We start from the raw sequence: 229441 nt of genomic DNA, 5'->3' as shown, positions 1-229441 counted from the left end.
GAAACTGAAGAATTGTTCCTCGGAGTGTGCGATGTATTTTTGTATCAATAGTGACAGTGTAATGGCTCGGCCTATTGGTCCGCTGCCTTCCATTGATATTGGCAAGTCCATTATTGAATACAAGGCTACGGTCAGGTTTCTGCGTGTTACCTTGGATCAAAACCTGAGCTGGATACCTCATCTGAAAGAAGTCATTAAAAACTTTGCGAACAAATTGAGCCTCCTGAAGAAATCCAAGTTTCTACCCAGTCATGTGTGCGAGTCTTTTTACGTGAAGGTTATCCAGCCATCCATTACGTACGCGATGCCCGTCTGGGGCAGGGTTACTCAGGCAGAGATTTAAAACACTAGAAAGACAACATTGCCGTGCCGCAAGGATCATTTTTGGCTTTCCACCGGACATGCAAACAGTTGATGTTTTAGCTACCGTCAAGTGGAACACTTTAACATATATGTATAAAAGTTCTTTAATTAAACTTTTCTTCAAAGGTTATAATGGCATGCTCCCTAGCACTTTAGCTGAAGAGTTGATTGTCCACGGCGACAGACCTTCTTCGCGACTGAAGCATGGGCTGAAAGCACCGAGTTTTACCTCCAAATACGTTCAAAACTCCATTTCCTGTAGAGCCGTGGGCTGTCCCCTGGAACGCTATAGGGCGATCCAAGAGAGATTGTTTTCATCCTCTCTTGGGCGATCTGATAGATCGATACTTGAGTGCACAGACCTGAAATCCTTTTTGAAAAATGTTGTTAATTGTCACACTTTTAACGATTTTAATTTCAATATTTTAGCCCCACAAATAATCAACTTTGTTCGTTTTTATCAAAATTTTTTATTTTGTAAAAATTATTTTTAACTATTAACTGTAGTTTTGTTATGTATCTTAAAGCCTGGCTAAACTAGGAAACATTGTTGCGGAAACACTGTTGCGGAGGTAAATGTTTCCCAATTTAGCCGCGCGGGAAACATATGTTGCAGAAACAAACTTTGCTGCTCGGAAACAAGAAAATGTTTTTGCCTTAGGTCAAAAACATTTTTGCTACCGGGACACAAATTTTGCTTCCGAAACATATGTTTCCCAGTATAGCCACCATGAAAGCAATGTTGACTAGTTTCCAGTGCTGCTCATTAAAAATGTTTCCTAGCAACAAAGTCAGTTTATTATTATGGGCATGCGCGACAGCAAAACATTTTGTTTGCTTCCCGCTAATTTAGCCACCACGAAAACATAACAAGAAACAATGTTTCTGCAACAATGTTGCCTAGTTTAGCCAGGCCTTTACTAGTACACGACTCCACAAGCTTGTTAGCTTTGACATTTTTATCGCGTATAAATAAAGGTTGTATGTATGTATGTATGTATGTATGTATGTATGTATGTATGTATGTATGTATGTATGTATGTATGTAAGTAAGTATGTATGTATGTATGTATGTATGTATGTATGTATGTAACAGCATTTTTGCACAAAACAATCTCAGAAGATTTGGGGACTTCTAAAGCTGAAAATATTCCCCAAACGCACTTTTCGTGTAGTTTACTAAGATGAAATTTTGATGGAAATATATTAAAACGAAAGGATGAAGTTAAAGAAGTCGAATTGATATGTGCAGTTAACTGGAAATTAATGATCTCTTTCCCTCTTAGAGCAGACCCTGGAATCATGAACTTAGTTCGAACTCTTGAGTCTATGCAGTCTGTGAATGAAAACCAGGTGAAAACTACTGCTTATTATATCTGTCAGTCAGTACGCGTGGTGTGATTGGTCAATTTTGCGGGCCGTATTTCACTGTACGGCCCGCTACATTTGAAAGTTGTCCCTTTCCCGCGCGGCCGATCAACCTCAGAGATATAATAAATATCTTACTAACGGAGTGCTAGGTCCGTACTGTAAGTTACGGACCGAGTTTTATCAACGGGGAAAAACAAGGATCCGTAACTTCAGGACGGACCTCGAACTAGGTTAGTAAGAGAAATGTACTTTCAGGGTGTCAAGCGCTTTAGGGGGTCCAAAAATATAGGAATATAGGATTCAACGTCCTGGAAATATTGGACAAAACCCACCAAAACTGCAAAAATATAGGACTAATCCGGCAGTAACTTATGGGCCCAACGTAAGGTTCTTTATTTTATATAGACTCTCCAAATATACCGTTCATTTAATATGTTGCCAAAATTGAAAGCCAACAAAAGAAAGCCGCTTTTTCGGTTTTTTAAAAAATGTCTTTCAAACTTATCGTTAGTCCATCATTTACTTCAAAAAGTAAAAAATGGCAATCAATTTTTTCTGGGGTCATAACGTCATCTAACTGACAATAAGTTACTTGGCATGCAAGATTAATAACAAGGGCAATCTTACATTCCTTACAGTTGAACAATGGTTGACAATATCAACAGGTTCGAGTCCAAAACTCAGTATACCGACACTTCTGTGAATGCAGGTCAGTAGCAAGGAAACGGATTTGCTGACAATAACACTTTGAATTACAACGTTAGGCCAAATAAAAGCCACTTTGAACACAAGTCACTGTTCTGGATACACTCGTATGCTTTCAGGTCAGCTAAAGCATCCATAAATTCTTTTGTGGCATGAAAATCTCCTGAATTGTGGATTTTAAACGCCAATGTAATTTTTTAAATATTTCTTGAATATTTTTTGAAAGAAGGCTTAAAATATAGGAAAAATATAGGATTTTTCCTCAATTTATAGTACTTTATAGGACAAGTCTGAAAAAATAGGATTTTATAGGATTTTATAGGAATATAGGACTCGTTTGACACCCTGTACTTTTCTCCGACACTTTCTATCAGTTTTCCCGTGAAAAGTGTTTAGCTCTCGAGTATATTGTTGAAATTACTCTCTTTTCTGAGGTGCCGACATTGGGAGCCGTGAAATTAAGGTGGTTTTGATGTGGCGTGGCCATAAAACCTATCATGCAATCTTCAGTTATTAAGCCTCAATACCAAGATCTGATTCTCCGAACAATTTAATCAACTGGTGGTACAAATCATCGTTGCACTAGTGTCTGGAAACATTACCATATGTTACACTAAGCAAGCATTGAAAAGTGCGTTGCAGATTTGTCGTTCATCTGCGCAAGCGGCACTTTCTTGGCAAAAGAGAGAAATAACGAGACGCATGCGCACAGGTTACTTTGCCTCAATCGTTACGCTTGCCATTTTTGTACTGCCACCTATGTATTCAATGATCCATTATTTACACTATCTCTACTGTTTTTCAGGGCTAGGGGCGTTGTTCACCTTGCGATCGGGCTCCACTTTCGCTTCGTTTGTTTACACATTCCCGCGGGGAACGACCAATAGAGAGCCTGCTAACATTGGGTGTGACCGCAGGTTAGAAATTGCTACCACGACCTGTTACGTAATTTTAAGAGCCAATTGCGTGCTTCCTTCTGAGAGGTGGTGGATGACCCAAATTGTAAACAGAGAAAAAATTGCTAAATTTGGCTATAGTAGGCTTTTGGCAATTGTCATTGAAACACAGTTGCGACACTGAAGTTGCACAAAACGACGCCCAAGCCAAACGGAGTCGCAAGAGATAGCGAGTTTTGACATGCCAACTTACGTTGGATAGTCTACATTGGGTGACCTGTGTTAGAGGATGTGTTGGGAGAGGTGCGTTGCATGACCTGTGATAGATAACATGCGTTGAGAGAGGTGCGTTGCGTGACCTGCAAGGGGTGAAGCGTTGCATGACCTGCGCTGGGTTGCCAAACCTGCATGGCTTTTCAGTGACAACAAGAACAAGAATCTGGACTGTACACAAACATTAAACCACGTCGATTCTTTTATAAAGAAATTTTATTTGACAAAATATATCAGTTTCGTTACATAATCTATAGAGAACTTCAAAATGTGCAAAGGTTGATAAAACGTAAAATGATAATAACAATTACAAATTCCAATCATCACATTCAGTCTGCTAAATACCAGCTGAGCCTGTTCACACGAGAATGCCAATATCTTGTGGGAACAAGCCGATAGTCGCCGTTATATAATCACGTTAAATTATGCCATTTATCTCTTCTAGGGAAATGTTTTTACACAACAAAAGGACGATTTCTCAAATGAGGAAGGGAGAAAATTAACTCCAATCTCACTCATTCTTTCCCTCGGACTAACGAGAGAGGTGGAGTTGACTTTCTTCTCCAAAAAAAAAAAAAACTGACGAAAACTGTGTGAAGTGACGCACAAAGCAAGATTTCAATCACGTTGCCAATTCACCGTGTTTTCAACCTTTTATAGCCAATTGATTGTCTGGAAAACTGATTTACACACAATTTCCTTTAAAACTAAACACTACCGTTTTCTTTTATCAATACACTTTACAATTTCTAACAGTAATGCTCATTTAATTTACACTGCTGACAAAAAAAAAATGTTATCGTTGCTTTTCTGTTTCGAGCCTACGGATGATTTTGCCATCAGCTGATCTCCAGGGTAACCAGCCGCTGACCAACGAATCTGAAGACTATAGTTACAAGAAAAGAAGCATGAGCTACAACAACAGAAGATTAGCTTATTTACTTCCAAAGATCAAAGGCACAAAAAGAACACGGTAAATTCCTAAGGCGATTGTTTTCTCTTCAAGACATAGTACCAAATACAGGATTATGGCGACAAATGCTGGGGCCATGTTCATCATAGTCTGCTTTGGTGTGGCAAACTGTGTAGAATTCAGGCTGCAAGGAAATCAGCATCAATATTAGAACAATATCAAAATAATATAGGTTACATACTGGTTAGATGCTATAGCCTGGTTTTCAGTAGCGACGCAAGCACAGACGTAAGCCATAGTCCGTGCTGGTTTTTGGACATAAAATTCAAGGCGTATTCAAGCACTAAAAACTGAGTTTTCAAGGAGTGTTGAAAGCAAGTTCACTTTGTCTTGTCCTATGTTTCGAAATGGTTTTATTAATCAATAATCTGTCCCTGATTTTGAAATCTGCACTCAATCCCTGAATTACTTTGATACAATCCTACATTCTTTCCCATCCGAACAAAAATTCAAGTAGTTTTCATTGTTTTCGAGCACTTTCAGCAAAAAAATTCTTCCTTTCAAGGGTTTTTCAAGCGCCCTTGAAATCTAAAATTAAATTCCAGGGCTTTTCAAGGACTTCAAGGAGTAGCACGAACCCTGCAAGCATAGGAATGCTTATTTCACCGTGAAAACGGCCTCGACCCAAGCATAAGCACAAGGATCAAAATTTTTCCCTTTTCTTGTACTTGTGTCGCGTTCGTTTTCACTTGACATAAAGCTCTTATGCTTGTGCTTGCCTCGCTAGTGAAAACCAGGCTTAAAACCATCGAAGGGACAGTGACATCTATTTTTATTAACACTTCAAAAATCCAAAGCACACATAATAATCATCTGACGACGATAGTGCTTCTGTTGTCGTATATTGTGAAAATTTGGCCTATTTAACCCCTGTGGTGTGTACATCATTGGCAGTAAGAAAAAAAAAATAGTGGCCCAATTTTCTTTTAAGAAGACTATTCTAGTGTACGGATACCATTCACAATTTATTTGGTTCATGGATGGCCGTTTGTCCACTTATTCCAAATGTAAGATGTCACTGCAGGCATTTTGCCACAAGTTAGGACCATGATAATATGCATGACTACTTCGGTTTATCACATTTCACGATGATGATGATGATGATGACGATGACGATGACGTTGACGATGATGATGATGATGATGATGATGATGATGATGATGATGATGATGATGATGTGTTAATACTTTGTAGAATAAGATACGGCACATTTAAATAGCGGCTATAGTTATCTGGCGAGGTACAAATAACCTTCCCTCTGTTCTTAAATTAAGCCAACCAGCTACCTAAGAACAAACTTGAAGACATACCGTAGAAGCCAACATGCTTCCTCCAAACCATACAGCATACCGCTGCATGTGATGTGTGATGACATTGGTGTCAATTGGTTTAGGCTGAAACAAAGACGTGAAACACTGATGATCATGGTCTCCGATCACAACTAAACAGAATTGAAAAGTTTGGTTTGGAGTTTCAAAGAGTAGAACTTGACATGAGATAAACATTAAACATATTGTATTTCGTTGTAATAAGTGTAAATAAAATTGAATTGAATTGAAAGTAAGATCCTAAAATTACATTTCTGAACAAGAGGGCACATTTTCAAGGACACAACGTTCGCAACTTCAAGGACTGTTTATTGTAAATGAAAAAATCTGCTCATTACCTTGATGCGTCCTGCACTAAGCTGTTCACTGAGTTTTAAGCGAGCATCCACAGCACGCTTGATGTCACGCTGCAGACGGCGACCAAAGTCACGGAACATAGTTGAACCACCAGACAGGACAATGTTCTGACAAAGAAACAGAATTCTCAAACTCATTAATAATTCATCAAGCCAAAACAAAGCAAATCACGACCGTGAAGGAGGTTTAGAAATGTGATCTTAATTACCATAAAATTTTGTGAGCTTTTGCTTGGAATTTCTCCAAGAATTATCAATAGTTTGAGAAGCTATATCAAACACTCGAAAGAGTGTTTTCTCCTTTTTCCAAACACCCCGAAGTTGGTTAAAAAAAACTCGGCTGCGCCTCGTTTTTCCAACCTACTTCTCGGTGTTTGGAAATCGGAGGAAACACTCTTCCTCGTGTTTCATATATTACTTCAAAATCAATAACCCTCACACCATAAGACAAAAATCTTGTTAATTTTTTAATTATTTTTATTTTTATTTTTATTATCTTGCCACACAGAATAAATTACCAATAGCATAGAAAAGATGTAATTAATTAATTACTTAATCACGTATAAAGCTCTACATAACCAGGTACCCGACTACATCAAAGAACATCAAGTCGACTACAAACCTGACATACAAACAAACAACTCAAAACCTGCTCGTTATCCACCAACAAAGACAGAACTAGAGATAGATATAGCCTTCCGAGTAGCTGCACTGAAGCTAGAGAACCGGATGCCCAGCAAAAATCGTTTGGCTAGCTCTTTGACAAGTTTTAAAAGCTTAGTTTAAACGTTTCTTTTAATAATTGCTTTTCGTAATTTATTGAACTTTGAATTTTCTTATTACATATTTTTAATTTTTTATTTTTTATTTTTATCTTTTATCATTTCTTTATAGATGTAAGAGCAAAGAGATTCTTGTGTTATGCTCTGAATACTTAATGACCAAATTCAAGGTTTTGTGGAGAACGCGAACACACGACGGTGAAAATTTCTTTTCTTTCTTGACTTGAACGCCACTCCTGCCAATTTGGTTCCTGGATAGTTCGCCATTTCTGTAGAAGTTGAGCGAGTTGAAATAATCGCGAAGTAAAACAAATGAAATAAAGTTATGTTTCCAGGTAATGCTTTCGTTGCCGTTGCTGTCGTCGCTGCTTAAGCTCCCTAATGATGTAATAACGAAAATAACAACATTGATCACCCACCTTGTAAAGAGGTCTACGAACATCAATAGGGCAGTTTTGGATGACATTGTCTACAACCTCAGACAGAGGGGTGGTGAAATCTGGATTAGAGAACTAAACAGAAAAGAATATTCAGTTATGAAAAAGGAGTCACCTCCAGCCCTTAATTGAACCAGCATCAACAACTGTGCATAGTCAGGGCTCGATACTAACGGTCTAGCCAACAAGTCACAGACTGGTAAAAATCCTGTTTTGGCTAGCAGGTTTTGCACTTTCACAAGCCATTTTGGCTAGTAAAAATCATTAAGCACTGAAGTGTTGGACAGAAAAAAAAGATGAGATGCTTTTTGTCCTGCATACCTAGAGTTACACCTTTTTCTATTAAGTTCAGCTTGAAATTTCAATCACAAATAATGCAATTTGTAAACAGTGAAAAAACCTTTATAGATGTGGGAAATTTTTTCCTTAATTATTTAGCCAATGATACATGGTTCGACATTTGTTGAGCAACAAATGTTGAACGGTGTATCGTGATGTTGAACGTTGAAATATGCCGTACAACATGTTGAAAGTTGTTGAACGAAAATAGAGCTTGGCTCTATTCCATTCAACAAGTTGCCACAACAAGTCAACAAGTCGCAACAATGTTCAACATTTGTTGATCAACAAAAGTTGAACGATGTTGAACCATGCATCATTCGCTTTAAACAACTAAAAAAAAAAAAATGTCTGATCTCCCTCTCTCTTCTTTTCACAAAACAAATAAGATTAGTGATACTGTGGCTAGTACAAGTTGATTAATTGGGCTTGTGAAATCAGATCTGTTTCTAGCCAATGGGCTAGAGAGCTAAAACGTTAGTCTCGAGCCCTGCATAGGTCTGATATTATCCTTACCTCTGGGTGGAAGAAAATTTCTGGGCCCAAAAACCGCTCATAACCAACATCAATTGAAAAAGGCTGCAGAGAGAAATTTATAAACGCATGACTATCTGCGACCACAATAATGAACAACACAAAACTGCTGTGAAAAAAAAATTAGGTAGAATTGTCAGTGTGCTGTGTATGTATGAAAGAATAAAACATCACAGATTTCTTGTAAGCAGGGATGTCAGGGGCAGCTGGCTTCCAGTGAAAAATCATCATCTGCTATGTTATCACTTGCAGGCAGCTACTCTGTTTAGCTTTTCCTTGTATAGTTCACCAGTTACTTTCAAAGGACAGGGCGAAGGTCACTTTTTAAGATAGTTAAAGGGAACCTCCACTCTGACAACAAATTGATGGTTAAGTGTTGGAAATAGTGTCTTAATTCTAAATTTAAGTCTAAACCAGAAGTCTTGAATTTGGCGCCTTAAAGTGTCTTCATCTTGCGTGCAGCCAAAACAATAGTATTACAAAGCTGTGACATAGGAAATACTTCAGAAGTGAGAAGTAAACAACTCTTCGAGGTATTTGCTATGTCATCAGCATTGTCCTGAGCAAAGACCCCTTCCCAGTCCACGGGACAAGATTTAGTGAATTTTGAGGTTCTTTGGAGGGCAAAAAATGTCATTTTGTAATCAGAAGACAACAAGCTTCAAAAGCAGGAAAAAAGTTTTAGTTCATCTAGGCAGTTTAACAAGTAAACTGATTACCTAGGGTTAGTGTTCAGTACCTTTTTGGTAATGGCATTTACACTTTTATACTCCTTTATCCACTTCTCCGGTTGACTGTCATACTTGGCAAACTCTTTAGCAATGTCTGGACAGATGTAACCCCAGCGTTCCTTTAGCACAGTTTGGAATACAACTCAATGTCAGTGCATATTTTGAGCACAACATATTACTGAGGCACTATTTGTTAACACTTATATGGTTGAAGCTCTTGTAAGCGACCACCTTGGGAACTGGAAAAAGTGGTCGTAACAAGAGCAGGTAGCTTATGACAGCTTTTAGCATAAAGCTTTCTACCTTGGTGTCAGGGTAGCACTCTTGATCCAGCCGTAAACAATCTTGAATTTTACATAAGAGATGCTTACTCTTGCTAGCTGAATTGTTTCCGTGACAACTCAAATTTTAAAGCCAATAAAATTTTGTTGGTAATGTTCATGGGATTGGTGGTGTCTTCAATACTCCCCCTACCCAATACAAGGTTGGTCCTCTTCAAACAAACTTGTTATGACCAGTTCCCTAATCTCTCTAATATCTTACCTTGATTGTCTTTGCAGTTTCCATGGACTGTTCAGGTGGGATTCCAGTCTCGCGTTCACGAAGCAGCTGTTGCACAAAGAAGGTGATGTCACGACCAGCAATTGGGATGTGCTTTATACAACTACCAATGACATAACCTTCAGCCTGAAAAAATAAATATGCAGGAAATACAATTAGTATGTGGCAAATCAATTTTAACTCAATCTACAGGCTGTAGATCAATATTATTATTTCAGAAAATAAGCCAGCAAAATAAAAATATTCTGCAAGAGATATACTATTCAGGAAAAATTGACAACTTTTTTGAGTTTGCAAGACATGTTTCGGTCAAACATTGAAATGTTTCGATCAACCACCTGAGCGTGCGCATGCTTACCTAGTATTTGAACTGTAACAATCAAATTTACTCTGACAACATTGTAGCATTTACGTATTTCTAAAAATTAACGAATGCTTATTTAAAAGGTCTTTCAAATATCTGGCATACATTACTGGTGCCAAGTTTGAGCAGCATCACTCCAATATTTCTTGATTTTGTGATTTATCTTTGTACTGAAATGATTTGTGATGTCATCAATATTTAAACAAAACCTTTAATATCTCTGGAACGAGAGAAAATAATTATTCAAATTTTTCTATTTTCTAACAAATTATTCATAATTGTTCTCTTTGAAATTCCTTTCAAAGAAGCATACGTTTTTTTTTTACTTCATAGGCAATTTAAGATTCTTATGATCATAAGAAGATGAAGAGAAATCAAATAAAGGGCAAAAGGAATATTATTGAACACTTACTACTGGAATGACATGAGTTACACCATCCCCTGAATCAATAACTGTCCCAGTGAGTGTCCTCTCTCCAACTTGACGAGATGTCCAAGATGCTGCCAGGGCAAGGACAGCCTGGAAACAAAGTTAACACAGATTTAATTACACTTAAATTACGACAAGGATCCAAGGTGTTCAGTCGACACTTTCCCACCGAAGACCTAGAACTAATCACCACATGAGGCAGTGCTTGCCACCTTGGCATCTATTTTTAAATGTGTGGTTCCAGAAAATATCCATACCCCCCCCACGGAAGACCATTGGAAATTCCGAGGGGGAGGGGGGGTTAAAGGGCAGTAATTTCTGAGAGGTAGGGGGGTTTCGTGGGGAACTAGTTTTCCAAAGGGTCACGAACCATGTACAAAACACACGATCGATCTGAAGCACAAAAACAAATTTACGTACGTTGTTTTGAAACAAAAGCAGTGAAAACGATGAATCATTCTGGCAAAAGTCATTTTGGTAGAAGTGTTGTCTGGTTAATCCTTCTGATAAGCGAAAGTAACGGCGGCGTGACAGGTTTTTTTTCTTTGAAGTTCGACTTCGCGGCGCGATCAATCAGCCTCATATCATGCCGAGCTTCACAATCGTTTGAAAATTGAGGTTTGAAATAAATAAAAGCCCTCTTTACTTGTATTGTAGCATCAAATGAGTGAGATTAAAAGGTTTCTGTACAAAGCGACTTTTTGAGGAGCATGGCCTTTCGCATTTCCACAGGTTAGATCTATTTCTGACACGGCGAAATGTACAACGGGCCTGCAGGCGCGCTTATTTATTTATTTCCCACGGAAAATTATTTTTCTGCGGCCACAAAACGTGTAATTTCTTCAATGCAATCTTTCACAAAAAAGATATCTGGAAGAAAGAGAAAAGATTCTGCAGAGATCTTTCCATCCAGTGAATATTGATGTACATTGCAGTCACTGAATCAAATGCACAACTTTTTCGATGTATGCAAATTTTGTTCAAGATTGAATCCCATGGGACGTGAAACAGCGACGTTTATTTGATAAAAACGTGACACAAAACGTCAAAAACACAAACTTTTTTCTTTCTCGAATTCATTTCATTCACGAACTCGGTGCAGAGAGAACTATTTGTATTAAGTGCCGAGACGCAATTGCCACGGCCGGACTAATTAATTTTGAAGTTTTGAAGGGAGAACCTTTAGAAACTGTTCTCAAAGGCGGCTTATAATATTAATTCTTGTGCATGCAGCCAGTTTTCGACTGGGTTTTCAAAGTTCTTCAAATTCTACTTGATAAATAAAAAACCCAGCATCGTATATTCCTTGTGCAACTTATATTCATAGCGGTTTCTTCGCGGTATTTAATAAGCAAACGTTTTTCTGCAGAGGTCATTACGAAAATGGAATTTGCAAGGCCGTTGTAATTTTAGGTGAAAAAGAAAAGTTGTAACGTGATAGAGATAATTTCTTAAGCGTTCGAGAAAGTTATAGACGTAAACTACGCAACAACAAAGAATACGACCGTGTTTTTTGACGAAAAAAAAACTGACCATTTTAGAGTTCTATCCAATTTTTTCCGGATATAGTTTAAACAAAAGGATAAACAAGTAAAATAGCGCAGTGTTGTAAATAGCTGAACTAGAGTTGTCGACGTTGCTTCAATAATAAAAAAATTGATCGTAATAGTGTGAGTAGTCAATTTTCTTAGTCTAAATGGATTTTGAGCTTCCGAGGGTTTCATGGAAGTGGGTTCTAAAAACCGGGAAATTCCGGAGGGGTGGGGGGGTCATCATAAACCCTCTGGAACGGAAATTCCGAGGGGGTGGGGGGGTTAAAATAAAAATGTCTTCCGTGGGAGGGGTATGGATATTTTCTGGAACCACACAATCTGCTATTCCAGCTCATTTTCAGTGCCTGCAATGATTATTTTGACCCATTTTAGTATTTATATGTTGGTTTGTTTAGGGATTATTTGATTACTGTATCTCTTGTTCTGTAAAAATTACTTGTAACCACTGCTCGCCTCGACTAGCTCTTGCTAACTGCAGGCAGGGCACATTTCTAGTAAGATTAATGTCAAGAATCAATAAACTATTACTGAAGTAATTGTTTTTAAGGTTCTGGTTTTAGCAAACGAAAGCTATTCAGGAGTGTAATAAACTAAGAACTAAGATAAAATACTGTAAAGATTATATGGCACTATGATAATTCATGAGGATCACTGAAATTTATGTGTGATACAACTTTATTTCATGCAACCTGCTAATGGTGTAGTTTAAATTTCCATCTGGTTTAAAATTTTTTTAGGTTCCTTACATCAGGGCTCGAATGTAACTTTTTTGTCTACTAGCAAAGTTTTGCTAGTAAGATTATTTTTTACTAGCAAAAGAAGGAACCTAACAAGCAACTTTTCAATGCAGCCATTTTCCCTTTGAGGGCTAAATCAGTGTAAAGATTTTAGCTACCTGAGAAGTAAAAATAAATTGAAAAAAGTGTATCAAAGTGTCAATTTTATGGTCTCCTTTGCCGCTGTCCTGACATCCACCACCTATTTACTGCAGCCCTTGGGCGATAATCAGCTTGTTTCGACACGTTTCACACCATATTTATACTCTGCCCTTCTAGTTCAGATAACTTGTACCCAAGATCAATAGTTAAGTCTTTTTTCCAATGAAGAACTGTTTTCAAATAGGCAGTGTTCTCTCTCGATCCCGACTTCGAAGCTTTCTTGATTGGTGGCTCGGCATTTTCGGGTGAGATGTTGTCATTGTCGGTCGCGTGTGTCAACGAGGTCAAAGGCCTCTTAAAAAATGCAGTTATTTTAGACATTTCTTCAAACAAAAGCTGAAAACCTTACAAATATCAATCTCTGTGCTCACCCATGTAGAACGCCCATAGAACACACACGTGCAGGGCCACACGCAGCTAAATTGAGCATAGGTTCTACATAAAACCGCTGACCAGTGACTGACCTGAAACCTGCATTCTTTCGCGTAATTCTGAATGTTTTCGTAGTTTTTTGCCACAAAATTCTCCAACAGCGTTAATTTTTTAATCGACATTCTACTGGAAAAATACCGGTACTCGCAAATGTTTGCTAGAGGATATTTTTTAGACTCGCAACTTCGAAAAACCACTCGCATTTCGCGAGTTTACAAGTGCTAATTTCGAGCCCTGCTTACATATTCTAGATAATAACTTGTAATTAATCTCAGACTGAGGAAAATGAAAATTACATTGGTTCGATTTTGTTACTTACAAAATGCCTCCATCCAGGATACCTACTTGAAAATGGTTCCCAAGTTAGGCTATGAGTGTATGAAATCATGTTGTAATAAAGTGGAGTTATCTACAGCCAACTCCCTTTATTGCGGACACCCTTGGCGCTGCGAGTTAGTGTCCTTAACGGCGAGAGTCAGTAATAGCAGGAATTTATTTCAGTCAAACACCTGTATTATAGTTTTGCGGGGATTGAGCTGCTGTCCTTATTATCAGGGTATCAGCGAGGTGTCAGCAAGGTGAGAGTTGACTGTAGTGGAAATTAATTTCAGTCAAACATCTGTAATTTATTTTTGCTGGGGATTTAGGTGCTGTCCATATTATCGGGGTGTCCATTATAGCGAGGTGCCCCCAAGGTGAAAGTTGACTGTACATACCAAAACTAACAAACTATAACCAGCTCTCACCTGCACAGCAATATATAAGCCTGGGATATTGAACGACTCAAACATAATTTCTAAAATAAAAATTAAAAGCAAAAACATGGCAGGGTTAGTAATTTATCACTGAGTAATTTGTACAACACAACCATAATAGATTTCCAGAAATACTTCTGTCGGTATCTGGGCTGTGAGAATTTCAATTCCTTGAGAAAACCACTCCTGCACATAATGGTCAGCTTACCTGCCGTGTATTCTCTGTTTTCAGGTGTGTTTAGAGGTGGTTCAGTCTAAAAATAAAATCAATTCAACAGTTACTATTATTCAAATGCAATATTTAAGTAACAAACTTCACGGTTCGTACTCTTTTCAGCTTTTGAAATTCCATGACTTTCCATGACCGTTTCCTTGACTTCTCCAAGTTTTCCATGACCTAAATTTGACCATTTTCTTGGAAATCATCTTTCATTTTGGGTACATTTTTTTTAGATGAACTATTTTCTTCGCTTGAACCAACCCCATTTATCTTGCACTTTTCTATAAACATCATTTTCCATGACCCACACCTAAATTTCATGACTTTCCAGGCCTGGAAAATGAAATTCTAAAATTCCATGACTTTCCAGGTTTTCCATGACCCGTACAAACCCTGAACTTACATAAATGACCTTCTTCTCTCTAATTTTTGTTGGTCAATTCAAATTTTGCAAGAATAATTTTGAGGCTTTCGTATATTTTGTCACTTCAGACACATTAAGAGATTTGAAAAAAGCTTTAAATTCCCCAACAAGGCCTTCATTTTTAGATATTTTTTCCATATTTTTTACCTATGTCGATGACAATATCATTCTCACCACATCACCTTGTCATAAACTGCGCAGTTGTATGCCATTCCCCTAACAAGGCATCTATCATTTTATAACAATTCTAGTTTGAAAACCACTGTACTCTAACCAGTGTCGGGAGCAAGGTAAACAGATGACAGGAGACATAGGCCCGTAGACCTCATCTCATGCACTTTCACTGATCACTCTTGTGGGACATAAGAGAAACACTAGGGATGTAACAAATCTCTGGAAGTGACCACCCCTGGGCCGAGTTATTCGAAGCCCAATTAAGCTAATCCTGGATTAATGTGAACTGTGATTTGAGTTTAATTACTAATCAATAAAGATTCTTCCAAACCATTTTTGTCCTTCAGTATTGACTTAGACTTTTCTTTACCTTTAGCTTAATAAGGGTGATGAAAACCTCGATTAACTTTTAATCGTGGATTAGCGTTAATCAGCTTTCGAACAACCGGGCCCTGGTGTCTATCTCAAGTTCTTTCATTCACTTATGGACTGATAGCAGCAGTCGTCAGCTCCTTCATAAGCTGAAGTCTGGTCCTACATGTATTTCCCAGCAAAAATAATGTAAAATGGACATGTCTGTTGCCCGTTCATTCCAGATCATCATCATCATAGATCTGTACTTATCTGAAGAAAGTTCGGAGCACAACTAACAATGGATTGTTCCAGAAAAAATCTTCACACCTCCCCGACGGATGGGATTCTGGAAATTCTCGCGGGAGGGTCAAAGACTCTGGAAATCCAGGCGGGAGTGGGGATTGAACTTAAAAATGTCTTCTGCAGGGGTCATTTCGGCCGATAGTTCACGCGATTTGATCGTTTAGTTTGGTGACACTTCAGCGCTCTCAGACCCTGAAAATAGTAGAAATATTTTGTTCACATATTTCTCACCTAAAATAAATGATAATCTAAGTTCGTTCGCAGGTCCTTTTATAGCAGAAAACGCGAACAACAAGATGCTAAAGAACGAGCCGTCTCAACATTGTTGCAACGAAGAGTTTGCAACAGCTGACACATTTCTATTAGTACCAGGCCCAGCGCGCCACCGTTGTGTAATTGTTTGGTCCACCATTGCATTCTTAGCATGGATTCCACCACGTCAGGCAGAAGAATTTTTTATTGGTGCAAGCAAGGATGCAGAGTTATTAGCTGAAGAAGATAATTCCAAAAAATTTTGGTCCAAACATTCCCTCTTCGTCGAAAATATTCAAGAGGAACTTGTAGCCATCTGTACCTCGAAAAAACTTTTGGAAATGTAAGTTATTGCGAAAGCAAGAGAAGGAGGAAGTTCTTGGACGGGTTCCTGCAACATATACAGTGGTAACCTCTCTGTAGTCCCATCGTCTGTAACACAGTTGAACAAGCAGCCAGTGCGTTTTCCGAGTGCAAGTTTAAGATTCCATGGGTATTGTCCATTGGGCACAAAGGATGAACTCGTTCGCTTTTTCACATTGTTGCTCTTTTTTTTTTTAGTTCCACACGATAGAGTTTTTAATATTAGCCGAAGCTTTAGAAATTATAAAAGAACATCTTCTAGACGTGATTGTGCGTATTTTCTATTAGAAATAAATTAAATTTAAGCCTAATATTTTTTTTCCGGAAATCCAGGCGGGAAGGGGGTCTTTTGTTTTGGAAATCCAGAGAGGAGGGGGGGTCTTGTGCTTCAGGAAATCCAGGTGAGAGCGGGGGTTAAAAAACTACCTCATCCGTTGGGGGTGTGTGGATTTTTTCTGGAAAAACCCAATGCAATAAAATTAATGAACTTGACAGTCGGTAACAAGAGAATGAAAAATGTACACAAGGCCTTTTAACACTCAGCCCTTTTACTTCATCCTAATTTACTTACAAGAAGAAAGTAGTGGTCTTCTGGTTCTGCACGCAGGTATTTAAATATACACTGTTCCCAAAAGCGCTCCTGTGGAAGAGACAAAATCAACGATAAAACTGTTAAGTTACAGAATCACAGAAAACCAGTGCTATTTTGCAATAAAGAAGGTGGCAAAATATCAAGTTTATTGAGTACTAGAAATTGTATGTAACATACTAAATGTAGATGAATCCCTTTGAGTTGTTCAAGTACTCAGGGTTCTCGTTAGGAACCGGTAACCAGGTATTTTTACTGTCTATTCCCCTAACCGGCTATTGTGAAAAAATGTTTCCAAAATTTTGGGGATTTCCGTTCCATAGATAAATGTAAAAAACATCCAGCAGATAATATCCAAGGTCCGAAATTGCGCTTTTCTGGTCGCCAATGCGACTAAAAATTTTGCACTGGCGACCACAATTTCACAACTGTTTAACTATTTCATGCGACGATCATCATTATACAAACAATAACTTTTATTTTCGGTGAAATTGATTAAAATAAAATTCAAAGCCGCCCGCCAATTGGTCAGTTACTTTTTACCTTTCCGCTGATTTAGAAGTATAAACCGATTTTCCTGTTATTATAAATCTACCGCAACGTTGCACAGCTACGACCAGTGCGAAGCTTTGCCGCCATGTTTTTACAACGAGAAATGCTGCAAGGTTGTGGCCTGGTGCGAGAAACATGGCGATCCGTCGATCGTCTTGACAGAACGCGAAAGGAAAGATCGTTTTAAACATAGAGCAAAGAAGCAAACGGCAGTTTTTCAGTCGGGTACATTTCTTCTCCAAAAGTTAGAGACAAGAGAAGGTATAAAGTTGACATGAAACATCAGTCGCACGAAACTGCGTATACAGCTGGCATTCGAATCGTTTGCGTAGCGTTCGTCGTGGTTTTTCAGTGGTAGGTGTATAAATAATCAGCGTGTTTGTATTTTTAAAATCTTATCCATTAGCGGAAATATGGCATTGCGATCCCAAACGCGTTCTCTTCCTTCTGATTCTTAAAAGAAAAATTGGCGACCAGAATTTTCCATCTGGCGACCAAAAGTTTTGGTTTGTGTTTCACTGCGAAGGAAAATTTTTATTGACACTTTTTGGGGACCACATTTTTCCATATGGCGACTGAAAAAAACATTTCAGTCGCCAGTTGGCGCCTGCCTTAAAAAGTTAATTTCGGACCCTGATATCACATTGAAATCCATTGCCTGAAAAGAAATTGCTGTTGGTTTGAGCATTTTCTGACTTCAAGTTGTACCATGTTTGGTTAATTTCCATTCTTCCTGTAGCCATCTTGTTCCCATATTTCCTTAGGAGACATTAACAAGATGGCATCCACCTGCTAGTGCAAATTTATTACCTCCTTTTACAAATCCTAACAAGAACCCTGAGTACCATATCTGCCTAAAAATTTTAGCGCTTTGGTTTTGTCACAGTTTGGTCAAGTTTGCAGTTTCAACACTATGATATGACTTTTTTGGTTCTGTGATATTTTGATCAAGTCTGCCATACATGTAATTAGTGTATAAACAAATAACTAAAAAGAGACAAACAAGAAATACAGTAGTACAAACATACCATTAGATCCCAGTCTTCCACAATAGCATGCCTTATTGGCCACTGGAAAAAAAAAAAAGACAATGTAGAGATCGTCTTGAACAGCAAAGCTATGCCAAGTACTTTCTTTGGGGAGTAGGGATAGCACAGTGGTGAGAGCACTTGCCTCCCACCAATGTGGCTTGGGTTCAGTTCCCGGGCCTGGCGTCACATGTCGATTAATATGGAGGGGAATATTGGACAAAAATGTGATTGGATCGTACCGTATTGCTTTGTATTTGGTGATGCCATGAATCTACCAGTACGGTACTATGTCGTACCCGGTAGGATGTTATATCGAAACAGCGATGGTATTATATCGTACCTAGTAACACAATTAATCCTTCGACATGCTATTATATCGTACCCGATGATGATATGTCGTACCCAGTGATGCTATATCGTACCCTTATGTCGTACCTGGTGATGCAATGTCGTACCCGGTGATTCAATGTCGTACCCGGTGATGCCATATCGTAAAACGTCTGGATGCGGGCGAACAGCATTGTCAGCGGGTTTTTTTTGTTTACGAGAAAAGGCGGGAAGTTGACGTCACGTGATATGACTAGCTCTTCGCGTCGTCTGCTCCTCCATAGTTTTGTCAGAGCTTTTGAAAAATGTCGGAGCAAACTTCCGAGAAAAATGTTCTCTCCAGAACGACGGAAATTTTGCGAAATGCCAGGAATGCATTACAAGAACTAGAAAACTTGGTGACTGGATCCACCAGCGGCGAACATGAACAATATTTTATAAATAGTGACAGGCCTGCGCTACTCTCACGTGCGTGTTTTAACCGTTTTTAGAGTTTTGCTCTCACGAGTGTATCCTTGAGAGACCTACCTCTTTTGTATGAAATTAGAGGAGGTTCCTTGTAAATTTCTCTGAGCAATGGTTATCGTTCTATTAAATGCCAGTTTGCCATTAGTATTTGTTTCAACTTAGTAACTGATGGGTGGTATTGCGTGACAAACTGGGCAAGATTCTCTTGGTTTTTGTTGAAGGGCCTGTTTTCTATTCTCAACTGAAAATCACTTCTGAGAGAGTTCTCTGCACTAGATTTTTTGGATAGCCCCTCTCGATAACTCGTGATTCGAAATGTTTGATTTTTTTCTTCAAATGTTGCTTTCGTTGGGTTTGTCCGGAGAAGTCTGAGGGCCTCTCCTTCGATGAAACCTCTTTTTACTCCTGGTGGGTGACACGAGGAGAAATGTGTGTACTGGAATGTCTCAGTAGCTTTGTAGTGAGTGCGTACATCGAGCACTGATTCGGTAATGAATCTGTTGCCTTTATAAACCACAGTGCCCAGGAATGTAATTTCAGAAATTTCAGCCGTGAATTTGATGGTAGGGTGGTGACCTGGGGGGGGGGGGGGGGTACTCCTCGGAATTCTTGGTGGGGGTGTGCCGCCCGGGTCTTCAAATCCCGACCTTATTTCAGACCTAAATATGCCATTTTCCACACCCGTTTTCAGACCTGACCTCTAAAATTCATACCCGTTTTCAGACATGGCTTTACGGTGATTAAGCAATAATTATGCATCAGTGTTGACGCAAGGAGTATAAGTAAGCTGGAATGACACAGTTTATGTATTTCTTTTTCTCGCTATCAGTTAGTCGTTCCAGTTACGTACTGAGAAGAAAAATATGTTTGTAAGCTTTCGTAAATGTTCCCGGCCCCAAAAACCCGACCCGATTTCAGACCGTAATTGTCAAAATCTATACCCGTTTTCAGACCAAAACGGCTCAAAAACCATACCCTTTGGGGCGGCACATACCTATATACCTTATATAGGGGAGTACCCCCCCGGGGGTGGTGATTGTTGGCTTGTTCAATGAACTGATATAACTCCTCTCTGCTGATATCCCAGAGGGAGAACATATCGCCAATATATCGTTTCCAAACGACCGGTTTGAATGCGCTTCGGTTAAGGAGTTCTGTTTCGACTTTGCCCATAAAAATATTGGCGAAAGCGACTGCTTTCGCTAGTTGAAATGTAACCCTTTCAAGATAACTCTCCAAAGCAACCGATGGTTGTACTGGTGGTTCCCAGTTAGACTTAACGTGGAAAGGATGAGGTTCTTCGTTTTTCCCGTGGAATACGTATTGGAGGCGCATTCTTCTTGCAAAGTCATTTAAGTCTTGCAAGAGTTGGCGTCTAATTAGATTATCATTTGTCACGGATGTTGGAATGAATTTAAGTCGTTTCGCCACGAGGTTTACTTGGTCGCTTGTGAGTTCTATATTGGAGAGCTTTTTACTGTTTTTTGTTGGCCTCAAAAGTCTCGTGTTTTTGTGCTTTGCGTTTGAACTTTTTACGTTCTTTGCGTTTTTTGTTTGCTACACTTGGATTGTTTGTGACCCTTTTTCCCTCGTTAGTATTAGGGGATTCAGATAACAGACAGGTATACTGTTTCCTGTCTTTATTAAAAAACTCCTGAAATTTTGACAGCTGATTGTTGAATTCTTTGAACTTATTCTGGATGTTCTCGGCTATCTTAGTTACATTGTTTGTTGTTACATTGGTGTCACTGTTCGCCGACTGGCTATTTCTGATCTGTTCTTATTTCCATCAGTATTACGGTGGACCGGTCAGTATAAAATGCAGACTGCAGACTGGGTATAAAATGCAGACTGCAGACTATAGACTGGGTATAAAATGCAGACTGAGACCAAAACCGCCTCTTCGTCAAATACAGGATACATTTTGAATTTTTTCAACTTAACCTAGTGTCACGCAATCACATTTCCGAGATCATCTCCCACAAAAATGACCTAATATTTTTGACCCATTTCTCAACAGTTTGTTTTCTTTATCTCAATTTGGTAGCTTTCATTTCCTGAGGCCATTTCTTCACAAAGAAGAATCGAGCTTTTAAAATCGCTTTGCATTAGTTCGTAAACAATTACGCCCATGACGGTTTTCATAATTATTATAATGAGGGAAACAGACTTGATTTCCGAGGGGGCAAGCAATTTGACATCGACAGATTTTAACTAGTTTGTTTAAATATTAACGAAGTTTGTCAAAGACAAATTGTATTCTAGCAATACATGAACACATATTTTATTCAAAAAACGTTATTTTACTGCCACCCTGACTGCCACTTACCGATGTCGCCAATGTCATGTTGACGCAAAGCGGTGAAAAGGTCAACCACGTGCGAAGTAAAGGTCATGTGTCCGCGTTATTGATTACGTCATTCTTTGGGGTTGTTTATTTCAAGGTTGACGCTTTTCGAAAAGAATATCATAACGTCAATTTCATGGGAAATGATCTCGAAAGACGATTGTATGACACTAGCGTAAGTTAAGTTGAAAAAATTCAAAATGTATCCTGTATTTGACGAAGAGGTGGTTTTGGTCTCAGTCTGCATTTTATACCCAGTCTGTAGTCTGCAGTCTGCATTTTATACCTAGTCTGCATTTTATACCCAGTCTGCAATCTGCAGTCTGCATTTTATACTGACCGTACGGTGGACCACTTTCGTGTCTCTTAGAGCTATGGGCCGTTTCTGACGCTTTACAGTCAACCCAGGTCACGCGTGAACGATATTTTCGAAATTTGAACGGAGTTTTGAAATTTACATGTCAGTTTTGAAAATCGCCAACGAGATTTCAGAGTCGTATAAATTTCCCTAGCTTATTGACGGTATAAAGCTAAGAATTTTTCTTTACATTGCAAAATTGAACATTTCAAGAATAACAATTGTTTCCCAAGTATTTTGAATCTTTTTTTCAGTTAATGCGTCTTTTTCGGAACGATTTCCAGAGAAATGTCCAACATTCCATTCAAACGCGGACATTACAAAGAGAAATTCGAATGTTCATTTCATTCTTAGAAATACTGTTCACGCGTGGCCTGGGTTGACTGTAAAGCGATTCTATGCTTAAGGCCCCAGTTGTCCAAATGCCGGATAACTTTATCCAGCGGATAAGTCACAATCCGACAGTTTCAATCTGTGCAAAGATTTCAGTATTTCCTCGTGCAAAAGCGAATATGAACACTCTGACCTCAGCTTAATTGGGGAGAGTACGAAAACCTTGGACAACATTTAACGTGAAGTATATTTTTGACGCTGAAGAGTGCCTTATCCAGCGGATAAAGTTATCCAGCCTTTGAACAACTCGGGCCAGTTGAATTTGACGTTCGAGAAAGCTAGTCAGAGCTCTTATGATGCCTTGTTCTGCTTGGTTGCGAATACGTTTAATATCCGACTTAAAAAGATTGACCTCGCATGCTTTTGTAGCCAGAATTAGGAAAATCATGCAAGACACTTTTGATAATATCATCCAACTCTTCATCTGTAATACTAGCATATGTATTACGAACAGACATCCCATTTTCTTCAAGCCTTCTATAAACTGTTTTCACACTTACACAGAGCATTTCAGCTATATCAGTTACCTTGAACCCATTCTGAAGTAAATACTCCAGCCATTCACTGGGAATATCGAATCTTGGTCTTCCCTTGCAACCTGTTTTTACCGCTGGAGGTGAGTCTGTTAAACCATCGTTGCTACCTTTGTCAATTGTCGATAGCATTCGTGCTGCTTCAAGCAAACTCCTAAGAAGTGAGTCTTCTAAAGCTCCCCCTACCCTCAACAGCAGAGCGCAAACCCAGTCAATCTTGTTTCTTGCAAAGTCGATGTTGTTGCTATACTCTGCACTTTCTAACTTATTTATAACATCACTCAACACTGCTCTGATGTTTACGCTAACCAGCTGAAAGGGTGACTGATGTTGACCTTCCATATTTTGGTGATAAATCAAAATTTGCTTGTTCTACCGACTTCTCGCCAAAATTAGAAAAAAATATGGCCGCCTACGAAAATATCACGTGATCTTTCTAAGCAAAATAAACCCGCTGACCATAATGTTTGCCGGTATCTACGATGGTGCATCACAACTGGATACGACATTGAATCACCGGGTACGACATTGAATCACCGGGTACGACATTGCATCACCGGGTACGACATAAGGGTACGATATAGCATCACTGGGTACGACATATCATCATCGGGTACGATAAAATAGCATGTCGAAGGATTAATTGTGTTACTGGGTACGATATAATACCATCGCTGTTTCGATATAACATCCTACCGGGTACGACATAGTACCGTACTGGTAGATTCATAGCATCACCGAATACAAAGCAATACGGTACGATCCAATCACATTTTTGTCCAATATTCCCCTCCATAGATTAAGTTTGTCTTGGATCTCGTCCTTGCTCTGAGCGGTTTTTCTCCGTATTCTAGTTTTTCCCTTTCCTCAAAAACCAACATTTCCAAATTCCAATTTGATATGGAGAGTGTCCCAATTAGTGCTCTGCTCTAAATACAGTGACACTTTTAATTAATAAAGTGACTTATTCCTAAATACTAATTTTCTAATTAACTGTAGTCTTCACATCAGTCAATGCATGCATGGAAGAAACAAACCTAAAGTGGGATTTTTAGGACAACCAAAAAATGGCACATCAAAAAACATCTCATCTTCACATTACCTTTGTTGCATAGCCAGCTCTGTCGATTGCCTCATCACCAATGAAAAAATCTATCATTAACAACAGAAATAAAGTTTTCATTGATTAAGAATCTAGTACAGTCTACCTGAACATTCATTTTAACACAACAAAATTATTTTCAGCAATTATCTTTTAATTTAAAAGTATCACCTACTTCAAATTGAAATTTATTTGCCACACACAAAAGAAAGAAACTATACATTAACAAAAGAGAAATTAAAAGATACAGAAAGCGGCAAGAGCCCTAAGAAGAAACCACAAGGCTTATAATATTTGCCCCCTCCCCCCATTACATTACTAACAGTAATTAAAACAAGTTATAAACATGCAACATTACATTAACTATCGAATTGATAAAAGACGTTACACCAGGTTCCACAGTTTTTAAAGATGCGATTTTTAAGGTTTGATTAAAAAAAAAAAGATAGAGAACTATACATTAACAAAAGAGAAATTAAAAGATACAGAAAGCGGCAAGAGCCCTAAGAAGAAACCACAACGCTTATAATATTAGCCCCCTCCCCCAATTACATTACTACCAGTAATTAAAACAAGTTATAAACATGCAACATTACATTAACTATCACATTGATAAAAGACGTTACACCAGGTTCAACAGTTTTTAAAGATGCATTTTTTAAGTTTTGATTTAATAAAAAGATAGAGAGGTTGAGACGCCGCAAAAACAAACTGATCAAAAACCTTTAAAGCCTCAACAGTGTCCTTGTTATTCTCTCTAATTGCTGCTGGTTAGTTATGTACACACATTTACCTAAGTCATCAATGCCTTTAGCAGATCTCCTTTGTGCTTGATCGCCAACCTTTGCTGATTCCTTTATTCCAATAGCTGTGAAGATTAAAACAAAAAATTAATGTACCTGGCATATAAAATCATTAATTTATTAATACCCAGCTATCACCACCTTTTCCGACACCAAGATCTGGGCCGACTTTTAGATTTTATCTGTTTATCTCCCACTTGCCCCCTCTCCCCCTAATCCCAACTGCTGAATTTTCAGTTGAAAAACTGGGGATAGCTAATAATAAAGGTCTTGAAGTTTGGGCACTTACCTTATTTTTTAAGACAATATTATTATTATATTATTATATTATACATTAAATATGTGTTAACATTTTTGTCTTACCTGTAGGTAAGATATATTGAGGTTCAGTGTTTCCTGCGAAACCCATTTTTGTATACCTAGAGGAACAAAAAGACATTGTAAGAATCTGTATAATTATTACGCAGCTCTATTGACATAATGAAACAAATTTCCAGCTCTTAGCAAGAAGCAGCCACAAGAAGATTATGAAGCCTGAACATTTAACTTCTGGTTTCCATCTGTGACTCTCAAATGTCTGTCTTTGTTCTATAATGAATCCTTTAAGCTTGGTTTTCACTAGCGACGCAAGCACAAAAAAAGACATTGTAATGGTCTGCATATTACGCATTTCTATTGATTCATGGCTAAGGTCCATTGTTTCTGTATAGAATGAGATATCAACCCCCTCTAAAGCAATTTAAAAGAGTCATACGTAATCAGGACCTTACTGCCCTAGCTGCAAATGTCAGTAACTGTCGAGGCTGCAACCTATGCCAAGAATGACTGTCATTTACATGAGTTTTTACAATTGATGTATGAAATTTTTAATATTTTAATATGGTTTACGATGTAAATTTCAATATATTATAGTCCTTTCTTTTTTAGCTAGAGTTAAAATAGGCTATTTAGATAGGTGTCCACTATTAGTAGAGGGGACTTCTCCCCTCAGCTACATTCCTTTTGTGACACAATAATAAAGTTGTTATTATTATTATTATTATTATTATTATTATTATTATTATTATTATTATTTTTATTTCTGTTGTTTGTTCACTGCTCTGCTATTGATTTTTCAGCCAATCCTGTGAGCCCCAAAGAATTAAGATCAACTACAGCAGTACAGAATACAAACATTTGATATAACATTTTGGCCAGGCAATAGAGTGGGTTCAGTAGTAATTTATGTTGGCCCAAATGTCCAAATAGCAACATTCCTAAAGCACAAACACAGGGATGTCGCTAAGAACCAGCTACCCGTGAATTTCACTATCTGAAAGAGATCTTATCACTGGCTGAAATTTCAACAGAATTCAAATACTTGAGGCTAATTTTAAAGGTTCACACTGCAAAAGAGCTGGCTAGGTTTATTAATGAGCCTACTGAGGTTTTTCTGAGCTACATCCCTGCATAGACATGGTCTTATGCATAAACAGCAACTTCTGCATAAATAGCAAGTGATGAAAAAGCACTTAAAGGGGTGTTGATGTTACAAGTTGAGCATTCTGATTTTTTTCACAAAGCCATTCCAGAGTGTCCATTCCTTTTGCAAGGCAAACAACATCCAGACTTGCAGAAAAGAATGCTGATCTTGTAGTCTCACAAAGCCTCAATAGGCCTTATCACGGTTTTCGACGCCATTTTGACGGGTAGGCAAGCACATCTGAAATAACAGTGTTTGTATGGGAATCTGATGTCAAATAATTTTCACAAAACAGCGCTTCTGAAAAATTCATGAATTGGAAACTTTTGGAACTAGGGAAAGGATTTTATGAAAAAAATTGGAGGGATCTAGCTGTGCCAGAAAGCGTCCAGTCGTGTTTTGAACTTTCCATACATTTCCCTGTATTTTTTCCCGCAAACTATTTTTAGTAGCAGTTCACGGCTGGTTCGCTATACAGACAAATGTATGGAAATTTCAAAACATGACTGGACGCTTTCTGTCACAGCTACATCCCTCCAATTTTGTTCTTAAAATCCTTTTCCTAGTACCAAAAGTTTCCAATTCATGAATTTTTCAGAAGCGGTGTTTTATGAAAATTATTTGACATTGGATTTCCATACAAACACTGTTATTTCAAGCCTGTTTGCCTACCCGTCAAAATGGCGTCGAAAACCGTGATAAGGCCTATTTGTCGCCCCGGCTTGAGACACAGCTTTTACAGTTCCACCACACATGTTACAAAAAATTAATTAAAACAAGAGTACAAATAATATATATTACAGAGAAAGTGGTGAGGAAGCCTTACGAAAAACCATAGGGCTTATAGAATAAGGCTTCCTCATTACAGAGTTGTTACATATAAACACTGATCAGTGACACTCTTGGCAAGTATAACACATAAATTCAACTGAGAAGACTATATATGAGTGTCATTTATGTTTGATAAGCTAGGCTTGTGTCATGTTTTATGAAACCCAATTGAAGAATAAGACTCAAATATTGTAATTCTATCATTAGTATGTACTGATTATCAGCTTAAACTGTTGGCCAGCTGCTGTTTGTTGGCTGTTTATCAGCCGTCTATTGGCTGACTGTCGGCCACTTGTCGCCTGACTGTTTACTGGCAGTTGGCCAACAGGTTTATGGGCAAGCTTTTCTTCAATTTTTTGAGTAAATTACATACTTGTAGGAAACACTGTTTTCACCATTTTCCATCTGATTTTCACACAATTACACTGTCGTGAAAAACTGCCATTATGCAACACTTAACTGAAGTCAAACTAAATTTCATGTAGTTGAAACAGGCCAAGGTTTTATACCTTAATCTTTTTCTAGTAAACAGGAACAAAACGTATCACAGAATCATGAGATATCGAATGCATACTCAGACAAGTACTACCATTAAACGTTTGAAAATGGTGCCTTATTTTGTAAAACCTTTTTGCCGAAGACAGAAATCGATGTACTTTAAAAAATTAACTCTTGCATTAAGCTTGTGGCATTTTGCAAAGCTTTATGCTTGTCTAAATAATATTTAAGGATGAATCAAGCTTCTAAAATGCCACAATTTGCACCTGGTAGGAATAAAGAGGGTTAATTTTAACATATATAACGTCCGACTCTGCGACTTTCGAATAATAATACGAGAATTAGAAGACAAAGCCAAGATAAGCAAAGGACAAGAACTATCGAAAATAGACGTTTCAGTTTAGCTTGAGCAGTTTACATTTGCATGCTACAAGATCCCTCGATCCCTTTGAACTCGTCTTGCTTTCATTTCACTTACCCCGTTCCATTGTCAATGACACACGCAGGCTGCCGTCCGGTCATATTCTAGCTATTTTTCCCTTGTAGGCTACAACGTTGTTTTCTAAAAAAGTTAGATAGTTTTACGAAAATAGACAAATTGTAAGAAAAATTTCGGGCGGAAGCCTTGCACTCCAACCAAGATGGCGACCTGCCCACTGAACGTCCAATTGCATCATGGGAGAATTCGGAGGTGTGGTGCGGAAATAAACTTCAGTAGGGGTAGGCACGGGAATTCACGTTCTCAAGGATGTATCATACATTCTGGTACATCAAGAAAGAGCCTGACTTTCCCCATACTCATTGTTGTATGCAAAACATTCAAGACTTTGTGCTGACCGTTTAATATTTATTTTTCCGGAAAGGTTATGATTCAAAGCACGCAAAAGATAATAATGTCAGGGGGGTATACAGAGTTCCTGTTTCTATGATTGAACATTTTGGCTAAAATGAAATTTAAAAGAAATCCCACTCGCTGACAAAGATTCAGTTAGAAATTTAATACATGTAAGCACTTGTTTCAATGGAAAAACTCCAGACTTTTTTCCATATTTGTTTTCCAGACATCGTTCTCTCCATATGTTTATTCATGATTTCCAGGCCTAGAAAAATAGCTAGCAGACTTCCATACTTTTTCAAAAATTTGAGACTGTGTGAACCCTGTGACAGATATTTTTTTCAGTTGTGACAAGAGTTACTAATCACTTTCATTTTGGGGGGAGTAGCTAATAATATTGTCATGGGCCGCGGGTAAATATTTGTCACTAACCCTAACACGCGACAATTTACCCATGACCTGTAACAATAATTAGATTCTCCCCATTTTTGGTATATGGTGGATTGAAACTTGAAGCCTCTGCGAGGATAGGAAGATTACATCATAACACAAAAAGTCGATTATAAACCAGGGTATGAAATTAAATGAGCTGATTTTGTTTTACATGATTGTTTTATTTTCATACTTTTTTTTAAAAGATGCATTTCCTTATGATACTACTATTTACAATATTTATTATTTGCAAAATAAATTTCTAGCTGAAATAACTTCACACAAACTGTCACATATAAATAACAATATATACCAGTCTGTAAACAAAATGTTCTGACTCTATGCAGGATGGTAGGACTGATGCTGGTTATATGAAAATATGACTATAAAGGCATACACTCACATAGTCAAAATTGAAATCTTTTAGTTCCATTTGTTTTGGTTAAAAGTTCTTTTTAAACTCACACTATTTAGAACCCATCAAACAACAGTTACTTTACTTTAAAATTCTACCATCAACCCTGGGGGAGGGGAGGTACTGCTTGGATCCTTTGGTACGGGTATGTCCCATTTTCTAAACCCTTACGCTCTATTCAAATTGTGTCATTTTCCATACCCATTTTTAGACCTGGCACAGTACTGGTACATCAAGCGCTATCAACATGAAATGGACCTTTTGGTTTGCCTTTGTTCTTTTCCTCTCTATTTTGTCAGAAGACAAAAAGATACAAATATTTGAGCTTATATGTCAACATTCCCAATTTTTGAGCAAAAGAATGACAATCTATACCAGTTTTCTGACCAAAATTAATCATACCTGTTTTGGTCGCACATACCTACAAAGCTTACTCATAAAATAAGTTATCTTTTTTGTATAACTTCCAACAACAAAAAAAGACAATTAGACAAATTTTACCAAAGAGGCTCAATCTGATCTAGTACTGCTATATATCAAAGCTTGATTGTTGAATTAAATATATGGCTATACACCGAGATTTTCTACACTGCTGTTGTAGGTTGAATACTTAATTTTTCTCCTCTTGACTTGTTGCTTGTTTATTTGTAATGGTCACAGTTGGTTGAACATTTTCAATTGCTTCTTGATTGTCACTGTAATTCCCAGGACCACCTTCTGTAACAATTATAACTTTAGGTGGGGCCAAACTTGACAGATCGTTATCGTCATCAACCTCTTCTCCATCTGGGTTAATATCCATTTTATCATCTTCTGTTCTTGAATCAGACATCTTATCCTTCACTGGTGCAACGACATCATCGTCTTCTTCTGTTTCCGTTTTTGTGTTGTTGGATTCTTTATTTACATCTTCAGATTCCTTCAAAGTTTCTGGCTCTACCATAACATTACTGGATTTTGATTTTGCAGAGCCTGGTCTTGAGTTAGGGGGTGGTAAGGGTGTCATTTCATAATGTTCTTCTTCCTTTTTATCATCCACACAGTGCGAAAATAAGCTTGGATCATTTGGATCAACATCAAAAGTCAAAACATTACTTCCATTTTTTTTGCTCAGACTTTCCTTGGAAACATTATTATCTAATCGCGAGGTAGATTTGGGAGTCCTCTTCCTTCGCTGGGACTTCCCAGTATGCAAATGTTTCCGTGTTCCACTAACACTCCCCTCCTCTGGATCACAAAACTCTGACTGCTCTGCAAGAGTCAGAAGCTTTAACCTGTTATCCACCATAAAATTCGTCTTCCTTCCCACATTTGGAATGGACGGCAAATGTGGTTGAAGAAGGTAAGTAGATGGCTCCGACGGCAAAGTTGCATTTGCGTGGTGTACAATCTTTGCAATGTCTTTGTCACTCAATAAAGGCGGCATCACAAAGAAGTGATGATAATTATTATGTTCCTGTTTCTTGGTCCCTGGTTTGCTCATCAAAGGCTTCCCTGATACAGGACTAAGTTCGGGTTTTTCCTTCGCACGTAAGGCCTTGTGTTTCGCCTCTTTCCTCAAGTTTATATTTCTCGCTGGAAAGTTTTGAGCTTGGGAAGGATCTGAGGTTTCAAAGTTTCGAATCATTGGTCGTTTTCGCGGGTACGTGATCTGTTTGAGTCGTTCCATCGCGTTGATAAGATTGTGTTGTTCACGGTGGATCAATTCGTCTTGAAGTTTGCGAATCTGTACAAAATAGTGCGCTTGCTTTTCGCAGCCAGTTTTTGTGTCTTGGAACCACGGCTTTTCCAATAAAGGACTGTTACTATAAGAAGACGTCCTCGACGACATGATGATTTGAAAAACGTGAAAATCCCTCCGATCCACTTGAAAGCTCTAGAATTAGAAGACAGTTCGATTACCAATCATTGTACCATAGAAGCTTCGTAACTGTTACTGTGGAATAGACTTTGTTAAACAGTTTCTGAGCTTGGGTATTGATTATGAATCGTTCTGAAGCATAAACTTTTACAATTTTGACAAAAAGTCAATTATGGTTCATGTGATCTGTTGCTATAGAAACGAAGCATAATTTTTTTGGTAACCGCTGAAAAGTACTCTGGGATAGCTTGTAAAATGGCGGCTAAAAGGGCAAACAATTTCAGTCGACAAACTTTTCGCTAACTCTCTTCAGAGAGCCACAGATCTTCGTTTTAGATTTAACAGATAATTCTGCGGAGAATTAGTCTTTCGAGCTACCGAGAAAACATTAAGAAAAGGTCAAAGATTTTGTTAGTAATTCTCGTCAAGTCACTGGCAGAAAATTTCCAAGATGACGGCTGGAATGATCAAAGTACCAAGTATTATGCCTTTGCGAGTTCCTCTGGGAGGAGCTGGAAGGAAAAATATGATAGACACTCACACTCCAATAGAGCTTCGTTCAGAAACGCCAGGCACATTGATTTATTACACGATAAACGGAATGAAGCCCGAACCTTTCAAGCAAATTGGAATCAAGTGCACGTACAAATACAACAAACCGTTTGTTTTGGGGCCTGGAAAACGCACGGTTAAAGCAATGGCTACGTCGGGCGATGGCACGAGAGAGAGCTCCATCGTCACTAAGACATTCCTGGTTGAAGAGCCAGAAGGCAGAGACGAGTTAAGGGATGATGTTTCTGAGCTTCAACAAAGCATGTCTTCGTCCACTGGGAACTTAAGAGAATCATCTGGCACTCTGTTTGGTCAGATTCTTGAGAGCTCCAAAGGGACAAAGCTGAAGACTTCAGAGGCTTGGGGTGCGGAGGGTAGTTCTAAGCGATTCCTTACTTCAACACCTGATAACTGGGAAGATGTGAAAGGCTCAGATTACAGAAAACCCAGGAGTGAGCCAAGGTTTACGACATCAAGGTTTGGCTCAAATCAAGCGACTGTGGGTACCCTTGATCAGTCAGTCTCTCAGGTTGATGGTGAGCTGAGAGACAGGCGCGGCCCAGAGAACAGAGTTCAAGCAAGTAAGATTCAGCAACAGACAGATTTTTTGAAGTGTATCTACTGCATGGCACCAAGGCCTTCTGATCCTTATGCAAGGTTTTGCTCTGAATGTGGATCTCCAATTCCTCCTTTACCGTCATCAAGACTACCTCCTCCAGAAGGCGGACAGCTTGGTATGTGTGTTTCCTGCCACTCATTGGTGCCGCTGAACACTCCTACTTGCATTATCTGTGAAGCACCAATTTCACCTCAACGTCAACCACAGGCAACCAAGAAACTGGCACATAAATTGATGTGCGCAGTATGTGGTACAGGTAACCCACCTGATTTAAAAGTTTGTGTTACCTGTGAAGCGAGACTTCCTTATAATGCAAAACAAATGTTTACTGGAACAAGTGCTCCTCCAATGCCAAAGGACTCTATAAGCAGCGTCATGACTTGTTCCAAATGTTCCCGTGTAAATAGCAGCGATGCTCGCTTTTGTGATTGGTGTGGATCTAAACCACAGCCTTACCAAAGCCCTTTGATCTGTTCTCAGTGTCAGGCTTCAAACAGTGCATTTGCCAGGTTCTGTAATACTTGTGGTTGTGGCATAGAACCTCCACCACGAATATCAAGGCAAAGTTCTGGAAGTGTTATTGGGACCATAGTCGAGAGAGGAAGCATTCATTCTATGGTGGGAAGATCAGACAACGCTACTTGGTTACCTGTTTCTATTCCTTCAACTCCGGCAGAAAGAGCAGATAAAGGTATTAAAATATTGTAGAGCTTCAGCTTTTTAGCGCCTTACAGCATCAGGAAGATAATATGATTGGAGTCGCTTCCAGTTAAATGGTTACATTTGCTTGTGATCTCATCCACAGACTCAAAAAATAGAACTACTTTTGACATCAAAATGAACAGCATTGCCATCCTCGAAAACCTAGTGGCATATATTTGGTGTGAGGGAAAATCAATCTGGGCAAGAAAAATTTCAGCGAAATATAAAAAATCAAACAGAGAAATATGTGCATTAGTTTTCCACTTTCTCTAACTTTTCTTTGTCAGTATTTTTCTTGCCTGTATTGACTCTCCCTCACCCCAATTATCTGTCCCCGGGTCTCCAAGAATGAACCATTTTAGGAAGGTACTACTGCTCAATAGCTTTTAATTAATCACCCATACCCTGTAAAGTTAAAACCACCACAAATTACCAAAGGAAGAATTTGAATAGTGTAGCAACTTGTTCCTTTTAGGTATGCCTCTTTTAGATGTCTCTCTCTTTGGAGCCTAGACAGCTGGCTTGGAAAAAGAGACAACTGTTCATAAACAATACCCCAAGACTGTTGCCTAAAAAAGATTTCAAGGAGCCCACAAGGCCAAAACCCAAGAAATTAGGAACCCAACATGTGAAAATATTAGGTGCTACTGCAAAACATTTAGTTGCCCAGAGCAATATCTTGGGCACCTGGGGGCTACTGGCCTCCTGTTAGACAACAGCCTTGTACCCAGTGGCAATCATATCTTAGAGCTTTTTGCTGACATTACAAACAGTTTTCAAAGATTTGTCAGTATTCGACACTAACTTTCCTGCTAAATTGCCCTTTGGGCAACCAGGTCTCTATTTTTTGTTGCCTAGCGTATTTTTTGGTTGCCCAAAAAATCGCCGGCTCGCGAATACAAAGCGTAAATTTGGCCGTTTGGAGCCTGGGTACGGTAAATTTACCAACATTCTTTGTGGGTTAAAAAAACATGGCGGCCATGATTTTGTGCACAGTGTTTCGTGCTCATTTCGTTGTATCTTGTTCAAACTAATATGTATCTTTTTTCGATCTACGGCTAACGGGTATGAAAATATCCCAAGGTAGGTACCCATATTAACACAATCAATAAATTGACGGCAAAGAGTTTTCAATTCGCTTTATTTCCTGCTGGACACACTGTGGACAGGAGCAAAACATCTGCTTGCCCGATCAGGCAACTTTTACCGTAGTTTTACTTGCCCATTGAATCATTTTACTTGCCTTGGGCAATCGGGCAAGCGTTAGTGTCGAACACTGTTTGTCTGTAGCAGCCGCGAACTGCTACTAAAAATAGTTTGCGGGAAATACCGGGAAATGGCTATGGAAAGTTCAAAACACGACTGGACGCTTTCTGGCACAGCTATGTCCCCCAATTTTTTTTCTTAAAATCCTTTTTTTAGTGCCAAAAGTTTCCAATTCATGAATCTTTTAGAAGCGATGTTTTATGAAAATTATTTGACATCAGGTTTCCATACAAACACTATTATTTCAAGACGTGTTTGCCTACTCATCAAAATGGCATTGAAAACCATGATATGGCCTATTTAAAATAAAAACAAGCGATGGTAATGTTGACTAATTTTTCGATGATTCCATGTCATCATTTTCAAATTCATCTAAGTCGGATTATGCGGGTTAGTTATACAGTGAAAAACGTGCAAAAGTTAGATAATGGTCCTTGTTGTTGTGGACTGTTTATTTTTGTGTTGGTTATCACCCAAACCTTTGCTTTCCGAATTTGCCTGTGCTAAACTTCACCTAAAACACTGGTTGGTAGAAGTGAGAGTTTTTTGCATCCATGGAGGAAAAGAAGATCTTAGCAAGAGCTATTGAAATCTCAAAGAAAATGAGGGTTAACCATGCATTTTTTAGAGATAATTTAAGCATAGTTAGTAAGCAACAATAATTCCAAAAAGCATTAAAATGCACAATGATATATAGCATTGTTTTCAAAATGGAAGCTTAATTATCTCTGAAAAATGCAAGGTAACCCCCATTTTCTTTTTTTGATTCTGATTGCATAAACTGCGCGAAAATACCTTTGTATTAGCAGGCACGATCCTTAAAGGCCAATTTAGATGGTACAACTTTTGCTCACGACATGTTGCATGCGATTTCTGGAACACGTGCTGCTCGCATCATGCAAAAAATCGCACACAACCCTCGTCACTCAACATTGCCTATACCTACGACTGTCGTAGGATTTTAAAACATGTTTAAAATCCTACAACTTTTTTTGTGACGTACACGACAGCCGTAAGCGAGTTGTAGGTTTGATTTACACGAAAAATTGGTGTCGTAGGCCTGTCATAAGCTTGTCGCATGTGACAAAGTCGTACCATGTAAATCGCCCTTAAGTAACCCGAGTTTCAAGCTTTACAAAACGTACATTAAACTAATTTAAATGCTGATGAATAAGTAATAGGTGTATTTTGTCACTTGAACCTAGTTTAATGACCCAGCTCCCACAAGTCTCCTGTAGCTCACTCAGTGGTAGAGTATCCGAACTAGTAATCAGAAGGTCTTAGTTTAGCTCCGGTTGTGAAACTCGGATTTTCTATTTCTGAGTATGCCTGTGTCATTGACTGAAAAAATACATGTCATCTGCTTTTATTTTCTCCAGCCACGTCTACAGTAGGATTGTTCTACCCGTCAGCAACCAGCATCCAATCCCAGGTTGAATATGAAGCCCAGGAACAAAGCCGCCTTGAGGCGTCAAGAGACAGAAGGCCAGCACTGGCTGCAGTGAGTCCAGGGAAAGGATTCTGGAGACAACAGATGGATCACGTCTGTTCACATATTCGTGTGCATGCTCAAAACAATCCAGACTTCAGATCAACCATTGGTGAACCTAGACTGGGAAAAATCATAACCGCGACAATTCACGAAGAACTCAACGGTGAAGAAGTCACGTTAACATTCACGTTTGCGAGGAGGGATGGCAAAGAGTTGTGGAAAGAGAAATCGAAGTCTTTGACCTCCAGTCTGAGGGCTTTAAATCTTTACAGTTCTGCATCGGGAAGCAAAGAGGATTTGAGAACCAACAGGAAACAGAGTGTGAATGGTTTGAGAACAACTGCAAAAGGAAAAAAACAAAAACGGAAAGGAAAAGATAATATTAATAAAGATAAACTTAGTGAAGAAGACAAGTCCTTACTGAAGGAGATCGGACCAAAAGGGGAAGGTAGAGAGGATGAAGTACAAAGACTGCTTGACGAAGGTGCTAATCCAGAATGCGTTTCAGCCGATGGCACACCAGCTATAATCCTTGCAACTGTGAACAAGCATGCAGATATACTCCCACTGCTAGTGAATGCGGGCGCTAAACTCAATGCCAAGAATATTACTAAGGGTAATACTGCTCTTCATGAAGCCGTGCTGCTGGGTGCGGATGGGCTCAAGTGCGTTGATGCTTTGCTTGGCTTGGGCGCTCGTACTAATGTTGCAAATGATGCTGGCCAGACAGCTTATGATCTGGCCATGTCCACGGGGCTAGACAGTGTAGCGCAGAGGTTCACGTCAAGTGTAGGGGATGAAATGCTGCAAAAACTCACCAAGCCCAAGTCAGTTCGATCGATAGATGAGGATTTCTAGGATAGTGTGGCATGGATGAGTCTTTTATTCGCACAAGTTATTTAAGACTCCCTATGTAACTGTAGGGACACTTATGTCTTAAACGTAAAACGTTTTCGCAACGGTATGAGTTTCAAACTTACAGACGCTAAAGGAAGACCTTACAGTGAGCAAAACAGATTTTTTCAGCATTTTGAAGAAGTTTGCCGTCTACGAATCCATTTTCACTTGATTTCGCTTTTCACAAGTAAACGAATAAAAAATAGCATATCATTCGTTTTCAATTGACTAAAAAGTCACTTGTTTTGAGGTTGTTACAACGTCGTTTTCGAAAAGCGTTCAATATTTAATACAGGGTTGCCACGGTCAGGTAAAGGTCAGGGAATTCTGTATCAAGTCAGGGAAATACTAAATTCTACCTCAAAGACCGTGAAAAGTCAGGGAATTGTATTTTTTGCAAGCAACTGGTCAGGTTTGGGAAAGGGTTTCCTCGTTAGCAAAGGTAATGTTGTTTCAAAAAACGTTTACAAAGGAATTGATTTTTGTGGCTTTATCGCTGGCTTTATTTGTAGAGAATTTGTCTTCTATGGACCTTGAAAAATGGTTAGTGGTCAGTGAAAAGTCTTTGAATTTTATTTTCGTGATAAGTGGCAACCCTGTAATAGTTGGAGGTGAGGACGCTGCTGTATTTCATGATCCCGCCCCACCCCACCCCACCCCACTCAACCAAACCAACAAGGATGCATTTTCACCGGAATCAGTCCTTCCTAAGGGGAGGGGCGAGGTAGCAGAAAGATGCCAACTAATTATTTTCTTTGAGGTTAATTCCGTCCACGTGATGGAGTGGTACAGGTTTTTGGAATGAATGCTTGTATGGCTGGCCTGATCGTTTTCGTATGCACGTCGTTTTCTGTGGAAAGGTAAAAAAAATATCTGAAGTGGTCACGTGGACGTAGAACGTTTTGTTTTGATAAAAATGCATCCGTGTACTCGTGGCCTAAGGATTGACCTGCCATTTCTTGATAATGTACGAGTTTCACACCATACGATATGCGTACGAGTCAGGAAAGTAAACTGGACCCTGATTATGCTCGACCAACTCCTCGTGGCTCTCATTTCGTGGGAATATGCAACTGCGATGTCTGCGCGAGTGCGAGCTTTGGTTCTCAACAACTGAACTTTAGCCTATACAGAACTGTGACATCACAAATAAGTTTTTTTTTTTATGTATTTTTACTTACATGTAACAGTACACTGTTTTTTAAGTTTACATATCACGAACGTCTGTATGGACTGAATGCTAACACACACTAGAACAGAACATCCATGAGCCCAGAGCCTTACACCCAAGATGTTAACAATACATCACTGTCAATATTACTATTAGCAGGGACCTCAACCAGGTCCAACCGACCACAGGACACCCTCCGTGTCTTCAGGTCTTCTTTGGTGATGGCCGATATTTTGCGTTTTACGCTATTAGCGACTCTAACTCTAACAAGCTCCAGCTCCGATAGATCCATGTACTCCGAGATTTTTCGACCTCCAGTGAATCCTAGGTTATCAAAGGCGGTTTGTGTGTTGCTATGGGCGAGCACCAGGCCTCGTGTTTTACGACTGCAAAGGAAACAGAATTAAGAATCGAGTTAACCCTTTAATCCCTAATATCAAAGAACAAATTCTCCTATCTTGACCCCATACTTCTCTTATAAAGGTACTGGCGAGAAGTTATTAAAATATCAAGAAAATCCACAATGGGTGATCATATCCTTAATTCTCATGACCTCAGTGGTTGAATAAGAAGTGATATTACAAGGAGAAATTTGATGCTGATCACTGTAAGGGCTTAAGGGTAAGGGAGCGTTACGGTTGAAATTTGGAATATAGTGTGGTTGAAGGAAGTTTAAAAAATTAAAATAAAAAAAATTGAACTCTTCCAGACAGTTTTACCAATACATTATAGAGCACCTTCGGTTGGTAGTGGACTGTCTGGTATTCGCCTGTCAATTATTGCCTTCAAATTTTAATTTTCCACCATCTTAAATTTTCACTTCAGTTCCCATAAATTCTTAACCTCCCTTTCTTTCTTCTTTCAAAACATTCTAAAAATCATTATAAAATATCTCCCGGTAGTGCTGTTCGTTTTACAAAAATTTTAAAGAGAAAAATGGACAATTTTAACCAGTTCCGAATTCGGGAGTAAACCCCTGCTTGTAACTGTGAGACGGCAGATAGCTCACAATGTTGATACCGTAATTGCAACGAATAATTAATTTTCAGTTCATGAAGCGGGTGTGAGAAGGAAACGCTTACCGTTTGTACACCGCTAAGAGGAGTAAACCAATCAGAATGAAAGCTGTCGATCCCCCGGCGATTCCTCCAGCCAACAGCTCATTTGACAAAACTGCAAGGAAGACAGGAATTAACTTTGATGAAAGACAACTCTCAAAACATCGTGGGTCTTAGTATACGTCCCCTCGGGGCACCCAATCGGTCGCCGGTGGAATATCTGATCGGAAAGATATTACCCGCGTTTAAGATTCGGATTACATTGAGAAGAAAAACTAAAGCTAAGCGTTTTCTTTTGCGATAGGTCACCTGCAACTTTCATAATGATGAAAAAAGTAACCCCTTCTATTTCCTAGAGGCTGTGCAAGGTGGTTGTAACTTCTGAGTCTGTGGATGAAATCATAATCCAGTGATCATTCAAATGAAGGTAATAAAGCAACTGAGCGGCACCGTACTGTGATACTAGTCGCTGATTATACTGCTGTATAAGCACGTTCTTTCTTAGCCTGCTTAGCAGGCGTAATCGAAAAGGGGGAGGGGGGAAATTAAAGGAAGAAACCGGGGACTCTCCCCATTATCCCCTTTTTTCTCTCACTTTTTCTCGCTCTTCCCCCCACCCTCCCCGATTACTCCTGCTACGCATAGTTCTCTCTTTCTTCGGTCTGCATAGAAAAGTTCTAACATGTGATCACCGCAATGAAATATAGTGCTGATTGATTTTCAGTATTGAAAAACAAATTTGAAAAATTTCCTCCATTGGGACTGAAAGAGTTGATATCACCATACCTTGATTACCAGGTGGAGTAGATAATCCTTGAGAAGTTGGTTGATGTGTTGTGGTAGAAGAACTTATCCCAGAAGCACTCGTTATAGCCTTTCTAGTGTTATAAAATGAAGACTCGCTGGTTTCCTTTGCAGTCAGCTTTTGTTCACTCTTCAATTCACTGGTAACTTGGTGCGCGGTAGCTGTCGACTCCGGGGTTGGTTGTTCTGTAACAGATAACCCACTTGTCGCTGTAGGCCTTGTTTCGCCTTGCGTGGTGGTCGTTTGACGTTGGGGGCCGTGCTTCTCTCGTTCTTGTTCCGTCATGATCAAAACATCAGGCGATAACAACAATTTTTCGTAATTGAGCTGTCTAGCGTGGGTGTTTCTAAAACGAAGACCGTCTAGCGTCTTTGTTCTCTAACCTTGCACAGCGCCCGTACGGTCACAGGAGCTCTCTGCTTCGCTAACTCGATTAAAACAGCGAGTCTTAACTTCTTGTTGTTCTGCAGCTGAGAAGTCCAGACAAAACGGACCTTGTTTTCTCTCTTGTTCAGCAATATTATTCCAACTTATGGAAAAACCATTATAATCCCCAGTAGGTTTCAAATAGTTCTGTTGTATAGTGGAGGAGCCGCCGTGCACCGCCGGTTCTTTGGATCTTCGCCGGTTCTAAGACAAGAGAAGAAGATCTCAATGCTGGAGGCTCTGATATGTTGCCGGCAATCAATATGCTGTTGAAATTAGGGTATGATCTCAAAGGTATGCCCTTGTTTTCCAAAGCACTTAGATAGGAAATGTGTTTTGAAGTCTTCTAATCTCCAGCAATTGACGTTAGGGTTAATTAACTGTCCAGAAAGGTAAACAACAGCTTGGATATAACAATCGAAGTAAATTCGCCACGCACTTGATTATTAAAAGTATTGGCGAATGATTACTCAGTAAGGGCATTCTAATACTCTGAAGTGTGAAAAGGCTGCAAAAGAGGCTCTCATGAAGCAATTAGCCTGCGCTCTGAGCTACGTCGTCGGAGGCCGTTACAGTAATTGTTGTAATCTCACAAAGAGATTTATTGATTGACACATGACACATGATGGTGGTGGTGACTTCGACTGGGGTCGGGGTGTGTATCGGGTGTGGGAAGGGAAGGCTCTGGACCTTGGTAAATAGCCGACAGAATGTCCGCCCGAAGGGGCCCGGGGTGCCTTTTTCACCCTCTTACCGTGCCAAAGCGTAGTGAAATTTCAAATTTTGCTTTTTTAAGAAATTCTAATAACCAGTTTCTTTGAGAACATTTTGCAATAAAAATATAGCGAAAAATATATTTTCGATTCCCTGCGCGCGTCGAGTCTCCTCGCGAGAGGCAATTTTCGCGCGCGCGCGGTCGTTTCGCTCGCTTTATGATTTCTAAAGGCCGATTTAGACGGTAAAACTTTTGTTTACGACTGTCGCATGCGATTTCTGGAGCGCGCGCTGCTCGCGTCATGCAAAATATCGCACACAACTATCGTCACTCAACATTGCCTATACCTGCGATTATCGTAGGATTTTAAAACATTTTTTTTGTGACGTACACGACAGTCGTAAGCGAGTTGTAGTCGTAGGCATGTGGTAAGCTTGTCGCATGCGACAAAGTCGTACCGTGTAAATCGCCCTTAAGAAAAATAAGGCACTGCTCTTTGTCTATAAAAGAGAGGAACTTTTCGGGCTCTCTTCAAGAAAGCTTATCTACAAAAATTAGCACGTACATGTACAATTTTAAAAGATTGGAACGCTAAAAAAACAGGAGCCATAGTCAGGAATTATGGCTCCTGGCAAAAAAGTGATAACATTGTAAATGCTATAGAAAGTAACAAAGCTTTACAAAAAGTACAAATGACCTACTCACTGAGTCAGGGGCACCCAACGGATCGTTTCGGTAAATTATCTGTTCGGAAGGCCCTCAATCCTCTACAATTTTCTAAAGGGAATTATCACCCCGAACGTTCGTGATATGGGAAATTTAAGGCCTTGTGTTTTCGGATTGATAAAAATGTGGTTTCAGGTACCGTAGAAAGGTCAGCTAAGATTTTCGGAAAGGAAATAAGACCTAAGGTTTGATAAGATTTTCGGGAAATGGACAAAAATACCCTAGAAATTTCGAAGACTCAAGTTCCCCTAGAATGACCGAACAGATAAAAATATTATAGCGCGGCCTGAAATGAACCTACAGCGCTTTAAAAGCACTCCACATAGCCTAAAATTGTGTTCCAAAGGATTGGAGAGAAAACTGTCGTTGGGTGCCCCTGCTTAGTAACGTAGCAAAACGAATGTATGTATAAGAAAAAAAATATTAAAATTCTCTGCGCAATATACACGTACATAACTTTGCGCGGATCAAGTTTTTATGAAGAGCGCGTCATAAATTATCAGTCAAGTTAACTTCATAGCATTCACGTAAGATCTTGAAATCAGTTTGTTCATTGTCCTAACAGTGTTACGATTCAAGGATCAAATATCCGTAAATTCTGTGAGCAGACAATAGCCAAAATCGGTCGGAGAATATTAGCTAATGCGGTACAAGTTCTAACGTGCGATCACAAAGACGGCAAAGGATCTTAGGAGACAATATCCTGCGGTTTTCTACGGAAAGATCAATAAAATCAAACACGAGCAAGAGTGTTTCATCACATTATGTGAGTCAAAAAAACGAGGTGCAGCCGAGTTTCCAGGTGTTTCGTAATAGAATGAAACACTCTTTCGCCAGTGTTTGATATCTCCAACCATTAATAATTCGTGTGGAAACTGAAAGCAAAAGTTCACAAAAGTTTAATATAAATTAAGGACGGTGATTACTTTTGTTACTGCGCATACGTTCTGCGCATCTTGAGATACTCGGGTTTCCTATGGTTGGTGCCTACTTTTTGCGTGGTTTAAAACGATGCGGAGAAAGAAGAACTTAGCAAGTGCTCTTGGTATCCAAAAAGAAAATTGGGGTAACCATGCATTTTTCAGAGATAATAAAGCTTCAATATAGAATAAAACTCCATACACTGGTTTTTTGAATTAATGTTGCTTAATTATATCTACAAAATGCGTGGTTACCCCAAATTTTCTTTTTGGATTCCAATAGCCCTTGCTAAGATCTGCTTTTCTCGCATAGTCACAAACCGCGCAAAAATAGCTCTGTATTAGTAGACACTGTGACCACACTTCCAAACCTCCTTCATGGTAGTGCTTTCCTTTGTTTTTACTTCATGAATTATTATTTGTATCGAAAAGCTCATTTCAGAGTTTAATAAAAAAAAAGTGCTCACTGGTTTTCAGATTCACACAGTTAACGACAGCCATGAATTTAAAGCGTACTTCAAAGGATTTTTATTAATGTTTTATTCCGACCACCTTTGACTGGTACTTTGTGTCAAGATAAAATAGTTACCAAATTATTTTCTAAAAATTGCGATAAATCACAGGAAAAAATATCACATAAGTTAGAGTCAAGTTGAGTGACCAGAATGTCTCAATTCCTTCATTTGTTACAGTCTTCATACATACTACTAAAAATTCTACACCACTACAAACTACTAGCTTTTAAAATCTTGCAAGATTAATAACATCTTTTTTTTGTTGTTTTCGGAATTTAACCTTGACTATCGCTACGACGAACTAGCATATTACGGTATGGTAGAGTATGCCGGTTTTCTTGTATGCTTAGGTACTTACAATAGCAGTCCTTACCGCGGTAACGCGCGGAAAAAGATGTTGCCGGTGTCATGCAAGCGGGGAAAAATATCCTTCAGGTGTTAAGTGCGGGAAAACGTGCAATTGGTGACATAGGTGTACGTGATAAAACTTTACCGATGTCAATCGCGGGGCAAGCATTGAAAATCTCGCTCCATTCATTCATATACTTATTTGGAACTGTAAAATAAAAACTATTTCTTGAGAACAAGAGCTTACTTGCTTAAAGTCAGTTCGTCGGCGTATAATTCACTTTCGGCAGCAAGTGCATATGTAGCGACTGCCGACGAATCCCCCGAACTTTCCGATTCCTATTGACCAATCAGAAAATGACACGAGCACTCACGAAGACATGATCGGACGGTTACCATGTGAACTTGTCAGAATAATAAGCGCTGTCACATACGGTCTCAAGTTATAGAGTACGACCGTGAAAGAGAGTTGTGCCACAACAGAATATGTCCAGACATAATAATAAAAAAATGTTAAAAAGAGAAAATAATTATGCGTATTTTTCGATTTTAAATAATGACAGATTCAGAAATCTATGTGGCAAGAAATGGAGATGGGCTATAAGAGAAATAGCATCCAACTGATAAAAACAACGCAATAAATGGCTGTTTAAAGTGATTCTGTGATTCCGTTGCTGTAGGTATTAAGTAAAATTCGTTCAACTTACACTTTGGACAGTAAGTAACGTGATGCTTTCAAATAGACCGATGGGAAATATCTAACGTAGAAAAGTCTTTTAAGATTCAAAACTTGGACATGAAACCTCAATGAAAACTGACGAAGAAGCTGATCTGAAGCTGAACTCTCCTCCTGACATACCTGCTTTAGTTTTTCCCCAATATGAAAATTTAGTTAATGCATTCTCACGCACTCTAAGGATTTCGAAGAGAACGCAACAGAATCGCTCAGAACAGCAAAAACTAGCGGTTAAAAATATAAAGGCTTTTCAGTTTTCAATTTCTAGTACGAAATGGATAGGCATTATGGGTATTAGTAGACCCAGCTGACCGGTACCCATTGCGGCTCAGAGCTGAGCCCGTCAACGCGATGCTTGAGCTCTGCCAAGGCGTCCTCAGTGTTCTCGTTCTTTATGACACAATCGAAATACTGCGAGTAAGTGTTGTAAAGCTTCTCGGATTCCTCTACTGTCCTTTGTAGTTCTTCGTCCTGGAAAACAAAACATCAACTGTTGGTGGATTCTGTCAAAACCCTCACTTATAAATCACTACTGAGCAAACGGGCGACGTCGCGCGGTGCTTGAGACTCGAGTCCTGATAAAGGTCTCAGTGAATCCTCATCGTATTTCTACTGTAACATAACAGTTCCTGGTTCCTGCTCAGATTTTAATAGCCTGCAATGCACGCGTATTGTTTTGGTTGAGCGCTTTAGCCGCCATCGTGGACTGATGTTAAAAGCAGAGGAAGATTGGGGAGAGTAGAAAGTGCGACCAACGGGGTGGGCATTAGTAGCCGCCATGTTGAAAATCCAACTACTACCTAACGACTAACCGAGATTCTGACTCTCGCACGCGCGCCGCCCGAAACGTGTGCATTGCAGGCTAATACTTTGATACAGTACATCAGCCAAGACACCGAGATACGAGGCCCTCGCTACTCTTTTTCTGTCCGTGGCCATTTCACCTGCCAGTCCAGTAATCTTGTGTACTACATATCCTGTAACTGATGCCCTACCATTCTTTACATTGGTGAAACCGGGCGGACCCTTAGGAGCCGTTTTAGCGAGCACCTACGTAGCATCCGTAACAACACTCCTGGGTTTCCTGTGGCCCAACATTTCAACTCCACGGATCACAGTATTATAGATATCCGGGTGCGGGGTATGCAGTTATGCAATGGGACAAACCTCCAGCGAAAGCAGCGTGAAATGAGGTTGATTTTCCAACTTGGAACTGTTCAGCCGGATGGACTTAACATCAATTCTAACTATGTTTGAATTGTAACTTTCAATGCATGCGCACGCTACTATTCATATGCGCGCGTGTTTCCAGTAGCGTATTTCAACGGTTTTCTCCACACTGAAGAAGGGTTATATACCCGAAACGTCTGTGTTTCTTACAAACCATTTTTGACACTTTTTGATAATTATTTTTATATCAATCAAATCCGAAAACATTTTCAAGTGTCATGCATTTCCAAGGAACTTTCCTTTCTCTGTTCATTAATATTTTGATATATGTATTTTTTTTACTGTCAGTGATACAGGCACATTCGGAAAAGAAAACAACAAGAGTCGAGCCTGTAAGAATCGAACCTAAGACCTTCCGATTACTAGTTCGGATGTTCTACCACTGAACTACAGGAGACTCGAGGGAGCTAAGGCCATTAAATTAGGTTCACTGAGATTTTGTTCAATGAACCAGAAAAACAAACGCCTCCTTCAAGCTCAAAATAACACCAGTGTCCCCGACGGTAAATCAAATCTTTACCCCAGTAGGGCTTTACAATTACTACAGTTGAGTTGTCTACTTACCGTTTGTTTCTTGGTGAGGGTGCCGTCAGATGTGGCCTTTTTGTGGTTCTCTCTCAGAGTCTCTAATGGCGGTGCGGCGATAAATATAATGTACGGCATAAATTCTGGCGTCTTGAGGATCTTCAACGCCTGTAAACAAACCAAACAAACCAGGATTGAATACAAGTTAATTATTTCTCAAGCAAGAGGGAATCCAGACCGTCTATCTTCTTCCGACACTCACCTCGGTTTTCGATTTACTTCGCTCTGTGATTGGTTTACAAAACTCGCGCCATTTTCTCAACCAATGAGAAACAAAGTCTGTTGTGATTGGTTAGAATTATTACTTTGGGTTTCGTTTTACGACATAGAAAATTGAGAAGTAATGTATCAAACACGAGGAAGAGTGTTTCATTCGATTTCTCAATATGGGTTGAAAAAACAAGGCGCAGCTGATTATTATTTTTTTTTTTTTTTAACCAACTTCAAGGTATTTGGAAAACAGATTTCTCGATATAAGGTAGGTATCTACAGTTCAAACCGGACGCGCTACATCGTTTGGACGCGAGACACCTCTAAAGGTATACGGTAACCTTAACTTTTAATCGTAGATTAGCGTTAATCGGCTTTCGAAAAACCCGGTCCTGTTAATTTATTTAGCCCGCGCACTTGACAAACGTCAATTTCACGAGAATTTGCAATTCATTCCAATAACATGGAAAAGCACTTAGGTCCCGTCCCCTTTAATCTGAATAAATTTTGCAAACGCACATGTTTCCTTCGGTTTGGCCTTCAATCCACACTAATCCGGATTTATTTGAAAAAGCTAAGCCTATCCGGAGTGGATAAATTTGAAATCGCCCACTAACTGGATGAGTGCGCACGGCTAAAACGGGGCTTTTGGACAAACAGTCACATCGGTAAGGCGCGCATGCTCCAATGCGTTTTAGCGTTTCTGAGTGCGTCGTTCCCATATTTCTCCGGATTAGCGTAAAAGATAAAAGCGGTACGAAAGCAAAAGTATGGGTGGAAAACATTTGCTGCGAGATTACTGCGGATGGGACCTAAGATTTCAGCAGTGCTTTTAGAATGGGGATTTTCTGGTCACTTCAAAGAAGCTCGTTACAAGGGGAACACAAACTCACCGTTGGATTGACATCCAGAATGCACATCTTTCCTGATCGCATGATGTCGCGGATGCTATCCACTTTGGTTCCATATAGATTTCCCTCGAAGTCGCCATTTTCAAGGTACTTTCCTGCTCGGATGTCTTGATCCATTTCTTCTCGGCTTGTAAAGTGATAACCTTTGCCGTCCTCTTCTCCTTCACGCGGCTCTCGGCTTGTGTCTGCAAAAAAAAACGTTCTTATCAGTAACTATCTGTTTTCACACACACAACAGGGACAATGGACAGACAATTCAACTTTGTGGATGAACAAGTCATCGAAGATGGATATCTCGCTGAAAGCTGACTTATGACAGATCGCAACTGCGATTCAAAGATAAATGTAAACGCGACCTGAAATCCATGAACATGGATACAAACTCTTGGGAAAATCTTGCCAAAGACAGATCAGCTTGGAAGGGAGTGGTGATAGATGGCCTTGATACTTTTGAGGAAACACTCACATCCAACAACTATCCTAAGACTGTCTATTTTTTGGCGAGATTTTATGTTTCGACTTGAAGGAACTAACTTTAGCGATACACAGTATGTCGAGTATAAAATTTTGAAAACTATAACTATTATGAAAGGAAAGTTAGAAGCCATTAATGAGTTTATGCAACTGCACATCTAACTTGCGTAGATAGCGTTTCCGTGTGGTTTTGTGCGCTCTCCACTGTTTGACCGTGCGGATTGGGACGACGGCGAAAAAAAACGGAGAAGTGGGGGAGGGGAGAGGAGTGCGAGCAGACTCTCTCCTCTTTGGGGACCTACTCTGTTTTCGGCATGAAAAGAATAGTATTCAATAGCAGAATAAATTGACCCACAATAAGAGGAATTGCGTTCTTTTGGAAACGTTTTCAGTTTAATGGGAATAGGCGGAATTGGGTTCTTTTGGCAACTGGTATTCTGTGTACTTTGTTGTTCCAGAACCAGAATAGGAATAGTCAGAATTGTTCCAAAAGAAGACGCAAATAATGTTTTTGTGATTTGTGAAAACAAGCCCAGAAGAAACCTCGTTCTCAGGATTAAGCAACGACGACGGCAACGGCAACGAAAACGTGACCTGAAAATATATCTTTATTTCATTTGTGCTACTTCGCTATTATTTCAACTCGCTCAACTTTTACAAAAATGGCGAACTATCCAGGAACCAAATTGGTAGGAGTGGCATAAAAGTTAAGAAAGAAAATGAAAAATTTACCGTCGTGCGTTCGCGTTCTCCACAAAACCTTAAATGTGGTCATTTCACGTTGTTGTTTTAAAGAGGACGGCAAAGAAATGTACCAAAATGTAAAACGCATGTGCAGAGCGATTGTTTTTGCCCATTAAACCTATTGTTTTGCGGCGTTGTCGTTGCCGTCGCGTCGCCGTCGTTGTTGCTTAAGCTCCCTAATGTCGCAAAAAAAACGGGGCAAAGACAAGTGGAGTTCGATGGCGCCTTGGGTACTCACGCGGAATGGTGGTAGCAAATCTGGACCGGTCAGACAGGATCATCCTGTTCTTCAAGGTTCTTCTTCCCACACCCTGGGCACCTACAGAGTTCAAACGCAAATGTTAAATGCGTTAAATGTTAAATATTAAAACCTTGATACAAGCAGGATGTAAACCATGAAAATAATATAATTTGTCGCTTGATTCCAAGTTTAACCTGAGAATTTGGCGGAAAATCACGAAAATTATACTTTATGCATATCACCTACGGATGTACTACGTAACTACATCGTAGTTAAACCACCAAAATGTGTGTCGAATAATGATTTTATTTGTTTATTTGTATTTTTAATCATCTTACCATAGTTTGGATTTTTAACTGCGATGATCTCTCATTTCTTAATTCTTTCATCCGCAGTTTAAAAACTAATGTGAATTTCAGATATTGCACTTACATCTCCTTCACATATCTGGGTATAACAAAAATTCACAAAGTAACCAGCTCCCACTTGGCTTGATAGCTCAGTTGGTAGAGCATCGCAGAGGTCATGGGTTCGAATCCCTTTAAAGCCTCATTTTTTTCAGGTTTTCTTTTCGCCGCTGTTTAAGTGTGTTCATAACTGCATTGGTCTCTCAGAAGGCTGTGAGCAGTCCCTCTTTAGAATATATAAAACTGTTCTATTGAGGCCTTAAACTGCGGTTTAAAAGTAAAAACTAAAATCCAAGCTTTCGCGGATCAACGGCATCATCAGGGCCCTCTTTGTTCGAAAATCCGCGAAGAGAGCCCGATATTCGAGGTGCGAATATCGTGCTTTCGTTCTTTCCCGTGGATTTTCGAGCAAGAAAGAGACTGTTCGCAGTCTAGTCTCTCAGTATTATTAATTAAATTTAAGCAATATCTTACCAACAAGGACTAGAGTCTTGCGGCGAAAAGGTGGCATCTTCGCAACCTCTTCATAAACTGTCATTTCGTGTCTGTCAAAATCTTTTTGGATAAGAAAATGAAAGAATAAATGAAATTTCAGTAATCTTCTAAGAGGCTAGATAAAAATTTCAATCACAGGTTTATAGTGTTAAATAATAATTCACTCCTAACTTACCAGCATTTTTTGCTGACTTGTACATAACCTTTTGCTTCTTTTTTCCACCACAGACTGCAAAATTATAAATTATACAATTTCTCATTTCAACAACAAATATTACATTCTGTTCATTACACTGGAGTAGCGTCTCCAACAGAGCCAAGACTTGCTCTATGAAATCAAGTTTTGGTATACAGGCATAAAATAAGGGAAAGAATAGAACTTTATGTCCAAAAATAAAGACATCCCTATTAATGGTTTGCATGTGACGTTATGGCGGCCAAGTTGGTGGACAGGAACAATAAGATTTTTCTCCTCTGAGAGTTAACTGCCATTTTTATGCAAACAATGTGAGCAAATTTTCTTTTGTTTTGTCCACCAACATGGCAGCAATGCAAACCACCTATTCATTAGCTTAGCTACTTTCAGGAGCACCCAATGGTTCGTTTCGTTGGATATTATTTTGTTCAGAAGGTATTAATCGCCGCAGAAATTCGGATTTTGCTGTGAAGAAAAGTTTCCTTTGGCAACATGTCAGTTCAAACTTTCGCAACCACTGGAAAACTAATTCCTTTCATTTTTGACGGGAACAATATGACTTAAAACAGTCAGTTAGCATTTTCGTAAAGCCAACAACAGCTCGAAAACCCAGAGAATAAAATTTCGCTCCCTAAAACTTTCTGCAACTTAAAGTTTCAGCTAAAGCACTCGAACAGACGGAATTGTATTTTATAGCTTTCACAAATTTGCCTTTAAAAGGCCATAAAACTATCTGGAAACACAGTCCTGAGACAATATTTTAAGCGCAGTATTTTCCTTAAATGTTCTCGTTTGGCGCTCGTTTGGTTCACTTTTCCATACACTTAATAACAACTTACAAAGTCCACTCCTAGGTCGCTCTTTTTTGACAAATGATCTTCTCCTACAAAACAAAGCAAATATAATATATCAAGTCAATGTAGCGGTCCATTTGTTAGTTTCATAAACTGGCCAAAATTATTGCTTTACTGGCCATGAACAGCTCCAGGTCAAAATAAATAATTACTAATAGTTTACCCTTTAAGACTCAAGTGACTAGCATGTAAATTCTCCTTTCACTATAACTATTTATTCAATGACACAGGTCATGAGAATACAGGAATTGATCACCAAACTTCACACATTTCAATAATATCAGTTTTCACAGACACAACAGGGACAACAGGGGCAGACAACTTTTTGGATGAACAAGTCATCTAACTAAGATGGATATCTCTCTGAAAGCTGACTTGTGACAACTCGCAACTGCGATTCAAAGACATCTGGAAACGCAACCTGAAATCCACAAACATCGATACAAACTCTTGGTAAACTCTTGCCAAAGACAGATCAGCCTGGAGGGGAGCGGTGATAGATGGCCTTCACGGATACTTTTGAGGAAACACTCACATCCAACACACAGAACACAAAAGAGAAGAGAAGGAGAAGAAAGATGAAACAGCAAGAGGGGCATAAAGACTGTATTCATATATTAGCTTGTAGCTTCATTGGGCTTCGTTGTCACATTTACTGATATGTAATTAAAGGGGAAGTATCATGGGGTTTTTGATATCTTTTGTTAAAAATGATGAAATAAGACCTTCAATCACCTGCCAAATAATTCTAGAATGACGAGAGGAACGAAATCAACTGAATTCTTGAAAGAAACAACTCGTGATCTGTTCTAGCGCATTTTGGAAACAAAAATGCAAGAACTTGAAAAACATTAGCCTAATATTTTTCAAGTTTCAATCCAAACCGGCCTACCCTGTCTCTGGCCAGAGGCACTAATCGACAGTTTTATTGTACTGGGGTGATAATTTTTAACAAACTTGACAATAATTTCGTTGTTTCTGCTGACAGTCAAACATTTTTGGGTTTTGAAATGACAGCAAATTTTCGTGATACTTCCCCTTTAACAACAATTTTTGTTCAACCTGTTTTATATGCTCTGTTTGTGTGGGTGACTAAACAAAAACAAAATAAAAGACATCTAAGTGAAAATGAGAAGGAAATTATTTTGGTTGTGAAAATCGCCTGATTTCATGATAGACAATATGGACCAATCAATGAACAAAACCAGAATGATGTCTTTCACTAAGAGGACTTGTCTGTCTCAGATGGTAACATGGTTCAGCTTAAAGGTTTTCCATCCATTGTCTGAGTCGCAGTGTGAAAATGACCAACCATTTAAAGTTTAGAAAATTTACCTTTCTTCACAAATTTGACTTGGAATTATTCCAGCTTCATTTGAACCATCAGTCCTCTTGGCCTGAAATATACATGAATACAGTAAGTAAACAAGCAAATCAATCAATCGATAAAATTTGCAGATAACAGAATTTTTTTAGTTTGTCTGTGTCACTGACTTGGGAGCAGGGACGGTGCAGTGGTGAGAGCACTCGCCTCCCACCAATGTGGCCAGGGTTCAATTCCCAGTGCTGATGTCATATTTGGGTTGAGTTTGTTGTCGGTTCTCTTCCCTTGCTCCAAGGGTTTTTCCCGGGTTCTCTGGTTTTTCTCCCTCCACAAAACCCAACACTCACTCAACCTGGAAATATACACAGACTCCTTAGAATCAAGTCTGTCAGAAGAGAGCCATTTGGTACTCCATGGGAAGACAAATTACACTTATGTTTTTGAGAAAATACATCTTTCTCAGCATTGTAAATACAATACATCCTATGTAGTGACAGCAGTATGCAGCTGTAGCGAGTTGATTAATTCTCACAGTGTGTGTGGAAAGAAGTGCAACTAATTATTCTGCCTGGTGTTACAGGAGCCATAAAAAACTGACTGTCTACCTGCCACCAGTTAGGATCATCTTGTTCAACAATTTGCAGCACATCTCCGTTCTTGAAAGGGAGGCCAGCATCTTGACACGGTATCATGGTGTCTTTTGACGGGTCATAATCAAAGTGAGCACGCAAAAACACCTGAACAGAAAATAAATACATTGTGCTTGTTAACAAGTGTAAGATATAAAAGAAAAATAATTATACAAACCACAGAAGTTGTGCTGTCACGCAACAGTCAATGTAAAGTAGATGTATGTTTGCTGGGTACACTACAACAAAAAACACTTTTATTTATTTACCTGGCTCAGGGAAGGTGCTTCCAGATTACTAGGCACAACTTTCAGGAAGATTTTGCCGGTGGATTCACGCTGAAAAAAGGAGTGCAAAATGACTGTGTTGATCTCACTTCTTCCAAAAAAAAAAAGACTTGTGTTAGAAGTTACGAAGGCACATGTGAGTGGCTCCCCAATATGAACCCTGAAGCAATAAGTTGCTAACTAAAGACTACTGTTATTTTTGGTTAAAAAGCTGCTATAAAACAGCAGTGTATCTCGCCAATGAATATAACTCAAACTAGGGCTTGAAAAAGGGAGGTGAAATGACTGTTAAATGTGTTACCAATAAGTCTTGAAGTTCTTTAGGATTTCCACTCATATCTCTTCCATTTACTTCTTTTATTTTGTCTCCAACATGAAGAAGACCTAGTCAAAATCAACCAAACAAGAATTACTTTTGTCATGAGTTGTTTAAGTATAGCTACAAAAGTTAGGTGATTTTATGCAATAGCCATGGCAAAATTTATCACCAGCAGTCACGAGTGAGGTACACTAGGTCATTGCCTGCAATATTTGTGGGATGACTCGCAGCTTTTATTGTGGACAGTAGTGTACGTAGTCCAAAATTAATGACGATTGTCTGCTTATAGGTTAAAAGGCATAAGATAAGCTCTACTTTTATATCAATTAATAATGCGTAACAGCGCATGGAGACAAATTCACCTTTCATTGTAACTTGAATCCAGAGACAATGTATGAGATCAATAACACATTAAAAGAATGTCAAATTGGCTTTGTTTTCTTGAAGTGTGGCATTGGAATTTAGTTAAATAGTTTTGGACTTTGTCAGAAGACTTTGGACGATATAAGTTTTAACATGGGTCAGTGCTGACAAACCAGTTCCAAGATTGACCTTTGCCTGTAACTTTACACAGCATGCAAAGGTAACAAACGAATAAAAAAATGTAAATTTGGGGCTTTTACTTTTTAGCAATTCAAAATTTTTCTATTTTCCAAGATTGAAACAAATTCAACTTTTGCCAGTGAATAACATTTTTCTACGCCAGAAAGCTTCACAAATAACAGTTTTAGAATACATGTAATTGAGTCACTCAACACAATGTTTCAGACTACCCAGGAGACAATAAATTCATCTGTCAATAAAATTCATAGATTTCTTGTCTCAATTTGGACTACTTCACTAACAAAGGCTTTTCAGAGAAGAGTTTCTTTAAAAATAGTTGAAAAATGAACACAAAGTAATATCATCAAAAAAGATGTACAAAGTTGATAAGTTACATTTTTGAACAATTATGTCCGACTTGAATGCAAAGTTGACACTCTAGAAACTAATCTAACCATTCACCCCTCCTCCCCTCTGAAATTTCCTGGGCCATTGACCCCTCTCACCCCACCCCTCTGGAATTTCCAATTCCCTCCATGGTGGGGGTATGGATATTTTCTGAAACCATACAATACAGAAATGTGACAGCATACCTTGTCTGTCAATCATCCCCCCATGAATGATTCTGGCGACAACTAGCTCCCCATTTTCGACAGCCAAAGTCATCCCCTATTTGAACAAAAGGATTTATAGAATTAAACATCAAAAACAAATTACATAATTTTTCCATAACTTTTAGCACCAGTGGCTTTTTCATGGTGGGCAAATTTTCAGAGGGACTTAAATTTTATGTTAGATTAAATTTAAAGCTTTGGAACTTCTTTTTCCTCAGGTTTACAGGGAAAAAACTAAAAATGTTCACAAAATTAATGACCACTCTCAGAAAAGCCATTAAGACGTGAAACACCGCTGCAGTGGGGACGTAGGGTGCCTAGAGCTACAGTAACGCTCAGAGATAACCCTCCAGGCATGTTAACATGATGTCATTGTTTGTTCAGCCCTAACAGTGATCAGCATCAAAATTTCTCCTTATAATATCAATGCTTATTCAACCCCTTAGGATATAATCACCCAAGGTGAATTTTCTTGATATTTTAATAACTTCTCCTCTGTCAGCACTTTTATAAGAAAAGTATGGGAACAAGATTTTATTTTATTTTTATTTTATTTTACTAGCTTCGTCTACTACATGATACAGAAAAATAAAGGAATAAGTATAATAAATGATAATTAGACAGGGATACCACAACAGCGGTAAGCCAATTACAGTGGTCCAAGTAAACATTACTTATATGACTTAACATAGAGAATTTGTTCTTTGATCAGGGTTTTTGTTAGAGCAGGGGCACAAGGACCATTACAGCTGTACTTGCCTATTAAACACTTCATCCCGGCCATTTTTACACCGTATACAAAAGGGCAAGAGCAAATCTATCATGTGGTCTATGCTAAACTAAATTTGGTCCCTCCTAATAAAATACTAATAACAAAAACCCTTATTGATATTAGGTGTTAAAGGATTAATAAATTATTGTTGGCATGTGCACTGACCAGTGGTTTGTTGGGTTGTTTATGAAGACCAACCATCCTGATTGGTTGGCCACCAAATCCATTCAGTGTTCCAGGGTCGTCAGGAAGAAGGGGAGACGCAGGAGGTGAAGCATACGTCTTGAATGCAACGGCATCGTGAACCTCTAACAAAGACTAATGAATAAAAAAAAACAGGATACTTAACAAATATTCACTGAGCGCACATTGGATACGAGATGATAGATAGCCAGAAATATTGCTGGATCTTGTTGATTTCGCTTTGCAAGAACAACCAGAAGACAATTCATTGGTCTCTATTTCTCGGGCATGGTATAATTTACAAAAAGATTCTATGTTGCCGTGCGTCTGCTCAGTAATAGACCACAGTGGCACACGAGGCGCAGCCAAGTGTGTCACTGATGTTCTTACCACATTTTGATGATTTCTGTGATCTATTACTGAACAGACGCACGGCAACATGGAATCTATTTGTTTTATATAATAAAGAAGCAAATTAAAGTTATTAATGGTGACATCATCTATGCATCTGTCCTCCAATAGATTATAAGTAAGGACCAATCAAAATGCGTGTAGAATTCAGCTTATTATATAATAGCTCATATACTATGACCACTAAGCCAATCAGATACTTGGACCTGCATTATACAATGATCCAGTTTTCAATAATAAACTGAATGGAAGCACATATTTTTCTGCTCTAGTACCCTTCAACTGCCACTTACATGATTATGACACCAGAAAACTGGGTTTTTTTTATTATTATTATTATTAATTTATTTTAAGAATATTATTCAAGTCAGATATTCTCATACCACAAAATGCGGATCCTGCAGCAGGCCTGACAGCTCTGCGGCACTATCGTCGCTTGCAACTTGTGGTTCAAGTTCAGTGGTGACCTGAAAACATCCAACCAAAACATCATTACACAAATGTATTAGCTACATGCATATGTATCTTTAATTACCCTTAACTTGAGCAATTCAAATGAACAAGGAGTTGATGCTCAGCTTACGTGTATTTCCTTGTTTCATCAGCTTCGGTTTTTAGGAAAAAGTCTACAGAATATTGAAGTCTTCAGGGTAATTAAAAATCAATGGATATCCAGCCTGTATGACTGAACAAAGCTTATCTGGAGCAAGTTGGGTTTCAAGGACAAAAGCACACATACACTGTGGGGTGCGCGGAATAAGGCCCTAAGTAACTTTTGATATAAGGTCAAATTCTCCTTTCATTTCACAAGTGAAAACAAGAAAATTTGGAAGGAGATTCTAGCAGTTTATCAGAAGTCACTTAGGCATTTTTCCAGGCACCCTTCAATTATGCAGCGATTCATTAAGTCTGTTAATGAAATGTTTTAGCTAGGCTTTCATTTTTCTAAATCCCTTGACCTGATGCTCTAAGAAAAGGTTCTTTGTCCAATATTTGAGCAGTTTTCACCAAAATACCGCAAAATCTCTGCTACAGTGCTCCTTTAACGCAAAGTGAAATTTACGCCCTGCTTTTTTTTCAGCTTAACTAAATACAACCCCCATGGAGGTTTTACCTCTCTTGCTAGTTGAGCAGTGTCTGGAGTCTCAACTTGTTTGCGACCTTCTTCAAGTTTGTCATGGGCCTGGTGTGGAAACAATCATACAAATGTATCTAAATAACTATTTATTAAAAATATTAAGAACATCAACAAGAAAGAAAATTTAATTTTTTTGCAAATAATTTTTTTCAATGCCTTACCCTGACAAGTTTCAGAACTGAAGCATCCCCGAGAATACTTTTCAAGGCATTCGCTTGCTCTTCAAGAATCAGGCCAGCTGTGCGTGGATCGTCAAGTGACTTAAGCACAGTCTTAACTGCTACAAAAAACATCAAACAATAACAATGCTTACTAATAAGCTACAATACAATACCAAGAGAAGTCTTCTCAAAAATGTTTAGGCAGCCAAGCTATTTTGTTGCCTACTGACAATGGTTCAATGCCATGTATTAAATTCACGCTAGTTTTCCCCAAAACTCAATTGGACTTTAATCTTTCTGTCTTCTACTACTGTTATGCTATGTTGCTAATTACTACAAAACATTTTGAGAGGATTACAGCAGGGAGCGAGACTGCATGTAATGGCAGCCAACAAAAACAGAATTTCAGTCAAACCCTATTAACCCTTTAACCCCTAACATCACAGAACAAATTCTCCTATCTTGTCCCCATACTTTTCTTATAAAGTACTTAGTTATTAAAAAATCAAGACAATTCACCTTGGGTGATCATATCCTTAATTTTCATGACCGCAGGGGTTAAATAAGCATTGATATTACAAGGAAACAGTGATGACAATCACTGTTAGGGCTTAGGGTTAAAAGCCACTTATCAAAGGCTCAAAACTGTCGTCAGTATGATACTATTAAGGGGTCTCACTTTTAAAATCCACAGGCATGCGTCTCTCAAAGCTTCTGAACAACTTTCGGGTTCGAAAAGTAATTTTCTTGTCCATTTTCTGCAGATTGCCAATTGTTTTTCGTACAAAACTAACTCAGTGTGTGTTTCTTAAAAACTGTTTTTGCTTTTAAAATTATCAAAAACTGTATTTTTGGTAATAAAGTTTGTGCATGAAAAATGGTTCTTCAGATCCTAAATCGTTTTGGGAGTTTGAGAAATGCATGCCAGGTCACCTTTTGCCCATGACCCCTATGTGTTTTGCACTGTGTCCTTTCCTTAAAATTGGCAGTCTAATACAACTTTAGTTCAGTAACAGGTGGCTCAGACCACAAGTCAGAGGAATAAGACGAATACTTTTGGACAGAGATATAGAGTTTAGTTTGAAATTTTGTTGCTGTGGAGTGCAGCATTTTAAAACCTTCTTCGGAAGAAGAGTTCCAACACGGATCAGAATTCTGCAGACGTTTACACATGGGGAAGATTTATTAGAAATTGCAAATGTTTACAAACCGTCTTGAGATAGAATCTTTCATGCTCAACAGATTTCAAACCTTCCAAGGTTGTAGAAACTACAATGTCACAAAATGTTGATTCTACAATATTACTATAACTAAATCTTTGTTTTATATGCTATAAAACATAATTTTGATGGTCAAATTGAGCAGTGAACTGCCTTTGCTGACTCTGACATCACCTAACAGCTGTCATCTGAGTCAATCATTTTTCTGAATGTCATTTTAGCTGTTTACACAACATGTACTTTTTCTATTGCGACCCTAACTATTCCAGTTTGCACAATTTTTGAAAATATTTGGCAAAAACATCTAAGACTCTGTAGTGCTTGGGTGGGACAGGCAGATTTTCCAAAAATCGAGGTGAACAATAGAGATCACAGCGGTAACTGTTAACACTTGAAACACGAAACAGAACATTCGTGATAAAGTTGACAAAAGCACAGGATCTGCTTCAGTTTGCACTCTTTCTTTGTCGTGTCGTGGACAAAGAAAGACTGCTTTTTTCAGTGCCGAATTCTCGCTATTTTTATACCCTTGGGTGCTAAGTGGCAACCATATTTATAGTAATAGAGAGGCACCGAGTGAAGGCCAGGTGAGCAATTCGCAGAATTAATCTTCATCGCCCTCTCTTCAACTTGAGGAGCCAAAGCAGTCTTACGGATTCGTGACCCATCAAAAGAATATGTTGAGCAGCTTGTGGGCCAAGAATTTTGACAGTTACCTCCCAGAAGTGCGACCCCACTCAGTTTGACTAAAAAAAAATCTTTTCCGGTTGCAGTTTTCAATTTTTTTGGAGTTTTTTGTTGGCAAAGTTTAAAATGCAACCCATTGCTAAAGCACACTATTGATAACAGAACTGTGAAAGTTTAGCTAGCATTCAATTGCTTAAAAATTAATATTTTGTAGGATCTACAATTTTCCTGTAGAGATTTGTAATGAATTCCTCAATTAATTTAGCATGCCAAGGGTCAAATGTTGAAGTTATTGGCCTTCCATTACAAACCGGATGAAACCCCTCCGTTTTGAACTTTAGATTTATAAGGTGTAGTCAAAGCACTTGTATTCGGAAATACTGGAAGGAACCCAAAAGATACAAAAATGTAAACATGAAATTAAGTCGGTAGTTTCCTGTATAATTTACAAGTAAATTGAATTGACTGAGGTCAATTATACAATCTTATTAAATTGCCTTGCATATTTTAAAATCATACGCTGATCGCGTGGTCAATTCTACAGACAACGTCCATCGGTAACAAAAAATCAAAACAACATCTTCTGGATTTTATCAATAAAGGCCAGCCACACTGTTTGCCGATCAGAATCTACTAAACATAGACTCGGGCGCAATTTCCTGTCGACCTGTCCGGAACTCGACCGATCCCCGTTCGAAATGAACCTAACCACTACATGCATGTGATGAGAGCTAACATGACTGCACTATTTAGAGTTCTCCGTTGACACAATAATGGCTTCACCATGTTTTACGGGGTGAAAATTTCCTACGAAGAAAGCCTTCTCGCAGGTGTCCGCAGTTTGAGCTCGATCGCATGGAAATAGAAACCGCGGGAATCAAATGATTTCAATAACGATGAAATAAACAACTTTGCATTGTGAATTAAATTTAAAAAATTGCATGTCCGGAAACAAGATTTTCGCTGATCATTTGGTCTAAAACGAAAACTGCAAATTTTTGGAACGACAGCTAAATAAACTGGACTGAAAGAAGCTAAATCGGTGATAACAGAATCTGTTTTATGGAATAGCAAAAAAGTACAACAGACCTAATCGATCTAAGGACACTACCCATATTGAATCTTCCACTCAACTAAATAGCGATTAAAATATTTGAAAGGCTACAAGCTAAAACGATTCTTCATTACCCTCAGAGTTTTGCTCCTGCTCTGATTCAGAAAGCACCACCATTTTCCGCAGACTTCGCGCCGAACTTTTCGAAGAACTTTGGAAGAGGCGAACAAATGGACGCTTCCAGTTCGGTATGGAACAAGCACATGCCAATCAACCGAGCAGAAATTAATCACGTGCTCACAGAATAAACAAACCATGGCAAGGGGTCTAGAGAGAGTACTCCATTTTCAAGTTTCAGTGTTGTAATACTTGTTCAAGAATGTTGAATCAATTTGGATTTAATTACAGTTTTGAAATCTTTTTTCGAAAATATGTGTGTTTTTTTCAGTCCCAAAACAGTCATCCCCACATTGCATTTCTGATTTTATCACCGTGAGCAGATAAACAATTTCTCCCCACCCCCGTAAGGCAAAAGGATGACTGATATTCGTTCCAGTTTCTTCGAGGGACCATTTTGAAGTTTACGTCCAGCATGCGTGTCTCAGAAAACAGACACATCCTTATTGCTTGTTTACAGTAAGAGGTTTTGCCTCACATACCATCAACCAGGCCAGCAATATTCCTTTAATGATCAAATTGTTCCACGATGAGATTGTTGACTGTTGAAGTTGCCATGAATGCGAAGATTTGCTCGAGATCTGTCGAGGAATTCTAGAAATGGGTGGACTGCTGTAAGCTTTCAACTTACACCGCGGAGAAAGATCACATCTGCTTGAAGTGAGTACAGCAAAATATTGTCTAGACTTATTTCGTTTTCTTTACTAAAGATCTCGTTTTTCTTTGGTAATCCTCTTATAGCTGTAATATTATATACGAAAAAGCGTGCACAAAATTTCTGGGTGTATGTAGTCATCCCGTACGCCTATTACCAATAATCAAGCTTACTCCAGCGGGAAAGTATATTCTACGCTTTGGACATTTTACACGCCGTTGATTTTAATAATTGAAGTATCTGTATTATTCACTCGTGAAAGAATTCTGTTTTGGAAGTTATATTGTACTGAATTCTAAAGGAATTTCATGAACTGTCGAAACAGAAAAGGGCGAATTTTATGCACTTTTGGAACGAAGAAACACCAGCGTTTTTGTGATTGATCTTGTTGAGCCAAGGAAGTTGAACAGCTTTTTGTTCCATGCATGAGGTCGGTCAGATGGTTTTGTTAATCTTATTTGGAAGCTTTTTTAAGCTAACTAGATGGAACAGTGAGACAAAAGAATACCTAAATTGGGAAGAGTAATGTTCTGCATGCCTTTTAATTTCCATTTCATTTTGTGGTAATCCAGATCAATAGTCATCTCCCTTTATTATCTCATATATGCTAATATTTCAATCGTTGTGTTTTCAACACGGACAAATTAGTAAGGGTACATATAAATTATAAATAAATATCGTCTATAGCAAAAATGTCACAATGATGTTTAATTCAGAAAGGGAGAGGAAAATCTTCAGGAAAGAGGCATGACCTGCTGGGATCAAAAACTAGATTTTTATTAAAATGACCAGAAATGTAGGTTGTTTTACTATTGTACGTTTGAATTTACAATCAATTACAACCTGCCAACTCTCACACCTTAGGTGTGAGTCTCATGCCTGTGGGTTGAAAACTTTGATCTCACGCCAGCTCATGCGTACGGACCAATTTACCACGCCTGGTTGAAAAATGTAAGCCATTACAGCCTTGACTGACACACTTTCCAAAAATATGTAAACTCAAACCAATGCAAGAAATGAAAAGTCCGAAAACGAAAAGTAAATGACAGTACTTTCCCCAAATCTCTGATTTTTGAAGGTCCATATAGAGCATAATAATTTTGTTGAGAACTTCAGAATTATTCGGAACATCCTCGGAAATCTTCGGGGGTCTTTGGAAGTCTTTAAAAATCTTCGGATGTAGTCGTGTCGTTTTTTAAAATCCTGGCACTCGAAGGATAAAAATCTCATGCCATTGAGTGAGAAAAAGTTGGCTGGTATAAAATGCCTGAAATTGTCTGCATGGCACAGGCGTCCAAACTTGAAGAGCTTGCAAGCTCAAGGTGCAAGAATTAAATCTTTCGTTTGCAATATTCCCCTTTGAAATCAGTTCTTGTTCTTCTGCATCCTGACACACCCAACATAAAGCCACCCTGCTACGCGCAGTAGCTGCTAAGCTTCACATTCCATCCTATCGTGTCCTGTGCTATTCTCACGACAACAGCCAAGCTCATTAATAGCAGGATAACTCCTACGTTGGGGGTAAAGTGTTTGAGATCTCATTTTGTTATTTCTTATAATTTAAGCAGTCTTTCATTTCTCTTTTCAATGGTCTGGATCCAGTGTTTTCTAAGACTAGCAAATTTTTGTCATTTCAGTTTTCGTCTGGTTCTCACAAATATTTGAGATCCAGTGTTCCAGATAAGAGAGGGGTTGGGAAAGCTGGCTTCCTGCCCCAACAATAAGAAGATTTCGAGAGAACCACTCCTATTGACCTCTCAAAATTCTTTTTTGACTCCCAGCTTTGATTTCAAAATTATCTGGAACACTCAGATCACTGGCAGATCTGGGGTGTGTGTGGGGTGGGGTGGGGTCATGCCCCTGCCATTTTGCATTTTGTCAAAGAAAGCAACGGCTGAAAGGCTAAATTAAAAAAAAAAAAAAACTATTTGTAGTCTCCCACCTTTCACAATACTCTGGACCTGCCCTTACAGATTCTTGATACTATGGAATCAACTGGAATGATAAAAATGCCATCACAGGTTTAAGCTGGAGGTGACTTTGTCACATGACTGCCATTTTGTAGACCTCATGACGAGTAAACTTGAACTTGGAATGAATAATTTCAACTTGCCGTCATATCCATCCAAGTATAACTGATGTCTTCAGATGACATCTCTTCAAGAATATTTGTAACTAAATAGAGTACTATAGTTTATGCTTGACTGAAAACAGTGTTAAAAACAAAGTGTAAGTATTGCAAGTTCTACTTAGCCATCATTGTGATAGAAAACACGTTGTCTCCAGTTTAAAGCTCTAACATCATAAGTCAGAAGGGACCACTGAATTTGGCTTTTGCGGTTACATAGTGTTACTCCAGCTTTTTTTCACTTTCTATCTATGTTGAATTTTTTTTTCACATGACAAAGGGTAAATGAAAAATAAATGAATTAAAAAATCGAGTTAAAAAAAAAAAACAACGTGAGTTCTCCTCCATAGTAAGTGAAACAGACCAAAATCCAAATATCTATATAGCTTATATGGGGGAGAACCCCCCCAGGCTTTCAATCTCTTTAAAGCAGGTACACTCCTTTAAATACTTTCAATGTTTTTCAGGAAGAAGTGATCAAGAAAATGGCAGAATTAAACAACATTTCACCATCATCTGAGGATCACAGCCCAGAACCATCGCTTTTACCTGGGGAGATAGTTGTTGCCAAAGCCATAAATGTGTTGAGATTCCAGACAATGGCAAACCGAAAATCTGGGATATCTGGAGTGCTTTATGCAACCAACTTCCGCATGTCGTTCTTGACAAGGAACCCAAGCACTGAAACACAGCTCAATTCAGTATTCCAGTCCAATCCAGATCTTTCACAAGCCGGAGACATGTATACGGACATGCAGAGAGAGTTGCACATTCCACAGACATGTATAACTGACATTTTCTATTACTCCAGTTCCACCGCTGAGGGATCAAAGGTGAAGAAGGTGCGCCCAGGTTCTCGGATGTCATCCAAAGTGCACTCTTTGGAAATCCGCTGCAAGGACTTTAGAGTGGTTAGGTTTGGATTGAAATTTACGCCCAAGAAAGACCATGTTAAGATGGTGAATGCAATCGCACATTACAAGACACCAAGCTCTATTGTTCTGTTATTTGCATTCCCATATAGTATGGCCCAAACCTGCTCAGAGGACGGCAGTAAGGGAAGACTAAATACCATACCGACATTTAGAACTCTTCCTGACTGGCTCAACGAGTTGTCAAGACTCCAAGTTGATGACACATGGAGAGTCGCAACTGTCAACAGTAACTTCCAAACTTGCCCATCACTGTCGGAGATGTTTGTTGTCCTTGCTTCCCTGTCTGACTCGGATATCAACAGGATGTCGCTGCATTATGTAGATTCTCGTCTGCCCACGTGGTGCTGGAGTGATCCCAAGACAGGAATACCCATGCTGTGTAGTGGAGCAGGAAGGTTAGTATTGGCTAGTATTGTTGGAGCCACATGAAGCTTGTAGTATTTGAAGTCTGTCATCTCAGAGTTATTGGTACATAGCAAAGCTGGCTGTTACAAAAATGGAGTTTAAAGGGAAGGGCTAAGATCATAGCCATCTTATCTCAAATGTTATGCTGATTTTTCAGTTTGCTCAAAAGTACCTGAATTTTTGCATGTCGTCTTCAATTCAGACAGAGAGTGTTGCTCTGTGTTTTTTTCTTGTTTTTGTTTAGTTTTCAAGAAAGATTTATGAGGCCAAAATATCAAGGCGGCATCATTTTATGTCATCCAGCAAAAGAACAGAAAGCAAAGAAGCAGAACAACAGATGCTTTGGGTGAAAAGAAAAATACAGAGCAATGTTCTTTGATTAACTTGAATTCCACATGCAATGACATATAAGACAGTTATGTTCTCAGCCTGTCAATTAAGTACTCATAAAGAATGCCTCCTGTGGTGTTATGGTTTGATGTAACAGGGGGAGGACTGAGACCTAAGAGCTGCTTTGTGAGTGTTTTGTGTTGCTGGCAGCCCCCACCCCCAGTACTCCCCCTCTATTAGCTACAGTGTATGTGTAGCTGTAGGTATGTGCAGCCTCAAAGGGTATGGTTTTTTTACCATTTTGGTCTGAAATAGGGTATAGATATTAACCACTTTGATATGAAAGTCTGAAAACAGAACAGTGTGTACCTGAAAATTGGTACAAATTTTAGAGGCCTGGTCCGAAAAAGGATATCAGAAAATTACCTTGTTTTTGGCCTGAAAAAGGGTCAGGGTTTGCAAAACCAAGCCGCACACCCCCATCCAAATTCTGAGGGGTGCCCTTCCCAGGATTGAAGGTCAGTCTGACCAAAATAAAACAATCCACCCTTGAAACCATGTTATAATGTCAAAGAGCATAAACAACAGTGAAGAAATCTGTCAGATCAACCAAAACTAGTATGAAGTGACACCACTTTGTTACACAGCCTCATTTAAATCACTCAGTATGTAACCAAATCAAAACATTCCTAATATAAAGTCTTGCTTTTACAATGCCATTGTTGTCTTTTTAGACCAGAAAGCATATTTTTGGAGAAGGAAGAAACATCTTTCTTCCGAGCTTTGTCCTTAATACCCTGCAACACAGAGCACAAAGATGTCAAGGTCGTAGACTTAATGAAGACTTGTCCGACAGTACGAGAGCTGCAGCAGAGCTTTCTCAAGGTTGAGGAGCTGTGTGTGATAGAGACGAGTAAGGAGTTCTGGAGCATCGATCCCACCTGGCTGACAAGTTTGGAAGCATCAAAGTGAGTGCTGAAATAATTTGCCATGGATTTTTTGCAGTATTGATGAAGTCAGTAGAAAAGAAGTCTTGACAATGTTCAAGAGTGGTTTCAATTGAGTATCGCAAATACCTTTTTTTAATATTTGAACAAATGCCCTGAAGTTAGTGTTCGTTGACTTTGATGTTACCATAGCAACCAATTTTTGACAGGCAGTTTTTATGCACTTAGCAAAGGGTGACTTTGACCACTTAATAGAAGTGAGGAGGTCAAAACTACAGAATTAGCCCTTTCCTTACCAATTTTTTTGGCCCATTTTGCTGAAACGGTAAAGAAAAACCCAGGCTCCTGCTAATGCCGTTTAAAAGGTCTTGATGAGTGTAATTCATTTCTGAAATCAAGATAACTGACGGAAGTTAGGTCTTTGATAGAAATAGCTTTAAAACATGAAAAATAAAAAATAAAAAATTTCACTGATCGACTCATGTGATGGGTATACCTCAAAATTGTAGTTTATTTTGCAGCTTTTAATGCATAGAACACTCTGAGATATGTGAGAGTCTGTAAATGCATTAAATGAAAGTATTCCACAAATCATAGGGGTGGTAAACCACATCATAGATACCAGAGGGTACCATTTTTTCCTTTGAAACGCAAAGAACTTTCCAAGACCAATTTGCTGACAAAATTTCACTTTAATTGAGCAAATACTGACCAAGTTATGAGTTGAGGACCCACTATAGTGGGTCTCAGGCAGGAAAGGGTTAAGGGGATTAATTTTCAGGACGTTGACAACTTGATAAAGTGCCGCTTTGATACATTTGCCTTAGATCTGACTAACATTACAGGGTCCGAAATTGTGCTTTCCTGGTCGCCAATGCGACTAAAAATTTTGCACTGGCGACCAGAATTTCACAACTGGTCCCCAACGGGCGATTAATTATTTCATGCCACGATCATTATACAAACAATAACTTTGATTTTCAGCCAAATCGATTAAAATAAAATTCGAAGCCGCCCGCCAATTGGTCACTTACTTTTTGCCTTTCCGCTGATTTTGAAGTATAAAACCGATTTTCCTGTTGTTAATTAAATCTATCACAACGTTTCACAGCTACGATCAGCATGTTTGTATTTAATGTTATTCGTTAGCAGAAAAATCGCCATTGCGGCCCCAAATGTGTTCTCTTCCTTCTGATTCTAAAAAGAAAAATTGGCGACCAAAAAGTTTGTTTTGTGTTATACTGCGAAGGAAAAATGTTATTGACACTTTTTGGCGACCACATATTTCCATATGGCGACTGAAAAAAATATTCAGTCGGCAGTTGGCGCCTGCCTAAAAAAGTTAATTTTGGATCCTGCATTGTTTGATTTTTCAGGTGGTTGCACTACATAAGGCTGTCACTTGTTGCTGCTTTGGATGTAGCAGAATCCATTTCTCTTGACCATTCACCAGTTATTATCAAGGAAACTGGTGGCCGCGATTTTGTTCTGGTTGTAGGAAGCCTGGCGCAGTTGATACTGGACTCATATTACCGGACAATAAGAGGTTTCCAAACCCTTATTCAGAAAATGTGGGTTCTGGGAGGACATCAGTTTCTTCAACGCTGCAATCACATTAGTAAACCAGTGCTGGAAAGTGAAAAGGAGGATTCTGGTGAGTCGCCAGTTTTTCTTCACTTCATAGATTGTGTGTATCAGTTGACGCAGCAGTTTCCATCGGAGTTTGAATTCTCTGAGACTTATCTCCATGCCTTACTGGACACCTTGCACGCGTGTATGTTTGACACCTTTTTGTTTGACTGTGAGAAACAGAGGCATGAGCTGTGCAAGACAGAGCTTGGTGGCCAATCTTTGGCATCATTGTGGGAGTTTGTCGCAGAACAGCTTGCAGAAACGAGAAACTCTGAGCCATATCTCAACCCATTGTTTGAGTACCGAAAGTCGTTAAATGTCAGCGACATGGTAAATGGAACAAGTGCGGAGTCTTACCTCAGAGTAAACACCCTTGCTCCTGCTATTAAGTTCTGGTCTGGTCGTTATCTGCGATGGATTCCTGTTGTTCATGTTAGCGCTGGCATGGGTGAAAACTCATCCTCACACTTCCAGCAGATGATCCTGGTCAACGAGCTTAGGATTTTGCGACATCGTTTGGCCGTCAACAAGTATGAGCAAAGTCCACGAGAGAATCCCATCGACGGTGACAAAACGCTTGGTGTAGATGGAACTGATTTTGAGTTAAGCAGTGACTTCAGCTTGGATTTAGAAACGAGCAAGCTTCTCACCCCCAGTTTGCCATTTATTGGCGACCTCTCACTAAGCAAGTATTATTCTGGGGACCTGCCAGCAAACATCGATACAGACACTCCAGTAGATGTGGGAAAATTTTAATACCATAACAAGGTTCGCTTCCCACTCTGTGCATAACCAGGTCATCGTAATTACAGTGTGCATGATAGACATTCATTTTGCAATGTCATAAACTTGGTGCACCTGATGTTACCTCCACATTTGGTGTGAGAAATCAAACCCTTGAAATCGTTAGTGTTGTTGCTTTTTTCAGTTTTTTTGCTTGTTGTATTCAAGCAAGAGTGAATCTTGTCACAAGCAACATTTGCCATGAAAACAGGATTTTTCTCCTCAAACAATGCCATGATTTTCGTCTTAATTAATTTCTCGAAAACATTAATGATTCGTGAGGGAAAACAAAGGAAATTACTACCATGAAGGAGGTTTGAAAATGTGATTGTAATTGTTGTAAAAATTGGTGAACATTTGTTTTGAATTTCTACAAGAATTTATAGATGATTTGAGGTGCTGCATCAAACATTCAAAATCTTGAGTGTTTCATTTGTTTTCCAAACACCTCGAAGATGTTTTTCCTTTTTGTTTTTTTGTTTTTTTCAGCCAACTTCTTGGTCAATGGAAAGCAAATGATGCTCTTCCTTTTGTTTGATATATTACTGTTTTGTGAACATGACACCACAAAAATAATCATTTTACATGTATAGGAGTATTTTTATAAATGTGAAATCTTTCAATTTATTGAAAGAATTTTTAAATTTATTTACAGCTGTTAAAACCTATCTACAGCTGAATGATCTTGCAGCAGGATAAAAGCTATAATTTTTATCATTTTATGAACAATAATGTCACATATTATGAAAGGTGTTCATGTTTTGTAATTCAATGCAAACTATTGATTCTTTGTAGTAGCAATGTTACAGAAGTATTCTTGAGTTTTTGCAAACAAATCAAAATATATTTTTTGCAACTTGTTGCAGATAGCATTTTCTTGGTAGATACTATGTTATTAAAAGCTATCAGGTTCTATAGTTCTTTATTTACTATTTATGCAATACATCCATTTTGTATACTCTAAAACTTTATAAACAGCTCATATTTCCTAGCCTGCAGCGTAAGAGTATTTGGGGGGCAAGCGAATGAGTATTTTCTTTGTGGAATGCGTTGCCGTCATCATGGATTATGACAAGGAGACGACTGGGGAGAGTACGAAATCTGCCTGAGAGGGTGGGGTTGGGTGAGGTGGGCATCCCTTCCCCACCGTCTTTGACTAGTTCCAGCTCCTACATTTGGAAATCCAAGATGGCAGCCTAATGCACAAACAACCATAAATAAAAGGCTACAAATTTCCTGGATGCTCTATTGTTCTAACCTACGACTTCCCCAAAAGTCAGCTAAATAGACTGTGGTTTCCTCTAAAAAATACTTTCAGAGATTCAAGATTTGTTTGCCAAACATCAGCTGTTTAATTATAAAGCTCAAAATATAAAACAATAAACTACACATTAACACGGTGACATTTGTATTTTAATAATTTTGTTATTGACCATCAAGATCATCAATGCAATTACTCTATAACATTAAACACTAACTATTGGTCAGTCCGGGCCATAGCCATTTCTGGATACTTGATGACGTTACCAGTAATGTTGTCGGGGTGCGACATCGAGGAAACTCCTTCATTACTCTTATTTGAGCCCTAACGTTTTTGTTCCTTAACCATTTCCCATGAAATCTTGCGAAAGTGCAACAAAAGCAAATGTCAAAAAAAGTGAATATTCTACGCCTTGACAATATTCCTTTTTAAGTGAAAAGAGAAGTCGATTAGCATTCTAAACAAGCCATCCACTGGGAGCTTTGGGTAAAAAAAAGGTCCTACTCCCTTCTCGAGAAGTGAGCCTAAATGAAACGTGTGGAGTCTGGAACCGAGCCTGAGAGGTCTCACTCGGAATTGTTCCGATGAAAGGCGCCTTCCATTTGTCAGAATTGACCGATCTGTTTGTGAATGGAACACGCTATTTGAAGGTCTGCTCTACCTACTTCTTCAAAATGGCAACATTCTTAAAATTGTATGTGCCTGCATGTCGGGTATATAATTAGTCCAACGGTGCAGCGTTCTGTTTCTTAAGTGACGGTTTGCCGGTCAGTTCTGAGCAAATAAAACGCACCCGAATACGGACCTGCTCCTCTAGGATGCGGGTCGCGGGCGAAAAGCAATATTACTGTAACCAGAACAGCGAGATGAAGGCTGAAGTTCCTCTGGATGAGGGTTCCCAGAAGGTTTTTCGGGATCCGAGATTTGGCTTATTTGAAGGCAAGGATTCTGGATTTTTACGAAAAGGGAAGCGAGATTCGGGATTGTTGTTATGAACGGATTGCGGGATTTGGCGATTTTACTAAGCGGAATTGGAAAATGACTTTTTAAAGGACCGAGATCCGGGAAGTCCGGTGACGAAAATGTACAAAGAAAATCAAACCACCACCAGCTTCGTTTTGGTGGAAAGAGACACAAATGTACCGTTAATTGTCAGTGCTTGAGTTAGCTGTGCGAGAATCTGAACCCAATGAAATGATTTTACCAGTAACGAAACTATGACTGGAATAGCGAGATTGAAGAACCCTATTGGGGACCCTCCTGGATGACCGCATTGTCTTCACAGGTTGCCGCGACGAGTGAAAGCTCTGGTAATTGTGAAGAACAGCTCACGTCGGTCGACTGTCGGCCAACTGTCGCTCGATAGTCAACCGACAGTTGGCCAACAGTCGGTCAGCAGTTGGCCAACCGACAGTCGACCGACAAACAGCCGCCAGTTTTAGTTAAAATTGTTGGCCGACAGTCGGCCGTCTGTCTCACACAACCTTGCTGACCGCCCGAGTCGTTTCTCATAAAAATCGGCCAAAGCACAAGGCGAGGGGGTGAGGTGAAAAAGTGTATCGTCACTGTGTTCAAGTGTTTTGTACCCAGTCCCTTGGTACCCACTGTTCTTCGTGTTCAAGCCTCTCAACAGCTTCTAGGATGCTGTTATAAGCGTCTTCAATGTCCTTATTAACCACTGTCAAGTCAAAGAACTTCTCATAGTTGTCTTCTAATTCTCTTGCTGCGTTGATCATCTCTTGCAAATCCTCCTCCTACAAAATTGATAAAATCAGGAGCAATGACAACATTTATCAATTACTTAGCTTCTTTCTTACTCCAAACCAATTCCACAGTAAAGTCACACGTCATCTAGGCGCACAATGGAAATGGCAAGCATGCCGCCCCCCTCCCCGGCCATATACGAAGTCTCGTACCATTCACCAAAGTCAGAGTTACTTGAAGAGTGAGAACATTTGAGCGGTTTTTCTTCTAGAGATGGAGAACATGAATACAATTTTTGAAAGAGTTCAGATTTTTTTCATCTTTCACAAAGAAACAGAAGTCATCCCACGGATAATTAGGTTACCAGACGACAAGTTACCTTGAATGTTCTCATGTACGATTTCTGGGAAGCTGGTTTGGCTTTTCCGTGCACAGTCAGCCTGGAAGAACGAAGTTCCTTGAGTGGAGGAGGTTTAACGTAGATGCAGAAAGGTTTGAACTCAGCTGTTCTTAACAACAACATAACCTGCAGAAGAAAATAACCAAAATTGATTAAAAGACTGAATTACAATAATCCACCCATGCATATATTGTGACGACATTCAGGTTGCGAAAGGCCTGGTTTGATAGCATATTTTAAGCGCCACAGATTAAGACGAAAAAGTGTTGTCCACTTAGGAAAACAGCTAGCAGTTCTGGCGCTTCTTTCGTGCTGATTAATGTGGCATGGCTCGTCATCACAAGCGGACATTAACACTTCCTCAGAAGAGAAGAGCTAAGCACAAGATTTTATTTTATTTTGAGCAGCAAAAACAAGCAAATTAAAGCAAAACAAAAAAGTAACTCTTCTGGGATTCACCATTTCTGGGTCCGTAAGTGGCACCGATATCATGAAATAGAAATTAGAGTAATGGATATTAGAAATATCATGGTTGGTACAGAACATGAACTTTGATAAGTATGTCATTAGCAGCCAACGTGATAACTTTATGCACAAGTGGACAAGGCGCTATCCAGCAGATAGCTCGTATTGGTCGGAATACATTTTATCAGGTGGATGGCAATTAGTCCACAGGATAAAGAAATCCCCTCTTCAGTTGAATAACTTGGCCCTAGTTGTTATTGATTTAAGCTGACGGAAGCATTCGAAAGGGCGGCATTTTCAGTTTCTCGCAAACCTTGCGTTAGGAGTGGTGAGACTAGAATTCAACTTGCCTCGGGTAGAACCTTCAGGACACAGATTTTCCCAGTTTTCAAAGCTCTTTTTATAGAGTCTTTAGATGTGCCATACAAGCAGCCTTTGAATTCACCAAACTCAATGAATTTTCTCTTCTGAATGAAATTTTCCATGGTCTGTCGTGATACGAAGAAGTATTCCTTGCCGTCTGTTTCGTAACTTTTCATATGTCTCGAGGTATCTAAGATCAAAAATACAAAAATGACAGTGACTTATTTGATGGAAATTTTATCCAGGTTGATAGTTTGTGAACTAAATATTCCAACAGAGTTCGATTATTTGATGTAAGTGCTACTTACGTACCTTATTCCTTTTAATCCTCCTTAGTAATATAAATGTTTATTGTTTTTTTTATGTATTGTATTGAATCTCGTTGTACGTGTGAAAAATAAAAATTGAATTGAATTTAATTGGAACAAGAAGAAGGATAACATTGCACGGTTGTGTGTTGATTATAGCAAGTTGAATAACATTAACTTCCTAGACCTCCGTTTCCCATCAAATAAAGGAGTAAGCTTTGCTAAAACAGACATAACCGTGTAAGTTGGACATATGTGTGAAAACAGAATAGTGTAAGAAGCTAAAGAGAACGGAGAAAAGGGCGCTATTGGCTATCTTCCCAGTATTTCTCTGATAAAAGGGTTAATTTGATTCGACGTAGATGGCACCATGATGAATTGTAATTTATTTTCTCTTAGATAAAATAGGTTACAAGCTACAGCGCAAACAAGCAGGGTTTTTGACGATATTGTTTTCTATGTCTTAATCTATAATACACAGGCAAGTAAAAACTAACGACATAATGTTCCGACGTTTCGGCGACGTCATGACGCCATTCTCAAGTAATAAATATAAATACAAGCGAGTTCAACAGAGTAAGATTCTGTCGAACTCGCTTGTATTGTTCATTCCTTGAGAATGGTATCATGACGTCGCCGAAACGTCTGAACATTATTTCGTTAGTTTTTACTTGCCTGTGTATTTCTAAAGCATTATTAATTAATCTATAATAGCAAATTTTAAAATGTGTCTTACGAGGAACAGTTGTAACGAATTTATCTGGACTGTTTGAGAGCAGCATCTTCTTAAGCTCGTTTCTGCCTACACCAGGAACCCCTGAAACAAAAAAACACCAATTAAACACAAGTCAGTTAAGCTCCGGCTAGACAACACTTTTTTTAAAAAATTTGTGAGAAAGTACACAGAGAAACAGACCGGCACTGATTTTGTGGTTTAAATTTCTTTTTGGTTCAAACCTTTTTAAACGTGTATACTGAAAATCTTTTTAGTTTAGTTTCGCAGCTAAATTTACTTGTTACGAGTGGTTGATTTTGTAAATGTTATTTATTTACGTTTTAACATGTTATTTGTTAACGTAATTTATCACTGACTGCTGTACCCCTTATCTCCGATCGCCTCAACTAGCACCTGCTATTTGCGGGCGGAAATGGACCTTATGTAAATGACAGTAAATTAATTGTTGATAATAATAATATAGTGTAAACCTGTTTAATTTTTATTTTCTTTGGTCTCAGTGTGAATACCTTCTGGAACAAAGCAACTGAAACGAAAAATACGTTTCCACACTGTTCTACTAAATAATTCAGCACCTGACTAAATTACCTACCTATTAACAAGAGAAGTCTCTTTTTCTGTGACGTTTCCAGATATTTAGCGACAGGCTCATAGGCGGGCCATCCGTCCACTTTTACATCTGCACGCCGTGTTGATTAAAATTGAAAGTCAGTGAATAACAAAGACTTTATTAATCGAGAATGAAGATTAGAGCGGTTTTTAATTGAGTGTCGAAAGTAATTACGCGTTCGCGTTGGTTTTGTTTTACTGTGCTCTGTGATTGGTTGGCAAAACTCGCGCCACTTTGTCAACCAATGAGAAGCAAAACCAAAACCAATCCTGCCTCGCTCGCACGGTTTTCCCGCGCTTGGCGCCAGTTACAAGCATTCGCTTCGCGTTCTGATTGGTCCATTGCCTTGTTTATGTACGCTGTGATTGGCCAGAGTAATTCTTTGGTTTTGGATTTACAACACTCAATTGAAAACCGCTCTAAAAGTGGAAATACGTTCAGTAATATTGAGACAGTTCTTCAGATGAAGATGCGTTTTATCATTTTTATCATTTTTTTACTCAGCCTCATATACTACAAGTGGTCTCCTATCTTTCTCAGTGGTAGTAAGGCGAGTTAAACACTCGAATGTTTCCCCACGAGTCGCGTCTTCTCGCAGGAAGCTATTTTCGCGCGCACACTCACTTGTCCCGCGTGCATTACTAGTCTATCAACCTCACTGCCTCACCCCTAGTCGTCGTTGGCGCGCATTAAGCAACGACGACGGCAACGAAAACGAAAACGTCACCTGAAAATATTTCTTTATTTTATCGGTGCTACTTCGCGATTATTTCAACTTGCTCAACTTTTACAAAAATGGCGAACTATCCAGGAACCAAATTGGTAGGAGTGGCGTACAAGTTAAGAAAGGAAATGAAAAATTCACCTTCGTGCGTTCACGTTCTCCACAAAACCTAAATGTGGCCATTTCACCTTTTTTTTTTGCAGAGGACGGCAAAGAAATGTACCAAAATGTAAAACGCACGTGCAGAGCGATTGTTTTTGCTCATTAAACCTATTTTTTGCGGCATTGTCGTTGCCGTCGCCGTCGTCGTTGCTTAAGCTTCCTAATGAATCAGTGACGTTACCTGTCGAACAGTTCTTTCGTCGTTTAAGTATGTTTTAAAACATCTGTTAATTGCTGATGTCAAAAGGCCGTTTAGGGAAGCCCGATTTCAGTTATCTGTTGCTTTAGACTCCTGGATTTGATTGCATGAAGTATGAATGCGAGTTTTACGCAACGGTTCCTTGAGTATGGAAGGATTCACTCGCGCTCTCGTGGATAACTCAGACGATGGTTAACGAGTATACGAAACACGGAGAAAGCGCGAGAAATCTTTCGGAACACACGCTTCTCTTTGGTCTCTTTTTCCGATTTACAGAGTGTAAGTTAGGTTTGTCTCAAGTGGTGTGTCCTATTTTATACTAGAAATCGGAAATTAATCAAACGAACCTTGAAGGAAATTGCACAACACTTTGTTTGAATCATTCGTTCTTTTCTTCCAGAATGGTAACGCTCGCCTTCCTGAAAAAAAAAACAAACAAAATTAAACTGACATATTCAAAATGTTGATAGACAAGATTATCAAAGATAATAAGTAAGACCATTATCTTTTATTTAACATTTAACCGAAAACAAACAGAGAGAACATAAGCCATAAGCGACAAAAGGTGTTTAAGACCTGTTTAAGAATGGAAAATAAACAACAATGAGCTTGTTTCTTTCTGTTATCTTTCTATATCTCAGTAAAGAAAGATTTTTTGAAGACACATTGCAGAAGTCTGCTTAGCTTACCGTTTTTGTCCTTCTGTGGGCTAACATCGGTTGAAGTGGCAATCTTGTTGAGCTGCTGGCGTCTAAAGTGATAAAAGAAATCCATTATTATATCGCAAGCTAAGAACACTGAGATACGGTCAAATATAGGCATTTGCAACTATGAATAATCTAGATGAAAAGAATTTATTATAAGATCGACCGGGTAGTAAGCCATTTCCGAGTTGCTTTGAACCTCATTATCAAAATGATGCTTCGTGCATAGTTTCTACTATGAAATTAGTTTTCATTCATATTTTCGTATGAAGAGCTTTGCACGAAGCCTCGCTTTCATAATGAGGTTCAAGGCAACTCGGAAAGGGTCCATTCTTATCCTTTCAGCTTCATCCAAGGACAACCATCAAACACCACAAAACAAAAGAATCACTCAATCCTTACTTTTCCTGGAAATCTTTGCTTGGTATAAGACCCGCCTTATCATGACTAGAGCCATCCTTTCTGGCCTAAAATGCAGCATGTAGACAAAACGTTTTTTGTTTAGAGAGAGATGTATTGTTTTCAGTGAGTGACACAGGCATACTCGGAAAAAGGAAATCCGAGTGCTCCTATCAGGAGTCCAACTTAAGACCTTCCTAATAACCATACAGTCGAATCTCTTTATTACGGACACCAAGGGGACAGGAATAAGTGTCCGCATTACAGAGGTGTCCGTTTTAGAGAAGTAGGGTTTATATGGATTTCGGTCTCTAAGGGACCAAGTGAACTGTCCGTAATAGAGAGGTGTCCGTATTAACGGGGTGTCCGTAAGGAGAGGTTCCGCTGTATTCAGATGGAACTCTATTATATTTTTCTTCGGAAGAGAACTCAGTAACTCCTAGAATGTTTAATAGAAGGTGAAATCGGTTTACGTCACCTTTTGAAGCAGTTCAAAATCTTGTGGTACCCCGGCTTAGCTAGGCTTTTGTAATTTGATAGCATCGGAGTTCAAAATGCATCCGATAAGCAACGATTTAAGAAGTCGACGTCGTTACATCTTTATTGACTTTTTATCTACAGATAACATAGACTCCGAAAAGTCTCTTTCTTCCACTAATTTTGACGTTTGAAGCGCGTATTGGATTTACAAATATGCATAATTTTACAGTCTCTTTCGCACGAGTGATCTAAGGATGGAAAAAGCACGACAGCTTGCAGTCTACAGATAACGTGGACTCAGTAGTTTAAGATACTATCTCAGCGCTTAGTTCGAGAGCTGTTATTATTTTATCCCTTGCAATAACAAACTCACCTGCCACCATTTGGCGTCATCCATGTTGACCACGTGCAACACATCACTGGTGCAAAATGCCACACCCACCTCCTTACATGGTATCAGCGGGTCTTGCAGTGGATTGTAGTCAAAGAAGGCTCTTAAGCTAACCTTTAAATGAATAAAAATTGGTTTGAAAGTTCTTAGCTCTTAGCAATGTGGACTGTAGTCGAAGAAGGCTAGTAAGCTAACCTTTAAATGAATAAAAATTGGTTTAAAAGTTCTTAACTCTTAGCAATGTAGCCCTTGGCGAATCCAGATCAAATTGGAATCGTTCAAATTAATTTCAAGTGTTGATTTAGTTATTTTTTCAGTCCTGCTTTTGGGCCTTCACATGCTTGTATTGTGTCGGAGGTTTGAGGTCGAGCTCAAATGGGGATCATGACGTCAAACTTGACTCCGGCTGGACGACTGGGACGAGACAGCCTCGTTGCCAGGGTCCTCTCTTGAGCGAGGTTTGGAACGAGGCTGGTATTTACTGACGATAAATTTCATAGTTACGCTTTAGGTGACGCTAGCGCTTCTGATGATGGCATCAAGCAACAATTTTCAACTGAGTATCTTCTGAGCTGCACTAAAAACTGCATGAAAAACCATAGACAAGAAGGAACTTGTAAAACTGCATTAGAAGCAGCCCACGAAGGCTCCCACTGACCTTTGTCTCTCTGGTTAGTTTCCTGTCTTTCCTGAGTGGAATAATCTTGATGTCAACACTTCCTGTTATTCCATCCTAAGAAAGCAAGAATAATAATCGGGGATTCACAAGCTTTGCCTTTAAATTTGTCAAGAGAAATGAATATATGAGATGTACAAATGGTTGATAAATCTCTGTGATTCACATAGGCAGGTCTTCTTTTTTTGTCCATACTTGAAATGTTTTATTTTAATTTCATGCTTTCATTCATCCATCCGTCAATCCATCCATCCATTTGTTCAATTCGTTCGTTCGTTCATTGTTCTTTCGTTTCTTCTCTCATTCGTTCGTTCTTCGCGATCGTTTTTTCTTTCCCTTGACATAGTTGTTTATTCGTGCATTCGTTCGTTCCTTATTTCATTAATTCAGTCTGATTCAGTCATGGACTATGTAGCATAGAAGTTACAATGCTCTTCGTCAATTCACATTACAATGCCGTTCTTAAACGCACCGATGTTTCAATCGTTCAAGAAGTCAGAGACCAATTTACGTTACCTTTTAATTTTAATTAACCGAACAAACGTGCAGTATTTTATGTTATAAAACTTTTTTTACAATTTATTAGAAACCGAATCCTTGTATAAAGCAATCCCAAGGATTTGATTGGCTTAACGGCCACGGTATATGAGCCATTATACCATGCCCGAGAAATAGCGATCATTATATTGTCTTCTGGTTGTTCTTGCAAAGCGAAATCAGTAAGATCCAGCAATATTTCTAGGTTGTTTCTTAAACAAAAAACAAAACAATTAATACACTTGCGCTTGTTGGATATGCGATTATTATAGCCAACCTTGTTGGCCATCTATCATCTCATATCCAACACGCACTCGTGGAATAATTGTTAATTATTTACCATCGTTTCTGCAACCTCGTTAGCAGTCATTCCCTCAACTTGTCTGCCATTTATTTCTAAGATTTCATCATCAACATGGAGGGTGCCTTAAATTAGTAACAAAAAAGCCTAAGTTAGAAAACTTTAATCTCCAAACATTGTTTAGTTTTTTTGTGCATTGATAGATAGTTTTCTCACCAAAAGCATCCGCTAGACCGCCGCTTAGGATTCTTGCAACAACAATCCTCTCACTGTGTTCACCATTCTTCACCGTTTTTACTGTAATTCCCTGTATAAGGTGAGAGTAGGTATTAATACGTTCATTTTGTGCACAACTAGCTATAGCTGTCAGAGCAGTGACACAAACATACTCGGAAAATGAAAATCCAAGCTATACAATGTAAATTAATTCGATGGAGTGGCCTAAAATAGATGGCATAGTCCCTTTAAAGGGGAAGCATCATGGGAGATATCATGATTTTGGGCAAAAATTCACTAAATTTAAACTTTGAACACTGTGTTAATTAATTTCTAAATCGCTAATTTAAAGAAATATTAACAGTGATTCTACCGAGATGAAAGGTTAAACCAAAATATAGTACAACCGAGTTTTAGTGCGTTACGACAGCGAAAATTGAAAACGTCGGCCCGACGTTTTCAAATTTGAACCCATTTTTATTTTGGTCATCTGCCAGCGAAAATATCCATGGATAGTTTCTTTGCTTTTTCGTTCTGATAGTCTTTTAATGGCATTTTGATCATTATATCTTGGCTGCTATCAACCGAATAGCGTCTTTTCGATTTTTAATATGTTACTAAAAGTAGCGTGATATTGTCCCTTTAATCGAGTCATCAAAACATGGTTCATTTTTGAAGTTCAAGTACCATACAGGAATTTGTACTCACAAGTGTTTCTTTTGCATTCCTGAACAGTCTGACAGTCCTCGGAGAATTTTCAGCTACCACCACCACAGGGACACCAGCTTTTTGTCCATCCCCCTTGGACGCATCTTCCAATACTTTTTCCCTGAGTTCTTCTTCAATATCGGTTTCCTTGTGACCATTTTCCACACCATTTACCATGTGCCCATCTTGGTCATCAGTTGTAATTTCTTCTTTAACATCATTGCTTACATCAAATGCAAACTTAACTGCTTTTACTGCACCTTGTACTTCCCTGGCAGCGCGATGGTGATTGTCAGAAGATGCCTGTAAAGTTGTTTCCTTTTCATCAGTGGCGGAGGTATCCCACCATGGCGTCTCCTCATTGATATTTTCTTCATCCGTGTCAGTCACAACGACTTCCACGTTTGCTGCCATGATGTGTTTATTGCCTGGGAGGGAGGGGGAAGAGTGGGAGGAGCTGGGGAGGGGAGGGTCGCCTTCTGATGCACTCTCACACGAGGACTCTTTCAACTCCCCTTCACCATCTTTGTCTCTTACTTCTGCTTGATCACCTCCACTGCTACCATCATCATTGTCGTTATTGCCGTCCTCGCCACCATTGTCATTACCTCCGTCATCACTATGGCTGCCATTAGGGTTGTCAACCTCCTCCTTTTCAAATTTTTTCTCCGGAGTTATGCTTTCATTTTCGACTTTCTCTTGTGTTTCATTTACCTTGGTGAGTAACTTATCTGACCCTTCTTCTTCAGGCGTGCTTGACGTGAATTCACCCGCTGCTATCAAATCATGTGCCTGCAATAAGCCCTGCAAGTGTAACAGATGAACAAAGCATATTTCAGTTCCTAAAGAGCAGATAATATAAGATTCCCATGTTCAAAATCAACGTGAAAGAATTTTGTCTTGCCTTTAAGTGTGGCTTTTTTAGGATGTGCTGTAATTCTTGTGCGTCTGTGTTGACAAGAGAATTAGGAAGAAGGATTTCCACAACCTGGAATGAAACATAGCTAAAATTGGTAAACTGTCATGCAGTGGCGGTGCTAAGGGAGGGGCCAAAGGAACCCTTATATTTTAGACCAAACCGGAGGACCACATGGCCGAGATTTTTATTTTCAAGACGCCCGGAGAAGCAAGTTGAACGTTCGAGAGCGAATTCAATGTTTCCAGTTCATTGAAAGTCATTGCGCCTTCTAATACCCGACCACTGTTTAATTTCCCATGCATTTTGTAAATTCAGCTTACTGATCATAAATACCTCCTGTGCTAGTTCCATTGCTCGCCCGTCCGTCACAGCCCCTGGTGTCCCACAATCCTCCAGAGCCCCTGCTCTTCCATCATCTGACCTGGATGATGAGCTACGAACCTAAAACACGAAGCACATGTTTGCTTAATAAATAGAGCAGTTTTCAATTGAGTGTCGAAAGTAATTTCGCGTTTGCTTTGGTTTTGGACTACTACGCTCGGTGATTGGTTAACAAAACTTGCGCCACTTTCTCAATCAATGGCGCATGGCGCCGGTTATATGTATTTGCTTTGAATTCTGATTGGTTCACTTCGCTGTTTGCGTCTGCTGTGATTGGCCAGAGTAGTTACTCCGGTTTTGGTTTTACAACACTCGATTGCGAACAGCTCTATGTATATAACAATTACAACAGGCTGGAGTCCTTACCATGATAATATCAGTTTTTAAATGAACCATGAACCTAATTTAATGGCCTTAGCTCCCACGAGTCTCCTGTAGCTCAGTGGTAGAGCATCCGAACTAGTAATCGGAAGGTTTTAGGTTCGACTCCTGATAGGAGCACTCGGAATTTCATTTTCCGAGTTTGCCTGTGTCATTACTGAATAATACATCATTCTCAATATCAGTTTACCTTGAAAGTTTTCCAAAAGTCTTTACTTTGGAAGTAGTTGGACAAGAAGAGGAATTCATCTTCACGGCTGTCAAGCTTGTGTCGAATCTGCTCCAGGCAAGTTAAGAGTCTTTGAAAAGCTAAAAGAAACAGAAAATGTGTTTAAACTGAGGCAGACTGGTTCGAGCGATGAACATTATTCCGTAAATGGAGTTCAATTTTAACATAAATGGATCTCTTTCATAGAACCGAATACACGAGGCTAAATAAAAACATCTTTAAAGAAAAAAAGTCATCCGACGGTGAAGTTTTTCGGACATAAGGTCAGTTTGTGAGCAACGAGAACGCAACGAGTCGTAAAAGGATACTGATCTTTTTGCATGAGCAGCTAGTTGTCTAATTTCCTTAATGAAGCATTTTTGGCCATTTTGATTTCGTGCGCGAATACGTCATTACGTTTTCCCTGAAAGTTCTCTACATGCGTCAAAATCCTGGAACTCCACGGTTTTTGAAATGTGGACGCTTAACGTTAAGGGCACGAAGAGCCCGTGTTACCGTTATACAGCGAAGTTAACGGTGCAGGACTAGTTTTTTGGTCACTTGCATGCAACTGGGCTCCATTTACAGCTGTTTAGTTCGCCAGCGAGGCTCGTTCCCAATCTCGATTTTTAAGTAAGTATATTGGGCGTAATAGACCTTTCTCACTCGGCGGCCATGTTAAGTCTCAGAGAATAACAAGCTTTGTTTTTGCACGGCAAGCCTCGCCCACAAGCGAATTCAGTGCGAGGCTTACCGTGCATAAACAAAGCTTTTTATTCTCCTGTGCCTCAACATGGTCCCCGAGTGAGAAAGGTCTATTGGGGCAACTGGAAATTATTTCGCGCCTTTCTCACGCGCTTGGATTTCTAGGAACTGCGATTCTGCGGACTTCCCACAACACACTGCAACCTAAGTCAAACGTACTGAATTCCCATAACCCATCGTTCAAAAGCTAGAGCGACTCTCGAGTCTGGATTCAGTTAATCTACGCTATATTAAACTATTGTATCTTGGATTAGCAAAGATATTTGAATAATCCTCAACGAAGGTGAAATAAAAGAGCAAACATTGAAAACTAAACGATTGAGATACTAAATAAGCCAGCTGCTATCGTGTTCAAAGCCGGCGGTGTCAGAAGTTTTTACAGCCAAACATTATCATGAGTAAACAATCAGTTGCAAAAGGGAAGTTTCTACTAACTTACAAGATTCTTCAGCAACTGTGTTATGAACGTCTATTGGCTAAATTGACAACTCCATAGAAATGAAATTAGTAAATTAAATCATTGAAGCTATTCAAGCCATTTATAAGCTGACAGTTTCAATAACTGTTTTGCGAGTTAACCGAGAATATCTTGCTTGAAAAGCTTGCAGAAACAATTGGACATTCGTTCGAACTTGCAATCAAATTGCTCATTTATAAGTAACACCTTTGTAAACTCCCTAATGCGTCTAGGAAAACCAGAAAATTAAGCCCTACTATCGCGATTTCTCCATATTAATCTACTAAACAGTTCAGAAGAACGATATCAACTTACATGCTAATTTAGTTTGTCTAAATTCGGTAAAATTCTTTCTTTTTCGTAGCCGTCAGTTAAATTGAAGAAGAAAGCAAAATTTGCGTTATTACATTATCACCGGCCGTTGATTTCAGTTTTTTCACAGGTGGTAACTGGATCGCGTATCAGGGATCTGTTTGGAGGGAACTGAATTAACCGACGCAACTGGTTCCATTGTGCACAGTACATAAGCTTACTTACAGGGGTCGGCAAAACTGCCGCCATCTTTGTTGTGCGTTGAAGCCGACATTGGGGAGGATTCTTGTACTAAACCCTTAATCCTTTAAACGTCTCCAAGCATTACTTTTCTGAACGCAAAGAAGTTGATCATGAACTGAAGCAGAAGAACACTTCGGTTACGGACGTGTTCATCGCAGCAAAATAAACTAAAATCGTAATTTATTCTAATTCCTACCATAGTTAAGGCGCTTAAACAAACAGCGAAAGTCAATAACTGTCAGACTTTGTGTAATTAAGTTCCTGGGGGAAGATTGAATTTAAATGTTATTGATAACTAATGAATTAGTCAATTCCAGCAATGTCCATACCTCCGGTACGATCTCGGGTATTACCAATTTTGAAAACAAACCGGCACAAGCCCCACGGCGAAGACAAACGAGCCGTTCAAATGTCTGCCTGTGGTAGCTATCGAAAGCTAATTCACACCAAACCGCTAAGCGCCCGCCTACCCAACAACAACGGGACAACAACAACAAAATCGAGGATTTCAATTTTTTTTATTTCCTTAGTTTTAAAGCGGATATTTGTGAAACCTTCCCTTTCTTCTAAATTCGGTTTGGTGAATAGATAATTCAAAATGTACAGAAAAAAAATCTTTCACATTCCTTCGAAAAAGGGGCATTGGCGTTGTTCTCCGAATTTTGGAGTTACTAAAAATCAGTCAAAATTGACAGTTTGTTTGTCACATCAATCTGTTTCAATAAGGTGCCATCCGATTGTGCCAGACAGGGATTTACGATCAAATGTTCTCGTAACAACTTTAGAAAGGAGTAGCACGGGATGTTTCCATTCGTTGTCTGTTCATGAGCCCCTAGTTTCACAGCACACACTAGCCTGGCTAACAAGTGCTTCGGTTCATGGGTTGCGCTCGTTTTTCGCTTTTAGACCGCGCGGATATTGGGACGAGGGCGAAAAAAACGCACAGGTGGGAGGGAGGGGGAGAGGAGAGGAGAGAGAGGGTCATAGAGGGTTTCCCCTCTCCCCTCCCTTCGCTTTATCCGCGCGTTCAAACAGCAAACCACACAAACCCCACGGTAACGTTTGCTGTGAAGGCCGAGCGTACATCGGACGTTGAAAGACAGATCCTCCATTGCATTCTATTGAACCAATGTCACAGATAACAGTTCCTAAATCAAACTCATGTCTCATTTTCACGTTCTTTTTGTACAGCATTCTTAATGTGTTCAGAAATGGCTCCAAGAGGATTGGCTTTAAAAGCCGGGTGCTGTAGAACTTGTTGGAAATGGGCAATTTCACTGGCCCTGTAAAACAACAAAGTGACAATGTTTAGCTAGAACGTTTGGTTTATCAACAGAGTTGATAACTTAAGGTAAATTGGCCACCGCAAAGAGATTCGAGTGCTCCTCTGAAGAATGAAGAAGGCCTAACGCTCAAAACGTCGGTACTCGAATCTCTACGGTGGCCAACGCACACACAGTATTTCCTCAAACAAACGTCCTGAGATTTCATTTTAAATTTTGCACGTTCCCTTTCTAATGTCAATGAACTGTCTTGAATTGAGGACAATTGCATCTGCTGCGATGGTAACGAATTATAAGACAGTTAACGTGTTTATCTGTTGTCCGCACAGGGAAACGCAAGGAGAACATTTGAGCAAAATACTTAAAATGCTGTGTTCTGTGTTTTGCATCCTGTTAAAGGCATATTTGTATAAGGTAAAAAAAAAGGTTGGATCTATGCTTTAGCTGAATATTTCAATTGTAGAAAGTTTACGGGAACGAAATTTTATTCTCCAAATTTACAATCTGTTCTTCGCTTTACGAAAATGCTAGCTGACCTTTTTTCGCATTTTTAACGACACACTTACACTTTCTAAAACCAGTAATTTCGCCATCGTAAAGCCGAGATTCTAGAGCTGATATTTCAGACCACCTTCGACAGAGCGAATCTTCGAAGAAATACAATGAAGACTGGAGTGAGTGAGGCGATTAAAAATGATACCGAGGAGACATGCTGAAAAGTGTGGAGCTGTCCGTTAGACCAGCAGTTGACTGTAGGCGTCTTAATCATGTCTAGACGTAAAGAAGAAAGATACTTACTGCAGAGCTTGTCTGGCTTTTTTACCCATCTTATTCCTCTTTGTCAGTTTCTCTTTTTCACCACTGCAGAAAATGTGAAATATGCAATAATGAATTATCATTCCCAAACAAGATCAGGACCGTGTTGTTCAAAACCCGATTAAAGCTAATCCACGATTAAAAGATAACCGAGGTTTTCAGCGCGCTCGTTAAAGATATTTTAAAAGTCTAATTTTAAGGTAATGGTAAGGAGAGACAAAGCCAAAACTGAGGGACAAATTTGGGGTAACCATATATTTTTCAGAGATAATAAAGCTTCAATTTGATGAAAAATGCCATACATTGCTTTGTATTTTAGCACTTTTTTGAATTACTACTTCTTAATTATCTCTAAAAATTGCGTGGTTTCCCCCAATTTTCTTTTTGGATTCCAATAGCCCTTGCTAAGATCTGCTTTTCCTGCATGGTCATAAACCACACAAAAATACTTCTGTATTAGTAGGCACCGTCCTTAAGTGCCATGGCTAGCTAAAGAGACATATTTTATGTACGTTACTTACTTTTCAGAGCTTAACAGAATTCTTTGTATTGTTTCTTGAATTGGAAATTGCTGAGAGTTTTTAAGTCAGTAGGAATATCCTCCAAAATTTTGGCAATGGAAAACTTAAATGTATGTTTGCCATAATTTGTTCTCACAAAATCAAAATAATTGCAAATTTTCTGTAATAAGGTAAATTAATTAAATCAACCTCACCTGTTGTTTGTAGATTTTGCTCCTTTAATAAGGTCTGGTACATTTATGGTCGGCAAGGCAGACAACAGGGGCTCCATGTCACCCACCACTACCGTCTGAGCTCTTTTCTTTGCTTTCTTGCTATCTTCTTCAACGAGTCGGCCAGCATGCAGCTCTGTGGGTAACGAAAATAGACATATTAGCTCTGCTTAAAATATTGATTCTTGCAACTAACTGCCACACAGTTCCTTCAGCATTAGTTATGAGAATTTGGTAGTTTATAAAACACATCTTCAGCAGAGCCATCTTGCACCATTCCTGGTTTTGGGGACATTCACAAAAGCAGCAACTCTTAAAGTAATAAACCCAGATAGCTTAAGCTAATTCAGGTGTATACGCAGCAACAGGTCTTATAGTCTGCGTAGGTGGCCAGGAGCCTGCAAGGATGTAACTGCAGGAAGGGCGGTCGTATGAACTCAGACTCAAATGAACTGTCACAGCACACTAATCTTACTTTTATCCACCTTGCATCTACATTGCATCAGGCTACTACAATAAAATACAGTGGAGACTGTTAGCTGTCCTTTCTTGACAGTTGAGAGCTGGTTACTTCACCAGAGACCTGGCTGCTAAACAGGAGGTTGCAATTGGAGTTCTGGCCAAACCAACACAGAGGGTCTCAAATAAGTGAGGAAAGGTGCTGCCAGTTCGCATTGACATCTGCAAATGGTTAGACCTACACATGGCTCAGTTGACCTTTTTTTTTAATATGGGGACATAAAAGAATCGCCGAAGATGTAATAAATGCTGGCTGTAACAAACCTCAGTGCCAACATGTGGTCTGCTTGGCAATGATGACTTCTCTTAAGGATGGTGCCTACTCTGAAACATTCATGGTTACCCCCAACTTTCTTTTTGGATTCCAATGGCCCTGGCACTTGCTAAGTTCTTCTTTTTCCACATACTTTTAAACCGCGAAAAAACATCCCTGTATTAGTAGGCATCACCAATAGGAAACCCGAGTGTCTCGAGAAACGCAGCAACAGTAGGTACCGTCCTTAAAGGCTTCTGCATGAATGAGACCACAACCCTACATAACAGCCACAAGTCAACAGGGATTTGCTACGTGCTGGAAAACACTACGAGTATGAGTATTATAGGTGTTTGCTCCTTCTCTTCGTACCAATAGCTTAACCCTTTCACTCCCATGATCTGTATGTTAATTCTCCTGACTGACTGCCACACATTTCGTTTTAAAGTTAGTTCACAGAATTTGGTTATGTACATCATTGAACAACATCACCTAGTTGATGATTTTCTTTACTCTCATCACCTGTCTGGTTGACAATGTATTGATAATGTGAGGAGAAATTATATAATGATCACTCCTGGGAGTGAAAGGGTAAAGCTCCCAACTGTCAAGAAAAGGACTGCTATCAGTCTAGAGAAAACAAAAGCTCTCACTTTTCAGAAATTTATCATGCCGTTCCTTTCTCCTATCCTTTTTATTTTGCTGAGATTTCTGTGTGCCCTGGGCATCTGTTTCCATGGAGACATTCTCAGCCTCAAACAGTCCAACAGTGGGAAATATGGCAGGAAGACTGGACTGAAAATAAACATATTAACTCCTTTAACATAGCATAATAACATAACATAGCATAATATTTATTCAGGAAATCAACTAATCAATAAAACACTTCCTGAAGGTTAACCCTATATAAAACAATTTCCCCAAATAAACATTCTAAAATCTAAAACAATCACAAGCATTTAAAAATAAAACTATTTACAATCATTGACATCATCATCATCATTTATTTGCTTTAGTAAAAGAAGAAAACATTCAAATTTCAAGTCAAGGTAATGGCAGGGAGACCTCAAGAAACCACCAGGCTTATAAGAGAGGCCACCTTGGCTGTCATTAATAAAATTTTAAATAGAAAATATGGTGCTGTGTAAGTGCGGCTTCCTTAAAGGTAGTGTACATGTACATCTTAAGTCTGCTTGGGAATAAAGTTATTGAACCAGCGTGTACAACATCCTTAAGTAACTCGTTCCACTTATTAACAATGTGTACAAAGAAGGAGTACTTAGAACAGTTGCGAATGGCTGTCTTTACATCAAGTTTGTAGTTTGATTAGCTCTAGTTCAACTACACTTAGTGAGCTCGAAAAAGACTTGAAATAGAAGTCTATCTAATCCAAAGACTATCTTATAGCATTGAATTAAAGATAATTTCCTTGCCGCATTGTAACACAAGTTGCACGGATCATTACCTGGTGTAACACACCCTGAAATGAACATGCCTTGCAGTGTGTTTTGTTGCAGTCACTGTTGCACAAAGTAGAACCAACCTCTACTTCTCACAATGATCACAGCAACAAAACCTTGCAAGACATGTTCATTTTAGAGCACTAGGCAATGGTTTGTGCAACTTGTGCCGCAACAGAATTGTGAGACAAGTTACAAGGAAACTTGGCTAGGGTAACAGTGCCTTTAGGGTTCATCTGGCTTGTGCAGCATAATAAACAGTATCTCAGGAACGTACTGCTCAGTAGCTTGCATTTGAATGATCACACTTTAGGATTTCATCCACAGACTCAAAAACTTAGAACCACCTTGTACAACATAATAAACTGCACCACAGGAAAGTACTGCTCAGTAGCTTTAATTTGTCACACTTAAGGATTTCATTAACAGACTCAAAATTAAGAACCACCCTGTACAGCATAATAAACAGCACCACAGTAAAGTACTGTTCGTTTGGTATGGCAATGCATTGAAGTAGTAATACAAATGAGCCAAACAAGTGGGCCCTGTGTTCTTTAGCTGTAAACAGAACACCAGAAAATAAGCTGAAATCAATTTACAAGAAATGTGTGGAAATGGTAAAGGTCAAAATGTAAGTGACGTAACTTCCCCAGATCCATTCTTCCATTTTTCCAATCAACTTTGCCAAAAGATATTCAAGTTTTCCTTACCAGATACAGTCAACTGTCATATACTTGGCATCCTACTTTTGGCGTGTTAGCCTTAGGTATAATTATTAGCTTTGGAGAGGGATAAATGAAAGGCCGAAGCAACAATCGAATACCGGGCCACTTTTTGCCATGTGTCAAGCGAGCCGGCACTATTGGCTCGGCAGTGGAATAAAGAACGAGGAATAATGACATATACATCTTACTGAGTTCGAGGTCCATACTGTAAGTTACGGACCAAGCACAGTTTTTTCTGGTTGATTTATGGCCCAAGCGCGAAGCACGCAGGCCATGAATCAATGGGAAAAAATTAGTATCAGTACTGTAATGAGGTTAGTAAGATATTTATGACTCTCTGAGGTTAATTGAGGGCATGTGGGAAAGGAACAACTTTCAAATTAGCAGGCTGTGCAGACCCGTCAGTGAAATACGGCCTGCAAAATTGACCAATCACACCGCATGTACTGACTGAGAGATATAATAAGTGTTCGTTCTATGTTTTTCGCGGCTCGCTTGGCTCGGCAGTGGAAACGAGCCAGTCTCTCATGTAAACTAAAGAGCAAACGAGCCAAACAAGCCACCTCATTTGGTATACGGTAAAAAGTGGCCCTGTATTCTGTAGTTAGTTAGCTTAGCATTAGAGTTTCACACGACCCCACAGGCTGTTAAGCTTTAACATTTTATCGTGTACAAATGGAGGTCATCTATCTATCATTGACATTATCTATCTTTAGCCTAAAGGCCTGGCCCCAGTTGTTCAAAGAGCGGATAACTTTATCCAGTGGATAAGTTCCTATCCAGCAGATAAAATGTACTCCAACCAGAGCTTTTGGCAAGTTTTCCACACAATCCCATGCTTAGATTAGACAGACGCTTCTACTTTATACACAAATTATTGGGCTATAAGGAAATTCTTGTATAAATTTTATCTGCCGCATAGCGACCTATCCACTGGATAAAGTTATCCACTCTTTGAACAACTGGGGCCTGGTCACAGAGACGGTCACAGAACAACTTCACGTGTTCACAAGAACGAGGTAAAGACGCAGACTTCCGACGAATTACCCAAAGAATTGAACACCATTTAATGTACAAATGTTTACCAACCTCATTTGGCTTCAGGAAATCTTCTTTGTCCTTTTCATTATTAGGTTTTGCAGCCTGAAGATGCAATTTCTGCCGACTTCTACGTATCTTCCCCATGTTGTTTTTCTCACATGCGTGCTCAGTAACCACGCAATCAGCTGAAGAAAAGGAGCACTGAGAAGGCGCGTACATGACGAGTAGTCAAACACGTCTGAAATAACAGTGTTTGTATGGAAATCCGATGTCAAATAATTTTCAAAAAACATCGCTTCTGAAAAATTCATGAATTGGAAACTTTTGGTACTAGGAAAAGGATTTTAAGAAAAAAAATTGGAAGGAATGTAGCTGTACCAGAAAGCGTCCAGCCGTGTTTTGAAATTTCCATGCATTGAAATGGCGTCAAAAACTGTGATAAGGCCTATTCCGGAATATAAATACTCGGAATAGACGGTATTTGTGTTCTTTTCGGAGCTATTCCGTTTTTGGAATGAACGGAATATCTTTCTGTTCATTCTGCTCCCGATAGCCGCTCGAGCGCACAGACATATATAGTACAGTCGAACCTCCCTTTGCGACCACCTCTCGTAAGCGACCACCTCTCATTAGCGACCACTTTTCCAAAATACCAAAAGTTTTCAAGTCAAATCACTATAGATGGAACCTCTCGTAGGCGACCACCTCTCCTAAGTGACCACCTCTCGTAAGCGGCCACTTTTAGAGATGATTGTTTAAAAATTTCAATTGTTTTTAACCTCCCGTAGGCGACCACTAGACACACAATCTGCTATATCTCTCACAGGCGGAAAGTGAAAAATGTTTCACTGTAACATATTGGCCACATCATTACAGCGGACGCCGTAAATCTTACAGTCGGAGCAACTGGAAGTGTTTCCCGATATAGCTTAGCATTGAAACAATTGATAAAATACACATGCACTATACTTCACCCTGAAATAACCTTTTATTAGATTGAATCCCTTGTAGTAAAAACTCTCTTATCTTTTATCTGTCTTATCTCTTTGCTTTTGTTCCGTTCCTAAAAAATTTAGACAGCGCTACTTGGAGTAATAAAAGAATCAAGTTTCTTTCGCAATAATTGTCTCAGTCACTGTGAGATACAAACAATAATCACCTTAGACCCAAAGATTTTTTTTTTGCCTAGAATGATTTTGGACCAGTCTTAATGTACTTGTAGGTAAGAAAAGTTATTACTATGGGTTTCGTTAAACACTGGCAAAAGGGTTGGGTCTCCGTTAACAACCCGAAATTTAAGACCCTCTGTGGTCTGAGCTCTTGTAAGCGACCACCTCCCGTAAGCGACCACATATAATCCTTGACATTATGGGTGGTCGCTTACGGGAGGTTCGACTGTATTTCTCAGGTCGAAACAAATAATTTGGTGCGTTTGCATCGCATTTTTGGCTACATGTACACGAATAGACCGGCAGAGCAACAACCGTAATCTACTGAGAATTTTTTGTGACCGACACACAAAACAAGTTACACATACAACAACAAATACTAATACTAATACTAATACTAATACTAATACTAATACTAATACTAATACTTATTCTAATACTAATACTAATACTAATAACAAAATAAATAAATAAATAAACAAACAAACAAATAAACAAACAGATAAATAAATGAATAAATAAATAAATAAATAAAATTAAGGAGCTGTCATTTCAAGGTCAAGTATGTGCCACTGTGAAGGGTATGGTTTTCAAGCAGTTCAGTCTGGGAAAGGGTTTAGAAATCAGATTTTTTTTGTCTAGAATAGAGTATCATTTAAAATAGACCTAACATTTGTGCGCTCAGTGACCTGGTCTTGGATTGGAAGTGAGGCTGGGGGTGACCTTGTTTTGATACAAACCTCACTGCTTTTTATATGTAAATGCAGACTACTTAGCATAAGAAGAGCATGATCTACATATGAAAAGCAGTGAGGTTTGTATCAAAACAAGGTCACCCCCAGCCTCGCTTCCAATCCAAGGCTAGGTCACTAAGCACACAACAGTAAAATTTGCCCATTAAGTTAACACTTAAACAAGATGCCTATACTGGCATTTACGCGTGATCCTGTGGCTGATTCATTTATTTCAATTGTATGCTTCGCAGATTGACTATATCAAACTATCCCTGCTAATGGAATAGTTTGAGTCACAATCGCGTTATGTTGTTTCCCTTGTGTTACGCTACTTATGGTTGTACCGGAAACTTCGGAAATTCCATTACGATAACGTAAGCGTATCAATGACCTCTCCTCAGTCCCATCGTGGTTCTAGAACTGTCAAACAAAGAACGATTCCTTCGTCAGGAACTCTCCAATTTGCACCGTTTCAAATGTCGAGTGCTTCTTAGCATTTATTCTTTCGATTTACCCCTTCAAAATGGTTAATTTTCCGTTTGAAAACGGCACACTTGAGTCCACAACATGTTAACAATATGGGCCCAGTTGCTCGAAGCATGGTTAGCGCAAACCCGGGTTAAATACCATGACAACCTATACTGGTTTTAATACCTCTTAACTAATGGTTAGCGCTAACCATGCTTCGAGCAACTCAGCCATGGCCGCCACAAATTTAATCCGAGTTTAATGAATAAATCAAAGTATGCTTTGACGTCACGCAGGTAGGGGTGAGTGGGTCCCCTCCCTCGCGATATATGCGACAAGAATTGAGTTTGATTGGCCTGCTTTTGTTGAAGACAATCAGAACAATACATCCCTACTGGGAGAGGGCAGAGTTTAATGAATAAATTAATGTGCAGATTTGTGACTACGATGAAGAAAAAAAAATCTACCCGTTTTTAGACACGGTATGCCCCTCAGGGCATCCCACGTAAAAACAAGATGCCCCTAATGGCATTTCCATGAGATGCTTAGTGCGGCCTCATTTATTCCATTTTCTTCGCAGATGTTTTTAACTATACAATAAAACCGAACATTTTTAAAGCTATTCTCCCTTCGCAATTGAAATATTGCGTTACGGTGCTCAAGATCGCTCGGGAGATTTCTTTCTGAAAACGTCATGGCAGGGGCAGATACATATCTGACTCACCCGTTATCCCTTCTAGGAGGGGGCAGAGTTTAATGCATAAATTTATGTGCAGATTTGTGACTACGACGAAGAAGAAAAAAAAAGATACCCGACCCAAACCTAGACACGGCCTGCCCTGCAGGCATTCCGCGTAAAAAAAAACAAAACAAACAAAAAACCAGAAGCCCCTGATGGCATTTACATGGAATGCTTAATGTAGCCTCACTTGTTCCCCATTGTATGCTTCGCAGATTTTTAAAAACTATCCTCCCTCCGCAATTTAAATAATTGAATGGTTTTATTCAGAGAGACTGCGTGATATTTTATCGTTGTATTACTGGAAATCATACCGGAAATTACTCTGCGATAACGTCATGACCCCTCTGGAACTGGTGTGGCTCCCTTTGCGTTGAATTATTCGATCTGTTTGTGAAAGCGTAATTTCTTCGATGTGAACTCTCCCAATTTCCACCGTTTAAACTGTCGAGTACTACTTAGAAGTTATTATTTCGATTTACCGCTTGAAAAAGGTTTGTTTTCTTTCTGAAAACGGCAGATCAGTCTTAACTTCATACATGCGGCCGCCATTGAACGAAAACGACCTTCCGAAATGATTTGCTTTGACGTCACACAGGTAGAGATGAATGGGTCCCTTCCCTCGTGATATATGCGCCGATAATGGATTTTGATTGGGCCGTTTTTGTAGAAGACAATCAGAACAATAGATCCCTTCTGGGAGAGGAATTAAATGTAGGCTTAATGAATAAATCAAATGATAATTTGACGTCGTACAGGAAGGGATGAGTGGGTCCCCTCTCTCATGATATGTGCCTCAATAATAGATTTTGATTGGGCCGCTTCATTTGAAGACAATCAGAACAATACATCCCTGCTATACTAGGAGAGAACAGAGTTTAATGCATAAATTAATGTGCAGATTTAAAGCTACGAGGAAGAAAAAAAAAAACGACGAAGATCCCAATTTTAGACACGTTCTGCCCTGCGGGCACCCCGCGTAAAAAAAAAAGAAAGAAAAGATACCTAACCAAAACCTAGACACGGCCAGCCCTGCAGGCATCCCGTGTAAAAAAAAAATCTGTCCGGTTTTAGACACAGTATGTCCCTCGGGGCATCCCGCGTAAAAACTGTTTTAGTTGTTGTACACTTGGAAGATTTTGTTTTGGCTGGACTTTACAGTGACCGAGTTTCTGGGATAGGGTTGGAATTTTGGCCTTTAGTCTAGTAGGGTTGCAAAATGCAACTGAACCGGATCAGGTTTAGGGTAAGGGTTTCCGAGTCCCAGTTTCCCAGTTGCACACCCCCATGGCCCCAGCCAAAAATTTTTTAGAGTTCACTCCCCTCCCCCTGGGGGTCTCTTGATCTTGGTTTGGGCATCTGCCATGCATGTCGGTGCCCCTTTGCTGATGATTCACAAGCCTATTTACATATAGCCTGTGTAGCAAGCGTTTTTGTGTGTTTTCACTGGAAAAGCGAGGAAAAAAGATAGTGCAGGAGTTACTTGTAGCTAGCAAGCTAGAGACCTTCTTCGTCTCTTTTCCTCGCGCTCGACAGTTTATTGAATGCAACGGAAAAGGGGCCTCTGCTAGCAGGGAAAAGGAAGGGGGTATGATGATGATAATAATAATAATAATAATAATAATAATAATAATAATAATAACTGGTTGGGTGAAAGACTACTCAACTCTTAGAGAGAATGCAGAAGGCAGTTTCATCGGCGACGCTCAACATTGCAAGAACTTTCAAAGTAGTAACATGATAATGTTATAATTATTATACCAGGATTGATAGACCAGCCATGAATAGTTATTTGTATGAGTTTTAGACTTTCAGACATCTAGACTATGACTTTTATATATGTTTATATATTTTATTGATTTATTCAGGTTATGCTACGCACCCTGTGTTGCTTTCTGATACTGTGCATACAGATAGTTTTACTGCACATAACAATTGTTATTGCATGGGTTTCATATGGAAATGCTCACCAGCCCATAACAATGATACAAATTACAGAAATATAAAATAGAGCATAAAAATAATAGAGCCTAAAAACTAAAATAGATCCTGATCGCAGGTTCCCTCCAAGTTGACAGAGATGGTTAAGGTCATTAGAAGTGTAACCAAACTTTAGCTCGGCCTGAAAGAAAGATAACCCAAGTCCTGATTGTGATTGAACTCAATTTAATGGTAAGTTAAAAATATACGAGATTTGCACATATGGATACAACACACTTTACAGCTGTGGTTATCAATAACACGCGACCTACTGCCTTCAGAAGCTTCAGACAAAGTTCTGTTTTAGTGGACATCAATCAAAGAAAAGCTCTTTAAATTCTTTTGAATTCTGTCACCATTTCAAGGAAACAAAGCCAGAAAATTTATGATTTTACCTACTACGAGAGAGAGAAAGCTTTATTAAAATTGATTTCTGAGCGAGTTCAAGCTAAAAAAATGTATTTTTGAATTAAAAAATTTTAAATTTCACTACAGTGATAATTTGCTGACTGTATGCGTAAATGATTTTGAAAATTATCACATGTAGCAATTTAAATTTTTTAATTCAAAAATGTGATATCCTCTTAACAATACCCTTTCTTTTATTTAAACTGGCTCAGAAATTAACACTGATAAAGTGTTATTATCTATCAGTGGATAAGATTGTCAATGTCGACTCATGGTTTTCTTGCCTTGAAATCATGTCAGAATTGATTGACATCCACTGAAATCACCTGACGCTTTTCAAGGTGGTAGGTCACAAGTTATTGGTAGCTATTGTAAATGAAAGATGAATAACATAAACGTTATGAATAAGCTTTTATTTTACAACTAGCAACCGCTCTTGCTATGCACCATTTAAGTTATTTTTTTAAAATCAAGCTTATAAGATCCATTTATCTGTGCGTTGTTCCTCAGCAATAATAAACCAATTAGGAGATGGCTCATCAGTTTTTAACCAATTAAAATCGTTCACAAGTGACCAGTTGTTTTCAGAAGGATCAAGACCTGCCGATTTAAAATCACTTTCCAGGGCTTCGTACCCCCAGTTAAATGGAGCAAAACCCACATGAGAGCAGTCCTCCACAATAGCCCTGCTTGTGACATGCAAATAAAACTTGCTGTATGCGGTGCTATGAACACGTAACTGGTGACACGGAAAAACAAAATTACAGCCTGAACAGTCTTCAATGAACACAGCTCCAGATACTGGACCACATAGCACAGTGCAGTCTGTCAGCCTGTTCATAAGTAACGCAGACGGTGCTCCGTAGACTACAACATTGCAGTTATGTAGATCTCGCAGAGTGATGTCTTGACTTTTAACCTCGCCAGGAGACATGGTAAGAGTCTGCCCTGTGATTCCTTTGAATCCAAGACTTGTCTCTACATACTTTTTTTCAGTTTTTGGGAGCACATCTTCCTTAACAGCTTCCTTAATTTGTCCTTCCTACAAAGAAGAAAGAAATTCCAGTTAAAAATTATTCGTGGACTAGGACTTCATTAAATCATATGTTGTGATTCACATGCAAAGTTATTTTAGGTTTGACATTTTTGTCCCCCTGGTTTCAAAAATTTTAAACCAGTTAACAAAATTTGTTAATGTAAACTACAACATATAAATTCTTTTTCTTATTTTCAACAGCTTACGCAAGATTCACATTTTATACTATACATACTGGTATACCGGAGGTTCACCTTCGGAGAGGTTAACTCTAATATGCCCCATAAGGGAAACAGAATATATATCTGAAAAATTAAATGTCCCGAGCGCAAATCAAAACTACAACACTCCAGTCTCATAGTGGTTGCTATAACCACTGAACTACCAAGGCAACATTAGTCGAGTGAGTCAAATATTAGTTCAAGGGAACAAGAATTAATAGCCATTTGTTCACAGGGTTCTTGGACTGGGAGGTACTCCTGCTGGACGTTGAGACTACGCTCATTTGACAAACTGTTGGAAGCCATACAAATTACAGTGTGTGTGAGAATTGATGTTTGAGCTCATATTTGAATCACTCCCCTCTGGATGCCTTGGCAGGTCATTTGTTAATTAACCCTTTAATCATAACTATAACAAAATTCTCGAATCTGATTGGTTATCAGCAGGACCTATTTGAGCATCAACAAGATGCCCGCTATACTGGCATTACGCGTGATGCTGGGGCTGATTCATTTATTGTAACTGTATGCTTCGCCGATTGATAAGACTATCCTTGCTAATGGAATAGTTTGAGTCCCTTGTGTTACGCGACTCAGACTTTCACCGGAAATTTGTGAAATTCCATGACGATAACGTAAGCTTCTCAATGACCTCTTTTCAGTCTTGCGTCGTGGTCTAAGACTGTCAAACAAAGCATGATTCCTTCGCCATGAACTCACCAATTTCCAACGTTTTAAATGTCAAGTGCTTCTTAGAAGTTATTCTTTCGATTTGCCTCTTCAAAACGGTGAAATTTCCGTTTGAAAACGGCACACTTGAGTCCAGAACATGTTATAAACAATATGGCGCCACAATTTAATGCAGTTTTAATGAAGAAATCAAATGATGTGTTGACGTCACACAGGTAAGGGTGAGTGGGTCCCCTCCCTCGCGATATAAGCGACAAGAATGGATTTTGATTGGCCTGCTGTTGTTGAAGACAATCACAACAATACATCCCGAGTAGGAGAGAGGAGAGTTTAATGAATAAATTAATGTACCGATTTGTGGCTACGACGAAGAAAAAAAAAAAAAAAAAAGAAATCGACCTGTTTTTAGACACGGTATGCGCCCTCAGGGCATCCAGCGTAATTATGAACCATTCAGTAATCAACTGTTTGACTGTGTTTGACCGACAAGTTCTTCTGGTGAATTCAATTATGTTTGATTGCCAAACCCAATTAAACAATTATTGTTTGATTCAGATTGATCAACAAACGTTTGATTACACTGTAGACAACTTGGGAATTTTTGTACCCACTGAATATTTAAAATAAATATTGCCATTATTGTTGTAGAATTGAACTGGGTTTGGTGAGATATCCCACAGGTATTCAATTTATGTTTTTGTGGGTGGTATTTAAAGCTGGGGCGAGGGGGAGGGGGTGGGGTATATGATCTGGAATGTCCTTGTTGGTTATAAACGTTTTGAAATGCATGTATGTAAGCGTCAACTGTAGCTTTGACAAGCTTTAAGTCAAAAGTAAAGGTTTGTTAACATACTAGGCACATTTATATATACGCTTCACAACTCACTTGCTTTGCCGACGCCTCCTTTTTTCTCGCCTTGAAAGCAAACTTTTTCTTTGGTATGTACTCTTCTCGTTTCTCGTTGATGTCTTGTTGCAAAGCTTTCAGTGTGTTTTGTGAAACTTTAATTTCATGAGAGGGTAAGAACATTGCTGAATCTGTCAAGAATTTCTGAAGTTTCTGGCACTTGTCTGACAAGGTATCAAAAAACTCCATAGCTTGCATTTTGTTGCCAGCTTGTATCGACGTAGCACTTTTGCTCAGCATGTCCTCTATTTCTCCCTTTTCCTTAGCGAAAGTCGATGTGAAATAATCTTTAGTTTCTGTTGGTTGTTCGTTGCTCTCTTTATCAGCTTTCCTTTTCTCGATAGCGGCCAACCTTTCTTCATTACGGCGCTCAAGTCTCTCCCTTACACTGTCCGCCATTTTGTCTACTAGAGGGAAGGCCTGGATGCTAAAGTGAAGGCCAGGTGGCAAATTCATTAAAAATTTTGCCGCATGGTCGCCATCTTGATTTACGAAGTCATGATAAAATTTCTTTCTGATTTTTAGCGTTGAACGCCGCGGAAAATGAATCCGTATGCGTATCAACAAGCGCAATTGCAACCCCAACAGCAGCAGTATCAGTATCAAGCGCAATACGCTCAACCACAGCAGTATTATTACGTTCAACCACAAGCGTCAACTCAGCAATCTTATCAGGCCACGCAGCCATATGCTGCTGCACAATACGGAGCTGTTAGTTTTCAAACCCCTCAAGTAGTCGCCGCTGTTGGGCAATATCAAGTGCAAGGTTATGCTCAAGTCTCAGGGGCTCAACAGTATGGAATAGCAGGACAAAACTATTACGCTGCGGGCGCTCAAACGAACCAGGGTCTCGACCAAGTCGTTCAACCACAGCAGCCGCAAAGCGCCCCGGAAGAACAGCCGCCTCCACTGCCTCCAGAACAATCCGATTCCTCTTCAGCTCCTCCTCTTCCTCCTGAACCAGCACCCAGTTTAAGCGCATATGGCGTAACATCGACATCAGCGATTTCTGGCAGCACAGCACAACAAATCGTAGAAGCGCAGAAGCAATATCAGGAGAAGTATGCTCAGTGGCAGCAACAGTATGCACAGTGGCAGGCTCAGCATCAGAATCACCCTGATCAGAAACAGTATCAAGAGTGGCAGAAACAGATGGAACAATGGCAGCAACAGAATCAGACTTTAGTCGAGGCACAAGCTGGCGAGATTCAACAGCAGGTTGTGACGAGTGTCGCTCCTACTCAGGATCAAGGACAGGCTGCCTCACAGCAGCAGCAACAAGCTGTTCAACCTCATCAGCATCAACAACTGCTTTATCAGCATCAAGGTCAAGAACAACAACATCTCTCTCAACAACAGCAGCAGCACCAACAGCAAGCCTATCAGCAACATCTTTATCAACAGCAACAACTCCCAGAACAACATTTTCAGCAGCAACAACAACAACCCCAGAAACAACATTTTTATCAACAACAACAGCAACAACATCAACCCCCAAAACCTCATGAGCAACATCTTTATCAGCAACAACAACAACAACAACAACAACAACAGCAGCAACAACAACAACAACAACAACAACATCAACATCAACAATTGCAGCCACAGTGGCTTCAAAATAGTTCTTCACAAAATCAACAAGGGGGGCATTATCAGTTTAATAACCAGCAACAACAACAACAGCAACAACAGTGGCAATCACAGTATCAACAACAGCAAAAACCTAGCTTGGTGCAAAATCAGAATTCTCAAGAAGGATCTTATAATCGCAACCAAAGTCAACACAATCAAGGAACCACACCTCAGCCTGGTAATCAGATTCCAAAATGGATGCAGTCTGGCAATGCTACAACTTCTGCAAGTCAGCAAGAACCAAGGTGGGTCCAGTCTGCTAATTTAAAGATGACAGGAAGTCAACAAGGTAAACCTGCAGTGTCTGGGAATGATACTAAACAGCTTCCCAAGTGGTTAAAGCAGGGTTCGGCAACACAGCAACAGATCGCTGCAGAAAGTACACCAAGACAACAGCAAGATCAGAAGGACACTCCAAGATGGCTGCAGGAAAAGCTTGAAAAAACTGAGCAAGATATGAAACGAGCAGCTGCAGAGAAAGCTCGTCAAGAACAGGAGGCTCAAAAGAAACAAATGCCAAAATGGATGCAAGACGAACAGGAGAAAAGCAAGCAAGCAGAAGCTGCAGCTCAAGGAAGACCCGTGCAAAGTCAAACACAGCAAAAGTCAGTTCCCAATTGGGAAACAAAATGGATGCGAGACGAACAGGAAAAAAGAACCAATCAAGCAGAAGCTGCAACTCAAGGAAGAACAAAATGGATGCGAGACGAACAGGAAAAAAGAACCAATCAAGCAGAAGCTGCAACTCAAGGAAGACCCGTGCAAAGTCAAACATGGCAAAAGCCAGTTCCCAATTGGCTTCAGGATAAATCACCTACAGCTGCAAAGCAGTCTGAAGATCAGAAAAAGGTGGATCAAGGTCCAAGGTGGCTTCAATCCACAGCAATTAGCACTCCAGATAGTACAACACAAACACCTCCAACAGTCTCTGCACCAGCTTTGAAAAAGCCTTCCAAGTGGGACAAAGATGACAGGTTTATTTTATTTACTTGATTTATCAATTTTATCACTAAATCAGTCTCTTACAGTCAACCCAGGTCACGCGTGAACGGTATTTTCGAAATTTGAACGGAGTTTTGAAATTTACATGTCAGTTTTGAACATTGCCAACGAGATTTCAGAGTTCCCGCATAAATTTCCCTAGCTTGTTGACAGGATAAAGCTATGCATTTTTCTTTACATTACAAAATTGAATATTTCAAGAATAACAATTGTTTCTCAAGTATTTTGAATCTTTTTTTCAGTTAATGCGTCTTTTTCGGAACGATTTTTAGAGAAATGTCCAACATTCCATACACTCATCGGACATTACAAAGAGAAATTTGAATGTTCATTTCGTTCTTGGAAATTCTGTTCACGCGTGACCTGGGTTGACTGTAATCGTGTGTAAATTAATGATAGAGTACTAAAGTGATGACGTCACAAAAACTTAATTTCCGAAATAATGGGATTTGTTGAGATGATTTGAAAGAGTATGATGAAAAATACTTACCTGCCAAAAATCAGCATCTTATTGCAGTTTGGGGATGAGACATTAGTATTGTCACAGATATGTGACAGGACACATCCTAGTTACTACCTGGTGAAACCTAACCAAACTTGGTAAACGAACTAATTTTTATGTTTTCTGGCGATGGATGGAAAAGTGGCAATGCCTATAAGATAATGATGCTCATCAGGATCAGTTGTACTGCATATTCTTCTTGAAAACTTAAAGGTTTCCTTTTTTTAACAAATTGTTAAATATTACAGTTGTAAGTGACATGAGTTTCATGGCCACACCTATCTTACACATTTTCTTTCCAGCAAGGTCAATAGTGTAGAAATTTTTTTTTGCAGAAATTAGAAAGTAGCAGTTAATTCAAGAGTATTGTTGACTGATTTTCTTTCCAGAAGTGTACCATCCATGGCTTTGAACATCAGTCCAAAGAAACTTGACCCTCTCAGGGAAATCGAGTTGCTACGACAACAACAAGAACAGCTACAGCAGCTTGAGGAGCGCCTGAAACAGACATCTTCTGCTTCAAGTGCTGCCTCTACGGCATCAATGAGTTCCTCTACTAATACCAGCAAAGCTGAAACTACAACGTACAGTTCGTGGTCCCAGGATGGACACCGAAGCCAGGGCACACCAGTTCAACAGAGCAATAAAGTATACAGTGGATTTCAAAATCAAGGTAAATCCAGTTTATGCAGTTTGAGATGTTAAAAACAGTGCCTCCCTTTGTTGCTGTGTATATGTTCTGTGAATCTCGCAATGGTCCACGAAATTCAGGGCTTAGTAATGCAAAGGTTTTTTACACAGTTTCTGACTAAGTGGGAAAAGCAGATCTTAGCAAGGGATGTTGGAATCCCAAAAGAAATTGGCGGTTACCATGCAATAATTATTGTCAAAGACAATATTAAGCTTCAGATTGGGAAAGATACATTGTTATGTATTTAAAGAATTTTTAGAATAGTTATTGTGTTATTATCTCTGAAACATGTGTGGTTACTCCCAATTTACTCTTCAATCTGTTAGTTTTGTTTTGCCCTCCCCCCCTCACTACAGAGAGGGGAAATTGTTTTGCCCAGTTGCCCCTGATGACTTATTGCATAGCAATGGAAAAAGAGCCAATTTTTGTGGGTGACGTGCACCATTTGCAACATCTTACATGTTTGGTCAAGGAGAAAAAAAAAACAATCAACAGAATATTGCTCCCAACCCTAAAAAACAATGCAGCTGCCTGTTATCAGTGCCCAGTAAAAATACAGCTTTTTATCATGAAAGTTGCAAGTCCACTGAATTTTCCCACACACCTGAGCCCGGTTGTTTGAAAGCTGATTAACGTTAATCCATGATTAAAAGTTAACCCAGATTTTCCGCTCACTCGTTAAAATTGTTTCTAAACTCTAATTGTAAGCTAGTGGTAAAGAAAAGTCAGTGTCAAAACTGAGGGGCAGAAATCTTTCGAAAAATCTTCATTGTTGTGTAATTAAACTCGAACCAAAGTTGTTGTTGTTAATCCAGGATTAGATTAATCAGGCTTTGAACAACTAGTGAGTAAGTCCCTGTACTTGAAGTCTTTATTAAATCAGTCACAACATATGTGTGACTTTACAATCAATAACCAATCATATCCAGAGGGTGAGATCGGACGTCAGCATATACAAGGCGCCTCTGGGTGCCGCCCAGTCCATATGTGATCTCACCCCACCCTCCCAGACCAATACACACAAAGACCAGACCACAACACTGGGAACTGCGTCCCCTACTCTTTACAAACAGTGAGTGGGTTCTTTAACGTTCCACAGAGTTATTACGAACAAGGGTTGTGAGACTTGACCTACGGTTTTGCATATTAAATCCTCCAAAATATAATATGTAATATCCAATATATAATGACAGTGTAATAATCATACACATTGTCTACTACTTGCAGGTTCTACTGAACAGAAGAAAAGCACCAAGCCACCTTGCAAGTTCTTCCCCAACTGTCGTTTCGGGAAAACTTGTCATTTCAAACACCCGCCTTGCAAATTTGGTCCAAGGTACATGTATGTTGGTGCCCTGCTAAACTCAAAGGAAGGCCTGGTGTCTGTTTCTCTAAACTCGTAAAGAGATTTTGGCTCCAATAATAATTTTTCAAACCCATTTTTCTATCTCTTTGTGGTAGTACATGTACATGTAACATGTATACACTAGTCCTTGTGTTTCTTAATGTTAATGAAAAAGGTTAAAAATCAAAGGTGTGTGAGTAAACGATGTCTTTGTGAAGAAGTTGTCAGACCTGAAATGTAACTTTTGGGGGTTAGAGAAACAACACAATAACTTTTTGTTTTAGTGACTATATATTGAATTTAAACCTGTTTGAAATGCATTTGCCTTTGCCTCCCCTCACCATAGGCTCCTTTTGAAATATTAAAATTCAACTTGATATCGAGGTCCAGAGGACACAAACAACTGAAATGAATAAACACGGTTATCGAATTTCCTTGGTTTTTGTCTTCTTGCGCCTCATTGTCAAGCGGACTTTTAATATATCAAAAGGAGCTTATTGAGTACCGCCCTAGAACATATGCTTTAAGTAGGCTGAGACCTTGTACTTGTACATTGAATTGGGCACAGGCAAACGTTTTGTAGTTGCCCATTCAAGCACTTTTTTCACATACCCCCATGCTTACAATTTTGGACAAAACTAGTTGAGAAAATGTGAATTGTGTACTAGATTTCGAACTCTCTTAAAGAAAACACCATCTGGAGAATAGCAAACCTTCACTCCCTCCCCCCTACCCTCTCCTTCACTCAAAGTTGTGATTACTCAGCTATGGACCAACATTGATAAGGAGGAGTGGGGCTGATTTGTTGATGTGTCACCATAGTGGTGGAATTTGTTGGTTGACAAAAAGTGTTTCAACAGTTTTGTTCAAGATTGTACTTGTCCTTCAACCCAGAAGTTATAATGTCCTGACAAGGTTCTGTTCAAGGTTAGATCTTTATCTTTGTGGTTTGTTTTTTCAGGTGCAAAAAACATGATTGCATATTTGATCACAGCACAGACTCTGCTGTGGAAGAGTTTCCAGAGGAATCTGTTGACCAGTACCCAGGTATAGTGTATTTAACTTTCTTAGAGTTCTGTATTTTACATTGTTAGTCAGTAAGGACAGTTTTCCCTGTCTGCTTGAAGGTAACTTAAATTGCATCTTACATTAACAAAAGTGTGTGTCATTTAGGCAGATTGCACTGGGTTTTTTCCATGTTAAACAGTAAAAATAGTCTGCCGAACGAGCTACAAGGCCAGACGGGAGCAACTCATGGGTGATTGTGGTGGTAATTGCAGCAATGTGAATGTGAAGGATACAATGAATTGCTGTGCTGCTACCACTAACGACAGAATTGATGGATTTTTGGATTTGCCTGCTTTGTTTTTAGAGTTGGGTACATTTGCAGAGGAGCCTGAACCTTACAGTGAAAGTCTTTCACAGTTCTCATCAAGAGGTGGTCAGATTCCTGGCATAGATGATGGTGAAATGCCAGTGGTGCCTGCCAGATCAGAAGAGAGCACTGTCACAGGTCAGCACACTATGACTGGAATCCATCAGTCTTTTTAACTCGTGAATGCGCGCATGCGCAATGAACGAGTTATAGCGATAGCTGACTCTCGACTTGGTCGATCAGTCGATCAGTCGATCAGTCGATCAGTCGATCAGTCGATCAGTCGGTTTTGTCGTTAACTTTCGGGCGTGCGCAGTGAATGAGTTTTAAATTCAATTAGTGGAAAAAAACACGCGAACATTTGTTGTTCATGGCGCATCAGGAAATTCTTATTCAATATGTAGAGAATAATTTGACGATCATTTAGTGCAAGAATGGCGATTTTTCGTTCAATCTGAGCAAAGTTTCAAGTTTTTTCAGTTTTTCAGAAAGTCCGGGGTCGTAAACTCAATTAGTGAAAAAAAAAAAAACGTGAAAATTTGTTTCACGACGCGTCAGAATTCTCTCATTCATTCTGTAGAGAATAATTTGACAATCATTTTAGTGTAAGAATGGGGATTTTTCGTTGAATCTGAGCAAAGTTATAGGATTTTTTCGTTTTTTTCTACGAAGTGCGGTTTCTTTCAAGAATTAAAAATAATTTAATTTAAAAATAATTTAATTAAAAAATAATTTAATTTGTCAGTTTTCACGTGAAAGCGGAACGTGCCATGTCACGCATCATTGACGTCGTAAACAAAATTATGCAAATTTCTGGTGAAATGAACACTTTTAAGATCTTGTCAGCTTTCATAGGGGGACGGCTACTATTAGAGTTATCTTCATAGAGTTATAGCGTGGAGTTAGAGTTGCAAAATCCTGAATTCAAGATTTTGGACGTACAAAATCCTGAATTCACGATTTTGTACTGCCAAAATCCTGAATTCAAGATTTTGGACGTACAAAATCCTGAATTCAAGATTTTGCACTGCCAAAATCCTGAATTCAAGATTTTGGACGTACAAAATCCTGAATTCAAGATTTTGTACTGCCAAAATCCTGAATTCAATATTTTGGCCTTCCAAAATCTTGAATTCAGCATTTTGGCCTTCCAAAATCTCGAATTCAGGATTTTGGCCTCCCTTCCAAAATCTTGAATTCAGCATTTTGGCAGTCCAAAATCTTGAATTCAGCATTTTGGCAGTACAAAATCTTGAATTCAGGATTTTGGCCGTCCAAAATCTCGAATTCAGGATTTTGGCCGTCCAAAATCTTGAATTCAAGATTTTGGCCGTCCAAAATCTTGAATTCAGCATTTTGGCAGTCCAAAATCTTGAATTCAGGATTTTGGCGGTACAAAATCTTGAATTCAGGATTTTGGCAGTACAAAATCTTGAATTCAGGATTTTGGACGTCCAAAATCTCGAATTCAGGATTTTGGCAGTCGTTAACTCTAACTCTAAGTCATAACTCTACTGAAATAACTCTATTGCTAGTCGACCTCCTTTCATAGAGGTTTCAAAGGGAAAAAATGTTTCATTTTCGAAATTTACAACTGGTAATTTATGGGAAAGCAAAAGGACGCGGTCGATAAATAATTCTTATTTAGCAAGAGCTTGTCATAGTTCATTATTTTTACTTGAGGATTGCGTGGACTGAACTCCAAAGGAAAAATTTCACGCATTTATGTCGGGCATGAATCGTAATGCGATACTTTGTTGAACATATTTCCCTTTGTGAGATCGGCTTGCCCTACAGTAATTTTGTAATTTTAATTCCCAAAAAAACTTCACTTGCCCATCGGGCAAGTGATGGTTAGAATCCACTAGCCCGATCGCGAAATCCAGTAGCCGCGGACTATCACACGAATTTGCATGACGTAGCTGCACATGGCGTGCTCCTATAAACTTTGAATAAAAAAAACACGTGATATTTTTTAATCGGCGCATCAGAATAATCGGCTTATTCAATCTGTACAGAATAATTTGACAATCATTTTAATAGTACAAGAATGGTCATTTTTCGTTACATAATCGGGCAAAGATATAATTTCTTTTAGCTTTTGAGGAAGTTTCCGTAGCCGTCTAAATTGCAATTACTATGTGTCATCTGCATTCACGAGTTGGCTCACAGGAGCCTTTGATTTATTTTGTGATCCTAGTGCTAATACACCGCAGCCAACCTTACGTGTGGTAATACCCATTATTTTTTTTATCTGTTTCTGGTTTTGCTTTTTCAAAACATTCTAGACAACTTGCGATATGACATCAACTCATCAAGTAACGTAATGGATGGTCAGCAAAACAAATTCATGCCATCTTTTTGTGACTTGTCCCCTAAGCACGGAGTTGTTAGCATGACATATTTATTACACTTAGACAAGCTGATGCATCCATTGTTGTAGCCATTGGCGTCTTTGACATGCCACCCACATACAACTGAGTTAAGCAAATAATTCTGTTGAATACCAGGTAAAATAGCCCACATCGTGGAGTTTGCTAAATTTCAAATGTAAGCCCCTTCTGAAATTGGTGCATTCAATGCATACTCAACTGAGCAAAGCAAAGGAATTCTACTGAATGCCAGGTTAAAATAATAGCCCATGCAATGGAGTTCATATTCAACATACTGCCAAAGTTTAAATATAACCTCCCCCTCCCCCCCCAAAAAAAGTCTCCATCCCCCATACCCTACCAGTTAGCCAGGGGAGGGGTATGGTGGTGTATTTTGCTTTATAATTCAGTGAAACTTCATTTAGCAGAGTAATGAAGAAAATGTTGATCACCCTTGGAATTTTTTAAGTGTATGAGGAGTGTTTTGAATCTGGATTCCTGTTTTACTCTTGTTGATCACAAGAGAACTGAGATTGATGTCAAGTCATTCATCTCAAAGAAACTGTCAACTTTCTTTTGACTTTTACTATATCTGGAATAATTTCATTTCAAAATCGTGCACTTCATGTGAACAAGTTAAGATGAGATTGTCCTTGGAAATCATGCATTGCATACTAGATATTGCTTGTACATGTGGATGTAGATGTACATGTAGCCAGGTTCCAGGATTATGTTCAAAAAGGAAAAACTGGGAAGAAAGGTAGTGTAGTCTTATAACTAAACTGCATTTGAATTGCTTGTTTTAATAATAATGCTTTTGCAGGTGACACTGAATATCAGCCTGAGGATAGCAGTTACCAGGATAATAATTATGAGGTAAAGATAAGCAGCAGTTACTTTTTGGCAAGCTTGAATTGTGACCACCACGTTTTAAATAATCTTCTTGCTTTGTTTATTATACAAAAGTGGGTGAGAAGTTTGTCTTTTTATAAGTGAGCCAGCTCTTGCCGTGATAAATTATGAAACTGGAAAATGCCACTACAAAAAAAAAGTTGTTCTTAAAGAGAAGGGTAATTTTTGTCACTTATCAAGAATAAAGCTGATGAAAGAAATGTGATGTTATATTTTAAGCCTGGTGAATAATGATAGTGCTCCTGTCGCAAGAACTCTGATTTTCCTTTTCCGAGTATGCCTTTGTCACTGACTGAAACAAATACATCTATCAATGAAGCTAATGTTTGCAGCTGAAAAAGCGTCTTTCAACATCATCTTCAAAGTTCAAGTAATGATTGCGTTCGACAAAGAACGCTTTCCTAATCCAGGCGAAATCGAGATTTTTCGACTGCGTATTCATCGACACCAGTTTGGCCCCCCCGAAGAATATTATGCAGGGGCGAATGACGTCATTTCCATCAACCATGTGCTTTGTTTCTAGCGGGAGTCCTCGCGAGAGTCGAGTTTCACGTATTGCCTCGTGTGTTGGTGTGCTTCCTCCTTGAGTTCGATCTTCTGCTTGCTCTTCAAATTCTGGACTGTGCTTCCTTGCTGTGTGGACTGTTATCAGATAAGTTGTGTTGTTTACGTTTGAAGTTAGAGTTACTGGCATTTGGAATCTTGCGAAAGTATTGCGAAAGCTTATCGATGTTCAGTTCCTTCGTTTCAGTGGGAGTCGAATTTCACGTTCTTGCATCGCATTTGGTGTGCTTCCTTAGGATGGTTTTGCTGTTTAAGTTTGAAAGAAGGCTTGTGGATTAGATTTAGATTTATCAACGCCTTCACGAAATGTGTACGTCTGCGAAGACACAGGAATAAGTTCGGCATAGTGTTGTTTACCCGTTTCACTACAAGAAACCAACGCTGCCTTGCGCTGACTAAGTCAAGAGACAAGTTGCGTAGTTTCAGTTTCGGAGATGTGTAGCTTGGCAAATAATTTACCTACCGAGTTTTGTAAATCGGCAAATGGCCATAATTTGTGATCACCAAAGCAAAAAGTTGCCGAGTTGTGTAGCTCGGCAAATGGCCATGATTTATTTCGAGAAAAGCAACATTCCTAATGCGAGTGAAACGAACAGGTGCAGTTGCAATAGCAGACACTTTATCGAGTCATTTGATTATAAGGGATTGCAACCAGTCGGTGGTACCCAGTTTTGTCAGCGACACGGCCACAGTTTGGTTCCGTTTTACGGGGAACAACTCTACGAGACAGCCAACTTTGTTTTGCGTTTCTAATATTGTTGGAGCGATGTGCGAACGTGTACGCTCGAGCTGGAAAGTGTTCGCTCTTCAAGTGTTTTCTCGGTTCCTTGCCGATTACAACCGAAAATATTGTGCATTTTTAATCAAGGAAATGCTCTTTTCGAAGATTTGATTCAAAAGATTAAAGCATAATTATGTGGGGTGTACTGGTTTAGCGAGGTTAAATTCGATGGCGCGTGTTTCCATTCTCAGCTTGTGAAACAGCGGCCGAAAAGTCGCAATATTTTAGTCCACCTGAGTTATCCTGTCATCTGTCAGTAGAAGACACGGTTACAATCTGAATCAGTTGATAGAAAATGAAGAAAATGGGAAATTGCCTTTTGAGATGATCTCAATAATATTTATGCAAATTTGTAACGCTACGCCGAAGATGTATCGCGGAGGCTTTCAATGTCTCCTCAAAGGCAATGGCAATTTAACGGGCACGTTAATGTTTTCCCGGTTCCTTGCCGAATTCTACCGTAAATGTTGTACGTTTTTAAATAAGAAAATGCTTTTTTCGAAGCTTTCATTCCAAAGATTCAAGAACAATCAAATAATTATAATCTCGCGTAGCGTACTGCTTGCGTAGCAAATATATTTTTATATTTTAGTATATTTCGCTATTTATTTAGTGATTTATTTTTTATTTCTTATATAATTATCTATCTTTTGGCTCCTTTTCCTATATTAACGCAGATTAACGTGTAGCTCAACTCCCGCTAGAAACGAAGGAAATGAACATATCGATATGCTTTCGCAAGATTCCAAATGCCTGTAACTCTAACTTCAAACGTAAACAACGCACCTGATAACAGTCCACACAGCAAGGATGCACAGTCCAGAATTCGACAAGCAAGCACACCAAACGCGAAGAGAAGGTCAAACTCGACAAGCAAGCCACCAAATATATACTATATTATAAACACTGGGTTATAGATTGATACCATTTTTGGCGATTTTAATAAACATGTGAAAAATATCTAGCACTTAATGTAATTTTCTTTTCCCAAATGGTCGAACGCATCTCGCTAATCTCTGATTATTACTAGTTGTAATTATAGCTATAACTATAGCGGTCAATGGCGTCGATAGCTTCGGCAATTTCTCCTACTTGCTCCACTAGACTGTTTATCTTCTTAGTAAGACCTTGAAGTTGTTCTTTAGCTTCCTTTCGAAAAGCAGACAGAGAATCGTACTCTGCACTAAGAAACTCAAGACATTTAACTGTCTCGATGTTGATGTCGTTGTTGTCGTGCGAGCCGCCATTACTCTCAGATGCAGCTTGTACTTCTCTGCCGGTGAGGGAAGATTCCAAGTTCTTAAACTCATTCTGTAGCACCTCCAATTGCGCTTGTAATTTGTCGTTTTTTTTCCTGAGACTTGTAACTGTGTCTGTAGGCATCTCTGGCAAAGTAGTGTTAAGTTTTGTCAAAATACTTTGGAGCGGTTATTAGCAGGTCTGGAGCGGACCACGACTTCTGACTATCACGACATCTGTTATCACGACTTCACGTGAATGGAATGGAATAGCGTATACATCTTCCCCTAGTCTATCCACCTTCAAAAGAAAGCTTCTTTATTTCCTCAGTTAATTGTATGAAATGTCCGACTCTGTTATGTCTTTATAGTCTTACCACCGAATGTTAAAAAATCTAAATACAATGTCTTTACTAGTCTTACGGTCCTAACATATCTCCGAGGAGACCTCTCAGTAAAAGCCCGCGGGTTTCTTGAGGTCTCCTCGCCACTTCTTACTTCTTTTTTTTTTACTATTATTATTCACTCTAAACTTATGTAAGATCCTAGTCTATTTTTCACTGTAACTTTCTATGATTGTATGTCGTGGTGAATAAATAAATAAATAAAATAAATAAATAAATAAATAAAGTAATGTATACTGATCTAATTTATTATGGCAACAGTCCACAAACCATTAAAATGCGGAAACTAACAAAGAGTATAGAATAGAATTCCGCTCATCAAAGGAAAAGCATGTGACCTCTTGACCCAGGCTGTGGAGGGTTTTTTGTTTTCTGTGGTGGTCGCTCTGATAACTGATGGCAGTGAAAAATGCAGCTGTTGGTTAAGTGTTAGCATCAGAGTTCGCATGCTTTTGAAAAGTGCAGTGCAATAAGTGTTTGATAAAAATTGATTGTGAGAGAGGTCATTAACAAGTTTATTCTAATGATTTCTTTCAAGGCTTCTCAAGAGGAGTACATGGAGACTGAGGAAGAACAGTACACAGAAGGAGATGCAACAGAAGCAATTAAAGAGGCAGATTCTGTTGCCGAGGACACCACCCAGTTGGCAGAAGAACAAGACAACAAGCCTGGTGAGGAATGGCAACAAACATCTGAACATGACCATCAGTGGGGTCATGAAGGTGATTGGGGTGAGCCCCCTTACTACCAGAAGGATCATGGCGCTGATGCAGGTCATTGGGGAAGAGAGAAGCCTCCACAAGGATCAGACTGGCCACCTCCTGGAGAAACGTCTTCAAGATGGAAGGGTGGGGAGCGACCTGGTCTGCAGAGAGATGGGAGGCCAACGGTGCCAAGAGAAGGCAAGGATGAGGGACCATTGAACAGCAAAGATTGGAGGCCACCACAAGAGTGGGGTTCAAGACCACCTTTCCCAAGAGATGATAGGGATTTTGGTCCTGGAAGACATGAAAGAGACAGAAGACCACCTTTTCCTGATGAGCATGGTAGAAGACCACCATTCCCACCAGAAGAACGAGGCAGGAGACCTCCTTGGTGGGATGAACGTGATGGAAGACCTCCGTTCCCAAGGGATGAACAAGACAGACCTCCTTTCCCAAGGGATGAGCGAGAGAGACCTCCGTTCCCAAGGGATGAAAGGTTTAGAGATAGACCTCCATTTCCAAGAGATGGTTGGGATGGAAGGCCACCTCTGCCAAGGGACCATAGGCCTCCTTTCAGAGATGAGAGAGAAGGAGGGCCTCCTGGATCAAAGATTCAAGGTGATCACAAGCTGACTGAGTCAGGGACTAAAGATTCTCAATTGAAAGAAGAGAAAAAAGAACTTCCTGACAAACCACTAGAAAAAGACAGATCACCATTTCCAAAAGATGACAAAGACAGGCCACCATTTCCAAGAGATGAAAGGGATCATCCACCATTCCCAAGAGATGAGAGGGACAGGCCTCCATTTCCAAGAGATGGAAGGGATCGACCACCATTTCCTAGAGATGAAGGTGACCGACCACCATTCCCGAGAGATGAGAGGGAAAGGCCTCCATTTCGGAGAGATGGAAGGGATGGTCCACCATTTCCAAGAGATGGAGGGGATCGGCCACCATTTCCAAGAGATGATAGAGACAGGCCCCCATTTCCAAGAGATGATAGAGACAGACCGCCTTTTCCAAGAGATGAAAGAGACAGGCCCCCATTCCCCAGAGATGAATGGGATCGTCCACCATTTCCAAGGGATGAAAGGGACTGGCCACCATTCCCTAGAGATGATCACAGAGGTGGCAGAGATCGTTGGCCGCCACCTCCAAGGAGTGAAAGAGAAAGATGGCCGCCATTTCCACGAGATGAGATAGACATGCCAGAATGGGAGCGAGGACGTGGTCCCCCTGACAGACCTTTGTCACCTAGGGGAAGAGGTGGAAGAGGAAGACCTCCATTCCCTGAAGGTGAAAGGGGTAGACCCCTGTCTCCACCTCCCTGGCCCCCAGTTGATCATCCCCGTCAGCCAAGGTCTCCCCCTGGGCGGGACTTTAGAGGAAGGCCCCCACCTGAGGAATTTGATAGATATGGCCACCCACTTCCTCCACCTCCCCGTGATGCAGAGTTCTTTGATGATCGAGGAAGACCTCCACCTTGGGACCAGGATAGGGGAGACTGTGAGTATTCTGTCTTAAAGTTTATTAACTTGTTTCTGGTAGTTGTTATCATACATGTAAAGGCTAGTTAATGCGTACCGATTAATTGGGCCAATTTGCCGCAGTTGACAAAGACAATGAGTGGGGGGGGGGGGACGTTAAAATAGGTCTAGGGCCAGATTCACAAAACCCTTCTAAGTTAAGATGTATCCTAAGTATTATTTCTGAACAATTGTCATACATTTTAAGGACGGTGCCTACTATTGTTACTGCACATACATGTACGTTCTGCGCATCTCGGGATACTCGGGTTTCCTATTGGTCGTGCCTGCTAATACAGGGATATTTTTGCGCGGTTTAAAACTATACGGAGAAAAGAGAACTTAGCAAATGCTTTTGGTATCTTGAAAGAAAATTGGAGGTAGCCATGCATTTTCCAGAGATAATTAAGCTTCAATTTAGGAAAAAATCCCATACATTGCTTTATGTTTTACCACTTTTTAGAGATATTATTGTTTCATTATCTCTGAAAAATGCGTGGCTACCCCCAATTTTCGTTTTGGATTCCAAAGGCCTTAATAAGGTCTGCTTTTCCCACATACAGTACCGTGCAAATGTAAGTTGACAGTCCCTCGAAACTCGAAAGCTTCGAGTATCGAGGTTCGAGTCGAGTGCATCGAGTATCGAGTCGAGTGCATCGATTTTCGAGAAAGGGAAACAAAGAACTTATCGCGTGATTAGTTTTTCACACGCCTTATCCGAGGCCACAGTTCCAACTCTGCAGAGACAGTCAACTGTGTTTGCGTTTTTGTTGGAGCGATGTGCGCACGTGTATGCTCGAGCAAGAGAGAGTTCGCTCTTCAAGCGCTTTCTCGGTTCCTGGTCGATTACAACCGAAAGTATTGTGCGTTTTTAATCAAGGAAATGCTTTTTTCGAAGTTTTGATTCGAAAGTTTTAAGTACAATCAAGCATCATTATGTGCAGCGTACTGGTTTGACGATGTTAAAAGCGATCGCGCGTGTTTCCATTCTCAGCTTGTGAAACAGCGGCCGAAAAAAGTCGCAATCTTTTAGTTTCGCTTCCTTCACTGTTAAAACTGGCTCTAGTGAACAAGTAATCCAGTCATCTGTCAGAGGAAGAGACGGTTACAATCCGAAATCAGTGGTTAGAAAATGAAGAAAACGTGACATTGCCTTTTGAGATTATCTCGGGAATATTTATGCAAATTTGTAACGCTACGCCGAAGATGTAAACATTCGCGGCGGTTTTTAAAGTCTGCTCTAAGGCAAGCGAACGGCCACGTTGAAGTTTCCCTGGTTCCTTGCCGAATTCTACCGTAAATGTTGTGCGTTTTTAAATAAGGAAATGCTTTTTTCGAAGTTTTCATTCGAAAGATTCAAGTACAATCAAGTATAATCTTGCGGCGTGCTGCTTGCGCAGCGAACATGTTTCAGAAGCGATTGTGTTACATTCCGCGAAAAAGCCGCAATCTTGTAGTTTTATAGTTCGCTTCATTGAGGTGGAAGTTTGATTAAAAACAATTGGTGTAGCATATGAAAAATTTAAACATGTTTTAATTTCACAACAACGCGAACGGATGTCTTAAAAAATAATACGCGGAAGAAAGAAACGCGCCGCAACAGATTTATTGAACACTCGCACTGCCGCTGATTTGATTCACTTCAACTTTCGACCAAACTAAGAAAAGACTACATGCAAGTGCCATACGAAAATCGGTTTTGTTCTCTCTTATTGTTTGAGGTTCGAGAAATTAATCGTTTCCTCGAAATCTGCCATCGAGATCCTCGAAAAATTCTTCGAGCGTCTCGATACTCGATACTCGAAACTCGAGCCTCGAACCTTGATACTCGATTCTCGATAGCTTCGAGGATCGAGGATCGAGTTTCGAGTCGAGACTGTCAACTTACATTTGCACGGTACTGTAGTCATAAACCGCACAATAATACTTCGGTATTATTAGGCACCGTCCTTAACATAGAGAGGCTTTGTGAATCTGGCCCCCAATCTATAAAATCTATTGCAGTGCCACAGAATTTTTTAATTAGGCCGCTTTTCACCCCTCCCTGCACCAACAGAAAAAGAAATCAGATGTGTAAATTGGCCCATGAGATTGAATCTACTAATTACAGTAGGCTGATAAATTGGCACATGTAAATTACCGGTAGCCTTAAGTAATAATACACCCACTAAATGAATAGATGGATGGATGGATAAAGGCTGATGTTGCTGCGAAATTTTAAATTGTTGAATGCATTAAGTGACAGAATATTTGTCCAATGGGTTATTCCAGAAAAAATCCACACCCCTTCCCCCCCACGGATGGGGTCGTTTTTTAACCCCCCCCCCCCCTCTCACCTGGATTTCCTGAAGCACAAGACCCCCCCTCCTGTCTGGATTTCCAAAACAAAAGAGCCCCCCTCCCGCCTGGATTTCCGGAAAAAAAATATTACGCTTAAATTTAATTTATTTTTAATATAAAATACGCACAATCACGTCTAGAAGATGTTCTTTTTTAATTTCTAAAGCTTCTGCTAATATTAAAAACTCTATCGCGTGGAACTAAAAAAAGAAAGGAGCAACAATGCAAAAAAGCGAACGAGTTCATCCTTTGTGCCCAATGGACAACACCCATGGAATCTTAAAACGGCACGCATAAAACGCACTGGCTGCTTGTTCAGCTGTGCTACGGACGATGGGACTTCAGAGAGGTTACCACTGTATATGTTGCAGGAACCTGTCCAAGAACTTTCTCCTTCTGTTGCTTTCGCAATAACTTACGTTTCCGAGAGTTTTTTCGAGGTACAGATGGCTACAAGTTCCTCTCGAGTATTTTCGACGAAGAGGGAATGCTTGGACCAAAATTCTTTGGAATTATCTTCTTCAGCTAATAGCTCTGCATCCTTGCTTGCACAAGTAAAAAATTCTTCCACCTGACGCAGTGGAATCCACGCTAAGAATGCAATGGCGGACGTGAAATTACACAACGGTGGTGCGCTGGGTCTGGTACGAGTAGAAATGTGTCAGGCATTTCAAACTCTTCGTTGCAACAATGTTGCAATGGCTCGTTCTTTACTATCTTGTTGTTCGCGTTTTCTGCTATTAAAGGACCTGCGAAGGAACTTAGATTATCATTTATTAGGTGAGAAATATGTGAACAAAATATTTCTATTATTTTCAGGGTCTGAGAGCGCTGAAGTGTCATCGAACTAAACGTTTGAATCGCGTGAACTATCGGTCGAAATGACTCCTGCAGAAGACTTTCTTAAGTTCAACCCCCCCTCCCGCCTGGATTTCCAGAGTCTTTGACCCCCCCTCTGGTGAGAATTTCCAGAATCCCATTCGTCGGGGAGGTGTGGATTTTTTCTGGAATAACCCAATGTCCTTAATCAAAGTATCTGGATGAGATGATGATAGATAGGTTTATGAAACCAATTTACATTGGAGCTAAGTGGCTGAATTGCGTAAATTTACAATTGGCTGATATTATCACAAACTATGCTAAACCTCTATAGGAGGTTGGAAGTTTTCTCAAATCAAATACTGAAATTAATTTTGTTTTCTCTATTGTCATGCAGGGAGAAGACCTCCTCCTGATGATGAGCGATTAAGAGAACCTCGTGATCCGGATGATCGAAGACCAAGATCACCCCCACCCCACTGGGACCATCCTGATCGATTCCCCGCTGACCACCCTAGAGACTGGGAAAGGAGAGGCCCAGATGACAGGTCTTGGTTTGTTTTAAAGTCTGTGTGTTTCCCCAATGTAATAGGAATACTTACATGTACTAAGTTCTTGGGTATGATGGTGGTGAATTCCTTTTTACCTGCTCCTTGTGGTGACCAACATGGGAGCAGCTTGGACCACTGTATTCTCTTACTGACAGTAGTTATTTCAGGCTAAAGCAACTTGTTTAAGTTCTGGGCCCCGTTGTTCAAGGCCCGATTAAGCTTATCCTGGGTTAACATGAACTTTGATTCAAGATCAATGATTACTATTCAATAAAGATTTTTTACAAATATTTTTGTCCCTTAGTTTTGACTTAGACTTTTCTTTGCCATTAGCTTAAAATTGGCTAGATGAAAACCTCAATTAATTTTTAATCGGGGATTAGTGTTGATCAGCTGTCAAACAGCTGGGTTGTGGTAGTCATGGGCATCTATTTTTATGAATATCTAACCTCAGACACTGATGTGAAGAGGTGGTTTACTGAGAGAATTCAAGTAGAATGATTTCTTTCTTTGATCCAAACAGGTGGTATGATGAACGAGGTCCTCCAGACAGAAGGCCCTCTCATGATGATTTCTACCGCGACAGACCCCCTTATCCCGAGGACCCTCATATGCGTGATCCTGCTGGCTACCCACCCCACCCTGAAGACATTGGACTCCCAAGTGAACCACCAAGGATAGAGAAAAAGCCAGAGACTGTTCCTGTGGAGAGCATTGTGGACTCACCTGGACGTGAATCTAGGCCTGATCGGGTAAGTTTGGGAACAGATAAGAGGTGCAAGTGATCAACAGTGCTAAGAGGAGTGGGGAGGGTCACTTAAGGGAAGTTTGGGTGGGGTGTGCCCACCTCCCCCCTGCCGGGTCAACAGTGCTGTTGGTGTCAAGTTTTGTTAACCCTTTAATCCTAACAGTGATCAGCATCAAATTTCTCCTTGTAACATCTATTTATTCAACCCCTGAGGTCATGAGAATTAAGGATGTCATCACTGAAGATGAATTTTTTTTGTCAATAACTTCTCCCAAATACTTTTATAAGAGAAGTATGGGGACAAGATAGGAGAATTTGCTCGTTGATGTTAGGGGTTGAAGAGTTAGGAATCTCTTCAAATTAGGGTACTGGCTTACTTTCACATACCTTGCAATACTGTGTATTTCTTTGTTTGGCCAAAAGCTTTCTGATTTTCAATTAACAATTTGCTGATAGATACTGCCACTACTTCACCTGGTAACCATGGTTTGTATGGTCCTTATATTTTGTGTTTGAGTAAAAGGCTTCAACAAAAAAAAAAGTACAGTAGCCTGCTGCTTTTTGCTAAAATGTTCACTAACTCAAGCACAGCAATACTGTGTGATGTAAACAACAGTCATCAGTCAGGCAGAGAGATTTAGAATTGCGTTTACAGCAAATAGCAAATGTGGGATTTGTGTTATGTGCTCTTGAAAAATGGATATATAGATGAGACTAGTGCTAAATAATTCTGGCCTTTGATACTAACGCGAAACTACTGAATTTTACAGAGAATCTGAAGTCAGCGAGGGGCAAATGTAGGATGAACAAGGTCACATGGTCATTTCGGCCATTTGCCATAAACTTAATTCTAAATCTCTCTATTGGTTTCTGTTTTGTGCTGGTTGCTTGAAAAAATTATTCTTAAGTCTTCAATATTATTCAAACTCAACTCTTTTAGCAACCCCGACGTTAAACGTTTTCTTCATTCTTTATGATGATGTTTGATACATCGAAAAGTTGACATTATTTTTAATTTTTCTTCTTAAATACTTTGACAAGCAACTGACCATTAGATTGCTTGAGTTTTAATGAAACATAAGATGATGATTCCCTGTTCTTAAGCCTTTTTGCCCAAAAACTAAATACAGAATTGCAGTACGTAAGTTCCTCACATGATATCCAGCCCCTTTGCTAAAATGGAGCTTTTAGGGAGCAATTCAATTTCAAGGCAACATGGTCACAATAGTGTTGCTATAACCAAAATCTGGGAAGAGACTCCTATTAATACTTAACTACTTCCAGTTCAAAAAACAATATAAAACAATGTAAAAGAATTCTGCTTAACTCTCAAGGGTTTTATAACTATGTCTATTTTAATATAAAAATGACAGTTCCATATGATCATCCATAGTTCCCATGGCACCAAGCACACACTATTATTAGTATTTCCATTTATAATATAGCGATGGTTAGCTCGAAAGCTAAGCTCCTCTGACACTTCCACCAAAGCCGTTAACTTCTTTGTTTTCTCCTTTTATTTGTTATTTTATTCCTATGTTCTTATATATAATGTATCCAAGTGTAAATGAACTGAAACCCCTGTTGCACAAAACTCTTCAATCAATAATTTTGTTTTAGATTTAAGGCAAGAAGAAGTAATACTATGTACATGTAGATGTTGAACATGTTACATTTCATGTTGCAGATTGTGATCATTCTCAGAGGACCTCCTGGAAGTGGTAAAACGCATGTGGCCAGGCTGATTAAGGTGAGAAACATGTCTTGTTCGATGTCTTCTAGGTAAATGATTGTGAAATGTTCAAGCCATGACTTTTTTTCTTGTATTCTCAGGACAAGGAAGTGTCTCATGGAGCACATGCACCTCGCATCCTGGCACTGGATGATTACTTTTTAATGGAAGTGGAGAAAACAGAACAAGATCCAGACACTGGAAAGAAAATCAAAAAGAAGGTATGAACATTTAATGGTGTAGTGATAGAATATTGTACGTACAAAGTTTACGTAATGTTTAAAACATGAGCAGCAGTGTTTTATCGGTATTTAAAACCAAGGGGTGCAGCCGAGTGATTTTAGACCCGATAAAACACGTGCTGCGAGTTTTTTGAACGGCTTCAAAAACATTCCTGGAAAAACATGTGTCAAGAGAGTTCATAACAATGATGCTTTTGTGAGCGTTGAAAATTAGCAAACAAGAAAACATTAAACACCACATACTAATAAAGAGGTTTTATCGGGTTTTAAAACCACTGCACATAATGTTTTATCGACCATTTTGATAGGTCAATGGGCTTATGAATTATTAATGAGTTTTTAAAAGGCAGCTTAGTGAACAAGTGTCTATACAAACATTTGTTCATAGCAAACATACTATAGGTGAGGTGGCCCCATTAAAAACGTGAAGGTTTTAAAATCTTCAGGCTCCATTAATCCTGGGTTGTGAAATTCTGAGGGTTTTGCTTTAACAAGGGTTATTGGCATTCTTTTCTAGGTAACAGAGTATGTGTATGAAGAAGAAATGGAAGAGGCTTACAGAAGCAGCTTGTTTAAATCTTTCTCTAAAACACTCGAGGATGGCTTCTTTCCTGTTGTTATTGTGGATGCTATTCATGACAAGGTGAGAGAGGCTTGGTCACAAGATCATAATTTTCGGTTTTTCCGAGAATTTTAAAATTTTCGTTTTTTCCAAGAACTTTAGCAGACTGGAACTGCCTCCCTGAGGCCATTGTTTCATCAACTTCCTTAGAAATGTTTAAATATAGGTTATCAGCTTTTCTTAAATAAGAGATGTATATAACTTATGTAGTTTTCGCTGTTTAATTTTTGTATCATTATTTTGTTTTTTAATATATCTGTATTTTATTCATTTACTTATCTTATTTATTTATTTATTTATCTATTTATTTTTACTTTTACAGTTGGTGTGATATCTTAACGATTTTACCAACCTACTATATGTGAATGTGAATGTGAATGTGAATGTGAATGTGAATGTGAATGTGAATGTAAATGTAAATGTAAAATGATAAAGTGGTTAGCTTGTAAAAAGACTGTGGTGCTGCGTTGGTGAAGAGGGTAAACAAATGTTTGGTTTTGTCAGCAGGGTTTATAAGGTGATTTGCTCACAATATTTGAGAACAGACATGAAGAGCATTAGCTCCTCATCAGAGCAAATTGAATTCACTCTAACAGAAGGCTTACACTTGAAACAGCACCTTTTGATTCTCTTTGCGGTGATTAAGGGGTGAGATTTACATTAAGGGAATTCATAAGATGTGGGTCCTTTTCTTTTGGAATGGGGTGGAGGGGTGGGGGGGGGGTGGGGTTGGGACACTTGACAAAGTACTTGACTTTGTTAGCCGGGTACTAGCATCTCTTGGAGAGGGGATTACAGTATTTCAGGACACTAAACTTCTTTCTGACTTTTATTTCCAATTCTACAGGTTGAACATTTTGAGAAGTACTGGAGTCATGCCAAGCAGAAAGGTTTTGAGGTAAGCATCCTCGTCACATTTTAACATTTTTTTTACACCCACCATTGGTTAGATAAGAGGACTGCTGTGCAGGAGATTGTGGGATCGAACCCTATCCGGAGCTACTCTACACTCAGGGGGCGCTTTCCATCCAGCTAAAAGTTCCTGAAATTCCGGGTGAGGAGTCAAATGGAACTGAAATTTTCTGGAATCAAATTTAGGAATTTTGAGTATACCTCATGGGGTTGCCCTAACATTCCGGAAAATACCCGCAAATCCACTGCCAATAGAAAATGGGGCCACTGGTCGTCAATTAATTTTAGTTCAGAAATCTGGAACATAATTATTAGGTCCTGCAATAAGGGAGGCAGAATCACTGACTGCTTTTAAACGTGGACTGTCAAAAGCCATTTTATGATCCTTTTAGTTCCGCTTTTAACTTTTGTATATATATATTTTTTTCATTTCTTGTTTCTATGATTAGGATTTTATTTGTTCTTGGTAATTTCGTAGAGGACCCTTCTGTAAACCACTTTTGTGATGTTGGCATCCTCATTAAAGATTACCCTCATCATCTAAATCAGAACAACCGGTACTGAATAGACCCTTCTCCAAAATGGCGGCCGAAAATTCAAATAAGTTAAAAATGTATGTCAGCACTAGAAAGAGCACTTTTACTTAAGTAACCCTGCAAAGTTTCAGCATATCAGGTGTAATATCAGCTGAGAAAATGTAAGTTGAAAAATGAAGAATTTACAGACGTTTGTATGACTGGGGGTATGACGTATACCACCAGTCATACAAACGTCTGTAAATTTGTCAAATTTCATCTTACATTTCCCAAGCTGATATAACACCTAATATGCTGAAACTTTGCAAGCTTACTAAAGTAAAGGTGCTCTTTCAAGTGCTGGTATCAGTTTTTCATTCAGTTCAATTTTAACTCATTTAAATCTGTTGCTGCCATTTTGGAGAAGGGTCTATTTGGGGACATAAAATAACCATCGAGGACACAATGAACCTGGGCTGTAATCACCCTCAGTGTCAGGATGTGGTCCACTTGGCGTGATTCTCTGAAAGGCTTCTGAGTTAATGAGACCACAACTGTGTATAACAGACAAAAGTCAGTGATGTTTAGGAAGAACATCTGTAAGTAATGACACTGTGTTGTGTTGGACAGGTTTATGTTGCTGAGTTAATGGCTGACGCCCATGCTTGCGCCAAGCGGAACAGTCACAATCGCACTTTTGAAGAAATAAACAAGGTTAGCTACTGATGTGCAACTTTCTTGAAAGGTATAGGCCACCTTGAGAATTGTTTGAAGGTGAAACGTGAACCTGATGATTAAAAAATGAAAAATTCACGTTTAATTTAAAATAAGGAATGGCGTCCTCATGACAGCATTGCAAAATTTGTATTATGTAAATTAGATGGGACGAAAGCTCCACAGAGTTGCAGTTGCAAAAATAGTATGAATAAGCAAGGTGTGAAGAAGATGAAGAATAACACTATATTACCAAAAACAACATTGATAAAGTATTGTACTGTGTAAATAGTTTTTTAGGCATGGGAAGCAGCATGGCCGAGTGGTTAGGGCGCCGGACTTGTAATCCAGAGGTCCCAGGTTCAACTCCCGCTCTAGACACTAGCTGGAGTTGTTCTCCGTGGCCCTGAGTTCAACTCCTTAGCCGCGCTTGTAACTAGCCAGCTGGTCTGCCTCCAGCCAGTTGGGATTTTTAACCTGTTCTGTTGAATTTGGATCATTTGCTTCTCATCATTTGAGTGGAGTGCCTGAAAATTAGCTTGGTAAAGCTAAGTGCACCTCCACTATAAAACAAACCATTTTTATGCGCAGAGTCAGATTAAGTTTTTTTTTGTTTATTTATTTTGCCTTTTTGTTGATTATCAGATGGTCTCAGCCTGGGAAGAGACACCTGTCCATCATTTGAGGCTTGATGTGCGATCACTGCTGCAAGATGCTGTGATTACCGAGGTGTGTATACACTACGAAACGTGAGAATGATTTATTATTCAGTAAGTGACACAGGCATACTCGGAAAAAAATCGGAGAGCTCCTATCAGTCGTCAGGGCAAAAACAAAGAGTCAAATGTTATTGCAATTCAGTTCAATTTGGTTCATGCCGTTGAAAAATGCTAAGATATTTTAAAGTGTAAACCTTTGCTATCTTTTCTTGTTTTAAAACGTAACATTTTGGAACCATTAATATACTGTACCTGACTATTAGAGATGCACTTTCGTTTTGAAGGGGGTTTTTTAAAGCTGAAGGTTGCTGTTTAATCTGTATGTACACTGAATTTTCTAGTTTATTCTCGCGAGAGAACTTAAAACACTTCGCATCACTCTGTAAAGCGTTCAAAAAGAAGCCCTGATGTTTGGATGCGAGTGTCGAGCAAACGCAAATCACAAAATGGCTATATTTTCTGACCAGGAGAGAGAGAAACGCTATCAATTACCCTATGATAGCCACAAATTCAGGGCAACAGGCTTGCATTTCCTAAACTTCCGAAAGGATTTTCGGATCCGGAAAACTATTTTACAAGCACGATATTCATTACAAAAATTTCAATTCAATTTTGGAAAAGTTTGAAAACAAAAAACATTTTCAATTCTCTGAGATAAAAACACATCGAGTTAGTTTGTACGAAAAACAGCCAGTTATCTGTAGAAATGGGATATGAAAATTTACTCTTCAGGCCCGAAAGCTCTTCGGGAGCGTTGAGAAACGCACGCCAAAAGATAGAAACGCTTTCAATTACTCTGTGAAAGCCACAAATTAAGGGAATCAGCGAGAAAAGACTTCTCAAACGCGTTTTCGGAGAGTTTCCATCTGTGAAACTTTGGTGATAAAGTCGTTCTATGAACTCACACTTCAAACATCCATTGTTGATGTAGGTCGAGATGGAGGCAGCGGATGAAGGTGATGGAGCTGGTGTGGCTCAGATGGAAGGGCAGGAGCAGATAGAGGAAGAGGAAGAAGAGGTAGGAATAATAACTAAAAACTAATGCACAAAAATATTCCATTGCAGCGAAGGCAAAAAGTTGCAAAGACAAGTTGGGAGGGTAAGTAGACTGCTAGTAAATTCAGCTTCATAAAGAAAAAATTACTCAAAAAAGAAAATGGGAATAGAAAATTATAAGTTTGGTGGAAAATGTAAAATCGTGTTGGTGAGAGTGGTTTTAAAATGGAAGAAAAAAAAGCATCCAGAAATATACTGGATAAAAATTTGCAAAAGCAAGGTAGAATGATAAGTAGGTTGCATCTTAAATGCAGTAACAACAAAAGTTACTCTAAATTGAAAAAAAGTGAAATAGAAAATTGTATGTTTAGTTAGAAAGAATAAAACTGTGTCGGTGAAAAATGGTTTTAAAATGGAAGAAAAAGTTTCAAACACCGAATGAGACAAAATGGAAAATTCACTTGATAAGTGAATAATTATTTGAAAACTAAAATAACGACTTGGATTAAATGAAAGAAAAATAAAAAAATAAAAAAATCTGAGACCTTCCAACGGGAGTCGAAAAAACTTGTTGGCGCGAATAGTTTTAAAACGAAATAAAACTGAAAACAGTCTTGCTTGTACAAAGTACAGCTCCGCCGTGAAAAAGGAGTGAAAAGCAAAGCTGTTCATGATAAATAATTATTGAAAGTTCTTAGTATTGCAGTTGCTTGAGAGGTTTAAAATAATGGTTACGTATGTAATCACAAACGCTGCAGTCATGTGATATGAATTGAAAAAAAATCCGGTGCAAAATGTACGCACCAAAAGTAGAAAAGTTATTGAGAATTTTGGGACAATTTCTGGGGGTAAACTTGAGGGAAAATAGTTCCTCGTTGTGACCAAGAGGGTATTGTACAATTATTGAACATGGCACATTCTCTTATTTACTGACTGGTGAGTGTAAATACTACTGCGTATGGTCTATGTGGTAAGTGGGACTGTCATCTGTTTCGATTAACTTGGGGAAAACGGGAGGACACCAAGGTCACGATACTCATGATTTGAGTATTCTGCAATGAATTTAAGGAAAAAAGGTATTCATTGAAACTAAACCCGTTGTTTTCCTGTAAAGTTCTTTATTTTCAGACCCTATGAAATCCTAGTAAAGAGTGCCTTAACGCCTTAGTCGCAAATAGGGGTTGGGTGCCCAAGAGCCTGGGGGCTGAAACCGCTAACCCTAACCCCACCCTCCCAAAGATACAAAGGTAGCCACAGGGAAGGGGAGGGAGGGAAAAACCTCTAATCAACCTAGCACCGCCTAAGAAAACGCCAGCATAAACGCAGAGCAACTGAGAGCACATGTGATGACGCGCGCATACACTGCCACAGGCGACTGCTGACCATAACCCTGCCTGCGATACAAGCAGCCAGGATTGCGGCAAACGGACGCTGACACGCTAATTAAACGCCAATGCTGATTCAAGCCAACGCACTAAAGAACGCTAGTATGCCAAGAACACCAATCACCGAGAAAAACCACTATGCTAACGCTGGCACACGCTAGTAACGCCAATGACGCTGTCGTCCGCACAGACAACAAAAAATTAAGTTAAATTGCATTTAACTCCATTATACAAAAGGGAACTGTTGACCAATACTTTCCTACGGTCGCTGGTACTTTTAACACCCCCACCTTTAAAACGGAAAGAATGAAAGAACGCAGGTGTATGGGCACTCATCTTCGGACAGATCTTCTACATTTACAGAATTAAGGGTCTTGTTGTGCCTCTTGGTGAACTGGAAGAACGTAAGGAACTAAACAAAAAGAAAAAAAAGAAATGACAAAAAAGCCACTGTGTGTTGGCCTTGAAGGAAAAGGTGCTAGGAGGAGTGCTTCCTTTAACAGTTCAGTGCTCCTGTGTGTTCATCTATATGTACATAAGTTAGTTTTGTTTGCAGTATTATTTCAGTTCCTTTTCACAGGGCCTCTTAATTATTTCAGCCTAAGATACAGGTGCCTTCACGCAGCAAATGGGAAGACATGGGCCCAGCGGAAGACAAACTAAGTAAGTAGTTTCTTATGTAATACTACACGAACAATAACCTGTTATATTGTAGGTTGTACGAGCTCATCTCATGATGGAGGTAAGTCAATTGCTGTTCAGAATTTCGACAGGCGACACCAGTTCGATAAAAAGGTTTTCTGTTTGCGTGAGCCATTCTCACTTAATTTCTTTCGTCGTTTATTACGCAGATAAGCTGGACGGTATTCGGCCGATGAAGAGGAGACGAGCAGAGTCGCCCCCATTCCCCCTGAGCGACGATGATGACCCGTATGACGAACGCGAAGAGGACATGCGCATTGGAAAGAAGAGGGTGAGCGGTCTTGGGTGAAATAAAGTTTTTGTCCCTTGAACTTTCACCTTCTGCCAAAAAATACTGCCATTGTCTTAAGTTCTTTCATGAATTTTCTCAGAGAATTGATTACAACTCTTGAGAAGGCATTAAATGTCCTGCGAGAATTTTGCGGTTAAGGTTAAACGGCTGCAAAGTTGTATAAATAGCTTATTCAAATTCAAAGGGGTTTCTTTTTTTTTTTTTGGGGGGGGGGGGGGGGAGGAAAGTCATCCAAACCAGCCTAACTATGTTTCCGTGTTTTAGACAAGACTCAGTTAATGGCAGACATCTTTTTTGCATTTGGAGAATTGATAGTAGCATTTTTTGAGTGAAATTTAATTTAGCTATTCAAATGTCATGCTAAGGGGAACAGGGATGGCGCAATGGTAAGAGCACTCGCCTCCCACCAATGCAGCCCGGGTTCGATTCCCGGACTCGGCGTTATATTTGTTGGTTCTCGTCCTTGCTCCGAGACGTTTTTCTCCGGGTACCCCGGTTCCCCCCTCTCCTCAAAAACCAACCTTCTAAATTCCAGTTCGATCTGCAAAGTATCTTTAATTTGTTTTAAATGCGAATTGTGCTATTGAATAAACTTGTTGTTATCCAGGTTCGATGGGCGGATCTTGAGGAAAAGAAGCAACTCGAGCACAGAAGAAGAATCGGCTTTTGCATAGGTACCGACTGGAGCTTGCTCACGGACCCACATGCCGAAATCCCCCGTATGTAGAGCGATAAAGTATGGTGAGTTAAAACTGATTCCTGGCTTGCTTGCTGACCAGGAATCCTGGCAGGGCTGGTCTGTCTTCAACCAGATTTGTTAACATTCCTTGTATTCAGTGTCTTCTCATCGAGTGTAACATTTGTGGAACGAAGACGATATCTGTATCTCTGTTTTAAGAAGGCGATATTTCGTATCGTCACAAAAGGGCTTCTTCGAAGCCATTTTTTAGGTAAATCCAGACGTAACGTGACGTACGTGACCATGTCGTTCTGAAGCGACGTTGCGTGACGTGCAACGTTTAGAGGATCGTTGCATGGTCGTTGCGTTACGTTTCCTCTTGTAACGGAGCTTTGCGTGAACGCCTAAGGAGACTTGCACTTGTAAAAAGCACTTTACAAAACTTGCGAAAGACCTTTTGCATGTTACTGAAGATTTTCAGGTTTGATTTCAACTGCGTCCCAGTCAGCCAGAAAGTTCTAGTTTCATTTTTGTGATAGAGAATTCTGTTGATGTGACAACATAATTCCACTTGCCTGTCTTCAACATGCAGTGCGTTTGATGGTTTCCTTTCGCTTGCATCGTTGGGACAGGTGTGATATACAGATATTTTTTCTTTGAAAACGTTTCCTGATAAATTAAGGTTAGGGCAACATGTAAGCTCATGCACAAGTGTAAGTAGTTTTTCAAAGTACATATCTTGTTATTTCCTCTGAAACCTGACTGTAATTTTGTTTCTATCACGTGTAGGTTCCTCAGATGAACCCTCAAGGAGACAGCGTGCTTCTGAAGACCAGAGCCGCGGAAAGTCAGACAATGTTCGTTGGGACTTTTTTATTTAACCCTTTGGTTCCTGAGATTATAGCTTTGACTGTTTGAAATGTTTCCAAAACCAATGAATTGGAATATTGGAAGACTGTACACGACAGCTTTCAACTTAATACTGACACGTAGGTCGCGTTCGATTGAATACATTGCGGAGTGAGAATCAATGGAATAAAAATCGTCCTGATTTCTCGTTTTTTACGCAAATCCCGCGAACTTTTCTGGTACGCGATATTGAAGAGCCTTTCTGTATTCCAGTTCCTGTACAAAATCTCTTATGAGGAATTTTTATCAATTATTGTAAGTGTTCTTATTCCAGAATACGGCCAGTCAAACGCAGCCTTTGAATTTACGCCACCGACTCAAAAGTTGGAGCCACATTGTATCGCATAATAAATAGCTCCACAGGAAAGTACTGCTCAGTAGCTTTCATTTGAATGGTCACACTTCAGGATTTCATCCACAGACAAAAAAGTTAGAACCACTTTGTACAGAACAATAAACGACACCACAGGGAAGTACTGCTCAGTCATCCAGTAACTTTATTGGGTAACAGCTGGAAACATCTTATACCCACAGTATTACAAGAGCGTACTTCTCGAGAACTTTTACGTGAGTGAATGGTTAATATTGCATCTCTAACATTCGAAAGCCGAATCTCAGGGCTAAGAGGTTACAGTTGTTGCAAATTCAAATGAATAGTTCTGTTTTTGTTTTTTTGTACAAATTTTATTTTATAGTCTAGCGTGCAACACATTGCCGCGTGCAAATAAAAGAAAGCGTACTTTGTTCTGAACTGAACGCTTGTAAAATGATAGGAAATTGTTTGGTAGGTTTTTGAATAAATTTAGTGAATACTGTGTGCTTTTTATCTGGCGTTTTCACGTTAACCGGCGTAAATCCGTTGTTGTGTTGAGAAATTTCACGCGCAGTTCTCTATCTCTATCTATCTATTTATTCAATTTTTCTGCGATTAAAAAGGGTGATCATTAATATTAATGAAAAAGAAACAAAAATACCCTTTGCACCTGCTGCTCGTAATGTAGCAACGACATGAAAGGAATAAAAAAAAGTCGCGTGTTATGCCGGTCATAACATCCTTGAAAAGAAAGAATAAATAAAGCGAAACAATGTTCCTTGAACAGTCTTCAAACGAAAGTCAAGAGTTTTCCGCTCGGGAACTACATGATCCAATCCAAAAAGGAGTCCTTAGACATTTAAAATAAATTAACACCTCGTGTACTTCGCGGTTAATAATTTAAGCTATGAATACATTGAAGCAAAGTGGTTTGCGTTTTTCTTGAACGTTTCGTTTCCTCCTCAATCCAGCAAATTTATTTCCCCGGCGTCTTCGTGGTGTTCTGCAACACGATCAGTAAATAGTTGCGTTCGGGCGCGAGCATTATTTCGAACTTCTTTGTCCGGATCCGGAAGAACTGCAGATCATCGGTCGGGTCGGTCTCTCTTATGGTGCTGCGTGCGATGGCTGTGAGCGCGCTGCATTTCTTGATGTAATGAGTTGTCTCGATTGTGTCCAATGTACTGTGGATTGCTTGTCCATCTCTATCGACTATGATTACTCCAACCACATTAGGATGGTCTTCGATTCGCTTTAATACGTCCTTCACTTCGCTGGGACCGCGTTCAACCATTGTTCAGATAACCAGCCTATTTGGGTGCAAGCAAAATCAAATTATTATTATGCGATCTTTGTACACGAAAACAGGGCTTTCGTATTAAAAACGCACTCGCCTTTTGTTTCGATGTGTCCGTTGCTTTGTGAAGATATCGCGCGCTCCACTCGTTTCTTGTCGATGCTATCGTATGCTTAATATCATCCGATCTATACCGTTATCGCGAAGTCCGCGAAAGAAAGTAAGCGAATTAGTGCGCCCCTGCCTGTGAAGCGAACAGTTTTTCGATTATGTCGAGCAAGGTTTGCTTTTCAAACTGATCGAAGTCTCGATTGTATTGCTGTCAAGGCCTCTTATGTTGAACAGCTTTTGGTTGGCAATACGCGGAGTTATTATGCTCTAACTCAATTTGCATCGGGTGTGATGCTCTTTATCACGTAGATATGGTTTGAATATATTATGATTTGTTATGATCAAGGGTGTAAATTAGGTTTTCTGTCATCATTTTTTATCAGCGATGTCATCGAAGACGAAAAGAAAATTTTGGACGTGATATATTTTCCGACTTCGTTTAGAACCATGTAGTTTTCTCGTTGTAAAAAGCAAACGCTTGCTTTGTTTTCGACGATTTTTTTAAATAGCTCGCAAGAGAGTCGCTGGCTATTAAAAATGATAACAGTGCATATCTATTGGAAGATTTAAGCCTTTTAGCAAGTGGCAAAACGCCCGAGTATTTAACCGAAACCGAACTTTTCGTAGTCTTTTACTTTATCCCTTGAAGCAATTACGAAAAAGCGAAATATAAACAATCGTCTTTTTTTTTTGCACGTCCAGTTCGTTCGACATTTTTTCTTGGGTGAGAAAACTGTTCTTATGTGGCCCCAAAGAAGATCAATATTGCGTGGATTCGACAGGAATTCTCTTTCACTTTGTTAGTTTCGAAAGCACAGCTCTTGCAATGTTCGAAGACGTGTACAGGACATAATTGCGGCGAAAAAAGTCTTGTTGCTTCACTGAACAAGCTGAGTCAACAACGACACTTGCTATCCTTCGGCCTGTGGACGTTCATCTGTTCTGTTGCAATTTTCTATTACTGATGGTAGGATTGTGCTAAATATTTCTTTTCCTCGCTTTTGGAACGGTTTTGAATAGTTAAAAAGTACGGTATCCGAGGTTGTCTCAGAAAAAAGAAATGTGATGTTTATTCGACCAAAAATGAAAAAAAAAAAAAATAAATAAATAAATAAATAAATAAATAAAAAGGTAATAAATAAAGAAAAGTAAAAAAAAAGTATTATGAACTCTACATATACAAAGGAACAAGTTTGTGAACTTGCAAACGAGGTCGCAATTAGAGCCTCGTTTAGAAACGAGTTCGATCTTGTGATTTTATTTTCAAGCACGATTAAAAGAAAACGAAGAAGAAGAAGCTGCAATTTTTTAAACAAGGTACGTTTTAACAAAGGATGGATCAGAGAATGAACGCTGCAGTGTATATTTAAGTGCTAAAGTAAACCCATGAATTTCCAGAATTTTGAGGCAAAGAAAAAATCTTCGACCTCGGCGGGAATCGAACCCACGACCTCCGGATTTGAGCGTCCGTTGCTCTACCGATTGAGCTACGAGGCCAGACGGGAGCAAGTTGTGGGTGATTATGGTGGCAATTGCGGCAATGTGAATGTACAAAGGTTATGATGTATATTATTTTCTCTGATAAAAATATTGCGGGTAATTATCAGTAAAAATGATAAAAGACTGTTAATTTTAACACCTACAAAATATATTACAAATGTTGTTTTTATCAGTACAGTTACACCAGTTCCTTTGTCGAATGAGAAAGTAATGCCAAAAATATGAAAAGGGATCAGAGAAATCGTTTTCAGAAAAATAACTCGCAAAATGTCGAAGAATTTAGACCAGTTCGGCGGTACATCAATACAGTGTATAAGAGTAAATTAATGAATGTCTACCTGGGCAATTTGTGTCGTAAATTTATGTAACGTTTTATTAATGAAAACTCTTTTGTACAGGGTAATTACAGGCAAAAGCCGCCAAAGTTATTCGCTATAAAAAGCTGCGAAACGCGAGTCCTCCGGAAACTGATCACAAACACGGTGAAAGATTAAAGTTACAGGTAAAGATTTTGCTGTGGTACAATCGTGTGGATTTGTTTGTTAAAACATTTTCGGGATAGCACTCGTGTTATATACGGCCCTTCCGACCCCAGCAGCCACCATCTTCAAACTTATTTTTCTGTGTTGCACCAAATTCCAGTAGACAGAATAGAAGACGCTGTCCATACCAATGCTTTTACGAAGCCGCGCGTTTTAACTGTCTCGGAAACGGATAAAAAAGTCTTCGTGCACTCTAGCGTTTTCAAACTGTTTTCCGGCGTGCACACTAGGGAATGAAAAACGGATATCGTAAATGCGGGAAGCTATTTCAAGAAGATTAATCAGTGCAACATTTATCTGCAGACAGCCTTCACGCAGTCTAAGCGTGAGCAACATCCCCACAACACGTTCGTCCGCCATATTAGATCGTGTTTGATTACCAAACTGGGCTCGTTCTCGGTATATCAACAACGACTGTTTAGCTTTCTTTGAATATTCCGTAAAACGATTGAACGGAAAAGAAGAAGAAGAAAAAAACGTAACAATGGCCGGGCTGAAACACCGAGGTGTTGTTGTATTTCATTTCGTTGTTGATATATAGAAAAGCTGCCCGGACCTTCGAACGGGACTCTTTTTCCATAATTCTCCACTTTGGAGCGCGTTTTCAAACTGACCTCCGTTTTTATCGACGAACATCACCGTTTTCGATCGCATACAAAAACTATGGGTTTTGAAACAAAAACGCGAAAGTCTTTCTTTAGATTTGCGAACTTAATAGGAGAAAACTGATCTAAATTCTTCTGTCGTGAGTGGTATGTAAATACGAGAAGCGGTTCGGAGAATATCACTGTTGATCATGTGACTGAAAATGTTTCGAAAAGTAACTTCAGATGAGAACCGACTGCCTCGTCTCCACGCTCATGACGAAATGCCCTGGGAACGAGGCTCTAATGGAATGAGCGAGAACACTTGGAAAGGAAATTGCAACTAAAGCTTTAGAAAAACTTAATAAATGTAGACTCGTTACTTAGTGAAACGGAAAGGATGAAGATTTTAGATAAGATTGAAAGTTGTTGAAGCAATTCAGTGATTCGAATCGCCAGGTTATTTCCTGGACGCGGTTTCAAACGGTTTCATTGACAAGAAAAACTTAAATATCCCATCCATGGTCCATATTTCATCCTTGTTTTGAAGAGGATTCAGGGACATTCGTGTTCCATAATTCCTGTAATTTCCTTGTTCCCTGTTAAAAGAACGCCATGTTCTAGCCCTCAGGTGCTCCTGGCAACATTTTTGTCAAGAGATCGAGCAAGGTGTTTCAATCAGTGTCCGAGAACTTACCGAGCCGGCGGTTGCCATTAGCCAGGTTTCCAAGAAACACGAAATGCCGTAAAGAATAATTAATGAGAATAAAACCAATTGAAGAAAAAAAAAAGAAAAAACCTGATTCTTCCCTCAGCGAAAAAAAGACTAGACTTGCCAGAAGTCGACTTCTTTAAGCGGAGAAGTCGTGAAAGTGGTTGACCAAGTCACGTCAGTTTGCGACGAACGTCGCGAGAAGTCCAACGAGGGAACCAAAACCGACATAACATAAAGAGTGAAGAGGTAAAATAACATTGGAAAGGGCTTTTAGAACTTGAAGTGTAAAAGAATACATGTAACAGGGAAACCCAACGAGTAGTCGAGAACATTTAAACAACAAAAAAAATTGAATGTTCGGCTCTACGCTTTATCAAAATGCTACGTGACCTTTTTTCGCATTTTGAACGACACGTTTACACTTTCGAGAACCAAAGGAATTAGTTTTCAGGTATAGGTGGTTTGCATTGCCTCCATGTTGGTGTACAAAACAAAAGAACATTTGTTCACATAGTTTGCATAAAAATGGAAGTTAAGTCTCAGAGGAAAAAAATCTTATTGTTCCTGTACACCAACATGGCTTCCATGACGTCACATGCAAACCATCGATTACGAAATTCTGAGCTGGCATTTTGCCGAAAGATTTTCTTTACAGCCAAATCCGAATCACTGCGGTGATTAATTCCTTCCAAACAGAAATCCACCGAATTGAACCCGGTTGGGTCTCCCTGATGTGATACCTTCCATAACAAGAAGGAATAAGGAAGAACGTAAATCACAAGGTGATTGTATATGGGGTATTTCCTTATCACCTTGGCGTTCTTCCATTTTTTTGGTGTTTGAGTCGTTCGAGTTCGATATAATGGTCGAAAGCTAATTTGAAGTACGACAGGATTAAAACATCTTTGTTGTGAACACGCTCACATCACCGTGATTATTTTTCTCGTTTTCCCGGCTGTCATTTAGTTTTTCAAGGCAGGTAAGTATAGTTTTGTCTGTTACTTTCGACACTAGCTGTCTTCGACATTACATTGTGCATGTCGTAGAAACCCAGTAAAAAAAATAATAATACCGTGACGCTTGATCCTTTTTTCCAATTTTTATGGCTATTAAAGTGTAGAAAGTGACAGATTAAGTTGGAAAAGTAAAATTTAAAATAACATTTTTTTTAGTCTGCGTGGAAACGTTCCTGTAACTTGGCGACGTCTCTGGGCAGAACACATGCGCGTGAACTTCCAAACAGTTTGATAAAATCTATAACACTCACTACCTACACGCGTAGACACTTTGTTCAACCACAATTATTTTGCTAAAGGGTAGATTGCGTTTAGGAGCATAGTTTATTATCAGGCTGCAACTCGGTTGAGAATGAAACCAATGAAAAGAGTTTCAAGTTCAATCCAAGGAAGAAGAAGGAAGCTGTACAGGTTTTAGGAACACGTAACCGTGACTTCAGTTAGTAATACTAAAAGTTTGTTCCAAAAGATCGACTGTAGCTTTAAACTTTTATCCGATCCCATATTTCTTTGCTCGGCAGTTATGGAACCAACTTTCTGTGCGTTATCAATCTCGTACCCAGAGTCATGTCGAACAACCGCTGGCAGAGAGCCTGGGTATTGTGTGGTCCTGGGACGATTTAGGTTCAATTGATGAAGCCATGACAAGCCCTATCTCGTCACCAGAGCCCGCTTTCCTTTTGGTCAGCATCAAGAACGAGGCCCTATCTCGTAGCGCATGCGCATTGGCCATTTAAGGGATTTGGCCAACCCTTGTCACTCAAGCGCATTCTCAACTCTGAGGGCCTTCTCGTTTAAACGTGTACGGGTCTTGAAACGTAAAGCGTAAAGAAACCGTTTACTATGCGGAGACAAGGAAAGGTTTTACTTACTTACTTACTTACTATTCTCTCATTCACCAAAGGGTTTAGTTCCTCCCCATCCCACACTTTTTAAGAGGTGGCATAAGGCCATGCCTCTAAGCGGCCCCTTGTATTCGTTTCCACGGGAGTCCAGCACCCTAACTTGAGATCATTTCTTGGGTCTGTGAGTATGTACTATGTCCAGTGTAACCTGGGATTAGGTGCCTGGTTTTTGAGTGAAGCGCAGCCTTCAAAGTAAAACAAAGACTGAAAAAAAGGCTGTGTTTGCGCGCAAGTTGTAATGATAGCTTAGGATTTCTGCTCCATATAGAACAACGGGGTATTGAAGTTTCTCGTGATAGTTCCTTGGCTATTAACACTAGCTTGGCACACTGGCCTTGGCATCTTGAATTCTTGTGTGCTCGTTGTGTCCTCCAAAACATTTCTACGCAGGTGAAATTTTCACTTCTTCAATGACTCTCTATTGATGTGTTTAACCCCGTCTTCCTCTTTGACCTCAAGCACATACATTCTCTTTGCTGTGTTGTTACGATCATCACCACTCATCACCGCTATTAAAGTTCTACCAAAACGTAAACGAAGTCGGAAATTATCGTTAAAGAAAAATTTCAATAAGTCGAGGCTTCGTTTGTCCGGGGCTTGGGATGACTTGCGCGCACAGAAGCTGACACGTAGAGTGGAGTGGTCTCGGTATTTTTGTTCGGTATTGGTGCACGCGTAGGGTCCCAAAACTGCGTCTAACTTGGGTGTACGTGCCAGCCCGTTTTGTCACCCAATGCAAGTTTGCGATGACTGGCGACTGCGATTGGCCTTTCGTGTTGGTCAGTCTAAATTGGTTGTGTCTGCTGTAACTGTAAATGCGTACATTGCAAACCCTGAAGCTTAAGTACAAGCATAGCGGCACGAATAAGGACGATTCAAGCATCGTGGTAAGCAACATGAAGTACAGTAAAAGGAAATTTTCGTTTGTATTGTTCCTGCGCTTTTGCTTGCGTCTTCCTGTGTCGACCGAGAAAACGCTGGCTTAGGGCAAACAACAGCGGAGTAATGGTGATCATATCAAAATGTTCGCCATCTTTCTCTGAGATAGCGGATAGTTGAACCTGGCCCCAAGAATGCGCCCAAGATCGCCTGCTTGAGCCGAATTTCATTGCACTCTATGTAACTAGTGATTTTGCTTAAATTGTGCTTAGCTCGTTTAAAGCTCCCCTTCCCCCCCCCCCCCCTCCCCCAACTCCAAATCTCTAACGTCCAGCTTCAGTCGCCGCTCGGGTTACCCGCTAGCTCTTATACTGATAGGTCATTTATTGGTGTCGTAATTCAGTTTTGTCAAGAAAGAAAAAAAAAACCATTCCAGTTGTGCTTGTCATTTTGTGAACTGTTTGTGGGGCAAGTCCCTGCGACCAAATGAAAATAAACCAATCGCTGATCAGCATTATAAGTTCCCGCCAAATTTTCTCGCTACAGAGAATGCGTGACCGACAGTCCTATTTCAAAAGTTAATTTAGTCCCTCACTTTTTTCCAGTTGACCTGGAGATTAAATATTGTATCTGTCTGTAAGGTCTTGATCGAACAGCAGCTTTTTACTGGTTCTATATCAACAATATACGACTCTGGAAACAAACACGGAATAATTTTGTAGATGAACAAAGTGTGATTTTATTGAGCTGATTTATTGCGTTCGACGTATGGGACAATCAACGAATCAATCTATGGATCTTGGGACGCGTATCTCGTATCTCCCGCAGATTTTGCAGGGACGGATGACATTATCACCAACCTGACAAAGGAGAGAGAGACTGGGATCGAGATCGTCGAACGCACTCCCTAATCTTTGATTATCACTAGTTTTAATGTTTTGGGATAAATTCAGTAAATTCGGTTTTCATTGTTTAGCGCCGTTGCTTTTGGTCTCTACGTTGCCGCGAATTTCAGTGAAAGCGCGCTAAATTTTGTTTCTCGATCTGTACCAGCTCCCCGCTCGTAAACCCTTCAAGGGACTTTGTCCCCGCGAATACCCTGGTGTGTACCGAGCTTAAGGCATTGACCAAGTAAGCACCCGTCGTATCCACTAAAACACGAATAGTTTGCTGTATATTAAACCTACTTCCAGGCTATAATTGTCATGGAATCTAACAACAACATCAGCTCTAGATCGCCGGTAAAGTGTGATCCCATCTTATCCCCAAGGGCTCTCTCTTACAGCAATTAAGAGGTGTCATTTCTCAACACACGGCAAACGATCGAAAATCTCAAAAGCAATAAGCAATCGGTTATTTTCCCTGGATGGAATATTTTGATTTGCATACAAGATTAGGAATCTAGGTATGTTCGCAGGATGACACACGGAGTCAGGAAAAAATAATCAGTGAAAGCGTTGGAAAAATCCGTGTCACTTCATCCATGTTCGTCCCTCATTCCTTCTCAGGAACATATCTCCCCACAATACTACTATTTGTCATCATAGGAATAAAAAATAAATCACTTTATTTAAGTTTCAATGTCTTTAACGCAGAGCACTAATTGGGGACAATTTCCAAATCGAATTGGAATTTAGAAGTGTTGGTTTTTGAGGAGAGGGGAAAACCGGAGTACCCGGAGAAAAATCTCTCGGAGCAAGGACGAGAACCAACAACAAACTCAACCCACATATGACGCCGAGTCCGGGAATCGAACCCGGGCCACATTGGTGGGGGGGCAAGTGCTCTCACCACTGCGCTATCCCTGCTCCCCTAAAAGAAATTACTTGAAATAAATCACTCGATGCTTACAAATATTCTCTCCGACCCCCACCATAAGGAATACGAGGAAAACGATAAGGAGAACATGCACTTTGATTTAAAGTTATATAGGAAAAGACAAACCAAGTGACCACCCATGGTGGTCAAATGAAATGCAAACTTTACCGTAACAAGAAGCCAATAAAGCAGCGAATTATTTTAATAGTTGGAGCTGAACATAGCCTGGAATAACCGTGATCATGGCCCTTTTTTAAGCACTTTTGTTGAATCTTAATACTTCAGCTATTTCCGCAACAAGCGAAGCGAAAATAAAATGAGTAGAGCCTGTTCACAGGTTACGAAAAGCCATGGATTTATGATAATGCCACGGAGATTTCTGGAAAGTGAGCTACAGATACGTGTTTCTGAAACATTGCATTTTTATCAGTCTATGCATTGGCCTTTATGAGATTATTATTCACTCATGACAACTGAGTATTATGAGTTGGTCAGCGGATAGTTTTAATAGATCACTAGACAGGCTTATGGAAGCCCCGCTTTGCTTTTCTCCTTCCCATAAACCCCGCTTCGCGCTCGTTCCCAAACTCCTTGATAAAGAAGGGACGAGACTGTGGAGGAGGCAGGGCTTATGGCATACTAAGTAACAAAACGATTGTAAACATTTATAAGTGTCGAACGCTAGCGGATTCATCACTGATTGATACAAGTCTAATAATTCCAACTTGTGCCTGCCGTGAGAATATATAAGTCCTGTCATTAAATTGAACCCTCGCTGTCTTTAAACCGTAAACAATTACGTTAAAGGTTCCCTAATACAGTTTTCAACCTGACTACTATGTTTCTGCGTTAGGTGTTTTACAAAATACCCCTGCCGAAAAAACAGCTGTGTTGTTGTTTTATTTTGCAGTTCCGTGACAATTCACTGGAGGAGAATGATACTACAGCTGATTCAGGAGTGAATTCAGTCGCACTGTGATGATTCATTCTGCTCAAACTGCCCCTTACCTCCCCTGTGGTGTGGGAGAAACTGCTTCTTACCATCCTTTACTGTTCCCTTGTGGTGCTTGGCAAACAGCTTCTTGTCCGCCACTTACCAGTCCCTGTGGTATTGGAAAGATGGCTGTAATCTACAAACGTGAGATTCTCAAACGCACAGCGGTCTGGGAAGTGCGGCGCCGCAGATGATGAGCATGTGAAATGTTTGAATCAAACTTGATGAAAATTCTCATTTTTCTTAACTGAAATATTGGTTTGTTTAAACTTGCGGAGCCTTTGATGTGATTGTGGGCTGGAATCCAATTAAAATCGTCGTTACTTTATTTAGTTTGTTTTCCATACAAAATACAAAGCATGGCGACTCCACACGCCCCGCTGATAGGCGAGAGAAACGTTTGTTCGTTCCCTGATCTTATGGTTTGCTAGAGTGTCGTGTACAGTTGTCAATTGTCAAATTTCTGAGAGCCTCATTGTGCCACATGCTCATCTTCTGCTGTCTGCAGGTGGTTCAACTCCACCACCGCTGAATAAATCACGAATCTCATCACGTGGTTTTACACGCAACCTTTCTATCCTCTTGGGAAATGGGCAATACTGGCTTGCTGCCTAACTGTCTAGATGACCATACACTCAGCATAGAGCGCCTTGGGAACTGAGTGACAAGTCTTCTGAGGCCCCGGTAATCACCCGGAATGTTGCTAAGCGATGTGACGCAACAGGTTGGTATGTCTTCTCAGGGTCGCAGTACATTCTGATTGGCCAATGCAAATGCAAGTTATCTTGGGCAAACTGCTAATCTCCCCTGCCTTCAGCAACGACTGAGCCTTCAAGATCAGGGTAATGTATTCTGAAATTTCTAAAAACAAAGTCTTTGCCCACGTGCAGCCAACACCCGTAATACGGACAGCCACGAAGAGTCCGTAATAGTGGTAGCCTCCCACGCAGTCGTTTTTAAGGGACTCGTATTACCTCCTCCCCCTGTGGGGAGGAGGTAATACGAGTCCCCTAAAAACGACTGCGTGGGAGGCTACAATAGTGGAAGCAAGAAAAAGAAAATGGCTCAAAATGACAATTAAACAAGTGGAATTTTAAATATTTCCACTGATTTTGACTGCAATACCAGTTCCACACCCACTGTGTTCATTTAACGTCATCGCGTTTGCAATACCAGGAAACAAACTTGTCTCAGTAGTTTATTGGAGCTGTTTTAATAACTTTCAGTCGTAAAGTTTCAAGAAGTTTTTACAGTGTATACTTTGTTACTTAGGCAGGCATTTAGGTTGCTGAGCATAAGACTACAGGAGTAACAGCCAAATATTCTAATAAATATATGTTATTCACCGGCCGAGGGGTCACCACTAGGAAAAGCTGTACCCGGTGGTCTTTGAGTCCTGCTTCCCCAGGCCGTACTCAAGACATGCAGAGGGCACAGTTTTTCCCAATACGGACCGACCTAAGCCGGTGAATGACATTTTTATTTTTTCCCGCAAGAAAACAAGGCTCGAGGTCTTGAAACGAAATTTTACGTAACCATCCACAACCACGTTCGTAATCTTATGCTTCAGTAGCCTGCGCCACGGACGGAATCAATCACCGGCGGCGCAGGCTAGTGCTTCAGCTGGTTCACTGGGAGTTGACGCCAGTTTCTGCCTAACGTATAAGCTTGGAATACAGTTGTTAACAATTTTTAAACAGAGCGTTAGGAATGTAAGAGCACAGGAGTAAGTCCATCATTGTACGATATTCTACTTGGCTGCAGCAATTATTCCAGCAACACCTGGCGAAGAATCAGACAAAGAAAACGTGAGAACCCAAGAAAGTTCACTGCGAGCAGTCTCTTTTTCCTCAGGGATAGTTGAATGCCAATACACACCAACGAACACGAAAATCGACTCCGGCGCGGAGACGAGACGCGCGAGGGAGATTTTCATGCGTGTTCGCGTGTTTCGGACCAACCAAGCGTTTATAAGCCCGCACCACAGATGGAATCATCCGCCGGTAAATCCGTCTGCGAATTAGCGCGAAAATTCTTGTTTTAGACGAAAGTGACTTCCGGTATTTCGTTTCCTTCGTTGGGGGTCTAGAACAAGGATTTGGGTACTAATTCACAGGTGATTTCCTCTGCGGCGCAGGTTAGCTCTTACAAGCGTCCCTGTCTTTTTGGAAGTTATAAAGTTGCCGTTTTCGAGAAATGATGGTTGAAGTATCCAGAGCGTTTCAGTCCTGCTTAATTTGCTTTCTCGAGAGCGTAACTTGTGCTGGTCGTTTCGCCTACGAGTTGTTTCGCCAACAGCCAGTTCGCTATGTCTTAGGCCAGTTACCTAACTCTAAAGCAAATACCTTTCTCGTTCTTTAAACACTAACCATCACTAGTGAGCCGCCGAATTACTAAAACAAAACCCTTTCTCGTTCTTTAAACTATCATTGCGACTAGCGAATCACATAACTCATTAGCAAGCTGACTTACGACGTTAGCGAATTGTCCATTAGCGAAACATTTCGTAAGCGAAACGACCGCAATTCCTTGTGCTATACATGTGGTTGTACCACACATAGGCGACCACCGAAACTGGTGGCCCGGAAAAGGAACTCTAGTATAGTGGTTTGACTGAAAAAAGTAAAAAGAAATTGGCTAACAAGAACGAGCAGTCGTTTATACAGAGGTCATCACTAAGGATGGTTCGACTACACTTGTATTTACTTCATGATATAACTCACTCTCAAAGTCAATTTTCTCTGCGATATTCTTGGACTTGATGTGTGCTTCTTGATTGCAAATAAACACTTTTCCATCCTCCTTGACCGTCCAACTCTGTGCTTTGATCCATTCATCAAGTTCTTCGCCTGAAAATGTTAAATATCAAGGGGATTACTGAAACTGTAGCCCTAAACACTTCCAAACTTACAAGTACTGACAGAACTTTCATTTTGGGCCAGATGCCTGAAACAACAGGACAGCACAACACAGACACACTGGGACTGCAGTGGAATGCCCTCCCTATGGAGATAAGACACCTACCTTTTAATGTTTTTAGAATATCGTTACATAATAGGTTTAATGTTAAAAAGTAGCTTTTATTATTTTGATTTAGTAGACTTAGCTGTGAAACTTTTCTTATTTCATTTGTAATACTTGATATTAGTATTCTAGTAATTTTTATTTTCTCACAGTGCACTATTGAGTACCACTAAGAATAATCTGATTATTATTATTTATTACTATAAATTTATTTATTATTTATTAATCAATATTTTACCAGAAAGCCCATTCACAAAATGGTTTTCAAGGAGGTTCTGGGTTGAATGTTCATTACAATAAAACAATTGGCCAGTAAAAAACTAACGGCAATAACCAAGAAATGAACAAAAAATAATAAAATAAAATAAATACAATATAAAAAGTTATTATTTATTATTTATATTTATTCATTCATAACAACAGCAAAACATTTATAAAACAGTTATTTACATGGCAAAACATTTCAAAACATTTCCGCCCGGAAATAGCAGGTGCTAGTCGAGGCGGGCGGAGAAAAGGGGGACAGCAGTCAGTGATAAATTACGTAAATAAATAACATATACAAACGTAAATACATAACATTGACAAAAACAACCACTTTTAATAAGTAAATTATAAATTATACTAAACTCATTGTAAAACTAAACTAATATTTTCTTGAAACTAAACTAAATGAGATTTTCAGTATCGACTTTATAAATTAAACTGTGTATCGTTCCGATAGTTCGCTATTTTTTTAAGCAGTATGGGCGATTCATCATAATCGTCCTCGGCCTCTAATAACGAAAATAACATGTCATTGATATGTTTCTTGAAAGCTCTCTTGGGGAGTTGACGAAGTTTATCACAAAGGGAATTCCAAAGCTTAGCACTGAACCTAGCAAAAGAACCTTGGTGTTGATTCAGTCTCGATGGGTTAATATAAAAATTGTCGGAGGAAGAGAACCTGGTCTCATGATTATGCTTTTCTTTAGCTTTAATGAAGAGATTACTAATGTTAGTGGGAACAGTTAAACATGAGACGTCGAACATTATTGAGGAAACTGTTTCAACGTATAACACATTTAAAGGGAGGATTTTTGAGGAGATGAATAAAGGCACGGCATGCGCTCTGGGTTCACAGAAATACATCAACCGAAGGGCACGTTTTTGTAGCACTAGGAGTTTTTGTAGATGGGATTTGGCAGCTTGGCCCCAAGCAGCCAAACCATAGGACAGATAGGGTAGTATCAAAGAGCGGTAAATACTTAATAGAGTGGTAAAAGGCACGAGGTGCCTAAGACGGGCAATAACTCCAATAATTCTACTTATTTTTAGTGCTTAATTGTCAATGTGGTATTTCCAGCTCAAGTGACTGTCTAGTAAGACACCTAGATATTTTACATGATTCTTACACTCAAGGGAAGTAAGAAATTGATTACTATTATCAAACATTAATTTTGAATATTGACTGAATAGTCCATCTTACGTTGATAAGGACGAAAAGTCATAAACTTGAAAAATAAGTAGATTTACATGCAAATCTTAACATAATAAATTGTTACACAGAGTCATAAATCCAAGTGAATACATTTCTTTTAATCTACAGCAAAGGTGAACATCTATTGTGATGGGACTCTGGGAGTCAAAAGTTCTTGGTCACATATTTAGTATCACTTTCAAGTTATTTAAGTAAATAGCATTATGAATAAGAATATAAACATACCTTGGAGGCCTCCAAGAAGGTCTGATATAAGGGTTTTGTCCAGTGTTTGGTATGTTATTCCTATGACGTAGCTTACATCTGAACAAATAACAACAAGGAACACAAAGGCCGTTTACATGACAGGTAAAAAAATAATTAATGGTACGGACCCATTGAAAAGTGGTACTACCCATAATTTTTTGTAAAGAAATACCCATGCTATTTCAACAGGTCCGTACCATTTTTTACCTGTTGTGTAAACAGCTCTACAGTTACATTAATGTCTCAAATGAATGTGAAGCCCCCGATAATCAATTCTCAAAACCCACATACATAAATTTATTTTCACATGTTTTCGGAGAGTAGCTTAAAGCTGATCAGTCTTCGAGTATAATTGTCGAAAAGAAATACATATACAAAACCAACAAAACAGGAATATAAATAAAATGTGAAATAGAATGCGAGAGATTTAAATACAAGAATACTAAATTAGTTCATTAACTTAATTAACTATTAGGATTAAACATGTTAAAATTTACACTCTTCCTCTTAAATTTGTTGTTATAGCACAAGTTCATATGTTGTCTGGGAGTTATTCCATAGTTTTGCACAAAAATATTTAAACAAGTTCAACCCATAGGTTGTAGTCCTACCCAGAAATTCATAGCTAACAAACAAGAGGCTAAACATTTCCTTCATTTGCTTTTAACCTGATGCTGAAATGAAAACCAAAGTGAGAAGTTTGTTAACAAACAGCTAGAAGGTTATTAAAATAACCTCCATTCAGCCATGTCACTCACATTTTCTTATTGCATCGTGAAATCCTACAATACCATCCACCAGATTGCTTTCTTTCTCAAGGTATTTCTGAAGGGATAGAAATAAACAAAAAGCTTAGTTTATGGCCAAATCCTACCCTGCAGACCACCCTGGTATAGGGTAAAGAAAACAATTGGAGAGCAGAGCAGGCCAAACTCTTTGTCGCCCAGACAGCGAGCTCAAATTTTTCTCTTGCCCGATACCCAACTTGGGAGCCTGTTCACAGGCTAATACTCTATTATGGGCATCCTGCTAATATGGATGAATTAACCTTTCCATGCTAGAGTCAAATGCCACTGACATCTGAGTCTGTGGATGAAATTCTTACATCTGAACACTAAAACAAAACCCTTATGCAGTACTGCCCTGTGGTATTGTTTATTATGCTGTAAAAGGTGGTTCCAATGGATGAAATCCTAAAGTGAGACCATTCAAATGAAAGCTACTGAGCAGTACTTTCCTGTGGCACTGGTTATTATGCTATAATGTGGCAAACTTTCCTGTGGCATTGTTTATTGCCCTATGTTACATGTAGGTGGTTACTTTTGAGTCTATTTATAATGAGTATCATGGTAATGCTAATGTATTTATATACTGCACATATCGCACAGTCTCGTGGCAGTTTTTCTGTGTGGTGTTTAAAGGCACCACTGGCAGCCACTATCAGTCCATATTATTTTTAATCTCACCCCCCCCCCCCCCCACCCAACCCATGCACGAATTATAACTATATAAAACTACTAAGCATTTCTTTCCTATGAGACTGCTGTACTCGTTATTTGCTTTTACATGTGAGTGTTCTAAACCAAATACTTGAATTTCGAGATTTCAAATTTTAACCCAGGCAAGAGACAAAAAACACCCACCCATGCCTCCAAAAAATCACACTTCTCCAGAAGCTCAGCAAGCTTGAGAACCCGATCTATGGCAGGATCTTGTTGCTAAAATATGTTAAGGATGTCAAGTTTAATCTTCAAAAACGTCTCAACAAGAATTTTGTCCAAGAATTTAACAATGATATCAGATACTGCCTAACAAACCCACTCTAGGAGTAGCTTTGATTCAGTTGATTCAGACAGTATACTGGAGCAATGGCTGACTCAAACAGCACTTCTGTCACACCTAATTCTTCAATTCCTTTTTGCACATGCAAGCTTCATGCTTGAGTTATCACACCACCAGGCATTAGCCAATCACAAACCTTGTTACACCTTGTTAAACCTTGTTACACTGAAAAATACATTACAGCAATCAAAGGCTCCTGTGAGCCAACTCGTGAATGCAGATGACACGTAGTAATTGCAATTTAGACGGCTACGGAAACTTCCTCAAAAGCTAAAAGAAATTATATCTTTGCCCGATTATGTAACGAAAAATGACCATTCTTGTACTATTCAAATGATTGTCAAATTATTCTGTACAGATTGAATAAGCCGATTATTCTGATGCGCCGATTAAAAAATATCACGTGTTTTTTTTATTCAAAGTTTATAGGAGCACGCCATGTGCAGCTACGTCATGCAAATTCGTGTGATAGTCCGCGGCTACTGGATTTCGCGATCGGGCTAGTGGATTCTAACCATCACTTGCCCGATGGGCAAGTGAAGTTTTTTTGGGAATTAAAATTACAAAATTACTGTAGGGCAAGCCGATCTCACAAAGGGAAATATGTTCAACAAAGTATCGCATTACGATTCATGCCCGACATAAATGCGTGAAATTTTTCCTTTGGAGTTCAGTCCACGCAATCCTCAAGTAAAAATAATGAACTATGACAAGCTCTTGCTAAATAAGAATTATTTATCGACCGCGTCCTTTTGCTTTCCCATAAATTACCAGTTGTAAATTTCGAAAATGAAACATTTTTTCCCTTTGAAACCTCTATGAAAGCTGACAAGATCTTAGAAGTGTTCATTTCACCAGAAATTTGCATAATTTTGTTTACGACGTCAATGATGCGTGACATGGCACGTTCCGCTTTCGCGTGAAAACTGACAAATTAAATTATTTCTAATTAAATTATTTTTAAATTAAATTATTTTTAATTCTTGAAAGAAACCGCACTTCGTAGAAAAAAACGAAAAAATCCTATAACTTTGCTCAGATTCAACGAAAAATCCCCATTCTTACACTAAAATGATTGTCAAATTATTCTCTACAGAATGAATGAGAGAATTCTGACGCGTCGTGAAACAAATTTTTACGTTTTTTTTTTTTTTCACTAATTGAGTTTACGACCCCGGACTTTCTGAAAAACTGAAAAAACTTGAAACTTTGCTCAGATTGAACGAAAAATCGCCATTCTTGCACTAAATGATCGTCAAATTATTCTCTACATATTGAATAAGAATTTCCTGATGCGCCATGAACAACAAATGTTCGCGTGTTTTTTTCCACTAATTGAATTTAAAACTCATTCACTGCGCACGCCCGAAAGTTAACGACAAAACCGACTGATCGACTGATCGACCAAGTCGAGAGTCAGCTATCGCTATAACTCGTTCATTGCGCATGCGCGCATTCACGAGTTAATAAAAGGGGTAAAGCATAACTTACCTATGTGTGTTCCTCAAATTTAGGGCTCATTTTTCATGAAAAGCAAAAATCAACCTCAAATTCAACATAGGTTGGTTATGCTCTCACCGCTTCATTTTTTATGTGAATGTATTGAGTTTGCCGCATTAGAGATATTGTATCAGATTCTGTCGCACTTTAAATCAAATCTTCAATACTAAATAGATTAAAATGCTACACTAGTGGCAGACCACTATGTTATCACTTTGTTTACCACATGACAAGTACAGCACCAGAACCACGCCTTCTAGATCTAAGGTCCAGTACCGTAACCTAACCACTAGGCCATGCTTCCTCACTATTGACCTGCGACACTAAAAATGTGTCAAAAGTGTAGTTATAAAGGATACATTGGCATCATCAATTAGACATCTGCACATTATGAAGTCCGCATTTGGCAACATCATCAGAGCTTTAAGGAGAATCTGCATGGTGACTGTGGTTTGATGGTATGCTGGGTTAAATTGGTACCTGACAACAAGCAATATAATCAATTAATGGCAGTGTGCAGATAGTCCGCTCTTATTTATAGCCTCATTTATACTGCTGCTTTGCACTAAATGTTTGCAATACAAACCTATAATTATGGGCAAGATTTCCATTTTTCGCGTAATATATCAAACACGAGACACAGTGTTTCATCACATATCAAACACTGAGAAGAGAGTTGAAAATACGATGCGTAGCGGAGTATTTTTGATGAACTTCAAGGTTTTTGATATTGTGATGAAACACTGTGACGAGTGTTTGATATAACTTCTCAAACAAACTGATTTTGAAGGAGAAATTAATGATGCAAAAACGAGGAGTTTTTCATCAGATATCCAAACACGTCACGATGCATGATTTCCTTTGTCTTTGGCTTTTGAATTATTAATGAGTTTGAGAAGTAATATATCAAACACGAGGAAGAGTGTTTCTTCCAATTTCCAAACACCGAGAAGTAGGTTGGAAAAACGAGGCGCAGCCGAGTTTTTTTTAACCATTTTCAAGGTGTTTGGAAATAGGAGGAAACACTTTTTCGAGTGTTTGATAAAGCTTCTCAAAGTATTGATAATTCTTGGAGAAATTCTAAGCCAAAGTTCACAAAATTTTATGATAATTAAGATCACATTTCTAAACCTCCTTCACGGTAGTGATTTGCTTTGCTTTGGCTTGATGAATTATTAATGAGTTTGATAAAACAAAATGAAGCACAAAGCAGCAGTTAAGACATTGGAGCAACATTTTCTGATGGAATTCAACTCTGCTGAATCTGAGCTGAAACAACAAAAGTAATCTAAAATGCGACATAGGCCGGTTATGCAGTGAGCCCTTCAAATGATGCCCCACAAAGAATATTTATAAGCAGGACATCAAACTCCATTTGCTAAAACTGTGCCCAATCCAGCAGCTCACTCATGAATGATGGATGTCATTGCATCAAGCCAACAACAGAAGAAAATCAATTTACCTGCTTAATTTAATAAAGTATTATTTAATTTTAGTTCTTTCAATGGACTAAAGCATAATACTCACAACTTTAAAACAGCAAGATTTGCATCCAAATCATATGCATTATTGTAAACCTAAAATAGATAATAATAGAATTAACAAAAACAAACAAACAATTTAGTGATTTCCAACACCTTTTTCGAGAAGTTCATGACTGTATGCTAATGTCCTCATCTTTTCAAACAGTAAAACCTGCCTCCATCTTGAAATTTTGATGACACTGAAGCAACTTAAGTTTTGAAAACTGGAGCATATTATTGGGTGAATATCAACTGATATTTTCCAGTTTAGTTCAGCCATATTACATCACATGAAGCATTTCAGTTGACCACTCACAGACTGGAAAAAATGTTTAAGGATTGTAAAGGCTGATAGTTTAAAGTAGCAGGGAACTCACAAGAGAATGTGATTGAACACACATACATGTTCATATATGTGGCACTGAATACTGTGTCAACAACAATGTAAGTCAATGCATTTACTTGAAAAAGCTCAACAAGTGTCACTTATGATTATTATTTGAGGGCAGCATTTTTGAGGAGAAGCGCTTATTGAAAACTTGTTAATTAAAAAAAAACACAACTACTTTTTGTTTCTAAAAACTATAACAACAATGTGAAAGTCAATAATGTCAACATGATTGTCTCCTTTGCAGTTGGTTTGAGATGAATATTGTTTTACAGTTTTGCTGTGGCACTCTTTGATTGGTCACTGAACTAGAATTTCAAATAAGCACAAAATTCTTGTTAAAGGGCTGTGGACAATATTCAAGGGCTTTGCAGTTTAATCAGTCATGTAACCTGTTTATTTTAGGAATGACTCTTATAGTCTTTTAATTCACCAGGGCCAGGTTGTTTGAAAGCCGATTAATGCTAATCCCAATTAAAAGTTAACCGAGGTTGTCAGCTCGCTTGCTAAGAATGTTCTTCAAATTATGCTAATTTTAAGCTTATGGTAAAGAAAAGTCTTCGGCAAAACGGAGGTACAAAAATCTTTTGGACAAATCCTTATAGATTAGTAAATATACTTGAATCAAAGTTCATGTTAACACAGGATTAGCTTAATTGTGCTTTGAACAACCAGGTCCAAAAGCACTACAACTTATCACAGCAACTGTAAACAGTTTCAGATATAATAAATAGCCTGGTCTTGCTCATGCATATAGGAAATGTTATATTTATTCATACCTGACAATGGACATAGCTCTCCAAAGTTGTGAGATTTTCAGGATTATACCTATAGGAAAGCAAATTGATTCATTTACCATCTTTTCTCAAACCAAAAACGGAGGAATCTTGTTGACTCTGTAGGCAAAGATTTGAGGGTGTAAGGAACATCCGAGTAAATCAGTGACAAGCAAAGGTTCAAGGAGGCATTTCTAAAAACTACTGAAGAGTAATGTCAGGTCTCAAAAGTTTTTTTTTTCAAATCCTTTTTCCATCAATAATTGGTACAACTTGTTCATCCTAACTAGTTGAATGTCTTCCTTAATATTGTTAAGTTTTCAATGTGTTGCCCTTCAAATTTATCACAAATAGAATTTCTGTCAAATAACATTGTAAGATGAAAAGTATCGACAAGAAAATCCGACATTTCATTGACTCTAATATGACAAAATGGAGTGTGCGAGATGTTGGATTTTCTTATCGTAGCCTGATCACTTTGAGAATCACCCTCTAGTCAAACCCATTAAGTAACTTATCAGGCATGTTTTCAAAGACCCAACTGTCTCCATGATAAAATGCTGCTGTTCTCCAAGACTTTACGACTAAATCAAGGCCATATAATACTGAATATACCCAGTCTACTTATAAGGAGAAATTCTTATCTCTTATTAGTCTCTGGTAGTACGAGTTTGGGTGTAATTTCAGCAGTGAATTGAAGGCAATGATAGACTACACACAGGTTAGTTTAAATCTTATATCATGTAAGCTAAATATACATAAGCGCTTACATTGTAATCTTATGTATAAAGCTCATTTATACACTTTGAAAAATGTACAAACAATAACCTTCTGATATCAGTTATTCGTTGTTTAGGAAGCGATCGGACTTCCAAAAGATTCCTTTTAACGGAAACATGCTTCTTAAGTTCATTTTTCATTGATATATTTTAAAGCAAAGTTCTGACTTATAACATGGTTGAACTCATGGCGATCAGCAATTAGCGATTTATCGTTTGCCCACGTGGATCAAGAAAAAAAATACAATTTGACCTCCAAAAAGAGTTTCTAATACTTGATTGTCACATTTCTCTTTGAGATATTACATAAATCTACAATTTCTAAGTAAAAGAGTAGCTTTTTCTCGTTCCTACCTGTCTATTCCCTTCAAAAGTTGAGACACTTTTTCTCTCATTTCATCCGCCATCTTGGATAGCCGACAAGAATAAACGGTCGTCCTGGGCACTAGCACCTCGCTCTCACGTTCTACGCTTTGCCTTGTCGTCAGCCAGACAACCTTGTCAATCAATCAAAATTCGAAGTAAAAAAACGCGTCTTTTTCCACTCATATCTGTAAATTTCTGTAACCTTGCTGAATGAAGATAGTTTCAATGTAAAATTTTCTACGTTTGCAGCCATAAAACTTTTCGGAACGATCTGAAAAAGAGGCAAAAACGCGAAAACCTGTGGAAGCCAGCTAGCGCGGTCTAAGATGATGACGACAGCTATCTATTCTTTTTTCTTTGTGACGTCAATGTTCAGAGATTTCGCGGGAAAATTTTCTCTCAGCTCAGTTTGCAGTGCAGCGACATGGCGCCCGCCTTTCTGTGACTGTCGGTTCCGTAATTCTTCATTCGAAGGGACTCTCTTTTCAAACTTATTGAAGACAAGGCTGAGTAGAATTGTGGATGGAGCTTTTTCCTGGTAAGTGTCAATGTTTTTATGCCCTGTTTTACAATAAAATTTACTGTTTACATGCGGTCACCGCAACGCGAGTAAGCGACTACAGTCGGATCGAAAATATTCCCTCGAAGTCGTGACAAAGATGTTTTTCCGAGTATGCCTGTGTCATTTACTGAATGATACATCATTCTCAACAAAAGTTCCTGTTAATTTAATACGCTGTCACCGCGACTTAGCGACTACAGTCGGAACGAAAATATTCCCGAGAAATTTAACCGCTTCATGTGAGCTTATGTGTTTGTATCGAATTACCGTTTGTTCGAGTTTTATATGGCGATTTATATATTACGAAATTACTCGCTGCAGAAATGGCGCGTATTTAATATGAGGAAAGTGACTGGCTTTCAGCCCCAGAACAATTTACAATTTTCTCTTTCCTGCGGTCGAAAGGTGAGTCAATTTTTAAACAGAACATGACTTTTTGAAAAGGTCAAAATCCCATAAGAAATTCACAGTCAAATCAGACTCAAATCAGTCGATTGAGGATGAATGAGCGTAAAGATGATTTATGCAGATTTAAGCTCTTCCGGCAGCGAATAGCGGAATACTGAAGTTGGAATAACAAAGCGAATTGTTCAATTGTAAGCAGTCATTTTACATCGCTGTAGTGTTTTTAACAGTCAGGTAAATATTGTGAGCGTGTATATTTCTGAAGGACATAAATATGCAATGTATCCCGCCGTTGTTCGCTGGCGTTTCGTGGGTCGCGCGGAAATTGTGACGAGAGCGGGAAAAACCTAACTCCCTCCCCCGTCCACTCTTTTTTTAATTTATTTTATTTTTTTTATAAGATTTTCTAACTTTCTCATGTTTTGAGCCTGAAATGTTCATAGCATTTTCCTAACTAAGTTACATGGTATAGAATTTCCGAAACCCGATATGAACGTGACCAGGAAACCTAAAAAAGACCATTGTGCGCTGTATCATCTCAAATTCCTTTGACGCAAGTGACTGGCTAGCCAAGATTTAAATTGCAGAACTGAATAAAAATGCTTTATTTCTCCTTAAAGTTAGTCTCAGCACAGGTAGCCCAAGCTCTATGAGCGTTTATAAGACTCTTTATTTGACCTTTGCCAGGAGCCGATAACTCATGGGCTCCTGCCTTTGTAACGTCACGTTGTAATTTGAGTGTGACGACGAGTGTTACACAATGGCGTAAATTATAACGGTTTGAATGGGAATTTACGAACGTGTTTAGGAGTAAAAAATAAAGCACCACCTTCAGTCAAACATCTCGTTGTTAACACACCTCGTACATCTCGTTTTTATCTCCTACCGAAGATAGAGAAGCCCAACAACCCTGGTCGACCCATAGTTTCTGCCTGCAGTTGCCCTACGGAAGACATTTCAGCCTATCTGGATGAAATCCCCGGGGGGGGGGGGTACTCAACATGAAACCAAGGATAAACATCCCAAGACGGTTCCCACAGACAGGAAAATGGTAGGTCTTTTTACACCCTCTCTCGTTTTCAACTTCAATCAAAAGTAAATAGTACATTTCATTAAGCACTTACCAACCGAGCATTCATTGCATCTAGTCTGGAAATCCAAAACATGACGTATCCGACGAGCTGATGGAAAGCATCGCTACGGAACTAGAGGCCTCGGGTATCTTTGCGGCCGGCAAGGTTAGTTAAAAAGTATATTTTCAAAAAGAAAAATAGAATGCTTAAATCCTTAAAGGGCAGAGTACGCGTAGGGTCCAGCCAATTGGTGCCAAATGGTTTGAAACGTGTAGGCTCTCTGGCCGACTTGCAGATTTGCAAATCAAAGATTCCTGCCCAGTCCCAACTCCCTAACGGCCATGAGACCGTGCAAGCCTTCTGGACCCCTGAAGAGAAGAGGTTTACATCTCTAGCCCTTTAAATATTTAAGTATTAATTTAGTGTGAGCTCACAAATAACTTTTTTTTAAATTTAAATTCTTATATAAAGTCTAATAAAGCAATAAAGTGTCTGCTACGATTATAGTTGTGCTTATTTTTAAAGGCTACAGTTTACAATCAACCAATACTTTTGTATTTCCCCATATATATTTTTTAGATCCGAAAAATTGGAAAACAACAAAAAAAGAAAACAAAGAAAATCAGAAAAAGAAGAGACAAAAACAAAAAAGAAAGGAAAAGAAGAAGGAAGAGCTCAAAGCCTTAAAGCAGAAGTTAATTAGATCGAAACAACTGTCAGCGCAGCAAATTCTGATTTCAAAAGAATTAAATAAAACGTTAAGAGAAATAGACAGATTGTACGTGAAGCTATCAAGAATCAGAAATACATTTCTCTTCAGATATAATTTCAGAAATTATAAGTCATTTAAATAAAAATCCAAACTTTTGAAAGGACTTGAGATAAAGTTTTTCATTATACTGTATTACCTTGTTTTTTTTGTTTTTTTTTGAGAATCTATATCTGCAATTGTTCTTTTAGTCTAGAGTCCTTTAACTTTCAATTAAGAGTCTCATATAGCAAGCTGGTTTTAAACGACCAAGCAAATAATTAATATACTGACTCATCTATAGACTGACAAGCCCTAGAGGATTGTATGAGCCTCCTTCAGATTTACATTACCTCCTCATTCCCAACCCCTGGTTTCGTTTTATTTTTTTTGTTTTTTTTCAACATTAACCCAATTAATCTCAAAATTTCTTAAATGTCACATGAATTATCAAGATTATTGTTCAAATTAGCTCTATAAACTTATGTTTTAACATTTTTAAAACGGAAAAATAAAGTTTCTTTGATCCGCAAAGGCTTATTTTCCTTATACACCCTTGTATCAATTGAATCTGTTTCTAAAAAGAGGTTTAAGTAAAATTTTAAGGAGGCGATTATAAATAAGACTGCTATTATTCCAATTGACCAAACGATGTATGCATTGATAGCCCATTTTCAATTATTGGGCTGGGTTGGCTTTCGGTTGTGTTGTTTGTTCATTTCGGCTGATGTCCGTGGGTTTTTTGTCTGACTATTTGGTTAGTCTCTCATTGGCCTCAGTGGTTTCACTCCTCTTTGCGTCTGTCTGTCCCTTCCCATGTTTCCATAGGGTTCAGTTATCTTCACTAGTTCTACTAGTGACACGGTTTTCGGCAAACAAACTGAATTAGCTTTCTACATGGGCTTAATCTTAAAATTTAAAAGCTATATTAAAACATCAGAAGTTTTCCCTTCATGCTTTAATATTATATTAAAGCTGCAATGCTATAGAGAGAGACTTCATCTTTCTCCACCGATCTGACACACAAAGAATGTTCGCTCACAAGACTCGCTGAACTGGTACTCACCTTGAATTCCTTCTATCGTCAAATTGGTGGGGTTGCAATGGGAAGCAAAATGGGGCCAAACTATGCCTGTTTATTCGTTGGCTATGTGGAACAGCAAATCAGCGAACAATACATTTGTTTACACCATAGCTACACAAGAGATACACAGACGACATTGTTGAAGCAGCGTCATGTAGAAGGGAGGAACTCGAACCCTTCAGTGACTTCGTTTCAAACTTCCATCCAGTACTCCAATTTACATCCACTATCACTGAAACAGAACTACCGTTTTTGAACATTAACCTACACATTTCTGATGATAAGATTCAAACCTCCGTCTACTACAAGGAAACAGATATTCACAACTACCTCCATTTCTCTTCTTTCCATCCTGATCGCCGCACACGTGCTATCCCTTACGGTCAGTTTCTCCGCCTGTGTCGACTCTGCTCCGACGATGATGACTTCCTCATGAGATCTAGAGAGAAGCTTACCTTCTTCTCACTACTTGGTTAGCCTTGTGCTTCCCTTGAAAACGATCTACGGAGGGTAGCAACTATCAACCGTCCTGATACCCTACGCTCGTCTGAGCAGAATCACGGAACCGTTGACAGCCGGAGTACCTCTGGTCCTCACAAACTACTCGTTTGACACCCAAATCAAACGGTTTCTACTTCAGAACTTCCGCATTCTATCAACCGATCAGCAAACGGGAGGTATCTTCCCACAACCGTCTTTCGTGGCATACAAACGCGACCTCAACCTAAGAAACATGCTACTCTTTTTCTGTCTCGTTGCCATTTCTCCTGCCAGTCCAGTAATCTTGTGTACTGCATATCCTGTAACCGATGCCCTACCATTCTTTACATTGGTGAAACCGGGCGGAGCCTTAGGAGTCGTTTTAGCGAACACTTACGTAGTATCCGCAACAACACTCCTGAGTACCATGTGGCCCAACATTTCAACTTCACGGGTCATAGTATTTCAGATATCCGGGTGCGGGGTATGCAGTTATGCAATGGGACAAACCTCCAGCGCCAGCAGCGTGAAATGAGGTTGATTTTCCAACTTGGAACTGTTCAGCCGGATGGACTTAACATCAATTTTAACTATGTTTGAATTGTAACTTTCAATGCATGCGCGCTACTATTCATATGCGCGCGTGTGTCCGGTAGCGTATTTCAATGGTTTTCTCCACACTGAAGAAGGGGTTATATACCCGAAACGTCTGTGTTTTTTTCAAAACCATTTTTGACACTTTGATATTTATTAAATACTAGCTGTTCGATCAGCCTTGAATCCTTCAAGTAAACTTGTTTTATTTTGTCCATTGCTGATCCTGATCTACACTAAGATTCAGCTACAAATTGCTCCTGTTTGTAAAAATGGTCCTTGCTAAGTTTATGAAGTTACAACGTTTTTCAGTCACTCAATTCCATTAAAATAAATGTGACTCGGCGGAAACAAAAACTCTGCGCGCGCGCAATCTGTATCTGTTTGCTTTGCACGCGCACTTTGCAAGGAAACTGTCTCTTTTATGACGTCACAATGTGTATTCGACCGCTCAGTCAAGTAAGCTTCGTTAACGACGATTTGATTTGTATAGTTCATTTTTTTACTATTAATTTCGCTTCGATTTAAAACGAAATGCACGATAAAATGCGGCACCAAGGTAATGTAAGAATTTTTATTCTTACAATGTAGAGGTTAAAATTTATTCACTGCTCGCAAAACCGCACAACGAAGATTAACGAAGAAACTGCATTTTGTCAAGAACGGAAACTGAAAACAACTTTTAAAATGGGTAAATAACGAAGGCAAGTTTGACCTTCTTTTCTTTTCTGTTTAGGTCGCTTCCTACGAAAAATCTTTACGGGAATTCGGAGAAAGAGTTGAACAATAAGATGGTTGGAGAAAAAGCTTAGCTGGTTAGTGGTGATCCCGCGGCATAAGTTGGTTTGGTAATCTATACTTTCAGCATTGGTTCGTGAGGAACATAGTTCAGATTCACTTATGTGTATATTGCGAACCCACAAATGACCAGCTCCTAGTTGGCTTTTTAGCTCAGTTGGTAGAGCACTGCACCGGTATCGCAGAGGTTATGGGTTCGAATCCCGTTGAAGCCTGAATTTTTCAGGCTTTCTTTTTGCAACTGCGATAGCTGCGAAAATAACGGCAGCAATCACCTACAGTTTAAATATATGTTAGTTCATATATTCCACATTTACAATGGACACCATTGGCTGTTACACTGCGGCAAGGGGAATGCATGTGATGTGGACAAGGGAGGATCTTGATTTTGGTGATAGTATCAGTAATCTTGGGAATTATACTGAAGATGGTTTTGAAGAACAAGGTGATCGTTTTGGAGAAAAATTATGAACATCGAATATGACGAGGAGGAGTCCATATCTATTGGTAAATCTTGCTCTTTCAATTAGAATGCAATTTATAATAATATTTATGATCATTTTATAAGTAGTCGTTTAATTGTTTGTACATGGATGCAAATTGCCACATGAAAACTGTGCTACTGAAATTTATAGTTATAATCATTATGATTGTCATTGTCATTGTTACAAAAACTCCTTTTGCATCCTGTCTGGCTTGTTGTAGAGCCGTGTCCAACCTATGGACATGAGGCACTATTTAGAAGATGTTACTTGATTGACAGTACTCTGCGCAATATGTGATGTTGCCAGATATACAACTGATGAACCTCTACAGGCCTATCTTGGCAAATCGTAGAGCTCTTATTACCCGAATGGCGTTGTTTCGTTCTTTATACCTCAGCCTCAGACCCTACTTATTTTTATCTCAAGGGCTTTGTACTTCGACAGCTTCTCTACGACCGTGACTGTCATTGAAGTGTTCATGTACTTCTTTTCTTTGTTGTCCTTGATAACGGTGTTCAGGTTTGTTGGCTTTTATCTCTCTGTAAGTGTGGATGGGTATGTCTCACAGTGACTGTTGTTGATTGGTGTGTGTACCACACGTCAGTCGTTCCGATCTTGAATCTCCTGTATATCTTCCAGAGCAGGTATGACGCTGCCTTGTTGTGACGGTAGATGTGCTCAGTCGTGGCCATTTCCGGGCGTCTGGAAACTGTGGTCAACATGGTTTCTTCAGATACTTTCCGCAAATCCTGCAGAGTGAATTTGTTTCGTCCTTGATGATGCGATAGTGATACGAAAGTGTCTCAAATTAATACCGAGAAAAGTATTTCCTAAAATGTTGTCTTAACTGAACGTCAGTTCAAAACTAGTGAAGTTGATGAACGAATGCAACAAGGCAAAGAATTGTATAGTCTTGGGGCTGCTATTTGAAAGTGCCCTCTCTCCATAATTCTTGGTGTTTGATGGTAGTACAACGAGTAAGTTCTGCGATGCTGATCTTAAAGAACCACCCGGTTTATAACTGCGTAAGAGTTGTTTTATGTAGTCTGGCGCCTGGGTACTAAGGGTTATCAAGAGAATCTTAAAATCAATCCTGGCATTAATTTGAGGCCAATGAAGGCGCATAATACTAAAGTAATTTGATCGCTCTTTTTTGCCTTACCGAAATTAATTAAGCCTGGTAGCAGTGGTTTTGTACACATTACAGTTTATCAACTTCTATTAGATGGCAATCCTGACAAAATGCCATTACACACGTCAAGCTAGACGTATTGTAAGCATGGACAAGTCTTTCACAATCCGCCTGGCCCCAGTTGTTCAAAGAGCGGATAATTTTATCCACCGGGATAGTTCGCTATCCGGCGGATAAAATGTGTGCAAGATTTTCCCGATAGTCCTATAATTTGTGAATAGTGTAGAAGCATATGTCAAATTTAAGATTGGGATTGTGTGAAAAACTTGCCAAAAGCGTTGGTTGGAATACATTTGTACCGCTGGATTGTGATTTATCCAGCCTGAGTGGATAAAGTTATCCGCTCTTTGAACAACAGGGCCCAGTTGTTCAAAGCCCGATTAAGTTAATCCTGGGTTAACATGAACTTTGATTCGAGCATATTTACTAATCCGTAAGGATTCGTCCAAAAGATTTTGTCCCTTAGTTTTGCCTAGGACTTTTCTTTCCCATTAGCTTAAAATGAGCCTTTAAAATCATTTTTAATGAGCGTGATGAAAACCTCGATTAACGTTTACTCGTGGATTAGCGTTAATCGGCTTTCGAACAACCCGTCCCTGGGGCCTGGTTTATATATTTCCTTGTTTCAATTTGGCATTAAAACAGCTTAACGTTAAAGTTTGTATTACAATGAAGGCAACAAGTTTGTTAATACTGTGTACTAATTAGTGTGACCCTTCTTAATTAAAGTTTGTTTAATTGATTGATTGATTGATTGATTGATAGATTGGTTGAATCTATGAATAGAACTCCTCTTAAATGTGCAAAGGAAGCCACTTGAATCATTATGAACCAATTTCTAAAATAAACCCTGTTTTTTAACTTCGTTATGAATAGGAATCATCAAAACCTGCTTTCAATTAATAATTAAGCTAAGAGGCACAGTCTTAAAATTACTCCCACACCAGATGTGCCCCTCTCCTTTCAATAGACCTGATATTTTAAATCTCTGACGTATATTTATGTAAAGTCATCAAGAATTGTGAAAGAATCCAATCGACTTCTATCTGAAACAAAAAAAGGATTATACGAAATTTTGCGGCGAAATTTGCTAATTTTCGCCAGTTACAGCAGAGTTGGACCAACCAGTGTATCATCGCCGAAAATTGCTTTGCCCTTATGAGCATAAGTCATCAATAAATGTTAACGAGTGTACTCAACGTCTATAAAAATCAGGGCGGATTAGACGAAATTTGCTCCTTGTATGTGCCGAGTTTCGCCAGTTACGCTTGTGTTGCACCTAACCAGTGTATTGTCAAAGGAAGTTATTCTGCTTTACTGAAAAATAAGTCATCAATAAATATAAACGTGGGCAGTCAACGTCTATAAAAATAGCCAATTATGCAAAATTTGCTCCTTGTTTCGGTGATTTTCGCTAGTAACGCTCGAGTTGCATAGATCAGTGTATGATATGATCACAGATTATTGTTCTGCTTTAGTGTAAAAGGCGATTGTAAGTTTCTTTCTGTCACGCCGATGTCTCCTGTTATAGGATGTAGGATAAGGATGTTGTCTGACGTGTGAGAGCTGTCAACTTCCATATAACATGTTTTATAAAATGGAGAGCATAAATGCTCAATGGTTTTCCGTTCCATCTAGTGGTTTGAAACAATAGGTTTTCAATGAATATGAAGGGAAGACTGCGCCGAAGATGAAGATGATGAAGAAACTAAATCAGGACAAATGTGAACATCGGTGAGTTAAATTAACAATAACCCTTACTGTATTGACAAAAAAAGATGATGAAATTTATGCAAATGGGGAGAAGGCGGTGATAATAAAGTTCAATCTGTTGTTTTTCAGACTACGTTGTTTAAGAAGAACAAACAGCAGAAGAGCACTTGATACACATCATTGAAATAAACATCTGCGATCGTTGGAAAGTGCTAAATGGATACATTAGTGAAATTTTGACAGTTTTCCGGTGAGTAAAAATCAAAATCGTGAGTGTTACGTTTTCTTTTTTTTTTTTTTTTTTTACATCGTTCTTGCTATGTTACTTGTTAACGTTGATTTTATGCATCTCTCGCTTTAATCACTTAAAATAATAAGTTTCTATAGTATCGATGAACTAGGGGTATTTCTACTCCCCCTGGATTAGTTGCCAGTCCATAGCAAGATAACAAGGTTACCCTCAGCAGTAAGGCTCCCAATCATACACCTCAGTGAGTGAAAAGAAGCAATGGGGAATAAAGTTCTTCAAGGGGAACACTGACACAAAATATAGACGGCAGGATGATCCTAACGGTGAAGGTGGCGAAATTAACAAAATGGCTAGAATAACTGAAATATATTAATAACAAATTTGCCGATATTTCGGTTTGCAATACAAACCTTCCCCGGGAAGTGACACTGACACGACAGCAGAAGCTAGGCCCTGAACTACCGAACTTCAGATCGTCCAACGCGCTGATCATTACCTCCCCTACACAAGGGGGTGGGGAAGGGAAGGGATTGAAATGATGGAGGTAGTGGTGTGGGAGGATGGTGTGCAAGCTGAGGGGATTGAGTGTATTCATGTGATATCGGAAAAACAGTAGTCAACGCGGTAATCGAAATTTATTTACAGTTTGTCTACTTTTATTCCCCAAGTCTGATTTTGGCGCATCAAAGGTACTTCTTGCTAAGGTCAGTGGGAATCTTTTCGTGATTGTGTGGAAATCTTCCTCTTGTGAACTGATGTAAAGATAAAGTAAGTCTGTCGGTTATTCCCGGTTTAGCTTCCTTAGTTGGTCTTGACGGGGATCGGAGATGAGGCACAATAAGATAGGATTACAGAGTTATATTGTTGCTTTCTGTCTTCAACGGGGTGTCTTTAATTGTTGGAATTAGTTTGGGATTACTTTAGCAGAAAATATTCTAGAGTTTAGCCACAAGTTGCGCTAAGGGATTTTTTTCCACGGGAAGCGCGAACCTCTTGGTAAGTGCAAAGAAAGGTGAAGAAGAAGTCTTATGCTCTCCAGACCGGTGTGTGAACATCTGCTCTAGCCTTGGCGGAAGGGTAAATCACATACAGATGTCGCCGAGGCAATGACTTGACAAACGTCCCTTGACTCTCTTGAAAAGGGTCAAATAATGAGTCCTTTTGTCTTAAATATGTTACGCAAATATTATGAAAGCGTTCAAATGAAAGCTACTGAACAGAACTTTCCTGTGGTGATTTTTAAGGCCGTTCTACCTTTTGAGTCTGTGGATGAAATCCTAAGGTGGAAACTTTCAAATGAAAGCCATCGAGCAGTACTTTCCTGTTGTACTTTTAAGTTGTTTTTGGTGGCTCTAACTTTTGACCTTGTCGGTGAAATCCTAGAAATGGTGTGACATTCAGATTAACTTAGCTACTGAGCCAAGTCCGCATTACTTTGCTGCGGTACTTTTTGACGCAGTGCTCTGCAAAGTGGCTCTAACTAAGTCGGCGGATGAAATCCCGAATTGTAGTCATTCAGATGAAATCTACGGGGAAATCTACTGAACATAACTTTCCTGTGGTGTCGTTCATTATGCTGTACAAGGTGGCTCTTCCTTTTGAGTTTGTGGATAAAATCCTAAAGTGTGACCATTCAAATGAAAGCTACTGAGCAGTACTTTCCTGTGGTGCTGTTCATTATGCCGTACGAGGTGGTTCTATCTTTTGAGTCTATGGATGAAATCCTTAAGAGTGACCATTCAAATGAAAGCTACTACTGAGCAGTGCTTTCCTGTGGTGCTGTTCATTATGCTGTACGAGGTGGTTCTATCTTTTGAGTCTGGTTGAAATCCTAAAGTGTGACCATTCAAATGAAAGCTACTGAGCGGTACTTTCCTGTGGTGCTGTTCATTATGCTGTACGAGGTGGTTCTATCTTTTGAGTCTGTGGTTGAAATCTAAAGTGTGACCATTCAAATGAAAGCCACTGAGCAGTACTTTCCTGCTGTTTATTGTGCTCTACCAGGTGGTTGTACTGTAGTGCGGTTGTTTCCTCTTTTTTTTATTTCACACAGTGAACGAAAGTATCTTTCGTCTTGTAATTCAGTCGACCTCGTTTTCCTCACGCGGTTGAATGACGTGAAACTACCACCTGGTTTCATTCCACGACGCTGCTCTTTTGTCTGAATAAGAAAATAATGTTACAAGACAAATTGAAACAAAATGAATGAATTAGTAAGTGAAGTACTATTCACACGTGAGGCGGGGGGGGGGGGGGGGGGGCGGTACTCTCCTAAATCAGCTATGTGGATGTATGGTTTTTGAGCCAGTTTGGTCTGAAATAGGGTATAAGTTTTATCCATTTTGTTCTGAAAGTCTGAAAACAATTCAATTCAATTTTTATTTTTCACACATACAACGAGATTCAGTACAATACATAAAAAACAATAAACATTTATATTACAAAGGAGGATTAAAAGGAATTAGGATAAATTTGTTTGGTTTAGTGTGAGCAGTGCCCAAAGGGGCATGCTGCTTTCGAGTTGGGCACTGCTTACGATGGAAGAGAAAATTATTTCGGGGGAAGAGAAAACGGGTTTGTATTTTACAGAAATGGGTATGGATTCTGGGAAAATGAAAATGAAATATTATGGTCTGAAATTGGGCCGGGGTTTGGAAAACCAAGCCTCACGCCCCCACAAAAAAATTCGAGGAGCATCCCCCCGGTGCTATTTAAGACTGGGATGTGTGTGATGAGTGGAGTACAAAGGTCTGGTGAAGTCTCTTAGTACGTGCAAGTCAGTATTGACACCAAGTAAACTTAGATAACTTTTAATTTGGACAGCAAAGTTGACAAGGAGATATGATTTGACTCTAGGGTAACGTGCATTATTTGACCTGCTGTCGGACATTAGACTTGTTGTGGGAGACACAGTATGTGTCATTCAACCCGGGGGGGGGGGGGGGGTACTTGTCGGAAGCCTGTGTGGGGAGGTCTCAGGTGGCCAACTCTGACCCTGTGCGAGACAGAAATCTTTAATTTTCTTCGCTATTCACGACAGAATGCCACGTCTTGTAACTCTAAATTAATGGAAAGATGTTGCAGTTGCAATTAATTTTTTACGTTACGATATTAGGAGATTTTGCTTCGCCCCAACACCAGAGAAAATTCTGAAAAATTGTGTTGTGAGGTATAGTTCTGACCTTTAAGACATTCACTAATGTTGTAGAGTTCGAGCCAATAAGTCAGCGATACCACTTGTTAGCTTGGAAAAAAGTTCAGTTGTACATCCGTACGGGACAGAATACATTGAAAATCATAGCCCTATCAGTTGTTCAAGCCACACTCCCCCGTTAAAAGAGTTATTTATCCCCCGGGCACTGAGCAAGCATATGGTGGTTAACACAATGCCCACCGCAAATAGGTTGGTTAAACGCTCAATAATGTGTCAAGCGGTCTGTGTATTAAGGTGCCAAATAGTTGTCACGTTTTCGAAAAACCGGATTCAGAAACTCCCGATTCGGCACAATGCTTTGTAAAAAGGAATAGATTAATTGTTTGCTCTCAGAACAACTCAACATCTGTTCTGCTTGGAGTTGGTTCGTGATCGACGACTGAGTGTACACAACACCACCCAAATCTCCATAATGCTTTGTTCTTTGGAGATTCCATGGAACAAACATTGAGAAATGCAAACGAAAGAAAATGCCATTGATGTTACCTTAGTTTCCGCTGTTATAGTAGTTTGTACAAGGTTCAGAACAGTCCTTACAAAAGACTTGCCAACACTTCTGTGTGTCTTAAGACTCCATTGAACAATCACCTTGAACGCTCAGTTTTTTCGACTGAACCAAACTAACCTTTCCGTGATAGTTGTCTCATCGACAGCGTGGTCTTGGTGTTGACACATGTTGTACTAAAAGGTTTTACATGAAAGTTCGCATGAGAATACATAGGCACCGGTGAAAAATGTAAAGGTTACGCTTAGTCTGAATGAAAGGTCAAACGAAAAATTTAAAAAATTTTTGCAAAAAAGAAAAGTTTAAGTAACAACTTTAAAAAAGCAGCTCATTGAAAGATAAATATTTTCTATCGCTGTCGTTGATAAAACAGTTCATAAGATTGTCGTGGTTGCACAGCGTTCAGTTTTGTACACCATTTTGCAGTGATTTAGTTTCCAGAGATTTTGTCAGGCAAAAATGTGTTCGTTGTCATGGATCGAGAACTGCAAAATATCTGACAGACGACTGTTTATAAAGTAAACCAAAAATGTCTGTTGTACGCAAGAAACGTTAGTGACTTTGATTGCGATAATTAAAGTGATAACCAATCTTGCCGGTGAATCGACAAGGAAGACAAACATGCGAAAAAAACCGATAAAACAGGTTAATGGAACAATAACTTTGCGCGGGATTGATGGCTATTTAATAACTGCTCTGCGCACCTCACAGGAGCCCACTTCTACCGGTTTATTATCACGTCTAAAACGATAGAATGAACGTCTGGGCGACGTTGTTATAGAGTGATGAGACGGCGCTCGATGTAGCATTTGGCTTCAGCGAGCAGAATTTTCGCCAAGAAAACCACAGACAACTTCAACTTGAACAAGAACATATCCAATTCCAAATCTGTCTCTGATCGAGTAAGATAAGTTAGTGTCGCCTGCCCACCATCATAGGCGTTCATGCTAAAAGTTGATAAGTCAGTCTGTACGAGGTGATATTGACCAATATACTCCAAATGCCACAAATATACCTGAGGTATCATGGTTTGGAGAATTCACGCTCAGATCACGGTCACATCACCAATATTTTTGTTATTTTGAAAAAACCTGGGGTGCCATGCCAGAGCTTGTACATTGAGATCGTGAGCGTGATGAAAGTCTCCTCCGAAAAGCCAAAGACGCTAAAACGGCTACCGTTGTTCAACATGTTTGAGGAAAATTTCCATAATGCGATAACACAAATAACCGTTTGTGGGATTAAAATAATTTCCATGGTTATTAGTTGGAGCCCTTCTTTGAAGACCGTGATGTTAATCAATATAGATATATGTGTGAGGTTCACAAAAAATAACATTTACTGTTAGTATCTGCGAAAAGTTTTTGTTGATTCAGGCAACCCGCCCGTTGGCAACATTGACAACCTAAAACGAATGCGTTTGATGTCGGGCAAGACGATTGAAGACTTGGTTTTGACAGCTTTTATTCAATGTAGCCAAAACTAGCTACTTACATTCTATATAGCGATATGAGCACGATATATTAAAATAGTATTGTTATATACACGGTGTGGTTAGTTGCCCTTTTAATAGTCTTTAAAGCTCTGGGATCGAATTCCATCTTAATCGAGCGATAATTGAATTATCGCCTTAGAAGAAACCGCAGAAACGGCAACCGCTAGAAAGAATTGGATCATGTCGCGGAAAAAAGATATTTGATTCTGTTGATCTTGCCAATATTGTTTGAAAAGAAAATACGCTTAAGACAACACAGATACACTATGGGGGTTTGCCTTTCTTTCTGCATAATGCGAAGTTAAACACCTTTATCTATTTCATCTACATGGAAAACACACATGTAGTGATAGAGTGACGAATTAATTAAACCAGAGGATATAATTAATACACGTGTGAGGCTGGGTAAATGTGGAGACGTAAATCTCATACCCTAAATGGGTGCTAATTGACTCCCAATGGTCGCCCATGTAAACTCTAAACCATTAGATCCAAGATAAGCGAGCTGAACAGGACAGGTTCTCTTTTGATTACTCTCGTCATGGAGTGCAAAGAGTTACCTTTTATGAAACCCTATCACGGTTACAATTACTCAACGCCCAGAGTGAGCGCACGTCTTTTGGCATTGTGCATTCGCTACTTCCAGTGTCAAACAATGGCTGAATTAAAAGAACTAGATTATTGCCAGACGTATCTATTACTAATCTGTAAGAATTACGGCCGTGAGACATTGGAAACTCGTCCCTCGTGAAAACTTCTTGCGTGCCCTCTAGTCTTTCCTGCCCCATCTGTGCATTTGAGTACAGATATCAATCGAGACCTTTGCTCAAAAGCATTATTCAGGAAACACATTACGTCTATATGTATATGTCTCCCATTGACAAAAAAAAGTTAAGATGATAAAAATCAACAAATCAGCGTTAATGGAACTAAAAGTGACAATCAACAACGCAATGTCATTTGTAGCTCCCTGTGGGACATTGACGATCGACATCTGATGGGACCCCTTTGTCTCAATCTTGTTCTCGAGCTCATAGCTTGCTAGCCCTCTCGTTGGCTAGCTAACAACGATTTTTTCGTCGAAACACAAGTTTGATTTGAATTTCTTTGCAAATCACAGCATGGCTTCCTTCCGTATCGATGACATCTTAGCAAGACCACACGGCTCTCGGTCCGAAACTGGTAGTGGACTTGGCGTGCCGACCCATGTGCCGAGTTATCAACAGTTAAGCTTTGGCGTGGACCAAATACTCGGAAGACACGAAACGGAGCAAAGGGAACGACTCCCATTGCTAGGTAAGAAACACAAAGAAGTTACGCCAAACTCTGTTCAACAGGCAAATGGCACGAAATCTCCTGTACACAACTCCGTTCTTGTCGTGTCTATCTCTCTGATGTTATTAGCGATGGCGATTACTTATTTTTAAAAGCCTTAGGTGGCAAATATTAAGTGTATTTCACACGCAGATGCCTCATAAATGTTTCAATGGATTTCAATAAAGCACGAGCAAATTTTTCGCAACTTGGCATAACGTCAAATGATACAGCAGACAGACAGTAAGCGATGAACCCTTCCGACCGATATTATCTCGCTGTATATTAACAAAAGAGCAAATTATAGATTGTTTATGATCGGGGGTCTCAGCCACGGTGGGATAGTGTGTGTTGCTTGCTATTAATAGGAGCTTGTGTGTCACGAAGATGTGCAAAACCTGTACAGCTAAACTTTAACTGGCAAGAAACTTCAGATCGTAAGCGCAATAAACCGAGTATAGGAACATAAGCTGCTAAGTGATGGCGGACTGTTACACTCCGATTTCTTCGAGAGTAGTTTCTTTGTACGGCAACACCACAATGCGCCACGCAATTAAAGAAATACCACAGCACCGCTATCGTTTTCAAGAAACAAAACCATTTATTTTTTTTGTAGCCTTATCTCTCCCTCAATATAGTGAACGAGTCATAGTCAATGTATTCAATGTACGTGCCGTGTATTCGATTCATTGCCTTGTCTTTCATGCGATTTCCTTCGTTATATTCAGTAGAAAATAGCGGCCTTTCACAAATATAATACCCTTGAATGCTTACTTTCAATGGCTGAAACCTTTAACGTTCTCTGCCCGGTTAAGGCTTGCGGACCGATCAAACAACGGAAATACTAATGTCTCCATTGTATCAAAGAGATATTTACGGAAGTTGCACTCTTGTTCGAATAAAACTATTGAAGTGGATACCGCTCAGAAAGAAGGGTGAAAATTTGTTTTCGTCTTTCATCGGTAAATAGGTATCCCAGTTGTGGCGAATTCTGAGCCTTTTTAGCTTTAACACAGATCCGTTATCTTTATTAAACGGACTGTGTATTTTAGGAGATTTGTAGCCCGTTGGTAATTTCATAAAGAAATGGCTATTTTTTTTTTTTCAGCAATCTGCATTTGTGTACTCAGTTTGTGAAGACTACTGAGATGCGAAATCAAATAGTAACGAGGATGATTGAATAACAATTCGTCTCAAATAATTCAATGCTGTAAATCTGTTTTGGTGGCTATTCAGTGTTTAAGGAGTTTTAGTCGCAGAATAGAGAGATGCTAACAGTGTGGTGAATGGGGATTTTAGGTGACCGCATCCTATGTTGTTTCTCACGGCGTTGGACATTTATGTGTACAATTCGTGAACTAATCTGACATTCTAACAGAGCTATACACAAAGCAAATGTAATAAGGTAAATCTAGTGTCACTGAGATATTTTATTACACAGAATGATGGCAAGAACTACTTGTATTATAAGATTCAAAATTTATGAACTTAATTTGTGATAAACCTTATAAATCCTCATAGATGTTCACGAAACACAGCTCAAGGCATGAGAGGAATTGAAGGAACAAACTCACTCGGAAAAATCGCCAGCTATATTCGTTTAAAGGTCTTTTATTACATAGCTTTTACACAAACGAAGTAAGAGATATTCCTTGGATAAATTTAAACAATTCATTATGCTCATTAACTGACCTCCAACACATCTTTTAATGCCTGAATGCTTGCGTTGTTTCTTTTTTCATCCATGTTTTGATCACATATGGATAAACCTCCGACTTTATCAGTCGTGTTTTTGAAACAAACTTCCGATGTTAAATTGGCAAGGCGTTCACACCATTAACATCATCAAAAAGATCACAGAATCAAATTGATAAACTGATCCGGGGTGTAATTACAAAGAGTCCTTTCTTCGGCTGTGGTTCTTTCCTCTTCAGTTTCACACCCTTTGAAATAGCACATGCTTTAAACATAGAAAACAAGCTCTTTCCGGGGGTTTTCAGTTCTTTAGTGTTGAAAGGAAATGCTCCTTATCTATAACGAGAAGAAAAGCGACAACTTTTTGGTAAGACTTTCTACAAAATGTCGCATTTGTATTTGGGACAGGATACGAATACGCCCAAAACAAAACGCGGGCCGAGCATACATTCAATGAGTCACTATTTTATTTTCGTACCTTTCGGTAAAGAGGGACTGATAATTTTATCAATTCCTTGATAAACGTTTTCCAAATAAACTTATATCATCTGCAAATTTGCTCCTGATAAAATTGACGGAATTATCCAGTCGGTGAAGGCAGTTTGATTTCTTTATGCGTTGAAAGCTTGTTGAAACAACTGCGATTTTTATAACATCTGATAAATGTTTTAAAAGAGCGAATTAACTGTATCAGAAAGGGTCCCGATTTAGATAACTCACTTTTCAGAAGGAATCTTGCCTGATGATAGTTTTCTGTTTTCTGTGATAGGCTTGAAAACTCCTCGCTCTTTTTAATTGATCTGAATTGAACAGAAGAGAAAAGCACGATGTCTTCCATTGCCGGATAAATAGATAGTCAGCAAAGTGTGCTGGCGAAAATACTTAAGACTTTCTCTAGTATAATACGTTTTTACGAACGAAGCTTTCGATTCGGAATAATCGCCCGATTCTTTGACGGGTAAAATTGAGGTCCATTATTATGACTCATCCTGGCTGTTGCCCTTTCTTATTTTGACCGAAAATTCTACTGTTTTGCGAAAAAGCAGGTCTGGCGAAACAAAATAATTATATAGACCTATTTATACATGGAAGTCACCCTCCTTGCACAGCTCGCTTTGGAAGTTCATTCAGAAAAAAGGAATAAGTTCAGGTAATTCAGTCACTCACGAGAGAAGCACGTTTTAGAATGAACATTGTTGTACTTTATCATGACAAAGATATAACCATCATTTTTTCGTTTCACTTCCCCAGAAAGTAGCTAAAACAATCCGTTGTATTTCACTACTTTCTATACTACCACCCAAACTTCGCTTTGTTCGCGAAATTGGTGATTTTCCAATGTCGCAGGTATAGTAACTTCAAACGGAATTCGGTTGATTTCGATGAAGCTGGAAAGTTCAAAACAAATTTGATCTCGCATCATTTTTTTTTATTTTTTGATATTTCAGTCAAAACATCTTTAAGTTAAGGTGTTATCATAACTTCTTAAGAATCAAAGATCTGTTTTATCATTCATGGGTGACAGGGCATGTGCTGGCTAGAACACCTTACAAAGAACAACAATCTTTGTACTCTTATTTCAATAGGTGATTACGAGACCATTGAAGTTCTTTACTAATCCGTTAAATTTTGAAAATTACTTAATCTGTACTTTGCTTGAAAAGGACTAATTCGAGGTGAATTGGGTATCTGAACTTGAGAACACTGCTTTTAATCCGCGCAGACAAAAGCTTTGAAAACACAAGATTATCTCCTTTCATTTCCTTTCTGACTCAAGACAAGCAGCTGGTCTTTTATGGCGTTCTATCTATCACTTTATCATAGCCACTAGCCACTGCGGCTGTGAAATCGAAGCTCTATAAGACCTGACGACAGCCGTGTGCTTGCAACGTGAGAGGCACACGAAGAGAAATATTTCGCGTCTCAAAAGTGGGTGTTTTTTGTGGTATAGGAAACGAAAAATGCTGCAGATTTTTTGGTTGACATGTTCAAGTGCCATCTACACGCAAGACATCTAAGTTAGCGGTGTATTGCATTTCTAACCAAACCCAAAAGCTTTATTTCTTGCAATAGCTGTCAGCTAGTGTCGAAGCGCCACGCCTTGCAGCGACCTCAAACAAAACTTAGGTACACAAACCATCTAAAGCTACCTGCAAGAAATGGTTAAAACGCTAATTCCTTTGTAGTCGAGAGTTAACATCACCTTGCTCAACGAGACCATAGAATGGGGGTTCAAGATGAATGCGATTGGTGAGCGACAGCTAAACAATAGCCCAACAATGCAGTGGCGCTAATAGATTGAATCAGTTTTCTAAAATCCATTTGGTTGTTTGTCCTGCTTTGTTTTATGAATGCGATAAAAGCTGAAATGGACATCATTCGTCACCGTATCGGGAAGACAAATATTTTTACTGCATAACAAAAATATCCAGGCTTTCAGTTCTCACAAAGGACTATTAATAGCAGGGACCTTGCTCACGAGACCCATCGGACTAGCGTGAGAAAATTGGCGTGGTTTCCTCTGACGTTCATCTCCCATCAAATTCGCTTCATTTCTGTTACCCGTGATAGTCATACTAGCTCACATTAAAACATTTTTACTTTTGGAAGTTTGCTCAGGCTAGTTACTCAGCGTAGCAGAAAAGCTATCATTAAGTTCAAGAGAACAGCTTTTCAGGTGAATAGGATCCCACGTGTTTTAGAGATTGGAGGACACGTTTTTTTGAGGAGAGCATAGAAAGGATAATGGTCTTACTATGCGCTTACAATGTAATTTCTAGTACCTTAAAACTATCAAGAAACGATTAGATACGCATGTAGTTACACCTTGCTCGATTACTTTTTTATTTTCGTGCAATAAAAATAAGCCACCCGCAAGCTGATTTGTACAATTCAATAAGACAATAACGCCGTAATTAGAGGCCTTTCATATCTGGCACATCTTTCACCTAGGCATGTTTATTTTGATTACATCAGATGAAGGTTGCAAATGTAAGGAACCCGAAAACCAATATATCATCAACAAGCTACGTTTATAGCGCTTATTGACCACTGAAACACTCTTAATAAAGATTATTTGACTCACAAGGCTAATAACAAGAGCAACCATGTAATAAAATTCCATATTTACCTCCAGGCATGTCAAATTTTTCTTTTACATCTACAGCTGAATGGGTTCGTGATGTTATCGAGGGCAGAGTTATTTTTCCGATTTTTCCCACACACGAAGGGTAAAATAACATTTCGGTGATGCATCAAAGAATTGTTTTATGAGGAGATAAGCACGTTACCGCCTATAGATGCGGTTGATATCACGATATTGCGAAATCAACAAGGTGATAGTGTCAGCTTCTTCTAAGGAAATAAAAGGAAGGCCTGTGTTAGACTGTGTTACATATTGCGACAAAAACAGTTATGATAATGATATAATTAAATGACCAATAAAAGTTTCTCAAACAACAAATTTAAGATTAGAAGTATGCTTTCTTCATTGAAGATAAAGAAGCTCCTTGAAGAAAAACAACACGTTCTTTCAACCCCTGGATCAAACTTGAGGTCACCTAGTGTGTTTAAGACGTTTGTGTTTGTGGATGACACAGTGACCAATCAGCAGCACGCTACTGAGCTGTATTTTCTGTTGAACAGTTCACTTTACTGCACAAGATGGCTCTCACTCTTAATCTTTGGTCGAGATCCTAAAGTGTGACCATTCAAATGAAAGCTACTCAGCTGTATATTCCTGTGGTGTAGCTTGCTATACTGCACAAGGTGGTTCTCTCTTTTTATAAGTCTGTCGATGAAATCCTGAAGTGTAACAATTCAAATGAAAGCTAATGAACAACACTTTCCTGTGGTGTCGTTTATTATGCTGTATGCTTTAAGTCTTTCGATAAAGGCCTTTCAAATGAAAGCTACTGAGCAGTACTTTCCTGTGCTGCTGTTTATTGTGCTGCACAATGTGGTTCTCTCTTTTGAGTCAGTCGATAAAATCCTCAAGTGTCGCCATTCAACTGAAAGCTACTGAACAACTCTTCCCTGTAGTGCTGTTTATTATGCTGCACAATGTGGTTCTCTCTTTTGAGTCTTTCGATAAAATCCTTAAGTGTGACCATTCAAATGAAAGCTACTGAGCATTACTTTCCTGTGGTGCTGTTTATTATGCTGCACAATGTGGTTCTCTCTTTTGAGTCTTTCGATAAAATCCTTAAGTGTGACCATTCAAATGAAAGCTACTGAACAACTCTTCCCTGTAGTGCTGTTTATTATGCTGCACAATGTGGTTCTCTCTTTTGAGTCTTTCGATAAAATCCTTAAGTGTGACCATTCAAATGAAAGCTACTGAGCAGTACTTTCCTGTGCTGCTGTTTATTATGCTGCACAATATGGTTCTCTCTTTTGAGTCTTTCGATAAAATCCTCAAGTGTGTCCATTCAACTGAAAGCTACTGAACCACACTTTCCTGTGGTGCTGTTTATTATGCTGCACAATGTGGTTCTCTCTTTTGAGTCTTTCGCAGTAAAATCCTGAAGTGTGACCATTCAACTGAAAGCTACTGAGCAGTACTTTCCTGTCTCTCTTTTATAAGTCTGTCAGTGATAAAATCCCAAAGTGTGGCCATTCAAATGAAAGCTACTGATCATTACTTTCCTGTGATACAGTTTACTTTACTGTACAAGGTGGTGCTCACTCTTATGTCTAGGATGAAATCCCAACGTGTAGCCATTCAGATGATCTGAGGCCACTGGTCTTTCCTGTTGTGCTGTTTATTATGCTATACAAGGCGCACCACTAACTTTTGTGTCTGTGGATAAAAGAAATCCTAATTCACTTCAAATGAAAGCTACTGAGCAGTACTTTCCTGTGGTGCTGTGCTGTTTTTATGTTGTACAAGGTGGTTCTAACTTTTGAGTCTGTTGGTAAAATCCTAAAGTGTGATCATTCAAATGGAAGCTACTGAGCAGTACGTTCCTGTAGTGCTGTTTATTATGCTGTCCAAGGTGGTTTTAACTTTTGTGTCTGTGGATAAATCCTGAAATGTAACCTTTCAAATAAAAGCTACTAAATGGTACTTTCATATCGTGCTGTATGTAAAACCCTAGATTGTGACCAAATAAAGCCATTGAGGAGTATTCAGTTCATGTGCTGTTGTTTTTGCTGTACACTTCGTTTCTAACTTTTGAGTCTGTGAATGAAGTCTGGCCATTCAAATGAAAGCTAGTGAGTAAACCTTTCCCCTGTTGCTGTTTATTATGCTGTACAAGGTAGCCGTAACTTTATTCAAATCTGTGGATGTCATCCTAGAGAACAGCCATCCAGATGAAAGCTATCGAGCATTACTTTCCTGCGCTGTTGTCTATCATGCTACACGCAAAAGTCAGTGGCTCTAACTTTCAAGTCTGTGGATTATGCGCTAAACTATGGCCATTCAGATGAAAGCTACTGCGCGGTGCTTTCCTGATGCAGCTGCTTGAGCAAGATTACTTTGAGTTTATGGGTTAGACGGATGAGACCCTGTAGTGACTTGTGAAGTGGGACTTTCCATCAGTGCCGTGTTTATGTATTATAGCCCCTTTGCTTTGGTTTTGCTTTACTGCTCTCTATGATTGTTGGCAAAGTTTGCGCCATTTTCTCAACCAGTTGGAAGCTAAACCAAAACCATTCTGCTCTTAATGGCATGTATTTGCTTCGAATTCTGATTGGTTTATTCCGCTGTATACGTCTTCTGTGAATGGTCAGAGTAATTACTTTGCAATTTGGTTTTGGTTTTACGACACTCAATGGAAAACCGCTCTATCCAGATGGTTCTAGCTTGTGAATCTCAGTATCTCTTCTGGTGACTTTTCAAGCTAGTGGAGTTAAAGCGCGTTTAAAAGGACAGTATCACGCCATTTTAAGTAACACATTGACAATCGGAAAAACGCTATTCGGTTGATAGCAGCCAAGATATAATGCCAAAATTCCATTAAAAGACTATCAGAATGCAAAGACTCCATCCACGGATTTTTTCGCCGGCAGATGACCAAGGTAGAGACGGGTTCAAATTTGAAAACGTCTGGCGGACGTTTTCAAATTTCGTTGTTGTAACGCACTAACAATCGCCGGTTGTACTATATTTTGGTTCAACCTTTCGTCTTAGAATCACTATTAATATTTCTTTAAATTAGCGATTGAGAAATTAATTAACACAGTGTTCAAAGTTTAAATTTAGTGAATTTTGGCCAAAAATCATGATATTTCCCATCGATCTCCCATGATACTGCCCCTTTAAACGTGTCAACATTTGACCAACGTTCGTTCAACAAAAGTTGAACGGATTTTTGGCAAAAGGTGAGCGGGGTGTTCAAACGGCTTCAACGCCATTTTAATAAGGGTATGTTGAATCGATGTTGAATGAAGTTTAAACCAATTTAAATTTGATTCAACACGCTTTCAGCAAGCTTTCAACATTTTTTACACTTTCAACAATGTTGAAGGACCTGTTCAAACGCCCCCGACATTTGGTTCAACAAAGTATTGGACGCATGTTGATGCAAATAATGAAGCCGTTTAAACGGGCCTTTAACAAGCCGGAGCACTTGCCATTTTCAAACGTTTGAACTCTCCGACTTTATTTTCCATTGGTGGGGTGTTTTTCCACTGTGTTTCAAGATTGGTGTTGTCTTGTTGTCTTAGTCTCACGCCTAATGATTGCAAACATCGATCAATGTTGCGCATACGTCCCATCTTCTCACGCCTGACGGACGCACCCGGCCCCACTAATTCAATTAAATTAAATAGTAACGGCGCCATTAGGGGGTTAGCGAGATACGACTATTTGAACAAAATACAGTCAGTATGTATACGAAAAACCGAGAATGGAGAATCCGTGATTATGAACATAAGATTTGGGATAAAATGATTTACAATCAAGATATATGGGACACTGGGGCAAACCCCGAAATGGGGTCTCTCTTTGACATCTTCATCTTATAATACCGTCAAAGCTCTTTGAAGCCCGGGGGAGGGGGGTAACAGTTATCTCTCTTCAGGCCTCAAGAAGAGTGATTATTAGACAGTGAGCTAATTAGAGAGGTGGCCTTATTTCGAATCATGAGTATTGAACAACATTTTACCGAACAACTGAACTAAAACATAACACTATTTGTCATTTTCTCCTCAGCACAATAGTACTTCTACACACTGAAGACCTTGTACCTTTCTTTATAAATCAATTGGCTGACTTAATTACCATTGGCACGCCTGAGTTTTGAAATTCTTTCTTTCGTGTTTTCTAACACTGAAGGAGGGGTGGGGGGGGGGGAGTCTTACCCGGATATGGGGGTCTACCCCCAAACGGGGCGCTTATTAGAGAGGGGGAAGTTGGGTTAATAGAGCTTTAACGGTTAGTATCACTGAGCTCAAGACTTTATTCATTAATTTATTTACTTTGCAAATTAATTATTATTATTGTTTTTTTTTTTCAGGCGGTTATCCAGTCGTTCCAAACACATGCGATCATCTCCACGCGACCTACTACGCTTCACCTTATCTGACCGCGCATGCGCAACCATTCCTTTGTGGGTCTCTGCTTCATTCGAATTGTGACGCGTGTTACAGTCACAGTCCTTATTCATACGGTTCAATATCAGGTATGGTACGGTATTTATCAAGTCATACGGTAGATAGCTATCACAATCTATTTGGTAAGAGAAGCAGACACGCACAGACAAAGCAATGCTGATTGCCGCATATTTTGCAGGCTAAAAGCCTGTTTCTTGCAAGCCCAATAATTAAACGGGGCCAAAAATTATTTTACGTGAATTTTAAAATCCATATAATCTTAAGCAACAAACACGTTGACAAGTTTAAACAAATGTCTACAACCATTCGTTAAAAAAAACCCAGATTTTTTGTACTCCGGTTTTCCCCCCTCCTCAAAAACTAACATTTCCAAATTCCAATTCGATCTGGATTATTGTCAAGCACTTTATCATGAACCTCTTGCTCGGGAGATTGCGCAAAGCGCTCCCCGTGTTTTTGACATGAAATAAAATTAGTTTAATATATGACAGGATTCACTTTTAACTTCATAGGAATGTACGGAGACTACAGCGCCACAGTTCTAAATAAAACTATACCAGGACAAGTCTTACCCGGCCAACCAAAACCGAGAAAGCCCAGGAGACCCTGGACCCGAGCCGTGTTCTCGAATCTTCAGAGGAAAGGACTGGAAAAGCGATTCCAGCTTCAAAAATATTTAACAAAAGCCGATCGACATCAGCTTGCTTCTATGCTGGGTCTGTCCGATAACCAAGTAAAGGTCTGGTTTCAGAACAGACGGATGAAATGGAGACAAGATGCGAGAGAGACTATAGCTACAGGAAGCCCCGAGGAATCGAATGCAAATAAACAAGAGCAATAGTTTTTTTTCCTTGCATTTAAAAAATCGCCTATAAAGTATCTAACGTATTCAAGGGCACCTACGTTTTGATTGATTAAAGCATCCAGGCGTGAGTTTTTCAAAACTTCCGAAAATTGTCGGGCCACAAGAATAATGTGTTTCCATAGACAGTGCATGTTCATTGCTAGAAATTCGATTTTTAAAGGGGAACTATCATCTGGTTTTGGTATCTTTTGTTTAAAATGATGAAATAAGACCCTCAATCAGCTGCCAAATAATTCTAGAATGACGAGAGGAAAAAAATCAACTCAATTCTTGAAAGGAACAACTCGTGATCTGTTCTGGCACATTTTGGAAACAAAAATGCGAGAACTTGAAAAACATTAGCCTAACATTTTTCAAGTTTCAATCCATACCTACCTACTCTGTCTCTGGCCAGAGGCACTAATCGACAGTTTTATTGCACTAGGGTGATAATTTATAACAAATTTGACAATTGTTTCTCTGTTTCTGCTGACAGACAAACATTTTAAGGTTTTGAAATGACGGCAGATTTGCGTGATACTTCCCCTTTAAGGACGTGTAAAACTTTACAAGATTAAGAACAACGATGGGCTATGTGAAAGAAATGTGACGTTATGTTTTTAATAATCCTGGTGAATAAATGACAGACGTGTTTTCTTTTTCTGAATATGCCTGTGTCACTGAATGAAAAACACATCTACATTTATTCACCAGGCTTTAAAACATAACATATACCGCTCATCAACATTCAAATCCTAGCAGTATGCAGGATGTTTATCACACGAACCTAGTTTAATGGCCTTAGGTCCTACGAGTCTCCTGTAGCTCAATGGTAGAGCATCTGAACTAGTAATCGGAAGGTCATAGGTTCGACTCCTCTTACGAGAACTCGGATTTTCTTTTTCCGAGTATGCTACCGACAAATGATAGACAAGGATGTGAATATACTTCTCGGGCCCGAGGAGTTTTGAATTAAGGAACCCTGGTGCTAATAATCCAAGCAAAACTTGTACATAAATTTCCGTTGGTTTTAAATCGTTTATGGTCTTAACGCCTTATAATGTAGTCTAAAACTAGTCACAACAGGCGCATATCAGTGGTCAAGGCAGAATAACCAAACAAAAATGTACGTTCATCGTTTGCTGTTATTACTAGTTTCGTTGCTTCACTTTTGATCTGTTTGCGTTAGAGTACCCAGTTGAATTGAATTTCAGGTTCTCTTCCGCAATTAAAATGTTGTAAAAAGGAAATTAGGCAAATGTTGTCTGGAACTCCATAAAGTTGATGGTAAATCGTCACTACGGCCTTTTTCAGCAAGTGTTATAGTAAAAACCTGTCCTCCCCCTCCCCACCCTTACTTCCCTGAAATTGTCAGGTGGAAAGAGCCGTTCCTTAATCACTTTTCCACATCAAGAAATGGTTACCACCCTACTAATTCATTTCCTGGGGACAAAAGATGAAATAAGTTAATTCTCAAATGTATGTGTTATTCGTACAGTTAAATTATTGGGCGACACAAAGGCCTCCTTTACGTACCATAAAAGTAAATAAAATCAACCTTTTAAGGAAAATTTACTCTAAAAAAAAATATTACTCTTTATTAATTGAGTGCCGTGGGAAGAACATGCAGAAATGAGGGTCTGCCTGATGGTGATATATTCTCACCGGTTAGCTAAAATTTCAGCCATTTCTCAGCTATCAGTTAATTATGATGGATCTTAGTTAACTTTAACTTCTCATATGCTTTTTTTTTGCGGTTTTGTATCGTATCAACGGTGTCCCACTCATTAGCTGAACAGTTTCGAGTATTATCCGAAGATTTCCGAAGAACTGTCGTGTGATTCGAATCTCTTTTGAGACTTATCACCTTCTGACGACCTCACGACTTCTAGAGACAACTGTAAGGAGCTCAAAGCCATCTTCTTTAGCAGCTTATTCTCTGGACAGTTAAATTATTGGTAAATTACTGATTTGCAAGTAAAATTCACACTATCCATGCTTTGTAAACACTGATAGATTAACGACACCTTCAAAACCTATTTTGAAGCCGTTTTGAATGAGCCATTCGCTCGCAAAGGTGAAATTATGTCCTTGACAGACTGTTAACTCCTAAAAACCACAACCACCATAACCGATCGCAAAGTAAGATTACATTTAGAATCAGAGATTATAATTATAAACGATAGCTCGTCATTTACAACTTTGGGGAGGAAAAACAAGGGCTCTTGAGCCTGTTGTCACTTCTTGGTTGTAATTAAAACTTACGAATGTCGGTTATCTGAAAATTTTAGGCTATGTATCTATTAATACTTAAACCATTTGTTTCAATTGCCGTCTGACTCCTTACAGACTTCCCATTAAAGGGACTTAACTTAACTTCTTTGCCACAAATACCATTTGACTCGTGTTAATTCGTCTTAACTATGAATTTTAGCTCAAGGCCTACAAAACGTCTACAAGCGAAGAGAATGTATTTCAAGATCGTGTTGTTGTTGTTGTTGTTGTTGTTGTTAACGTTCGGTGAAACTTTACTGCGCTGAAAGTTTGAGTTACATATAGTTAACATATCAAACGTTACTCGTTGAATTACTGGCAATCTATATCGAACAAGAGAGTTAAAATAGAATTTTCTCCGCTTCGTGAGTTTTACTTTCCGCTTAAGCGAGAAGCATCGAGCACCTCTGAATAGCAATTTTATGACAAACATAAAAATTTTTATGCCCCGAACGCCAAACTTAAATAACATCAAATCTAAACCGATCTACTCTTGACTTATTCTGCAAAGCAAGCGCTAAGCGCAGTCAGCCATTAACCTCTGGAATCCTTTTATTTTCAATGTTATTTATTATTCATTTTCAAAATTTTGTCAAGTTTTGTACATTAATTTCAGTCTAACGTCCTTTGTTTTGATTAATCCTCGGGTAATTACGCTGTCAGCTTTTGTTACTGTCAATCTTTTGTTACTGTCCTATGTTTTGATTGGTCCCCGGGTAATTACTTTGCCGCCTTTTGATTGGCTCTCTGTCAATCTTTTGTTATTTGCCTATATAAGTCCGATACCACCCGGATGGTTTGGGCGGATTCCATAAACTGAATGCACAGTATGTTGTGTCTTTACGAAGTTTCATTTCATTCACACCATGATCCTACCCCATGAATTTACCCCACCCAAGACCCCACTCACACCAATAAATTTACCCCACCAAACATTGCTTCCGTCTCATAAATTCACTCCATGATCCTACCCCATGAATCCACCCCACCCAATGCCCCACTCACACCCATAATATAACCCAATATTCAACCATGAAATCACTCATAAATTGAATTCACCCCACCCAAGACCCGTAAAAGAATATCGTATCGTATAATCTGTATTGATATATCATAAAAATTAATTCTCATAGCTTCTTCACAATATAATTAACTCTAGTTATTGCATGTTTTTCGTCAAACAAAATTTAAAATTTCATTTTCCTGCTTTTAAGTTTGTGTTTTTCTTTTTAATGTGAATTTGTGCCATCATGCCGCCCTTTAACTTATTACTTTAATACTAAAGCCGCCGTTACACGTTGAAACTTTTAGCTGAAACTTGTGTGCTGCGAAACAAGTTTCATGGTCGGTTTCATGAAACTTTTTCGAAGTTCGTTCCGAGACAAGAACCGCTTTCTACTTCTGCAACGGTCGCAGTGGTAATTGTTTTGTGTTGTGTTGTGTTGCGTTGTGCTGAATTGTGTTGTACTGTATTTTATTACATTTTCTTGCCTTGTCTTGTGCTATGGTATGCTGTGCTAGGTAATGAATGTTTGTATTTATCGACAGAGTTGATAAGGCAATTTGGCTGCCGTAAAGAGAATTGAGTGCTGACGTATCGAGCTTTAGCCCTTTGTCAAAGCGAAATGCTGACTTTGACGGAGCCTCGCTACTCCTCAGTGAGAGAAGATAAACATTCTATCAGATATCTAGGTCCATACCCCTGGTCCAGATTAAACTCAAGTGATCTGCAGCGACAGACGTTGGACAATTTTTGAAACAATATCAGAAAGAAAGGCCTGAATGTTTTAATCGAGGACACGTGTGTCAACTGTAATATATGCATCTCTTTAATGACTTTGTATATTGATCGATTATTGCTTACAACGTTTTATATGTAAATATTTTGGATACGAAGCAATTGCAAATTTCAACTTATCCTAGCATAATACTCTATATTTAAAACAATTGTCAATTTTTTTTAAATTTTATTTCAAATGTTCTTTTAGTGTCTACAATTAGCTAGCAAGCTAAATACTCAAACACGTAAATAAAGTTCATTCATTCATCCATCCTTTCATTCATTCATTCATTCATTCATTCATTCATTCATTCATTCATTCATTCATTCATTCGTTCGTTCGTTCGTTCGTTCGTTCGTTCATTCATATACTCATTCATCCACTCATTCGTTCGTTCGTTCATTCATTCATTCATTCATTCATTCATTCATTCGTTCAGTCATTCATTTACTCATTCGTTCAGTTCTTCATTCATTCACTCACACACTCACTCACTCATTCATTCATTCATTCATTCGTACGTTCATTTACTCACTTTATCAATTCTGTTGATAAATGAGACCATGAGACCACGTGATATAAGCGGTATATAAATACATTACTTTTGATAAAACCAAGCATTCATTTCCACTCCCCACCGACGCAGCACCACAGTTTCTTGAGAAACTAAACCCCTTATCCATGCGCTGTGTTGTATTGTACTGTCCACACTTATGTGTTTACACAGAGAACGCTTGGTGTCCACATTATCGTTTCCGCTGCCTTTTCCCGTTGCCACTCTAAAACGCTCGAATACCTTGACTATACGAGGAAACGTTACACCCAACACTCATCCGCGCGTGAACAGTGAGATGCTCCCGCGGGACATTGCCCGCGGCAGCATTTTCCAAACTCTCCGGTTTCGCTGCCAACAATAACATTATAGGGCTCTGTTTTTTAGATGCCTCCTCTATGCGTTTTCAATGAAAACGATCACCGTTTTCGATCTGATTATTTTGGTTTTTACAATAACTGTCCAAATTCCCGGGCGCTGATTGGCTCGTAGCTATTGTCTATAAGAGTACAGACAATACAAATGACGTCAGATGTAACGCGCGCGCTTTTTCAACGAAAAAAATGGCCAATTCCGCTCGTACTTTTTCCATGTTATTGTAAAAAACAAATCGACGGCAGTATTCTATGGTCTATACTCTTATAGACCATAAAATGAAGCCATAAAATGTCCAAAACTTGGCAGTGAAACCACTCGCCTGCGGCTCGTGGTTCCACTTGAGTTTTGAACATTTTTTGACGTCATTTTATGGTCTATAAGAGTATGGACCATAGAGAACTGCCGTCGATTTGTTTAGTGGACGCAAGGCATATGTATGCGTTGTTATCGACGAGGTCATGGAAATTATTTTAGTGAATACGCCTCTTAACGTTTTCACTTTCTGAGTGTTAAAACCTGGAATTGCTTAATGACTCCAACTGTGAAAGAGGCCAACTTTTGAGGCTGTGAATGAAATCTCCAAGTGTGACGAATCAAATGACAATTGCTCAGCAATACTTTCACGTTGTATTGTTTATTATGCTGTCGACGGTTGGTCAGTACAAGCACTTAACCCTCTCACTCCCAAGAGTACCATATGGCACAAGAAGTCATTAATGCTCAATATTGGGTCAATTCGTATCAAATTTGGAGACCAAACAGATCTTGGCGAGATCTGTACATTGAAAGCATAAAATTTTTCCCCTTTTATTATACCAGACATGATTAACCACCCCTCCATTTTCTGAAACTTTTTCAGTCTCATTACACTTTTAATACCAAGTCAACATTTGACAAGAAACTATGTACCGAGATCTGCAAATTAAGCTATGGTTTAGGGGTATACCCCTAAACACTTTACAATCTAATCTCTTATTTCCTTATGTCCCAGACAAAACCTTTCATTTGGTATATGGGTTCACAGTTGCCGTTTTCCAAAATTATGGCATTTCCCCATGGGAGTAAGTCTTTATTGCTTGTACTTTTCATGTGGTGCTGTTTATTATGCTGTACAAGGTGGTTCTAACTTTTGAGTCTGTTGGTAAAATCGTTAAGTGTGACCATTCAAATGAACGTTACTCGCTACTGAGCAGTCCTTTCCTGTGGTGCAGTTTATTATGCTGCACAAGGTGATTCTAACTTTTGAGTCTGTTGGTAAAATCGTCAAGTGTGACCATTCAAATGAACGCTACTGAGCAATACTTTCCTGTGGTGCTGTTTATTATGCTGTAAAAGGTGGTTCTAACTTTTGAGTGTGTTGGTAAAATCCTAAAGTATGACCATTCAAGTGAAAGCTACTGAGCAGTACTTTCTTGCGGTGTTGTTTATTATGTTGTACAAGGTGGTTCTAAATTTCCAGTCTGTGGATAAAATCCAAAGGTGTGATCATTCAAATGAAAGCTACTAAGCAGTACTTTCCTGTGGTGCTATTTATTATGCTCCACAAGGTGATTCTAACTTTTGAGTCTGTTGATGAAATCCTAAAGTGTGACCATTCAAATGAAAGCTACTGAGCAGTACTTTCCTGTGATGCTGTTTATTATGCTATACAAGGTGTTTCCAACCTTTGAGTCTGTGGATGAAATCCTAAAGTGTGACCATTCAAATGAAAGCTACTAAGCAGTACTTTCCTGTGGCGCTGTTTATTATGTTGTACAAGGTGGTTCTAACTTTTTGAGTCTGTTGGTAAAATCCTGAAGTGTGACCATTCAAATGAAAGCTACCGAGCAGTACTTCCTGCTATTATGTTTACTACGCTGCACAAGGCGGTTCTAGTCTTGGAGTCTATGGGTAAAATCTTTAATTATGACCGGCTCAAATGAAAGCTGCTAAGCACCATTTTCCTGTTGTACTGTTTGTTTTTCAGAATATTGTCCGAAGTAATGGCTTACAATTCTGCTTATAAGCTTTCTCAGTGCTTATATTTATTGAAAGGACTTTTCTGGGAATTTTTATTTCAAAATTGACCGATGTCAACAATAAAACGCTTAAACAGCTTAAAAACTAAACTAAAGTCTTTAAACAGCTAACTTTAAAGGGCCATAGGCTTACATATGAGCGAAAGGATTTATTTTTAAGGGTGATACCTACATCTGGGAACTGTGGGTTATTTTTGGGTGGGTAAATTGTGAGACTATTGTTTTCGGTATTTTACAGTGTATGAGAATTTTTCAGTTTTAAATTTGGAGAATATTAGGGACCAAAGGTTCACTGCAACAAATTTTTGTAGCGTCGCCTTCGCAAAATGTGTCACCGCCAAAAGACGCGTGTCGCAAGCAGTTCAAAAGGCGGCACGCGTGCCCGCTCTATCAGGCATTATGGCGGAAAGGAAATGATAGATATACGTCATATTACGAGCTTAAAGACCTTCTTCCCTTCATCTAATTTATGCCAATGTCAAAGAAAACCGATTTGGCGGTGTTTGTCTCTTATTTACCTGTAAATAACAGTTGTTTATTGATTTCTGCGTGGTGAAGTTATTGCTCTCTGTATCGAGCACGAAAGGGCGCGTTTCACGCTGTGTGAAAACTGGCCCTGGACGCGTGAAAGCCATCGTAACTTATGTGCACTTTAGCCGTAGTTAGTAGATAAACAGAATAGAAAGATTAAATGTAAGAGTTAATTGATTATTAGGGGCTGAAAAAAGCACCATGCAGGTGTTTTGATTACAAACTTCACCGCTTCGTAAGCTTTGTTCTAATACATCGCCGTTCGCCGGTTATCAGTTGTGTTATTAAACATGCGAATTGTCAGTGATAAATTTGTTACAGGTTAAATTACAGGGAGCAGGTTGTTTTAGTAATGAACCTATCTGGCCCGTGTGTTGAGCTAGGAGAGAGATTGTTGACACAATAATCGAGGAGAGGAAAAGAGTTTTTTTCTTAGTGACTTAGAAATAGAAACGGTTAGGTATAAATGTTTTGTGCAGAGGGGCTTCCCTTTGTGAACTAGACAAACTGAGAAACAGTTAAAATTGCTTTCTTTATTTAAAATTGCGAACAGCCTCTTCGCAATTTCAATATACAGTGTGTGATAAATGAAACAGCCGTGGGGAATTCATTAAGATTTCCCAACCTTGGATGTGTTGAAAATAAAAGTAATTCACTCAAGGGTTAAATAAAGATTTGTGGAAGATATCATGAAGAAGTTTGTTTATAAAATATGCTGTTTAAGATTTTAAAATAATAAAAGAAAAAAAAAAAAGAACCATGTTTAGTTTATTACTCCAATAGAAATTATCGGCCACAGTATAGCCAAGTTTAGTTAATTGAAAAAGAAAACGACGAAATCAAAGCTTGCTTTGTTTGATATAAACTTGAACCTTTCAGCTGTTATTTTTCGTAAAAAAGAAGTGAATTGGTGAGCAAAGGACGACAGTAAGGACTGTATTTTTACATAGTTAACCGACAGTATCATCAACAATAGAATGATTTGGCCGCTTTATAACTTTGTACGATAACTCTTTGTCTCGGAATAGCCCGACATTTAGCATTTATTTCAGCCTTTGCGCGTGGATGGGTTTTCATAAGAACAATGCCGAGCTTTTGTGATGAAAAGAAACTTGGGCCATTCACAAATACTCTTTTAATAACAAGTCACGCCTTCGAAGCTTTGCTACTCGCGGGACGAATGCTTATTTCCGAAAATTAACAATTTCGCAAGCTTTTCCTATTCTCTTAGAACCTGTGAAGCATTTCAAAGTGACCGCTTCAACTCATTAGCAGATTAATAAGATATATGCAAGAATTTGCTGCTCAAATCAGCCACGGAGAATTTTACTTGGCAGTTTCGTTTCATTAATGACGGAATATTGCCTTGTTTATGTATAATCTGACCGCTCTTCAAAACCTATATGTATTAATATTCTTTTATTTGGCCCCGCTATATTTGGCGGAATTGTTTTCATATCGCTTTGTTCCAGAACAATTACATGAACACATTTTCAATTTGCGGTAACAAAGCTTTCATTCAAAACTTGAAAAAAAGCAAATGATTTTTGAGTTTTTCCGTGGCTTTTTCAGACTTTTTTGTGCTCTCAATGAAGAGAAAGGCTTCTCAAGTTAAAAACAGGATATGGAGAAATTATCGTCGGCCTATTTGGTGTGGATAGTATTTAGTAATTCGCTATATAATAAGCCGTTAACTCAACACCGGTATTCATGTCACTAGCGAAAATCATTCCCAAGTGATGAAATTATTGGTTCGGACATCAAAGACTTTTGCCGCCTTTGTATTCATTTTATTTTCAGTTGTTCAATAATTCTTGTGTATGACATTTCTCAACCGTCTAAGTGACATCCAGGTATCTTGAGAAGTTTAAAGCGAGCGAAAGTATCGGTTTCATTCGAAGTAAGATCCCGTTCCTTGCCGTCAAGCTTTTTCACAACTTCCCTTATCAGGTAAGATTTTACTTTCAGACAGAATTTCGTTTTCCAATTTCAGTCTAAATTACACGTTAAAAATTCAAGACGGAAAGTGTACTCACCACAGAGTTCTACTCAAGAGCTTGAAGTTTACAAAGCTCTCAAAAAATCATATACGGTGATCAGTCCTTGCCGGTAAGATGTTGTGACTCTGACACAAAAGATGACTTTAGAAGTATCTCGTCGCTTTTGTTTGTATACAATAACACCACATCTTGCGACTGTGTCTGCTATAGGCACTAGATATAACATTCATTTGCCAGGTCCATTACCCGGGAAGGAACTTTAAGATAGACTAACTTCACACGGAAAATTCTGTATAATGTATACCTACATCTCTTGTAGATTCCGTAGGGGAACAACTGAATGACGATTTAGGCTAAAATTAAGAAATTCCTGAATGTTAAAACATTAGGCATTTACCTCTGGACTCAGAAAGGCCATACAGCAAAGTCTTAGGCGTATTTTAAGTCGTAGTCCTATATTATAGTAGTGTGTGTTTGAAGCTCAATATTTGCCCTCAGTTTATCACTATTTATTAAGACCGTCAATATTTATCTCTTGAGAAAGCCGGGGCAATCTTGTCGCTATTTCAATGTACACAGTTAAGGAAAATATTTACCGTGGTCGAGAAAGCATGGAAAACTGAAAGTTAAACTTTGGTTTCGCAAATATTTTGTTGGCCATAAAAGATTGTTTGATAAACGTGATCAAGTGAGTCAATTCTCAATTAACTCGTGTCGTACGCGGTTTCGAACTGGGCATACTCAAGCCCGTATGATCGTTATCAAGTTTTCGTGTTTGTGATGCGGTTGATATGCCCTGTTTTATTTGCTATTTCTCTTACAGGCGTCAGAAACGAATCTAAATAGAAATTCCTAGGAAAAACCTGTGCTTGCGCTTATTTTGAATGTCACAGTTTTTCGTATTTTGAACTGTTAGAATGTAGTGGTTTCTCAGATATTTAAATGCGGAACTTGCTTATAGTTTTCGTGTCATAATTTTGCACTTAGTATTCCAGGGATCTGTTGAACAATTCAGTCTCCTCTTCGATGAAATACTTTTTTCTTTAATTTTTTTCTTTGTTTGAATAAACCTTCTCAACTCTAGAAGCTATTTTAAATTGTTTTAACAGTATTTCGTTTCATGTTTCTATTATGTAAATGTACGTTTCCAATGAAATGGTTCGATCAGTGAAATTACTTAGGCATTTCATTTGCTTGAGTTAAGGCATTTAACCGGTTTCGCTCCTTCAAATTCTTTTAGGTGAAATTTCATCGATAAAATATAAGGAAACTGAAACAAATTCACCTATTTAGAGATTGACATTTTAACGAAAGCATTTGACTTTCATTTTCCAGCTCTCAAAATTACAGAGTCACGAACAACTGCCATTTCTGTCAAATTGATCATTTTCCTGCCAAAAAAATTAAACCGTCGGTGGAAACTATGTATGAATTTCAAAGAGTAATAATTAAATAAAAGCTATTGCGGTTCTGTTCATTTTCCCAATGGATTGTTTAAAATTGGTTTGATGTCACTAAGGGAATATTTAGTTATTAGTTTTTCTGACATGTTTTACCTGGGCGTTAATTCTCGATCAGTGCACATTAATTAAATGAGTCAAGGCAGGGAGGAAATTAGCTTTAAAAATAAGATGCTCCTAATACAAGAATCGGACAGTTCAGCTTCCGAAAAGAACATCCGTAAAAACACCTGCTTCGGGTCAACTGGAAAACTAATTTTGCACTTTCTCCAAACGAAAATAAGAAAAATGATAAGGCTGAAGTGCATAGCAAAGATTGTCAATGGTAAAACGCAGTGTAAACATCACTGTAACTGAGAAGCAAGAATTAGAAGCCAAGGTTTTTAAGCAGGGCTCAAAGTTTATTTTGACTTTGGGAGCACCTGTGCTACCAGGTGTAAATTTCTAGGCGCACTGCCGAAATTTTAGGCGCGCAGCTAAAAATTTTAGGAGCACAACTTAAAATACTGGTAGCACCAAAAAGAAAAATCAGAAGCTTCAGATATTTTATCAGTGATCATTGATAATGGTGTCATAACGACACCGAAACGTTGTTTATTTCTTGTGCTTATTTTTGCTTGCCGATCGTTAACCAGCACGGTAATGTTTTATTTCAATCGCGTGTTTGTTTCTTTCAGTCTCTTACTGTACATTTGCGATAGCAATAGTACTGTTACATTTTTTAGAATATTACATGTTATGGTACGTTAAACAAGAAATAAGGAATAATGTCATTGAATCCTCTCGATCAGACGAAATCCTTCAAGTCCCACGGACCACCATCTGAAATTAATTCATCTGGCCACTTCCAGTAGGCAAGGTTAGGTTGCCTTGATCTCTGCCCACTGTTTAACCACTTCACAACTGCTGTAGTTGGGTCAAATGTGTTGGAAGGCAGCAGCCAGCTGTTTGAGAATTTAAATTGTCTTTTTGTAAATGAGCATTTCGAAAAAGAGAATAAATTACATTGTTGACTGCGCATTGACTTAACTGAAATAAAATTCATTGTTTCACAGGAAATACGTAACACTTGTGCTTGCCTTGAAGAAAAAAAAGTCTCTTAACCCAGATTTTTTAGACATTCTTGACTCTTTGATATCGGCAAAGCGAACTAAATTGCGCCAGAAGCACGTGTTTCAGAAGGTTGCCTTCACTCGTACGTGTCAGCGGTGCGGTCACAAAGCCGAGAAGAGTCTGGGGTGGGTTGAAACACGGACAAGAAATGGACTTGGGGAAACAACAATTAAAACACACACTGATGCAAGAAAAACGGTGTAACTTTATTATGTGGAACCTAATTGCGTTACATCCACATTTGAATTTATTATTTCAAGCTTCTGTTCCGTGTTTAATCAGGCAGAGTACACGGGAACTGTCAGGTGAGGAATCAAAGTGGCCCCGATTCAGGCGCACTGAACTTGAGCGTTTTTAGGCGCGTGAGTGCGATCACATATGATTTTTCAGGCGCAAAATAAAAAATCTAGTCGCATATGCGACCAGCTGGTCGCTAACATTGAGCCCTGTTAAGGTAATTTCTTTACAAATATAATCAAGAAATTTGAAGTCGTATTATTTGCATTTACCGAGGCTGCGGTCTAAGACATTTTTTTTTTTTGTTTTACTTATTTCTTTCCAACGCCACTGGTTGAGGACCACATTGTAGCTTGTTTGACATCTCTCGATGAACCCTTATTTTTTTCTGTGGTACTAAGTTTAAGGTAACCATTTTTTGTCATAAAAACGTTGTATCAGTTCAACGCCCAACTCATGGTGGGAAATTTTCATGTCCGAGTCTTTGGTTTGTATAATGCTCCAAGCATGAATGGTAGGTTTAATTTGTTTCCCATCGTTTGTCATTGAATCAAAACAGAATATGGATCAGATTATTGGGTCACCATGAAAGAAGGGGAAATGCAGGTTAAATGAGATTATACAGGCAGAGAAATTATTTCAGTAGAGCCTATTGCATGGAACTGAAATGACTCAAGACAGTCTTTAAATGTGATTTCCCTGACAGCTATCAAAAATTAAGCCTATATGCAGTGACAGAAGCTCCGTAAATTGTTAAGAACAGAACTGTAATTGAATAAGGATTTGTAGAACTTGTTTCAGCACTCTTCGATGGGATTTTGATTTTTTAAACCTTTTCTTTGACCTAAAAATAGTTTGTGGGTAGTTAAGCTGAGTCAACTAGTATCATAACTGATGAGAAGACAGGTTAATTTTTTTTAAGGAAAACTGGATGACTTTTTTTTCTCTAAAACCTTGTACATGTATGTCAGTTTAATTCATATTGGCAACAAGCATAGGCCTGTTTTACGGGTTTCGGGGTGACTAACTACAAAAAACCTTGTTTCAAAGCACTGAAAACAATTAAAGATTATTACAAAATCTAATTTCTGGATCAACTCATCTCAAACGTTTAACCTCAACCCTCAAAATAACTGAGTTTTTTTTTTTAGCAAAAAAGAGTGCAACGAGGTTAGAAATTCAGAGCGTTCTTTTAGCCTTGTTAAGCAATTCGTCCACGCCAGAAAAGCTGGAGATGATCTTTATTTTGCCATTTTTCTCCCCAACACTCGAAATTACGTATAACGCAGGATAGCTGTTGTGTGCGGACGACGGATATCGAGTGTACCATGCCCATATTTGGGCAGTGTTACAATGTGTTGAGTTCGTGAATTTAGTGATTTAGGTTAATAAAACTGTCTGGGTGTGAATGTAGTCAAGGAAAGGAAAGATACTACGCACTTTTATAAGAGTGCTGGAAGTAGAGATTACGAAATAAAGTAGGCCTCGAAATAAACACAGTTATCAGTTTAGTCCAACGATTAATTTTTTAAAATTACTGAAATATTTGGTGATAGAAGGAAAATACCTTTAAATGTAATTATAGAAGATTGTATTTAAATCAGTTTGTTACTCTTATGAATCCAACCCTTGCGCTTCTGCGTACTACGTCGCTGTGAACATCAAACAACTAATTCTTTTTCGGGAATCGTGAAATTTTTGACATGATACGTAATTACGGAACGTCAAAAACAATGTGAATGTTTTATCAGATTGTAATGTTACTCGGAGATGGTGATTATTGGCGAAAGCAACAAAAAAAAATACTGTTCAAACTTTTGTTGAGTAAACAACCAATTTGGTAGGATTAAATGTAAAATTTAAAAAAAATATGAGAGTATTTAATTAAAAGCAATCAAAAGACTTGAAGATTTAGAAATAAAATTCATCCTAAATTTTGCGCTCATACCATAATCAGTCTATTTATAACCTTGTTGTTTTCTAAATTCGGTTTACAGTTCTAAAAACTTCTAAAAATCCCTTACACAATGTGTCTTTAGAAGTTTCTCCTTGTTCTTAATGGCGGACTATTACCCACAATTCCCAGGGCTGCATACCCACAAGCCCCCGCGAAAGTGCTTTGTAAATATAACTTGTAAAATAGCGAAATGCGACTTTCATTCGCGCGCGACAGCGGGTATGTACCAGGCAGTGTTTGCTTTTACATTTTTTTTTTTTTTAGAAAACTATGGTTAACACAAATCTCTTTTTTTTTTTAAGGTTTCCTCCAAGATCAAATCTCTTGGCACTGTTTGTCGACCTTGATCGTTTAAAGGGTGAGTCGGTAACAACTTGTTTACATTAACATTGTTATGTCCATATAAATTCAATTCGAGTACTACACAGCAAATATTTATCTTCGTTCCTCTTTACTCGTCTTAATATTTGCTGTTTGCTTATCGCGTCGGGCTCAACATATATGTAGTTTTGACATCCGGCCAGGGAATTATTTGCTAGTAATTCAATTGTTTGTCAAAAAGCCGCAGTCATCTCGAGGGAAGTGAGAAATTCGTTACTTTTCGATGTTATTTGATATTCAGACGAATAAGATGTACGTTGGATAACTAAAGGTAAACCGGTCTTTCGAAGATAAGTTGGGCCATTATCGCAAACTTATATTTCTTTTAGACTACCAAGGGCGCGTGCGACTCACAGATGGTGGAAAACTGCCTTTAGGGTTGAAGAGTCTGACAAAAAAACCAAAAATGCATGGCAATAAGTCACTTTAGAGCAGGAGTGATAACTTGTGAGAGAGGACTCGAATGTTTAACTTCACTTCAAGTAAGAAGTGTCTTTTTGGGGAACGTGTCATTTCGAAATTAAAACACATTTCCTACATGTGTTGAGTAACTTGATAGCTCAAAGACTCGATCTCCATCTGTTGCTTGAAACATTTCTGTGCATGCAAATTTCGCTTTTCAAAGACTTCAAATGTCTGAATATTGACAGCGCTGAGGATGGCTGTCAGGTGATTTAATGGCGTGAGAATCTATTTTTTTTCTATTTCCTGGTGAATTTCAAAGCCTCTCTTCAAATAAATGGGCTTACACTGCGTATTTTTTAGTGAACTAATCTTGCCAAAGTTAACTAATGAATCAGTCATGCTGTGATCGATAAATGAATGGGTCGCGTCTTTTGAATTTCCTCTTTCTACCGAATTAAAACTCTCTTTGAGTTGTCATCTTACCAAGTTTAATTCAATTCCTTTATGGGTGAAAGCGAGAGTTTGTGTGAAACTTGATATCCCCATTTTCTTTCCTTCCTTTGTGGAATTTGATAATATGGCGGAAACTTAGTAAAAACAAGGTTAACAGCTATGGCAAAAGTAATTTCTGGGAATTACGATAAGTCTTCGTAATCTTAGAAAGGATTTAACATTGTTTTTTTTTTCCTCTGGGAACTTATTGCGTGACTTCGTGCACTTTTGTTTTTTGACGGACACTGACAAAGCGGAATTAGATTCAGTCAAAATTCACTCAAACCCACAGAAATGAAGAATCCTTAGTTGAAATGGATACCTTGTTTGAATAGTAAAAGATCCTTAAGAAACGTGGAAAAATCGATTGAAAATTTGCAAAGAATTGGGATATGAAAAACAAAAACTGTTGGTAATATACTTTTCACACTTTTTATAAACTCGTTTTTACGACAGCTGTGCTTTGAGCAAACGCTTGCGTTTCGTGCATAGAATCGGTAAAATCCTAAACAAATAGCCGTAAAAAGCACTTAACGTTTGTCAATTTATCATTGTAAAAAACTAACAAGATGGCACCCTGTTCTTCCAACCCTGGAAATTTGAGCTTCGCTGTAATCAATAGTGGTTTAAATACACCGAGCGCCCTTGAACCAACCACAGATAAGGCCCAAACTGATTTCCGAGAGTCGTGTAATTGCTGCGGGCATTTAGGAAAAATTCCCGGCGTTTTACTAGTAATTATCAAAATAGATCAAAAATTTCCTTTTTGCCATTATCTTAAAAGAAATTGGATCCTTACAACATCTTGGAAAGCCACAGCTTTGTTTCGGACAAACTGTCGCCTGCCGGCGGGGAAGATTCACTGGAAAACACTTTAATTTGCCGCGCCGAGCGCCAAAATCTTAATTTAAGACATTCGCGCACTTCTTTTTTCACTCATTTCTATAGTTTCATGGGCTTAATTTTGTTATTAGGAGACGGTATTTGGAATTTAAAAGTGTAGATTATAAGCCATTGTTTTCTTTGAGTTGCGTGATTACATCATAAGAAAAAAGGAAATAAAAACAATGACGGCCTGAAACTTGTGCGGAAAACACTATTTTGTAGATAGCGGCGCGATGTTTTTGGCGCCAATTGTCACATTAAGTTAAACATCGATTGAGATCGAAAATTTTCTAGTATTTTTCCGCCGGCGATAAGATAACCTTGTAATTAGTTTATTTGAAGCGGTTGCAACTTGTTAAGATTATTTATGGATTTATTTATTTTTATTTTTTTAATGCAAGTTAAATGTGTGGATCAAGGTCTTAAGGACTAACTTTTTTGTCCTCGTAAAAGGTCCGCCTATCAAAAGCAAGGTATTTACTTATAAACTTAAACATATATACCTTAATGAGCTTCCTGGGAGAAATTGGATCAAAAAGGCAACGAAAAAGACACAAGGAGGTATTCTAGAGTAGTTTTCAGTGTTTTTTTAATTTAAGGGTTAACGGGATTTCGTGAGCAATTTCTGCGGGCGAATTTCAAGAGTAAAAATGAAAACAAAAGGAATACAAAGAGTGTACATTGAATGTACAGGATATTAGTTTTAACTTGTTTTCCGCTAAATTACCAGCGTCGAGTAACTCCAGTCACCAAAACAATAACTTCATGTCGAATCTGATTATAATTACAGAGGAAGCAGAACTGGATGGCTTTATAATTAGATTCCATTTTATTGTTTTGTTTATTCTCAAAAACACGAAATTAAATTGAAAACAACGTTGCACTTACTTTGAATAGTGAACAAGTCAGAGTCACAACAATTGCAAGAAATCATTAAAGTGTACTCTTACATTTTCTATTGAGTCAATTACATATTACGTTTTCTAAGTTTGTTTGTAAAATTGTTTTTTTTTTTTTATTCATTAACGAATAAATTTTAGCAATATTTTGTCTACATATTGACCGAGAAATTTCCAGTTTCAAATAAGTGTTTTAAAGAAGTATACATGAAATAATTCTTCTCGATGATCATATTGATCATTTTTCAATGGGTCAAGACCTGTAACTTAGTTATGCTTTATTAGATATGACTACTAGCTGTAAAATATCACTGGTATTGAACACCTATAAGGCGAAAAGAATTGATAACCGAAATATTTTTCTGGTAGGGTTATAATCTCAGATATTTAAATTGAATAGAGAAATCATCACTTCATATTCATAACAAATAACATTATTTTATTTGACGAAATTTCTGTTCTGTTATTATTTATTTCTTTATTACATTGAACTTAAATCTGCTAGAATGCTCACATATTAAATGTGCAGTTTTTCGTTTTAAACAGATGAAAACTTTTCTTGTAACTACGGTTGAAATTAAATTCATTATTTACTCCCTTTAAAAATAGCGTTTTCATTACAGTAAATGGCGTCAATAGGTAGTTTTCTCTAAAATGAAAAGAGGCCTTGATCTAAATAACAAGTGTACAATGATCTTTTTGAGGAATATAAATAAAACAAAAGCTTGGAATGTTTGTTTACTTTATATCGTTTTGTATTCTTGCTTTAAAAGAGAAAATATTGCATATCGAGCTGGGTAGTTAACTGTATTGTTAAAATTCAATGTAAAATATTTATTTATAAAATGAAAGGAGGAAAGTTATAATTCTTTTCTTTATCAACGTATTTGCGAAGGTTTTCAGTAAACCAGATTCTAGTACGAGCACGAGGTTTTCCAAGAGACTAAAAGCGCGCGCGAGCGAACCGGTGTCATTTTGGCGGGAAAACGAGATAGCCGTCGTCATTTTAGTACGATTTTTTGGAGAACGTCGTAGTGGCGCAAACAAGTCCTCGAAACGTAGGTGGTCTCGTCGTTTTGAATCACGAAAGGGCGCAGCTATCATCGTTGAAAACAACTGCGTCAAGTTCGTCGCTCACAAAGAGTCAAATGAAGCTTACTGGGATATATCTCTTCTTATTACTTCGCTAAAAACGTGAAGTCAAAACTCTTTGTCTACCTTTACTAGAATCTAACTAAGCTTTCTAGTATTAGTAGACGTTGACCAAGGTAACGGCTTTTCATCGCCAAGAGTATTGATCAACATCCTATTTTTCCTTGAACGCATACAGTGCATTGCATGAGGCAAGGCAGGTGAAAATTAACCATCAACCCCACGTACTCTACCTTCATGCAACTGAAACGTCTGGCAGTCATAGTTCACCCAAGTCTATTTCCCTTAAATCCCATTGGCTAAATCGCCATTGACTATTCAATGATAAACAACGATCGCACTCTATGTCCTTTGAAAGAAAAATGTCTTTATAATTTGTTATGAATGCGTCCTAAATGTCGTCGTTTTTCCATCGCAAGCGTATACTTGTTTGCCGAAACTAACAGACTGCCCGTTCGTGTGCTCGGTAAGCGATGTTCAACTTAGCTTTACATCATTAACTACTCACATACAGCTGTCGAAGGCTCGGCCTCGTAAGTAACTGATAGCCTCTGTGGTATAATTAAGTGCGCCACTGGGAAAATGGGACAAAGACGGCTTAAATTGAAACGTTTAGCGCAGCTACACCTCTTAAATGTTACAAGGAAAATGTTTAACTTAGTAAGTTTGATTTACAATTCATAATATTCTCAAGTTTAAAATGTTACCGAAATTATTTGACATCAGACACTGTCTTTTGCGCCACGTTTTCCCTTTTTCGAAACGGTGAATTTTACCGCGGAAAGGTACTTTGTTAAACTTAAAAAGGGTATGTTGTAAATTGAAGTGTTAACGTTTTATTCCTTCACTACCCAATGGACTTGCAATCGTAGCAGTACGGTCAGTCTCTTCCAGTTTATCAGGTGAACAAAGGGTAACGGAAAAACGCTTAATATACAAACAGATCTGACGAAATGAAACGAATTTTGTGCATTTAAATTTCTGTTATTCAGTTTTAGCGAGTCGCTGACTTTCGGCAGAAAAATATATCCCGCGAACGGTTATCACCAGTAGAAATCTTTTTGCTGATCTTTCAAGTTCTCTTTAGAAATTACATATGAATGTTACCAATTCCAGACTGGTAGAATTTAAATTTAAACTATCCAGTTTGCTCAAAAGCCAATATATTTATTTGTTCAGTTAAAGTTTTGTATAATCCGCTAGTTTGGTCTCTGAACAGCTGAATGATTAGACGAAATTGCGAAAATGAAGTTCCTCCAACATGAAATAACACGAGTCCTCTTATATCACAAAAATTTGATCCTGCAAACGTACAAGAGTTACCTTTCACGAAAGATAAACTGCTACATTGTTGTATACAATAGTTTTTGATGAGCGATCGTCTTGTTCTTTTTGTTCAACGACACAACAGCACGAAGCCTCGTCTATGAAGAACGCTGTAGCGTTTGCTGGGAACTGCTTCAAAAAAATTTGTCTGTCGTACTTGTTTAGCCTTTTCCTGCCACTCCTATAAGCGACCGAGATACTACCGAAAGAAAATTAGGGATGTTGTTTATATAAATCTTGTGAAACAAACCGCACCTTCGTGAAACATGGATCAATAGTTTTGTATACACATCCACAGACTGAAACGTAAGGCATCCTGTACAGCACTATTAACAATATCACACAGTGACAGGAATCAAAACTCGGTTTTGTCCGCAGACCCACCTTAGTCGTACAGCATAATAGAATACCACCGGAAAGGACTCGTCACAGACGCGAACGTTAGAACCACCTTGTACAGCATAATAGTACCACATGAAAGTACTGTTCAGTAACTTCCATGAATGGTACACTTAAGTTTTTTTTCCGACTGCATGTTAAAAGATTTTACTCTAAAAGTGAAAGGAGTCACCTTTTAAAGCTTCCATTTAAATGCACGAGAATCAATATCATTTTTTTTAAACTAGATCGCTCGCACACGTCATGACCACAAGCCCTTTAACTCCTCAGTCAATAAGCGCCGTATTTTATGACCACCGGCACTTCTATACTCAGTCAATAAGCACTGCATATGCCTCAGGATAAATAAAGTTTTATTTATCAGTTCTGTTTGCGGTGAATCATTTTATTTGCTTGACGTTAAAACCAGTCAAATATTCAGCCCTTTAATTATGATATATGTGTATTTTTTTTACTCTAAGATATCATGTATACTCCAGTCTGAATCAAGTCAAACAATCAAACAACTTATAGTCTCCAACAAAATAGATGGAGCGAATGTTAACATAACGGACTCCCGAGTTCAAACAATACTTGACTATACAGTGTTGAGGAGGACTTTAAGAAAAGCAAAAAGAACATTCTTCGAAACTTTTTATGCAACTAATGATAACATAATGGACACAAGGACCTGCTAAGTTAAACTGAAGACTAGATCTTATAGTAAACCGACGGTAGTAGCGAAAATAAAAGTATAGATCGTAAAGATCTCTGTCCATTTCAGCAAAAAAACACGGTACAGACAACAATTGGCCGGTATATAGCTTTAATCGTTAAAAGTCAGTAACCAAAACTATATCAACAAGTATTTCTACAAAATCAGGATTACACATTGTTCTGAATTATTTATCTAGCTGGTTCGCGACCGTTAGTTACGTCTATGGTACTCATTTTGAAAGAAGGCAAGCAATTAATGTTTGAGCGGCGTTCAGCGTCCGAGATAAATGGTCTTTTTAGATTACTTGGAAAAAAGGTAAACATTATTTAGTGTTTTATAAAAATCCAGCTAAGTTATATTTGTACAGCAGTTTGTTGAAACAAGCACCATTTTCCCTGTTTAAGCAAAGGAAAACAAATATTGTATATGGTACAAGAGAACAAATATCGCATTTATTGTTTTAATGTTTTGCTCGTGGAGCGTGCCAACTGCGAAAAACTAACTATTCAAAGACCTTTCAAAACAGACATCATTATGGCTAAATGATGTCCAGTATTTACCTGTCGCTGGCGTCAGTTTTTATAGACATTGCACTCTGTTGACTAAAAACGGTCATAAAACATCGCCCCGATTATATTACTTCGTCAGTCGAGAACCTGTGTTTTGAAATATAGGTTGTATAAAGTTGATCGATTTAATATAGCTTAGTTGCCCCGGGGGCTTTATTGTACTTTGTTTCTAAACACTAGCTATTAATTCAAAGACAACTACATTAATTGCTTTTTAAGTAAGGACTGGTATTTTTCCGGTGCAATTTCATTTTAGTTCTTAATTATTCCTCAGGGCTTGTTTTGGAAATGTTCTTCTCTAAAAAGACAACTTATTTTTGCTCTTAGGAAACAAAAAGGTCTCTTAATATTTTTCTTTCATTTGGTGACCGCATTCATTGATTTGCCCGAATGTGTTAATAGGGCGAGCGTTGAATACAATCTGACTTGCGTAACACGTGGTAGGCCAGCCCCTTCCAGTTGGCTTTGTTATTTACCAAAGGTTTTGATTTTTGCTAATAAACAGGTGCGAGTTTATAGCAAAATTCGACTGTTTGGTGAAATTGGTGATGTTTTGGGCTGTTTTAAAGGGAGGATTTCATAATGTTCCTACCATTGATCCAGCCTTGACTCCTTTACCGTGAATAAAAACTGTAATAAAGACTGCTTTGTTAAACACGTAAAACGTCACTGCAGTCTTAATGTGTTTAAAGATATCCGATTTCTAGGTAAGTCCTAGGAAGTACAATTAAAAACGAAATGATCAGCAAGCGACAAGCTTAACCTTGGACACTGCCAATTAGTAATATTTGCAACAAGGTTATGATCACCGACAAAGACTCATTGCTCAAAGGAAGGCTGTTTTTGGAATGTTCTATTCGCATGCAATTAGGAAGAGAGCTGAGCCGGGCAATATTGGATTTCCAAAGTCATTCTTTCCAGGTCTTCAGTATCTGTGCTCTGAAGATGCTTGGTGTTTTTTGCTTTTGTCCCCAATTTGAAAATGATCAGACACGTTTGGTTAACGATCTATTTAAAGAGTACATTGAAGGGTCGGTTTTGTTAACGAGGTGTGTCTGAAATGTGTTAGATGCGTCAAACGAAGGATACAAAAGGGTCAAATCGGAGCAGCGATTTCATTCAACAAATTCACGATCGGAAAATCCTGGTCATTAGCTGTGACTGAGCAAAGCAAGCGCTTCCCTCTTTGGAATAAGTCCCGACGGAAATACAGTGGTCTGAAATTAGCCAAAGGAACGCAATTCTGTAAGTACAATTTAGCTGAATTCTAAGGTTAAGAGCAGTTTGAGCAGACGGGAACGATTTTCGGTGGCAGGTGAAATCGAGCAAGCAGATGAACCTGTTAAAAATAGCGTGTTTCAAGTCTGAAAGGCAGGTTGTTCCGCGTGTTTTATTGGTCTAACAAAAACTCCGTAAACAATGGATATTTATTTTCCACCAACTCGAATGCGCTCTTACTTTACTCCAGTGATGCGTCCTGCTGCTCTTGAGACTAAACTGTTGAAAAATCAACCTTTTGTGTATGTCTACCGATGTTGATTTTGTCATTCACAATTTGTCGTTCATCTTGACTGAATGCCATTTAGTCAGTTTTGTTGGTTTATGTCATAGTCGAGCTCAGCTGTGAGAAAAGAACCGTAGATTTTTCAAGTAAAGGGATCCAGTTTTAATCACGGGAATAGTCACATGCGGTATACGTGTAATTTAGTTTTCTTCACTGTGTTCAAATTTTTGCACCCAGTATTCTTGAAAAAAGTGTCATAGAAGAAACGCCTTAATTAAGCACCATCTCTTACAAAAACGATTGCTTGAAGCCGATGTGTTTTAATTTTGCGATTTACTAGCTGTTTAAAGTCTTCATAGATTTTTTGGTAGTGGTCTTATTTTTAATTGAAATAGTTTGGGCTTTCCCAGGATTATACTTAAAAGATAATTGGTGCATCGAAATGGATAGTACTTGCTGCTGAAGCTTGGTGTGAAATGGGGATACACTGTCATAAACATCTTTTTTCTTCGAATGAAACAGCACAAGAAATAAAATATTACCAGCGTACTTATTAAAGTTTCCTGGAGGCGAACTTTCAAATTTACAACGAATTAAACTCAATTTTGTTGGTAGTTGAACCATCCGCTTTATCTAAAGCCAATTATCGGTGATTTGTTTACTTTGCAGAAGCACTGTTCTTGTTAGCTAAGCGAAGCTTTGTGTTTAGTTTTCCCACTGTTTTTCGACAGCTAAATGTTTACCCGACTCATCATCCTGCCCCTTATTTACTTAAGCAGCTTAGCTCGTGTTAAATGTAGACTTTTAAATCAAAAAAAAAACTTTCCGCGTCGCTATACGGACGTACCGAGTCTTTCGGGCGATTAATTGGGGGTAATAATTTTAGCCTTGGAAGCAAAACTAGCGAGCAGGTTGGCTTTGAAATTAAATTGCATGCGGTCAATGGCTATCTCTCGCGGTTACGCTAAGGTAACAATGGAATGTCTTTACATCGAGCTTTTGTCTAGTGTTAATTTGAAAATGGACAACAGCTGAAATATAAACACTGCATAGGAAAGCATCTTGTAGTTTTACACTTCTGGGCAGAATTTTCCTCTCATTAAAAGGTCGCCCTTCATTTTAAGCGAATAATTATATCTTTTTGTTCCAATAATTTGCAACCAGTTTGTTCACCCGCCACTCGAACCGAGAATAAAATGGCGGTTGTTCATGAAAATGCACTCACAGATGGACGCTTTGAAAGATCTGACAGGTTGCTGGTGAACTTTTAAATATTGAAAAGTGATTAAAATCGCCTATCTTTTGTTTTTCTTCTCCGCCCAGTTCATTGGCCTTAGGGTGACGAAGAGAAGGAAATTAAAATTGTGTGTCAAATTTCTTGGTTTCACTCTAAAGACATAATAAGCAGGCGATTTCTGCTCGGTTTTCGAGGAACCATCGAGGAGGAGCTGTTTGGAAGGATTCCGAGCGTGACTGAGATGTTACAGATGATCGGTTTAATCGTTGTTGACTTACCGTGACAAAAGAACAAACAAAATTTGAGAGCTGGTACATGGCGCTTGGTTCTCGAGGGGCTACAAAGGTTTCTTGGCAGGCAGGCATTTGTGAGACGGCAGACAAAGACAAACTGCTCTAAATTGCCTAGTTCTTTTTAAGGTTAGTTTGTTTCCTTGTGTGATCGACATGCAAATCAACTAAACAAGTCGGGTTGATCACGGCATGATTGTTCAAACTAGATTCACTGATGTGTACATCGGAGAAATTAGTCACAAATATTTACCGTATATTTAACTACATATAATTGACAAGAACTAAACATTGCTTTCTTTGATTAACTAGGACAAATATTCATATCTAAATGTAAATATTTACAAGCTGATACCTAAGATAATTGCTGTCAACCTTTGGTCATTTCCTTGACGTTAAAATTCACCTTCAAGAACATTGAATTTAAACACTTTATTTACGTAAGTCAGCCGACTTAATTTCTTTATCGGATGCGCTTTTTTCGCTGTATCTTTCTGCAATTCAAGGACCTAAGTTCTTTTATATTAGTAGATGTGAGGATTTAACTTTTGAGTTTTTAGGCCCGTGGAGGAAACCTCGGCCACCGTGTGACCATTCGAATGAAAGCTACTTAGCAGCACTTTCCTGTGGTACTGTTTATAATGCTATACAAGGTGGCTCTAACTTTCGGGTCGTGGGTGAAACCCTAAAGTGTGACCATTCAAATGAAAGCTACTCAGTGAGCAGTACTTTCCTGTGATGCTGTTTGTTATGCTGTACAAGGTGATTCTAACTTTTGAGTCTTTAGACTAGATTTTCAAATTGAAAGCTATTAAGCAGTACGTTCCTGTGAAGTTGCTTATTATGCTAAAGCTACTGAGTAGTACCTTCCAGTGGTGCTGTTTATTATGCTGTCATGCAAGGTGGTTCTATACCTTTTGAGTCCGTGTATGTAATCCTAAATTGTGACAGTTCAAGTGAAAGCAGCTAGGCAGTACTTTTCATTGGTAATGTTTGTTTCTCAATATTTTGCTGAATAAAATTTGGTATGGGTTGTTGTCTTGAGCTCTTTCACTCTCGGAAGTGAAAACGTGAAGTTACTCGTACAAGTTATACTCTACTTGTGTTTACTTTAGTCACATGGGGTGCGCGTGCCAAGTGTGAAATGTTTACAACTCATTGACCTCGAATGTTTACTAAATCTACACTGGAAATAAGACCGTAGACATAAACAATAATTCGATAAACAAGGTCACCTTGCTCATCCGTAGGTTTTTGTTAACTTATTCTCTCTGTTTAGAAAACAAACTTTTGAAGTAGTCGCTCAGTAATGGAGGACGGATTCAAATAGATCGTTGTAACTTCTATGAGTAGGTGGATTCACCGAAATTGATCTATTTTCAGTTTTTGTCCGGGCTTCGTCAAGTGTTTTGAAACTTTCTGGCCACAATGTTGACGAGGAACAGGACGCACTAAGTCTTTTTTTAGTTTAGATAAAAATTAGAGTTAGAATTTATACTACTACGAAATTCATGTGTCACTGAATATACCAGCCAAAATAGAAGTCCACTGAAGACAGAGGGGTTTTTTCATGGAGACAGCCGAGGGCCACATTTTCCATTTGCACTTGCCGTCATAACTGGTCAACAATCAAGTCTTGGTTTATTTTAACTCGATTCTGAACTGCGGCGTTCTTTGTCAGAAATTAACTGTGAAATTTTTTAATTTAACTCTCGTCTTTTTACGTCAGTCGTTTATTGCCAAATAGTCTCAAAGTTTACTTCGAAAAGAAATCGAAAACTCTAAAACTGTAACTGCTAATTGCTCTAAAGGATGTCACAGGAAAACATTGACGTTGGGGAGCAGGGATGGCGCAGTGGTGAGAGCACTCGCCTCCCACCAATGTGGCCCGGGTTCGATTCCCGGTCTCGGCGTCATATGTGGGTTTAGTTCGTTGTTGGTTCTCGTCCTTGCTCCGAGAGGTTTTTCTCCAGATACTCCGGTTTTCCCCTCACCTCAAAAAACAACATTTTCAAATTCTAATTCGATCTGGAGAGTGTCCTAATACTGTGAACGGCATTTGATCATCTTGTCATGTCATGTCAAATTACAAATTTAATTTTTGGACGTTTTATATTTTGGAGCTCGGTAAACGGTAAATTGTTCTAACCATTAGATGTCCGCCTCCAACCTCTGGGTGACGAAGTATGTGATCCGCTACATAAAATAAATGTTGTTGTCAAATGCAATCTCTAAAAAAAGTTTCTGATACTGACATTGAGTGAATTGTTGGCGGAAAAATCGTCGAATAAGTTCATTATCGCTCTTTTGTTCCGTCAATCTGTTCCCTATTGTACGCAAAGGAAAGATCACAAAGAGAAAATGGCTTCTTATTGAGCAAACTCTGAATAATTTAAAACTGTAAGTAATTAATGTTCCGCGGCTCTATTATTGAGAGTCCATTTCATTTCTAGATTTGATAGTTTTATTATCATGACTGCGTAGTGACTCTCAGGACAAGTGGACTCGATATCAACTGATTTTGATGTTAGGTTGCTGTGCCTCGTGTTGTTAACATATGAGACTTTCATTATTTGAAATTTGAAAGTTAAACTTGAAATTAATTTAATACAATTCAATACGTTTGAATGCAACGTGAACTGAGAACGCTATTAAACACTTAAACCTCGCTAGCTCAGATCGAGTTGACACAAACGTCATCTTTAGACTGATTATCCCACAATATTTTCTGTTTTTTATCGAGAATTATAATAAGAAGACAACAGTGTCAGCTTTTTACATTTATTATATTTTGTAATTACCTTGCATTTATGTGCCAAATTTTTATACTTATTAAGCTGACTTCGACTGAAAGCAACTCCTTTCGTAACAGCTCAATCATTTGAACTGGGGGAATAAAATGCCCGGGGACGAAGGGGTGGGGGGAAGGGGGTGTTCAAAGCTCCCCACGGGAAAACGCTGCCCGGAGTTAGAACTCTTACCAACTTCTACCGAAATGGTGCTCCATTTGCATACATCATGACAGAACAAAAAGATTGTACCTCTTTCTTAAACCTCAATGACAAGCAACGCTGTATTTTCGGCCAGGAATTTCTCTAAACTGAAATTTTGTTCCTTGTTTTGAATTTGCCTACGTAGAGAAGTGCAATGCTTAACATGAAAAATTTTGGCCAATAATTTTGCAGCACGACACAGTCACCTAAGTCTCTCAAAACGTGCTCAAAGAAATGATAAAATGACATGGAGGTTGATTATGAAGTTATTAACACACAATGAAATTTTAATTAAACAACGCGTGGCCAAACTGCTAAGTAAACAACTAATCACGATTGTGCATGTGTTGACCAAAAGAAGGTCAGTTGGATTTCATCCCGAAGATTACCAATGCTTTTGTTTAAGAAAGCGAAGGAATATTTTATTGTTTCTCCTTCGGTCTGCATCAAAAGTTGCGACGAATATCTTGGATCTTTGAACTTTTTTTGTCTTGTATGATATACGACCTGTTCTGGGTGTATTGTAGAATTGTATTTGCCAAAGAATATCAAAGATACGTGCATTTATTTCTGCGTGTTTGAATCTTTGGGCAAATTAAACTGGAATAGCGCGTTATATTTGCGGACTAAACACAAATGATCTTTTCTGTATGTTCATTCAACTCTACGGCCTTAAAATCCTATTGACAGTAACAAACATTTACTTGGTTATAATCGTGGGATGCTGACGACTGTAAATTTTTGTTTGAAATTCCGTAGCCGATATTTTAGCGCAAACAAGAGTGTGGATTCTCTATCACTGAATTGGCGTTGAGAGCTCACATATCTTCAAGCATGTCATGAGTTTCTCTGCCACACTTGGGTTGGCTGAAGCTTTTGAAAAAACTTTTTTTACAAAAAATGGTTTAGCCGACACCTGCTACTAGCTTTGTCAGAGACAGAAGTCGTGTTTCCACACATTCATGTGCTGTTCAAACCGGAGATCCAAACAAGATTTACTCAGTAAAAGTTATTAAGACGTCCCAAGGTATTCGACTTTTGAGAGTTTAGAGCAATTTTCCTCTATTGTCACAGAGGAATGCAGTGATTTTAAATTTCCCATTAAGAGAACAGCCCACGCAAGAAACAAAAACCAGGATCATTTGTTATGCCTCCAGTTGTAATCTTTTAGTCAGTTCATTTAGTTTAAACACGATGTGTCACTTAGCCATGCAATTTGTAACTTTAAGAGAAACTAGCCAAAAAACTTTTTCAGATTTTTTCATAACAAAAAGACTGTACTGTATTCTACATGGCTTAGATAAAAATTATTGAACCGGCCGTAAGGCTAATGATCGAAAACAAGGCATTTGATATTGTTTCATCACCTGAGATAGCAAGTGAATATTAGTTTTATTTCTTTTCAATAGACGCGTTTGTGGCGAAAAGATAACCTATACAACGGTTGTTCTTAAGTACTTCAGGGTCACTTCAGAAGCACTCTTGTTTCAAAGAACATAATCTGTCTAACTGTGAAACCCTTTTTCCTAAGAGTACCTGAAATTAAATTCAAGTACAAAATTCATGTTGTAGAATACTTCAAAGCAGACAGCACTTTAGTAAAGCACCGCTTAGGAGTTTTCAACTCAGAACCTTTTCGCCGGTCAGACTCAAAAGATAAAACTCGACGTCGGACATTTGTAGGTTTGACTGTAGAATTGGAAAGGTAATATCTCTCGTCTCCTTTTATGTCTGAATATTAGAAGAAAACTGCCAAATTTCAACGCGGGAAAAAAATCGAATAGTAACACTTTGCCATGCCGAGGCCACGTTTTCCAACACTTTAGCCTCAAAGGAGCAATCTAACCATCGTGAGTTGGTGAAACTTCGCAGACTTGTCTAATGCACTTCTTACTTTTGAGTCTGGTTGAAATCCTCAAGTGTGACTATTTAAATGAAAGCGCCTAAGCAGTACTTTCCTGTAGTGCTGTTTATTATGCTGTACAAAGTGTTTCTAAGTTTTAATTCGGTGGATGAAATCCTCAAGTGTGACTCTTCTAATGAAAGCCCTTCAACAGTACTTCCCGATGATGCTCTGCTGTAAGTCTTTCACAAAGTGAAAATCTGGCAGTTTTCTTTAATTTTGATTTTTGGCACTCTTAGAATGAAAAGCCTAATGTACAAGCTGTTGTCTGCGAGCAAATTCTCATGTTACTCGCTTAACCTGAAAACCGTAACCAGAGGCAATAGCCGAAGTATTAGTTGCGCGTCTTTTCAAGCGAAAGGCTGTGTAAACAATCTTTTGTTCTCAATGGCAAGGCGGAATAACAAAGAATTGGCTAAGCTCTTGTAATAAAAACACCCAAAATCTAAAACAGCATAAAACGGTATTAGGAACAAAGCTACTAAAATGAATTTCTTTTTTTTCCTAACAAAAAGTTTAGGAGTCATTTACAGTGTTACAAAAGAACCGATAAATCCGTTAATACGAGATGAAAAAGAGAAAAAAAACAAAGTCATCATTTTGATTTGCGGTGTTTCTTCCGCTTTGCGAAACTTTGCGCCGTAATTTTCAGTCAAGGAACAGTTCTCGGCCAGCTATGAAGCTGTACTAATTTTTTTATTCGCTAATCAGGGACTTTTTGGCAGTCGAGCAAATCACTTGTTGTATCTTTTCAAGTCAAGGTTATCTGTCCGCAGCAGCAGGTGTGAAAAGCGATTAATTCCGAGCGCACGTTTTTGTCTTGCCACGCGGAGTACAGCCGATAACAATCCACGTATCTAATGTTAGAATACTTACTCTGCGTGATGAAGCAAAATCTTTCCTTTTCGGCCAAATGAGTGCGAAATTTCAGTAAAATATACCTGATTGCCTTCATCACGAAGTTGCTAATAACAAAATCGATTGCTTGTAATGCATCAGATTTAGTTAAATTAGGAAACGTCCAGAAATTTCGCTTGCGAAAAAAAAGACCTTGGAAAAGGTCAGAAAGTGGGAAATAGGTTCACGTTTTAGTGAATCACAAGTTACGCTAACAAGATAATTTGAAGGAGTAAAGAGAACAACGTGTATGCAATAAAAAAATTGTTTCCAGGGGCAACCGATCAGGAAATGTTACAGTATTTCTGATGGTAATCTGCGATAATGAAAGTTTTGAGGTTAATTTCGACGGCGCTTGCTACATGTCACTCGCATACGTCAGAAAAGGCCTCTGATTTGAGTAAACAAAGAAACACACGTCGGAGTTTCTTAAATTACAACGATCTTTCTTCCAATCAAACATATCTGACTTTCCCGATTTTTCCCAAGTACACAGTTTACGTTTTGAGCCTTGTTAATCGCTTATTCACCTGGGGCCAAAGTCTCATTAAAAGACATTTTTCTTTCATCCCTTCATGGTGACCAGACATAAAAGAGTTTATGAAAAGAATAATGAAATATTATCGGCGGCAATGAGTATCCCCAACTACCACTAAGCTTAATAAATCTGTTTGTTTAACAAAACCACGGTCGCACAATTCTAACTTGTTATATTACGCATTTTTAGAAGGAAGAAGAAAAGGAAAAAAACATCGATGAAATTTCTTTGTTTTCTTAATGAAAATTTGTTAACGTTACGGGATTTCGAAGCGTTCACGCAGTATCTCGGGCTAATCTTGTAGAAGTTACGGGCAGGAAGAGCAGTGAGTGACGGTAGAAAAAAAATTTATTTAGCTAATCCGAGGAAAATAAACGACGTCGGTTTTTCTTTGTTGGTTTACTTGAATATGTTTGAGCCGCAAATATGCCAGTGTTTCATTGAAAACAAAAATAATTTTTGCCGACAAAGGGAAAATCATTATGTGTCAAACAAACAACAAAGAGACAGGACTGAACACTGACGAGAAAACGACGAAACTGCTAAATCCGAGCGAATGACAATGAGTCAAAAAAAAAAAACGAGACAAGTCAAACATTTACCTAGTGTCAAAAAAGTGAAATGTTTAGCATGAAAATACGATTTCCATTAACCAATCGTTTGCGAGCAGGGGAGGTTTGTTCAAGACGCTTGTGAATTTTAATTGGACGAGATACCTTATAGGAAGCCTGTATAATGCACAAAGCTTGGTAATATAAAGAAGAACATTTAGAGCCCATCTTAAACAGTTGCAGCCTTAGATAGAGACTTGTTGGTAACGCAAGAGCTCTTTGTTAAAAGTCAGGGAATCTAAGTTGAAAGAGAAATCATCTTTCACAGAGAACAAACGAACTCAGCTAACGCTACAAAGGTAAGCCGGTTTTTTCCTGAACTTCCTCGGTGTGATTTTAATGCACAGAAATTTTCTGCAGTACTTCGAGAATTCAGAGAGCAGATTAAATTACGGAAGACTGAAAGTGCTAGCTGTAGGTCGAACTAGCCAACGTCCTGAAATGTTTTAGAGAGATAGTTAGGTTTGCAAGCACCACAAGATAAACAGAAAGCTCTGTTGGTTGTTAAATGTTGATAAGTTTACTGCCGTTTAAGTTTGTATAGTTCAAGAAAGAAAACACGAACAAAGTAAACTTTGTCTTCTTGCTTAAGACATCAGCGCTTAGCCACTGATGAATGTTGAGCCACCGCAGATCTTATAACGCGATAGAAAAGAATGGAAACTCTTTCTTCTCCTTCAAGTCGCACGAAAGGAACTCGCAGCCGCTTCCTTTACGAGCTATTTCTAGCTCGTCTAAAAACTAAGGCACCATATGTAAACAACGCAAGCAGCTTTCTCACGACCAAATACGTTTTCGTTTGGGAGATATATTTATAATGTTTAAGCAAGCAATTTTACACAACTTGTTGTGTTTAGCTTTTTCTCTCGGCCCAATATTTGGACTGTTTTTTGGTCTATGTTTGTAAATTTGATGTGATTGTGTGCTGAAGAAAGCCCAGTGTATACGGAACTAACTCGGAGAAAACATAGAGGTTTCTTAGAGCCGACAAGCTCGCCGAGTTTTTTAGCTTACTATCGTACTCTTAGAAGGACAAAAATGAACTTTAAAGCTAAAAAACACGCTTAAGGTCGCTGGGTTGCCGTTGAACGATGTTCTAAAGGGATTAGGACTGAAAGAGAGAGAGTTAAGTACTTCGTAATTAAGCGCCTGAGGGCAAACAGGTATCTTTACTTTTTGTCATCGAATCTGAAGATCAGAATCCGATATAGCTGTAGTTATTTGCGTCAAAAGTCCAGCAATTGAAAGTCGTTTCAATGTTGTAACTCATTTTAGCTCAATTTGCGCTCCAAACAGGTCGTTGAATTTCAACTTCCGTCCTTTCCTCAGCATGTTGCTTTTAGTTGCTATAAGCGCACGATATGATGTGCGGCTCAGACGGAATCAACCGCTAGGTTAGTGCATACTGAAACTTTCCCGGTTCCCTCAAATATTTAGAAACCTTTGTATATCTTGTGATCACTATCAATACGTCTATCAGCGCGATTGTTAGCTTGAATTAGCTACCACAGAATTTCACGAATTTTTCCTTTTCCTGCACGCAGAAAACCTGTCAACATTGGCGTAACAGTCTTTGCTAACCTAACCTAAAATAAACCTATCAACTCCCTCTTATCACGTCCTTATGGTTTCTCCTAAATGGATTTCTTTTAAGCTGCTCCAACCCCAAAATATTCACTTAATCTTCAAAACTTTTCTCTCTCTATAAGAATAACAAACACTCGAATGTGTGTCCCTCATATGGCCCTGAACTGTTTACTAGCTTTCACTTTTCAGAATGCAAGATAAGATAATTTTGGATTTTGCTAACCGATTCACTCACAGATCGACAAATAATTCGCAAAGATACAACGACTCTTAACAGAAATTTCGATCAAAGTTTAATAACTTACAAGCCGATCCTAAGAGCTGCGAGTTGTTTACCTTTGAAAAGTCACAGAAGACATATTAAATTTTAAGCTCATTTTCCAAAATGAAGGAAAACTTTCCAAAGTTGACAGCTCTCTTCCTATTACAAAAATGGAATGTCTTACTTATTTCGCGAAATCCTAATGCAAGGAGTGAAGAAAATTAACAATATATTCGCGGTTCTTCAACCTATTCAGTGAAGACTCCATGATATTAATTTTTGGCGGGTTGAAATGCATTGTCACTGAAGGGGAAGGAAAACTTAATGAAAACTTTACAGAAACTTGGACAATTGGGTATGAAATGATTCCAATTAGTTGCACACTTCAATTGCGGGTCGGCTGTCTACTATTTCCTTTTCTTATTGAATAAAAGGAACAAGTTTAGCGAGATTAGCAAAAAACCAACATAAGCAAGGTTATAACGCAAAGTTCTAATGACAGGTGTACCACACAAATTAATTTTAACCGCAAAATTCGATTCCTTCCTAATGTAAGGCCAAACCAGGCCAAACGTAAATGATGAGAAAGATTTTTTGGTAATCAGTGATTATGAGATCCAAGACACCTTTCATTTCAATGAAGTTGTATGCCGGGTCGTAACCATCACTTAAAATTTCTAAAGAAAGCCGCCCTCGATATAATGGCGCACGTAATTGGAGTGTATTTTCTCATTGATAAAGCGCGGCTAAGCTAACGGCTTGGTACAATAAGAGAATTGGCAATTTACAGTGCGTCCAATTATAAGCGGTGATAAGAAATCATGCAACATGACTGCGATGGGTTCGGTGCGTCCATCTGAGTTCTTGGCGTTAAAGGAATTGTCGGTCTAAGATCCTTTGTAATCCTTCGTTGTCATGTATGGTTACAAGTCAACTCAAACGCTCATCAACTTTCATCATGTGGCGATTCAAACGCAGGAGCAGACGAAACAAAAACACTTTCTTTACTGACCCAGAGAGGGCAATAAAACCAACACCGCGGCTAGCACTATATAATGCAAGCTATTTTGAGGCGCAGATAATGTTGCCGGCTATGAATAAACACCATAGATTGAGCATAATTGAAACTTCTTCTCTGGTTTGGGAAATGCTCAAACATCTCTTTACCCTGGAGAAAGGCTGTTAATACCTAAATACTGATTGAGGACCTGGGGGGCAAACATTTAGAGAAAGAATCCTTAAACACTGAAAATCGGAAACAACCAAATAATGTATGTTTGCGAGGCCTAGCAGTGTTAAGTTGGTTGGTCAATACTTCATCTTGTTCGATTGCTCATTTTATGAACATGAATTTGCTTGTGGGCTAGACATGCGCGAGACAAGAGAGTTTTTAATTGTGATAAGAGTTTCCAATCCCTTTACTGACTAGCGAAATATGAAGAATATGGGCTTTTGGCGCGTCCATTCGGGTTGGGCGGTAAGTAGTACATCAAGGTCATTTGAAATTCTCGCCGTGATATTATAATCGTGCTCCATCTACAGCTGTCCTTAGAGGCACCTGGAAATGGCTTTTGTGGAATGATTGACGCAAGACGAATTTGTTAATTAATTGCTTTAGTTTCCGGAAATGAGAAATTGGATTCTAAAAATTCTACATTTTTGCTCTCGTCCCACGCGTTCGGGCGACCGCGAAAAAAGCCGTTGATTTCTATCGCGAGTTGGTGCGCGTGCTGACGAACTAGGCAAATCCTAAACAAAAATATTGACTGTGTGCATAGCGCGCTTGCAGTCGCTCGCAAGCGATCGTGAGTGATCGATTCATTCATCGATTCATACAATTAAACCGTAGGATTGGTCGGATTTGACAGCAGTTTACCAAAACTTATTAAATAAAATTCGGAATTTTTTGTCCTTTCTTTGCGCGTTTTTCCCGGGCAACTTACAATGAACCTCGCAAACTCAGAACAAAACGCATACTCGGAACCTGAGAATAATACCTGTCTTTAACTATCACGAAATATCCTGACAACAATAAAGCGAAACAGGTGAATCCAGAGTTGTAAACTTCGAATACGCGCGCCCAACTGGCATGTCATTCTCAAGAAAGAAAGCCGAAAATATACAAAAAGCAGAACGAAGAGAACCTCCGTTTCTCAGCAGTAATTGCTTTTGTTTGTGGAATTTGTGTTCGCGGTTGTTATGCTAATTACGGGGACCAACAGTAGGCTGACAGGATCTAGGTTACATCTTCGCTCCGAAAGAATGTTAAGCGCCCCCCTTTTTCGAGCGGTCAGCTTTTTTGACGTTAACTGTTTGATAAGTCATACGCTAAATTAGATGGCTTTTAAGGTGTTGTGTGATGACGCACGGCTTTTGCCGCTTCTATCTATGTCCTTCCTGTCCTTTCATAGATATCAGCACCTACCCATCTTTTCCCCGTTTGTGTTTAGTTTATCCCGCGCGAACGGTGATCTTTCTATGGTGTTGACATTAAAGATACGAGATAGGGACGAATCATAAAGAGTCCTATCGAAATAATTGTATTTGCTCATAAATTATGAAACGGCAATTTGTTTGTAAGCCTTCGTGATGGACAAGCGATAATGGACCCCACAACTTTTAATAAAATGCCTGCCCACGGGTGGTCGCAAAGGCCCCTATGTCAATAAACGACGAAGGCCTCCAAAGGGCTTTCCCATGGCACAATAGTGAGGGCGGGGCTTGGAGACATGTCACGTTAAGCCTGTTTACGCACTGTCACTAAAAATATAACTTCTTTATTGCTAGGTGGAAAGAGTAATCTACGCTGGTCACCGCGACAGAAACACGTTACGGGACGGTACCAAACTGCGCCTCATTCAGTAACGAGAGAATTTACAACCGTAGCGAGCTGCTTGTTGCATAGATTGAAGTCGACATCATGATGGAAGCAATGAATCCCGGTAACCCAGGCGCTGGTATGGGAGTTGGAAATCCACAAACGCAAGGACATCCTTTGGACGACGGCAAAAGCAAGCAGTCGAAGGAGAAAGTATATCGCCGAAGCTACACTCACGCCAAGCCGCCATACTCGTACATTTCGCTCATCACGATGGCCATTCAACAGTCACCGAACAAGATGCTTACGCTTAGCGAAATCTATCAGTTTATAATGGACCTATTTCCGTTCTACCGACAAAACCAACAGCGGTGGCAGAACTCCATTCGACATAGCCTCTCCTTCAACGACTGCTTCGTAAAAGTCCCTCGCTCGCCCGACAGGCCCGGCAAAGGAAGCTACTGGACACTGCATCCTGACTGCGGCAACATGTTCGAGAACGGCTGCTATCTTCGCCGGCAGAAGCGCTTCAAAGCGGATAAAAAGCCCAGCCTAAGTGATCTTCCCAAACCCGGCTTGCTCAGTCCTGTTGTCTCGTCGATGCACCATCAGAAGGTCCAGGGACCCAAGAGTTTAGGCGCTCCAAGCTTCCTTGCTCCGTCTCCTTACAGCGCTATGAGCGCCATGGGCGCTATGGGAGCGATGGGTATGGGCGCAATGGGGTCCATGTCTATGAACAAATCGTTTAACCATCCATTCGCCATCAAGAATATCATCGCGTCCGATCACGAAGCCGACCTCAGGGGCTTCGATCCGATGCATTTCAGCCCGTACCACCCCGCGGGTATGTCTAGCTCCATGTCATCTTTAGGACTACCTAAACCATACGACTCTAATCCCATCACAACAGAACCAAGTCCGTACTATCAAGGATGCGTGTTTACACCTTCAAGTTGCGCGGGAATCGCTGGGTTTTCAAACCTTTCATAAACTGAACTTATTTATCATCTCGGGAACATGGGACGGTAAAATTGTGCTCAGGTCGCTCTGGAGTGCCTGTAAATTGTGTTATCTCCGATGATACATTTCGCTAGTGTATATGAATTAATACTTAAAATTTCAAGGTGATTCCGTTGATTATATATCAAATAGACTTTTTTTTCCTCGCCTTACAGAAACATACGAACAGTAGTAGAAGTAGCGCTTAAAATCAGAGAAAATTTTATGAAAGATAAGAGAATTATATAAAGTGTAATATAGATTGTACGATTTTATTCATTCGCCAGCTCGTTGTGATTATAGAGTATTTTAAAGCTAAAGAGCAAATGTTAGAAAATCAAAATATTTTGAAACTAAATTAACCTGAAGCTGTGATCGTTTAAGTTAAGTTTTGGGACAAATTCAAAATTATAAACATACCTTTGCAGAGCCAGTAAGTTATAACCACTAGTTAGTGTTTTTTTGGTTGTTGGGCAAACGAATGGCAAAAATGTTCCATGCGACCGAGATATTCGGTGCAGACTGCCTCGGTTTGTTAGCGGTTAGCATGTCAACTGTGTATTTAACACTACATTTACCATTATTTATACAAGCAGGGAAAGGTTTTGTAAATTTACAGTCTTGCCCAAACAGCAGTTTGTTAGTTCAACGAAATAAATTTTTAACGAACAGTTGTCCTGACGTATATTGTCTTTTGCGTGGCTGTAGTGGAAACTTGAGGTTGTTGAGAAAGCGAAGTCATATTAATTATTTATCGGCTGGCATCGAGAGCCAACAAACTTCCAAATGCGAGCTTTTTTAATTAAAAATAATCAACAGAACGACATTTGCCCTAACAGTTTTGACAAATACTTGGCAAATCGAGGTATAAATCTGTAGAACACGATTTGACCTGCGAAAAACGCGCGCGCTATAAACAGATTCCCGCGTCGCAGAGAATCGTACCCTATGTGGTCCGGCTGCAAATATAAACTTGTGTCAAATCCATTACGAAGTGCGAAAACCACTTTACAAGCAGTAATCGAATTTGAGAGACTTTTTCCTGGATAGAACAGGTAGTAGAGGTGTTAAAACAGCTCGCCGAAACACAAGCGGCCCCTTTGAGAAATGCGTGTACATCTGCCGTCCCTCTTTCTAATCTTCGGCCCGAATCTTCCCTTACTTCCTTTTAACTTCGAATATCTACGATCAAAACACGAGCGATTTAGAGACTGCTTGCCGTTTTCATACAAAATCCCCATAGCGGTTTACCCCTCAATGAAGCGTTGATAGATTAGGGGTCAGTTAGCCCGCGCTGACTGCTCTCCTGTCATTTCCAACATGCGGACTTTCAAAATAGTCAAACACGGTGAATTGCTCTAGTAGTCAACAAGCCAATCTTTCGTAAACTTTGGAACCTGTGTTTGGAGAAGTCCTCTTTCAAGGGATCAAATTTCTTGAAAGGTTCTTAACTGCTCAAATTCGTTTCGGTTGTTAGTTTAAACACCACGCTATATACACAGAGAGCCATGCATTATTAGTTCAAAAAATACATTGTGATTGATAACAGAGCAGTTCAGTTCAGCGCGCATCACGGGCTGCGGAAGCCTTGAGTCGTCCTTGCGTTCATCACAACGACATGGTTAAGCTAAAGAGGTTAACTCTAATCCGTCCTTCGAGGAGCTATCAAACACTACATGAAAGGTAACGCACATACACGTATCTTTGTTATAAAGTTGTATTCCGCTGCTCGAAGGAAATTTCCGTGGGAAAATGCGGTGCAATCGTTTGAGTTCGGCCAGGCGGCGATCATTTAAGTCACAGTTTTGCTAACTCGCTCATGGGAATCAGTGTCTTCTATTGTCTCCGTGTTTCGGCCACTTTTCAGATCTTACCCTGGTACAAGCACTCGGTCAGTTATTCAAGTTTTTAACCGTTTTATTGCGCGCCTGTTCACCACCGCCAAGCGGTGTGTTTCGTCACATAAGCGGATTATAAACTTCTGCAGTGAAACCGCCGTGGGGACATCGAGACACGTTTTATTTGAATTCAAATTCGTCCGTACACTTCATCGGCCTCAGCGTCTTGATGAGGTGTCACCGCGGATGTAAAGTCGATTTGAATAAAACCTGCACGAGAGCGGCGTGATTCTCTGCTCAAAACCGCTGCCGAAATGATGTGTTTTACACTCAAGCCTACGATTAATTTAAGGCGTCTGGATATCTCCTGCTAGCAACATCACACATCACTCAGTCAGGTACGATTTTTGCTTGTGAGGGTTTGACCGTGAGCGCGAGAAATAAACTGTGATATTTTACTTGTATATTGCATGCCGTGGAATAAGTTTCGTGTCAGACTTGCCTCTTTGTTGCGAACTACTTTTCAAGCATTGTTTCAAGAAAGAAGAAGAGAAAGAAATCATTGCATCATTAAATGTGTAATATGTTTATCACCTTAGGTCGGCAAAGTGAACGTTTAGTAAATCCGGAAGGTGCGATTGAACGATTGTGGCTACCCGCGTATATCGAAAAATTAAAGACGAAATATAACTTGCGAATTTCGATCGAAGTCACCAGGCATAAGTTACAAAAAATTTGCCTTAGGCGTTTGAGGCGTGGAATGATTTAAGGGGAGCATTTCGGACAATTCTGACCTTGTAGCAGTTGAGTCGCCTTATTTCGCAGCCAATTATCAAAGGGTCCGAAATTTTAATAAAAACCTTCACACCGGTTCAAGCGAGGCGGCATTTCGCTCCTAGTTTTAAAGGAATTCAATCGAATGTTAAAATGTCGGGAAGAAGCTGTGTGTTTGAATGTTGATTCGGGAACAATGGCCTTTTGTTTTCTTCATATTAGGGTGCATGAGCCATAATTGCGCGGCACGTTATGTTCAAAGTTGGTTCAAGTCATTTCGTGTTTGAAGAAAAAGAAAAACGACGAGAATTTCTAAAGGGAATCTTTTCGCTGGCTTAATTGACGTTCAAGTAAAAGCTTTATTGAATAGTAATGTTTATTTGCTTTCCTCTGTCAAATTATGGGCGCAAGGAGAAACCATTTTTTTCTTGTTGTTTTAATCCAGATAAAAGTGTATTGTGAAGTGCAAGAAAACGTGAATGAATTGGTTTATCTTTCGCTTTAATAGGAAATCTCGTGTGCTGAGCTTAGAAACGGAGGATAGAATTTAGTGATATAAGATGAAAACACTTTAATAGATGATACTTTGTCAGCCATGGTAGGATCAAATATGTTTCATGCATTTAACTTTATTTTATTTTACGTGATCTCATAGATTTAACTCGCTTTAAATTCTCTTACTTTACAAGTGGTTTATAATGTCTTTCATTTGCGCGTAAAAAGCGAAAACTGGAAATACAAAAGGGCGAGACACGAGATACATCTTTGTGAATAACTACCTTTTCTAAAGGCATCTTGAATTTCATGAGTTTTTGTCTCGCTAAAAAGTTTCAGCGATAAGAAAGCATTTGTTCGGGATAAATTCGTATGTTCTTTTGTGCTCTATGGTTTTAGTAATTTATCTGCTTTCGTCTCAAAAAGGAAACGAAAGTATCTTGTTAAAAACATCTGCAAAAGCTGCTGTAAGATAAGTGTCCGCTTTGCCAAAAAGCGCGAGCTGGTACCATCAATTTATATCAATTTATAAGGCTGCCGTCGCAGTCTAAATTTCCTTTCTGATCTTATCTAAGCTCGTGTCTACTGTAATTTATTGGAAAAACGCCTGTGTCAGCTTTGAAAGTGACATTACAGACTGATTGCCTTTCACCATGGATGGACTAAGATAGATTACTCTTGCAGATGGCTCCAAGATACTTTGAGGTCAGCTTAAGCTTGGCCTCGCGAAATTGGCGTGTAAATTCATCCGGTAATGCAATTTATGTCCATTGAGGAGCTTTTCAATGAATGAAACTTGATAAATCGATATTTTCACCGAAGATTTCCTTCACACGCGCCTGAGTTAGTCCTTTACGAGCGTACGGTTATTAATCGTTTCACAGTTAGCAAACATTATGACCACCCATCTTGAATAAACCGAGCTGTTCTCTGTTGCAATTGCTGCCCGAAACTGTGTTTTTACTGAGGTCAGTGCTTGTTTAGCTTGCTAACCTGAAATAATAGGCGTGTCATCAAACTGAAACCCTCTTTCGCAGCATATGTTGTTTAGGTCGTGTTTCAATTTCTACGCGATTAGCATCCAGGAAGGAAGCGTAGAAAATGAGGAGAGGAAATGGCGACATTAGCAGAAGGGATCGGTAAAGTAGGAGCGGTTGGGTTAAACACTCCAACCGCTGTCATCGAGGTCCTTGAGATATCAAAAATATTTCTGATAACAATAACCATGATTCTGTTGTCCCCAACGTAAACAGCACCGCATTTGCCTTTACGTGAAATAACTAAAATTACTGTTTTAAAGAAATAACCTCTCTGTCCCCTAAAAAATGTAGTTGATCAACACACCGTGTTTTGCTTTGTACGATTTTGGCATCTAATGTCGAGATAATTCCTTTGTGTCATGTTAAACTAGAAACCTCCAATATTTTTGTTGCTAGTAAACAGGTTCAAGACTGGCCAAGTATAAAAGTTTACTGTGTAGGCAAACTTTGCGAACCAGTGATTCAACTTGATGAGTTAAATATTTGCATGCTATACAGTTAACTGCTGGCTAAGGGAAAATATTGTTAAGTACACAACTCAGTCAAACTAAGCTATAACACGGTGGGCTTTTCATTCAGGGTTACAGTCAGGGGAAGTGAAGCCCGCTTCTGTTTTATTCAAAACTAGTCGAGGGCGATTTGAAATTTTCTTTCCTGATGGCGAACAATCAAAGAAACGCCTTTCAAAAGGGACAGACCCAAAGCTAGTTAACAGGCTGATTTCAAAGTGCTTATCCAGTTCAGAATTTCTAAAGTTTTCTCTCTATCTTTGTGGTTTAGCGGTTGAATGAAAGAGAATTCTTGTTGGTGGCCTAACGAGAACTTGAGCCGTGTTGAAATTGATACGGTTGTGGCTGGCAAACACACGTGGGGATAGCATGGACAAAAGATTTTTGAAAGGTAAGGCAAATTGTTGTCTGTTGTCGCCGATTATTTTATCAAGCTTCGTGCCTCGTTAACAGAACTACAACTAATCGAAATTAATCCCATAAACGTAGTTGCTGTTTTTGTCCGTTGTCCAAGAAGTCTCAGCTTTCATGAAAATAGCACTTTAAAAGAAAAGCTAAAATGAAACTCAAAATATCAAAACGGTTACTTCGCTGTTAAAAACACGACTTATCTTTTGTTTACGCTAAATCCTAAGACCCTTGTCTCATTGCTTCAAGATCAGCGATAATCTTAGCTGAAGCTGGCGCAATTTTGGCTGTGCCATTTCTCGTTCGGTGGAAGATGATTTTGTATCGTAAAATTAGCCAAAGTTTTGTAATAATTCTAACAAGATTTGTCATGTTACATCAACTAATTGCTTATGAGAATTTGGATTTAGTTTGACTGTTTTAGTTTTGTCTTCAGGGTTCAGTCTTCGGTGTGTGTTAAACTCACGTGCTTCTTGTTGATAATAAATGCTGATAAAAAAACCAAAGATCAACTCACTTAAAGTGAGCTATAAATTCTCCGTTTGATATATATATGTAGTGGCTTAGAAGCATTTGTACTGAGAACTGACAAGTAGAGAATCAGCGGGCTATGTTTCTCCTTCGGGAGCCGGTATTCCTTTGCAATTGCATGGTTATGGCTATGGTTTTATCAGAGTTTTTCTTGTGTCTAAGAAATATACAAGTAGACCGTAGGCTATTCGTGATGTTTTGTCGAAACATCATTAAATGTACGCTGAAGAAGAGCTGTAATTATTTATCTGGCAGAAACTTATGGCAAACAAATAAACATGGATGTTCATGCCGCCGTGTGTTTGATCACGGTGCAAGTTCAAAGAGGTACGACAGCCAACGATGAAAGGAATATAGACGAAACCAAACAAAGAAGGATAGGATAAGAATTAAGGAAAACTTATTCGACTACGATTTCGGAGTAGATCGGTCGTTGGTCGAGTCATTAAGAATTGCCTAAAGCACATGTGCATTATCTTTGGGCGTAGCTATTGTACACCCATGAAAATTCTAGACCCTTGCTCCAACAGTTTAAAACATTTCGTAACTGAGTTTAGAGGCTGGTTTTTATTGGGAAAGTGTTTGTGCGGCTGGCTGTCTCTTTTGGATTGGCTTAGCGACGAAAATTTCGAGTTTCAATTTTTGAAAACATCACGATCTAAGAGAAACTGTCTCGGAGTTGTTTTTCCAGCTGTCACAGTAAAATCGCAATTTCCTTTGCACTCTAAAATGTTTTGCTGTAATGTTCAATTTCTGGGAAATTTCTCATACCGCTACAAGGAAAAGTGACGAATTTCTTTTGAGAATTTCACCGGTGAGTCTTAACGTTGTTTTATTGCAAAGGAACAAAAGTTTTGTCTTCCGAAAGACAGGAACCATTTCACCCGAATGACAGGTTTACATACTATCTTTCAAGATAGATGTTTCTAACTTTGCATTTTAGTGTGGTCATTTGAAATTTCCTTTCGCTTTAAAACCTTATTCCTCACCTTGGATTTAACAAACAGTTTGTTTTCGTGAAGATTTATGGTCATTTGTAATTTAGAAACTCTAAAAATATAGATAATTTTAAGGTTTTCACAGTGTGGGAGGTTTGAGAGACAAGCCGTCTATTGTTGCTCGTATGACCCGTGTTTGCGGAGTCTTTAAGCGGATCATCCCTTGCTTGGCAACCAAATTATTACAGAGTTTTGTGAGCTTGTAGAATAATTATTTTATCAAAGTAAGTTTAACACATTTTTTTCTCATAATTCATCATCGTTTTTTCAATGAGAATTTCTGAATTTCTGAAAGGTAGCTCTTGGCAGTTTTGTGTTGGATTTGATACCATCTAATCCACTTTCTTCTTTTGCAGATGTCAGAAAACGTTTTCGCCGGAAAACATGGGGGAGCGAGCGACTGGCGATTCGGAGGTTTATTGTCTTGGGTCGTAACAGCATTGGCGCGGGACAAAACGCAGGGAACGTATTGTTATAAGATAGGGCTTCTAGCAAGTACTATGTTTTGTTGCTCAACAAAAGCGTAATTTAAGAAGAGCAAGACCAGTTTCGTGGTTCGATGTTGCTTACGTGTAAAATGTTTATATCTCAGTTGAAACTGAATTGGAAGCGGCTAATTCCATTAAGTTATTTTAGAGTATTCCATCTCAGCCTTGGTAGACCATAGCTGTAATGGCTGATATACAATTCCACTAGAGAAGAAGTAGATTCTAATCCATAAATCCGTGTGTCAACTTGATAGGATTAGAATAGCAAAGTTTAATAAAGCCTTAAGCCATCGCGTGGATGGAAAATAATCCTTCGTCATTTGATAGCGATATACATCTACTTCAAGCTGTAGTTTTCCAATACGTTTCTAGAAACATGTTTGAGAAAGATCTGTGAAAATTCCTGGAGATTTTCGCAATGTTGCCTCAGGCTATTTACTTCTGTTTACGGGCGAGAAACTTTCGTTCCTTGTAAAAGATGACTGTCGTTTGTTTCTCCAATTCAACCCATATGCAGTCGCAATGTTTACAATACTTTTAATTGTCGGACTTCCTGCGTATCAGACTGCTCCAATTCCAGACGAGGAGACTTTTCACCGTTTGAATTTTAAAAGAAGTAGGGTGAAACCTGTCTTCAAACATCTGCTACACTTCCACGACTTGAATTAGCCTGTTTCGAACGAAAGTTACAATTTCTTCTCCCGTTTAGGGAGAGACAAAAACCTCGGTGACCTTCACAGATGGAAAAACTAAATAAAGCGTTTGTGTGCGAGTATAAAGTACTTTAAACTCAGTTGTTTTCTGTCGAGTTAAGTTCTTAAATACAAACAGTGAAACGTGAAACAGTTGACTCAAGTTTCCCTTTCGATAAATAGTTAGGAAAATATTTTCTCGCTTAACAAGCTAGCTTACTTTAAGTTTGTTTTATCTGGGCTTTGAGCAATCATTTAGGTTAGCTCGCCGCCGTGAAGCAAAAAGAAAGTCTTTGTAAGAGAAAATGGCTTTGAAAATGTATGCTAAAATCGAGAGTAAAAGAAAAGTTTGTTTTTTATTTAAAAAAAAACAATTTTCATTTATTTTATTCTTAAACGAACTTCTCTGGATTTCTTTTCCGACAAAATACACATTTAATTATATATATTTTTGCCGTAGGCTATGAGGAATAGTGCAGAGCCGGTTTTGATACTATATTTTACGAAACTACAAACTGAAATCGACCAGAAAAAGCAGCAGATGTCCTGGCCATTGAGCGTTTAATTAAACATGACTTCTTTTGACGTCGTTCTGAAGAGCTGACATTGAACAAGGCATCTCTGAAAATGAAAGCTTTTAACTTGCAATCATTTCTATGCAACGCAAACTTCTATTACCGTAGAGATAAGAGAACTAAAGTTACCGAAACGCTTTTGAAAAGAGCTTGTATCGTAAACGCACCAATTCCTGCTTTACACTGATGCCAAGTTCCTTGAGATTGTACTTATTCATAAGGGACGTTAATTCTGTTGAACAAACAGCCAAATGTTACTGATATCAATGCATGTTAAATTAAAAATGCAAAGGTACTCAGCTACTAAACACCGAGCTTATTTTTTGTTGCAAGCGTTTATTTCATGAAGCCTCCGACGTTTGCTGTACAAACTAACTTAGTCCATCATTCCTTATACATGGGCGTACCCGTGTTCAAATTTACACAATTTCTGGTGAACTTAACAGCACGAAAAATAGGAAACTTGTGAGTCATGAGTTAAAATAGGTCTTGTTTTATTGCTAGACATTTTAAGGCGTTGACATCGAATTAAAAAATTTCCTCTACTCCGCAATATAAAAATTTGCTTAGTAATGTTTGTACTCAGACAGTTTACGTTCTCGCCAACGAAGGAACGAAACAAGTGAAGATGTGAAGTAAACATGTTATCAAATTTAACGAAGTTGTTTTCTGTGAAATATAATCAGTCTACAAATTAAAGCGATTAATTTCTAGAGATTTGGTAAGCTAAAATGTTGGCATAATTTTGTTGAACTTTGCATCAAGGAACCCTTGTTTTCTAGTTTGTATACGAGCACCTATTCTGCAGTTTATGTGGTCAGGTAGACATAAGAATATGAACCAAGTCTGTAAACAATATATACAGCAAAATTAGGCAAATCAATGGGTGGAAGAAGCAAATTATTTGGATTTCAGTCGTTAGTTCTAAACGTCAGTGGAATCCTCTGTTTTGCGAGCTTCTCTATGAATTTTCCATGAATAATTTCGCAACAACCCCAGTAATAAAAATTGTCTGTGATCTAAAATATTCTATCACGACAACTACGATTTTGAGCTGATTAAAATTTAAGACAAGAAATGTTTAAAATGACTCGTTAGAAATTCTGGGACCTCTGCAGCGGCAGTTTTTGAAATTAAAAGGCATGTTGCCAAAGAAGAGAGAATACATTAATTAAAACTTTTCAATTTCAAGGTTAAATTTTCTTCTTTTTTATTTTTTTTATTTCATTATTTTTTTTACTGAAAGTAGTGAAATATTTTTAAAAATATTCTGCTGCCAAATTTCTAGGACAAAATAAAACCTTCGTGCTCCTTTATTCTCAACTCCTAGACCAAGCCGCGTTCTGTGTTTTCATGATTTGTTAAATCCTTCAAGATCAATATATTTATGTACACATAATATTTTTTCTAGAAATGGCATTTTTAATTTGTGAGTTTGGCTTGGAGTGATGAAAAATTCGTTCTTCTATAATTGCATTTTCAATTATAGAGCTTATTTGCTGAGGCCCTCGCAAGGAGATGTTCATTTCTGTATTTCATTTATCGCACACCTGTCTCGAAAAAATTAATGGCCTTCATTTGCCAAGTATATTACTTTAATGCCAGCACTAGATAAGATTTACGCCGATATTTCAAGATATTTCGTCTCAGAATGTCCAGAATAATCAACGTAAGAAGCGAAATAGATAATCCCTTCAAGTCCTCTCTGACTTGGCCAGGATGAGATAAGATATTTCCGGGCTAGAATCTTTCAAGCAAAATTTGTTTCTAGTATTTTAAATTTTATATTTGGAAAAGCATTTTCACGACTATTGCCAGTGTGTAAAGCAAAGAAAAATTAAGAAAAGAAACAAAAAAAAAACCGCTTTGAATATCTTATACTCGCTGAGCAAGACGAAAATAAAGGAATTTTAATGAGTTATTATTAGTGGGAACTTACTGTTTGCTTTTCCTTCTGCCATTAGAACTATTGCACAGGTAGAAATTATGGAGTCTTCCCCCACAAAAACTAATTTCCGAACACAATTAGCATAGTTTACACACTTAAATCTGTCCCATAAACCAAATTTATTGAAAATAAGATATACCTTTACAACGGAAGAACCCCGATATTAAATGACCAACCGAAAAAGCCATAAATATCCCTTTTTGACATTCAACAAAGAAAATTGACTTGAATTTATCTTTGAATTGTTGTTCTTTTTAGAAACCGTGCAAAAATAATGAGCATTAGAGGAGTAATAAATACATTCGGAACAGGCCAGAATTATTCATTAATTGCCGAAGCTAAGCACACTGCATACATAAAGGAAAGTCTGTACAGTGAAGCAAAGAGGAAGAAAAATCATATCAAAGAATATGGCGGATTATTTTACTATCCGTTGTCATAAACCTTTAAATTTCCGTAATCTCTAGAGTGTCGTATCCCTTGTCTAACCATACGAAATGGATTTCTATTTTCTTTTTTACGAGAGAGCGGCGGTATATGAGTATTTATCAGCATGTCATAGAGGGCTTGATAAGGCACTCCATGAAATAGCCAGGGCCTTTTAAATTGTCATATCTCCACAAAAAACCTATTCACAAAGGGATTGCTTAATAGCTGCGAGGAAGTGTGTGTGTAAATTGATCCCCGAGTTTTCCCGCCTTACTACGTGGCTGCCTATTGTTCCAATGGACGCCACTAAAAGGCTTCCCTTTGTTGTGCGAGATAAACATTTGTTAGTCAAGCTAAATTCCAAAAAATATATATATAAGACGTAATACAACTCAGAACTTCTTGCCTAGATGGTTACGAATTACAAGTTTATTTAAAGACTCAATAGTTAAAACTAAGTTTCACTTATTATAATTTTGAAAATATTCTTTAAAAACGTTTAATTTTATATCATTACTTTTGATTGTAAACTGTCTTTTTCCCCAGTAAGGTACGAATACGCCGTTTCTTTGTACGCGGGAACTCGCTAAAGAAAAAAAAATCTCGTTAAACTGGACAGCTGTGTGTATACTCTAGTCTCCACTTAACTAATTTGCAAGTCGGCGTAAAAAGTGAGATAGTTTTCATTTCCTGCGATCTGGGAGAAACTTGACGAAATAACTACCCCAGTTCCCACGTTTAAGAAAGCCAAAGGAAAAGTGTTAAGCTAGTTTAAGCCTTGCCTTTGTATTGGAAACTTACTGCTTTGTTTTTTTCTCGTTGCTCGCTTTGTTTTGCAAAATTATCTTTACAGCGTTAATCCTTTCGCTCTAAAGAAAAAGTTGAAGCAATAAAGTTGTAATAAACCACACTTTTATCTCCTACTCTTTGGTTGTTCTTTGTCTCTCTACAGTAATTACATTCCTGTTTGTTTTAAACCCAGTTAGGGCGTCCCTCATACAAAAATGGCGTCCAAATAAAATGGGGACGTTTTCAATTCAACAATGCAGAACTCCCGCTGTATTGTCAAATGTTTTGTCGTCTCTCCCTGAGACCAAGGCGTTTTTAATTTCTTTTGTTCCATGGATGTGTTAGGTTGGTTTTAATTACAAAATTGTCCTATTATCCTTGTTCAAAAGCTTTTAAATCAGGACCTAATATTCGCGGTGTTGTACTTATTATTGGCAAATTCGCTATACAATGGGGGCTTTCTGTCAATTAATTTGCAGTAGAAGTCTTTGTCGGTACTAATAGAGAACGTGATTAAGGCTTTCACTTCTAAAAAACAGAGAAAATCAAATTCGGTCAAACATCCGTATTTCATTTTGGACGATTCTGTGGAACAAACTGCACTACTGTAATGTGCTGCTCAGTAGCTACCGTTTCAGGCAATGGAAGACCACATTTTAGGATTTCGTCCACAGACTCAAAAGTAAGAATCACCTTGCACAGCATTATAAACAGCACCACAGTGAAGTACTACTCAGTAGCTATCGTTTGAATGGCCACACTTTAGGATTTCTTCCACGAACTCAAAAGTTAGAGCCCCATCAACTCGCAAATGTTAACTCTGGGAATCTAGATCCCTCTCAAATCGGTGTCATCCCTTTTCTTCAAACAGTTTGCTTTTCATGTCAACATGAAAGGTGAATTGAAATAACAAAAACAATTTACTCGTTTGGCTTAGAATGACACAATAGCTTTCATTCGACCTTTGAAAAAAGAGATACAAGTTGGCGTAAACACTTCTCTTCATAAAGCTCGATCAAAGTAATACTTACTGAAAAACACTTCAAAGCGTACAAAGGCAAGAATTTCACCGTGACCAAGAAATACGACAGATTTTCGTTTTAAAATGAAGGCACTTTTCTGTACAAACTTAACCATTTCCGACATCATACACAATAAGGACAATCGACGTATCGGTTACGGAAGAATCTTGCACAAAGGCGAACAGGCATCTTTTTTGTCTTTGATTAAATTTTTTCTCCGCGAGACACTCGAAACAAATTTTTCTTTTTTTTTTATCAAACTGAACACCGTGAAAGTTGCGCAATGGTTGCGAATCTAATCCATTGCATGAAAAAAAAAAAATTAAATTTGCCTCGATAAACACATTAAAACTCGAATGACACATGTTGTCAGCTCTTTATAAAAATCCGTTGAATCTATGGACAGTTGTTTTACGGTAGTCTTCTTTATTTATTATGTTGGAACATTTTTGCATAATCGAAAACGTCGAAGAGGGTTCGCCTTACATCCGCGAATTGACACATCAGAAAGACCGTGTTAATAGCTTGCAGGGTAAAATGATTTTTCTTTTGCTCTAGATTTTCAAACGATGAAAAGCGTTCATTTCCTAAGAGTGATCGATTTTAAAATTAGAAAAATAAAATAAAGAAATATTCAAGAACAAACATCACTTTAAGACAAGGTTTCGCCAACTGAGTTTGTTAGTTAAACCACTACAGCAAGGCTTGACTGCGATAAGAGAAGAAAAAAGTTAAAAGCTTTATTCAAAATATTTGGTAGCTTTTTTTGTGTGGAACAAACACATTGCGTGTACTTGAAACAGAAAGAGGATTTTGCCATACACAGTCATATCAGCTCTGCACAAACACCCCGCCAAAATATTTGCTCTCGAATATTAGATGTTGAATCTGTGCATTGCAGTTAAGTTTTCAAGCGTCTTCAACCTGCGTCTTTTTGCGTCGATATTTTTCCAATAAAAGTACGCAATTGCACGGTCTTAGCTTGCTAACTTTATTTCATTTTATCACGGTTTGGGTCGCTGTGAAAAGCCCTTTGTTTTTGCCGTTTGTTTGTTTAGAAGTAAATTGATTTTACTGCGTGGGAAAAATGACAGCCAAACTGTCGCTTGTCGGGATTAAAATGACCCCTCTTTCGTCAAACGTAAACCCCATCGATTTTTGCATAAAGGTAATTCGTCGCAATTAAAACTGGACTCAGGGCTCCGTTTACACACCTTCCGAGATCAATCGCCTAGTTTGTTCAGGGGTTGACACCCATTCAAACCTTTTGTTTTACTGGCTGTTATTAGTCAAAGGAATAATGTTTATCGGTGCCCTCCTTCTATACTAAAAAAAAAAGAAACTTCTCGCGCGGCTTTAATTCCCTTTGAATTCCATGGTGCCTGATTGATGGTCCACAACAATTTTCCCCTTAGAGTCACCCCTCTAAAACCAAACCAATCATTACTGTCGTTTGAATTTATCGTAGGCGTTTATTTCACAACGGTTGACAGGCAATTTCGGCAGTGTACTTTAATAAAAGTTCAGCAAAATTCCAAACTGAGGTGACCGTTGATAAGGTAGCTATGAATTTTAATCACCCGCTCGTATGGTGTCCGAAGAAGGACTTTTGCACCATCGCGCAAAAGCACGGTGTATGTAAGTTCCACCCTCTAGTAGTTCACTGCGACTGTTTGCGATTTCTCTCGATGTACAAGGAAAACGAAATCAAACAAGTTAGAAAAATAAACTTATAAATGTTGAATTCTGTTGACTTAGAACTGGGAGGTTTGGTTTGATGTTGGCCAAGTTAAACCTTTTGTGGACTGCGAGGCTTAGCGGAGAAAAACATTTCCTAATAGTAGATTGTTTTACAAGGGAAAACATTAAGTAAAGAGAACCTTTTCATCTTAACCCGAACACATATCGTCAACAGTTAATAATCACATATTTTTCTTCATTCAAGAGCTTTTCTCTCAACCGTATTCCAGATTTGCAATGAATCACAATTGGATGCATACACAAAAAACAGCCATGTGTATTAATGTAGTCGGGAAAACCGTAAATGATTTTTAAGCCGCCCATTGTATCTTCACAAAAAGTGCAAAGTGTATTGAAAGCCTGTTGTCGTGATTTGCCCCAAGAAACTCTAAACACATCACTTGGAGCCCCCGGTTCAGTTTTCCACCAGAAAAGTAAAGTAGATTACAAAGACAACTTGAAATTGACCTTGCTTCTTCGCGCGTAGAGTGAAGTTTCAACATCTTGTATACAAATATGAAATTGGAACACCTATTCCATTTGTTCAAAACATTTACTGAAGAAATCAAAAGTAAATGAGTCCGATGTAAATCAAAGATTATTCGCTTTCTTTTCTGTTTTATTAGTGGGTACTTTTGGTCGATGAAAGCGAGACTTACATTGATAATAATCATGTTCATTCCGTGAAAAAAGAATATGTAAGTCAACTGCATGATTTTTAAGCCTCCCTGTTCGTTTGGAACTGAACTGCTGAGCAGTCGAAATTAAAAAAAAGAAAACAACAAGCCATGATTTTCGACCCGAAGAGACCACAAAGAAAACATTGGGCACGGTAATTAAAAATGCAAGTTTTGATCAAGGAAAATTCCATGGTATCTCAGTGATATTGTAACGAATTCGTTCTGATCGCGCGCTTAAGCACGAAAGAGTCGCGTCTTCGAGAAGACGGGCTTCCTAAGTTAACAAGTTATCCGTATAGTATTCACAAAGTGATAGCATGAACAACATTTGAGTGGAATTACAAATATTAGGCCATGGAAGACCCGTAGGACAAACAGTGTTTCGAAAATATTGGCCTTCGCGTTAACTCGAACATTGCTGACACACACATGTCTGGAGGGGAATACTTCGTACCATAATAGTTCGTAACGTTATATTCGCCAGGTTTTAGGTGCATCTTTGGAGCTGAAGAGCACTTTTGATGTTCATTTTTCCTTCCAGCTCGAAAACAAAACGATAGCAAACTTTTCTTCGTGGAACGAATGTAAACAGCTTTAAAGTAATCAGTATATCTTGGCCATACAATCACAGACGCTAAACTTTCACTCGTTTTTCTTAATCCTACACACCAAATATTTAACGAAAAAATGATCACTATATCCAGACGAAATCAAAGCGGATTTAGTGCGATACACGGCGTATTATCTACCCACTGGTCATGAAATAAGCGGGCAGGGGATTGTTATTTCATGATAATATTTATAATACATCCCATGGCTGAAGTAAATACCAAAAATAGGGCTTTTCGAAATAAATTTCTACCCTCGCTGTGGGACCTATATTATTATCCACTCGAATTTTAAAACCCAGTGATGTACCTATTCCCTCGACAACCC

At 38.8% G+C, this 229441-nt stretch overlaps 14 protein-coding genes, 2 long non-coding RNA genes and 1 other non-coding gene across 25 annotated transcripts; 6 read left to right on the top strand and 11 right to left on the bottom strand.

Annotated features, from left to right (window-relative positions):
* Window positions 1-3806: 3806 nt before the first annotated feature.
* LOC146455130 (actin-related protein 3) lies at window positions 3807-28167 on the bottom strand. Its single transcript, XM_085094793.1, has 16 exons — window positions 27984-28167; window positions 25078-25133; window positions 24705-24779; window positions 23912-23961; window positions 18381-18422; window positions 16783-16851; window positions 14330-14375; window positions 14113-14162; window positions 10426-10533; window positions 9632-9775; window positions 9097-9207; window positions 8340-8402; window positions 7467-7559; window positions 6248-6373; window positions 5892-5975; window positions 3807-4705 (listed from the first exon to the last, which is right to left on the bottom strand). Exons 1-16 carry the CDS (start codon window positions 28025-28027, stop codon window positions 4610-4612), a joined length of 1257 nt encoding a protein of 418 aa, XP_084950919.1. The 5' UTR covers window positions 28028-28167; the 3' UTR covers window positions 3807-4609.
* LOC146455131 (uncharacterized) lies at window positions 20804-22014 on the bottom strand. Its single transcript, XR_014859118.1, has 2 exons — window positions 21069-22014; window positions 20804-21036 (listed from the first exon to the last, which is right to left on the bottom strand). It is a non-coding gene; the product is annotated as an uncharacterized LOC146455131 (long non-coding RNA).
* A 736-nt stretch (window positions 28168-28903) lies between the features above and the next one.
* On the bottom strand, window positions 28904-31208 carry LOC146455129 (uncharacterized). The gene has a single exon (XM_085094794.1). It carries the CDS (start codon window positions 31016-31018, stop codon window positions 29798-29800), a length of 1221 nt encoding a protein of 406 aa, XP_084950920.1. The 5' UTR covers window positions 31019-31208; the 3' UTR covers window positions 28904-29797.
* Window positions 31209-31293: 85 nt separating this feature from the next.
* On the top strand, window positions 31294-100639 carry LOC146455122 (double zinc ribbon and ankyrin repeat-containing protein 1-like). 3 transcript variants are annotated; one of them, XR_014859115.1, is made up of 3 exons: window positions 31294-32910; window positions 35567-36592; window positions 100520-100639. XR_014859115.1 is itself a non-coding variant. In XM_085094780.1 (2 exons), exons 1-2 carry the CDS (start codon window positions 31500-31502, stop codon window positions 36535-36537), a joined length of 2382 nt encoding a protein of 793 aa, XP_084950906.1. In that variant the 5' UTR covers window positions 31294-31499; the 3' UTR covers window positions 36538-36783. The 3 variants fall into 3 exon arrangements, 1 of the variants encoding a protein (XP_084950906.1); XR_014859114.1 differs by having other exon boundaries at window positions 35567-36621; window positions 100530-100605; XM_085094780.1 differs by lacking the exon at window positions 100520-100639 and having other exon boundaries at window positions 35567-36783.
* LOC146455128 (uncharacterized) lies at window positions 37461-40514 on the bottom strand. Its single transcript, XM_085094731.1, has 3 exons — window positions 39592-40514; window positions 38830-38920; window positions 37461-38133 (listed from the first exon to the last, which is right to left on the bottom strand). Exons 1-3 carry the CDS (start codon window positions 39893-39895, stop codon window positions 37857-37859), a joined length of 672 nt encoding a protein of 223 aa, XP_084950857.1. The 5' UTR covers window positions 39896-40514; the 3' UTR covers window positions 37461-37856.
* On the bottom strand, window positions 42902-59953 carry LOC146455127 (protein PALS2-like). Of its 2 annotated transcripts, none has more exons than XM_085094791.1 (17): window positions 59820-59953; window positions 56725-56843; window positions 56540-56608; window positions 55809-55892; window positions 54997-55149; window positions 54039-54114; window positions 52885-52967; window positions 52566-52634; window positions 52273-52404; window positions 51679-51740; window positions 50329-50372; window positions 49469-49522; window positions 49273-49353; window positions 48389-48469; window positions 46915-47117; window positions 45791-45919; window positions 42902-44467 (listed from the first exon to the last, which is right to left on the bottom strand). In XM_085094791.1, exons 1-17 carry the CDS (start codon window positions 59860-59862, stop codon window positions 44291-44293), a joined length of 1659 nt encoding a protein of 552 aa, XP_084950917.1. In that variant the 5' UTR covers window positions 59863-59953; the 3' UTR covers window positions 42902-44290. The 2 variants fall into 2 exon arrangements, with proteins under 2 accessions (XP_084950917.1, XP_084950918.1); XM_085094792.1 differs by having other exon boundaries at window positions 56725-56840; window positions 59820-59950.
* On the top strand, window positions 60261-69080 carry LOC146455126 (myotubularin-related protein 10-like). Of its 2 annotated transcripts, none has more exons than XM_085094784.1 (4): window positions 60261-60522; window positions 63113-63975; window positions 65050-65283; window positions 66639-69080. In XM_085094784.1, the coding sequence occupies exons 2-4, from the start codon at window positions 63131-63133 to the stop codon at window positions 67648-67650; spliced, it is 2091 nt and encodes a 696-aa protein (XP_084950910.1). In that variant the 5' UTR covers window positions 60261-60522; window positions 63113-63130; the 3' UTR covers window positions 67651-69080. The 2 variants fall into 2 exon arrangements, with proteins under 2 accessions (XP_084950910.1, XP_084950911.1); XM_085094785.1 differs by lacking the exon at window positions 60261-60522 and adding an exon at window positions 62421-62746.
* Window positions 68136-83053, bottom strand: LOC146455125 (MAGUK p55 subfamily member 4-like). The gene is made up of 17 exons (XM_085094779.1): window positions 82670-83053; window positions 80893-81011; window positions 80274-80381; window positions 79926-80009; window positions 79022-79825; window positions 78314-78404; window positions 78137-78222; window positions 77242-77316; window positions 76566-76697; window positions 75716-75780; window positions 75299-75360; window positions 74957-75028; window positions 73507-73593; window positions 72915-72995; window positions 71858-72060; window positions 71022-71168; window positions 68136-70692 (listed from the first exon to the last, which is right to left on the bottom strand). Exons 1-17 carry the CDS (start codon window positions 82716-82718, stop codon window positions 70510-70512), a joined length of 2448 nt encoding a protein of 815 aa, XP_084950905.1. The 5' UTR covers window positions 82719-83053; the 3' UTR covers window positions 68136-70509.
* LOC146455124 (ribosome biogenesis protein SLX9 homolog) lies at window positions 83187-89697 on the bottom strand. The gene is made up of 5 exons (XM_085094808.1): window positions 89566-89697; window positions 86945-87086; window positions 85502-85655; window positions 84769-84831; window positions 83187-83970 (listed from the first exon to the last, which is right to left on the bottom strand). Exons 1-5 carry the CDS (start codon window positions 89659-89661, stop codon window positions 83847-83849), a joined length of 579 nt encoding a protein of 192 aa, XP_084950934.1. The 5' UTR covers window positions 89662-89697; the 3' UTR covers window positions 83187-83846.
* Window positions 94777-98307, bottom strand: LOC146455123 (tubulin-specific chaperone C-like). The gene is made up of 2 exons (XM_085094806.1): window positions 97849-98307; window positions 94777-96057 (listed from the first exon to the last, which is right to left on the bottom strand). The coding sequence occupies exons 1-2, from the start codon at window positions 98266-98268 to the stop codon at window positions 95491-95493; spliced, it is 987 nt and encodes a 328-aa protein (XP_084950932.1). The 5' UTR covers window positions 98269-98307; the 3' UTR covers window positions 94777-95490.
* Window positions 98323-128609, top strand: LOC146455121 (uncharacterized). 2 transcript variants are annotated; one of them, XM_085094769.1, is made up of 20 exons: window positions 98323-100475; window positions 101395-101678; window positions 102924-103032; window positions 104003-104088; window positions 104414-104554; window positions 107612-107664; window positions 111226-112897; window positions 116474-116624; window positions 117151-117379; window positions 119063-119125; window positions 119209-119328; window positions 119867-119992; window positions 120819-120869; window positions 122029-122112; window positions 122758-122841; window positions 123763-123849; window positions 125812-125875; window positions 126064-126185; window positions 126814-126925; window positions 127675-128609. In XM_085094769.1, exons 1-20 carry the CDS (start codon window positions 98413-98415, stop codon window positions 127764-127766), a joined length of 5793 nt encoding a protein of 1930 aa, XP_084950895.1. In that variant the 5' UTR covers window positions 98323-98412; the 3' UTR covers window positions 127767-128609. The 2 variants fall into 2 exon arrangements, with proteins under 2 accessions (XP_084950895.1, XP_084950896.1); XM_085094770.1 differs by having other exon boundaries at window positions 126814-126947.
* LOC146455120 (uncharacterized) lies at window positions 128265-130587 on the bottom strand. Its single transcript, XR_014859116.1, has 2 exons — window positions 129502-130587; window positions 128265-129417 (listed from the first exon to the last, which is right to left on the bottom strand). It is a non-coding gene; the product is annotated as an uncharacterized LOC146455120 (long non-coding RNA).
* A 351-nt stretch (window positions 130588-130938) lies between these two features.
* On the bottom strand, window positions 130939-131012 carry Trnae-cuc (transfer RNA glutamic acid (anticodon CUC)). The gene has a single exon. It is a non-coding gene; the product is annotated as a tRNA-Glu (tRNA).
* Window positions 131013-139652: 8640 nt separating this feature from the next.
* LOC146455118 (eukaryotic translation initiation factor 3 subunit K-like) lies at window positions 139653-150478 on the bottom strand. Its single transcript, XM_085094805.1, has 9 exons — window positions 150381-150478; window positions 149251-149299; window positions 148088-148137; window positions 146920-147040; window positions 144862-144936; window positions 143977-144043; window positions 143198-143275; window positions 141192-141317; window positions 139653-140250 (listed from the first exon to the last, which is right to left on the bottom strand). The coding sequence occupies exons 1-9, from the start codon at window positions 150431-150433 to the stop codon at window positions 140219-140221; spliced, it is 651 nt and encodes a 216-aa protein (XP_084950931.1). The 5' UTR covers window positions 150434-150478; the 3' UTR covers window positions 139653-140218.
* Window positions 150479-150601: 123 nt separating this feature from the next.
* LOC146455117 (uncharacterized) lies at window positions 150602-155435 on the top strand. Its single transcript, XM_085094809.1, has 4 exons — window positions 150602-150930; window positions 152251-152410; window positions 152508-152597; window positions 154376-155435. Exons 2-4 carry the CDS (start codon window positions 152330-152332, stop codon window positions 154739-154741), a joined length of 537 nt encoding a protein of 178 aa, XP_084950935.1. The 5' UTR covers window positions 150602-150930; window positions 152251-152329; the 3' UTR covers window positions 154742-155435.
* A 2631-nt stretch (window positions 155436-158066) lies between these two features.
* On the top strand, window positions 158067-177654 carry LOC146455116 (H2.0-like homeobox protein). Of its 3 annotated transcripts, XM_085094803.1 has the most exons (5): window positions 158067-159547; window positions 159656-159776; window positions 166111-166286; window positions 175463-175627; window positions 176072-177654. In XM_085094803.1, exons 3-5 carry the CDS (start codon window positions 166112-166114, stop codon window positions 176398-176400), a joined length of 669 nt encoding a protein of 222 aa, XP_084950929.1. In that variant the 5' UTR covers window positions 158067-159547; window positions 159656-159776; window position 166111; the 3' UTR covers window positions 176401-177654. The 3 variants fall into 3 exon arrangements, with proteins under 3 accessions (XP_084950929.1, XP_084950928.1, XP_084950930.1); XM_085094802.1 differs by having other exon boundaries at window positions 158067-159776; XM_085094804.1 differs by lacking the exons at window positions 158067-159547; window positions 159656-159776 and having other exon boundaries at window positions 165997-166286.
* A 13165-nt stretch (window positions 177655-190819) lies between these two features.
* LOC146455115 (forkhead box protein A2-A-like) lies at window positions 190820-220839 on the top strand. 2 transcript variants are annotated; one of them, XM_085094801.1, is made up of 4 exons: window positions 190820-191063; window positions 212520-215232; window positions 218477-218596; window positions 220499-220839. In XM_085094801.1, the coding sequence occupies exon 2, from the start codon at window positions 212653-212655 to the stop codon at window positions 213538-213540; it is 888 nt and encodes a 295-aa protein (XP_084950927.1). In that variant the 5' UTR covers window positions 190820-191063; window positions 212520-212652; the 3' UTR covers window positions 213541-215232; window positions 218477-218596; window positions 220499-220839. The 2 variants fall into 2 exon arrangements, with proteins under 2 accessions (XP_084950927.1, XP_084950926.1); XM_085094800.1 differs by lacking the exon at window positions 190820-191063 and adding an exon at window positions 207997-208182.
* Window positions 220840-229441: the final 8602 nt, after the last annotated feature.

The sequence above is a fragment of the Pavona decussata genome, unplaced genomic scaffold (assembly GCF_977016875.1).
Source record: "Pavona decussata unplaced genomic scaffold, jaPavDecu1.1 SCAFFOLD_286, whole genome shotgun sequence".
Taxonomy (NCBI): Eukaryota; Metazoa; Cnidaria; class Anthozoa; order Scleractinia; family Agariciidae; genus Pavona; species Pavona decussata.
Note: the sequence above shows the minus strand (reverse complement) of the source record. Positions and strands in the feature narration are given on the sequence as shown.

Bases quoted from the DNA above. Each gene is read 5' to 3' on its own strand.
- LOC146455130 (XM_085094793.1), bottom strand. From the start codon at position 28,027: ATGACCGGACGGCAGCCTGCGTGTGTCATTGACAATGGAACGGG. The intron at 24,780-25,077 runs GTAAGACAAAAA...TAATCTTCACAG, and splicing joins TCAATATATCTTACCTACAG to CTATTGGAATAAAGGAATCA. The intron at 16,852-18,380 runs GTATGTTTGTAC...TCTCTTCCACAG, and splicing joins TGGAAGACTGGGATCTAATG to GAGCGCTTTTGGGAACAGTG.
- LOC146455125 (XM_085094779.1), bottom strand. From the start codon at position 82,718: ATGTCGGCTTCAACGCACAACAAAGATGGCGGCAGTTTTGCCGACCCC. The intron at 77,317-78,136 runs GTAAATAATTAA...TTGCTTTCTTAG, and splicing joins ACGAGGTTGCAGAAACGATG to GATGGAATAACAGGAAGTGT. The intron at 71,169-71,857 runs GCAAGTTGAATT...TTTCTTCTGCAG, and splicing joins TCCTGAAGGTTCTACCCGAG to GTTATGTTGTTGTTAAGAAC.
- LOC146455122 (XM_085094780.1), top strand. From the start codon at position 31,500: ATGACGGCTGGAATGATCAAAGTACCAAGTATTATGCCTTTGCGAGTT. The intron at 32,911-35,566 runs GTATTAAAATAT...TATTTTCTCCAG, and splicing joins GGCAGAAAGAGCAGATAAAG to CCACGTCTACAGTAGGATTG.
- LOC146455126 (XM_085094784.1), top strand. From the start codon at position 63,131: ATGGCAGAATTAAACAACATTTCACCATCATCTGAGGATCACAGCCCA. The intron at 63,976-65,049 runs GTTAGTATTGGC...TTGTCTTTTTAG, and splicing joins CTGTGTAGTGGAGCAGGAAG to ACCAGAAAGCATATTTTTGG. The intron at 65,284-66,638 runs GTGAGTGCTGAA...TTGATTTTTCAG, and splicing joins ACAAGTTTGGAAGCATCAAA to GTGGTTGCACTACATAAGGC.
- LOC146455129 (XM_085094794.1), bottom strand. From the start codon at position 31,018: ATGTCGTCGAGGACGTCTTCTTATAGTAACAGTCCTTTATTGGAAAAG.
- LOC146455128 (XM_085094731.1), bottom strand. From the start codon at position 39,895: ATGACGGAACAAGAACGAGAGAAGCACGGCCCCCAACGTCAAACGACC. The intron at 38,921-39,591 runs GTATGGTGATAT...TCTTCCTTGCAG, and splicing joins TACTCCACCTGGTAATCAAG to TTTTGTCAAATGAGCTGTTG. The intron at 38,134-38,829 runs GTAAGCGTTTCC...TTTCCTTTGCAG, and splicing joins CTCTTAGCGGTGTACAAACG to TCGTAAAACACGAGGCCTGG.
- LOC146455124 (XM_085094808.1), bottom strand. From the start codon at position 89,661: ATGGGGAAGATACGTAGAAGTCGGCAGAAATTGCATCTTCAGGCTGCA. The intron at 85,656-86,944 runs GTGAGAGCTTTT...CGTTACCCACAG, and splicing joins GCATGATAAATTTCTGAAAA to AGCTGCATGCTGGCCGACTC. The intron at 83,971-84,768 runs GTAAGTATCTTT...GTTGTTTTACAG, and splicing joins AAAGCCAGACAAGCTCTGCA to GGCCAGTGAAATTGCCCATT.
- LOC146455121 (XM_085094769.1), top strand. From the start codon at position 98,413: ATGAATCCGTATGCGTATCAACAAGCGCAATTGCAACCCCAACAGCAG. The intron at 119,329-119,866 runs GTATGAACATTT...ATTCTTTTCTAG, and splicing joins GAAAGAAAATCAAAAAGAAG to GTAACAGAGTATGTGTATGA. The intron at 123,850-125,811 runs GTAGGAATAATA...TAATTATTTCAG, and splicing joins TAGAGGAAGAGGAAGAAGAG to CCTAAGATACAGGTGCCTTC.
- LOC146455117 (XM_085094809.1), top strand. From the start codon at position 152,330: ATGAAATCCCCGGGGGGGGGGGGTACTCAACATGAAACCAAGGATAAA. The intron at 152,411-152,507 runs GTAGGTCTTTTT...CATTGCATCTAG, and splicing joins TTCCCACAGACAGGAAAATG to TCTGGAAATCCAAAACATGA. The intron at 152,598-154,375 runs GTTAGTTAAAAA...TTTACACCATAG, and splicing joins GTATCTTTGCGGCCGGCAAG to CTACACAAGAGATACACAGA.
- LOC146455116 (XM_085094803.1), top strand. From the start codon at position 166,112: ATGGCTTCCTTCCGTATCGATGACATCTTAGCAAGACCACACGGCTCT. The intron at 166,287-175,462 runs GTAAGAAACACA...TTTTTTTTTCAG, and splicing joins GGAACGACTCCCATTGCTAG to GCGGTTATCCAGTCGTTCCA. The intron at 175,628-176,071 runs GTATGGTACGGT...TTAACTTCATAG, and splicing joins TTCATACGGTTCAATATCAG to GAATGTACGGAGACTACAGC.
- LOC146455115 (XM_085094801.1), top strand. From the start codon at position 212,653: ATGATGGAAGCAATGAATCCCGGTAACCCAGGCGCTGGTATGGGAGTT.
- LOC146455123 (XM_085094806.1), bottom strand. From the start codon at position 98,268: ATGGCGGACAGTGTAAGGGAGAGACTTGAGCGCCGTAATGAAGAAAGG. The intron at 96,058-97,848 runs GTGAGTTGTGAA...TCTTCTTTGTAG, and splicing joins AGGAGGCGTCGGCAAAGCAA to GAAGGACAAATTAAGGAAGC.
- LOC146455118 (XM_085094805.1), bottom strand. From the start codon at position 150,433: ATGGCGGATGAAATGAGAGAAAAAGTGTCTCAACTTTTGAAGGGAATA. The intron at 144,044-144,861 runs GTGGGTGTTTTT...CTATCCCTTCAG, and splicing joins GTGATTTTTTGGAGGCATGG to AAATACCTTGAGAAAGAAAG. The intron at 143,276-143,976 runs GTGAGTGACATG...TTATTTGTTCAG, and splicing joins TCACGATGCAATAAGAAAAT to ATGTAAGCTACGTCATAGGA.
- LOC146455127 (XM_085094791.1), bottom strand. From the start codon at position 59,862: ATGGTGGTGCTTTCTGAATCAGAGCAGGAGCAAAACTCTGAGG. The intron at 56,609-56,724 runs GTAAGGCATTGA...TTTCCACACCAG, and splicing joins CAGTTCTGAAACTTGTCAGG to GCCCATGACAAACTTGAAGA. The intron at 45,920-46,914 runs GTGAGTTTGTGT...GTTTGTTTACAG, and splicing joins TTCTGGATGTCAATCCAACG to GCGTTGAAGATCCTCAAGAC.